The sequence below is a fragment of the Trachemys scripta genome, chromosome 2, assembly GCF_013100865.1.
Source record: "Trachemys scripta elegans isolate TJP31775 chromosome 2, CAS_Tse_1.0, whole genome shotgun sequence".
In the NCBI taxonomy this organism is placed as follows: Eukaryota; Metazoa; Chordata; order Testudines; family Emydidae; genus Trachemys; species Trachemys scripta.
In genome coordinates, this window is record NC_048299.1 from 58,429,255 (window position 1) to 58,717,612 (window position 288,358).

At 43.2% G+C, this 288,358-nt stretch overlaps 4 protein-coding genes across 18 annotated transcripts; 3 read left to right on the plus strand and 1 right to left on the minus strand.

Moving 5' to 3' along the window:
• Positions 1–1,665: 1,665 nt before the first annotated feature.
• TRA2A (transformer 2 alpha homolog) lies at positions 1,666–52,786 on the minus strand. Of its 9 annotated transcripts, none has more exons than XM_034760627.1 (10): positions 52,606–52,786; positions 38,913–39,046; positions 31,425–31,524; positions 26,695–26,757; positions 25,233–25,295; positions 19,695–19,883; positions 4,351–4,466; positions 3,693–3,809; positions 2,827–2,894; positions 1,666–2,624 (listed from the first exon to the last, which is right to left on the minus strand). In XM_034760627.1, exons 1-10 carry the CDS (start codon positions 52,639–52,641, stop codon positions 2,614–2,616), a joined length of 897 nt encoding a protein of 298 aa, XP_034616518.1. In that variant the 5' UTR covers positions 52,642–52,786; the 3' UTR covers positions 1,666–2,613. The 9 variants fall into 9 exon arrangements, with proteins under 9 accessions (XP_034616518.1, XP_034616517.1, XP_034616522.1 ...); XM_034760626.1 differs by having other exon boundaries at positions 31,425–31,596; positions 52,606–52,785; XM_034760631.1 differs by having other exon boundaries at positions 38,913–39,637; positions 52,606–52,759.
• Positions 52,787–81,686: 28,900 nt separating this feature from the next.
• Positions 81,687–89,516, plus strand: CCDC126 (coiled-coil domain containing 126). 3 transcript variants are annotated; one of them, XM_034760636.1, is made up of 4 exons: positions 81,687–81,760; positions 85,492–85,632; positions 86,232–86,627; positions 88,823–89,516. In XM_034760636.1, exons 3-4 carry the CDS (start codon positions 86,390–86,392, stop codon positions 89,005–89,007), a joined length of 423 nt encoding a protein of 140 aa, XP_034616527.1. In that variant the 5' UTR covers positions 81,687–81,760; positions 85,492–85,632; positions 86,232–86,389; the 3' UTR covers positions 89,008–89,516. The 3 variants fall into 3 exon arrangements, with proteins under 3 accessions (XP_034616527.1, XP_034616528.1, XP_034616529.1); XM_034760637.1 differs by having other exon boundaries at positions 81,725–81,813; XM_034760638.1 differs by lacking the exon at positions 81,687–81,760 and adding an exon at positions 81,894–81,993.
• Positions 89,517–102,664: 13,148 nt separating this feature from the next.
• FAM221A (family with sequence similarity 221 member A) lies at positions 102,665–137,170 on the plus strand. Of its 3 annotated transcripts, none has more exons than XM_034760642.1 (8): positions 102,665–102,897; positions 106,058–106,231; positions 106,877–107,067; positions 109,981–110,187; positions 115,321–115,431; positions 116,188–116,276; positions 120,301–120,437; positions 124,365–125,507. In XM_034760642.1, exons 1-7 carry the CDS (start codon positions 102,833–102,835, stop codon positions 120,412–120,414), a joined length of 951 nt encoding a protein of 316 aa, XP_034616533.1. In that variant the 5' UTR covers positions 102,665–102,832; the 3' UTR covers positions 120,415–120,437; positions 124,365–125,507. The 3 variants fall into 3 exon arrangements, with proteins under 3 accessions (XP_034616533.1, XP_034616535.1, XP_034616534.1); XM_034760644.1 differs by lacking the exons at positions 120,301–120,437; positions 124,365–125,507 and adding exons at positions 137,018–137,056; positions 137,135–137,170 and having other exon boundaries at positions 102,667–102,897; XM_034760643.1 differs by lacking the exon at positions 120,301–120,437 and having other exon boundaries at positions 102,670–102,897; positions 124,365–125,503.
• On the plus strand, positions 134,635–238,580 carry STK31 (serine/threonine kinase 31). 3 transcript variants are annotated; one of them, XM_034760640.1, is made up of 24 exons: positions 134,635–134,660; positions 137,018–137,056; positions 137,135–137,187; positions 139,194–139,292; positions 140,047–140,121; positions 143,815–143,973; positions 145,530–145,888; positions 148,366–148,561; positions 151,129–151,244; positions 152,412–152,571; positions 170,579–170,701; positions 178,321–178,500; positions 183,443–183,559; positions 184,683–184,802; positions 185,265–185,396; positions 204,823–204,924; positions 206,050–206,130; positions 206,940–207,065; positions 208,113–208,238; positions 208,515–208,601; positions 209,310–209,459; positions 214,828–214,953; positions 225,789–225,857; positions 238,267–238,580. In XM_034760640.1, the coding sequence occupies exons 2-24, from the start codon at positions 137,029–137,031 to the stop codon at positions 238,495–238,497; spliced, it is 3,015 nt and encodes a 1,004-aa protein (XP_034616531.1). In that variant the 5' UTR covers positions 134,635–134,660; positions 137,018–137,028; the 3' UTR covers positions 238,498–238,580. The 3 variants fall into 3 exon arrangements, with proteins under 3 accessions (XP_034616531.1, XP_034616532.1, XP_034616530.1); XM_034760641.1 differs by lacking the exon at positions 134,635–134,660 and adding an exon at positions 134,703–134,748; XM_034760639.1 differs by lacking the exon at positions 134,635–134,660 and adding an exon at positions 134,870–134,938.
• The last annotated feature ends 49,778 nt before the right edge of the window (positions 238,581–288,358 follow it).

A 288,358-nucleotide genomic window follows, 5' to 3' on the forward strand; every position in this document is an offset into this window, starting at 1 on the left:
TTTGTTATTCATATAACATTTTACTAAGAACCAGAAGAGGGGAGGATGGACATACCCAGCCATTCTCTTTGGTGAAACCCAGAAACAGAAGGTCCAAGCCAAAGTATTTTTGAAAGTGTTAAACAGGTGAGTGCATCAAGACTGCTTCATAACTCACGTTGCTTCTGTTAAAATTAACCAGTTTAAGCAACTTACATCACTTGCATGCTTCACATCTAGTGAGACAGGAGATTGAAAAGTCAAGTTTTCAAGCACAAAGTATGGGTATACGGTATAAATGGCATTTTTTAAATGGTAGCTTCAGTAAAGCTATTTCCTCTCATAGCAAACACTTTTTAGGCCCAACTACCACCAATTTACTGAGAATTTCTGTATAACTTATTACAAATAAACTGCCACTTGCTTTTCCCAGGAAGTACTGAAAGAATCTATGTTGGTTTAACACATATTTATGCTATCCTGGGTAATTACAGGTTATTTTGAACTCTGCCATTTGCAAAACATTTTTCACAACCAGTACAAAATACACTAATGAAACCTTTTCAGACTACGTTAAGTGTCTACATAAAAATGGCACCTTTTATGTCTATTGTGGTCCTGCCCCAAAGCCACAGATCAAGGCCTCCTCATGCTAGGACTGGTAATGCATAAACATTATGCTCAGAAAAAACTTGCAACTAAAACTCATTGAAAACATCCAATCCCTGATTAATGTTAGGTCTGCTTACTTTAGTAACAATACTTTTTACAGCTTTCCTCCTGTTAGCCCTGTAGAATTAACATAGCTATTGGATACGGATTTGATTCCTTGTGCATAAGAATTATTCCATTGTTACACCAATGCAAGTACAATGAGAGTTTCACAGGTGTCACTAAACACTAATCTCTACTTCATTTTCTTGTGGGCACCCTCCCTCCTGCCCCCTCCCCTCCCATTACATCAATAAAATGGTCATTTGCCTAGCAAAGAATTACTTAATGTAATTTACTTAATTTCTTCACAGCAGTGTTAGGCTTAATTCCATTTTTAAAAAATTCCTTTGAGAGTCTCAGTTAAGGCACTATACACATACAAATAACTATTATGGTGGGAAGATTTGATGGCTTGGGAATTAAAAGGAGAACTAATTTCAGCTCAAAATTTAGAAGAGTCAAAACCCTAAGTAGTTAAAAATGCAATAAAAATATTGTAAACATTCCTCCTCCATACTGTTATGTCCAAAAATTTTGCTAGTGCACAAGCTCATGTAAATGAGGGAAACTATTTTAATTTTCTAAATTTTGTCAATGATTTTCTGATGGTTTCTTTGGAGACACTTACTTCAAATTGGAAAACCTTTCTGCATGTGACCAGAGCACCATCTGTGCATATGTTTTACAAATCTAAAACTGAATGACATGCAAAAAGAAATGAAGTAAATTAACTTCCACAGTTAAGTAGTAATAGTTAAGTTTAATTAGTTGATTGCGAAAAAATTAGCAAGAAATACTAAGTCAATATAAAGTATAATCTAAATCTAGTCATGAGAGCTGGATGATTCAGGAGATTCTTGGAATATGGATCTTCTCCATCTCTAACTCGCTGGTTAGAATTTAGCCCATAGTAGTAGTAGTACCTTTTTATTATCCATATGACATGTAAATGCAGAATAAAAGACATGAAAATCCATTTCAGTGTAATTAACTTTATTTTGAGGAAGAAGAGGTTTATATGTAACTGTAATTTTTCTATCCATACCAGCAACTTCAAAAGGACTGGAAACTAGAACTCCCTTAACCATCATTGCAATATCAACATGAGTTTGTATGAACAGCAAATTATATAACTAATTGCTATGTTCAATAAATATTTTTTCTCCTGCACTGATTAAGGGGAAACACTACTTTGAGTTCAATTAAAAAAAATCAGTTAGATTTGTTTGGTTTTAACTTCAAATGTTATCCATTGTGTAGCAGTCTAGAAACTTTTCATCTATAAAACACAATCTTGATCTTCAGTGTATAAGAATCTGTTTTTCCAAAGAAGTTAAACCAAATATGAAAATTTGCTATAGCTCTAATATTTCTACACTCAAAGCAATTTAACCAAAAAACCCATCAGGTTCATGACTATCTAGTGAAATTTGCCATTACAGAAAAGGTTCAGAGATGTTGCTTATGTTTCAAAATTAACAACCAAGCATTAACAGAAAGATTAACAAGTTTTTTTTGGAAACACAGGTTTATATTAAAGTAGCTGAGTGTGTATATTACACACAACATGCAAGCTTTAAAAAACATCAATGCTCTCTTCTCCTCATTAGATTAGCCAGGAGTACAATTGTTTTAAAAACAAAAACAGAATGACTTACAAAATGTAACAACACTTTGGGATTTCTATTTAGTTTTGCTTAAGATGTTTAACTACACAAAACTACAACAATTACGATTTTAAGAGTATTACAATAAAAGGGGGTGGAAAACAGCAATATTTCAACTGAAAATATGTATCTTCTAAATGAACCAAAGGTCTTATAAGAGAGATTTGAGGGGAAAGGTGGGGGGAGACCAAAGGGAAACTAAGGGCAAAATTTTATTTAAAAATCAGGTCCACAACTGTAATTCTTCCGTTCTTCAGTAGCGTCCTGGAAAAAGATATCAATATTACTATAAAAATCATGAATATTTAAACATTCAAACTTGCAATAGCAGAACTTACACCAAGGCGAATTTTCTGTTGCCACATTCAAGATTTCTCATTCATCACGAGTCTATTTTCCATTAAAACTAACAATCACATCTAGATGCACTAGCATGGTTTAATATGAACTATTTACATATACTTACTTGGGCTATAGGAGCGGGATCTTGACCGTGATCGATATCGGCTATAATAAGGTGAAGGTGATCGTCTCCTTTAAAGAGAATATAAAGTTTTTGCTTTGTTATGAAAGTGTCTTTATACAATCATTTCTATGTGATGCAGTTGTTCCCTTGATGGTGGAAGATTGGACTTTATGGTTGATTTAAATCTGATTTGGCAGAGACTCACAATAAAATATTTAAGGAGCTTCTAGCTTCTCTATTTCAAGTATTGTATTTAAAAACTTATGAGTTTTATTTAGAATATATTTATTATCCTATATGGTGCTCCAAAGTGTGCACAGCACTTCTGCAGACATGTAGAAACAAGTCCTTTCCCACAAAGAATTTAGTTTAACTAGACAACTTTGACAAAGGAGAAAGATTTTTAAATGGATCTGACCTCATGCTTAACCACCCCTTTAGTGGCTTTTATTTTCAATATGACACATTTTCCATTTTGTTTTAATATTTCCCTATTTTAATTTTATTTGCATCCCTGCCTATTTATATCCATTCTTATTAGCTTGGGTTCAGAGATCTTTTTTCTCCTCCTCCCGATTCTGAAACCTCACCTTTCTATTACATTAGCCTTTCCTCCAGTTCCCTACTGACATTATTTCCCTTTCTCGCCCCTTATTCCTCTAGAAAGGAGTATGTGGACTGCTGAATATGTTATTTAGTTGACAACTGTATTAGCAAGACTACAAAGCTTGCTTTTGCTGATGTCTCTCCTGCGGTCACTTGAAATGTAAGGACACCAAATATGTATGAGAGTTGCAAGTCTCTGCACAGCAACTACCTTTATTTAAAAAATTAAAATGAAAGAATCAAATAATTAAACTGGTTACCTGTACCGGTAGTCATATTCTTCATATCTGTCATATCCTCTGTCATATCCCCTATCATAGTAGGAATCACGACGACGACCTGCTCCTCCTCCTCCTCCACCACCACCACCGCCACTGCTATTAAATAATAATAATAATAAAAAAAAGAATAAAATGGAAGCATAAAAGTCTGCATTCTTTCTTGTGAATTTGAAGTTCTCTAAAATTATCTTCAGCGTCCTCAAGTGACAACTACTCACTGTACACTGTGTCTCAGACTCAGTAGATTCCACATTTAAAGAAAACCACTAAGTGCATTAATTAAGCAGAGTGGGGTGGGGTTTAGACATTAAGAACCCTGGAACATTCCCCCCCCCTTGTTTATTTTTAATATATTCTTCACTCAGTAAGCTCTTGGGCTTTAAAAGCCGTTCACCTGACATAAAAATACCACACTAAAACAGGGTTTAATAGTGCACCTCAAGATCAACAGCAACAAACCCACCCTCACGGCATGCAAATACATTAGAGATAAGGAACAGCTTTAAAAAGACAGACGACTGAAACCCTCACAAAAAAATATGCTGCTGGTAGTGATCTACAGTTCAATCAGAGTTATAGCATTTAGTTTAACTTGATCTGAGGTCCGTTTACACATAATGAAGAGTAAATTCCTTACTGGGTTGGCCTGCCCATGTAGATTCCCGGGGTGGGGGTGTGCGCTCTCTTGGTGATGGAGTAATCCACGCGGATCCTCCTGCCGTCCAGTTCCATGCCATTTGCATGTTCCATCGCCTGCAGGGGAGAGAGGGGCCCGGCCATTAGCTCGCGAGCTGCTACACCAGTTAATGAATAGGCGATAAAATGAGCGCTTCGCTTTTCAGTACGCGGCACAAGCCCTGAACAAACGGGCTCTATTCAGGCTGGTTACTAGCGCCCCGCTGTGGCGAGCGGCGCGTCTCGCCTCGCCCGCCGACATGCCCGTCGCAGGCGGAGTGTTGCAGCGCTGCCTGCACTGGGGCGCTGGAGTTACGTGACGCGCGATCCCTGTGCTAGCCATGAACAGACTGACGCTTTCCCCGCACCACTTCGATATTTAGCCAACCAAAAAGTTAACAGGCAGCAAAGCAGCTTTCCCTGTAAACGGCATCCTTCCGAGCTCCGCGGAGGGGACGGGCTCATTCAGAAGCCGCGCACACAGTTGCTTCCTACGGGGTGCATATGGCCGCATTACTGCTAGTCGGCTGCCATTTCATGCTCTGCCTCCTGCCATATCCCTTACAAGGACCTACTCCAGCAGAGCTTAATAAAATGGCGGGTTCAGCCTACATGGATACTTAATTACAATCTTCCTCCCTACTCGCACTCCGTGCAGCTCGCTAAACCGATACACATCAGGGACTGTGCTGAAAGGCTGCACCCCCAGACAGGGCTGGGACCCGCGCACGCACTCAGTGGCCCCCTGATACTCTCGGTTTTGAATCAATACAATGGCCCCTTAGCCCTATTCCAAACCATGCGAACTGGAATTCAAACGGACATAACACACTTTAAAGAGTTACGTGAATATAATCTAAGACTTCAGTCAAAGAGATCTGAGTTAACCACTATTATTTAAATATATTTATTAGGTTACAATTAAGTGTTACTTGCAATAAGCAGCAATTTCTGGCCCCTTCCATCTAAGGGCATTCTCAGCTGCTAACAGGTCTTTGAGCCGTCAGTTCATACTAACAATTAGTTTACCTGATTTAGACTGTATTTTCCTTATGTGAGCTAAATACAGTTTTATTAAAATTAGCATACCAAATTGTGTTCCCATTTTATGGATTTTAAGTTAAATATCACACACACCACATTTGAGGCTGTCTTGTAAAGGATGCACAAAGCATTCTCTTTTACAGACAAAGTAACTAAAATTGTAACCATTAAAACAAAATTAGATTCAGATATGATTCCTTTTCAAATCCCTTTTTTGGCCAACAATAATTTTATAATTTAATGTTAAATCAATGCAATAGGAAACTACAAGACAACACCACATGGTCACTGTTTATATCCCTACCAAACTGGAAATAACAATTCTCCACTAACCTATTTAATCCCACTTAGTTTGCTCTTTTATAATGCTGTTTAAATCTAGACAATATCGCCACCTAGTGATATCTATTCAAGCTCAAAAATAGCTCGATTTAGTACAGGGAATAGCAGAGCAAAACCATGAGAGGATAATGAGCAAGATCTCAATCTTTCAACATTACACTTAAACATATAAATACAAGGTTTGAAGTGGTTGCATACCCATAATCTTTTAAACTACTCCTATAATGCCATAAAATAAAAATGCTGTTCAGCAAACATGCAGATATAAAAAAGCAACTGGCTACAGAACACCCTAGAACTCAACAGGATTCTCAACTGATGTCATTTTGACCACAGGCATCTCAGAAACGTAATAAAGTGAAATAAGGTATAAAAGATGGGGATATTTTATATTCAGGTGGAAGATATTTTAAAATCTCAGGAAATATGAGCCAGCAGTTTTGGCCAAGTCTAAACAAAGCAAATATGGCTGATGTGACAGCCAGGTCAACAAATACATTCTTTTGATTGAGGTTTTTGTTTAACTGAAGAACTAACTCTACAGGAAAAGGAACTTCTATTTCAAATGACCCCTTCCCTTTCAGGGAGAAGTCAGCCTTGAAGATGATCCATTTGAGAACTGCTATATAACAACAACATACCAAACTGGCAAATAAGGTTTGAGAGTGTTAACTGGAACAACGTCTTAGAACTACCATTAAGATATGTACCTATGGATCTCAAGACAGTGTAATTCTAGTGTCTTATTGTGACCCAAAATATTCATAAACTGTTTCCCCAAAGAACATTAAGTACATTACACTTTAATATAAAGATTCAACAGTTTAATTTGTAATTCCACAGCTCTTCAGAAAACCTGACTGGCCTGCTTAATGTCCCAAATAAATGTTTATCAAAAACAAAACACAGACACCCTCTCCCCCACCAAAAAACCCACAAAACACAAAAATAAAAAAGCTGAACTGTCAGCATCATGGTCAGGATTTTTAAAGTAACTTTAAAGTGATTTCCTTTTTACCTATGTGTATTACAGTTCTTATAGACATCTATTTACCCGATAAGCAAGAACAATGGGGCCTAGATTTTTTTAAAAATGTAATTAAAGTCAAATAATTTTCATAACCTGATCCCACCTTCAGCCACTAGCAACTCTTCTTAATGATGCTCTGTACCATTTTTAACAGCACAAAGCAACTAACAAAGAAATCCATGCAATGATAGTTCATGGGCTGCTTTTGGCATCTAAGGACTAAGAACACCGGTCTACAATTTTTGAGAAGTCGTCTGCTTCAGAGATAAAGTGTGCTATTTATTATGTATTTTGATGTGCTGAATTCAAATATGACAATTAAAACAACTGATTGGCTACTATTTCTAAGATATTTAAGTTTTTACATTTTATGTCTATGTATATTGTGTAGATAGAGTTTTAATCATAAATTGTAAACCTAGGTCTTTTCATGTGTTTATGGTTGCTTTACATGATATTTCACCTGTCCTGTTTATGTAACACTTTAAAAACCAGCAAAAGGGTTATATAAATAAAATTTATTATGAAACAAGAAGGCAAAAAACTATTCTGTACATAGTTTAGTCCTATTCAGTGTCTACTCGGCGCTTCTTGGCTTGTCTCTTGTATTCATTAAATGGAGCATCTGTCACTGTCCAGCAATAGTCTGCAAGCATTGATGGGCTCCATTTGCCCTGATAGCGTTTCTCCATTGTTGCGATGTCCTGGTGAAATCGCTCGCCGTGCTCGTCGCTCACTGCTCCGCAGTTCGATGGAAAAAAATCTAGATGAGAGTGCAAAAAAATTATCTTTAGTGACATGTTGTAACCAAGCCTTTTGTATGCCTTGAGGAGGTTTTCCACCAACAACCTGTAGTTGTCTGCCTTGTTGTTTCCGAGAAAATTGATTGCCACTAACTGGAGGGCTTTCCATGCCGTCTTTTCTTTGCCACGCAGTGCATGGTCAAATGCATCATCTCGAAGAAGTTCACGAAGCTGAGGACCAACAAAGACACCTTCCTTTATCTTAGCTTCACTTAACCTTGGAAATTTTCCTCGGAGGTACTTGAAAGCTGCTTGTGTTTTGTCAATGGCCTTGACAAAGTTCTTCATCAAACCCAGCTTGATGTGTAAGGGTGGTAACAAAATCTTCCTTGATTCAACAAGTGGTGGATGCTGAACACTTTTCCTCCCAGGCTCCAATGACTGTCGCAGTGGCCAATCTTTCTTGATGTAGTGGGAATCTCTTGCATGACTATCCCATTCGCAGAGAAAACAGAAGTACTTTGTGTATCCAGTCTGCAAACCAAGAGAGCAACAACCTTCAAATCGCCACAAAGCTGCCACTGATGTTGGTCATAGTTTATGCACCTCAAAAGTTGTTTCATGTTGTCATAGGTTTCCTTCATATGGACTGCATGACCAACTGGAATTGATGGCAAAACATTGCCATTATGCAGTAAAACAGCTTTAAGACTCCTCTTCGATGAATCAATGAACAGTCTCCACTCATCTGGATCGTGAACGATGTTGAGGGCTGCCATCACACCATCGATGTTGTTGCAGGCTACAAGATCACCTTCCATGAAGAAGAATGGGACAAGATCCTTTTGACGGTCACAGAACATGGAAACCCTAACATCACCTGCCAGGAGATTCCACTGCTGTAGTCTGGAGCCCAACAGCTCTGCCTTACTCTTGGGTAGTTCCAAATCCCTGACAAGGTCATTCAGTTCACCTTGTGTTATGAGGTGTGGTTCAGAGCAGGAGGAGGGGAGAAAATGGGGGTCCTGTGACATTGATGGTTCAGGACCAGAAGTTTCATCCTCTTCCCTTCCTCGTCTGACTCAAGTGAGAATGATTATGGTGCATCAGGAACCGGCAGTCCTTCTCGGTGGGGTACTAGGCGTATTGCTGATAGAATGTTTGGATAATGCACAGTCCACTTTTTCTTCTTTGACACACCTTTCCCAACTGGAGGCACCATGCAGAAGTAACACTTCCTGGTATGATCTGTTGGCTCTCTCCAAATCATTGGCACTGCAAAAGGCATAGATTTCCTTTTCCTGTTCAATCACTGGCGAAGATTTGTTGCACAAGTGTTGCAGCATATGTGTGGGGCCCACCTCTTGTCCTGATCTCCAATTTTTCAGCCAAAATAAACGTGATAGGCTTTCTTAACCATAATGGTTATACTGCGCTTTTGTGATGCAAAAGTTACTTCACCACAAACATAGCAGAAGTTATCTGCACTGTTCACACAAGTACAAGGCATCTCTGCTCACTTTGGCTAAACAGAAATGTGTCCCTTTGCAAAATCAAACACTGACAAATAAGTATACACGACACTATTTTTTCTAGAGCTGATATAGGGCAATTTGTTCAGCAGAGTGATGTAAGCTTCGTTATGATTACATCATCCATGACTTCTAGGAATAACATGACGCAATTCATATCATGTATGATGCAATACCAGCTTCAGATTGCATCATTCATTGTTTTGTCTAAAAAGCAAGTACTGTCCAAACCCAGTCATAGATTTATTCATAAATCCAGTCAAAGATGTATTTTAGTCATTTCTGGTTTAAATTAAGATCCTTTCCCTTTATAACTCACTTATCCTCCGCCATTCCCAAGTCAAGGGTCATATATACTGACCCAATAGCATATCTTGAAAACTAGAGCCAATCAACAATTTTAAGCATCATTTTCGTTCTCAGTGACCCAGAATTAGTAAAGTTTGACTACATTTATTTCAGAAGCATTTTGGCTGTAGAGCAGTGGAATCATTGCAAAATGACTAAACAAAGGCCACTTTGAAAATCTGCTTCCATTTCCTGCTTCTAAATTGTCCACAGGTGAAAGTGTCTTAAATTTGAACAGACATTATTGCCAGGGACACACATTAGGAATGCTAATAACTTTTGATATTGTTTGCATTTCTGTATCTCAAAGACATCAGTTTGTACAGATATTTTGTATTTGTATGCAAAGCATATTTTTATTGATTACTTACTGTAAAGCATATAATAAATGTTTAAAATGTTTACTTGCCTAGGGAAAGTTTCCCACAGTTAATCAAATTCTTTAAAACATTTGTAGCAAATATTTTCAAATAGGATTGCACAGCTATACGGCACAGTCTCAGAATTTCACTTTTTCGTCAAAAGGGTGAAAAACAGCATTGATTTGAATGTCTGGAAAATCTATAATAGATGCCAAAATTTAAGAGGAAAATTATTAAAGTTTAATTTTGGTTTTAAACATCACTTTTTACTACCCTTTCAGAGCCATAATATTTTTCCCCTATTGATTTTGTCCTTTTCTATTTGAACACTGATTTTCTCCCCGATACCTGAACCTTTCTAGAGGACCTGAAATCACCATGGCTTTTATAAGTTGATGCAACAAACAGACAGCTCTTCTACAGAAACAAGTTTTAGTAGTTTACTTGTGTAGATTCCATGGGAAAAACTAAGTCACTGTCTTCACAGAGGGAGAAAGAGTAGAAGTATATGAACATTGGTAACTGCATGTGAATCCTTCAATTCTAAATTACTATCTTAAAACCTTGATCGGCTTAGTACTGTTTATATCCTTACAGCTGTTCAGTGGCCTATTAACTCTAAGTTGGTAGTCTGTGTAGTTCCTAGTGGACTGGTATACCACCTTTACCCTAGGTGACAATGGCCAAGGATTCAACAGGCAGAGACTCAACTACTCTTTCATCCCCCCTAGAACAGAGGTTTCCAAACAGTGGTATGCACACCTCTGAGGATACGTGGGAGAAATTGTGCAATGGTGGATTTTATTTATTATTTTATTTATTGCATTTTCATAATAAATGAGTCAAAGCTTTAACACTGTGGGAATTTGTTATATAAAATACAGTAGTTGATTTATTCCAAGATGTACCAAAGAGAACAGTGAAATATGGACAGATGGCTAAAAACAGGTAGTGTTTAGAACACAAATTACCAGTGATGAAAAGGCTAGAGGTATGCAGACAGCTGGTAGATCCAGAAGGGGTACGTAATAACAAAAGTTTGGGAACTTCTGCCTTAGAAAAAACAACCATGGGGAGGATTGAGGCACATAGGAGGGCTTACGCCATCTATGTGTGTTGCACTTATTCAGCAGATAGCTCTACAAAGTGAAATCCTCTGTCAATATATTTCATGAGGTCTAAAGTCACTAAAAATAATTGTGCCAATTCCATGATGGGTTTTAAGTAAGAGATGCAACCCAAACTGCAAACAGATCAAACATTAGAGGCCTTTACTTGACAGTGTCTCATTAACTGCTATGTACAGCTTCAAGAATTTGTGAAACCAATGAAGCAGGCCAAGCATACTTAGGGCTGGTCCACACTAACCCCCCACTTCGAACTAAGATATGCAACTTCAGCTACGTAAATAACGTAGCTGAAGTCGAAGTACCTTAGTTCGAACTACAAAGTACTTACCGCGGGTCCACACACGGCAGGCAGGCTCCCCCGTCGACTCCGCGTACTCCTCTCGCGGAGCAGGAGTACCGGCGTCAACGGCGAGCACTTCCGGGACCGATTTATCACATCTAGACAAGATGCAATAAATCGATCCCAGAAGATCGATTGCTTTCCACCGAACCCGGAGGTAAGTATAGACGTACCCTCAGTAATTTACTAATTCAATTGTAAAAGCAATACCCTTACACACTGTAAAAATGTTTTAAATAAAAAACTTCCAGCTATAACTTCTAAATAGTAGTTAATGACTTTTGGGACACATTCAAATATTTCTACATATATTTAATTTTCAGTATTTCTTAAAAAAGAATTGAGATTACTTACATGGAAAGGATTTCTACTAAATCATTGGCTTCTGTTGCCTATTTCTTACCTGAAGTCCTTCCTGTGTCAATCACTTCCACAAAAAACAATTGTGACGCAATGAACAATATTAAAACGTGATAGGACCAAACAGTCACAATGAATGAATTAAACTAAAGCTTTTGTGAAACCAATATATTGTTTAATATCTCATTCAGATCAGAATAAAAAATGCAAGCAAATTAAGCATATAAAAATAGCTTTTTTATTTACTGTAATCTGTCAAGTCTGACATTCAGGACTCTATTTCCTTATAAGAGTCTGAGTCTGTTTCCTGCTCTGGTGTAAATATTTCTAATGTTAAAAGTTAGAAATTACAAGCAAGCTTGTTTACATATTTAAACATCCTGCTAAGAATCTGGGATCCTGTTTTTTAAAAAGCTTGAAAGAATGTAAGGGTAGATAAATACAGGATATAAAACAAAACTATTTCTAATTAGAATGCTATTCTAATGTTTCTGTGAGTGTGTCAGCAATGTCAGGACATTTTACAATCAGCAAGCGTTTTTAAATCGTAATCCCATAGGTCGAAAGCTCTCAATCTCTGCTAGTGCATTTTGTTCTTAAGAGTGCACTCTGTATGATTTTTTTTTTTTTTTTTTAATGTGAACGATTTTTTTAAGCATTCACTGGATAATTTGAGAATTTTTGAAGTCTGTGATAATAAACTATGTAAATTTATTTCTGAACACACCGATAGGCCAGCACTGTAGATAGTAATTAGCATTGATAATAACAGTTAAAAGTGGTCTTAAGTAATGTAAATATTTGGTCAGAATATTTTTGTGGTCTTTTTGGATTTAAGTTCATGTTTCAGTGCTTGGGAAAGGTGATGAATTGACCACCCTTAACACAAAGTACATCTAACAACAATGTCAAGTTCATGCTTTATTAATGTGTTATGCTGACCCAGGGAAATTAATTTATAAAGGTCTAAAAAGCAGTGCAGTCTCTATGCCTACACAATCCTTGGTGCCTTTACCTAGACTGCCAACAGTGTAAATTACCACCACTTCTAAAAACAGTTTTATAAGATTAACTAGACATTCCATAGAACTGGCATTGATAAAACTGAAAATTCCATATAATTACCAATACCCTGAATTATCCAGTCTCTCACAGTTAGAAGTTTCCTGACACATTACTAAACAAATACACAATGTTCCAGATATTCTACTTGGGGTCTTATTGAGAAGGCATTTCACTTCCCCACATGTGCAGCATTGTTACTGAAAGGTGTTTTAGCTATGAGTGTAGTAGTAGTTTTTCCCGACTGCTATATATATTATTAGTCAACACAAACAACATTCTTGAGGATGCTTTTTCTTTAAAAAACAAAACAAAAAGTGAACCCCAAAACGCAAATAGGAAATAGGTGAATAGGTGAGAATGGGCTAGCATTCCATCAAGGTGTTTCAGTGACAATGCTGTAAACAAGTGGAGGTAGAATGATTTTTCGTTAGAATTTTATGATTAATGCCAATCCTGTGAATTATCTCCAAAGAGAGAGGATTACAAATGTGATAATCCCTTGTAATAAAATGCCATTCCTTAAACATCTCATTCTTTGAGACTGAGTAACTCAAGGAAGAACACAAGTGACCACATGCTGCAACAGGCAAGGTACAAATACCCAACTTTAAGTTTCTTAAGAAAATATAACGTGAGTGATAAAACATCTCCTTTCCTCTAATAAAAAAAGAATAAAAAAAATCAGACAGAACCTCAAAGATTGTGCCCTCAGAAACAATCCTTGTTTTACAATTGGCCTACTCAAATAAACATCCTGAAAAGGACAAAAAATACTCTAGCAGGTAGAATAGTTTGGGTACCTCTGCTTTGAAAATAGCAACTAAAAACCAAACTGGACCCTTAAAGATTCTAAGCAACATTGTTTTGAAAAAGCACACAGGAAGGACCACATGTGAACTTTGCATATATTTTGAAGAAAAACAGGTCTCAGGTTGGCAAGTGAAACAACCCTGCCTTATATAATAGCATGATAGTGCAGGACTGCTACAAGCTTATAGCAGCAAGAAATGCCCTCAACACAGCCTTTGTAGTAATAGCAACACCTATTCAGTTGGTGTTAGATACAAGAAGCTGGGTGAACTAAGGCTGTTCAACAGCTGATCTTTTGGAAACACTGGAATATAACTGTGAAGTCATTTATTGCATCTGTTGAAAACAAAGATGGGTTTGTCAGTTGACCCCCATGGTGTCTTGTAAGCTCAGCAAGTAGATCTTTACAGTACTCTACATGAGAGCTCTTTGGGAAGAAATTACTCGCTTTGTGAAGTAACTGTAGTTCTTTGAGATGTCTCCCCCTTCAGGTGCACATTCACCCCTGAAAGCCCTTGATCAGAGGCAGTTAGTAGTGTCCATTCAGCCCATGCATGTGCCCCATGTCTTCTCACCCAGTACCAAGGCTATTGAGGGGCACGCAGGTGAATTGCCCTTTCTTCTCCACCCAAAACAGGAATAGTCTGAAGCAGAGGGGAAAAAGGGTGGGTAGTGGAGCACCCTTAGAGACACATTTCTCAAAGAACTCCAGAATGCTGGAACAGGAGAGGCAAGGGGGCCATGGCCCCACTACTTTTAAAAGTGCGAGGGTATACCAGCCATGGGGGCAAGTGACCAAGAGGGGGGGAAGGGACCACAGTTTGGGCGCTAGTGGTCTCCGCACTTTTAGAGTGCTTCTGCCACCCCTGAAATAACCAGTTACTGCACAAAGTAACCAACCTCCTCTTCTTTGAGAAGTGTCCCTATGAGGGCTCCACTTTAGGTAACTTCTGAGCAGTACCTTCAGTGGAGGAGGGAGCTTCAGAAGAGAGTTCGGAACTGAAAACAGTACCGCAGAACCAAGCATGGACAGCATGGAGCTAGGTGTAATATTTTGAAAACGTATGTATTGAAGCCCATGTAATAGCCCTACAGTATTTCAGATACTAGTACGCTCAATCAGTAATGCCACAGATGTTGTCTGCGATCTGGTTGAATGTGCTATTACCCTGGGGGTGGGGGTGGATGAACACCCACAGCATCATAACAAGTGATAAATACATCTAGATATCCATCTTAATAGCCTGTGAGTAGAGATTGAGAACTGTGTGGATCTATCTGCAAAGGAAATGAAGAGCCTAGGTGTCTTCCTAAATTGCTTGATCCCATCTAAGTAGAAGGCCATTGCCCTTCTGACATCCAGGGTATATAAACAAAAATCCTGTAGAGAACTATGTAGCTTTGGAAAAAACACCAATAGATGAATGCTTGAATAAGGTGGAACTCTGATAGAACCTTAGATAAGAATTTAAGGTGTGGATGTAAAGAGAACTTACCCTTAAAGACACTGTAAATGGGGGACAGGGAAAGGGAATCTTCCATCCAGGATCCAATCTCCCTGACCTTATGGCTGATGTGATGGCTACTAAAAAGGCTGTCTTCATAGACCAAAGCAACAGAGCAGGTTGCCACTGGGTCGAATGGAGGTCTCATAAGGTACCAGACTGAGGTCTGAGGTTGGGGCAGGGTTTCTAATCTGGAGATAGACATTCCTCAAACCTTTAATAAGCCTAGACCATACTGCATGAGCAAATATGGAAAATCGTTCTAGTGGAGGATGAAAGGCTGATATTCCCTTAGTATATCTGAACTCCTGTGGTACCGAAAAGGGGATCAGTATCGACACGGTAGCGGAGGCCATGGCTGCCAAAGTTGATGGTACCGCCAATGGTAGGCATACCGAAATAAAAGCCAATGGTGTGTGGTGCTGTTGCTTGCTGGTGCCGAATGCATGAGTACTGACAGCTAGGCTGAACTTGATGGTGCCAGTCCTGAGTGTCTGCGCTTGCCCTCCTTGCTGACAGAAGGTACCAAGTCCCGATTGGACCTCTCTTTCTCCTTGGTGCTCTAGGACTTTACAACCCCTCTGGTAATGGATGAGGAGTCCTTCGACTCAGTGGTATCGAGTCAAGAGGTAGAGCCTTCAGAGACCATAGATCTCATCAGGGTCCTGGACTTGTTTTGGAGCTGGGTCCTTAGGGCGAGAGCCAATATTCTTCTTTTTAGAAGCATTTCCTGAAGCCTCCAAAGTTCTTCCTTCCTTAGGAGGAGCCTGTGCTGAGGTAGAAGGGGTGCTGTCTGGAGACAGTTGTACTGTGTGTGTGTCTCTCTCTCTGTGTCTGTCTCCTGACCAGACTCAGCAACTATCTGAAAGGAGTGTTCCATCATTAGCAGACTGAGTTTAACCTCCTTTTTCATTGCCCTGGATTTGAGGGCCAGGCAGAAATTGCACTTCTGGCAGACGTGAGACTTCCCAAGCAACTGACACACTTAGAGTGGCCATCTCGCACAAGTACAGCCTCTCAGCAGGAGACGCAATGTTTGAAGCCTGGTATGCCAGATGTGCCCTGCCAGGAAAAGTAAAAGTCTCCCAGAGGGTAAAGACAGTATAACTATTATCTCACTACTTATCGAACTAAATCTATACTAACAACTATACCACTATAGAAATATTAGAAAAGCCAAGGCACACTCAAGGAGGACACACTAAGGCTAAGTCTCAGGCTGAGGCAATTGAGAAGGAACTCAGGGCGGTTGCCCACACACCCCAATATAGCCTTGGTATCTGGCACAAGGAGGCATAGGGATGGATGAGCAGACAGAATGGACATTGCTAAGTAAAAATCTCCAATCATGGGATCAACAGGTGCATGCGTGCCTGAAGCGGAGCACCCATAGGGACATCAATTGAAGAAAAAAGAGGAGCAGCTTTCCAACACCTCTATCTGGGTCCTGTTCAGTTGGAATGAGTGTAGTGTTATGCCATCTACTTTAGCTATGCCATGCAACAATAGAATCAAAAGCCAAAGTAAGGTTGAGGTTTTGCTTTTATCCATAGCTGGAGAGTGGCTATTAATTACTGCTACAAGGACTGCCTCTTTCTCAAGACCTATCTAAAGTCTGACAGAAAAATTCAAGATGTCCACAGATATTAATTATATGTAATTTCGTACTGCCTATGAGATGTACTCATGTACCAGGACCCCACTATGACAGGCGCTTCATAAACAGAGAACAAGAAAGAAGGTACCTGCCCAAGGAGCTTACAATCTAATTATACAACAAGAAACAGAGGGTTACAACAAAGAGCACAGGGAAGCAATTAGACAATATTGGCCAGCCTCATTGGCTACTGGTGTGCTGAGACCATAACCCAACTGTTAATTTTTTTGGGTGCATCGTGGCATAGGAGGGTTTTAAGGAGGGATCTGAAGGAGAACACTGAAGTGGTTTTGCGGATGTTTACAGGAAGCTCCTCCCAAGCGTGAGGGGCTGCATGGGAGAAAGCATGATGGTCCTTGTTTGAAAAATCTAACAAATGGGTAATCGAGGCTAGTATCATGAGACAATCAGAGGTGGGAGTCGACATCTTGATACTTAATGAGAAATGATAGGGTGGGGCTATTAAGTGATGTGGAGTTTGGTTGTTACCATCTATGATATTTTTACTTAAGTAGAGGGGACTGGATAGCATATGGAGAGATGGCAGTTGTGTGTACTCTGAGACATGCTGAATGGACCCAAATTCTACCGTGACAGAAATTTAGCACTCTGGTGAAAGACTGGAAATTCTGTAGCAGTTTTACACTAAAGGAGAATTTTACAGAATTAAATAAAAGCATGTTAAATTCAACTAAACGTTGCACCATAATTATCAGTTTTTTAATCGGCTGCAGAATTGTGTGCTGAAAATACAGAACTGCATTGTGGAAGCTGGAGACTATCAGCTGATTAAGAGATAGCTGGGAAAACAGTTTATGATTGTGAAATAAGCATAATAGCCAGATGTTTCTGCTAATGTGGTCAGCATTGTTATAGTTAACAAGGCTGACACAAACTGTCATAATTAGGTTCCAGAATTAACGCTCTATTGAGCATGAGGATAATTCACACCTCTTAGACCTATTGTTTCAGACTGTCTACACACTTAGGAAGACAACACGGAGACAGTTTACACTCATTTCATGTTCTCTTCATAACCATGAGGGCTAGAAACTTTAAAATGAAATCTTAAGTTTTGCTTAAGGTGGGGTCTCTGTAGCCAATTACTCAGTAGCAGAAAACACAGGTACTAAATAATTTTAAAGCTCATCAGCTTTGCCAGAGTCACATTAAAATCTCAAAGGAATCTTAGTCAATTTTCAGACATGTCAGAATGCACATGAACCTGCTAATGGTCCAAAGAAACACTTGTTTACTTTGGACTACTTCATGAAAGACTAAAGCATTGAACAGAAAAGAAAGTTCAGCTGTTTACATGGATCACTTTAAAGGACACGTTGGAATGCATGACTTCTACATATGGCAAGTAATTCCCAAAGGTATGTAAAATAGTGCTCTTCTTCCAGTTACTTCATCTGAACAAGAGGGAGCATGGTCTAGTACTGTGGATATGAACTGTTCCCACCGAGGAGCCAATCCAAAATCCCATAAAAATGTGTGGCCACAAAGAAGTGCAAATATGGACTCCTCAACGAGAAACTGGACCTAAGTTTGGAGACTGGGGGCAATGTGTTGAGTAAGGTGCTGATGATAACTATGATTTCCCCCATTCCCCAACTTCCTTCCATCCAACTGTTTCAAGTTATTGTGGAATAACAGAGTGAAGTAACTGCAAGAAAAAGAAAGTTTCTCTTTTCCCCACTCCTAAAAGCTGAAGCCTTTGGTAGCTTTCTTCCTGTCTCACATTCTTGTCACATGAGTGCTTAACAAAAAACATTAATAAACTGATGTTCTACACTTATGAGGTGTTCTCCATTTTACTGCAATTCCTGAATCTATTATCTCCATTTTACAATCAGGAAACTTAACCTGCAAATTACTCATCTGTAGTTACACTAGAAATCTATGGCAGAACCAGGAACGGAATCCATATCTCTCAAGTCCCAGTCCAGTGTTAACCACTAACCCACCCTTCCTCTTAATCAAAATGCCTTCTACCTAAACATAGGAAGTTTTTTGTTTCTTAGCCCCTGGAGTGCAACCAATCGGGTAGCTACCCCCTCATGACCCACTTGGGGGGAGAGTAGGGGAGGTGTCACATCCCAGCATTTGAGAAACTAGTTTAATGGAAGCAGCATTGACTGTAAACTTGAAACTGTTGATTTGGTGTCTATTTTTCTTCATTTTGACAGAGCACTGTTTAGAAAAACTGGAGATACAGTATCTTTAATTGAGGTGGCCTCACAGCCACAGAAGTTTCAATATAATTTCATATCAGGGAAGAAGTAACAATACACCTCTTTTTAAAAAAGACACTAATTTAATATAGTGTTCTGTACCCCTTGTGCAAAAATCAATTTAGATTCTTGGTTTCCATTCTTTCCTCCTCAACTGACCATATCATGGCTGGAGAATGATCAACCCCAGCAGCAAGGTGTGTCGTAACTGTTTAGCATTGATTAGTAACCCACTGACCAATAAAAAGGCACACACTGACGAGTCAAATTAAGCTGTCCAAATCTTGTTCCTTAAACCAATGGTGACAGACAAAAGCTCAAGACTATGTGAGGGAAAACAATGGTATTTCTCACGATTCTGATAGATAAGAGACTGCTCAGGGAAGAGAGAAGTAATTTTTTAAAGGCAGATGTTTAAAAAGTTTTGTAACGTTAAAAAAAGTCCATGCCCCTTTAAAGATTTTATTTCCATTTTGTAATAGATGTAGTGAGGCAAATAGGGCTTGCATTAGTGGGTAGTTATGGTTGTGTTAATGGATGTATACTGATTGCACTTTACAGCTGTCAAGCCTAATAATGTTTGCTTAAACAATATATTTGTGTATAAAATTGCAGTGTTTTATAAACACCAAATCATTACTTAATGAATTTGACCAATGTACTATTTTGACAGCTATTTTCAGCATTTATGAGATTCACAAAATACATTTAAATTCTTTAGTTTATAAAAATATTTGTGAAGCTTTTTACAAATATGTAATAAGAATGAACTACAGTCAAGAGCAATAAACATGAATTTACCTCTTTAGAATCGTCTATTCTCTCAAAATAAACAAAAGCGAATCCTCTTGATCGTCCAGTCCGCTGATCATAAACCACATTGACGCCACTCAAAGGTCCGTAACGGGAAAAGACTTCACGCAAGTCTCGCTCAGTGGTATACAAACTGAGGCCAAACACTCCAAGGCATGTGTTAGGATCTGGATTAGCCTGTTAAAACGAAAGTTCAAAATATATTCCATTAAAATGTTATTACTATCATATCAGCCAACTACTATTTGTTTTCCTGGTTATTCAAAGCTTAGCACTTCAGCCTTAATGAACTAAAAGATATATTCAAAAATCAAACTTTTTTTTTAATAAAATCTATTACAGCAAATTAAATATTAGCAAACGATGCTGAATTCATGGTACTGGAATCTGAAGCCCTTTGTTCACCTACAGAGCAAGTACAACATAGAGAGCTGCTCCAGAAGCTTTCTGATACTGCCCCTCCCTAATATGCTACTGGCCTGATTTGGAAGGACAGACACTCGTGGTCAGAGTAGCACTACTCTCCATTGAGATTCCATCCTTGACTTCTCTGCAGAGACTGGAATGTCATTTAATACTCTATTCATGAATATTTAGCATAGGGGTGCCTGAATTCCTAATTTATCTTTTGCTAGCTATGGACATCTCAACTATTACTATACCTGTAATCTTCCCCAAAGACTGTGAATATTTCTGTCATTCCCCCCCACAATAGTTTTGTCTGTAAATAAAAGGCTCAATTTAGGTTTGTAAGGTGCATATCTGTCCTATCCCTCTAAACAGACCAAGATCACAAGCTCATCTTATCTAAATAGTATAGATGTGTACTATTTCAAAGCGACCTTGGCACTCCAAAACCAGTAGGACCAGAGTTCTGCAGCAAGATCCAGGATTCTTACATGGTAGACTCGAAATTATTTGGCACCTTCATTTCAGTTGAATTTTACTAAACCTACTTTTTAAAAATATAACATTGACCCATACAATCACTACAGTACTTATTACATTTATTTTATGTTGTCTCCACATTTTCATTTTTTGATATGCTGGATATTTTAGTTTTAATACAATGCATTGTAAAAACTGTTTTGAAACTTTTGGCACATTTGGAACTTTCGGAAGCGCTTTAGGACTGTAGGATTAATTGCAGTAGCTGAATGTTTCGGCTACAATTAGCAGTGAAAGTTAATAAGGTTGAAATTTATTTAATCATTTTTAGATAGAACAATGAAGTTAATGGGGCAGTTCACACCTTTCAGAACTATGGTTTCAGATTTTCTAGCCACAAAAAGTGCACTGGTTTACATGCTCCTGATCCCCGGAACTGTGAAGAAAATTACAATTTATTTTTTATTTTGGAGCTTAATTCCACAGCCATGGAATAATTCACTGACATTTTCAGTGACCACTAACTTGATGAAAATCATTGACTTACATAAAAAAAGTGTAATTTCATTCCTTAATTCCCTAAGGGATCTCATATCTCTACAATTGGCATGAACTTCTTATTCATGTCAGTTATTCTAAAAGAAACACTCCTTGTGACAATGTGTGGGCCCTGTGCCTTTTGAAATGAGGTTTCCATCCTGTTTAAGGCATAAAGACACTTCAAATTTAAAAATCAAACATCTGTATAATTTTGTTCTTGTCATTGTTAGAATTTAAAATTACTAACTGAAATTTTAGTGAGAAAATTCTTTTGTACCTTCAATCGGTTTACTTTATTCAATAATGTCAAATGCACAATCAGTTTTAATTATTTCTTTGTGTTTTTCTGTGTATTTCTTATACAATAAAAGTGAAGTTTAAAAGAAAAATGTGATTGTACATGCTATAAAAAAATTGATAGGGCATTCTTGGACAAACATGGGTTCCAAAACTACTACTTTAATTGACCAGATCACAAACTGATGGTGTTTTTTTAAGCTTTTCTCATGACTAAACCATTTTCTACCTGGTTTTCACCATTGTTTATAATTTACAAAGCTTAAAGTTTTCTGTGTCTGCGGGTAAGCTCATTTACAATATTATACAGAAATTTTTATAATTAATGTGAGAACTGATACAGATACGGACTTAAAAGCCAGAACGGACCATCGTAATCATCTAATCTGACCTCCTGAACAAAGTAGACCACAGAATCTCACTCACGCACTCCTGTAATAGGCTCATAACCTCTGAGTTACTGAAGTCCTCAGACCTTCATTTAAAGACTTCAAGTTACAGGGAATCAAACATTTACTCTAGTTCAAATCAGCAAGTGACCCATGCCTCACACTGCAGATGAAGGCTAAAAAACCTGTCTCTCTCACCTGGGGGAAAATTCCTTCCCGACCCCAAATATAGCAACTGGTTAGGCCCCGAGGATGTCAGCAAGACCCAACAGCAAGACACCTGGGAAATTCTCTGTAGTAACACAGAACCCTCGCCAGCTAGCGTCCCATCTCAGACTGCTGGGGATAATTGGAACTTGCAATAGTGGATGGGCCACTGCAGGCTATCATTATACCATCCCCTCCGTCAACTTATTAATCCGAGTCTTGAAATAAGTTAGGTTTTTTGCCCCCCACTACTCCCCTTGGAAGGCTGTTCCAGAACTTCACTCCTCTGATGGTTAGAAACCTTTGTCTAATTTCAAACCTAAGCCTATTTATGGCCAGTTTATATCCATTTGTTCCTGTGACAACAATGGCCCTTAAAAACCTCCTCTCCTTCCCTGGTATTTATCCCTCTGATGTATTTACAGAGAGCAATCATAGCTCCCCTCAACCTTCATTTTGTTAGGTTAAACAAGCCAAGCTCCATAGGTCTCATCTAGCAAGGCAGATTCTCCACTTCTCTCCTCATACTAGTTGCCCTTCTTTGCACCTGGTTCCAGTTTGAATTCATCTTAAACATGGGAGTCCAAAACTGTACACTGTAACCAGATGAGATCTCACCAGTACCTTGCACAATGGTAATTCCATAGCTCTACTGGAAATGTTTCATCTGATGCAGCCTAGGATTGCATTAGCCACTTTCATGGCCACATCACACTGATCACAGGATGATTGAGCTGCCAATCAATATACCCAAGTCTGTCTTCTCCTCAGTCGCTTCCAATGGTAAATCCTCAGCTTACAGCAAAAATTCTTGTAATTAGTCCCTGAAGTGCATGATCTTGCACTTTGCAATATTAAATTTCATTCCTTTTCTATTACTTCAGTTTTCAAGGTCATCCAAATCTTTTTGTATGTCCTCCTCAGTATTGACAATGTCCCCACTGAGTCATTCAGTTTTTATTAGTGCTCACTTTTTGTATCAAGGTCATTAACAAAAATGTTAAATAAACTTGGTCCCAAAACCAATCCCTGAGGAACTCCACTATAACTTCCCTCCAGCCTGCCAGTTCACCTTTCAACATGTCCTGTTGTAGTTTCCCCTTTATTTAACCAGTTCCTTACCCATCTTTTGATTCTCATATTAATACCCATTTTCTTCAATTTAACTAATAATTTCCCACATAGAACTGTATCAAATGCTTTACTGAAATCCAGGTAGATTAGATCACTACATGCCGTCATATAATGGCAGACAGCTTAAAAGTGACAAGTTTTTAAAGTGCTTTAATAAGATGGGTGAACTGAAGTGCCTTACATTAAATGAGGATATTGATATAATAGGCATCACAGAAACTTGGCGGCGGGAAGGAGATCACGGCTGGGACAGGGGTGCGGGGGGAGGAACGGGGGTTGGGGCGCACGAGGGGTCGGGGTGCAGGCTGTGGGCGGCACTTACCTCAAGCAGCTCCTGGAAGCAGCAGCATGAACCCCTCTGCCTCCTAAGCAGAGGCGTGACCAGACGGCTCTGCGAGCTGCCCCGTCCACAGCTGCCAATGGCTGCGGTTGCTGGCCAATGGGACTTGTGGGGGCAGCACTTAGGGCGGGGGCAGCATGCAGAGCACCCTGGCTGCCCCTTCAAGTAGGAGCTGGAGATGGGACATACTGCTGCTTCCGGGAGCCGCACAGAGCCATGACAAGCGTGGAGTGGGGCAAGCCACGGATCCCACTTCCCGGCAGGCGCTTGAGGGCCTGATTAAAACATCTGAAGGGCCATAGTTTGCCAATCCCTGCCTTAAATGACTGCTTCTCGGAGCAGCTAGTCCTGGAACCCACAAGAGGAGAGAGAATTCTTGATTTAGTCCGTAGTGGAGCACAGGATCAGGTCCAAGAGATGAATATAGCTGGACCAGCTTGGTAATAGTGACCATTAACATAATTAAATTTAACATCCCTGGGGCAGAGAAAACACCATAGTAGCCCAACACTGTAGCATTTTATTTCAAAAAGGGGGACTACACAAAAATGAGGAGGTTAAACAGAAATTATAAGGTACAGTGCCAAAAGTAAAATCCCTGCAAGCTGCATGCAAACTTTTTAAAGACAACATAATAGAGGCTCAACTTAAATATATACCCCAAACTAAAAAACCTTGTAAGAGAACCAAAAAAGAGCCATTGTAGCTAAACAATAAAGTAAAAGAAGCAGTGAGAGGCAAAAAGTGGAAGTTAAATCCTAGTGAGGAAAATAGAAAGGAGCATAAACTCTAGCAAATGAAATGTCAAAATATAATTAGGAAGGCCAAAAAAGAATTTGAAGAACAGCTAGCCAAAGACTCAAAAAGTAATAGCAAAATAATTTTTTTAAGTACATCAGAAGCAGGAAGCCTGCTAAACCACCAGTGGGGCCACTGAACGATCGAGATGATAAAGGAGCACTCAAGGAGGATAAGGCCATTGTGGAGAAACTAAATGAATTCTTTGCATCGGTCTTCACACGGCTGAGGATGTGAGGGAGATTCCCAAACCTGAACCATTCTTTTTAGGTGTCAAATCTGAGGAACTGTCCCAGACTGAGCTGTCATTAGAGGAGGTTTTGGAACAAACTGATAAACTAAACAGTAATAAATTACCAGGACCAGATGGTATTCACCCAAAAATTCTGAAATAAGTCAGATGTGAAATTGCAGGACTACTAAGCATTGTCTGTAACTGGTTAAAAGATAGGGAACAAAGGGTAGGAATAAATGGTCAGTTTTCAGAATGAAGAGCAGTAAATAGTCGTGTCCCCCAGGGGTCAATATGGGCCCAGTCCTATTTGACATATTATTAAATAATCTGGAAAAAGGGTAAACAGTGAAGTGGCAAAATTTGCAGATTATACAAAACTACTCAAGATAGTCTGGCTGAGACTTAACTGTGAAGAGCTACAAAAGGATCTCTCAAAACTGAGTGACTGGGCAACAAAATGGCAGATGAAATTCAATGTTGATAAATGCAAAGGAATGCACATTGGAAAACATAATCCCAACTATCCATATAAAATAATGGGGTCTAAATTAGCTGTTACCACTCAAGAAAGAGATCTTGGGAGTCATTGTGGACAGTTCTCTGAAAACATCCACTCAATCTGCAGCGGCAGTCAAAAAAGCAAACAGAATTTTGGGAATCATTAAGAAAGGGATAGATAAAGATAGAAAATATATTGCCTCTATATAAATCCTTTGTATGCCCACATCTTGAATATTGCGTGCAGGGTGTGGTCGCCCAATCTAAAAAAAAAAGAAGATATATTGGAATTTGAAAAGATTCAGAAAAGCGCAACAAAAATGATTAGAGGTATGGAACCACTGCCGTATGAGGAGAGATTAATAAGACTGGGACTTTTCAGCTTGGAAAAGAGACCACTAAGGGGGAATATGACAGAGGTCTATAAAATCATGACTGGTGTGGGGAAAGTAAATAAGGAAGTGTTATTTACTCCTCATAACACACGAACTAGGCCTCACCAAATGAAAATAATAGACAGCAGGTTTAAAACAAACAAAAGGAAGTATTTCTTCACACAATGCACAGTCAAGCTGTGGAACTCTCTGCCAGAGGATGTTGTGAAGGCCAAGACTAACAGGGTTCAAAAAAGAACTAGATAAGTTCATGGAGGACAGGTCCATCAATGGCTGTTAGCTGGGATGGGGTCCCTAGCCTCTGTTTGCCAGAAGCTGGGAATGGGCGACAAGTGATGGATCACTTGATGATTACCTGTTCTGTTCATTCCCTCTGGGCACCTGGCAGTGGCCACTGTCAGAAGACAGGATACTGGGATAGATGGACCTTTGGTCTGACCCAGTATGGCCGTTCTTATGTTCTTTCTGTTTAGAAAAACTGTTTGTCTGGCCTCACCTACCATTTGTAAAACTACACCTCTACCCCAATATAACACTGTCCTCGGGAGCCAAAAAATCTTACCGCGTTATAGGTGAAACCGCGTTATATCAAACTTGCTTTGATCCAGCAGAGCACGCAGCCCCGCCCCCCTGGAGCGCTGCTTCACCGTGTTATATCTGAATTTGTGTTATATTGGATCGCGTTATATCGAGGTAGAGGGGTATGTTGTTTTTTTATCCCAATTACCATTTACCTCTATGTCTTTAATTACTCTCTTTCAAAATTTGTTTGAAGACCTTGCATATATTTGAGGTTAAACTAACAGGCCTGTAGTTGCCCAAGTTACTCTGCCCCTCCCCCTTTCTTAAATATAGGCACTCTGTCTGTAATTGTCCAGTCACATGGTATGACAGCCGAGCTTATGGATTCATTAAAAATCCTTGCTATTGGATAGCAATTTCATGAGCCAGTTCCTGTAATATTCTTGGATGGAGATTAGCCAGGCCCCTCGATTTGATCTCATTAAGCTGTTTTGAGTTTGGCCTCCCTCTACAATGTGGTAGTTTCTACTTCCATATCCTCATTCCCATCAGCAACCATACCCCTGCCCCCAAGCACCTCATTATCCTTATTAAAAACTGAGGCAAAGTATTTGTTTAGGTGTTAGGCCATACTTAATATTATTTTAATCTCCACCCTGTCCTCAGTGTTTAGCAGTCCCACCTCCTTCCTTGTTTTCTTTTTGTTTATAGGACTAAAGAACCTTTTACTATTGATTTTAATTACCTTCGTAAGGCCCAGCTCTGCTTGACTTTTGGCACTTCTCACTTTATCACTATGCTTTCTGACCTACATTGTTGGATCAAGGAAAATTGTTCATTCTCTCAAATATACAAATAAATGCAAAACAAATCTATTCAAAGTATTTAAAACAGGAGATTATATGATGAAATATTTAGACCTATTTGTTAAAGATAAACGGAAGAAAAAAAACATAAAAAATGCACAATGCCATGCACTATTACAGGAGTAACTGGTGGTAAAGAAACCTAAGTATAGAGATTACACTTTCCATCATATCAGATTCTTGTAACTCTTTTTCCAGAAGTTCTAACACCTACACTGTTCGCAGCAGGCTTTTGCAATTTGGCAACTAGAAAGCCCTTGGGTAGAGAAGTGCCTTTAATCCCATGAAATTCCTTTCAGATTTAGCAGAGTTATAAACAGTTAAAATAATTTCCCTTCTTTCATTAGCATTCCTTAGGAAAATTCTGTCTGCATGCCAAAATATTAAACAGAACACAGACATTCTAATGAACCAGGCTGCCACAGCACACGATGTATTAGGAACATCTGGGCCCTACCAGAGCAACTCCAGTAGTGCTGTTTAGAGAAGGAGCTAGACCGGGCCCCCTAATTCTCCAACCACATCACATGGGTAGAGCCCTGCAAATCTGCGGATATCCACAGACCATGTTTGCGGATTGGACATGGATACAAACATACAACTCTGAAGCCATGATCTAGGTCAATCTCCATCTGCCTGCCTTTGCGGGCATCATATGGGGCAGAAGCTCCCTCAGCTCAGGGGGTAGTGGGAAGGGAGTGGAGACTATCAAGCCAGGATCCCCCACGTACCCCACTGATTCTGCACATGGCACCTGCAGCCCATTCCTGCTCTGGGATAACTGTCTGCTGCTGCTGCCGGTTAATATGGTCAGTTCTCAAGTGGCAGAAATTTTGCTGCACTGCTGAGGGTTGAGGTCTCAAACTTTCTTGATTATCCATGACGGTGATTGTTACAGCCATACAACCTGCTTTATATTTTTCCCTTTAACAGACCTAGGGAAGTGCAATACAAAAAACTGCTTCAAAAGAAAATTGTTTAGGATTACAAAATCAAGAATGCAGAAGTTAAGAATGTCCAGATTTACAGTTGCCTGTGCAATCTTAATTCCGCCACTTTGTCCACATGCATTTTGACAATCTTTGATCAAATCCTCCACCCCTCCCAAAACACCTACCTCATTTAGTCCACAGACTGTATGCACAAGGGGGGGGGGGGGGGGGGGATTTAGGTTGCATGGGCAACTGTGAATCAGACATTCCCCAACTTTCTTTGCTTTGTAACCTAAATAACTAAGTGTAGATTTTTTAAAATGTAATTTCCTTGGGTGTTTGTTAACATACTTTTAAACCTTAAATAACCTTTTTAATGCATTTTTGTATGCATTCTATACATATATACACTACTCGTAAGTGAGAGTGCCTAAAAAATTACCACTACAGTAAAACACATACTCATGCTGTACACATGTTCTAGGCTGGATTTTATACCTAAAATATTGTATTGTGCAAACTAATAAATGAAATGGGCATATTGCCATATGCGAAATGCTTTCCTCACTTGCACCTTTTAAAATATTTTAAGGTAGCGAGGGGTCAATAGGCACTTTTGATATGGAGAAATGTACTGATTTATGTCTGAAGTTAGCTACCATGGTTATATAAACTAATGTATTTCCCAAGTCGAGCAATTTAGACTGCTTATTGCTAACTCCAACGCCAATGTAAAGAACATGTAATCAGGCAAACTGAAGGCAAATGAAATCAGGATCATCAATTTGGATCATCCTGATCATCTCTACCAAATTGGTGGTGATCAGAATCAGAGCCACTGAATTCAGTTTCTTCAGGACGCAACGGATCAGAGAAAAAAGGCATAACTTAGATGAACTTCCTAAAAGATCAGGAGTATGTGAGTTGTCCAACCCCCCCCTTTTTTTTTTATAGTAAGTGGATAGCTGGGCAGCGTTGGTATTCTTAGTAGTCTAAATAGATTTGGAGGAAAAGCTCGTTTCAGCTTTCATTCCCCCAGCAGTAAAGACTTAAATCATCCATTTTAATTGGACTGAGCCTCCTGGGTTGGTAAGTCATCTCGTGCAATACCAAACAGCATATTGCCCAGCCCATCAGGATCATAGGTTCTTGTTCTTGGTGTCATCAATCTTGTGGGACTCTCTGTCTTGAAGGAAGGTCAAAATCCTATGGGCAAGCTTGCCACAGAATAGATCAGGCATACTCCAGCCCCATGTTTCATTTGGATCTTGCTTCTGCTGCCATAGCTACAGAAGTGTTGAAGTAAGAGTACCTGAGTCACTAAAGTAACTGTCAACTGGAGCGGAGAGACAGAGGACTACTGATAGCAAGGGCTCTGCTGTGGGCTAAAAGCCTATACAGGAGATAGAGCTACTTGCAACAATATAAGGAGCAGCACTTCAGATTTCAACTGGCAGGTTCCTTCCAGAAACTAAAGTCAGTCAGATAGGTACTGATGACTCCTGATTATGGATCGAAGTGATACACCAAAATGTATGATAAAAAAAATAAGCCTTATCCAATTCAAATTTACGCCAATGCTTGATATTCCCTAGACATTTTTGAGTATTTTGCCTTTTTGTTATTTCCTTTGATCCAGAATGGCTTCACTTTATTCAATGTTTCAGTCTAGTTTTGCCATGCTCAATCTGGGTAATTTGAACAAGGATGCCAACTCCTCCTTTGGAAGATTATTGCATCAATTACACAATTTAAGCATTCCCCCCCCCTGAAGTTCAGCCTAAGTTTTACCTGGCTCCATTTCATTCCATAATTTCCAGTTATTCCTCCCCATATCATTAAGCAATTTCCTCTTTATTCTTGACACCCTTAATTATTTGTGTTTGTTACAGCATGCCTTTAGTAGTTTTTTTTTTACGCTTAATACATTTCTTCTAGCTTTTCTTCATGGGCAAGTCCTTCTATACCTACTGCTATCTGTACTGCCCTTCTGTAAATCTCCTATTTGCACATAGTATCCCAAAGACAGCTCAACCATTGCTATTACCTTTCTAATGTGTGACAGAGAGAGCTAGGTATAACAATAACTATTCTATGTATCACATTGCGAACATACGTAATAGGTTACAATCCCCGATACAGGAGGGATTAATTTAATATTGCCTATTACCATAGTATGTGAGAAACCTTTCACGTAAAACCAAGGGGAATGGTGAAATCCCTACTGGTTTTTATGGCATCTCTGGCACTTGTCCATGTATAGAAAAAATTCTACTTGGGCATTTTGTTTTCAATTTTTTAGATTTTATAAGTTACCTTTTTGGAAACTCTAGGGATTTTATCTGGATTGAAGGGGGGAGGGGGAATCAGTGTTGTGAGTGTCTTTCTTATGGTGAAAAGACTTTTTTGAAGAGGAATGATTTGCAGCGTCTTTCCTAAATTGGCAGCAGAATTTACTCTTGCCTCTCCCTTCAACCCTCATTTAAGAAGATAACATATTTCCTAAATTTCATTATTAATTCCAGCCAATTTTTCTAAGTTATATAAACACATATTCTCAATATTTTATGTGTATACAACTCCATTTGGCATGGTCATCTGCAAATTTAATTAATTCTTCCATAGATCATTGATAAAATATGCTAAAATCAATTCCTACACTGACATTTCAAGAAGTCCTGCTAACCAGTTAATTCAGACAAGATGTTAAAGTCAAACAAGATGCAGAATTACTCCTTAGTTACATCCTGTCATCTTTTAATCCTTTTAATTTTGTATTTGCCCAATACAGTGAAATTTCATTAGATAAAAATTAATCTGAGGCATATTCAAGTATGTTAGAGAAGCCTAGATATCTTTCCTAGGAAATAATGTCTAAGGGTTTAAGCAGAGAACCAGGAGTCCATAATCCTATCCTACCAATGTAATGTCTAATCTTAGGTAAATAATTTTAATCTATTATTCCCCCTTGCGCGTCTTTAAAATAGGGGTTTGGTTTGTTTGTAAAGCGCTTTGAGATACTTAGATATTGCCTTTCATAAGTATACATAATAAACTAATGTTTACACTGTAGCTAAATTAAAGTATAGTTTATTTTAAAAAACTTATGTTTATTCTTCAAAAATCCATGCCACTTTTATTCATTAGATGCCAACAGATTTGTTCCCCCTTACATGCTATCATGTTGCAGATGAGACTTTGGGGCAAGGCTAGATTCTTTACTTCTCTGGCTGGAACCATTATATAGGCAGATTCCTGCATTATGTTCCCACGTCCCATCCAGCCAAAGCACTTAGCAGAACTGATTAACTCCATATGCACCAAGACGTGAGCCCACAAAGCACCTCCTTCACCAAGAAGGCACAAGAAATGCATCCTAATCATAGCCCTTCTTTAGTTATTAGATATGAATAGTCATAAGTGCCCTGAACACAGTACACTGCAAGCTATGCATGGATTACCAATCCAGGAATCTCTTACTCATTCAGTCAGTCTTAGAGGCAGACATCTCCTGGAGTTTCTCTTGCCTTATTCATCCACATACATAAAGAAAACACAGTAAACTCATAAGCACTTTAAAAACAACTAGCCTCCCTTATGATAGAAATGTCCACAGGGAGCTATACCTTACATCATTTATTTATTTAAAATACTCAGCCTTGATTAATACCACATACTCTGCTGCCAGTGTGCCTTCTTCGGTTAGACATTGGAGAATGACTGCGGCTCCTTCGGCGACGATATTCGGGTGTGTACGATCTGCTTCGAGATCGTCTCCTATGGGAATGAGAATGAGAATGGGACCTGGAGCGAGTGTAACGTCTGTGAGAATGTCTTCTTGATCTGGACCTTCAATGAAGAAAAAAGTTTTCAGATGTATATACATATATGAAATACACGCAATAAATTAAATTTAAAAAATTACTTGTCCCTAAAGGAGATTTCACAAATTCACTATCACCACACACACAAATAACATTTAAAATATTGTTTTAATTCTACTTCTTAATGTACCTATAGATTGACAATCGCAGATTTGTAGTAGTTTAAAATTGCACTGAGACTGATCAGTAATGTGATACAAACTCACACGGCAAGTACACTTTTGACATGTGAACTAGAATATATTTTAAATTAGAGATTTCTAAGCTTACATACACAGCATGTTAATATAAAATGACATCTATAACATGCAGTGATACGGAAGCCCAATATACTATGTTTTAAGAAACAGTCTTGCATCAGATGGGAGATGGACTGATCTAGCAGGGCTTTTCTGTCCAACTTCTATGATTGAGGTAAGCCTAGGCTCAACAGTAATCCAAAATTAAGGCCAGAAGGACCATGATAGTTTCAGGTAGGTAGGTTGTTCTTCACATCATTCACATATGTCCAGCTGTTCTCAGTAAGATGGTACAAAACTGTTACAAGTCGTGTGGTTTCACACACAAGTATCAGTCACAGGTAGGGTACAACCCTCATAGCCTAACAGTGCAAGAAAAACATACTGCAACAGCCAAAGAATGCCTGACAGTTTGCATGGTTCAATTTATGGTCTTTTGGCATTCATATCATTCATGCTCCTTATGAAACCTATGCTCTAACACCTCACAACTACCTGCAAGTCAGAGGACCTGAAAAGTTTTGGTAAACCACAGAAATTATTGTCTGACAGTAATTATGAAGAAACAAGTTTGGTATGATTTGAAGTCATTGATCTCAATTACGTAAGTTTAGAGATCATCCTCAGAAATGGCCTTTGCAAATACGTCACTGTCATTTAAAGTTTGGTCGTATTCAGGCTTCTACAGATTTGACCGTTAGTGACTGCAATCGATAGCAACCTTTTCATATTCATTCTCGTAACATAGCCACAAAGCTCTTAAGAGCTTCCAGCTCAAGTTTCCTACCTTTGTCATCACTCTGAATGGCCTCCATGGCTGCTTTTCCTAGATTCTAGCTGTGGACACTTCCCTGATGGTTAAATATCATTTTGCATTCCAATTGTGAGTACCACCAGTCAGCCCCAGGATATGTCTATACTACATGTGTAAGTGCAATTGCAGTGCAGGCAGTTATACCCACACTAGCTTTAATAGTGAGGATGTGGCAGGAGGGGAAGCTACCACAGTACAAGCCCACCTGGGACTACGGCTACTGCAAGCTATGCATGAGTAAAACAGTCAAGCAATGTATACACTACTCTTCCAGTCATTCCAACCCTTCTAGACTGAAGTTAGCATAAGTATGGCTACCCAAATTACGATGTCACATTTATTTGTGGTTCAGACATATTCCTATACTCTTTACACTCCAGATTTCCTTCCAAATAGCTTTCTCCAAAGACCATAAGTCCCAGTTTGCCTTCATGCAGAGCAATAAAAACTGCCTGCCAGCCTAGCAACAAGTGCTAGGTAAAGCATGAATTACAGCTCCACCAAAAAAGGATGAGAACCTTGAATAAATGGTATAACATCCTATGTAATTTAATTTTATCCATTCTGTTTGAAACAGTCAGCAACTACACTCATGAACCATTATCCCTTGCTCATTTGGCCCTAAGATACTTTTGGTATGTTTTTTCTCTGGTTCATCAGGGTATTTTTTTGATGCATGTAGCTCCTGTAAGCTACACGCATCCCTGCATTCAGTAGAAAAAAAAATAAGGGCAAAATAAGCAAATATTTTTAAAAACCCCACTAATGTTTACGTAATATCTTGTAGGGCAAATACATTACTTAACAAACCTTACTGACTGCAGGAAAGAGTGTCAAAGGATAGAAGGGTCACATTCAGTAAACTAGAGTTTCGAACATACCCAAGTTGTCAAAGTTGTCATCTAAACAGTCTTCATCCCTTCCAACAAGTAAACCAATCTGTTTTGTGAAGCTCATACTTTTGTAGATCTATTTTGCTAATATGAGGAGAACCTTCTATTCAGCAATTGGAACCAATTTTCTTTGGAACCCAGCATTTTCGGGGAAGTGGCATGAACATTAACTCTGAGCAACTGTTCTACTTTATCTATGTAATATGGGAACAAACACTGAAAGTTCAAGTTAACATTATTTGTACTACAATCGCACTTTGAGGCTTCAAAGGAGATTAGAGCCCCCCCCCCCCCCCCACATACACACTTTTAGATGGCATTCATATACAAGACCTTCCCTCCCCGAAATGTAAACAGATAAGACAGACCAAAAGAAGCAGTCCAATTTTATAAATTAGGAACAGAGGCATACAGACATTATTGACCTGCCCAAGGTCATACCAGAAACCTGCAGCAGCGCTAGGAATAAAACTCAAATCTCCTGAAACTTAACCATTACACTATTTTTCTGTTCAAACTATAGTAATGAATCATAACCCTTCTTAAACTGCCAAATCGTGTACAGACCAGGACATCTCCCCCCCCACTCAAAAAAAAGTAAGTGCAAAAGTACAAAATAATCAATGAAATTAACAAAATACCTCTTATTTGTATAGAGGTAGTGCTTAGAGCCACGAATCAGGAATGATGCCCCCTTGTTCTAAGTGCTTTACAAAAGTATATCAAGACTACGCCTTTGCTCTGAAGAGTTTACAATAAATAAAGATAAAAAATTGATGAATAGGAAAACACCATATATATACATATACATATACATACACACACACACACACACCCCAAGCTGGGCCCTCAGATGAACTAGTACATCTCAGAGCGCTCCACAACTTTTCAGTCAGTTTTATGTAGTAGTCCAAAAACTGGAGTTTCACCAGGACACTCTCTTTGTATCTATTGTAATGAGTAATCTTTGTAATGTTCTCTAGTGTGCTTTAAGAGACAGTTACTCACCCTGTACAATAACTGAGGTTCTTCAAGATGTTTGTCCCTGTGAATGCTCCACTTCAGGTGAATCTGTGCCCCTGCACTTGTAATAGGAGATTTTTAGTAGCAGTGCCTGGTTGGGTCGCACACGCGCTGTCCCAGTCTCTTGCTGCCTCTGGTGGTTACACAGCGCTGTGTGACCAACCGCCCCCCCCCCTCGGTTCCTTCTCTACTCCAGTCTCTGATGTGAAAACTCTGAAGTAGGGGGAGAAGGAAAGGTAGTGGAGCACCCACAGGGACAAGCATCTTGAAGCACCTCAGTTACTGCACAGGGCGAGTAACCTCCTCCTCCTCCTCCTCTTCTTCTTCTTCAAAGAATGTCCCTGTGGATGCTCCACTTTAGGTGACTGTAGAGCAGCGCCCCTTGGTGGAAGGGAAGGGCTTTGGAGTTGCAGTCGTAGAGCATCTGATGAGTGCAGCTCTGTGACATAGTGCTGGGTGAACATATGGACTGATGCCCAGGTTGCTAGCTTTGCAGATGTGCATAACAGGCACATTGTTGAGGAAGGCTACTGATGTGAAGAATGCTCCGTTGGAGTGTGTATGGGTCCCAGTGGGGGTTTGTAGCTATTGATGGCAATAAAAGTCAATGCAGTTGGAGATCCATTTCCACAGTCTTTGTTTGGATATGGCGTCTCCTGCAGATCGTTCCGTGATGGAAAGAAATAACTTTAGTAACTTCCTGAAAAACTGTGTCCTTTCAATGTAAAAAGCTAGCGCCCTTCGGACGCCCAGGATATACAGTGTTTGTTCCCATGAGGTTTTGGGAAGAATAATGGGAGATGGATGGGTTCATTCAAATGTAATAATGAAACTATTTAGGTAGGAATTTGGGAGGTGGTCATAGGGTAACTTTCAAAAATTTTGCGTATGGGGAATGTGCCATGAGGGCCCTCAGTTCTTCTACTTGTCAGGCAGATCTGATAGCAACAAGTATGGCCACCTTCATTGAAAGGTGGAGAAGTGAACATGTCACTAATGGTTCAAAAGGGGCCCCCATAAGGCATCGCAGCACCAGATTGAGGTCTCATGATGGAATAGTGGCTCGTATTACAGGTTAAAGATTAGAAACACCTTTGAGGAAGCATTTAGTGGTTTGGTGGGCGAAGATCAAGAACGTGTCCACTTTGTGAAGGAACGCCGTGTTTGCTGAGAGATGTACTCTGATCGAGCTCACTGAGAGACCAAATTCCCTTGAGATCTAGTACGTAATCCAATGCCACTGGTAAAGGAGAGGTAGTTGCCATTGTTTGCCTATTTTGGCATCACATATAGACTCTTTTCCATTTGAGAAGGTAGGTATATCGTGTAGTCAGGGCTGGCCTTTAGGAAAATGGCGCCCTGTGGCAATTTGTATTTTGCCCCCTCCCCCGACCCCTTGGGCGTGACGCTTCCCCCATTGCCCAGGTATGAGATGGTTTACCTCCTGTCATAGTAGGTGTTCATGAGAAGGATCCCTAACGAGGGACAGGAGAGTGGGTAGGGGGGATGGAAGCAAATTGGATAGAATAGCCAGTCTCAATGATTTCCCGTACCCATTTGTCTGACATGATGTTTCTCCACGTTGGGTGGAATTGAGTCAGATGATCTATGAATGGATGGATGGTGTTGGATGGTTCCAGCAATAAAAGATGTGGGAGATCTCTGGTCCTTAACCAAATCCTTGAAACCGTTGTTTAGAAGGAGGTTGTTGGGATGTAAGGGGCTGAGAAGACAGTGGTCTCTGTCTAGCCGATCTTTGTCTCTGCGAATCATATTGCCTCTGAGGTTGGGTGTAGGGTGCAGATCTTGTTCTTTACACCAAATATTTCTAGTTTTTTCTTTCGAGAAGGTACATAAATGCTCAATGACTTGAGAGTCACCCTGGAGTCTTTTAACTTATGAAGAGACTCATCAATCTTGGCTGCAAACAGCTTTGGGTCCTCGAATTGGAGATCCTCGAAGGTAGATTGTACCTCTTTGGGAAAAACAGAGAAGTGGAGGCAGGAAACTTATCACATGACTACGGCTGTGGTAATGGAATGTGTTGCCATGTCCAGAGAGGCTTGTCAGACTGGTCAAGCGAGAAGGTGGCCCTCTGACATGGCTGCTTTGAATTGCTGGTTTTTTGTCCTCGGGGAGATTATCAATACATTCAGATATTTTTCAATAATTTGTGTAATTGTATTTGGCCATCAGTGCCTTGTAATTGGCAATCCTGAATTGTAGTGTCACTGACAAATAGGCCTTATGCCCAAAGAGGTCTAAACCACTTCCAATCCCTATCATACGGGGTGGTTCTAGAGTAGGGTGACCAGATAGCAAGTGTGAAAAATCGGGAAAGGAGGTGGGTGGGTGGGAATAGGAGCCTATATAAGAAAAAGCCCCAAATATCAGGATTGTCCCTATAAAATTAGGACATCTGGTCACCCTATTTTAGAGTGATGTTGCCTGCCCTGCTCATTCACAGCCTCTACCACCGGAGAGTTTGGTGTGGGATGGGAAAACAAAAATTCCATTCCCTGGGAGGGGATGTAGTATTTTTTGTCCACTCTCTTACAAGTGGGTAGAATTGTTGCCAGGGTCTGCAGGATGGTCTTGGCCGTGTCCATGAGAGCCTCGTTTATTGGTAGGACAATCTCAGAAGAGTCTGAAGGATGTCCAACAACTTATGTTGGGACTCCGCAACTTGTTCCAATGGAATCTCTAATAAATCTGTGATTCTCTTAAATAGTTCTCAGAACTGTTTAAAGTCATCCCCCCCTTGTGGGTGGTGCAAGCATGATAGCTTCATCCAGAGAGGAGGATGAAAAACTGGTACCTGGGGTGACTCTTGATCTGAAGTCTCCTCCAGTTCCTCAACTGCCTCCTCCAGAGGTTCAAAGGGTACAAGTGCAAAGGGTGATGAGGAATGCCTCGCCCTCTCTCTGTGTGAACTGGGAGGCTGACAGTGTTGGCAGTACACCGCCCAGGAGTCCCAATAAGACCACTGTGGTGGGAATGGCATCAGTGGCAGCATCCATGGGTTTCTATACCATCCTTGAGTTTCAAGTATGAGTTGGTATTCCTGTTGTAGTGGACCTGGTCTGGTGGGGGTAGGCAAGGAGTGGTGGGAGGAGATTTCCCCTTCATCATCATTAGCCTCATCGCTGGATAAAGGAGCAGCTGATCTGGCTAGTGTGGTAAGTTGGTACAGTACTGAGCATGCTGGAGTAAGGTCAGTACTCAGGAGTGGAGATTCTGGTGCTGACGAGACTAAAAGGTCCTTATGCCGGAGGAATTGCTGCAGTTCAGAGAGCATTGATACCAAGGAGAGTATTGTCGGCGGTACCAGCGCCTTTACCGCAGTTACCGGTGCCGAGGGCTTTGCGCTATGCACTGTGTAGGCAGGAGGTAGTGCCATAGATTGTAGTGGTGCCAAGCTGCTTAGTGCCACATTTGATCAGCTTTGGCGGTACCGAGGCAGGGATTTCCCCATTTTTGCTTTTTTCTGAGCCAGCCCTCTTAGGGTCGTTTGCTCGCACAGTATCGAATGATCCCACTACCTTAGAGGTGGATGGTCTCGGTGCGGTCAATACTGACGTGTCTGAGAGGCCGGAGAAAGTCTCTTTGGCAGCTTCCCAAGACAGGGAAGTTGGAGCCCATTTCTATGTCCTTTTTGGGGAAGGGCTCTTTCCTCTGAGAGGGTGGTGGGAAGAGCTGGTCATGCCTCTTAGAATAAGGTTGTCCCGTAAGGGAGGGTAACTATATTACACCAAGGGGTATACTAATAACTGAAACTTAAACTCCTAAGATAAGGAAGAATTTTTTTTTTTTTTAATAAAAGAAAAACAGGGAATAGATAGGGCAGTTAACTATGAACTAACTGGGTTATAAACTGGTACTCTGTGAGACAGGGACAACGCATGTGTGACCCAACCAGGCACCGATACTAAAAATCTCCGATTCCAAGCACAGGCATGCAGATTCACCCAAAGTGGAGCACCCACATAGACACTCCTCAAAGAAGAACATGGTGCTGTTTGAAACAGCACTATATTAAAGTGCACTAAAGATTTTAGTGCAGACTAGCAGGGCCCAATTAATGCCCAACATGTTAAGCAACTGTCTACATTACTGCTTCATTTAGACAAGACTTCAGATACAAGTAACCATTTCTGGTGTTTTTCACTGTTTACTGGGTATAAAAGATTTCTGTATTGGAGAGTTTTAATGTGTCTCTTGGTCAAAACTGAAAATCAGAAGCTCTAGGTATCTTACATCATACCCATGGATATATGATGCAGAATTAATTTTTATCAAAATCAGTACATACCTGGATTTTGACCTTGACCGGGAGTGCGATTCAGAATGTTTGGAAGCCCTCGATGGACTACGAGATCCTGACCTGCTCTCCGATTTTACACGAGCAGGACTCCCAGCTGGAGATTTTGACTGGGAGCGAGACTCCTAACAAAAAAGATAGTATTACAAATGGTACTGGTCATATAAATGCCTAACTCCTAACATTTAAAGTACCGTAATTATATTATTTTGATTGCTCCTGAAAGACAAACGGTTAGGCAATACCCTCCAGAACAAATTTCAGTCTGTTAACCCACTGTTAATATTGTATGCTTTCCTCAAATAATTCCCTACTTGAACCAGATCACCAATTCTCTATTAACTAAGTAATCATGCAAATTCATCTACAACTTGATCATACAGACACTGGAACATAAACCATACATTTACTTAACCTAGGACCCATTCATTCTTCCAGATTCTTTTAATTCTACTTCACTCTTGCTTTCTACTTTTCTTCATTCTTCATTGAGTTTTTCATTTTTCATACTTCGTGTATTCTTCCCCAATTCAAACAATTCATTATAGCCTTAAAAAAACATTCAAGTGCTTCTATCTGACCAATCTTCTGTTCAATTTTTTCCCCCATTCAATTTTAATTTTCTGATCTTTAATATTTTTCATTAGCCTTCTTTTATCTTGATTTATCTTCCACAATCTTGGAAAAAACTCTTCAATTTCTTCACGAACATTAACCTTAATGGAAAAAGAACATTTAGTATATTTAAGCACTAGGGATTATAAAACTCTGCTGGAGTTCAGAATGTTATCTACCAAAATTGAAAAGCCAGCAGGTAAAGTGCAAGTAACTATTTTATAAAAACATTTTTTTTTTAAATCTTTAAAATTTTATTATTTCTAGGTTCTGACAATGAGTTTACTGATTTTCTCTAAATGTTTCAAAGCTGCCCTCCTCCCCTTTCAAATTATAGAATTATCCTTATTTTTTAGAATTTCTACAAGATACAAACATGTACTAAAAACTTAATTTGCACAAATATATTAAGATGTCCTGATATAAAATATAGATTTTTCCTAATATTAAATGTGCACTTTGATATTAAATACCTAAAATGCTAGTCTTGTAATAAGCTTTTATTAATCCATTTTTAGTTCAACAGAAGGTTAAAGCAGAGCTTTCCCAGTCCAAAAAAAAAAATTCTATGCACAGAGATATACAGGGCCCAAACTAAATCTAAAGTTAATGATTCTCTAAATTTTCTTTTCTTCCTTATTGCTATTCTATTTCCCTGGAGTATTAAAGCCATATTTAAAATAAAATGTGTATTATAGTACAAAGCAACCCAAGAAGGGCCATTTTTACTTGTATGAACACACACACGAGAAATAACCAGGAAAAGAAGCAAACAGAGCAGGATAGGACCTCCCCCCCAAAAATATTTTTTTCCAGGGAGCTTAGCCATATGTGGCTTAAATTTGCTTTAAGTAATTGTAAATGTTTAGATATGGAGAAGTATTAAATATACACAAATAAATTTTAGCAAGCTTTCCCCCACCTTTCAAGTTCTTTTATTTCCTTTTGTTACATTCTGTTCTGGTTTTTACTATATCTTTTACTACCTGTTGTAAACAGTCTCTCTCATTCTGTTTTACTAATTGTATTTCTTCCTTTTCTAATCTCATGGCCTGTTTCCAAATCCATCTCTCACGCTGCAATTAACATGGTCAGTTTCTTTAGTGCCTTTCCTTCTTTAAGAGGAGAGTTTCCCTTTTCTTACTTTTTCACAAGTACTAAAATGACACGATTAATAGAAGTTAAAATCCTCTACTGAGCCTCATAACATGTAACCTGAGCAAGCTTCCCCAATGTACCTCAACAAGAATTCAAGAGAAAGAAGGGAGAGCTATATTCAGACTGCTAACTATTCAGAATGCCCTCTGATGTCGATGGGAGATTTCCATAGAGATCACAAGAAGGTGGTGGCTTTATGTATCTTTATTCTATTCCATGCCTTATTCTCACATCCAGAGCTCACTCAGAAAACATGCTCACTTTCAGGTCCACAACTATTCCTGCCTTTTTTTTTTTTTTTTTTTTTCTATTCTTTCCTCTACACTTTATTCCCTGCAGCAATTCCCAATACCTACAGCAATCATTCCCACTGCCTTCCTCAATAAAAGTGATCAGCGATTAAAGTTAATTGCAGAAGTATCATTGACATATCAAATTAAAAAGGGAAGAGTGTGGCCCACAGACTATATGTTTGACACCTCTAGTATAAGAGGTTACAGTTCAGTATCCCTGTCCATTCAAACTTAAAACTCTGCTGACATTGCCAACATGGATTCCAATTAATGCCATATTGACCTGAATGTATCTGCCAAATATTTGAAAGGAAACACCACCTCATTTCATACAGGTCAAACTATAATCCACTTGTTTTATTTTAAAATTATTTCATAGACCCACAGAATATCAGGGTTGGAAGAGACCTCAGGAGGTCATCTAGTCCAACCCCTTGCTCTAGAACAGTTTAAACTCACAGGATAGTTCAACTGTTCCAATTTTCAAGTTGCAGTGAGAGCACAGGTCCTTACAAGTTTCAAACCTCTTCAAATTTGTAACAATTGGTGATATGAACTGCAGCTGAGGAGACAACTATTATCTATCAGCAGTTGCATACTGTACATCAATGCCAGGCATTCACAGTTTTCTGATATAACAGAGAACATTACTCCCACAGAACTTCAAAGAAAGTATTAAAGGAATCTGTATAATGGCCTTATGAGATAGTTTAAGGAAAGCAAAGCAGTTAAGAAAATATTTCCCCCTACTTGTGGTCTTTTGCTGAACTAGAACAGGTTTCCAACCCCTGGTGAGTTACATAATATGGGATGAAGTCTTCTGCTGGGAAGGATTTTTTTCCAGAGACCTCACCATTCCTACCTTCTTTCCCCAAACTCTCTTCCCCCCCGCCCCCAAAACCAATATGGCATCTTTAAAGTTTTATCATCTACAATGAAAACAGAGCAGACCTGATGGTTTCGTACACAAGCATTTTATAGGACAGATATAATCCACAAGCCTCATATATTATGTGTTGTCCTACAATATAACCCCGGTCCCGGGAAGTAAGATTTTTTTTCCTTAGCACATAATCTTTAATGAATGGGGGGAAAAAATCTCCTAGGATTATTTCAATTTTCTATGCAGCCACCAGGTCATACAAATGTTAAAAAGCACACGAAAAATAAGGGCTTGTCTACACTAGAGCAATCAGTTATTGCTCTTCAACTGGTTATACAGCACAGATGGAAATACCAACACTTGAGTCCACACTCGCCTCCCTAATTGGTTTAAGTTTTGCCCTTGCATCCACATTCATCATGCCAAATCCTAAATGAATGTGGCCTTGCAGATCAAAAACCACCTGTGTTGATTTGAATTCACATAAAGGCTGCCCTAAAATAAAGATGTGGACAGTTACCTTTGACTGCCGCCTAAGCCAGCACATATCCTTACTTGCCAACTAAGAGTCCCCTCTCCGCTGTCTTCATCCTTTCAGTATATCCTGCTCCATAGAAATGCCACTGAGCCATGCCCTCCCTCCTGTTCTGAAGGTCCTCAAACTGTGACAAACCACCAGTTAAGGCTGTATTTCTTAAACACCATTAACCTCCCATCCCACTGCCACCATTGGACAGAACACCTACACTAATGCCTTCCCCTCTATCTGCTACTCAGTGAGTCACTAATGGTTCACCAGTCAATCCTCTTGCTCTAACAAACTACAGGTAGTTTGTCAGAGTGAATGCTTCAGACAGCAATCCACAGATGATTCTCCAGCTCAAGAGACAGCAAGAAGAGCACAACTAGTAGCTGCGCTCCTTACAATACCTTAGGTACCAAATTCTCCCTAACACTCCAAAGCTAACAGAGCACCTTGACCAACTCCACTTTCCCTTTGGCAGGCCCACATTATGGCTGACATTCTCACTCTGATGAACCACAAGCAAGCAGTGCCACAGTCAGAGCAGGGGACATGATTGGAGGTGAGTGGACAAGCTAGAGAGTACAGTTTCAGCTACTGATCTACAGGTGCTTCACCAGATGAGGACATGCAGAGCCAGAAGTATTTCTAAAGGATACAGAGGGGCTCTTCTGGGAAGAGAGGAAACCAGAGGCGGGGAGGGGGCCCCACCAAGGGCAGAGAGAGAAAACTCACAATCAACAAACTGAAGACCATTCACGAGCTGAGGGTATTGTAATCTCCGATAGGTATCAGTTAACAGGGCACCAACTGTACCAATGTGTTGAGTCTACATTGATACACAACTAACTAGCTGAACCATGGGGTTTATCCTTACAAATTTCAGATAAGCTACACTGACTGTTGCCTTCCCAATAATCCATGTTATTTTCTCCAGTACAGATAAGGCTTTAAAACAAGCTTTCAGAGTACTTAAACTATCCTATTGAATCTTTTGCAGGATATTTAAAAAATGCTCTTTCAAATTTCCTGGGGTGGGGAAGAGACTGAGGTAAGGGCAAAAAATAAGTCTTGGGGGAAGGGGTATTTATGCCCTCTCACTGACCACTTAAACACATCTCCAAAGTGTGTCAGAACGAGCTTGTCAAATGAATATCAATGGACCCCATTTCTGAGATGAGATATTAAAAAGGATAAAATAGGGCACAGCAGTGTGTGCATGAAGAGTAGAACAGGGAAGGAAAAACAATTCTATGAAATTTCACTATGGCTATTTCTCATAATAACCCCCCCTTTCCTCCTCCCCCGTGCCAAAATGCAGTATGCTTGACTTGGTTAAAAAGAAAACATACATATTACATGTAGAACAAATAAAATCAGTCTCAGACTTCTATGTAGCTAACATTTCACTTGTAATTGCTGCACATACATCAAGGTTTTAATCTGGTGAAAAGTCATGTGACTTCTTTTCACCATCCCAAACACACTTAAAAAATCCACTGAGCCAGTCTCACCGATGCTACTGTTCTCAAAGTCCTTCCCTAGTACAAGAAATAGCATAAGTAGCAAAATAAGATTGACAGTTCTGATCATATACAATGCTATTCTATTCTTACTTAGCCAGGGAAAAGGAGTACCACAGGCTCGGGCAGTATTGTATGAGCCTTTATTGTTGATGGGGAGTAGCAGCATGGTCAGCCCTAGACAAGAGACAGGGATAAGCACAAGGATGTGGCTTCCATCACTTGCTGGATAGCACCCCAAGTCAACTGAAGGAGAAACATCAATGGTCCGGAGCCAGTGGAAGGACAATGCTATATACTTCCTTGGGAATTTCACCAGACCCTTCCCCAAGACAGACAGACAGACAGACAAAAAGGAAACACTAGCAAAATAAAGAGGGAGTGAAAAGAAACACAACCCTTTAAAAGAAAAGGAAAAATAAAAAGGGAGATGGATGATCAGAAAAGGAGATTTTAAGGAATATATTGATAGCAGCCTGAGTCTGTAGGATAAGACATCAACAGGGTAACAGCTAACAGATGAGTCCCTTCAGTCACAGTTATTTACTCAGGGATCAATTGGAATTTCTTGCCACAGAATATGGCCAACTTTGCTTTAAATGGAGAAACAGATCTCTCAATGGCTATTTTTTTTCTTATACCCTGTCAAGAGCTTGACCAATCAAAACATAAGACAAATCAAAACATCCTATAATGTGATATGGGTATATTAAGGTGGCTATGTATGAGTAATTCAACATATATGGGAGGAAGATGAATTGCTGCTAAAAAAGGGTAATTTGACAACTATATCATCCAACAGAAAATATAGATAAACATATTCAACTCACAACGTTAATGAGTTACATGATTATCAATAGAAAACCCTTACCCTTCAGTATTCAAAAAATTTACTGGAGCTAAAAGGTCTTTGGAAGTAGTCATATTTACTGTTATATCCAAAAAGAAAAGTTCTGTGCTCTACTTAGGATTTATTTAGGTGAGTATTTTTGCAGAAGGATTGTTTTCAAGTACTCCTTTATAAGGTAGTGCAGACAGGAACAAATCTCCTTTTTTGAAACATAACAGTCCTGCTGTCTACCACGGCATGAATAGTAGTCTAGCAGTAACTACCAGCATTACTCAATAACAAGATGAAATGCCAAAGGGAATGAACAGGACAAGAATATTCAGACACTTAATCAACAACAACAAAAAGTTATCCTCCTTTTTCATACTCTGATAGACTCAGACTATGGGATTATCAGAGCATTTCCCAAAGAACTGCTGGACTACCCATGTGTGAAAACTGCCGCTGCCATCTCCAAAAGCTGCAACAGAATACGTCCACACTGTTGTCCTCTAAAATTCTTGTTGGGAGTGTCTGGTCTCTACTGAGGAAGTAGACTGCCCTTGGAGAATATATTCTGACCCCAACCAAAGGTTACAGATACAGCCTTCCCTAAAATTATCTTTGAGCCAATAAGAGGACCGCAAAGAACAGGATGACCAGATTTCCTTAACCTGTATATTTTTAAGATACACCTGCAAAGTATTCTTTTCAAGCCAATACTCCTTTCACAATTTCTCTGATCCAGCAAAGCACTTAAGCACATAAGTAACCACACTGACTTCAATGAGGCTGGTCATGTGCTTAAAGCTACATACATGCTTAAGCACTTTTTTGGACTATGGCCAATGTTAGGATTTATAAAGAATAGGAAGAGATCTCAATTAAAATCAAAGGTACTGACAAACTTAGCAGTCAAATCTTTTTTCTCATCTTCCTACTTTGACCTGGTGAAAAACCGAACAGGCATATCTTGTAGGAATTTCTATCACTCCTTGACTAGCAAGGTAAACAGCCACTGAAGACACCATTTTTTAGGGAAAGAATCCCAGTTGTCTATGTCTAAAAGAATGGTTTTATATATTACGTATGAGATGACAGGGGTTGAGTAAATTGTAGTACTGCATTTTTAACATACTCCCCCTGCTGTGTATAGGATGTTTGCAGGATGAAATAAAGAATATGGGCTTATTCACCTCTTTGAAACCAAACCAACCAACCTTTCCGGTTAGAAAGGGACATTAATCAAGGGATTAGGAATTAAACAGAGATCCTGAAACGGAAAGGAAGAGTGTAGTTTAGAACAGTGATTCTCAGCCAGGGATACTCAGAGGTCTTCCATGGGCTACTCAATTAATCTAGATTAGTGTTTCCCAACTTCAGGGTTTCAGCCCCGGGGCGAGAGGGGCTGGGGAGGGTAAGGGGGAAGAGTCATCTAGAGATGGGTGGGAGGGTGGGGGTGTCACAAGTGTAGGGCCAACATTAGGGGGTGGCAAGCAGAGCAACTGCCCAGGGCCCCATGCCACAGGGGGCCCTGCAAAGCCAAGTTACATGCTTCAGCCCCAGGCGGCAGGATTCAGTCTTCAGATAAGGCTCACAAGTGAAAAATAGTCTCAAGTATCACACTGAAAGTACAGTAAGTATAATATTTATATTCTAATCAATTTATTTTATAATTATATTTTAAAAATGAGAAAGTAAGCAATTTTTCAGTATTAGTGTAGTTTGACACTTTTGTATTTTTACGTCTGATTTTGTAAGCAAGTAGTTTTTAAGTGAGGTGAAACTTGGGGTCTGCAAGACAAATCAGATTCCTGAAACAGATACAGTAGTCTGGAAAGGTTAAAAACCACTGGTTTAGAGTGTAGTTTGTACACTGCTTTGAAAAACCTCACTATGAAACTACATCACTGACTGGATGCAGAATACGTTGCTAATGACAACCAGTTGAACATGAAGGGAACAAAGACTCAAACCTTAAATTCTCTGTAATTTACTAAGAATTTGCACAAATTTTGCATAAGAGGTGAATAAACTCATGTTCTTTATTTCACTCCGAAAACATCCTATATGCAGAGTATGTTAAAAATGCAATACTACAATTTACTCAATCCATGTCGTCTCATACATAATATATAAAACCATTCTTTTAGACATAGATAACTGGGATTCTAGTGAAGTATTGTCCCTGAAACAAGAAACAATACTCCCCTGACCTGAGGGAGGACAAAATCTTACTTACAGTTTTGGTTCCCAAAACGTAACAAAGGCCAAACTGGAGCTACCAGAATGAAAAAAGTTCTTTCGTGAGTACATGAGCCTAGGCCAGTGGTTCTCAAACTGTGGGTTGGGACCCAGTTTTAACGGGGTTGCCAGGACTGGCATTAAACTTGCTGGGGCCTGTGGCCGAAACTAAAGTCTCACTGCCCGGGACCCAAACCCAAAGGCTTCAGCCCTGGGCGGCGGGACTCAGGCTATAGGCCCCCCGCCTGGGGCTGAAGTCCTAGGGCCTCGGCTTTGGACCCCTCGCCCAGGGGGCTCAGGCGTTGGTCTCCCCTCCTGGGGTCGTGTAGTGGTTTTTGTTGTCAGAAGGGGGGTCACAGTGCAATGAAGTTTGAGAACCCCTGGCCTAGGGTCTGAGCAGAAAATGGAACTATAAACCAGACTTAAATCCAGGGATATGACAAAAAGTCCACTCTTGACGATCCCCTGGAAGCTGGAAAAGGAAGACTTCCTTAGTATTGCAATTAGCAACCACCATATTCACTTGGGAAGGTCCTAGTGTTTGCCACATCAATTAGCACCTTAACTGAAAAGGTGAGGCTACTTAATCATTAATAAAACCTTCCTTTATATATTTATCCAAAATATCAAGTGTTAAATAGATTTAGTCACTATGAATAAAAATCCTCTTCCCAAAGAATAAGGATTTTTTTTTCTTTTAAAACACTTTCCTAGTCCTCCATATACGTCAGGGGTTCTCAAACTGGGGGTCAGGACCCCTCAGGGGGTCATGAGGTTATTACACGGGGGTCGTGAGGTGTCAGCCTCCCCGCTTTGCCTCCAGCATTTATAACGGTGTTAAATATATAAACAAGTGTTTTTAATTTATAAGGGGGAATCGCACTCAGAGGCTTGCTATGTGAAAGGGGTCACCAGTACAATAGTTTGAGAACCACTGATACACATCATATATAAAAAATGCACGTGCCCTTTTTTCCTCTTAGATCACCTTTAAGAGAGAAATCAACTGGGAATCTACTCAACTTCAACAAAATAATTTTAAATAGCTTCAACTGCTATAATAGCCAAGTTATGGAAATTTCCCTAATTGTATTAAGGTTTGCCATGACTCAGTTTCCATACAAGCATTCCTTTATTGGTTCAAAGGCCACTTGGTGCAAGTTACATCCAAAAGAGCAATATAAGAATATGTCCTTATAACCTATATCCTAACAATAATACAGTTATAAGCATTGGCCAACATGCTTACAATAAGTTCAGGGTCGGGAGACACCTTCCCCTATCATGCCATGTCTCTAGAAGACTAAAGAAAACTCTGACAACGAACCTGCATAAAAAGTTAAGTGATATCACTGCTGGTTACTGGACCTTAGCTAAAATCAGCTGAAGCAGTTTAGGGCTGCACCATACTTCCTTATCTCACTTTGCCATATTTTTCCCTAGCTGCAAGGCTTGACTAAGCATTTCTAACTTATTATTTACTGCACCTGGTGCTCAATTAACCACATTTCCTTTATTTCCATTGCTTAGCTCAAACCCTCAATAAGGTAACAGTGATATTTCCAGGACCATTTTAAGTTTTAACACAAACAATCCCTCTCATTTTTATTGGCTGCATGCTTCAGACTTACCACTTTGTTTTGATTTTAACCTATGTAAAATCATAGTTTACTTAGGTCTCATGTAGGCCTATATTCCTACACCAAGACTTCACAATTTTGTGGCTTTGCAAATCACATTTATCTTTAGTGTGTGTGTTCTAGCCTACAATGTGGATGGGTAAGACACCCCTATAAGTCTTATTTATTATACAGGGAAAGTAGTAAAACTGACTATATATACATACAAATGCAAAGTAAAAACTGAAAGCTAGAGAATTATTTTTCTAATATTTTCAAGTACAGTAAACTTAAGTGCTTGTAGCAATAGTACATAAAATAAGTTCAGAGAGAAGTGTGATTTTTTTAAAATTGAAAGTCATTTTAAATTGTATGGTTTATCACACATTGTGCAATTCTTAAGGCAGTCTGCAACACTTTTAAAGCTACTTTAGCATAGCTAGGCTTTTATGACATCCACAACAGTGGTAATTCAGTTCAATTAATATTATTTTAAAACATAATAAAACATTCAGAAATGCATGTACCAAGGACACATGATGATTAAGGTATGGTATCAAAATGATCTGGACAAATTGGAGAAATGGTCTGAGTTAAACAGGATGAAGTTTAACAAAGACAAATGCAAAGTGCTCCACTTAGGAAGGAAAAATCAATTTCACACATACAGAATGGGAAAAGACTGTCTAGGAAGGAGTACGGCAGAAAGGGATCTAGGGGTTATAGTGGACCACAAGCTAAATATGAGTCAACAGTGTGATGCTGTTGCAAAAAAAGCAAACATGATTCTGGGATGCATTAACAGGTGTGTTGTGAGCAAGACACGAGAAGTCATTCTTCCGCTCTACTCTGCTCTGGTTAGGCCTCAGCTGGAGTATTGTGTCCAGTTCTGGGCACCGCATTTTAAAAAAGATGTGGAGAAATTGGAAAGGGTCCAAAGAAGAGCAACAAGAATGATTAAAGGTCTTGAGAACATGACCTATGAAGGAAGGCTGAAAGAACTGGGTTTGTTTAGTTTGGAAAAGAGAAGACTGAGAGGGGACATGATAGCAGTTTTCAGGTATCTAAAAGGGTGTCATAAGGAGGAGGGAGAAAACTTGTTCACCTTAGCCTCTAAGGATAGAACCAGAAACAATGGGTTTAAACTGCAGCAAGGGAGGTCTAGCTTGGACATCAGGAAAAAGTTCCTAACTGTCAGGGTGGTTAAACACTGGAACAAATTGCCTAGGGAGGTTGTGGAATCTCCGTCTCTGGAGATATTTAAAAGTAGGTTAGATAAATGTCTATTAGGGATGGTCTAGGCAGTATTTGGTCCTGCCATGCGGGCAGGGGACTGGACTCGATGACCTCTCGAGGTCCCTTCCAGTCCTATAATCTATGAATCTATGGTTGGTTGGGCTGAAGTAGCGAAGAACACGTACTTAACTAAGCAGCACCATACAGTACTTCAATTTTATTTTTAATTAACTTTAGTGTAATTGACTTTTGTTGGAGTTTTGGATTTGGGAGAAGTGGTCAACAGATGGATCTTCAAAATCGTTCACAAGCGAAAACGCAAGGCACAGATTTATTGCCTCTTTAAAATAATGTTTTACACAAAGCAAAAGGAAAAAATGAAAAATAAATTTAGAATACTCCTAGAGTAACGGGAATTAGTGTTTGTGATTGTTTTCTGTTCTGATATATATGAACAAAAGTAAACATATCACTAATTTTCTCTACTATTGCGTTCAGCTGCATGGAAGACCATAAAATGGAAAATACATTGCCATTTGCTATGCTGGTTAAGAAATTTCATCATCACTGGAAATAAAGATAAGTGTACTCCCAAAAGAACTGAAGTAAGACTAATGGCACACACTGACAAGTAAACTTTCCCCTCTGAACAGAGAGGGGACCAACTGCAACAGCAGTCACAGAAACCTAGCTTCAGAAATGCTTAGAGTAGACCCCCCTATTTCAACATCAGGCAGTGGAAAACATACAGTAACTCTGAAGCTCATCAGTTTCATCACCTTCCTAACAACAACTGTTCTCTTAAACTAGATAAACTGATGACAAAATATCTTTGACAAAAAAACAAGATACCGAAATGCATAGTAAAAATGCATGGTAAACTAGTGCTCAAAGAACATAATAAACTGTAAAGAATTACTGACAAGCAAGCATGTTTGTTACCCAAGCTTTTCAAACTATCTAAATAGACAAGTTCATTTTCTATTTACTCTTTACTTTAATTAAATCAGAAATACACAGCTAACAAAGCCACTTTTGCCAGAATAATCCACATTAGAACTGTTTTTATCTCACCTGAGGAAGCGGCAGCCAATACTACAGCAGTGTATGGTGCTTCTAGCCTAGGGACTATTTTTATTTAGTTTTACAAAAGTAGCACTATTTCAGTAGAGATACTTGTTGGAATACAACACTGCACTGTCAGAATTTCATTGGTCATTTCCCTAGGCAGCATCAGGTTGCTGCAAAAGCTGCTGCCACAGGTTCATCAGAGGTGGTCACAAAAAAGCTCCTCAAGTTCTCTTCAAGAGCAACTCTTGAGAGGACACTAAAGATTTCCTACAATAAAAATGAGGTAAACAGGGATAGGATGAGGGCAGTGACCACATGGACCTGAACATCTGTCCCATGTTTCAAATAGTACCAAGCAGTTTCTAATTCCTGCCTTTGTCAATCACTAAAAAGTGTACAGAGACCATTCACACGTGTACAGAAAGACTGCAGCAATCATTAGAAGGTGAGTGAGGCGCACAGCCTAACAAGGCCCGGGGCCACCACACCCCGGTAGGTGGCACAGGGGGAGTGGTGGGGTACAATCGGATCATCAGTGAACTACACGGGGCAGCAGCCGAGACCCCAGGTGGCACCAGGAATCTGGCTCAGAGGAAATCCCGATCACGGGCCATCGGAAGGGAAGAGGAGGCTGGTCCCTGTGCTCCTCAGGCAGTGACATGGCCCGTCTCTCACACAGGCGCAGCCATTAACTGCCCGACAAAGAAAGCGCAACCAAACCAGCGCTGACACGTCGTGATCCCCCCCGCCCCAAGGGCTGGCACAGCGCCGCCTCCGACGCCCAGGCTCCGGGTAGAGGAGTTCCAGAAGTGGGAGCCCGTAGACCTGGGGGCTCGAGGCGGGCGAGCTGGACTCGGAGCCCGAAAAGGGGAGAAGAGAGAAGGGCTCCGGCAAAACCCAGAGCGCACTCCCCGGGGCTGCGGGTGACAAGGGACCCCCGGCGGGCTCAATGGGAGGTGGGCACAGGGCCGGCTTTAGGCCAATTCCACCAATTCCCCCGAATTGGGCCCCGTGCCTAAGAGGGCCCCGTGCCCAGTGGCAGGGCCGCCGGGGTGGGGGCAAGTGGCCGAGAATCCCTTCCCTGGCTAGAGGCTCCTTTTAAATTTTTACTCACCCGGCAGCGCTCCAGGTCTTCGGCGGCACTTCAGCGGCGGGTCCTTCACTCGCCCTGGGTCTTCGGCAGCAGGTCCTTCAGTGCCACCAAAGACCCGGAGCGAGTGAAGGACAAACCGCCAAAGACTACGAGTGCCGCCCGGTGAGAACAAGCCCCACGTGTTTTTTTACGTGTTGGTTTTTTTTTTTTTTTCAGTCATCCCTGCCGGGGGCCCGTCAAAACTGTTCAAATCGGGCCCCGCACGGCTCTAGGTGGGCAGGTAGCCCGGCGCATCGCCCGCATCAAGAAATGCGAGTGCTGGGGCCAGCAGAGTAGGCGCCCCGTGGCTAAATGGTGGGGAGCAAGGGGAAGGGGCAGGGCGAGGAAGGGCAGCGGGGCGCGGACAGCGGCCCAGCGCAGAGCCCAGGGGGGTAGCGGCGGGAGGCATCGATGGCTCAGCGCCGCCGAGGGGCGCCATCTTAGGGAGAAGCTAACGTGCCTCCCGGCCCGCCGGAAAAGAGCGCCTCTCCCCTCCCCCACTCCCTGGAGGACTGGGCCGGCCTCCCCCAGCACGGCCCGGGTGGGCTCGCCACTCACCCTCCCCTCGAAGTTATTCTCCTCCACGTCGCTCATGGCGGCGGGGTGCTGGTTGCTGCGCTCAGCGAACGGGGACGCGAGTCACGGGCAGCGGCCTCCTTCCAGCCTCCCTCCCCGCAGAGCCTCCGGACCCGTCCTGCAGGCAGCGGCGGCAGCGCAAAATGGCGCCTCTGCCTCGTCTGCGCCCGACACCGCGCAGGGGGGCGGGGCCGCCCCGCCAATCACAAAGGAGGCGCCCGGCGCCGCCGCCAGCACTAGGGGGCGCTGCGGGCGGGGAGGGGGAGGTGACTGAGGTGAGGGGCCGGCCTTCAGCCGCCTCGCCTCGCCCCGCCCCGCCCCGCCCGCACTGGAGGCGAGATACTGTCCCCATTTACCCCCTTCCGCCCCCTGCGGCGCGATTCCCTAGTGCGCGCACCCACGGTGTGCACCGGCCTCCAACACACGGGACTTGTACGATCCCCCCCAACACACTGCTGCGTATAAGCTTCCCCCTCCACAACACGCGCCGCTGTGAACGTGCCCCCCCCACCGCACTTTGTACGAGCTACCCCCAAAAACACAACATATATCATCACGTATAAGCCCCCCAACACACAACAGTTTGTATGAGCTTCTCTCCGCCCCCTCCCCCCCGCTGTGTTGGGACTCCTGCATCTCACAGTGTGTGTATGAGCAGAAAGTGAGATGAGAGCTTGAGCAGGCCAGTGTGTGCGGTTGTGGGGGGGCTCTGTGCATGTGTATGTCTGCGCGGTTTTTTTTTTTGAGGGTGGGATGTTGTGCATGCTAGTATGTGTGTGCGGTTGTGGGGCTTTGCATATGGCAGCATGTGGGCGCATTGAGGAGAGCATTGTGTGCAGGCAGATGTGTGTGTGTGAAGAGGACACGTAGTGCACACCAGGGTTAGGGTGACCAGACAGCAAGTGTGAAAAATCGGAACAGGGGATGGAGGGGGTAATAGGCTCCTATATAAGACAAAGCCCCAAATATAGGGACTGTTCCTATAAAATCCGGACATCTGGTCACCCTAGCTGGTGTAGAGTGTTGTGTATGCCAGTTTTCAGAGTAACAGCCGTGTTAGTCTGTATCCGCAAAAAGAAGAACAGGTGCCACAAGTACTCCTGTTCTTCTTTTTGTGTATGCCAGTGTGTGTGTGCCTTATGTATGCCAGTGTACGTTGGGGGAGAGTATTGTACATACCAGTATACGCCCCTTTGCCACATACATCAGTGTGTACAATCCCCCTACACACACACTAGTGTGTACAAATCCTGTCACCCTACACACACACCAATGTGTATGAGCCCTCTGCCATCTACACCCACACCACACACATTGGTGTGTGTACAAGCCCCTTCGCCCCTACACACACACATCAGTGTATACAAGCCTCCTACCATCTACACATACAACACACGCTGGTGAGTCCCCCTACACATACGCACATCACATGCTGCGGTGTGTACAACCCACCAGTACACACACATCAATGTGTAGAGGCCCACTACTGCCACAGAGACACGTGCTGATGTGCACAGTCCTCCTCTCCCTCACAGAAATGTCCACAGTGTTTCCCTCAACATATACATCAGTGACAGGTTTCAGAGTAGCAGCCGTGTTAGTCTGTATCCACAAAAAGAACAGGAGTACTTGTGGCACCTTAGAGACTAACAAATTTATTAGAGCATATGCATCCGAAGAAGTGGGCAGTAGCCCACGAAAGCTTATGCTCTAATAAATTTGTTAGTCTCTAAGGTGCCACAAGTACTCCTGTTCTTTTTGCATATACATCAGTATTAGGGTGACCACCTTTGTTGGATAGAAATAAGGGAAAACCACATGAAAAATAAGGGTCAACACTTTATTTTAAGAGACATTTTAAGGAAACACTTTTTTCCTTAGCATATCATGTATTTTTCTCTCAAGTGTATATTTCTACTGCCCTCAAGTAGACAATGCAATTATCTTAAGCTTCAATTTAATATTTAAAATGGTACTTATCAGTTTTAATACATTTCAATTCATCTTAAAATAAAGGATGGATGGTAACCCTAAGGAACAAATCAATGAAGCAAGGGATGGTCCTTTAAAATAAAAGATGGGCGATCATCCTAATCAGTATGCATGAAGCCCCCCACAACATTGTGTGTGCCCATCCTCTCCACACACACACAGATGCTGGCATGCATGAGGTCCCACCTTTCTCTCCTCACCACACACTAATGTTTATGAAAAAACAACTAGGAGTCTTGTGGCACCTTAAAGACTAACAAATTTATTAGGGCATAAGCTTTCTCTCTTTTTTTTTCCATAGCCCACAAAAGCTTATGCTCTAGTAAATCTGGTAGTCTTTAAGATGCCACAAGACTCCTCATCGTTTTTGCTGAAACAGAATAACACGGCTACCCCTCTGAAACTAATGTTTATGAGGCTCCCTTAGACTAACACTAATATGTACAACACTCTCCTCCAACGTACACTGGCGTACATAAGGCACACACACACTGGCATACACAACACTCTACACCAGCATGCACAGCGTGTCCTCTTCACACACACACACACATCTCTCTGCACAGAGTACTCTCTTCAATGCGCCCACATGCTGCCATATGCAAAGCCCCCACAACCGCACACACACGCTAGCATGCACAACCCCCCACAAAACCGAACGGACAAACACATGCACAGAGCCCCCCACAATTGCACACACATACTGGCTTGCTCAAGCTCTCACTCTCTTCTCATACACACATAGAGATGACAACTCTCTAGGATTGGCCTGGAGTCTCCCAGAATCAGCATCAATCTCCCGGTGACTACTGAAAGCAATCTGGGAGATTTTAATGGGCTATTTTAAGAAAATGACATCATGTCATGTTGGGGGGAAAAATCTCCCAGAATAGCTTCAGTCAGAGTTGGCAACCCTATACACACACTGTGAGATGCAGGAGGCCCAACATGGCATGCAGGTGGTCCCCTTATGCCTTCTCACTGCAACCCCCAACATACCAACACCTTCCCTGCACAGGTGCGTACATATTAATCTTACCTCATACACATGCTCCAATACCCACATCACCTATACTTTCTCCTCATCTCCTTATCAATTTATTTAAATCTCACCTCAGTGACAGGTTCAGTCACAGGGGCCCCCTTGGGACTGTCACCTGATGTGCTGAAATTACCTCTGAGCCTGATTTCCCTGCCAGCTTGGGACTTCCAGAATCCTGTCTTGTTGAGCCAAACATGCTAGCCTGCTACAACACAGACCCAGGGTCTGGTACTCACCCCCAAAGTCGCAGACTAACTGAAAACAGCTCAGCAGGTTACCTGTCTCCAGCACCCAGTTTCCAATGGGATCCAAACCCCCAAATAAATCCAATTTACTCTGTATAAAGTTTATACAGGGTAAATTCATAAATTGCCCACCCTCTATAACACTGAGAGATATGCACAGCTGTTTGCTCTCCCAGGTATTAATCACTTACTCTGGGTTTAATAAAATCACTTTTGTTTATTAGATATAAAAAGTAGGATTTAAGTGGTTTCAAGTAATAACAGCCAGAACAAAGTAAGTCACAAAGCAAAATAAAACAAAACACGCAAGTCTAAGTCTAATACGTTAAGAAACTGATTACAGGTAATATCTCACCCTCAAAGATGTTCCAATAAGCTTCTTTCACAGATTAGACTCCATCCTAGTCTGGGCCCAATCCTTTCCTCGGTACAGTCTTTACTAGATCCAGCAGACATCTCAGGTGGTAAGGAGGGGTTTTCTCATGACTGGCAGCGTATTTTGTCCTGCTCCACCCCCTTTTATAGCTTTGGGACAAGGCGGGAATCTTTTGTCTCTCTGGGTCCCCACCCCTCCTTCTAAATGGAAAAGTACCAGATTTAAGATGGATTTCATTATCAGGTGACATGGTGACATGTCACTGTAAGACCCCTAGTCTCCATTCCCCATGGGCTGGCCCACAGGTACACAGGAAGGCTTTCAAGTAACTAAGGCCATTTACAACTGATTGTTCCTGGAGCACCCTTAATGGCCTCCACTTAATATGTTTTTACATCAGTGATACAAATTTATATCTTATTCTCCTAACTCCAGATATTGAAATAATACATGCAAACAAATAGGATGAACACACTTAGTAGGATACAAGCTTTCTAATGACACCATACAAGGGGTATTTAGTGTAAAGCATATTCCAGTTATGTCATATTCATAAGCATATTTCCATAAATCATGTGAAGTGCAATGTCACAACCTCCTTCCCATATGTTTATATAAGTCTATTTAAAACTTCCTCATCTCAGGTTCTGATTGCTATCTCCTCCCTCCTATGTTCTTATACAAATCCCCACATCTCCCTCTAGCACCTCCTCCATGAACTTTCAAACTGTCTTTATTCCCATTCAGACACACAAAATCCTTCAGCTTACACTGTCGCCCCCTTCCACTGTACCATATACACAGGGCCGGCTCCAGGTTTTCCACCGCCCCAAGCAGAAAAAAAAAAAAAAAAAAAAAGCCACGGCAGCGCGATCACGCCTCTCCCCTCTTCGGCAGCAATTCGGCAGCAGGTCCTTCGTTCCGAGAGGGACTGAGGGACCCGCCGCAGAATTGCCACCAAAGACCCGTATGTGCCGCCCCAATAGCAGCCAGAGTGCTGCCCCTTGGTTTTGGCCATCCCAAGCACTTTCTTCTTTAGCTGGTACCTGGAGCCGGCCCTGCATATACAAACACAGTCCCTTTTGCCTCATGCCCTTTTCACTCTCTCACATGCAAATCTCACTTTTGCCTTCCATCCTCCTCTAATTCCACATCATCTACACTTGTCTAATCACTTGTGCTTCCCTTCCACACGTACACATATCTTCTCAATCTCACCTTTCCCTCTCCACATAGTGCTCAAATGCACTTAAAGATAGGGTGACTGTCGAGACGTTGCACTCTATATGATTTTATGAAAGTATGCTGATGAGTATGAATATAATATAACTGGAATATGCCTCATGCAAAAGGTTTCTTGTAAGGTATCATTACAAAGCTTATAATCTAATGAGTGTGGTCATCCCATTTGTATAAATGTATCACTCTTGTATCTGAAACTAGAAATATAAAATATAACTCTGAGGGCCTATTGTAATTATGCAAAGTGTGGGCCATTTGTGTGGTTTGGAATCTTGATGGCTCCCATTAACCAGGACAATTGTCTGTAGATGGCTTTGTTTCACTTGTAAGTCTTCCTGTATATGTGTGTGCTGGCAAGTGGGTAATGAAGTCTTACAGTGACATGTGATCATGTCACCTGAACTGGAATCCATCTTTAACCTGGTGCTTTTCCATTGAGAAGGAGGGGGTGGGAACCCAGAAAGGGACAAAGGATTCCCGCCTTATGCAAAAGATATATAAGTGGGTGGAACAGAACAAAGGGAGGAGCCATCATGAGAAATCCCCTAGCTACCACCTGAGCTGGAACAAGAGCTGTACCAGGGGAAAGGATTGTGCTCAGACTAGGAAGGCATCCAGTCTGTGAAAGAAACTTATTGAAACATCTCTGAGGGTGAGATTTTATCTGTATTCAGTTTTATTACTGTATTAGACATAGACTTGCGTGTTTTATTTTATTTTGCTTGGTAATTCACTTTGTTCTGTCTGTCACTACTTGGAACCACTTAAATCCTACTTTCTGTATTTAATAAAACCACTTTTTACTTATTAATTAACCCAGTGTATGTATTAATACCTGGGGGGGGGGGCAAACAGCTGTGCATATCTCTCTATCAGTGTTATAGAGAGCGAACAATTTATGTGTTTTACCCTGTATAAGCTTTATACAGGGTAATATGGATTTATTTGGGGTTTAGACCCCATTGGGAGTTGAACATCTGAGTGTTAAAGACAGGAACACTTTTGTAAGTTGCTTTCAGTTAAGTCTTCAGCTTTGGGGCACGTGGTTCAGACCCCGAGTCTGTAGTGGAGCAGATTGGCGTGTCTGGCTCAGCAAGACGGGGTGCTGGAGTCTCAAGCTAGCAGGGAAAGCAGGGGCAGAAGTAGTCTTGGCACATCAGTTGGCAGTTCCCAAGGGGGTTTCTGGGATCCAACCTCTCACAACCGTATTTCCCTATGATGAATACGGGACCCCTGGTAAAATTACTCGTATTCAAGTGAGTTCAACGGCAATCAAACAGAACTATGCAGTACAAACATTCAAATTAACATCAAGTTGATTGAGCCCTTGTTAAAAAGAAATACTGTGTAGTTGGATTCTTTTTATTTACCTTCTTATCTTTAAAGTTTTAGAGTTCACACAGGGAGAGGTGACACACATACTCCCATACACCTCTCTCACACAGGGAGGGTGACTGACCGACTCGACCCTCCCTGCCCAGATTTCTGCCAGGGTTAACAGCAGAACATGGCCAACAGCAGTCTTTTGGCTTTTGCCCCGCGCACTGCATCTTTGCCCTGCCATCAGCCTTGCACACCCACTCCCATAATCGGCCACTGGACCCCCTCACTCATCTCTGGTGGGCGGGTGGCTGGCGAGCAGGGATCTGACCAGCAGCAGGACCCGCCAGTACCAATGGGGGGGGGAGACAAAAAATATGGGACAATTTGCCTGTTTTTAAGAAACAGTCAGGAAACCTGCAGGAGGGCTTAAATACGGGACTATCCCTTTAAAAACGGGACCTCTGGTCACCCAACTTAAAGAGTTAATATAATAGGTCTCACTATAACTGGAATTAGTGCTAAGTAACTGTCATTTTGTTATTACTGTACCCAGGGCTGTCCCTAGGTTGGCGTGGGGCCTGGGACAACCCCTTCCCTCTGGCCCAGGCTCCGCCCCCACTCCACCCCTTCCTCCAACACCCTGCCCCGCTTCTTTCCAGCTTCCACCCCTTCCCCCGAGTGACGCCGGGAGCCAGTGGGGTGGAGCGGAGCAGGCTGGGGCCGGGTCGCTCGTTGCTGCCAGTGCCAGGCCCCCCACTAGTCCCCCAGGCCGCCCTTGACCCTGCGTCCCAAAGCGCGAGGCCCCCAAAGCGTGGGACCTGGGGCAGTTGCCCCAGTCCATCCTATGGACTGGACGGCTCTGACTGTACCAATAAAGCACTTACCTCATTGTAAGAACAGTTTGCTCTGATCCTTTCTGACATGGTGTCAAAACAGAGCCCCAGGCTGGGTAGCGGAGTCCCAGGCAGAGGGCCAGGAGCAGGGCTTCGGACGCGGAGACTGCAACTGGGGCATGGGGCCAGCCCCCGAGCTGGGGAGTGGAGTCCCAGGCATGGGGCCCCACATAAAAGCTGGGAGTGCTGCAGCACCCCCTGCATCCCTACTTCCCATGCCTATGGCTGAGCTAATAGTAAAAGTAGAAAAGCATAAGGTGGCAATGGCTGAAGTACCAGGTTGGAAATAGATGGATCTACCCCTAGTCAATGAATGTAGAAGTCATAAAAATAGTACAGTCCACAAAACACAGAAAAATGCCCAATCCTTAGAGGGATGGGCCACTTGCAGTACATGGTTTGTGCCCAGTTTTAGCAACAGTGTTACATCTATTACAGGTGTGTATAAGAAGGTAGTTTAAAGAGACCACTGTCAAGAGGCCTTCCATTTTTTGGAACAGGAGCTGACTAAAGACCTAGTGCTAATTAACCTAGATTTTGACAAATCCTTCCTGGTGCTCACAGATGCTTGACAATGGTTTAAGGGCTCTCCTGATGTAAGTAAGTATAGAGGGATAAGGAAAGAAATCCTATACAGTGCATGGATCATCATTTTGTTCTGTGTTTGTGCAGTGCCTAGCACAATGGGGTCCTAGTCCATGACTGGGGTCCTGGTCTATGACTGGGATTTCTAGGTGCTATCACAACATTAATAATAATAACGATAATAACAAATAATCTAGCTATGCCAAAAATACTATTAAGGGAGAAAAGCTATGCTACTATTGAAAAAAAGTGTCTTGTCATAATGCAGGGTCTAAACATACTACAGCTATCTCATTATGGGAGGAGGTTTACTGAATATACAGACCAGCAATCAATCATATGAAAGGAGGTAATGCTAACTTGTTGTGAAGCCTCAACTCCACAGATCAGCAGCCATGCTGTGAAACCTAGCTCTCCCCCCCAACCCCCCCCCCACCCGATTAGTGGTTGGGAGTGTGTATGTAAGCAAACAGGAAGAAGCTGGACTCTCCACCCTCAAAGCGTTCTGGTTGCCTAGAGAGCTGGGAGGTAATTTTGCTCCTGCTTCCTACTGCCAGCTCTCCTAGGACTGGAGAAGGAATTCAGTGGGCTGTTGGAAAGGACATGTGCAGTTGGCTGCTGGTGAGACATATCAGACCAAGAGTCTGAGCTCTAGATTGGGGGGGAACAGGGCGAGGGAGCAGCCTAAACGTGTGGCTTCATTCAGTGAAACAGCACCATATGCGAGATTCATCTAGAACCCACAAACAGGAAGAAGGTATCCTGAGTGTCTTTAGAGTAGCAGCCATGTTAGTCTGTATCTGCAAAAAGAACAGGAGTACTTGTGGCACCTTAGAGACTAACCAATTTATTTGAGCATAAGCTTTCGTGGGCTAAAACCCACTTCATCGGATGCATACAGTGGAACACTTTGCTGATAAAGCTGACTGTTGCTGATAACGTGATTGTTTGTTACTGATAAAGGAGTTGTAGTGACTTCTGAGTGATTATCTGCCTCTCCAAAGGCCATAGGAGGGCCTTAAGCCCAAGGCAAGGGCTGGGAGTTTGGAACTGGATACCATAGAGGGGAGCCCCCACCACACGGTTGTGCTGGTGTCTAGGCTACAACATGGACAAAGTCCTGTCTCAAAGAACCAAAAAATAAAAATGTGTTGTTTTCAGTTGTTAGCTTAACTAGGGTTACCATATTTCCACAATCAAAAAAGAGGACGGGGGGGTGGGAGGAGCCCCGCTCTAGGCCCTGCCCCGCACCACCCCATCCACTCCCTCCCACTTTCCACCCCCTGACTGCTCCCCTCAGAATCCCCAACCCCCCCCCGCTCCTTGTCCCCTGACTGCCCCCTCCTGGGACTCCTGCCACTAACTGCCCCCTAGGACTCCACCCCCTATCTAAGCCTCCCTGCTTCTTGTCCCCTGACTGCCCCCTCCTGAGAACCCCCCACCCTAACTGCCCCCCTAGGACTCTACCTGTCCCGACTGCCCCGACCCTTATCCACACCCCCACCCCATATTCACATCCCCGCCCCCAGACAGACCCCTGGGACTCCCATGCCCTATCCAATTGCTCCCCGCCCCCTGACAGGACTCCCAACCCATCCAACCCCGCCCCCTGACCAGGGCCGGCTTTAACAAGAGCCCAGGAATTGGGCTGCGCTCTGGCCGGAGCTCCGGCCAGGGTCGCGGGTTTTGGGGCCGGGCCGGAGGTGCTCGGCCGGGGCCGGGCCGGAGCCACTGGGGCCAGGGCTGGTGTGCTCGGCCGGAACCAGGGACACCACCCTGGGGCCGGAGCCAGGCTGGAGCTGCTGGGGCCAGGCTGGGGGTATGCGGCCGGGCCAGCGCGGCCAGGCTGGTGCGCTCGGCCGGTGCCCCGGGGCCCGAGCCGAGCCGGGCCAGAGCCGCTGGGGCTGGAGGGAGCCGCTCGGCCGGGGCTGGACTAGGCCGTGCCGCACCTCCCTGGAGCCCTCCTCCTCGCGTCCCCTATTCACATCCCCACATACCTGCTGCTGCCCGCCTGCCCCTGCTTCTTTTCAGGCTTCCCACGAACATCTGATTCGCGGGAAGCAGGGGAGGGGGAGGAGCAGGGGGGCGGAGTGTTTAGGGGAGGGAAGGAGGGGGAAAGAAAGCTGCCGGGCCAGACGGCGTGCTAAGGCTGCAGGGGATGGGGGGAGCCGGGAAGGGGCTTTGGCTGCCGAGCAGCGCTTGGCCGCCGCTTTTCGATTTATAAATAGCCAACCGGGGGAAATCCCGGACATTTTTAGATTTTTAGAAATCCCCCCGGACGGCTATTTATAGATCGAAAAGCCGGACATGACCAGGGAAATCCGGACGTATGGTAGCTCTAGCTTAACGCAAGTGAAAGTCCCTCTAACACTTGTTAAGGTGCAGTCTAGCATGTTTTAAGGCATATTATCTGGCTGGGTTGCTGCCTAGGCTACAACATAGCCAGCCAACATGCTTTCATATGTATTATCCTGTTTTAATGAGTGCTGAAATGGTTTTTCAATTGTGTTAAGCTAACTTGATGGAGGACCATACCTTTTTGGTCCATCAAGACAGGACCTTGTAAAGGGGGAGGAGTATGACAAATCCATTATCTTGTCCATTGTTCATATTAGATATAGAGTACCATTAAAGTTAAGGACAAATTATACATTCATATAAGCCCTGCATCTTTAAAAGCAGACTGACCTGGCTTCAGGATGACACCTTCAGGCAAGACAATTCACTTGCCAAGCCCAGGACAAAAGGTCATTCTTGGTGAGGAGAAGCTAAATTGGGTTGATAAGATGCAAAAGTGGAGCAGAAAAAGAGGAACTGAAATTGTTTGTTCTCAGCAGCACTGAATACTATTCTGAATGAATTTGGGAATGGACCCTCAGATACACTTCTTCTGCATACCATTTAATTTGTTTTAATCTGATCTCTTTACATGATTTTTAATTAAACCACTTGAAACTCAGATCATTCTGGACAGGTGACAAATTTCAGCATCTAAAAACGGGTTAATGAAGAACATCTGTATGATGCCCCACTCAGGATTCTCATCACAAGGGCATAAATGAAGGAGTCCTCTCTAATTAGGTGTGTCACTTAATATGAAATAAAAATAAATTACACAGGATTTATGTAGTTTGTTATAGTACTTTTTTTCCTGGTCCTAAAAAATATTGTAATTACATCACTACAAACAAAAGAACTGACTTTGGGCTGTTGGATTAAAGTTCACTTACTCAGCAGATGAGTCTAACAAATATTTATTAAGGCAAAACACTCAGAGTAGTGATCAATTACCCACAAGTGCGAAGCTCACCGGAACAACAAAGAGTCTGGTGGCACCTTATCACAGTCGCCTGCAGCACTGGACAATACAGCTTCAATCTCCCTTTGTTACACAAACTTATTTATAACTTTTTATTATCTTTTCTTATACATACGTATTAGTCTCTCATTTCCATGTTAACTCTCCTCCCCTGTCAATAGAAATTTAGTATTACACTTCTACCCCGATATAACGCTGTCCTCGGGAGCCAAAAAATCTTACCGTGTTATAGGTGAAACCGCGTTATATCGAACTTGCTTTGATCCGCCGGCGTGCGCAGCCCCGGCCCCACGGAGCACTGCTTTACCGCGTTATATCCGAATTCATGTTATATTGGGTCGTGTTGTATCGGGGTAGAGGTGTAGTTCAAACTATTCTTTTCTAGCTTTTTATTTACTATATATTTTCTTGTTTTCCCAAATATGATTACTCTGCAATTTCTTACATATGTGCAATGCTAAACATAATTATTCTGCAATTTCTTACATGTACACAGTTCTACTTATGCTTATACTATTAAACATTATCAGAACAGATTCTTAAAATCCACAGCAGGCTTCTGCCAGGCCTAAATATGCCTTCACTCCCAATACAGGCATCAGTGTGAAGATTTTAAGTGCACATATTCCTAAAATGTCTAATCACATTTAAAATCACATGCCTGGGATAACAATACAGCATATCATTTAATACTGTGATAGCTATACCTTCATAATTGAAAAAAAGTAACAAGAGCATGACTATCAGCCCAAAGGAACAAATATGAACACCAGGGATTTCCCTACACCCCCCCCCAAATCCCCCCCCCCCATTTTGTGAACTAATTACATGCAGTGTTGCCAATTTAGTGATTGTTTGGAAATTTGAATTGAAATTGAAACATTAATACACACTTTAAAAGCATACACAGTGTATGATAAAATACGTGTATCTGAAAAAGTATAATAGATTTGAAAAGTTTGAACATAGACTAGCTTCCTTATACAGCTGTTGTTTTCTATGACAATGTCAGTGCATTCGTTTTGGTGACGGCCAGCCTAATAATTTCAAATTATGATTTGTAAGCAAAGTCTAAATGAGCTCTCCCTGACAGCTAGTGATGAGCTGGGAGCTGGGGGGAAAGGCTTCAGGACCAGATAGTATTTACATGCACACCTAATCTACCTAGGTATCCAGCAAACAGAGCTGCACTGCCCAAGTGATAGATTTTGGCTGGGGTTGGGTTACAAATCACTTGAATGCAGCGGTGCGGGAGGAATGAAATGTTGTTATTCTTATTGTAAGAGTAAAGGGCACTAGAACTGTACTTAGCCTGTGCTGATTGAGGGCATCAAGAGAGAGGGTGGGGACAGGTGTTTTGCTTGATCGTCTGCCTGAGTCACAAGTACTATTTGACTTGCCCCTCTCCACTGTTTAAAGACAGAGCTGATTAGGCTCCATAGATAGTCTTTTGTTTTGTTAAGTGACCACTACAGCTGAAATCACTGATAATCAGGTCTAAGTGCTTAGACTTGCTGTGGGACAGTGTTTCTGTGGAAGTGACAGCCCAGTCTGCACTAGCAGTGAGGTTCCCCCACTGAGAGTTCAGCTAAAATCACCGAGAGCTGGGTGGAACCTCAAGAGACCAACTAGCAGAGGTCACAGTGGCAGGTGGCAGCAGAAGGTGATTGCACAGGGACATTGGCAACAGAGCGATGGAGTGAACGGTGGCACAACGAACAACAGTGGCCAGAGTGAAGTGAGCAGCTGGAGGAACAAGCAAGGTGCCTTCTTGCCCTGCATGTGGGAGGTGAACTCATGTGCGGGGGAGGGCTATCTCAGTGGTTTGAGCATTGGCCTGCTTAAACCCGGGGTTGTGAGTTCAATCCTTGAGGGAGCCACTTAGGGATTTGTGGCAAAATCAGTACTTGGTCCTGCTAGTGAAGACAGGGGGCTGGACTCGATGACCTTTCGGGGTCCCTTCCAGCTCTATGAGATCGGTATATCTCCATAGATCATATCATAGGAAAGCAACTGAGTCTCCACTGACCAAGAGCAACACCAGTGAGTGTTAATGAGGTTGTTAAGAATGCTGGAGGCACAACACAGTTCATGCAAACAAACATGGCTGTGGCATCATTCTTGCTTCAATAGAAAGTGATACCACACTTTACAAACTGGAGGCCAATGTTAAGTGCATTGTCACTTGTTCATCCTGAAGTTGAACACTGGTTCTGAACAAAACCAGCAAATGCTCACTATCTTTCTGCAAGAAACTCAACTGACTGGTGTGATAAAGTGGGGGATTTTCATGCAGAGGGAGTGGGACTCAATGTCCCTGGGTGTTACTGGTTTAACGAGGTGAGGGAATTTGTTGTTACAGAGGACCGGAGAGGGAACTTGGGACCCCAGCCAATGCCCTGGAGAATGGAGACCCCAGCGACTGGTGACCTGACGACCCAGAGACGCAGCGCAGGAGTCGCAGCTGGTTCTGGCCAGTGGGAGGACCATGGGCTGCGGAGAGAGGACCCCGGTGACCTGACCAGCCGGTTCCAGACAGAAGGGGCCAGAGGACAGAAGAGGGGAGAGGAGGCTCAGTGACCCTGTTTACGACCTGTTTACCTGGAGAGAAGACAATGGACAGAGGCGGGGCTTGGGGCCGGTGATATCAGATGCCCAGCTGGGAAGCACAGGGGCTCTGGGCTAGAGAGGGGGAGCAGGCAGAGCCCACCTGGATGCAGGGGAGACTTGGATGTGCTGGGTTAAGGGAGGCCAGGCCTGAGAGTCAGAGAGTTTCCTGTGCTGTGTTCACCTCTCAATAAACCCTCCTGTTTTACGCTGGCTAAGAGTCACTCCGGTCTAGAGAACAGGGTTGCATCAACCCCTTCGGGGGGGGGGGTGGAGGCCCTGGGGGTCCAGAGCGAGTGGACTCCCTGAGGGGGCCCACGGCGAGAGACAGACGTGCTAAGGTTCAGAGAGGTGCAGCTCCAGGAGGTGGTGGGGCCTGACCCCAAGAGAGAATGGACCCCCAAGAAGGGCTGTTGCACTGAAACGACCGCACGGGGCCGCGAGTGGGCACGATCTGTTAGTCCGTGACAACTGGCTAGAAGCATGTGGTGCAACAGTGAAAGACTCAACAGTTGAAAAAGTGAAGAACTCTCTCACCACATTAAAAAAAATTTCATACATGGCTGATGAATGCACCAATGCAAATAGGCATCAAGTATTAAGTTATTGTGTATGTTATCTTGATGTCAGTGATAAGCCAGTAGATGCATTTCTAGATGTTCAAGTTATAGAAGACACATCGGCTGCATCTGTGACAACCCACATCTTAGAAGAGTTAAATGCTTGTCAATTGGACCCCAAACCGATGGCTGCTTGTGCATTTGATGGAGCTGCAAACTTCTCTGGAAGCAGGGCCGGCTCCAGGCACCAGCCGAGCAAGCAGGTGCTTGGGGCGGCAGTTTGTAGGAGGCGGCATTCCGCACAATCCTAGGGCGGCACGGCCGCTTTTTTTTTTTTTTTTTTTGGTTCCACTCTGGCCGCCCTGTAGCGGCGTGGAGGATGGGAGCACCCTGCAGCAAGCCTGGCAGGGCAGCCAGCATCCTTCCCTCCCAGCTGACCGGAGTGGTGTGGAGCCCTCCCAGCAGGGAGCACGGCGGGAGGGGCCGCGTGGCAGCGCCCCGCTGAAGCCCTGACCACCCCCCTTCTCTCTCTCCCCCTCACATGAGCCATCTGGCATAAAGTATATCTCAGTTATGTCATATTCCTATCATAAGCATATTTTCATAAGAAATATGGAATGCACTGTCACAGTGAGTAACCCCTCCTTCCAGAATAACGCCTTGTTTTGACAAGCCCTACAGGAAAGTTAAGACAAATTTGCTAAAGGCGTGAAGTTCAAGCTTATTAAACCCTTGTGTGGATGCTCTCATTCAGAAGTAAAATGGCCTTCATTTGAGATTATGTCTGTCACGGACTCAAAGATCGTGCCCACTCTGGGCCCCGTGAGGGGTGCCCATTTCAGTGAGACAGCCCTTCTTGGGGGTCCACTCCACCTCCTGGAACTGCACCTCTCCGAGCCTTAGCACACCTGTTTCTTGCCGTGGGCCCCCTCTGGCAGTCCACTCACTCTAGACCCCCGGGGCCTCCACCCCCCGAAGGGGTTGATGCAACCCTGTTCTCTAGACAAGAGTGACTCTCAGCCAGCGTAAAACAGGAGGGTTTATTGAGAGGTGAGCACAGCACAGAAAACGCTTAGGGCCTCAGGCCTGGCCTCCCTCAGCACACCACATCCAAGTCTCCCCTGCATCTAGGTTGGCTCTGCTTGCTCCCCCCCCCTCCAGCCCAGAGCCCCCCTGCTTCCCAGCTGGGCATCTGATATCACCGGCCCCAAGTCCTGCCTCTGTCCATTGTCTTCTCTCCAGGTAAACAGCGTCATCAAAAAGGGTCGCCTGGGCCTCTTCTCCTCTCTTCTGTCCTCTGACCCCCTCTAGCTGGTTAGGTCATCGGGGTCCTCTCTTTACAGCCCATTGTCCTCCCACTGGCCAGAACCGGCTGCGACTCCTGAGCTGGGCCTCCGGGTCACCAAGACACCAGTCGCTGAGGTATCCGTCTTACAGGCCATTGGCTGGGGTCCCAAGTTCCCTCTCCGGTCCTCTGTAACAACAAACTCCCTCTCCCCTCACCTCGTTAAACCAGTAACACCCAGGGACACTGAGTCCCACTCCCTCTGCATGCAAACCATTGGAAAAACAAGGAAAAAACAAGAAAATCCCCCACTGTGTCACAATGTCTTACACTTAAAATTTAGGTTGACATAGATATGGTGCTAAGGGGCATGAAAAGTCCACACTCCAGGGCACCACAGCGATACAAATCTAAATCCTGGTATACATGCAGCTAGGCCGATGGAATAATTCTTCTGATAACCTAACTACCATTGCTCATGAAGGTGATGTTCCTACAGAGATGGAAAAACCTTTCAGTCGTCGTAAGCTGTGTCTACACTATGGGTTTATGCCAGCATACCTACAGCACCATAGTTATGCCACTATAGTCCCCATAGTGTAGATATGTCCTTAGTTCACTTTAGTTTTATCCCCTTTGAAGGAAGCATGATGACATATCTTCCCTGGTCTACTTCTCTTTGTGCCTGATCAAGGTCCAGTGTTCAGCAGGCATGGAGGGACCGTCACAGTCACCATGCCAGAGGCTGCTGATTAAAACAGACAAACACACCATTAGATTTACAGTTATGGTGGAAAGGGAAAGATAAGTCTTAAAACTCCCTTGCATTTCTTATTAAAGATATTTATGGCAATAATGTTAATTGTCACTTCAGCTTTGGAGTGCTCATTACAGCACCATTTTGCAGCTCAAGCCATGGTGAGTACAGCCTAGCAGGGAGAAGGCCAGGGAGGACGGCCTATTGCATGGAAGGTTTAGACACTGGGTGTGACATTACCCAGGGTACAATATGGACTGATGGACAGCTGTGCATGTCCTCTCAATTCTCCAACCTGGGGTGCTTCGCTGTGAGAGCAACTACTCCTGGTCAGTTCAGACTCAGCCTTCAGCATGTAAATCACTCCCAGCTATATTGTATGAGTGCTATAGCCATGAATTACGCTACAGTGCAACACTAGCAAACTCCCAGTCCCAGACTTTCTCCCAGTTATGTGCGTCTTGTACTGCTCAGCTCCTTCTGGACAAAACAAGCTCATATAAAGTCTATCATTTAATTAATAGAAAATTATATGCACAAATCTTGTTATCCCAAATGAAATTTCCCAAACACATACTGGTTTAGTTAAAACAATAACATAATTATATTGACTACAGAAAGATAGATTTTAAGTAACTACAAGTAATGAGGCATAAAAATCAGCATTGATTACAAAGAAATAAAAGATGAAATGCAACTAACACCTAACTTAACAAGTTAACTGAATTCAAAGCAAGAGGTTTCTCTCACCACCTGCTTTAGCAGTCTTACGGCTGGAATCCTTTCAGCAGGACCCCTGCCCCAGTTCAGTGTTAATTTCCTTCTTCTCAGTAGTTGTTGATGCCATGGGCAGAGAAAAAAGGAGGAGTCATTTGAAGCATCTGTTCCCCATTTTTATATCTTTTCCTCCTCTTTGAGAAATCATCTCCAGCTGGGGTTCAGGAGACAGCAAGTCTGTGGGACGGGAACTTCCAGCTGTTTCTTTGCCAAGATGTAAATTTCTCACGTACACCCTTTTCCTGCCAAAGCATGGCTTCTTAACCAGGTAATAGTCCGTTAGATTTTGTTGACAGCTGGCTGAGGCGTCAGTTTGCCTTTTGTCTTTGAGGGACCGGTTTGTGCCTGCTTTTCTAAACTTGGAATATGTCTCAGTAATGTTTACAGTGGAATCTTATAACTTTACATATAATGTTGCCACACATTTTACCAGGACAATAATGATGAGCAATTATGAGTTTTCAAATGATGTCACAAGGCATACTTTGTACAAAATCCATTATAGTTTTGTAAAAAGGGTGAATATAGGGATACAGACTGTCATACTGGGCACCCTGCGTATGAGTGTAGGGAATGAATGGCAGCTGTTCATCTCAAAAGACAATGGTGTAAGTGTTGAAGCAATTCAGTTACTCTGTGTTATGCTTCAATATCGCAAGTGACTAGTAAGTCCAATTCTCAAGCAACAGTCCTTGCCACAGATAATGCAGGTGTAAAGTGCTGAGCCAGAAGATTAACTAATACATTACTAGCACTTGAGGCCTGCTGTACTTCCCTCTTTCTCAACCACCTCTATTCAGCCTCTTTGACTCCTTGGTGCAGACCAGCCCTCCAGCATGTCCTCTTGCTAGCTGCATCTTCCCAGCTTGTAGTGTCAATGCTGCAAGTTTTCAATTCCCCTTTGCAAACGTCTTTGAACCTGAGCCTAGGTTGGCCCAGGGGCCCTGGAGCATCTGGAATTTCTCCAAACAGGAGATCCTTTGTAATCTGGCCATCTGGTGCAGGTGACCAAGCCAATGGTGTTTGAGAATAATGATTAGACTTGGCAATTTTGCTTTCTCACATTATAGGGAAAGTATGGTGAATACTCTGGTGTACTCCAGGCGGGACCGTGTTTGCAGAGGAAAGCCAGCATCATCAGCTGGGAAGATGCAACGTGAGCTGTCCATGCTGAGCAAACAGGAAGTGGAATTTCAAAAATTCTTGAGGATTTAAAGGGGCAGGGGTGCCTGTCTGTGTACCTGGCTGCAGGACAGCAGAATAGAAACTGCTTACCAAAGCGGTCATGATAGGCATTGTGGGACACCTCCTGGAGGCCACTTAGGGTGACATAAGCAAGCACAGTGTCTTTACTGACACTGCGTCGCTCTCACCTTGTCGTAAAAAGCTCTATGCCACTCGTCAAGGCGGGAGGAGCATTGTTTTGTGTACACCTCCACTGTTTTGTTGATGAAACCTGACTTGTGTTGACAAAACTATGTAGTGTAGACAAGGCCTAAATATGGGAAACTGTGCTAATATGGGTCAGGAAATCTGTGTTACAGTTTACTCTTGTAGGGTGAACAGACTATTGTATCAGGATACCACTGTGTTGTATCCAGGTTCCTTCTACTGCAGATAGGGTCTTATACATTATTAACTGTGCTCATCAGTGTTTTCCCCAGGAATTTAAATTAGGTGGGGGGGTGTTCAAATTTATGGGGCGGGGTGTGTGTTTCAGGGCCGATGAGGGGTGAGACTGTGACGGGGGAAGATGGGTTGTATGGCACCATAGCAAAAACTGAAAAATATTTCATGACCATTTTATTAGATTTAACTCATGTTTTAAAACCATCACACAAATTAAACTTGGCTACTCAAGCCTTCTATGAAGCACTACCATCTACATCCTTCTTGGTTTCTTCTTATAATTTTGCACAACTCTGTTAATGAACTTATTAAATGCAGTGCGTTCATCTTTGGTGGCTTCTCGTGTGTCCGGTACTTTCATTCCTTCAATTGATATGCTCATTAGTTCATTCACATGATCAGACAGAAGGCGACTTTTTTCAGAACACAAAATTCTATTCCATGAGGCAAAAGAACTCTCAATTGTAGCTGTTGTGGCTGGGAGTAGCAAGAGATGAATTCCTACTTCTTTCATCCCAGGAAACATAGCACAAAGATCGGGTCAAGCCACTAGTGATGATAAAAAAAGAAGTTGAAGTCAAATCTTCATTCATTCGTCGTATGATATTCCACTCTGTATTCAAATTCTCTGTTCTATCCTGAGCACATGGCAGCCCCATTGCTGGTAGTGCCTCACTCAACTGTCAGTGTTTTATAGGACAGGGATTTATAAAATCTACGTAGAGGTTGAGTAAAATCTAGAAGTCGCTGTTGTAGATTTTTAAGAATCAAGTCTGTGTACTTTTTCAGTTGTCTTAACAAAAACACTTCTTGTCCCCTTCACTTAAGGATTCAATATAAATGCTTTCATTAGTCAACTTCTGGACTGAAGTCTTCGCTTCTTCCAGTACTTTTTCAATGGATAGCTCTCTGATTGATCCAAATGTAGCTTCTATTGCTGGACAAAGATCTACTACTGTTGTAGCAGATGCCTGGATGGCATTGTTTAATGACCCAAGTGGTTTCAACAGTAGACTTACAAGAAAGAGAACGGCAATCGTCTTCTCTGAACGTAGTAGCAAAAGTAATCCACCAGCCTCACTACTTAGATCCATCCAATGTTGGTAGATACTTTCCAAAGCCAGTAATAACGGACAGCAGCCAAGGATCGCTCATGAAAAAAACAGAGCGTTTTCCCAGGCTGGACTAATTTGAACTTCAGTCCCAGTGTATCTTCTATATTTTCCAAGATATTTAGTCTTTTTGGACTCTTGCTGAAAAAAGAATATAATTAATACATTAAATGTATAGCTTTTTTAATGTATTTTGAAGAGTCTACAGCTTGTACTAGCGCTAGTTGGAGTAGATGGCCTCTGCAGTGTGTATAGGAGAGATTAGGGTTTTCTCTGAGCAAAGCTTGTACTCCACCATGTCTTCCAGACAGGGCCGGCTCTGGCTTTCTGGCCGCCCCAAGCAAAAAAAAAAAACCACACAGCCTGTGGCGCAGCCGGAGCCAGGGTGCAGGGGGACTCCCTGCCCTGCAGATGTGCCCCAACTTGAACTTCACGCCTTTAGCAAATTTGTCTTAACTTTCCTGTAGTGCTTGTCAAAACAAGGCGTTATACTGGAAGGAGGGGTTATTCATTGTGACAGTGCATTCCATATTTCTTATGAAAATATGCTTATGATATGAATATGACATAACTGAGATATACTTTATGCCAGACAGCTCATGTGAGATATCATTGAAAAGGTTATGATTTACTGAATGTGATTATCCAATTTGTATGCCTGTATCATTTCGGTATCTGAAGTTAGGAATATTGACTATGTATCTGTATTTCAACTAAGTTACTTTGGGTGATGCCCACTGCTAACAATTCAGGTACAACAATGGAAAAGCCAGACAGGGTGGATGGCCCATCAGCGAGGACAATGGACTGTGAAAAGCTTAGCCTTCCTGTGGACACTCCATACCACCACTGACTCATGCATCCTTCAGAGTCAGGTGGTCTTGTCACTTGACACTAAAACATTACCTGGGGCTTTTTGTAACTTTCCACTGTAAGGGAAGGGGAGGGTGTCAAGTTTGGGAAACAAAGGATTCCCTCCTTATGTAAATCCTATTGAAGGGTGGGGAGGAAGGCAAACAAGACTCCTCCTCTCGATGGCCTGTCTGCCCAAGAAGAAAGACTGCAAAAGGGAAGGCAAGTGGGGAGTCCAGTCTGAGACAGGGGTCCAGTCTGAAAAGGAATATAACTGGAACTCTGAACCACAGAAACTTTGCAAACTGCCTGCACCAATATCTAGGGTGAGAAATACTATTTGTAACCAATTTCTTTAATGAAACTATCTTAGGTTGTGTGTTTGATTTCATTTGCTTAGTAATCTGCTTTGTTGTTTGTTACCCCTTTTACCACTTAAAATATGCCTTTTATAGTTAATAAAATTTGTTTTGTTTATTAGTAAACTCAGTTTCTGTAATTTCCAATGGGGGGGAGGGAGCAAATTTCATAATATATCTCCACATTGAGGGAGGGGGCGAATTTCATAATATATCTTTGGGTCTGCACTCCAAGGGAGGTGGACATCTGAGTGCTGGAGCAAGTCCCTTAAGCTGAGTCTTCCCAGAGCTGAGCTGCAATTGGGTGTGGCCCTGCCTGTGTGTGTGTTAGAGGAGGTTTTAAGAGCCTGGCTCAGCAAGACAGGTTAAAGGGGGCCCATGCTGGCAGAACAGGTAGACTCAGTGGTATCTCAGCACATCAGGTGGCTTCCCAAGGGGTGAAACTCGTCATACTCACCTTATGTAGTAACTGGAATTCTTTGAGATGTGTGTCCCTATGGGTGCTCCACTTGAGGTGAACCTGTGCCTTGTGCACCTTCGATTGGAAATTTTCAACAGCAGTGCATGTGCCCTAGCTACCCGTGTACCCCAAACCAAGGGTATATAGGGCAGTCTCAGACGAATTCCCACACAGTCCCATGGAGACAAGACTACAAAGCAGAGGGGAAGGAAGAAAGGTAGGTAGTGGAGCACCCAAAGAGACACATCTCAACGAACTCGTTACTGCACAAGGCGAGTAATCTTTCCTTCTTCTTCAAGTAGTGTCCCCCTGGATGCTCCTAAGCAGTACTCTTCAAAGGAGGTGGCAACTTCACAACCTGGTCTAGAACTGTTTGCAGAACAGCAGAACCGAAGGTAGCATCCGCTGTAGAGGCATAGTGCACTGAGGAATAGTGTCTTGAAAAGATGTGAACCGAGGCCCATATAGCAGCTTTCCAGATTTCTGTGATAGGAATATCTTTCAGTAGAGCAACAGATGGGGACTGAGATCTGGTAGAATGGCTTATGATCTAGGAGAGCATGGCACATTAGCAACTGCATAGCAACAGAGGATGCAGCCAGAAACCCACTTAGAAAGTTTCTGGTTGGACACTGGCATTCCTTTAACTCTGTCTGTGATAGAGACAAATAGCCTTGGAGAAACTTGAAAAGGTTCAGACCTGTCCAAATAATATGCTAGCACTCTCCTAACACATAAGGTGTGAAGGGCAGCGTTCTCCTTAGTTTGATGAGGTTTAGGGTGGAAAACCGGTAGATGAACTGTGTGACTGATATGAAAGTTCAAAATGACTTTGGATAAGAACCATAGGTGTGGCTGGAAGGATACCACATCCTGGAAGAAGACAGTGTAAGGGATGGGGTCAGTTATCAAAGCCCCTAATTTACCCATTATTGGAACAGAGGTAATTATCACTAAAAAGCAGTTTTCATGAAAAGGTTTAAAAGGCTACAGAAAACTAGTGGCTCAAAGGGAGGTTTAATTAAGTTGAAGTCCCAAATTGGGTGGGCTCTCTGACATTTGGGAAGATGTTTAATAATCCTTTGTTGACTCTAAAAGTTGCAGGGAGAGCTAGTACCGAGAAACCTTCCATGGGAGAATAAAATGCTGTGCGGGCTGGGGCCATGTCACGCTGTGCTGCCAATGGGCGCCAGGTTTGTAAAATTTTTGCCCAGAATGGGTCCACAGAGCTGTCCCGTCCATAGGACAGACCAGGGCAACCGCCCCAGCCCCCACGCTTTGGAGGGCCCCACGCTTCAGGGGGACGCAGGGTCCAGGGCAGCGTGGGAGGTTAGCGGGGGGCCTGGAACCAGCAGCAGCGAGCGACCCGGCCCCAGCCCACCCCACTCTGCCCCGCCGACTCCTGGCATCACTCAGGGGAGGGGGCGGAAGCTGGAAAGAGGTGGGGTGGGGGCTTGGGAAAAGGGGTGAGATGAGGTGGGGAGGGGGCAGAACAGGGGTGGGGAGAGGCAGAGGCTTGGGGGAAGGGATGGAGTGGGGGCAGAGCAGGGGCAGGAAGAGTCAGGGCTGGATGGAGTGGTGTGGACTGGGGCTGGGTCCCTCGCTGCTGCCAGCACCAGGCTCCCCAATAACCCCCCAGGCTGCCCTAGACCCCTCCTCCCCGAAGCATGGGGCCCCCCAAAGCGCAGGGCCCAGGGTGGTTGCCCCGTCTGTCCTATGGACGGGACGGCTCTGAAAATATAAGCCCAAACATTGGTGGAGCCGGGCCCATGTTCCTGACTATTGGTGGAGCACAGGCACCATGGGCCCATATAACTCGCCGCCTATGGTGCCGCCTGTCCTCCCGGTGCCGGGACCACACTGGGGTTGGGGGCACTCTGCCTGCCCGATGTGCTGGGGGGCGCACAGGGGGGCAGGGATGTGTGGGGAGAGGAGGAGAAGAAGGCAGGGCCTCAGACAGAGGCCAGGGCTAGCCTCCTCTAAGGGCGCGTTCACCCACTGCCCATGTTCATGTTTAATTGCTATCAAAAGCTGTCAGAAATATGATTTGTGGCTGTTGGACACTTCCATAATATAAATATTTACTAATAACCCATGGACTGGGGTATGCAGGACTGCATACTACCTTCACTTCAGCATAGAACTCCCATTTGGAAAGTGGAACTGTCAGCTGGAAAAGTAACTAGAATTGCAGTTATAATTTATTAATTTTCCGTTGACTAATGCTTTTGTATTCAGCATCACTCCCTGGGAAAATATGCTTACCTTTAGGACACCTACTTTTTCTATACCTTGGGTTTGTCTGCACATGGAACAGCTGTTCCTGAATAACTCCATTTGTGGACACACTTATTGCGGAATGAGTCCACATCGACACCAGGGGCTTTTGCCAGCATAGTTATTTTGGTTAGGGGTGTGAAGTGGTGTGACTTGTGGCCAACATAGCAATGCCAGCAAAACCTTCTAGAGTAGATGCAGTTATTGTAGCAAAACTATGCTGTCACCAGTTTAACTTGTTTTGCTCAGGGTGATGGTGAAATAAGCTGTATTGGTTAGCTTTGCTGGTATAACTATTTCCACACTAGAAGCACTTTGCCTGTATACCTATAACAAAAAGTGATCCTAGTCTTGACATAGCCTAATAAGGCCTGATCTACATTTAAAAGTTGTTGGCATACCTATGTCAGTTAGGAGTGTGATTCTTGTATGGTGTAGCGGAGCAGGCTCACCCCTGCAGTGCCTCCTGCTAGTGACTTCCGCAAATTAGCTCTTCCAGCATCCTGGAGCGCCCCCTGCAGGTTGGTGATCCACCTGTCCTCTGGCCCCATGTCCCTCCCAGGACCTTGGTACCCCTTTCTCTGGGTGCTGCCCCCTGGCAGTACACCCCCCAGTCTCAGGGTCTCCCCTCCCAGGGAAACCCCCACCCACTATCCCTACCTTGCCTCAGTACTAGGCCACTGCCAGTCACCAACTAGCCCCTGCTACCTAGGCAGACTGCAGAATAGGCCACTCATCACTGGCAAGGGGGGTTTGGACCTGCTACCTTGGCCTAGCCCTGGGCTGCCCTCTGCAACCCCCAGTACCTCTTGGCCTCCTACTAGGCCACAGCCTGGGGCTATCCAGGCTGTAATTCCCCAGCTCCTCAGCCTTTCCCCAGCGCTGCTCCACTATAGGTACCCTATGTCTAGCTCCCTGCAGCCAGGCCCTTCTCTCCCTGAATACAGAGAGAAACTCCTGAGCTTTTGGCTCCCAGCCTTCTTATACAGGCCAGCTGGGGCCTGAATGGGGCGTGGCCCAACTGCAGCCACTTCCCTAATCAGCCCAGTAGCTTTTCCCTTTGCCCCAGCCCTCTGCCAGGGTTGTTTTAAACCCCTCAGGCAGAAGCGGGGTAACCACCCCGCTACATATGGTTAAGCCGAGAGGTCTTCCGCGAGACCTCTCCGGGCTGCCAGTCTTCTACCAGGACCTCCTCCGGACCTGGAAACTGTTCTCAGCGACCAGGTCCGAGGCGGCCACCGGGGGAGCAGATCTCCTCGCGGAGCCCCTGCTACACAACCCCCAGCTCCGTGTGCAGGTAGCGGAGTCCCCTGCGGTGCGCCAGAGGTTGGTCCTGGCAGAAGTCACTAGAGTCGGAGACCTCCTGGACTACGGCCGGGGAGACTGGCTGGATCCCCTGACGCTTGCTCAGCGCATGGGGCTCTCCAGGCCTTGTACTCCCCGGCGCGTACTTCAGGAGGTGAAGGCTGCTTTGCCGCCCGCTGCTCAGGTTTGCCTCGACCGGGTCCTGCACGAGGGCATGCCCCGCCCACCCTCCACCCCTGGCCCTCCGGACCTTTTCATCGGGCCCCTGCCCCGTGGACCCAACCAGCCCCCCCGCCCCTTCTCCGTGAGCTGGCTGCACAACTTGCAGCTGGTCCGTTTCCTGACCGCGCCAAGGAAACATCTATACACGCTCGTGCTCCACACTCTTCACTTCCTCACCCTCGTATCCCGCCCCGATACGAAGTGGCGGGACCTTCTACCACCTGTCGAGGGTGAGAAGCCCCGGTGGGCCAGCCTCTATTCCACCCTGGTCCCGAGGTTCACCGGAGATATCAGCTGGCGGCTCCTTCATGAGGCCGTGAGCCCCGGTGTGTACTTGGCGCGGTTTACCCCTGTCCCGGACACCTGTCCTTTCTGCGGCGTGAGGGAGACCCTGGCTCACGTTTACTTAGAGTGTGCCAGGTTGCAGCCCCTACACCGGCTTCTCACGACATTATGTTACGTTTTTGGTTACACTTTTCCCCTCACCTTCTCATTTATGCACTCCCTATCCGTGGCCCCACAAAGTCACGGGACTTCCTGGTCAACTTCCTCTTGGCCCTGGCTAAACAGGCCATCTATAAAACCAGGGAGAGGAGGTTGGCCGATGGAGGTTCCTGTGACTGTGGGGCCTGTTTCCGATCCTCTGTCCGTTCATGTATCCGGGCAGAGTTCCTCTGGGCGGCGTCCACTGGCTCCCTTGATGCCTTTGAGGAGCAGTGGGCGCTGTCCAGGGTTCTCTGCTCGGTGTCCCCGTCAGGTTCCCTTCTTCTGACCCTGTGACCGCACTCCTGTCCCTGTTTTTACATTAGTTGTCCCCCGTAATTATTTGAGTTTCAGGCCCTGTGGATCCTCCCCTTAGGCTGGGGGGGACCCTTTAGCAGTGGGCAGGCTTATGCCCGCCCACTTCCTGAAGCCCAATAGGTACATATGGTTAGGCCTGGTCTACAGAACAAAGTTAGGCTAATGTAAGTTGCCTTGCGTCAACTTATTTCCATATGTGTCTACAATGAAATTTGTCTCTAGCTGACATAGTGGCCCCTTACAGCAATGCAGTAAAACCACCTCCTTGAAATGGTGTGGAGCCATGGTCGACTTACTGAAGTTGATGCAGTGCAACTGTTGACAGTGTGTGACCTCTATCAATCCTAACAGTCCTATAGCAGTTGTCACACAATGCCCCTTTCCCTGCAACAGTAACTACTATGTCACAATTTTACACTTCACTGCCCAGGGGTCACAGAGACCAGAACTCTGCCCCCCACACACACACTCCAAGCCTCCCCATGTATTTTTGAAATGCCTTTTCCTATTTGCCCACCTTGCTCATATCTAGCAGTTCACCCTTGTTGTGTGCAACTGCCCAACTGACCATGGTGGCGCCCCGCACTAGTCATGCTCCTGCCAGGAGTAGACAGGAAGTATTGTCTCTCCTGGGCTTGTGGGGAGAAGAGGCTCTGCCAGCACAGCTATCAGCTATGGACCAGCTGTAGTAACAGGGCCATATACCACCAGATTGCACAAGGGATGCAGGCAAAGGAGTACAACAGGGATCGGCAGCAGTGCCACGTGAAAGCAAAAGAACTGCAGCAGGAGTACAAGACTAGGGAGGCCAACACTAGACCTGGTGCTACCCTACAGATGTGCTGCTTTCACAATGAACTGCATGCTGCATTTGGCTGGACCCCTGCCAGCAGGGCCGGATTAACCTTTTGTGGGCCTGGCGCCAAACATATTTGTGGGCCCCCATGGAGGCAATGGAGCATGGCACGGGGATATGAGATCCCAGAGCGAGGTGCCAGTCAGAGGCAATGGGCATGGCCTGGCATGGCAAGGGCACTATTTACAAACCGGCAGTTGCCAGACACACAGTGGCACACTTGGCTCTGTGCTGCCAGCATGCCCCATCCCCTCAGGGGCAGGCCCATGCCATGCCACACAGCACCCCCGGCCAACACTGGAACAACCCCCCGGAGTTTTCTATAAGCTGCATTTCTTATGGCCAGAGCCCCCTCCCGGACCCGCTATGCCCAGCACCTTCCCCAACCCTCCCACAAACGCACAGCATCCTGCACAACACCATCCTTGCCCAGCACCCCACTGCCCACAGCCCCACCACCAGGGCCATCCTTAGGATTTACGGGGCTCTATGCAGTATTATTAAACTGATGCCCCTATGCCTGACTTGGGGCACAGCCACCCCCCCTGCCCGCAGACCCCCAGAAGAACCCCCACCCAATGCTGACACACTGAACTTCATATACAGCAGACACTGCGGCAGCCTGGGCTCGCAGCCCAGAGTGGGAGGGACAAGGCACCAAAGGATACCGAGCCGCCCGGCCCCCCTTACGGCGGCGGAGAGTCACAGTACCCTGCAGAGACCTCCATACCCTCTCCCTCATGCAGAATGTGCTGTGTCAGAGCATTCAGCTCTGTGAATATAGCCCTTGCCTAAGAAGACTGCAGTGTACACTGGGTGTGAGGGAGCCGAACTGCTCTTATTTGCTGTCCCGGTGGTGCCTCAAACTTTCGGGTGCCCTACGCAGCAGTCTATGCTGCATATGCCTAAGGACGGCCCTGCCCACCACAACTGCCCAGCACCCCCCATAGATCTCTATTCCCTAGTGCCCCAACACACACAGATCTTCCCCGCCACCTCACAGCCCAGCACCCCTCAGAGACCCACTCCCCACACCTTGCCTCCCAGACACACTCACTGGCCCTGCTGGTAGGTAACTGTCTGCTGGGTTGGGCCAGCAGCACAGCCAGAGCTGGTCCCAGGGCCGGGAATCACTCTGGGCCCTCGGGAGTGGCATGATCAGCCAGGTCAGGGCCTGCCCCGTCCGGGCTCCCTCAGGACTCACTTGCCTGGAGGGACCCAGCCAAGCCCCCCACATTGTCATCCCCCTCCACCTGGCTGAGACTGGCCAGGCTTCTGCACCAGTCCGAGGCAGCTCAGCTCCAGGGAGACAGGCAGGGCTCCACAGATGGTGGGAAGCAGAGACTGCCCGCAGCTGGAGGTGCACTGGGGTCCAGCCAGGGGGCAGAGAGGAGCAGGAGGGTGGAGTCAGGGGGCAGAGAGGAGCCCTCAGCCTGAAGAGCAAGTGATGGGCGGTGGGGAGCCAGCAGGCTGGCAGGGTCTAGTGATGCAGTGCAAGTGGAGCAGGCCGGGACCCCTTCTGAGCATGGGCCTGGCTCCATGGAGCCACTGGTGCCATTGTAAACCTGCCAGCACCCCACAGACAGCTAAGTTCGCCCAGCACCAACATCAGAGCCACGGAAGCACACACCCAAGGACTATACAACTTAGGTGGTAACGTACGTGGACCAGTTTGTTGGGTACACATTGCCTGAGACTAACAGGGCATGGGGGAGTTTAACTCTGCTGAGCTAATGTTTCAGGTTAGCCCCCGCTCAGGAATCAGTGGAAAGTGCTTGTCACGCCCCTGAAGGTAAGACACGTTGTTTTCAATATGAAAGCTAAAACGCCACGCTGCGCGAGGCTGCGACCTAGACACCCGGCCGAGCCGGGCTGGCTGCTTGGCACCTCCTGAGCGGCACAGAACAAACGCACCCTGGCCTGTGCGCACACACAACCACAGATGGCAGAAGCGCACGGAGACCCAGCAAACGCTGCGGCGGCGGCTCCTGTGCTGCGGCAGGACTTATTACTAGGCGATGATAGTAGCGATCCGGGCACCAACCCACGCGCGCGCCCTGCAGCAAGACATGGGGGCTTCTTTAGCCCGCGGCCCTTCTCTGGCTCGCGCGCGGAAGAGAACGGGAATCGCGCATGCGCTTGGCTTGGCGAAGGCTGCGGGATCCGTTTCCCGGCATTCGTTGGGGCGGAAGGGCTCGGGGGGCGGGGCTGTGGGATGAGCGGAAGCGGATTGGGGAGCCGGTGTTGTGCCTGTCAGCCAGGTAGGGAAGAGGCGAGAGCGCCGCCGCCGCCGGGGGAGCCCGAGCCTTTGTTGGTAGGGGCGGCCCCGGGGGGCGTGAGGGGGGGAAGGGCGGCTTCGTGGCCCGGGGCGTGGGGGACAGGGCCGGCCCCGTTCCCCGGGGGGGTGTTTGAGAGGGGGCTGGGATGGGGCGTAGCAGGGCCGGCCCCGTTCCCCGGGGTGTCTGCGAGTGCTAGAGCGGGACAGGATCGAGAGGTGAGAGCAGGACCGCCCTGTGCTGGGAGTCGGGGCTATGATGCGATACGGGGGCTTAGGGAATTGGTCACTGTGTGAGTTCTGTGAACTGGGACAGGTATAAGTGTGAGTTTGAGATGCGTATGGGGTGGGGTTTGTTATACTAGGTGTTGGGGTGGTCGTAGTTGTTGAGTAAAGTGAGATTATTACTTCATTATCAGCATCTTATTTTGATTCTTCTCTATAGATGTCTCCCTGGTCCAGGTCATGCTTTTTTCTCTCCTCCTTCCTCCCCTCCCTGTTCCTGCCCAGCCTATCTGTACATGCAGTGATCTGCTTTTGTTCTGCTGCAGCAGTTCCTGGTACTGGTCTGTATGAGCACTTGGATTCTGATGGCAGGAGCAATCCCTTTCCCCCCTCTTAAATCCCTGTTGTTAATACCAATGTAATGTTCCCTGTGTAAGGGGTTGTTGTAAATCTCTCTTACCAATGCCTCTGTGCAGTGTTCCATGGGAGCTAGCTGCCGTGACTCAGCCTTATTCTAGCATGGATCACCTCTTTGCACATCTGTGCTGCATTGACCCTGAGTTGTCCTGGTGTGAGTCGGGGTTTTACTATGCGCATTAATAATGTATACTTTCCTAAATTGTCCTCTTAGGGGCCACAAGATCTGATGATTATCAATTTTAGATATACATAGAGCCCTTGTTATCATAGTATCTGAGAATATCACAATCTTTAAATGTATTTATCGTCACAAACCTCAGTGAGGTAAGGAAGTGCTATCACTCTTCTGTGGCTAAGTCCAAATATAACAATAAGTTATATAAACTATTATTTATATTGAATTGTTTTGGGGAGAACAAGGGATGTATTGAGGGAATGATGCATCAAATAGTTAAGTCTTCTCTTACTACCCAAATCTAGAATTTACTCAGGGCGCATAGATTGGTGCTTCCTTAAAAGTATTTTTGTGTTGTTTCCTTCTGCATTTGCTATAGAATCACAATTTTTACCCCATATAATTCCTAAATGTTGAGAACTGTACTATGGCTGCTATGACTCTGAAAAACTAATGTGTTTGCTGTACTGTAAGGACCCAATCTAACTTTCATAGGGTCCAAGAATATCACTTACCAGAAAATCAAAGCAATGAGTCTTCTGTTACTGCTTAGTATGCTATTCCACAGCCTACTATACCACACTGTCGTCTGTCTGTCTTTATGGTATGTAAACTGGTATCTCATCTTGGTGCCATGAGCGTGTGGGTTTTGGTTTGTAGGTAGGACATGGAAAATTACCACTACTCTTGTCCCATTTTGACCCTCAGGATGTGATTCCCCTGTGTACACAGCCCATTGGCCTCGTGCCTTCTTATTTCTTGCATTGTGTATTCATGTCTAATTTGTTAATTTATTTTAGTTATTTTACAGCTCCTGAGAATTATGCAATGTTTTTGAGTTCTCTGGTCTAGTAAACAGGGATATTCCCCAAAACCTTAATAGATAAGTGCATTTAAACTGCATTCTTATTGTTGGGCCCTTGTGTTCCCTTTCCTCAAAGAAAACTCATCCTATCTTCTAACTGGTTGGTGATTCAATGGGAGACTGTGGTCTTCCTTCTGAGTCAATTCTGATCAAATGGTTCAGTAAGGTATTGAAGGTCACTCTGCTACTAGAAGTGACATATTTCACTGAAGAGAGATACTGAGGTCATGATCACTTATATTAAAAATCTCATAACACTTTTCACAAGATTTAGGGGTGTTAATCCTTGTATCCCGTCTAAGTTTTAACTTGAGTCGTTGTATATTGTCTACTGTAATTGCTATCGGTCTGGTCTACAATATCTGAAGACTAATGGGTGCTGGAGATAGTCAGCAAAGGGTTTACAATAGAATTTATCAGGGCTTCTTGGGGTTTAATAGTTAGCTGGTGATGCTGAACAAAATTAACCTTGGTCTAAACTGACTGCTAAAATATGTTCAGCATTGTGTAAGTTAGCATGGACAACCCTGTTCAGATATGGGTGAAATCTAACAGTGTGGTGTAGGCCGTATCTTTTCATTTGGATGTGAAGAGGAGTCTTCACTTCCTCTTCTAAACTTTCTCCTTAGAACTATTCACTGTTAAACAGCTGCTATATTCCATCCAAATGTAGAGGAAGTGATTCTTCATAAATATTATGTATGAGGACTTTGGGATCTTTTGAGATTAATACTGCTTTGTAAATGTAAGATGTGGTTATTAATTTAAGTCTAAAATAGTGCCAAATCATCTATTTAAGTTTTCAAATGTTTTGCCATTGAAACAATCTGTTTTGCCCTTATGGTCGGGGGGAAGAGGGCGGGCTTTATCTTGATTATATTCCTGAGCCTTGCATGTGTTACGAACAACAAAATACTTTGTCACTCAAACCACTGTGGTCCCCATATTTAGCTACTTTACATTTGGTGATCCTGGCTTTACTAAGATAAATTGACTAGTTCACCTAGTCAAGCTAGCAAGGCTAATCCCAGAGGAATCGAAAGCACTGTCTTTAATGCCTACTGTGTGATTTAAAAAAATAAAATAAAATAAAATAAATCTTCTATTGGGTCAGTATGCTGTGTCAGAAGTAAAACACATTAGAAAGAGAAATTTTAACTACTTGTACACTTTAAAGGATTCTAAATTAACTTTGTTAACTCAAGAAAGGTACCTGGACATTGCTCTGGGCAGCCCAATGAAGACCTTGACTCAAGGTGCAGCTATGGTCCAGAAAGCTAAGATGTTAGGATGCCTAAGGAACAGGATGGAGAATAATATGGAAAATATGATGCCATTATACGAAATATTATATGATGCTATTATACGAAAATACAATGCTGAAGCCTCACCTAGAATATTATGTGCAGTACTGGTTACCTAATCTCAAATGGGATATTGCAGAATTGGAACAGGTCCAGAGAAGGATAACACATGATTAGAGGCATGAGGAAAAACTCATTTAAAGAGAGACTAAAAAGATTGGGTTTGTTTACGTTAGAAAGGAGACAAGTAAGAGGGGATATGATAAAAATATGTCAAAGGTAGATCCAGAGTTTCTGTTCTCCCTGTCATGACACAAAACAAGGGGATGTTTTAATGAAATGAAAAGATGGAAGATGCAAAACTTATAGAAGGAAATATTTTTTTCACACATTATTGAGCTGTGGAAGTCATTGCCAGAGGATACTGTAGAGGCCAAATACTTAGTAAGATTGTAAACAAGGATTTTAAGAGGCAAAGTAGCTGCTTAAAAGAGGAAATCTTTGCCTGCCTTTCAAACAGAAGAAGTGACTTCATGTATGTGAAATTTGTGTTTGTATGTATGCTAAGCCACGGTATCCCCGGTTCCAATCATTATTTTAGTAATTTTGGGTTTTCAGACATAGTTGCTTACAATTAGGCACTGCTCAGCTTGAGGCTCCTCCTTGAAAATGTTGTTCTTAACATAATATGCAGAACTTTATTTGAATAAACTTTGCTTGACATGCAGAGCTCTCTTTGAAGATACATGGCTGGTACTACTCCATACCCTCAGAAGCTGGATATTTGGTTTATAAGTACTGATATGTTCCTGCTGATCACTTCCCACCTGAAGTCCTAATCTGTAGTGGCATCAAAATTGGTTGCTACGGTAAGGATTATATAACTAATGGATAATTATTAGCCAAAGTGCTATAAGGAGGTATAACTTCATTATTTTTTATTAAGACACTGACAATGTGTTTGATGCTGTACAAAAGCAAATGAGGCCCTTGCCCAAGAAACTTAGTCTAAATAAATTTCATGTTTGAGTTTCACCATAGCCTTGTGACTTTCAGTGAGGAATAAGCAACAGCTGCAGATGAATTTGCAAGGACTTTTTTTGTGAAAATATGGCATTATAAACAACAGCCCAAAAATATTGCTTACAAACTGAATAGTTTCTAAAGGGAAGAGTTTTTTACAGGTTTCTATTAGATGACACTTGCTTCTTGAGATTGAACCTAAATGCACTTAAAAAAGTTAATTACAATTACGGTAATTTAAAACTGAAGCAATGATGGTTGTATTGAAGCTTTGACTTTTAGCAAAAAAGCTAAAAGACAAAGCTGTAGAAGTAGGTGAGGTGAACGGGTATGTTTCCGCAAAGAATTTCTAGAATATCTAATATTACTGACCTTGAAAACTGTTTTTTGTTCCTTTTCCTGGTGAATGAGCATTTTGACTAATCTTGTAATACTTCAAATTTAGGAATCAAGTGACATGGAGAAAATGTGTTTAAGATGGTCCATCCAGAAGATTTGTTACTTTGTGAAGATCTTGCTTTTGACTAATATGTAAATACCATGACAACTTCAAATTGAATTATTTTTCTTGAAATCGAGACTCATCTGTTGCCTTCATCAGAAATGTTTTTAACATTTTCAAGAAAAAACATGTCCCAGAAACTGAGTTTGTTGTTGCTGGTGTTTGGATTTATTTGGGGCTTGATGTTGCTGCGCTATACTTTTCAGCATCCAAGGCACCAAAGCAGTGCTGAATTGCGGGAACAGATACTAGACTTAAGTAAAAGATATGTGAAAGCCCTGGCAGAAGAAAATAAGAACATAATGAACGGTGGTAATGGAGCCTCAATGGCAGGATATGGTAAGATTAAATAAACCTGGCTACACAAACCTTTTTGTTCTAAACTGCCTTTGGTACAACTTTTAAATCTTATTTTAAATGGTACACGGAACTCTTCAAAATATTTTTTTAATGTGCTGACTATGTGTTTGCTCATTGATGGGGCTTAATTTTAAGGCATAACTTTTAACACTTGTTCTTTAAACATAGTTGTATGTATTATAGTAATTTGACTGTCAGCATAAATGTTAGGTTGCCTTGTTTCTCCACCAATTGCGAATAGAGCTCTGGGGGGTTTTCTCCACAGTAACATGAAGGAGTACATTCATAATGTAGGAATTAAATGTAAAATTAAAACACTTCACTACCCAAACACTGTCACTTTGTGTGTTATTTCTACCTTTTTTATTGCTTTTATATCTTTTTTTTCCTTTAATTTTCTTCTCTTCCACTATTAACAAACAATGAGAAGCAATCGTGATGGTAAAATTGGAGAGGTGGGGGCATGATTATGTATTTAGCAGAAGGCAGTAGAGTGCTCCAAATCTCGAGCCTCCATTGTGTTTGCATCACCATATTCCCCTCTGACTTGACACCACTGTGCCCTGTTACTTGTGCACCTGCTATATGTCTATAGCCCATGCTCATCTAGAATGCAAGAGAGATCTGTGTGTGGTTTAGTTATTATCTATTTAATCTAAACATTGAAAATTTCTCACTTCAAAAACATAATACTTTAAACTCTGCAACCCCAGTCTTATGATTTGTCTAGGTGTCCTAAGCTGCCATTTGACAAATACAATCTACTTAAATGTCCTACACTATTCTCCAGGGTTTCATTCAGACTTAAATTTCTGAGAACTAGATAAAATAAACTCATTGCTTGCTTGTATTATGTCATGCAAAACAAAAAACTTCTGTGATAACATAGGTAATATAGACTTAAACAGGAATTAGTTTTCAGAGAAAGAGCTAAATTAAGATTTTACATAGAGAGAGACTCATTACTATACTTACTGCCCCTTCTTAGAAGGAATTCTAGTTGAGGGTAAATCTCTCTTTCAGTGTGTAGGTCAGGTCCAGTATTTTAGGGTGTCAAAATCTTTAACTCAACAAGACCTTTAAAGGGGGGGGGAAGTACATCTATAACTGGATCTATATACCTTGGTTCTGTGCAAAGGAACTTATTTGAAACATATTTAGAACAATAAAATTCATTAGTTTGTTCACTGATGCAGACTCACCATCAAAGGTTTGGTTTGAGAGAATAAGATAAATCCAAATAATGAAGAATTTTGAAAAACTAAGTGTCAAATAATTTGGTCAGGCCAGATGGCTCTCAAATTGTGAGGAAATGAACTAATTAATTCTGAAAGAATACATACAGCAAAGTGTTGAGGTTTTTGTTGAATTAATGTTGATTACTGCATTGTTTGTTTAGTAGTCTTGCCTATTGGTGTTCTTCCTTCCCACACCTTGATTAACTGTTTTATAATATCAGTAGGGTCTTCTTCCACCCTGCTTCTTTTTCTCGATATATAGATAAGTTAATGTAAAAAAAATCATAAAGTTGCCTAAGTAAATCTTTACATCCAAGAATTTTAACATAGGAAAGAAACTGTATCCCTTTTTTCTGCTTTAAGAATTACATTGTGTATTACAATAATGCTTTACCTTGTCCTTGTGGCAGACAGCAAGTTCTGAACTTGTAGAATAATTGGAAAGGAACTGTAAAAGGAAACAATTAAGATCTATCTTATCTAGGGTGGAAAAACATAAGTGCTTTCTAATGCTGCCCAGTGCCAGAAGCTGTTATACAGGTTAAATTTATTTCCTCTCTACTGCTGCTGTGGATTAAAGTCCAAACTATTACCCTTAAATAGTCACTTATCTTTTAAAAAATAAAATGGGGGAAGAAGAGGAGACTAATGTTATTTTATATTCTGTGATTCAGTGGGCCAATTCTCAGTTTGCTATTGTGGTAGTATCTTCTAGTATGCAAAAAATAAGAAATAGTACTTTAAATATATGGACATCTAGCATCCATATGTAGAAGACTCTACCTTTTCTCTGTCCTCTCCAAACAAATCCAGGAAAAAAGAAAAGCAACCTTTGAAGACATAAATTAGATGTCCAAATCCACAAATTTCTCTCACACTGCTGATAATATAAATGAACAGTATTCAATACTACTTTCTTTGTTTTGTCTTCTTCAGCTGATCTCAAAAGAACAATTGCTGTTCTTCTGGATGACATCTTACAACGTCTGGTGAAATTGGAAAACAAAGTTGACTACATTGTTGTGAATGGCTCAGCAACAAATACCACCAATGGAACCAGTGGTAATCTGGTGCCAGTAACTACAAGTAAACGTGTAAATGCAGCAAGCAATATTAGATAACATACAAGATCACCTTATGTTACTTTATCTATCATAGATTCGATTTGATTCAAGAAAAGCTTTTTACCTCTGGCTAGGCAAAGCAATAGTTGACACTAACATATCGTACGCTGTTCTGCTATAGAATGTGCTGGGTACATGCAGTCCCAACTTCTGTACATAAGGTTCTCAAAGGATTAATTCGTTGCTTTCAGACAGTTCTGTTAAAGCAGTGCTGTACAATATTGTATTTAAAGATATTCTGGTAACATGGTTGGTGTAGTATGCCAAATGGGTGATACTTTGTAATGTTTAAAGTTAAACTAAAATGAAAAAATATATATTCACTTCTAAAATATATTTATTTAAATAAAAATTTAACATATCTTTTTGGATAGATTGATTATATAGCTTAATCATTTTTTGTGTGATCTGTTTTAAACAGGTAACTAAGGATAATGTAATGTTAGAAGATGTATATTATTTACAGTACAGTATTTTGTTACTTATTAATTTGCTAGTGATATGTTGAAGATGTTTTAAAAATTGCAACCCAAAGAATGTCTTTATTTGCACTACCTGCTAGAATAGCTAGAGAGAATTGATTGTATATTAAAAAAAATCAATTATAATGAAAATCTTGGGTAGCAACACTGTCCAGATATCTTTGCTCCAGAAATAGATCAGTTAGATTATCAAAGGCAAAACAATCTCTGATATCATGCATAGCTATTTCATAGAAAGATATTTGTGTGTGTATTTTGTAACTTCAGATAAGTTATTTAAGAGATGGAAGTCAGTTTTCAGATATGTGAATATTTTTATTCATTGCTGTTTCTTTTTAATATTTTAGTATCTTGTAGTGTGTGACAAATATAGCACATTATCTCCTTAAGTTACTTTTTTAAATAGGAGGGAGTAGGTAAATTAAGTTGAAGGGAAGCAGTGCATCTTGGAATATATACTAAAGAGATGCATGTGCTAATGGTGTTTTATGAGGGACGTAGGTGGAAGCTAAGGTTACATTGCCTTATATCCACATTAGCCTTACAGCAATGAAAATTGCAGTGAGGGTGCACTATATTCCAAAATGTGCTTTCTGCATCATAAATGCTAAAATGAAAGTGCCATTCAGCCCTATGTTTTTTAAAAGCTATATTGAGTGGTGGTTGTGGGGTTTTTTTTGTTTGTTTTTGGTTTTTTTTTTTTTTTTTTTAGAATTATGTTCAGTAATTTTTGCTTGAAATATGCTGTGTAATAGCTTTTTAATATTTTATTTAAAAAAATGGAATAAGACCAGAAGTGCTGGATGACATATGGTCTCAAGGTTTTCTGCTTTTCTCCCTGATGATAGTCTGGACTGGTCTAGAGGAAAGTAGAATATATAAATAAAACTTGAGTTAGTGTCCAACTTTTTTTATTTTGTGTTTGACATACTGAGTGTAAACTTTTTTTTTCTTCCAGGAAGAAAGAAAATAAAATTTTATTTGTATTTGTGAAAGGTGTTTTTTTTTTTTTTTTTTTTTTTTTTTATTAAATGATTCGCCTTTTCCTATTTTCTACACATACTCTCCGTGTACCTTGATACTTTAAACTATTGATCTTTGTAACTTATCACTAATCATAAAGTCTGCTATTTATCTCAGAGGCTGTATAAGTAGAAGCCATTAGCACTTGGTTTTGGAACCCCAATATTTCTCAAAAACTTTGCCTAGATTGGAGGGGAGAGAAGAAACTATGACTGCAATAGTTTTGGAGGGGGGAAGCTTTCAAAGGCATAGAAGACAGATAGACACGTAACTCCTGTTGATGCATTTGAAAAATCTCTGACTAATCTGAAGGCACCCTATTTTTCTGGATACTGGTTGATTTCACCAGGCAAGTTTTAATAATATTTAGTAATGCATATATAAACTGGTGATTGATTGCTCCTCTTGAAGAGCATGAAGTCCAAAAGAAAATTGTCAAAGACTACTAGACATGAGTGGTGAAAGTTTCAAAAGCAGGCAGATGGATCTCTTAGAACATAAAAACGGGTCAGAGCAAAGGTCCATTTAGCCCAGTATCCTGTCTTCCACTAGTGGCCAATGCCAGGTGCTCCAGAGGGAATGAAAAGAACAGGTAACCATCAAGTGATCCATCCTCTGTTGCCCATTGCCAGCTTCTGGCAAACAGAGGCTAGGGACACCATCCTTGCCCATCCCGGCTAATAGCCATTGATGGATCTATCCTCCATGAATTTATCTAGACCTTTTTGAACTCTGTTATAGTCTTGGCCTTCACAATATCCTCTGGCAAGGAGTTCCACAGGCTGACTGTGTGTTGTGTGAAAAAATACTTCCTTTTGTTAGTTTTTAACCTGCTGCCTATTAATTTCATTTGGTGGTGCCTAGTTCTTGTGTTATGAAAAGGAGTAAAGAACACTTCCTTATTTACTTTCTCCACACCAGTCATGATTTTATAGACCTCTATCATATCTTAGTCGTCTCTTTTCCAACCTGAAAAGTCCCAATCTTATTAATCTCTCCTCATACGGAGGCCGTTCCATACCCCTAATAATTTTTGTTGCCCTTTTCTGAACCTTTTCCAATTCCAATACATCTTTTTTGAGGTGGGGTAACTACATCTGCATGCAGTATTCAAGATGTGGGCGTATTTATACTGAGGCACTATGATAATTTCTGTCTTTTATTATCTATCCCTTTCTTAATGATTCCCAACATTCTGTTAGCTTTTTTGACTGCCACTGCACATTGAGTGGATGTTTTCAGAGAACTATACACAATGATTCTAAGATTTCTTTCTTGAGTGGTAACAGCTAATTTAGATCACATCATTCTATATGTATAGTTGGGATTATGTTTTCCAATGTGCATTATTCTCATTTATTAACATTGAATTTCATCTGCCATTTTGTTGCCCAGTCACCCAGCTTTGAGAGATCCTTTTGTAGCTCTCCACAGTCTGCCTGGGACTTAACTATCTTGAGTAGTTTTGTATAATCTGCAAATTTTGCCACCTCACTGTTTACCCTTTTTCCAGATCATTTAATAATACGTTAAATAGGACTGGGCCTGTATTGCCCCTGGGTACACCACTATTCACTGCTCTTCATTCTGAAAACTGACCATTTATTCCTACTCTTTGTTTCCTATTTTTTAACCTTATCAATCCATTGCTTAAGAGCCTTTGGTGAGGGACTTTGTCAAAGGTTTTCTGAAAATCTAAATACACTATATCCACTGGATCCCCCTTGTCAACATGCTTGTTGACCCCCTCAAATAATTCTATTAGATTGGTGAGACATGATTTCCCTTTACAAAAAACATGTTGGCTATTCCTCAACAAATTATGTTCATATATGTCTGACAATTTTGTTCTTTACTATAGTTTCAACCAGTTTGCCCAGTAGTGAAGTCAGGCTTACTGGCCTGTAATTGCTGGGATCACCTCTGGAGCCCTTTTTAAAAATTGGCGTCACGTTAGCTATCCTCCAGTCCTTTGGTACAGACGATAGTTAGTAGTCCTGCAATTTCACATTTGATTTCTTTCAGAATCCTTGGGTGAATACCATCTGGTCCTGGTAACTTGTTACTGTTTAGTTTATCAATTTGTTCCAAAACCTCCTCTAATGACAGCTGAGTCTGGGACAGTTCCTCAGATTTATATATCTCCTCAATATATGTTCCATTCTATATGCATCCGAAGAAGTGGACTGTAGTCCACGAAAGCTTATGCTCTAATAAATTTGTTAGTCTCTAAGGTGCCACAAGTACTCCTGTTCTTCTTTTTCCTCAGATTTGGCACCTAAAAAGAATGGTTCAGGTTTGAGAATCTCCCTCACATCCTGAGCCGTGAAGACCGATGCACAGAATTTGTTTAGTTTCTCCACAATGGCCTTATCCTCCTTGAGTGCTCCTTTATCATCTCGATGGTTCAGTGGCCCACTGGTTGTTTAGCAGGCTTCCTGCTTCTGATGTACTTAAAAAAAAAAAAATATTTTGCTATTACTTTTGAGTCTTTGGCTAGCTGTTCTTCAAATTCTTTTCTGGCCTTCCTAATTATATTTTGACATTTCATTTGCTAGAGTTTATGCTCATTTCTGTTTTCCTCACTAGGATTTAACTTCCACTTTTTGCCTCTCACTGCTTCTTTTACTTTATTGTTTAGCTACGGTGGCTCTATTTTGGTTCTCTTACAAGGTTTTCTAGTTTGGGGTATACATTTAAGTTGAGCTTCTATTAAGGTGTCTTTAAAAAGTTTGCATGCAGCTTGCAGGGATTTTACTTTTGGCGCTGTACCTTTTAATTTCTGTTTAACTAACCTCCTCATCAGGGCCGGCTCTAGGCACCAACGCTCCAAGCATGTGCTTGGGGCGGCACTTTCCAAGGGGCGGCACTCCCCCCCCACCCCACCCCTTTTTTTTCTTTTTTGCTTGGGATGGCAAAAAGCCGGGAGCCCTGCCGCTGAGGAGCCAGAGCATCATCCCCTGGAGCCGGGCCCAGACTGCGGCGGCAAGAGGGGCTCCCGGAGTGTGTGAGGAGCCGGGGAGGGAGGGAAGTGGGGCCCGGGATGCAGGGAGGGAGGAGGGGTCCTGCTGCTGCCACCACTGCTGCTTTGAGTCTCCCCAGGACGGCATGGCATTTCCCCGCCCGAGTGGGGTGGGCTGGGCAGGGCACCGCCGGGCTGGGCACGGGGTGCAGATCCCGGCTTGTGTGCTGATGGGGCAAGTGGCTGGGCAGCCCGAGCTGCCCCCGACCCAGCCCGCTGTGCACCTCCCCCACCTCAGCCTTGCACTGCTTGACCCAGGCCCCCACAGCGCCAGGGGCGGGGAGAGGCAGAGCCCGGCTCCGCGTGGGGCAGCGGGGGATACTGCCCCGCCAGGGGACCCCTGCGGCTCGAGCACCTGGGGGTCAGTGTCCGTCCTCTCGGCTCTGCCTGCACGGGGCTGGGGAAGCAGCTGTCAGCGCCTGCCGTTCGCAGCCTCTTTACTTGTACTTCCCCCCCCATTGCTCCTTCACCGCACCCCTTCCCCTCGTACTCTCCCTTCACCTGCACCTCTCCCCTTGTACCCTCCCCCAGCCCTCTCCTCCCGCACCTCTCCCTTCCCCTACACCTCTTCTCCCGCAACCCTCCTGATACCCCCTCTCCTCCTCCGCGAGTACATCACACCCCACTTCTCTGCTAGTGTAGAGCCCCCAAGGACCCCCACACCCGCTCCTCTGCTTGGCCTCCAAAGCCTGTACATGGTCTCTAAGGGTTAGGAGTTCCTTTCACACAATGCATACATATGCCACCTACCCATAGGGCAGGTAATCATACATGCTGCATTGGGTGCAATAAACTGGGTAGCCCCCACTCTGTTGATGGACTTCTGCCTGCATTCTCTTTTTACTCCTGTAGCTGGTTCCTTTGTTATTGTTTTGTTTTTATCAGGTGATGTTTTTAGCTTAAGTTTAAAGAAGTTTACGGAATGTTAAGTGTATGTAGCCCCCTCACGATCCCCCTGTAAACTCCCTCGCAAAACTCCCCTGTTAACTGCTCCTGTTCACTAGATCCTCTGGTCACTTAGGAGCAGGCTTTTTAAAGCCCTGGTCTTCCTGAGTAGCCCTGCCCTCTGGTTAAGGGTTGATGGGTGCTAAAGGGCTTAGGGATCAAAGCCTTGTTAAGAAGCTCTCAACCTTGCCTAGCAGACCGCTAGGCTCAGCACCCATACAGTCAGCACACGGTCCCCTGAACAAACAGACCACACGGTATGTTTCAGTCCAGCAGCAAGCACACCACAACAACCACAAACACAGACAAAACAGATAACAAACTTACCCCAAGGGTCATGTAAGCATGTCTCCTTCACCTGGAGCAGTCCCTCGCAAAACTCTCCTGTTCGCTAGCTCTTTGCCCAGGCACTGTGGATAAGCGATTTTGATGACTGATGAGCTTGTGTAGATGTGTGCAATCATACAACTATTACAAAGCAGTTCTGTAGTTTTGTAGTAAACAGTTGCACTATCTTTCAGCTTTGTGTAATACACATACTTACTGGATATAGCTTATAAAAATACTAAATATTTAAGGAGAACTTGTAGATAATTATATAACAAATATTAAATTACTTCTGTGGATGGAACAGATGTCTCACTACTGTTTTAACAATACAGTGTTATACTTCTAATTTCAGGTTATGTCAGAAACCACAAAAGAATTGGCTGTTTCAAACTGGTACAACACAGAATTTATTTGTAAATAATTTTTTTAGCTGGTAACTACTCTGAAACCAACTGATTTTTTTTTTTTTTAATTTTACTGTGGTTTTTCTAATGGACCTGAATTTTCTCAATCACAATGTTTCATGCCCCTTTGGGGCATAAAGTAATTCACGTGTTCTTGCACTTCAATGATTGGCTAACTTGGGCAGGGAAAGCTAGGGAGGTCAACACCTAAAATAAAGGTCATAACTTGCTAGATAAGAATAGATGAGGGAGGGAAAAGTAGTCTTGGCAACTGCTACCTGAACGGCTACAAGCACCTGGGAATCCAACACAATCCCCAATATGTTCCAGACCTGATTACTATAGCAAGCACACATGTCCAATCAAGGCAACTGAAAGAATCTCTTATTTTTCTCAGTTGCCTTCTCCAATCTCTGAATTACTTCAGTTTTATCCTGTTTGAGTCCAAGCCTGCTAGCTCCTAAGCTCCAATCTCAGCAAGCCCATGAGTCAATTGCTCAATTGTATTGTCTCATCTGAAATGGAGACTTTAACAAACTGCAGCCCCAATGCAACCACTTCTAACAGCTTTATGTTGGTGTGCATACAGTACCTAGCACAATGGAGTCCTGACCAAAAGTTGGGGCCTCTAGCTGTTGTTGTAATCCAAATAATATATATTGAACAGGAGCAGTGGCAGAGCCTTGAACAGCTTCATATTAGAGAATCATTGGAGCATATAAAATGCCCTCCCCCACAAAAAAAACCCTCTGGGATCTGTCATGAAGAATCCCACCCATTGCTACTAGGTCACAGATGTGTGCAGATCTAGTTTTATTTTTTTTAATAAACACAGGGATGTAGACCTACAAGTAAAGCTGGCAGAACATCAGTCTCCTGGGCATCCACTCATGTGCTTTAGCACAACATTCTCCCTCTTTAACTGGCTCATTATTTCTTGGGTACAATCTTCTTCTTTCTAAAGCTGTTATTTGTTTGCCAGAATCTTTCTGTAAGGCTAGGTTAAAATATATTATACATATATAAAAATAGGGAAAAATATATTAGTTCACCCTGAGAGTACTTGCTAATGGAGAAAAGTATGATTTTTTTTTTAAATACACGAGAGGCTTAAATTCTATTGCATAACCAAAACCCCCCAAAACTATCAGAATACTCCATTCTACAATATGGAAATGAACTGAATAAATGAGGTCATTAATACATGAAGTCATTTCAACCGCTTTTTAAATAATCAGATATGACCTTAGTGCAGTTTTCAGTCTGTATCTTTAGGTGCCTAAATACCTTTGAAAAATCTGGCCCTGTGTTCTTCATCAGTCTCATCCTCTTCCTCCTGGTTTGTATTCATAGATCAGAAGAGGAAAATAAGCTTTTCTGCTTTATCATCTCCCAATCGGTTTCTCATCTTTGAACTAGTTCAAATTAAGAAAATATTCTTTCTGAACCTACTAGCTAAATTGAAACTAAAAGCTTTGGGCAAGAGCTTTTCTACACAACAGAACCGAGAAAGTACTTACATTTGCAAAAATGTAAATACCATAATTTGCTTCATTGTACAGACTGAAAATATAGGTACTTAATGTAGTACATGATACTGTGACATTTATAAAACTTGAGTTGATCTCAAAAGTTAAGCATGTTTTCTCCCTGACCTATGCAGAAAGGCTAAAAGAAATTGGGCTTGTTTAATCCTGAGAAAAGAGTGGGTGGGACCTGAAACTAGTCTTCAAATATGTTAAGGGCTGTTAGAAAGAGGATGTTCTCTATGTCCACTGAAGGGAGGACAAGAAATAATCTGCTTACTCTGCAACAAGGGAGATATAGGTTTAGATATTAGGAAAAACTTTCTAACTATCACAATAGCTAAGTACTGGAATAGGCTTCCAGAGTTCCAAGGGAGGTTGTAGAATTCCTGATGTGGGAAATTTTCAGAACATGTTGGGTTCTCAAAACATTTTTTTTTTTGGGTGGCTTCAGAATGTGGCCACCAACCCTTGCTGGTGGCAGCTCTAACAATTTTTCCAAGCCCAAGCCCTGCTGCCCCAGGCTGAAGCCCAGAGCCCACTGAGCGCACACATTGGCCCCACATGTCTGGAGAGGCATTGCCCAGAGCCCCCAGGAGGCTGCGTTGTGCAGGGTGCTGATCCCCTGCTGGTGGCAAACAACAAGGCAGCCAGGAGCAATAGCTGGGTGCTGCAGGGAGGGGCTGCTGCCTTGTGTGTCCCCCCCACATCTCTGCCCAGGAGGCTGTTGTGGCCACAGAAAAAATCTCTTGGTGCCCGCATTTGAGAAACGCCGGGATAGACAAACACCTGTCAGCAATGGTCTAGGTATACTTGGTTCTGCCTCAGCCCTGGGGCTGGACTTGATCTCTTGATGTCCTTTCCTGCCCTACATTTTTATGATTCTGTGAAGCAGGGGATGCTGACTATTGAAAAGACTACACACAAAGCAAGCACACCATAAAAAGTATTTTCCCCCTTGAAACTTGATTATAGTAATCTTAGGCTTATTTGTAAGTGCACTCAAAAATAAAATAACTTCACATAGAACTATGCAGTGTTGTAGCCATGGTGGTCCCAGGATATTAGAGAGACAACAGCCATAGGTATTAGGATGACTCCCCAGTATGCCAACCTCTTCATGGGCCACCTTAAAGAAGAATTTCTGGACAAATGCACCATGAAACCAATGAAATACCTGAGATACATCAATGATATTTTCAGCCTCTAGTCTGGACAGATGACCTAAACTCCCTCATAAATTTCCACCACAACTTCAGCCACCACCACCACCCATCTATTAAACTCTCTCTGGAACATTCCCACAACAGCATCAACTTCCTGGACACCATGATCAGCTTCAACAATGGAACCCTACAGACAATTATATACAAGAAATCCATGTATCACCACACCTACCTTCTTAGACCCGGTAACCACCCCAAACACACCAAGAAATCTGTTCTCTACAGACAGGGACAAACAAAACCACAAAATATGCTCCAAGGAGAAAGTCTGGGATATACACCTTAACACACTCAAAACCACCTTCACCAGACAAGGACACTCCAGCAGAGAAGTACATCGCATCATGGAATGGGCCACCCAAATACTCCAGAAGAACCTGCTTCGGCACAGAAATAAAACCACCTCCGACCATACACCCCTAGTTGTCACCTACCTCTCCACGCTGGAATCCATATGAGGCATATGAAGCCTGCCATCGCAAATCCACTGTGCCACTGACTGGGAGCCTCCCGAGGTAAGCCCTGTGCCCCAATCCCCGGACCCAGCCCTGAGCCCCCCCAAAATCCAAAGACCCTGTACCCCAAACCCCTCATCCCCAGACCCACCAGAGCCTGCACTCCCCAGCCCAGAGTCCTGACTCCCTCCCGCACCCTGAACCCCTCACTCCCAGCCCCACCCCACAGTCCTCACCCCAACCCTCTGCCCCATCCCTGAGCCCCTCCCACACACCAAACCCTTCATCCCCAGCTCTGTTGGGTTGCGGACATCAACAATTTTCTTCAACTGGGTTGCCAGAAAAAAAGTTTGAAAACCACTGTTTTACACAATAAATTTTCAAGAGGGTTGGTCCTTTTATTTGTGTGCAATATGTGGCTAAGCAGAACTCAACACAATCTTTTAACCCACCCCTAAGGCATATGTGGTCCTGGGTATGGATTTGGTTAACAGTGATGGATAGCATGATGTGCTGCTTCAGCATGGATGGGGGCCTAAAGGCTAACAAAATTGTAGTGTCGAGCTGGGACTAAGAGCTTGTCCTCTCTTCACATTGTGCCTCTTTATCTGTACCAGTATAAAGTGGTACAACACTCCCACCCCACAGTGTGAGGGTAGATATACTGGTATAAAGATGCTTATACTGATATAGCTACTTCTGTGCAGGAAGAGAATTGGAATGATTATTCCAGTAAAAGTCACCTTCATACCAATAACTGTGCCCACACTAAGGCCTGGTCTATACTACCCGCCTGAATCGGCGGGTAGAAATCGACCTCTCGGGGATCGATTTATCGCGTCCCGTTGGGACGCGACAATCGATCCCCGAATCGGCGCTCTAACTCCACCAGCGGAGGTGGTAGTAAGCGCCGCCGACAAAAAGCGGCAGAAGTCGATTTTGCCGCCGTCCTCACAACGGGGTAAGTCGGCTGTAATACGTCGAATTCAGCTACGCTATTCACGTAGCTGAATTTGCGTATCTTAAATCGACTCCCCGCTGTAGTGTAGATGTACCCTAAGGCTTTTCCGGCTATAATTATTTTGGTTAGGATGTGATTTCTTTTATCAGAATACTTATAACAGTAAAAGTCCTTGTGTGTGCACCATTAGGCCAAGCCTGCACTACAAACCTTTGTCAGCACAGTGATGTCAGTGTGATGAGGTAGGATCCCTGACCAGCATCGCTGCACTGGCAAAAGTCCCTAGTGTGGATTTAGGCCTTGTCTACACTACACAGTTTTGTCAACAAAAGTCAGCTTTCATTGACAAAATAGTGAAGGTGCACATACTGAAAGGCTCCTCCTACTGATGTAACTTCCCTGCTATGCCAGTATAATAAAATCACCTTGTTGCGCAGCATAGAGCTTTTTGCCAGGTGTTAGAGTGACGCAGCATCAGTGAAGACACTGCACTTGGGTATGTTGCCCTAATTCGTATATGCATTCCATCGATCACTCTGCCACAGTTAGAGGATCCCATAGCCTCAAAGCCATCAATTATTTCCTGCACATTACTGAGAGTCACAGTTCTTTGTAGCAGGATGCAATTAATGGCCTTGCATACTTGTATCAGATGCCACAGTGGACTTTCCAACCCCAAAATGATTCACAACTGACTGGTAGTAGTTTGGAGTTGCCAACTTTAACACAGCGATCACCACTTGCTTTTCCACAGTGAAGGCAGCTCTCATTCTGGTGTCTTTTGCCACAGTGCTTGGGCGAGCTCTGCACACTGTCCCAGGAAGATGGATTTGTGCATCCAAAAGTTCTGCCGCCACTGCTTGTCATCCCATACATGCATCATGATGCAATCCCTCCATTCAGTGCTTGTTTCCCTAGCCCAATACTTACAGTCCACTGTGGCAAGCTGCTCTGTGCATGTCAGGAGAAATCCTGAATTGTTTCTTTCCTTGGCACACAGCAGGGCAGGCACCGTAGATTCCTATTCAGATTCCCAGCTCATAAAATACTGTAGGATCGGCTGCACGGAGCAGCTGCATGGCGGACCATCGCTTTTGGGCTCGGCCCATTAAAATTCACTCCTGGCTCTCCTTCCTCTCCTGCCTATTTTATAATTTTCATTTATAGTCTCTTTCCACACCCTGTGTTCTTGTTTTTCAGCATCTGAGGATTGGAGCACCTCTCGGAAACATGTCCTCTTTGCTCCTTCTCGGTCACTTCCTTATCTGGCGGAGGCGCTCTGCCAGTGTATAGGAGGTTCCCCTGAAGGCCACATCTGCAGAAGCACAAGAAACAACAAGCAGAAGCATGACTGTTAGTGCACTAACTGCATCAAATCATTATAGTAAAATACATCTCTTTCTAACTGTTTCTTGGCAAGCACACAGCTTGGCGAATGCCCTAAACATGGTGAGTTTGGCCCGGGGACTGGGATGGGCTCAAGATGGGACAAAGGGTCTAGGTAATTTTTTTAAGGGGATCACTTCAAGCAACTAGGGTAGGGTGACCAGACAGCAAATGTGAAAAATCGAGACAGGGGGTGAAGGGGTAATAGGAGCCTATATAAGAAAAAGACCCCAAAATCAGGACTATCCCTATAAAATCGGGACATCTGGTCACCCTAAACTAGGGACAAAATTGTAAATTCTGCCACCATTTTCCATAGGCAGGGGTCATTGAAGCCAATATCTCACTCCTGAGGGTAAGCAAGGATGCAAGGGTGCATCTCCTGCATGCATGCGGCTTCAGACCCGGTCCCTATGCTGCTTGCTTATGTGCTGCTTTGGTCCTTGCACAAGTGATTGCTGATTGGCACGGGAAAGTTTCCTACAACGGGGAAGGAACAAAGTAGTTCTGCCAAGGAACCTTTGGCAGAGAACTGGCAAGTACCTTCAGGAAAGTTTTCTAGAGATCTCTCTGGAGGAGTCCCATGAAATTTCAGTGTGTATTAACACAATGTTCCACCCCACTGCATAGCTGCACAGGGGAATGTGAAGCACATGCAAACACAGCTAGTCTTGTTCATTTCTATCCCTTAACCTACTTCTAGCTTATAACAAAGCAAAGGACAGCTCTATCTCATATAACTGAGCAGGATCAATTAAAAAAGATTACTTACCCCCTCTCTGCATCATACACATCAGAGACAGAGTGCTGGGACTGGCTTGAATCCTCCTTGGTCAAGAAGAGGTCCTGGCTTGCCATGGTACTAGATGACCCTGTTGCCTGTCCCATTTTGTCCTCCAACATAACCTCCTTGTCCACCACTTCATCCTCGGGGTTGAGTCTGCTCTCTTCCCTCCCCTCCTGAAGTATCCGCGGGGCTCTTCGCAATAGAGGTGGGATAGCCGCTGAGGATGGCATCCAGCTCCTTATAGAAACAACAGGTCTTCAGCACAGCACCAGAGCAACAGTTTGACTCCCTCGCCTTCTGGTATGCCTACCTATGCTCCTTTATCTTCACACGGCACTGATGCATGTCCCATTTGTAGCCCTCATCCAACATCCCATGAGAACTCTGCCCATAAGTATCGAAGTTCCTACTGGGGTGGCATTGGGACTGCACAGCCTCCTCTCCCCATAGAGCCAGCAGATCCAACAATTCAGGTGTGCTCCAAGCGGGAGAGCATTTGCTGCCTGTTTGTCTGGGAAGATGTGATGTGAGCTGTCCCACTGAGCAAACAAAGTGGAATTTCAAAAATTCCTGGGCCTTTAAAGGAGGGAGCTTGTGTACCTGGGTGCAGGGCAGCAGAGTTCAGAGGGGTTAGGATGGGCATTGTGGGACACCTCCTAGAGACCATTTACAGTGACATAACCAAGTGCAGTGTTTACACTGACACGTGGTCAATATAATTGTGCTGCAAAAAGCTCTACCCCTCTCACTGAGGTGGTTTTATTATGTCGGCATGGGCGGGAGGAGCGTTTCAGTGTGTACACCTCCACTGTTTTGTCCATGAATGTCGATTTTTGTCGATAAAACTCTGTAATGTAGCTAAGCCCCTAGTGTGGACCAGGCCTTATACTGGCATAAAGCCTTGTCTACACTAGAAACCTTTCGCTGTCAAAGCTACACCCGTGTGGCTAGCTCACCAGCCCTCCTACCCCGGTGATCCCTCTCCCCCCGCCGAAAGATCAGCGGGGATAGAACCGGGGGCTGGGGGCGGGGACTGTACTGCGGTCCCCGCCGCGCTGGGCGGGCGGAGGGAAGCTCTGGGAGGGCGCAGTTGGCCAGTCCCCGCTGGAGACCCGTTGAACCGGCGCCAGCCTAGCAACGGCCCAGGAGCGCGAAGGGCGGGGGTAACCGCTCTTCTCCCGCCTGAACCGCCTTCCCCCTCGGCTGGGAGGGAGGCGCTTCCGTACGGGAAGCCGGCGCTGCGAGGCGCCCCCCGGGCCTGGGAGACCGGCGCGGATGGAGCGGCTGCGGGTGCAGGAGGGGGGCGCGGCGGCGGTGGACGAGTACGTGGAGTACCGGAGGTGAGGGGCCGCCTGCACTGGGGGGGACGGGACCGCACTGAGCTTAGGGGCTGCGGATAATGTTAAGGCCCTTCCTGGTGTGGCTGAGGCGTGGGTCACCGCCACTCCCCCGGTCCTAGGGATGGGGGCGCAGGTGGCTGCTGTGTAGGTCGCAGGGTCTTTCTCCTGCCCCCCTAGGGGATAGGCTGGGGGGGGGGGTCAGTCTCTCTCTCCCCTACCCCCTGTTCTGGAGATGGGGGGATGCTGGTTGAAGCAGCAGGAGTTACTCTCCTCGGGGAACACTTTAATAAAGCTGAAATACCATTTTACGGGAGAATAAACGTGAATCCCTGTCGGGGATGCTTTGGAGAATGCAGGTAGGGGAATCCTCTAAATTAAAATGTTGGACACTGGGTAATTGCTCAGCCAAGTCAGCCTCTGCTGTTAGACCCCTGGGAACCTGATGCCACAATGCAAAATTATACCAATATATTTGATCTGAAAAGATTATTTTCTCATGCAAATCCGTCCCCTCCCAACTACCTTTAGAAACCTGTAATCTTTTTTGTTTTGTTTTTTTGAGACACGGGGGAAGAACACTTTTTTCCTCCATGGAAACACCAAAGCAACAAAGCTTCTTGCTTAGCAGAGGGGAGGAGTGCTTTGTAAATAAAAATGTTATTTAATACTCCACTTGAGGTTATAATCCTGATATTATCTACCTTTTGCTATTAGACTTCTTTCTTTTTCTACTGTGCAATATGTTACTGCTGATTTTTAAGTTATTAGTCATTGAAATTCTGGATAGGAGAGCTCAGGAAAGTTTAGGAGTCACCAGGACTCTAGAATGTTTTCATGAGTTCTGCAGCTATGTCAGAACACTTTAAAAAATGTTTCTTTTTCAAAGGCAGGGGACGGGAAATCTTCTAACTACCCCCTGCAATGCCTTTGTCTCTGATGTTATGGCTCTATTAATATTTGTCTCTTCTAGCTTTGTCTCTGACTATTTTGACATGCAAGTACCTTTTCTATTGACATGTATAAACTAGTTTTTTAGATATTATATCTCAGTTGAAATATGAGAGTTGAAATTATGTTTCTGTTTCCCCTGCCCAGGCGTGCTTGTATGCCTGCCATCTGCCCAAGAGTAAACTTTTGTGAAATAGTTTGGGAGCACAGTAAGCCAGTTCTACTATTTTTTTCAGGAAATACAAGTTGACACATTTTATTTTGACAATTATAAAAATGTCCCCATTTATAAGAATTTGTAGGTGCATCTTGTTAAAATAACAACTTTAAAAAACCCCCACAAAAGTGATTTAGCTCCTGTTTTACTGAGCATACATGATGCAATAGCTTGCACACTATTTTTAGCTTAAGAAAACATTCAGTAAAATAGGAAAGATGCAGGTAATCATACTTTTTATCCAGATACGTTCAAAATGCTTTAAAAAAGAGGGTAACTTTCAATAAATTGTGATATCAGGTGTTGATGAAATATGTTAGCACATATTACTGTGATATTGTACATTACTGATATATTGTTAATTTGCATATGTATATCCACACTGTAGCTTACTGAAAAACAGGCCCATGTTATATCTATTGTAGAAAGTCTTAACACATGAAACTTATCATAATAATACTATAGATTTTTATAGCATTTTATAAACATGAATGAATTAAGTTTAAAAAATCCATGAGTCAGGTAAGTATTATTCCTGTTATCCAAATGAGGAAACCGAAGGCCTTTCAGGGCTTGTCCTCACTGCAGAGTTAACTAGAATTATAGCTTGAATGTTGCCCCTTGAGTCCTGTACACATACACAAATCTGTAACTCGAGCATAGTTAATTCAAGCTGGCTGGGATGTAGGTTACTGCTCTGGTTAGCACAGCTCATCAGCTGTTTATAGCAGTGTTTCTCAACCGGGTTATGTGTACCCCTGGGGGTACGCAGAGGTTTTCCAGGGGGGCACATCAACGCATCTTGATCTTTGCCTAGTTTTACAACAGGCTGCATAAAAAGCACCAAAGTCAATACAAACTAAAATTGAATATAAACAAAATGAGAAAGTAAGCAATTTTTCAGTCACTGTGCTGTGACACGTGTATTTTAATGTCTGATTTTGTAAGCAAGTAGTTTTTAAGTGAGGTGAAACTTGGGATAGGCAAGGCAAATCAAGACTTCTGAAAGGGGTACAGTAGTTTGGAAAGGTTGAAACCTACTGGCTTACACAATAACTTTGTGCTGCTAATACACCCTTCGATACAACTTGAGTGTTATTTCATGGTGTGGCAGCTCTCATTCAAGCTCCGTTAACGTCAGAAGAGTTAACTCAAGTATAGATAACTCTGGAGTGAAGACATAGCCATATAGCAGTGGCCCCTGAACTTTTTAGGGTCATGCCCTCCTTACCCCGTCTGCACCTTCCCCCTCCCCCCCGGGCCAGGGATGGGAGTGGGGTCACGGCTCCTGGGGCAGGTGGGGAGACCTGGATGGGATAAGGGAGCGAGACTTAGAGTGGGTCTGGGGTTGGGAGTGAGCTAGGGCCGGGGTCAGGAACAAAGTCGCGGCGAGGGGCTAAGGCTGGAGGTGGGGGTGGAGCCGCAGCTGAGCTGCGGTAGGTGCAGGGCTGCAGTGAGGCTGAGGCCAGGAGCTGGGGATGTGGCTGGGGCAGGGCCAGAACACAGTTGGGGGTGTGTGGTGCTTCCTCTCCACCCCTGTGGGGGCTGGCCTGGGCACCACCGCACCCCACTGAACGTTCCTCCATGCCCCCCTAGGGGGTTTTGCCCCACAGTTTGGGGACTTCTGCTATAGAGAGATGACGTGACTTGTAGAGGTCATGCAGGAAGTCTGAGTCAGAGCTAGGAAGACCCCAGCACTCCTGACTTGCAGTCCATTTTCTTCAATGTAAAAAGGAACTTGGTAGCTTGTCTCCATCCTTCGAGACACTTTTCATACCATTAAAGCCAGTTTATAAGCATTTGTTTAAAAACTTGAGTACAGTTCCTTACAAAGGCCATCTCTAGGGTACTATTATGGAAGATAAAATAATGTTCAGTTTTGTTTACTGGTGCATCATTATATATTTTCAAAATTGCAACCTACCTTTGCCTCCCTCGATTTTACTGAAAGTTAAATGTAATTAAAATATTATGAAACACAATTACACATTGCAGATTTGTAGGCGATGACGATAGAGGGAAACTCTTTACTCCAGAGCAATATGAAGAATACAAAAGAAAAATGTTACCAATACGATTACAGAACAGATTGTATGTGAGCTGGAGATCCCCAACTGGAATGGACTGTAAACTTGTGGGCCCGGAGACACACTGTTTTTGTACCCATAGGTGAGGGTTTTTTTTCTTGCTGCTGAACTTTCTTTTTACTTAGAAAATATAAAATGTTTATAAAAAGCACTGTCATACCAGTTATTAACTTGAGAATCTAGGGCTGTAAAGATTGATGTAATTTAAGGAAGCATTTTTGGGACGAAAGAAATCATTCCATAAATGCAGTTAATGCTTGAAACTGTGATTCTACCGGAGACTGAAGTGGTCAGAGATAAATTCAAGAGTTTAGAGCGTTGAAGCTACTGATATATTTACATTTATTGTGTGGATCACCACCTACTGCTTTGAAAATATATACTTGAAGTGGCGCCAAAAATCAAATTTAAAGGTCTGCCATATTTTTTCACTAGGGTATAACTTAAAGCACTTGAAACCCCACACAGGATTGAAAATTATCTTTTGTGAGAATGAGCACTTTTTTTGTTTGTAGAAGAACTAAATGTATCTCTGCATTAAACTTGAAATCTAAATTATAAATTCCTTAAAGAAATTTTTAATGGTAAATGCTGAATGACTTTGAGCTATAATTGTTTGCAGTATTGCTGCAGCCGTATTGGTACCTCACCGACCTTGTCTCTGAACTATAATGGTATTGTTATAGCCAATATGCATATGTACTAATTTATTTTTTTCTGTTTTTAGGTATAAACAACACAAAACAGATTATGAAGAGATTCCAAAAGATCGTCCTATTTGTGTACCCTGTCGAGTGAACCGTTGCCAGTGCAAATCCTATCACTATGTCCCACTAAATGGCACTCAGCCCATTCGTTGTAGATGCAAGCACTTTGCTGATCAGCACAGTGCAGCACCTGGATTTTCCTGTAACTCCTGTAAGTTAGTTTCCTATAAATACACATGCAGTATTCTTTACTGCTAACTTAAGAAGCATACGCTTTAAATACAGGTATATTTTCTAAACTTAGCAGGAAATAGCACTTCATGCCCATGCAAGATTATTGGTAACACTGATTTAACATACTAATGGTTAAATCCTAGTATCACTGAATTCAGTGGAAGTTTTGCTATTGATTTTAGTGGGACTAGGATTTGGGCCAAAACCAGGAATTATTAACATCAGTTAAACTACGGACTCAAGTATCAGGGGGTAGCCGTGTTGGTCTGTATCCACAAAAACAACGAGGAGTCCGGTGGCACCTTAAAGACTAACAGATTTATTTGGGCATAAGCTTTCGTGGGTAAAACCCCGCTGCTTCAGATGCAAACTATGTACTGATTTTTGTCTTTTAGATCTCTTCAAATGATATAGTGATGGATATTTTTAGCTAGACTTCTAGATTGTTAGTAAAATACTTGCATGAAGTATGTGAAATAATTTATACAGGAAGGATCTCAAAAAAAACCAGTTTTGCTTGCAGAATGGGGAATAATATCTAACAGAATAATATACAACACTGGTCTCCCATGTTCAAGAAAGATGAATTCAAACTGGAACAGGTGCAGAGGATTACTACGATGATCAGAGGAATGGAAAACCTACCTTAGGAGAGGAGACTCAAGGGGTTTGGCTTGTTTAGCCTAACCAAATGAAGCCTGAAGGGAGATATGATTGCTCTATCAGAGAGGGAATGGAGTTATTTAAGTTGAGCACCAATGTTGAAACAAGAACAAATGGATATAAACTGGCCATAAATAGGTCTAGATTTGAAATTAGATGAAGGTTTCTAACCATTAGAGGAGTCAAGGTCTGGGACAGCCTTCCAAGGGCAGCAGTGAGGAAAAAAACCTCACTGCTTAAGTTTATGGAGGGGACATTATAATGAGACTGCCTAAAATGGCATACGGCCCATCAGTGACTGCTAGTACAAATATTCCCAATGGTGGAGTTGGGACACTAGATGGGGGGCTCTGAGTTACTACAGAGAATTTTTTCCTCAGGTGGGTCTTGCTGACATGCTCAGAGTCCAACTGATAGCCAGTTTGGGGGTTGGGAAAAAAATTCAGTTTGGGAGAGACCCCAGGGGGTTTTCACTTTCTTCTGCAGCATGGGGTACAGGTCACTTGCAGGTTTAAACTAGAATAAATGGTGGATTCTCTGTAACTGGAAGTCTTTAAATCATGATTTGAAGACTTCAGTAACTCAGTCAGAGGTTATGGGTCTATTACAGGAGTGGCTGAGTGAGGTTCTGTGGCCTGCAGTGTGCAGGAGGTCAGCCTAGGTGATCACAATGGCCCCTTCTGGCTTTAAAATCTATTCCTGTAAATAACTTTCCCAAGGTCACACAGGGAGTTTATGGCAGAGCTGGGAAGTGAACCCAGGTTGCTAGAATCCCAGACCTGTGACCGATCAATTGGACCATTCTGTACCCTGATTTAGGTACATGAATCCTTCTTGGCTGGGCATATGTTGGGCTGTATGCTGCTCCTTCTGGGTGACTCAGTGCCCATTCCACAGAACAGCTAGAGCCAATTGGCAAGGGAGGTTAAGAAGTCAGAGAACTGTTGCTGCCATCTGGGGGAGCATTACAGTGGATCTCACTCACTAGTTATCTTAGCTCAGGGGTGGGCAAACTTTTTGGCCTGAGGGCCACATCTGGGTATGGAAATTGTGTGGTGGGCCATGAATGCTCATGAAATTGGGGGTTGGGTGTGGGAGGGGGTAAGGGCTCCAGCTGTGGGTGCAGGCTCTGGGGTTTGGCCAGAAATTAGTAGTTCAGGGTGCAGGAGGGGGCTCTGGGCTGGGGCAGGGGGTTGGGATGCGGGAGGGGGTACAGGTTCCGGGGTAGGGCCAGGGATGAGGGGGCTGTGGGTGGAGCAGAGGGGTTTGGAGTATGGGAGGGGGCTCTGGGCTGAGACAGGGGGTTGGAGTGTGGGAGGGGATACAGGCTCTGGGCTGGGGGTGAGGGGCTTAGGGTGCAGGAGGGAGCTCCAGGTTGGGGGTTGAGGTGTGGGGGGTGAGGGTTGGGGTAGGGGTGGGAGGCCAGAGGTGCAGGCTCTGGGCAGCACTTACTTCAAGCAGCTCTTGGAAGCAGCGGCATGTCCTCCCTCCGAGTCCGGCTCCTATGTGGAGGCGCAGCCAGGCGGCTCTGTGAGCTGCCCCATGTGCAGGCGCCGCCCCCACAGCTCCCAGAAACAGCAGCATGTCCTCCCTCTGGCTCCTACATGGAGGTGCGGTTCCGGCCATGCAGCTCTGTATGCTGCCCTGTCCGCAGGTGCTCGTTCCAGCCAATGGGAGCTGCAGAGCCAGTGCTTGGGGCAGGAGTAGCGTGCAGAGCTCCCTGGCTGCTCTGACATGTAGGAGCTGGGGGCAGGGGGAGAGGGAAATGCCGCTGCTTCTGGGAGCCGCGTGGAGCCACAGCACAAGCAGGGAAAGCCCCCTACCCTGCTCCCCGGTGGGAGATTGAGGGCCGGATTAAAAGGTCTGACGGTCTGGACACAGCCTGTGGGCTGTAGTTTGCCCACCCCTGCCTTAGCTGAAGCTGCCTCCAACTTGTTGAAATTGTTTGATAAATTGTGGGAGCACAGTGCACAATCAAGCCTTTGATTTGTCTGGGACTGATTCCAGGAATAGAACTCAGATCTCCTGAATCCCATGATTTAACCACATGTTCATCCTTTCTCTTGTAGAGCTTCCAAATGGAAAGTGTGGTTGGGTACTTACACATGGAAGGAAATCAGCAGTGCTTGGGAAAGCAACAATTTAGGGAAATTCTCTACTGTGTGTGATAATGAATGAACGGCCTCCATTATCATCTCACTCTGAATACTTTTTATTTTTAATTTAGGTTCCAAATGTTCAGGATTTCACAGCTGCTTTACCTGTGGGTGTGGTCAGCCAACATATGCGCATGAAACGGTTGTGGAAACTAAACAAGAGCGCTTAGCCCAGGGAAAACCTGTGGGGCAAGATGTTCCTTATGCTGCAATGGGAGGATTAACTGGCTTTAGTTCACTGGCTGAAGGCTATTTGAGACTTGATGACAGCGGAATAGGTAAGTGCAGGAGGACTTGAGATAACATTTTGATCCTTTGTCTATTTAATTTTCATATTTGAAAATCTGTTGAAATATTACATTTCAGGGCAAGTTAAACCTTCCCATAGGATGAGGACTCCAAATCACTGATTTTTTTTCCATAGATTTAAAGGCCAGAAGAGATCATTATGATAATCTCCTCTGACTTCTTGTAGAAAAGAAGCTATAGAAATTAGAAGATATGACATAGTTGGCATCACAGAGACTTGGTGGGATAATATGCAGGACTGGAATATTGGTATAGAAGGATACAGCTTGCTCAGGAAGGATGGCAGGAAAAAAGGGAGGAGGTGTTGCGTTATATATTAAAAATGTATACACTTGGACTGAGGTTGAGAGAGAAATAAGAAACAGACTTGTTGAATGTCTCTGGGTAAGCATAAAAGGGGTAAAAACAAGGGTGATGTCATGATAGGGGTCTACTACAGACCACCAAACCAGGAAGAAGAGGTGGATGAGACTTTTTTTAAACAACTAACAAAATCATCCAAAGCACAGGACTTGGTGGTGATGGGGGACTTCAACTACCCAGACATCTGTTGGGAAAACAACAGCAGGGCATAGATTATCCAACAAGTTCTTGGAATGTACTGGAGACATTTTTTTATTTCAGAAGGTGGAGAAAGCTACTACAGGAGAGGCTGTTCTATATTTGATTTTGACAAATAGGGAGGAACTGGTTGAGAATTTGAAAGTGGAAGGCAACTTGGGTGAAAGTGATCATGAAAAGGTACAGTCCATGATTCTAAGGAATGGTAGGAGGGAGAACGGCACAATAAAGACAGTGGATTTCAAGAAGGCAGACTTTAGCAAACTCAGGGAGTTGGTAAGTAAGATCCCATGGGAAGCAAGTCTAAGACTGTTGGCAGTTTTTCAAAGAGACATTATTAAGGGCACAAGAGCAAACTATCCAACTGCGTGGGAAAGAACGGAAGTATGGCAATAGACCACCCTGGCTTAACCAGGAGATCTTCAATGATCTAAAACTCAAAAAAGAGACTTACAAAAGGTGGAAACTTGGTCAAATTACAAAGGATGAATATAAACAACACAAGTACACCTCTACCCCGATATAACGCAGTCCTCGGGAGCCAAAAATCCCTACTGCGTTATAGGTGAAACCCCGTTATATCGGGGTAGTGGCGTCAGGGCTCCAGCGGTGATTTAAAGAGCTCCGGGCTCCGGCCGCTGTGGGGAACGCTGGGCCCTTTTAAATCACCGACTGAGCCCCGCTGCCACAGCTCCGGGGTAGCAGCGGCAGGGCTCTAGCGGTGATTTAAAGGGCCCGGGGCTCCCTGCAGCAGCCGGAGCCCCGGGCCCTTTAAATCATTGGCTGAGCCCTGCTGCCGCAATCCTGGGGTAGCAGCGGCAGGGCTCCAGCGGTGATTTAAAGGGCCTGGGGTTCCCCGCAGCAGCCAGAGCCCCGGGGCTCCCCGCAGCAGCCAGAGTCCCGGGCCCTTTAAAGCGCCGCCCAAGCCCCGCTGCCGGAGCCCCGGGGTTACCGCGCTATATGTGAACCTGTGTTATATCTGGTCACGTTATATCATGGTAGAGGTGTATGTAGGGATAAAATGAGAAAAGCCAAGGCACAAAACGAGATCAAACTAGCTAGGGACATAAAAGGAAACAAGAAAACATTCTACAAATACATTAGAAGCAAGAGGAAGACCAAGGAGAGAGTAGGCCTGTTACTCAATGAGGGGGGAAAGACAATAACAGAAAATGTGGAAATTGCAGAGATGCTTAATGACTTATTTGTTTCGGTTTTCACCAAGAAGATTGGTGGCGATTGGATAGCTAACAGTGAATGCCAGTGAAAATGAGGTAGGATCAGAGTCTAAAATAGGGAAAGAACAAATCAAAAAATTACTTAGACAAGTTAGATGTCTTCAAATCACCAGGACCCGATGAAATGCGTCCTAGAATACTCAAGGAGTAGATTGAGGAGATATCTGAGCCATTAGCAATTATCTTTGAGAAGTCATGGAAGACAGGAGACTGGAAAAGGCAAATATAGTACCCATCTATAAAAAGGGAAATAAGGACAACGTGGGGAATTACAGATCAGTCAGCTTAACTTCTATACCTGGAAATATAATGGAGCAAATCATTAAGCAATCAGTTTGCAAACACCTAGAAGATAATAAGGTGATAAATAACAGTCAGCATGGATTTGTCAAGAGCAAATCATGTCAAACCAACCTGATAGCCTTCTTTGACAGGGTAACAAGCCTCGTGGCTGGGGGGGGGTGAAGCGGTAGATGTGGTCTATCTTGACTTTAGTAAGGCTTTTGACTCTGTCTCGCATGACCTTCTCATAAACAAACTCGGGAAATACAACCTAGATGGAGCTACTATAAGGTGGGTGTGGAACTGGTTGGAAAATTGTTCCCAGAGAGGAATTATCAGTGGTTCACAGTCATGCTGTAAGGGGATAACGAGTGGGGTCCTGCAGGGATTGGTTCTGGGTCCGGTTCTGTTCAATATCTTCATCAATGATTTAGATAATGGCACAGAGAGTACACTTATAAAGTTTAGGAGTACTTGTGGCACCTTAGAGACTAACAAATTTATTAGAGCATAAGCTTTCGTGGACTACAGCCCACTTCTTATGCATCCGAAGAAGTGGGCTGTAGTCCACGAAAGCTTATGCTCTAATAAATTTGTTAGTCTCTAAGGTGCCACAAGTACTCCTGTTCTTCTTAATGTCAATCCGTTTTACCCTGCATAAAGCTTATGCAGAGTAAACTCATAAATTGTTCGCCCTCTATAACACTGATAGAGAGATATGCACAGCTGTTTGCTCCCCCAGGTATTAATACATACTCTGAGTGAATTACTAAATGAAAAGTTTCAGAGTAGCAGCTGTGTTAGTCTGTATCCGCAAAAAGAACAGGAGTACTTGTGGCACCTTAGAGACTAACAAATTTATTAGAGCATAAGCTTTCGTGGACTACAGCCCACTTCTTATGCATCCAAAGAAGTGGGCTGTAGTCCACGAAAGCTTATGCTCTAATAAATTTGTTAGTCTCTAAGGTGCCACAAGTACTCCTGTTCTTTTTGCGGATACAGACTAACACGGCTGCTACTCTGAAACTTATAAAGTTTGCGGACGATACCAAGCTGGGAGGAGTTGCAAGTGCTTTGGAGGATAGGATTAAAATTCAAAATGATCTGGACAAACTGGAGAAGTGGTCTGAAGTAAATAGGATGAAATTCAATAAGGACAAATGCAAAGTACTCCACTTAGGAAGGAACAGTCAGTTGCACACATACAAAATGGGACATGACTGTCTAGGAAGGAGTATTGCGGAAAGGGATCTGGGGGGTCATAGTGGATCACAAGCTAAATATGAGTCAACAATGTAATGCTGTTGCAAAAAAGGCAAACATTCTTGGATGTATTAGCAGGAGTATTGTAAGCAAGACATGAGAAGTAATTCTTCTGCTCTACTCTGCGCTGATTAGACCTCAACTGGAGTATTGTGTCCAGTGCTGGGTGCCACATTTCAGGAAAGATGTGGACAAATTGGAGAAAGTCCAGAGAATAGCAACAAACATGATTAAAGGTCTAGAAAACATGACATATGAGGGAAGATTGTAAAAATTGGGTTTGTTTAGTTTGGAGAAGAGAAGACTGAGAGGGGACATGATAACAGTTTTCAAGTACATAAAAGGTTCTTACAAGGAGGAGGGAGAAAAATTGTTCTTAACCTCTGAGGATAGAAGAAGCAATGGGCTTAAATTGCAGCAAGGGCGGTTTAGGTTGGACATTAGGAAAAACTTCCTAACTGTCAGAGTGGTTAAGCACTGGAACAAATTGCCTAGGGAGGTTGTGGAATCTCCATCATTGGGGATTTTGGAGGCAAATTGGACAAACACCTGTCAGGGATGGTCTAGATAATACTTAGTCCTGTCTTGAGTGCCAGGGACTGGACTAGATGACTTTGAGGTCCCTTCCAGTTCTATGATTCTAGGAAATTCATTCATTAATTTCTGTATCCAGAAGAGTACATTCTGATTGAATGACATTGACATTCAGTGAAGACATTGAAAACTTCTACTTGATATTCCGTTGTTTATATATTCAAGAACTGAGTTGATCCTCTTAGCCACAGAGTTATATTGGGATCTCATGTGCCACTTGGTTATCTAACACATAAATATGAGTCCTCATCAGAAGCACTTCTTTCCAAGATCCTGCATGTGTGATCTAATTCTTTGTTCTTTAAATGTCCGATTTTGCATTTGGCAATACTGAAATGCATGTTATTTGAATGAAACCAGTTTGCCAAATGATTCAGATCACTTGGCATAACTGACTTATCCTTATCACTGTTTACCATTCCACCAATTTTTGTCTCATCTACAAAGTTTACTAGCCATGATTTGATATATTTTTTCCAGGTCACTCATAAAGTTGTTGAATGACATTGGGCCAAGAACAGATCCCCATTAGAAACACTCCTATTCATTGATGATTCCCCATTAACAGTTACATGTTGGGGTATCTTCCTATTTTCTCTTAACATTATTCATTTTAAGTTTTCAGCCTGACAAGTACAGATCAATGATTTTTTTTCCAGTGTAAGGCACAATTCATAGTGGGATTTCAAGCTGATTTGTTACAAGTCTACAATTAATACTCAGTGTACAAAATTGGACATATGTAGAACTGGGTTGTTATCTTACACCACTGGTTCTTAGAGAACTTCTGATTCTTTCTATTCCCCTGTAATATAGTTTTGAATGTAGAGTCTTTATTTTGAAATACTGTTGGTATTTAATTATATTTTAAATTCTGGGTCTGGTCTCCACGATCTTTCTGCAATGTAGTTACTGTATAGTACAGTACAGCAACCGGAAGAAAAGAGCTCAGCCATTTCATTTCTTTTCAAGCCATACTTTGGTTCTTTTACCACACCTATTTTCTTCTGGTATTCTGGATGATACACAATGTGTAATTTTTTCATGTGGTTTACTACATATCAGGATAATTTATTTTAAGTGGTAGGTATGTTTGGTTTCCATCATGTATGACTCCTAACGCTTCTTGTGAAGCTAATTTTTTTCTAATATGTTTTCTATTAGGGGCACCCTCTGCTGAATTTCTAGAGTCACCTAGTAGTGGCATGGACCATCCATTTCTAAAAGCATTCCAAGACCCCTCCAGTTCTGCACAAGCCAGCTCACAATTAACAGGTGGTAATGAAATGAACTGACCATTTTTTTATTTTTTATTTTAAATTGTGGTGTATTATTATTCTCACTCAGTATAAAGGCACTATATAATGTTGACTTTCTGATGAGTTAAGGAAAGCTTAAAGGTGTACATTAGAGTTCAAAACTAAAGCGAATATTTAAGATTATTTCCTCTAAGAGGGATGTATGTAATTAATATACAAACTTTTCTGTAATCAGGATTTTCAAAACAGAAGGGTTTTTTCATTGTTGTTTCAGAGAATCTCTCTCCCATTAGTTTAATATGAAACTAGATTTTCTTGATTTTGATGCCCTCCCCCTGCACCTATTTCCTTTCTTAATAATGGAATCACCTATTCACTGGAGTACCATCTCTGCGTTTTTGTTTCCCAGTAAAAGATCATTGTCTGAACACACACTTCGTATGTATTTACTCAGTGTAATATTGTGCAACTGATTTCTCCCTATATGGACATAGCTGTGAGGTCACTTCTGCCCAATTATGTCCCGCAGCTAGTAAGATGGTAGTCACAATGTAGCTCCTTTGAGGCCTCTTATAGAAACTACCAGTCTTTCCATTCAAGACCTAGTTAACAGTGCTGCTTACTTGGCTGGAGGTACTGCTTTTAAGTAAAATAGGGTACTTCTCCCTTGTGCAGACTAAAATTTATTTGAAAATCTTTTTCCAAATATAAAGCATATTGAAATCAATAAAAAGTATTTTTAATAGACATTTGTTTTGTTTTGTTTTTTCAGGTGGTTCTAGTGCAGCAAAGCAAGTTTCTAATTTAAGGAGTTCTGAAGAAGATGACATGGCTTACTTTGAAAAACAGTACCAGGAACGGGTAAGTCATTGTATTTAGAGCTTAATACAGACATGTTCCTTAAAAATAAAGTGGCTCAATTTAAGGTGGATAAACTTAAAATTGAACTTGCCTACAATGGTTCACATTGCTTTAACTGCTATTCTGATCCTGAAAAAATGTATTAGCATTTCAAAATGACGGTTACAACATAGTGACCTAATAGTGTAGGTCCATAGGCCAATCATATCTGGAATAGTTCAGTGACCTTCCCACCTAGATCAGGCAGATGTAATTAAAAAACTTAACTTGCTTTGGCAGAGGAAAGCAAAAGCATAACTGCACCAAAATACCAAACAATCACAGAAAGAAAAAACTCAGCAATTGTTTTGGACAACTAGGAGAAACTGTGCAAAAACAAAACAAACCCCCTTTGGATACCCAGGAAAGCATGGACTGCTACTCTCAGGCACAAAACTTCTTAATACCCCTTTAATTTATATATAGTCATTCAGATTCTGGTTTAACTCAGTATTACTTAACTCCACCATCTTAGCCGAAAGTGAATTCTACCAATTCACCAATTCCTCTATAAAGTAATATTTCACTTACCTAGTTTTAATAAAGCCTAATGTTATGCTCGTTTCTTGCATCAGGTGGTGTCTGTTTCTGTCAGAACTGGTCTTTGAAACTCTGAATCTTTTCTTGAGAAACATTACAAAAATAAAGAAGAAATGTGCTACAAATTTTGCAAATGTAATAGTTTATAGATATAGCATTACTACTAAGTCTAAAGACTTTTTCCAGTATTTTCTTTTCCTTGGTGAAGAGGCTGTAAGAATTTCAGATATTTGATCCAATCCTGCAAAGACTGAGGCATGTGCTTTTTCTTGAGCACGAGTAGTCCCACAACAGGACTACTTACCCGTGTGCATAACTTTAAGCTTGTACGTCTTTGCAGGGTGCCTTACTCACTTTTTTGACAATCTTCATCTTCTCAATGGGGATCCAGCACCAGTGACAGCAGTGGGGTCCATCTCTAGCTGGCCCCACACACAACCAGCACCAGCAGAAACAGCAGGAGGGGAGTACCTTCGGTCACTTATTACTTTTCAGAAAATTTCCTTTAATTTTCAAAAGATTAAAGTGAGGCTGTGACTCCTCTCCCAATCCCGCCCTCAGCTCAGGAACCATCACCAGGAATGAGGCAGCCTAAAGGATTTGTTCTTTTAAAAGGAAGGAGCCCCAGCCCACCTCCTCTAGACACTTCTCCACATGCTGGCCAGGAGGCCACTTTTCAGCTGTTACTCAGACAAGACTAAAAGGTAAGTGCTATTTCTCATCCTCTACATCTCCCTCCCAAAGCAGGTAAGAGCAACAGGGGTGTCATTACAACAGACAGTTTATTTAAAGGAAATGGATGTCTGATGCCATTGACACGTCCTCTTGCTGCGCTCAGTCCTATCATCATTTATTACAATTTCCATTCCTGTTATGCCACCATGCTTCCAGCATACCCACCACTGCTTCAGGAACACATTGCTCCAGCTCTACCCCTTCCCAGGACTCAGACAAGTCACAGCTCCAAAATATATCCAACAGAGCTATCTTTCCTATGGCAACTGGTGAACCAGACAACCGTTCCTTCACTTGGAACATCCCATGACAACATTTACTTCATTACCTATCACAGTTCAAATTGGGAGGACCTGTCCAAGAAAACAGGAAAGCAAAAATAAGAAGCTAGATTCCAGACCTAACACGCCTGTATGCTGCACAGGTCCACTACACTACATAGTCCACTGGCCAGAAACAGACAGCACAAGGCATCACAAACTAAAGCTGATGTTGATCAATGCAAGACCTGCCACTAACAAACAATACATGACCTCATCAGTAATGAGGCACCTGATATAGCCTGCATCACCAAGACCTGGCTGGATGACAGAGCAAGTCCTATACTAGCCAACTGCATTCTCCCAGGATACTTGGTACACTCCTGACCTAGAAAGGGCAAAAGGCCAGTAAGTACTCCATTCATTTTCTTTGCAAATGTCAAATGCAAGAGAGGAGCCACAGATAAGACAACTTCATTTGAATTCATTCATCTGACAGTCAAAACCAGAGCAAAGCTTGTGTGTGAGTATGTGTATGTATAGATTTTATGCTTATTTACAACCTCTGCAGAAAAGAGTTCATGAAGGAGCTCACTGGCATGTGGTTGGCAGTGGTGGTGAAATACCCCAGACTCCTTGTCCTGGGAGATTTCTATATTGATACAAGGCCGCAGATACAACCCCCCCAAAACTCATCACCTCACTTGTCTCCCTAGCACTTTCATATGTCATCTTTGGCCCTTTTGTTTTCAGTTTTTACCAAAAAATTCCAGGTTTTACAATAGCAATTCCTGCCCCCAAATATCGGAAGCTCCAGAACTTCCCACCTCTCCTCTCTGGAAGGTGAGATGGTGGCTCGGTAACCATGGGTGTCCCTGGTTTCTGATCCACCATCTCTTTTTCCAGAGTGGCGGGGATGGATCAGAAGTACTGGAATAACTTGAGTGCTGATGTATGTACTGCTGTCAATCCCACGCCCATCACATACATATTACCTGTTTTACAGATAGCATGGATGTTTATAACATTCAAAGCAAATAAGTTAGTGAACTACTTTTCATGCCAAAATTAGTCAAAAATGAAAAATTGAATTCGACTGTGTTTCAAAACATAAGGGCTGTTTTGGAGGTTAAAAACACAAAAACAGTAGAAAAGAGGAGAGAGCTATTTACACAGAAAACTTCAAATTCATTTTTTGCACTGATTTTCACCCATTTTTTGTAATGAACATTGATGAATTTCCAGGAAATTTGAAACAAAAACAGAAAATGCAGGGCCTTACTCACATAGCTAACTCGTACGCCAACGAATTCCAAAGCATGCTAAAGGATAACAGTACCCCGCCCAAGGAGTGAGGAATCAAGGACCTGGTCAATCATTATCATTCTACACTGGCCTCCGCCATTGACATGTTTGCCCCCAAATAGTCCCTTCTCCACATTGCCCACACGGATTATCTTGATTTTCTGACACCCTGTGCCGGATGAAGAGAGAGGGTGGAAACTCAAGTGCTGATGGCAGAATACAAAGACTGATTCAGACAGGATGAAACAAATTCCTCAAAGTCTATACTGAGGCTGCATTACAAGCCGAGAGAGCCTTCCCATCAGCTTTCTTTGAGGCTGCCAAATCCCACCCCAAGGGGTAAATTCCTTCAATCCTGAATGCTTACAACCTGTATCAGAGCCAAGAACACCAAGCACCGCAAAAAAACTTATCATCCTACTTCACTGAAAAGATCATACACATTCAGGAAGTCTTCTCAAACAGCATGCATCTGCTCTGCCTGCACTCACTAACCAAGAACCAGCTGCATTCTCAGAATTCAGTACATTGACTCATCAAGAAGTTCTGGACAACCTAAAGGAGTCCTGATCCAAGACTTGTTCATGACTCTTTCACAAGCCAGAAAGGGCATAGGTTAGATTCACAACTAGTGCCACTCCTGAGTGAAATAGCCAATGCTTCGGTCATGATGTCTAGAGTGGTACACAACTGAGTGCCAGCCTCAGGGCAGACAAACTGACAAAAGCAGGGCAGATATCCCAAACTAGTGGTATGTATTATAATTAGATTTTACCAATCCAGTAACAAATGTGAACTCCTGGATCACTGTAACAGTCTTACCATGGTGTCACAGACCATCCCCTTGGGCTCTCCAATCTATCTTGCCACCCAGGCAACCTGAATTTAGTGATAAATGGTCACTTACACCAGAAATCATAAAACATTTAGGTTGTGAGCAGTCACTTACCCCAAATCAATTTGTACCTTAAGGATCTCACACCAAAGACAATGCTGGTAGCTAATCCCATAGTAAATTAACAGAGGATTTATTAACTAGGAAAAAGAAATGAGAGAATTATTTACAGGTTAAAGCAGGTAACATGTATACACAAATGAGTTCAGCCTATGGTTCCATGTCAACTATCTTTATTTCCCTCTTGCAGCATTCCAACTCATGGGATGATGCCTTCTGCATGTGCTTCTCCATGGGTGGATGGGGCAATCAACAAAGCTTTTGTCCTACAATGGCCTACAACTTTGATAGCCCACCTGGATGAACTGGGGGAGCCACTCTCCCCATGTGAGTTCACAAGTTTGGAGCAGTGATTTTTAAAGTTATAAAACAAACTTATATTTTACCTTGTAGCATGGTATACAGACATTGCAATTGTAATGTTTATGCATGCAGCACCTTAGTCATTTTATAGCATCTAAACACATCCTTACAAGTCTAACACCTATCTAGAACAATATTAGCATATAGGTGAGCTGGTCTGTTTCCAGCTATGAATTTCTCAGTACTCAGCTGACATCTACAGACTTTGCAAGAGCTGGCACTTGGTTTACCAGCATCACAGCCTCATTCAGAGAAGGAATCTTCCCTCCCACCTTCAAACACAGAATAGTCTGACCAACATTGAAGAAACCCATGCTGGCCAACCCAGTACTAGCCAGCTATCACACATAACCCTCCCGTTCCTGAGCAAACTCAGAGAAACTAGCAAAGGTCCCAACTGCAAATTCGTCTAACAGAAACTAACACTCTAGAGCTGGCACAATCTGAATTCAAGCCAGAACACAGAACTGAAACTGCATTGGTAGCACTGATGGATGATCTCCTGCTGTCAGTGATAGAAGACAGACATAATTCTCATCCATTGCAGCATTCAACACTGTTGACCATGAGGTACTGCTGTCTCACCTGAGAGAAACAGGAGCAATGCACTAAAATGGTTTGAGTTCCACAAGGATCAGTGCTCTCTCTGACCTTTTTCAACATCTCATGCAACCACCAGGTGAACTGGTCAGATGACATGGACTCAAGTGCCAGCAATATGCAGGTGACACACAGCTCTACCTATCCTTCATCACATACGACCACACCACTCCCACCAAGATGGCTCAGTGGTTAGACAAGATCAGTTAATAGATGAAGAAGGGAGAGGTATAGCTCAGCGATTTGAGCATTGGCCTGCTAAACCCAGGGTTGTGAGTTCAATCATTGAGGGGGCCATTTAGGGAACTGGGGTAAAAATCTGTCTGGGGATTGGTCCTGCTTTGAGCAGGGGGTTGGAACAGATGACCTCCTGAGGTCCCTTGTAACTCTGATATTCTATGAACAGCTGGCTGAAGCTGAGTCCAAGCAAAACAGAGATGATGCTGGTAGGCAGAGGGAAGTATTTTGAGGTGTTTGCAGCTACTATGTCATGTCTTTTGGCTGAAGGTTCATAGCCACAATTGGTCAATTCAGTCTGTAGTCTAGGAGTACTCTTGGATTCTTTGCTGACACTGAGCCCTCACATCACAGCAATCACCACAAGTAACACTTTCAGCTGTGTCTGGTTATGTCATGGGATCCACTCACCGCATGTGGCACCTCTTGCTGGCAGCTCTATGGATTGGTTCTTGCCAGGCGCTGCTCTCCTCTGGCAGTGTCTCTGCCTGTCGTTTCTTTCACTCTGCAGCCCATCTTGCTCTCAGAGCTGCAGCTTCCTGTTCGTGGCTGGGACATCAAGCCAGGTCACTAAGGTCCTCCCCTTCCGAGGAAATCAAAGTCCTTCCAGACCAGCTGTCTGACTGGTGTCTCCAATGCCCTGTGCCACTTCCTAGTGGCTGGAAGGGAAACCCAGGCCCACTCTCTACTCCGGATTCCAGCCCAGGGACCCTATAAGAGTGGCTCTCAACCTTTCCAGGCCACTGTACCCCCTTTCAGGTGTCTGATCTGTCTTGCATACCCCTGAGTTTCACCTCACTTAAAAACTACTTGCTTACAAAATCAGACATCAAAATACAAATGTGTCACAGCACACTATTACTGAAAAATTGCTTACTTTCTTATTTTTAACTTATAATTATAAAATAAATTAGTTGGAATATAAATATTGTACTTACATTTCAATGTATAGTATATAAAGCAGTATAAGGAAAACCAAGCAATGGTACATGAATAGCATAATGGCCATCAAGGGTCAGGCTAGAGATTCTTGCCTATATGCTCGGGGTATTACTGATCGCCATATTTGGGGTCGGGAAGGAATTTTCCTCCAGGGTAGATTGGCTGTGCCTCTGGAGGTTTTTCGCCTTCCTCCGCAGCATGGGGCAGGGATCACTAGCAGGAGGGTCTCAGCCGATTGAAGTCACTAAAACACAGGATTGGGGACTTCAACGGTAGAGTCCAGGGAAGGGTCTTGCGGCCTGCAGCATGCAGGGGGTCAGACCAGATGATCATAATGGTCCCTTCTGACCTTAAAGTCTATGAGTCTATGAGTCTATAAACAATATATTGTCTATGAAAATTTAGTCTGTACTGATTTTACTAGTGCTTTTTTTTTGTAGCCTGTTGTAAAAGTAGGCAAATATCTAGATGAGTCCCCCCCGGAAGACCTTTGCATACCTCCAGGGATGTACATACCCCTGGCTGAGAACCATTGCCCTATAACAAGCAGCCAAGGTCTGTATGATCCAACCCCTTACTGCTATTTCCTTTAGCTTCTTCCTACTTATTTGGCTTCCCCCTTTTTCTGGGTTTGCCAGCCCAAGCGCCCTCCTCCCAGGGAGTGACTATAGATTACCTCCTTGAAGCCTCTTATTGATCATAGCTTCTGGGCTTTATATAAGCTTCTCCTGTTCCAGCCCAGCTGAGCCCATTTCCAATTAGTGACCTGCTCCCTGTCTCCTTCTCCAGGTGCAGCCTGGGCAGTTAATTGGTCTGCTTAGCCACTTTAACACCTCCAGGTCTTGTGTGGGTTGGACACCCCATCACGGGTTGGCTAGGAGACTCTCCCATCCCGGTGGACTTGGCTGGACTACAGTAATGTAATATACCCGAACATGAAACTTTCACACTTAGAAAACTCCAGCTAGTACAAAACGCTGCAGCTAGTCTCCTCAGCAACACAGGCTACTGTGAGCATATCACACTTGTCCTCTGCTCTCTACACTGGCTTCCCATAGAATTTTGAGTTGAGTTCAAGGTCTCAGTTCTTATTTTCAAAGCGCTCCATGACCTCAGCCCAGGATACCTAAAAGACTGTCAAATGCTCTGGGATGAAGACAATGGTGGACATTTTCACTTATCTGGCACAATGGAACTCTCAACAATAAGAGTAAATCTGTGCGGGAGATATAACTTTCTTCAGGAGTGGTCTGAGTCTGGAATGAACTCCTCCAGGAGCTAAAGACCATCACAAATCTCACCACTTTCCATTCTAAGTGCAAGGTATATTTCTTTGACCTTGTCTTGTCTAATGTAAACACATAGTAACAGGTGTATTTATTTAACAAATATTAAAAGAACCCTACCAAAACAAGACACTCCACTTCAAGTATACAATAAAATTACAAAAGGGACACAGGTTAAATATGTTGCTTTAAATCTCCCCAGCCCCTCTTTGATTTCTTCCCCCCCACAGTCTCTCAAGGCAGTGCAGTGAACATTGATACACTAAAGATCCACACACCTTCTTAATACAATTATTAGAAATAATGTTTAATGTACTCATGAATCACACTCCCGTGAGTGCTGTAGACCAATTACTGACTTCCAAAGCTATGGTATATACATGTAAAATAATTGAAGGAGTTGCCACACTGAAATTGCAGTGGGATGAATATAAATCCACAATAAAAAATGGTAGTCAGGTACATATTTTGGCAAATCAAAGCATGCAGTAAGAAACTAGTGAAGGGAAAATCAATTGGGAGGAAGAATTATCTTGTGGTTAAAGCACCAACCAAGAACTCAGGAGAGTTGCCTAGACTTCCTTTGTGACCTTGAGCATGCTAGTTAGTCTGTTGGTCTGTGTTCCACATCTGTAAAATGGTGTTAATAGAATTCCTCTTCATCTAATGTGTATGAGGATAAACTCATATTTGTGAGGTACTGTGGTGTTGAGGGCCAGGTAAGTACCCAGATTTCTATTCTAAAGTAGTAGTTTAATTTGTACTGCATTGTATTCATTTGTTGACACACTAGTGGTTGGACCATTGCTGTTTTTCTTTAATACAGCTGAAAAAGGAGAAGGCTGCTAAACAGAAAGTTAAAGGTCCGCTGCTATCAAAGAATCCATGAAGATTAATGAAACAAAGGAGTTTTTGTAATACAGAATTGTTTATCATTATATTTAAGGGTATTTTCATGGTGTTTATTGCACACACATATTTTCTAGTTTCTCAATATTAACACTGCTGTATTAAAGTATTGATGAAATTAATTTAAAAATACTTGGTGATTCTGGTTCTTTCAAATAAAATTGTTACTTTCTATTAAAGTAGCTTGACATACTATCTAAGCTCTCAAATATTGCTGCATGGATCTCGCCTTTGTAGTAGAAGATGTGTCATGTGTAGTAGAAAATGATGGTTTTTAGAGACTTCTAAAATTTTTCATTTAGGCTTTGATCCAGCAAACACATGCTTAAGTGCTTTGCTGAATCAGAGCCTTAGGACAGCAGGTAAAATATACATTATACACCACATCATATCTTCAGACTTCCATTACATACTTGCTTCTTTACATGTGGACTTAGAATTCTTCTTGTTCCTAACTTTCTACTCATTGGGGTTGTAGTATTAACATTGGAGTTTTAATATTTTCCTAAAAGACACAGACAGACTGCTCCCTTCACTGGCTTCACATCTTCCACATCAAATGCAAATTGATTTTCCTCACTCTCAAGCTTCTGCAAGCTCTGTCCCTGCCAACATATATTCTTCTCTCACCTCAGGTTCTGCATTCAGCTAATTCTGCTTCCCTTCATGCCTGTTTTGTATCCTTCTAATACACTCACCTCTGTGTTTTTTCCCGACCTTTCTCTACACCACTATTATCCTCCTTGAGCCTTTATGTCCTACAGCCTCCCCAAAATGACCACTATGCTCCTGCCAAACTAATCAAATATAAATTAAGAAAGAAGGGACAAAATATGTACTGCATGAAAACCAGCTACTATTTAATCTTGTTTTGTGGAAAACCTCCCCCCTGGCTAAATGGGTTTTCCTGTATCAGACCTTACCCAGTTTAGATTGTGAGCTCCTTGAGGCAGGAGATGTGTATTTATTTTCTCTGTACAATGCCATGCAGAGCTATGACATATATATATGTGTATTAAGTATGTCAATCTGTTTAGCTAAAACACTTATTAAATTCATTAAAATGCATAATAGGATAGCCCATATCCATTTAATTTTAAATATAAATATATATTAAAAATCTGCTGCTGAGAATTTTTAAAATAAAAATAGCTAGCTTTTATATGGGACTTCTAAAGATGAATTTGAGCTCCCCCTGTTGATTCTAGCACAGTGTTATCTAATGAACAAGCACTACAACATATGCTATGCTAATGCAGAAACTTTGAAGTTACATGTTCATTTTAAAAACAACGATGAGTCCTTGTGGCACCTTAGAGACTAACAAATTTCTTTGGCATAAGCTTTCGTGGGCTAAAACCCACTTCATCAGATGCATGGAGTGAAAAATACAGTAAGCAGTATATATATACAGCACATGTCATGTGCCACAAGGACTCCTCATTGTTTTTGCTGATACAGACTAACACGGCTACCACTCTGAAACCTATGTTCATTTTAGGCTCACTAGAAATAGGGGGAAGGAAACAATTTGTAATTTAAAAAGGAAAAATAGGGAAAGACACTAAATTTAATCTTCAAAGTGAGTATTGCAAACTAAGGGTATGTCTTCACTACCAACATTAAAGCGCTGCCCTGGCAGCGCTTTAATGTGGTTGTGTAGTCACGGCAACAGCGCTGGGAGAGAGCTCTCCCAGCACTGTAAAAAACCCATCCCCATGAGGAGAGTAACTACTAGTGCTGGGAGCATGGCTCCCAGCGCTGGTGTACTGTCTACACTGCCATTTTACAGCGCTGAAACTTTCTTGCTCAGGGGTGCGAAAAAACAAGTGTAGACAAGGCCTAAGTGGGTTTTTTGTTGCCATTTTTAAATGTCTTTCTTATCCTTTGCAATGTTGTAGCTGTGTGGGTCCCAGGATATTAGAGACACAAGGGGGTGAGGTAATATCTTTTATTGAACCAACTTCTGGTGGTGAAAGAGACAAGTTTTCGACCTTACAGAGAGCTCTTCAGGTCTGGAAAAGGTACTCAGTGTCAGAGTTAAATACAAAGTGGAATAGACTGTTTTGCAAGTTAATTAATGGATACTGTAAGAGACCATACAAAGTGTCTTGTTAACACCCCTGCAGTCATAGAATAAAAAAAGGGTGAATGTACCTTCAAACGACGAGTCTGGAAGCTTAAATTAATAATTCTACTAGACACTAAAAATCATAGATTTAATAAAAACACTGGATTTATGACTTATTACAACACTGTAAGCCACCAACTCCCCCAACACACCCTTTTTTTGTCCTATGGCTGCAGAGGCGTTAACTGGCCATTTCACCTTGAGTGGTTTCTTATAATATGTGTTACCTATTTAGGCTAAACAATCTGTTCCACTGTGTATCCAGCTTTGACATTCTGAGTACCTTTCACAGACCTGAAGAAGAGCTCTTTGTAAGGCCCTGTCTATACTACAAACTTTGATTGACACAAGTTACATTGGGTGTGGGCTCTGGGCTGAGGCAGAGAGTTGGGATGCAGGAGCGGGTGCAGGGGATAGGCTCTTGGAGAGAGTTGGGGTGTGGGATCTGGACTGGGCTGGGGATGGATTCAGGAGAGGGTGCGGGCTCTGGGAGGGAGTTAGGGTGCAGGGTGTGGGCTCTGGGCTGGGGCAGGCAGTTGGGGTGTGGGAGGGAGTGCGGGGGATGGGCTCTGGGAAGGAGTTTGGGTGTGGGGTCTGGGCTGGGGCAAGGGGTTGGAGTGCAGGAGAGGGTGAAGGGTGCAGTGCTTACCTCAGGCAGCTCCCGAAAGTGACCCGCACCCCACTCTGGTAGCAGCTCCTAGGCGGGGGGATGGAGGGGAGTCTGCACGCTGCTGCCTGCAGGCACCGCCCCGGCAGCTCCCATTGGGCACAGTTGGCAGAGTCAGCACTGGGGGCAGGGACAGTATGCAGAGAAACTGCCCCCCGCCCCGCAGGGGCTGCAGGGACGTGCCAGCCGTTTCCAGAAGCGGAGTGGGCGGGCAGGAAGCTGCTTTAGCCCCGCAGCGCTGCTGGTGGTGGTAGCTGGAGCCCCGAGCTATTTTAAATCTCCTGGGGATGGCAGGCGGGGTTGGGGGGATGCTCCGGGAGAGGTATGCAGGGGCAGCTGGCTGGGCCAGGTGAGAGACCTGGCCCCAAACTTTGGTGGTGTCGGGCCCCCGTGCTCTCATATTGGTGGAGCATGGGCACTACAGGACCATACAACTCGCGGCACCTGATGCACACACAGTAATCGTTACAAGGTTCATACCAAGGTTAAAAAAAAGAAGGGTAAACACATTACCGCAGTACATGTTACTGTCGCTCTCTGTTAAAATGTTCCTTCAAAGCCTCCCTGATCTGAATAGCTCTCCACAGAGCCCCTCTTACAGCCCTCGTATCTGGCTTCTCAAAAGCAGCAGACAGCCACTCCACTCCCAAGCTCCACCCCTAAGGAAACTTCTCCCCCTTTGATTCATATATATTTTGAAGGGCACAGCAGGCAGCTATAACCATGGGGATATTTTCCTCACTGAGGTCTAACTTGCTGAGGAGACAGCACCAGCACCCCTTTAAGCGGCAAAAGGCACTTTCAACAGCAATTCTGCACCTGCTGAGCCTAGTGTTGAACCGCTCCTTGCTGCTGTGAAGGTGGATGGTGTAAGGCTTTAGGAGCCATGGGAGCAAGGGATAGGCTGTGTCTCCCAGGATCACAATTGGAATTTCCACATCCCCAGTGGTAATCCTCTGGTCTGGAAAGAAAGTCCCTGCTTGCAGCTTTCTGTACAGACCTGTGTTCCTAAAGATGCATGTGTCATGCACCTTCCCTATGTTGATGTCGGTGAAATGACCCCGATGATCCATTAGTGCTTGGAAAACCATAGAAAAGTAGCCCTTTTTGTTGATGCATTCTGTTGCAACATATCCCCCTTCATTGATGGGGATATGTATGCCATCTATCGCCCCACTGCAGTTAGGGAATCCCATCGCTGCAAAACCATCCAGTATTTCACGCACGTTGCCCAGAGTCACAGTCCTTCATAGCAAGAGAAGATTAATGGCCCTGCACACTTGCATCATTGCAACATCAATGGTGGATTTCCTTACTCCAAACTGATTCACAACTGATCAGTAGCAGTCTGATGCTGCAAGCTTCCACACAGCGATCGCCACTCACTTCTCCACTGTTAGTGCTGCTCTCATTTTGGTGTCCCAGTGCCGGAGGGCTGGGGTGAGTGCCACACACGGTTCCAGGAAGGTGGCTTTCCGCATACAAAAGTTCTGTAGCCACTGCTAGTCATCCCATACTTGCATAACCGTGCGATCCCACCACTCAGTGCTTGTTTCTCAAGCCCAGTACTGAGGTCCACTGTGTGCAGCTGCTCCGTGAATGCCAACAGCAATCTTGAATTGTTTCTGTTCATGGCACACAGCAGGACATCATGGTGTTATCATTATTACAGTTTCAGATCATGAAATACTGTAGGATCAGGTGTGTTGTGTTTGTAATGCTCAACACAGTACTAGAGAGCAGTGCAGGATCCAGGCATTCTGACAGAGATGGTGGGTGGGCAGTTTACTGGGGCTGTCGAAAAGCGATGTGAAATGTACTAGGAAGCCCATGGAATGATGGGATGGCGAAAGCTGCATCAGGGGACACTGAGCCTGCTCCCATGAGGCATTGCAAACCCTGCCCAGAACACCCTGCAACAGATGATGGGCAGTTGCACAGTGGGATAGCTACCCATGGTGCACTGTTCTCTGTGTCGAATCAAGTTACGTTATAAAGCATAGCTAATGTGACACCAATTTTTAAAAAGGGCCCCAGAGGTGATCCCAGAAATTACAGGCTGGTAAGCCTGACTTCAGTATTGGGTAAACTGGTTGAAACTATAGTAAAGAACAAAATTGTCAGACACATATATGAACATTACTTGTTGGGTAAGAGTCAACATGATTTTTGTAAAGGGAAATAATGCCTCACCAATCTAATAGAATTATTTGAGGGGCAACAAGCATGTTGACAAGCAGGATCCTGTGGATATAGTATACTTAGATTTTCAGAAAGCCTTTAATAAGGTCCCTCACCAAAGGCTCTTAAGCAAAGTAAGCTGTCATGGGATAAGAGGGGAGGTTCTCTCATGGATTGGTAACTGGTTAAAAGATAGGGAACAAAGAGTAGGAATAAATGGTCAGTTTTCAGAAAGGAGAGAGGTAAATAGTGGTGACTGTTAGGGGTCAATACTGGGCCCAGTCCTATTTAACATATTCATAAATGATCTGAAAAAAAGGGGTAAACAGTGAGGTGGCAAAATTTGCAGATAATACAAAACTACTCAAGATAGTTAAGTCCCAAGCAGACTGTGAAGAGCTATAAAAGGATCTCTCAAAACTGGGGACTGGGCAACAAAATGGCAGATGAAATTCAGTGTTGATAAATGCAGAGGAATGCACATTGGAAAACATAATCTCAACTATACATATAAAATTATGGAGTCTAAATTAGCTGTTACCACTCAAGAAAGAGATCTTGGAGTCATTGTGGATAGTTCTCTGAAAACATCCACCCAATGTGCAGGGTCAGTCAAAAAAGTGAACAGAATGTTGGGAATCATTAAGAAAGAGAGAGAAAATAAAATAGAAAATATCATATTGCCTCTATATAAATCCATAGTATACCCACATCTTGATTACTGCGTGCAGATGTGGTTGCCCCATCTCAAAAAAGATATATTGGACTTGGAAAAGGTTCAGAAAAAGGCAACAAAAATGATTAGGGGTATGGAACGGCTTCCATATGAGGAAAGATTAATAAGACTTTTGAGCTTGCAAAAGAGATGACTAAGGGGGGATATGATCAGGGCTGGCTTCAGAATTTTTGCCGCCCCAAGCAGCAAAAAGAAAAAAAGTGGGAAAAAAAAAAAAAGCTGTGATCGCGATCTGCTCTATCGCCGCCGCTTCAGTCTTCAGCGGCGGGTCCTTCGCTCCCAGAGGGAGTGAGGGACCCGCCGCCGAATTGCCGCACAAGAGCCGGACATGCCGCCCCTCTCCGTTGGCTGCCCAAGCACCTGCTTGCTGGGCTGGTGCCTGGAGCCGGCCCTGGATATGATAGAGGTCTATAAAATCATAACTGGTGTGGAGAAAGTAAATAAGGAAGTGTTATTTACTCCTTCTCATAACACAAGAACTAGGGGTCACCAATGAAATTAATAGGCAGCATGTTTAAAACAAACAAAAGGAAATATTTTTTCACACAATGCAGAGTCAACCTGTAGAACTCCTTGCCAGAGGATGTTGCAAAGGACAAAACTATAACAGGGTTCAAAAAATAACTAGATAAGTTCATGGAAGATAGGTCTATCAATGGCTAATAGCCAGGATGGTCAGGGATGGTGTCCCTAGCCTCTGTTTGCCAGAAGCTGGCAATGGGCAACAGAGGATGGATCACTTGATGATTACCTATTCTGTTCATTCTCTCTGGGGCACCTGGCATTGGCCATTGTTGGAAGACAGGATACTGGGCAAGATGGACCTTTGGTCTGACCCAATATGGCTGTTCTTATGTTCTTAAGTGCAGCTAATGTGGATGTGGTTCACCGACACAAGGAGCATAGTGTGCACATGCACCAGTGGTTTAATTATATTGGTGGCTTCACGTCAACATAACTTAAGTTGACTTAAATTTGTTGTGTAGACATGCCCTTAGTCTCATTGGAACTCACCCAGCACACTGCGAAGTTGCCAGACCAGCTACATGAGTTCTTTATAGGCATTTTAATGTACTAATTCGTGTACTATTGTGAATTCCTCTGTTATTCAGCTGGACTTCTTAAAAGTTTGTGACTAATTCAAAGGAATCTGGAGTGGGAGAGGTGACTTGCTATCCTGGAGTGGTGCTATTCAATACATTTCACAGCCCTTAATCAGCCCTGAAGAATACTTTTCAAATAGTTTTCTTGTTAATAAAAACTTTTGCCTTTATTATGCTATAAATTGGGTAAAACCACCACTGCTTTGATGACTTTTAACCAATATATGTAACTATTCACACTCCAAAAGCTCTTATCTCAGGGATTTTTAAAAAATGTAGGATGAATAAGTATGCAATCTCACCTCAAGTAGAGATATCTAGTCATAATTTTTTTTTTAAATTTACACTGTCCATTTGTAAAGGCAAGTTGTGCATGTGTAATTGTCTGGGGAATGGGGATCTATGTGTGTTTAGAGTTCCTGGAATGTCTCATCTGAAAAATAACTCTGGTTGCTTGGAAGAGATTGTTTGGTAGGATAGAAATAGAGTTCTAAATTTTACATCGTTGCTAGAACATTGTTCAATACAAGACTGAATTCCAGTAGTTTAATTTCAAAGACCTTATCATGTATCTATATATATAAAGCAGGGGTAGGCAACCTATGGCATGCACGCCAAAGGCAGCACGCAAGCTGATTTTCAGTGGCACTCACACTGCCCGGGTTCTGGCCACTGGTCTGGGGGGCACTGCATTTTAATTTAATTTTAAATGAAGTTTCTTAAACATTTTAAAAACCTTATTTACTTTACATACAATAATAGTTTAATTATATATTATAGACGTATAGAAAGAGACCTTCTAAAAAAGTTAAAATGTATTACTGGCACGCGAAACCTTAAATTAGAGTGAATAAATGAAGACTCAGCACACCACTTCTGAAAGGTTGCCAACCCCTGATCTAAAGTGTGACTAAGGGACCCGTTTTTAAACAAATCAGTACAGCCATGCTAACAATGGGGTCTTTTCCACTAAAAAATATCCATAGCCTGCCAAAGCACATGTGCTGGATAGCTGTATGCAGACACTGGCTGTGGAACAGGACAACTTATTTTAGGTAGGTCATCTTCTAGCATATAGTCACAACTTAAAAAGCCATTGTCAGAATTCAGGAACCACAGAGCCTCCCATATTCTGCACTAACTGATTTCAGACTTACTAGTGCCTGTCCATCCTTTTTTTAATGTTAATTATTTTAAAAAATGGTAGACGATAAAGCAGCACAATTGTAAATCAACTAAGTGTATAAAATAATTATTTCACAGCTAGTACAAGAGAAATCAGAGATAGGAGCAACACACATTAATATGTTATCTGGACAAGAATGTACAAGAAACTTTTATTTATCTAGGAGTCTGACTGCTTCTGTTATTTTATTCATATTCCAAAAATGGGAACCAAATCATCAGCCTGTATTAGGTCCTGTTGTCTGGTCATCTGAGTTTTTACATGATTAGAGATTTCCATGCTCTTCTGTTACAGTACTGTCCAGGGGTTCTTTTCCTGTATGCAATCAGGATGAGACATGTTAAGATAGTGATGAGTTTCTGAGGTGTGAGTCTTAATATTTATCTTTTAAAATAAAAGTTAATTGTATGAGAACATAGGCGGTGGTGGGAACTTTTAATAGGGTAGTTACAGTTAATATTTATGTTATGGTTGTGCTCTCTTGTGCTGAGTGCTGTACAAACATAGAAAAGAAACAATCCCTTTCCTGAAGGGCTTGCAATCAAAGGGAAGTGGAGCTGGATACAATGTACCAGCAAATTAATACCGTGAATAATTGGCACAGCTGTGGTAGTTACATGAAGCACAGTTTTGGTTTATAGTGGTAGAAGCTGGGAGTGGGGGAAGGACCAAAAGAGAAAAGAAAAAGCCTGTTGTCTCCCTGAAGAGGAGATAACGTTTCTCTCTACTAGCAGCAGTTGTTCTTCTGGTCCAGTAAAAAACTGCTGTATTTTTCACAAAAACATGCACAACGTAAACATGGTACTTACATTTGATCTCTCATGATCATGAGCGCAAGGCAGTATAAATCTTGTCCCCCCCCCCGTCACCCCATCTTTAGTGCTCCAAATGCACATGGAAGGCATAGGGACTAACCCTCAAACCCTGTACCCAGAAAGGGATGGGGATCTAGTAAAAAGGGTTCAGGCAGAGGAGTGGGTGTGGGGGTGCTTGGGGGCTCTACACTGGCAGAGAAGCGGGGTGTGATGTACTCACAGAGGAGGGTGGAGGAGGAGAGGGGGTATCAGGAGGGTTGCGGGAGAAGAGGTGTAGGGGAAGGGGGAGGTGCAGGAGGAGAGGGCTGGGGGAGGGTACAAGGGGAGAGGAGCAGGTGAAGGGAGAGTACAAGGGGAAGGGGTGTGATGAAGGAGCGATGGGGGGAGGTACAAGTGAAGAGGCTGTGAGAGGGATGGGGGGTGCAAGGGCTGAGAGGGGCAGGCGCTGACAGCTGCTTCCCCAGCCCCGTGCAGGCAGGGCCGAGAGGACTGACACTGACCTCCAGGTGCCCGAGCTGCAGGGGTCCCCACTGCCCCACTTGGAGCCGGGCTCTGCCTCTCCCCACCCCTGGCGCTGTGGGGACCCGGGGCAAGCAGCGCAGGGCTGAGGTGGGGGAGGTGCACGGTGGGCTGGGTCCGGGGGCAGCTCCCCGACAGCTTGGGCTGCCCAGCCGCTTGCCCCATCAGCGTGCAAGCCGAGATCTGCGCCTCCTGCCCAGCCCACTTGGGCGGGGAAAGGCCACACTGCCCTAGGGAGACTCAGAGCAGCAGCGGTGGCGGTAGCAGGATCCCTCCTCCGCGGCTCCTCACACACTCCAGGAGCCCCTCTCGCCGCCGCAGCCTGGGCTCAGCTCCAGGGGACGATGCTCTGGCTCTCCAGCGGCAAGGCTCTGGCCAGGGCTGGCTCCTGGCTTTTGGCTGCTCCAAGCACAAAAAAAAAAAAAAGGGGGGGGGGGGGTGGAGTGCCGCCCCTTGGAAAGTGCTGCCCCAAGCACATGCTTGGAGCTCTGGTGCCTAGAGCCGGCCCTGGCCAAGGTGATGTGGGGCAGCAGTGTTGGGAGGGGGGGAATAATCACCAGGCACGGCCTCGTACTAGATATTTGTTCTGTTTCTGAATCAAATTCATGTGTTGACAGGGATGTGAAGCCGCCCCCTCCTCTCTGCCCCTCGCCCCTGCTAGCGCAGCCCTCGCTGAGGCCGGAGGCAGAGGCGCCTCGCAGCTGACGGCAGCAAGCCGAACTCGCCGCCTGCCTCGCAGCTGCGCCAGGCCTGTCAGCATCTCAGGCCCAGCACGCGCCGCTTCACGCGCCTCGTGCGAGCGGGCACCGGCGCGGTCGGGTTTCCGTGCGCATGCGCAGAGCGGGGAGTGGCGCGGTCTCGCCCTAACTTGACGGGTAGGCGGGCTCGCGTGCTTCTCTCAGCCCTGCTGCCTTTGGAGGCTGCAGCACGTGCGCGGGGGAGGGGGACTTGCACTCGCTGCGGGTAACAGTCGCCCCTTCCCGGATTCGAGACCTGCAGACTCGGGCTGGCGCCTCGTTCCCGCGACCGGTGCTGCGCTGCCGGGGTTAATCCTGGCCGCTGTCGCCGGGGATCGGGTGCAATATGTGGCGGGGCAGGAGTGGTCTAAGGCCAGCTTATGCTTCCTCCCGTTGGCCTGCGCCCGCTTGGTTTGGTGCGCCCCAGGGATTGGTGTGAAGGGCAGCTGCGGGGACGGCGTTTTGCAATTCCTCTTGCATGAGTACTGGGAGTCAGGCCCCCTGCAAGTAGGGTGACCAGATGTCCCGATTTTGGGTCTTTTTCTTATATAGGCTCCTATTACCCCCCCCTCCCCATCCCCATCCCCATCCTGATTTTTCACGTTTGCTGTCTGGTCACCCTACCTGCAAGAGGCCATGGATCGCCAGGATCCCCTCCCACTAAATGCTCACAGCAGCTTGAGTTCACAGCTTAAAAACCAGGTTGCAGGGGCCCTTTCCAGTAAGGGCAGCTAGAGGAACTCCATGTAAAAACCAGTTGGTTTCAAATCATGGTAAACTGCATTGCTGTAAACCATGCGAAGTAAGTTAGGAGCTTGTATTGGTGGAGCTGCCATAGTCAGATGAAGGCCCAACAGGAAAAAGTTGAAATGCGGATTAATGATCAGACACTTTAACATATTTTCTGGAAGTTGGCAGTTGAGGCAGTGGTTCAGGACTATTAAAATGAACAGACAATTCTTTACTGATGGGATCTCTTGAAGATTGTATTATACTTTTTCTATGCTACAGTTGTACCTATACTAGCAACAATTTAGGTAAAGCAGGATTGTCTCTGGGGAAGCTGCTATTTTGCCATCTAGATTAGAAGTACAGTACAAAGCTGTTGTTTCTGTACGGCTATGCTTAAAATATGTATGCCCTCTTTACACACAGTTGTAGATTTGATGGTAACATTTAGATGCTATTAGGCTATCCTAAACTGTATTCATACAATTCTATTCAGGGAAAAATCCTCCAGGTTATTAAATACAGTTCTTCTAAAGAAGCCCTCTGCTTTCCCATATATATTGGGGGGGATGGGAGGAGAATGGCACCACTATTAATTTTGATGTCTTTAGGAAAAATGTCCTCTCCTTCCTTTGTTGGTTTTGATCGCACTATTTAGTGGACAGATTCTATTTCCAGATCTACAGTGTAATTAAATTACATTTATAATTTGAAAAGAGACTGGAAAATGGCATTGTGTGGCTCCATGCATGTCTCTGAATTCCAGATTGATTTTACTAGTAAAGTGGTTATTTGTCTAAACTAGAAACTCTGCAAACTTAAACTAGAATCTGAAAACTAAGTCTGGCTCTTTCTGGTTCCTGCATCACCAGTAATATAGATCCAATACATAGGACTTAATTTTTGGCTGGGTAAGCAGATATGATTGTGAATGTACACAGGTAGTAGATCTGTTGAGCAAGAATACTACTGTTACATTGTCATTTTTCTTGGCATAATGACACTTTTAATTGCTGGTGCAGGTGAAAAAGATTTAATAAGATTGCCGTCTCAGTTAAGGCTTTAACAAAAAAAAAATTGTATTAATTTCAGCTCCATTCAAAAAAATAAGAGAAACCATGCTTCTCCAGTGGAAAGTATGAGACTGTTAGGAAAGAAGTCCTCACCAATTCCTGAATATACAGAGGAATCACATTCAATATAAGGAGGATAAAAGTATTTAAATCCGTGTTTTAAAAGAGCGTTAAAGTCACATTTTTCACATCTTTTGAAATTTGTGCAAAATCTTACCATATTTGTATTGTGATAGTGCCTGGAGGCCTCCACCAAGTCAGAGCTCCATTGTGCTAGATGCTGTACAGACATATTAAATGACTGCCCCTTCCCCAAATTCCATACAGTCTCAAAAACAAGATCTACTCAATGGATGAGACCAAAAAAAAAAAAAAAAAAAGGGGGGGGGGGGGGGAGGGTTGGTGAAGGTGAGAGAAGTGGGGTAGCAAAAATAACAGTTAATGAAACATTTGATAATAGTGCATAGTTTCAGAATTCAGTGTCATTCAAGGTAACAAGGCTTTGCTTTTAATCTACACATATACTGAAGCAGTTTTCATAGAAGTTCTGAAATATTTTATGGGTGTCTGCAGATTCAAATCAAGGCCACAATATGCAGAGCTCAGTACAGGACCAGGACCCCACTCGGTGAATTATTACGTTCCTTAATTTCTACTATTAGGTTTAACTCCAGATGTTTTGTAATGTTTCAGGATTTGTCGTAATGGATGAAAACACAGGATACAATAAAGGTACTGAAGGAAAATAATTGTTTCCTTTGTTAACACTGAAATTCAGAATTGATATAAAATATTTTTTTTTCCTCCCAGTTGAAGATGTGGTTGGTTGTCATGTTGAAGATGCTGTGACATTTTGGGCACAGGTGATGTAAAAAAACCTTCTTGAATAAGATACTCTAATAAGGTGTTTGTTTAATCTAGTTTCACACAAAAATGGCAGGGATGTACTTACCCATTAGGCATTTTAAATTTTGTGTATATGAATTGGACTTGGGGTAAAAAAGAAACTACCTTAGGTTCCAAAGTTGAACATCCAACAATGTGGTTAAAATATTCCATCCACCTGTTCAGTTGCTTAATACTGACATAAACAGGAGTCACATATTGCCTTCTGAATTGGATTAGAAAACTATTGACCATCAGCCAACTTAAATTTTGCATGGACTTACTCTATTCAGTGTACAGTAGGTCCTACGTAAAAGCTTGAATGTTAGAACTATCGATGTTGGATCCGGAATAGTATTGACCTTAGGGCCTTTAAATTTTTAACATGACTAACTTTAACATTCTAACAAAACAAAAATAATTGAAAAATCTATTGTGATTCTCAAGTTAGAATGGGAAACAGCACACCAGGTTGGAGGTTTCTGTAACTTTTTGTGGCTTTTAATGAGAATTTGGTCTGTGTTGCTCATCCCCAGGTACGTATATTGTATAACTTTAAACAATGGACATGCTATCTTTTGGGGGTGTAGGTGATGCCTGTGTTTTGTCAGGTATGTGGTGTTACAAGTAACACTTAAGATAACTGAAAAATTAGGGGAAAAATTCAGATTGTCTTGTTTTTACTTTGTGCATTTGACAGGACTTTGTTTATGGTTAGTTTCACTTTCCTTTATATAGTAAATATCCCTAATTTCTCATGTGGGCACACAGTGGCAGGAAAAGCAACACTTAGAATAGAGTAAATTATTGTAAAATCCAAAATTGGTAGGGGGACTCAGTGGCAGGTACAGTACCTGAAACTGCTTTTAACTTTTTTTTTTAATTCACTAGATATCATGTTGATGGTGTCCTTTTTAATTACTTGAAATTAAGTAATTAAGAATACTGTATTGGCTTAATTGTATATGTAGTCACAGACCCATGATACATGAGTTTATTTAAACTACTTATAAGAAAACAGTCAATGCATAAATTTCTAAGGAGATCATTAGAGCTATCACTAGTAATAATTTCTTTCTTTAGAATTTGAATTTATGCTTTCTGCAACTTAATCCTAGAATTTTTCTAGTATTCTGTACCCTACTATTCTTTTAGTGTATAAGCGAGTCATTTTTATTACACTAATTTTTTTCTCTCCCTCTCCACACTCTGGATTTTCTACACTTTGAACTTAAAATAAAATATAATAGTTGTCTCATCTTCTGTAGTTGATATAGGTTTTTACAACTTGGTAAACCGAAATACAATTAAAAGGTCTTGTTAACATCAGTCAAACCAAACAATTATTCTTACAAGTAAGAAAACGAGATTAAAAAAGTTGTTGCCTTTTCCCATAATGTTGGAAGAGGAGTGTTACATACATATTCCCAAAAATATATGAATGCTCACATTATATGAGTTTTTAAATCACATTTTTTGCAAGATCTCTTATGACTGTAGTTTTCACAAAATCTCTAAAAAACTTAAGCTGTTAAAGTAAATATTTTTTTCAGACCAATTTTCTGCTAGAATGACATCTCACCATAGTACCTCGATATAATGCGACCCAATATAACACGAATTCGGATATAATGCGGTAAAGCAGTGCTCCAGGTGGGGCGGGGCTGCACACTCCGGTGGATCAAAGCAAGTTCAATATCATGCGGTTTCACCTATAACGTGGTAAGATTTTTTGGCTCCCGAGGACAGCGTTATATCGAGGTAGAGGTGTATGTTCCCTAACCCCTGAAAGTCGCTTTCCAGTGTTGGAAAGAAATCGCAAACAAGCTTGTATATACAGTTCAAAATTTGGAAGGTGAAAGTTGTCAGGGCAGTGGTGTCAGGATTAGTAGATGTTTTGACTTATTTATTGGCTTTTGCAACAGACGTTTAAAGGCTTTCAAATGATAGCTAACACTTTTCACTCTCCCCTCCTACTTCTTAGAACATGAGTAGAAATAATGACATCTTGAAATTAAGTCATGCACTGGCTGAAGTTTGTCCTCAGGCCAATTCAGTTTTTGGCAATCCTGATTTTACTAAGGTAAAGGGGTGTGTGTGTGTGTGATTTTTTTTTTTTTACACATATGTAAAAATCTTTATTCTAACCAACTGATTTCTTAGATGTTTTCTTGATTCTATTATTGTAATATGACTTTTATTCTCTCAACTAAAAAATAAACCCCAGATATTCAGGGGAAAAAATGTAAAATAGAGTACTAGTGAAAATTTTCTAGGGCGTGTGTTTATGTATATGTTTATATTCATGCACAAACTTATATGCTACGTAGGTTTACCTGTAACTTGCTTCATAGTAGACTACCTCATCTCCTGAACTGCATATGTGTGCAGGTAAATTAGATTATTCTTATGATCACCTTTCTGATTTCATTAAAAAAATAAAATCCAGAAATCTCTACGATATTGTGGTTGGCATTTACCTTCTTCATAGCTATTATTATTGTTATTTATTATTTTCAGTAAAACTGTGTAGCATGGCACATATAGCAAAAGCTCCATGAATCCAATACATAACATGTTTTGCAGCATGGTAAAACATTTCTTCAAAGTATAGTATTGTATAACTAGATGTATTGAGGATTATATATTTTGAAGCCTCCAGCGTATGCTGGCGTAGGAGACAGGATACTGGGTTAGGTGGACTGCCACTCTGTTTCAATATTGTGCAAATATCCAGATTACAAACTGTTGAAAAATAAGTGTTCTAATGGACTGTGGTATATAATTTTGAGGTGCACTTATGCTTACAGAATGCCACTTTCTCTTCTGAACTACAGATCTACGGTGGATGTTTTTCTGAAGATAAATGCTGGTATAGATGCAAAGTACAGCAAGTGATCAGTGATGAAAAGGTAGGAAATATATTTTAGGATATTATTGTTCTTTACTGCTGAATCGCTTTTAAAAGCAAATATATGGAAACAAAAAATAATATACTTCTGAGGCTTATCGTTGCCTAAAAAAATCTAAATCTGTTGTTACTTGCCCGGGGCAGAGGTGGGCAAACTACGGCCCGTGGGCCGCATCCGGCCCATCAGACCTTTTAATCTGGCCCTCGAGCTCCTGCCGGGTAGCGGGGGCGGGGGCTTGCCTCACTCTGCGCAGCTCCCGGAAGCAGCAGCATGTCCTCCCTCCTGCTCCGATGTGTAGGGGCAGCGGGGGTTCCCTACACTTCGTCACCCCAAGCGCCGGCTCTGTAGCTCCCATTGGCAGCAGTTACTGGCTAATGGGAGCAGCAGGGTGGTGCCTGCAGACGGGGCAGCACGCTGATCTGTCTGGCTGTGTCTCCGCGTAGGAGCTGGAGAGGGGACATGCCGCTGCTTCCAGGAGCTGCTTGAGGTAAGCACTGCCTGGAGCCTGCACCCCTGACCTCCTCCTGTGCCCCAGTCCCCTGCCCCAGCACTGATCCCCCTCCTGCCCTCTGAACCCCTCGGTCCCAGCCCAGAGCACCCTCCTGCCCCGCAAACCTCTCAACCCCAGCCCCACCAGATGTCTCAATTTTTGGGTCTTTTTCTTATATAGGCTTCTGTTATCCCCCAGCTCTTGTGCTGATTTTTCACACTTGCTGTCTTGTCACCCTAGTCCCACCCCAGAGCCCTCACCCCCCTGCCCCAGACCTGATCCCCTTCCAGCCCTCTGAACCCCTCAATCCCAGCCTGGAGCACCCTCCTGCACCCCAAACCCCTCACTCCCAGCTCCACCCCAAAGCCCTCAAGCTCCCCCTCCCCCCAACACTGAAACCCCGTCCCCCAGCCCGGATCCCCCTCCCACACCCTGAATTCCTCATTTCTGGCCCTACTCCAGAGCCTGCACCCTCAGCCGGTGTCCTCACCCCCTCCCGCACTCCAACCCCCGATTTCATGAGCATTCATGGCCCACCATACAATTTCCATACCCAGATGTGATCCTCAGGCCAAAAAGTTTGCCCACCTATGCGTTAAAGTGATAAGTTCTTTTGGAAGCTTTAAGTTGATGGGAAGATTGGTACAGTGTGTGTATACCTTTGAAGTGACAGAGACAGACACACACACGTACCTAGAGTAACAGTTGCCAGTGTTATCAAGCAGCACCATTTCACTTCAGAACTTCTGAGAAGAGAAAATGTGAGTTGGGATCTGGCTGATAACATTCACCGAAATAATATTAGAGCTGATACTTACGGCTTTCACGTGACTTTTGTTTTGTTTTGTTTTTTTGAAGCTCCCAGGCTAGGGTTGTTTGGTAATGTTGATGTCCAAACACAAGAGGTTTATTACCCTCACTAGAAATGGTGATATCCACTGTGGCTCATGCCCTAATGATTTGGGAGCTTCCTTTAATTTCACCTCTGCCCTTGAAGACGGTCTGATTTCACAACTTTTCCTATGTCATTTCATAGCCAGATTTAAAACTGGAAAATTTATCAGTGAAAAGCTGTTTTGTTCTTGAAACGAAAGTTTAAATTTAGAGTGAGTGCTAAATTTGGGATTTTTCCCTAACTCAGTGTTTTTCAAAGTTTGGGTCGTGACCCAGTACCGGGTCACGGCATGTAAAGCAGTGGGTCGCTCTAGTCAGCAGTGCAGACCGTGACATTAAAAAGTCCCGTTGGCGGTGCTGCCCAGCTAAGGCAGGCTAGTGCCTACCTGTTCTGACACCGCGCTACGCCCCGGAAGTGGCCAGCAGCAGGTCTGGCTTCTAGGCAGGGGGGCCATGGGGCTCCGCATGCTGCCCCCGCCCTGAGCTGCTTGCGTGCCTCTGCCTAGGAGCAGGACCTGCTGCTTGCTGCTTCCGGGGCACAGTGCGGTCCACAGTGCCAGGACAGGTGGGAAGCCTGCCTCTGCACCCGGCTGCGCCGCTGACCGGGAGCCACCGGAGGTAACCCCATGCCCTAACCCCGCTCCTCCCTGAGCCCCCCCAAACTTGGAACCCTTTCCTGCACCCCAAACCCATCATCCTCTGCCCCACCCCAGAGCCTACACCTCCAGCCCACAGCCCCTCCCGCACCCCAACCCCCTGACCCAGCCCTGAGCCCGCCTCCCAAACCCGGAGTCCCTCCTGCACCCCAAAGCCCTCATCCCCGGCCCCACCCTAGAGCCTGAGGCCCCCCCCAAACTTGGAGCCCCTCCTGCATCCCAGACCCCTCATCCCCGGCCCCACCCCAGAGCCTGCACCCCCAGCCCAGAGCCATCCCTCCAAACCCGGAGCCCCTCCTGCATCCCACACCCCAACCCCCTGCTCCACCCCAGAGTGCCCTCCCACACCCTGAACCCCTCATTTCTGGCTGCAGCCCACACCCCAACCCCCTGCCCCAGCCCTGAGCCTCTCCCAAACCCCTCATCCCCAGCTCCATTGGGTCACGGGCATCAACAATTTTCTTCAACTGGGTCCCCAGAAAAAAGTTTTAAAACCATTGCCCTAACTTATCCCCTTCATTAAAAGAGATTTCCAAATGTAATATGAATATATATACAAATACATGTACATACTTCCCAAAAACTCAAGCTGCTAGCAAGCCAACACTTTAACTATTAGAGGAAAAGTAAGACTGAATGTGGTTTTTCATTTAAAAAACATTGGTACACAAACTGTTGAATTAACATAAGAAAATTGTAAAAACACCTTAGAACTTGCTTAACCTTTGAAATGTCCTGCTTTTCAGACCTACTTTTAATCATCAAATATATCTCCTTTCTGGAAATACCACAAAAACTGTAGCGTGCTCTGTGAGACTCGAATGGGCTGAAGTGGACTAATGAAACAATGAATGGATATTTCTAAAGATTGTTCTGAATTTTTTTAAAACTGTATACTTACTTAGTAAATATTTAGCTGTTTATGCAAGGTATTAGAACAAAACTGCTGAAGATTTCCTTTGAGAAGCCTCTTGTAATTTCAGGCACACTTATTGCCTTTTGTATCACCATCTTACTGTTTTTTTTATTTTTATTTTTATGTATCTGATACCATTTTTTCTTCAGATATCGAAACTGTAAGATACTTATTAGTTGTTTGTCAAGGTCTTTTGGCACCCGTCAATTGGGAGCTTGTTGCACTGAAATTGATAGTTTTGTACTTGAAGAGAAGTGGCAATTGCTTCCACTAAATGACATCATTGTTCCCAGCTTATGGTAAGGGGTGCTATGAACAATGATTATTCTATACAGAATAGATTTACACTGGAAGAGATGAGGATAATAAATGTTCAGGATTTTTAAACAGAAAATGGAAAAGCTTTGACCTTGAAAACGCATTATGCTGACCATAAAAATGGCACAGTAACTTAGGACAACAAATTTTATATTTGTAAATTAAGATTTTATTTTTAATTTTCAGTTTTGATGGTGTAGTTTGAGCTGTGACTTCTCCTACCTAGTAGGTTTGCTTCTATAAGGGCTTAGCTATCTTTTCTGTATATTGTTCTTGATCAGATGTAGAACTCCCTTTAGGACTTGCACACTAGGATCCCAAGTGATATATAGTCCTCTAAGTACTGTATATTTTAATACATACTACTGTTGTAGACTTGTAGCAGCTATGCTTATTTATATTTGATATTATTGCCACAGTGTCAGGTATTATACATTGATTATGGAAATTCTGAGATTCTAAATCGATCAGAAATAGTTGAGATTCCAGAGAACTTGCAATTTCCCAACATTGCTAAAAAGTATAGACTCTGGGGACTACAGATTCCTCCTGATCAAGATTTAAATCAGTTTGACCAGGTAAGTTATAGACTTCTAAATTCGTGGATGATGAACTGTGTAACAAATAAAGCCAAACTATCTACATCCTTTTTCATCCAAACGATTTTTCATCCTTAGGAATCCATAAAAGATGAATGGTGAGGATGTCTTTACCCATCAAGCTGAGACTCATGGGGGATATCTGTAAGATAGTCAAATCTCTCACCCTTAATGAATTTTAAAAGCCAAAATGGCTATCTTAAAAAATGAGTGGAGATGCTATCTAGATAGCCAGTAGTAGGTGGAGGATGGTCTTGGGAGCTCTAGGTTCTGTTCCTGGCTCTATCACAAACTCTCTCACTTAACCAAGTGATATGGCACTCTCTCTATTTCAGTGTCCGTCTTTAACGGAAATAATACTTCCCTAAATCAACAGGGAAGTATTCCCTGTTGGAATGGAACATGAATCCATTGATGGTTGTGAGTTGCTCAGGGATGATGATGATGATGAGTGCCACAGAAAATAAATAAATTAAATTCATTGGAAAGAATGCTGGGTTGATGGATGGAGCTAGAAAAATACCTGCCCTCTTGTCATCAGTGAGTGTGAATTTGCTTCCTCTTTGGCACTTTTGCATTCAACTGGTGGTTTAGAGGAGAATCGGGAGATCGTTGTTAATCTTACAGTTGGAGGTAGTAAAGCCTCTAGTAAAGGCTGCCTAACAAATTCCATTGTAACCCACTGTTTCCAGTTACTTTCAACTGTGCCAAGCTTTAACTGTTAGGGCTAAATTTTTCCATATTTGCTCTCTGCCTCAGGCTGAACTTCTTCTTTTTTTTGGGGGGGGGGGGGGGGGAGGGGGAGAACATCAGCAAAAACAGCTTATTCAAAGAAATGGCTCAGTTAAGGGTGGTTTTTTTTTCTGTTAAGTTGTTTTCAGCCACTTCTTTGAAGGGCTATATTACATCCCATTCCTCTCAGCCTTCAAACCTGCCAGTGTCTGACACTAGCAATCAAACTAATAACTGCAGTTCTAGTATTCCTAACTTTTGAATGCTTGATTTTTCAGTCTTGACATTTCAGTGTTGATATTCACAATGTAGATGTTAATATGTAATAATGTAATGACATTTGCATTCCATTTCAAGTGGTAGAGATGTAGCTGATCACACATTTTTATATAATTTGCTCTGTAGTAGTGAGGACTTATTTAAATGGGAGATATTTAGTGCTGCGGTTAAGCTTTAGCCATTTCATTTAAGTGACTATGACCAATGTGGATAAAATGTTGACAGCTAAAATGACGGCGGTAAGGGGTTAGAGGAATGGCACAAATCACATTATTATTTATAATACAATCTTTTCCTGTATTACTGAAAGGTTAACCTTTGTATAATGCTGTTAAATATATGGCCTGGGATTTTCAAAGTGTCCTAATGTAGTTTGGTGCCCAACTTCCATTGAAAGTCTAACTCCTCTAGGCTCCACTGAAGTCTTTAACAGGTCTGTTTGCTGATGGAAAGTTAGTTGAGTTAAGCAAAGAGAAACTATTCACTGTGAGCAGTTTTATAACTTTTGTACATTTATTTTACAGGGGAGAAAGTTTTTATGCAGTTTAATTTTTGAAAAAGAAATAAAAATGAGACACAAAGCTATATACCAGGATGGTACCATTGTTGCCCAGGCCGAGTATGGAAAAGTGGATATTGGGGAAGAAGTGGCTAAGAAGGAGTTTGCTGAAAAATGCAAATCCCCTATAAATGCTAACAACTGCGAAGAGAAAAAAACAGATGTCGCTCAGTACCAACCCTGGAATGCAAAAGTTTCAGCTCCAGCATGGGAGAACAGACCCAACCCTTCAGAATCCAACCGACTGAAAGGGCATTTTGGTGACCAGATAGGTACCAACATGAGGAATGAAAATCATACTGGGAACCGTATACCTTTTGCGAAGTAAGACGGGGTGGGGTCTGATAGTGAGTGTCACTGTTTTGATATAGACTCATTACTGAGTGTGTATGTAGGAGAGGAAGGTGGGAAAAGCAAAAAGTGAGCAATTAAAGACAGTAAATTTCAGCGCTTGCTAAGTGGATGTTTTGTCTCCTAAAAGCTTCCTTTACTGAAGAAAATATTTTGGATTTTTTGTGTGGATTATATGTCCAATGGTTAGTTAAGGGATAACTTTTATTATATTATATTGCACAAAACAATAAATAGCTGCAAAGATTAAGCCATTTACGTGCCTTGTCTTTGCTTAGTCCCAAAAGCCATTTGTTCTGCATATACTACAAAGCAAGAGATGTTACTGGCATCATACAACAAACTATAATTGGTACAAAACTATTATTAGTTTTAAAAATGCTGCACTTGTCTCTTGGACTTTCTAGCAACATAATAAGTTATAAAGATAGCCTGTTCTAAATGATTAATGAATTGGAGTTTGCACTCAAAGGACTGGCTTTTTGAAACTGGGCTGTGTTTATGTACACATGGTGTGTCTTTCTCCCACTGTATATTACTATTGCTGTGAATTGCAAGGGAAATTTATGAATGACCTGTGGGCATGGGTACAAAACTGGCCCTCCAAAAAGGAAGGCTGGTATGAAAATCAGGCCAAAAGACTTTACACAATCAGAATCAGGTTGGGAGACAGAATTTTTTTGGCATCTAATAGAACTGAATATAGAAGGCATGGTAAATTGTTCTCCTCCATCTCCTAATTCACTCCTCTTTCGTGTCTTCATTTTCTTTCCTCCTTTACTTTTATGTATTAAAAAAGAGAGACTCCATCCTTCTTGAGAAAGTGCTTAGCGCACAGTGTAGGAAACTCCAGCCCCGTTCAAGTTGGTCATCCAAAATCACTGAACACTTTTGAAATCTTTGCCCAACGCTCTTAATTATTGTTTTTTTCCTAGCTGAAACTTGTCTTTCTTATTAAAGACAGTTTCTGCTCTCTGACTCATTTCATTTGAGCTTTTATTCTCTTTAGTGTTATTACTCTTGTCTTTACTATTTTATTCATCTTCACGCTTGTGTAGCAGAGAGAGAGGGTCATGCAGTGAGAGCACAGCTAATTCTCTAGATATTAACTTTCTGAAGAATGTTTCCCCCTCCCCCCTGCTCTTGGAAGAGCTTGGGGCCTGGCTGTTAAGAGGTGTGGGAGAGTCTAGAAAAATTGATGGAAGTTGGGACATTGGTTCCAAGGTAAGGGAGAAGATGATGTGGAAGGTTTAGTCGAGGATTGAAGTTGCAAGGCATTGGTCCCTGCAATAATTTTGCAAAAGAGACAACACAGATATGCATTATATAAGTATGCACTCAGACATGTTGTTTTCACCTTATGATAGAGCATATTGGTTACTTGTGCTGGAGCTTACCTGATTCAGTCAGTCCATGTTAATTTACCTCAATATTTAAAAAAAAAAAATTAACTGTCCAAAAATGCAGAGTATAAAAGTGTATCTTTTGTCTGTTGGGGAAGGGAGTACAAGAGCTATGCTCAGATGAAATAAAGCCAAGTCTTACAACTGGAAGTAAGTATGTGTCTGTACCACTTGTGCTTACAGTGACAAGAGGTGGTGATGGTGGTCATAAATCTTTAAAAAGACATTCATGGTATCTAGAGTTTCCAGGGCTACAAGTTGCTGAAGAAGGGGAATGTGGGTGATAAAGATGCTGCTCAGCAACTGGAAATGTTAGGCAGCAGAATAAGTAAACGTCTTCTAAAAATATATAAATTTGAACTTCACTGACTGTTCATATTTTCCTGATCTCTTCTGTCTATTTAGGAATTTTATAGCGAGCTCATCACTGAAGCATCTGAGGGCATGACTTCCCCCATGTTATGTTTTGCAAGATCACATTCTGGATCACCAGGATGTTTGTTGGGACCATAATTTGGAATGCAGCTCAATTAGCTTGATAGTAAACTGCTTCATCCCTGAATTGCTTTGAAGTAGCCAGGACTGTTTCCTGAATTTTAGAGAAGTTCAGGGTCTGGTAAACAATTCATTCTTTCTTCCATCCTGCTGCAACAGCATTGTCCTCCATAATGTTCAGACTGGCCTAGGGAAATATGCACCTCCTGGCAGCAAGGAGATCCTAGCTTTCTACTTCCACCCATTCCCATGGCTGTTTTTAATAATTCTCTGCATATCACAACCTTTATTGAGTGAAGTTTTGTGTACATATGCCGATGAAGGAAACTGAGGCACAAAGAGGTTGTATACAAATCTATTTGAAGACCAGCATGGGAAGGTCACACTTGTAAAGAAATGTGGCATAATTTCATCATGTATAATTGCTAATACAATAGATTTCTATTCTTGATCTGTATGACTAAGATGTTCTTGACAGTCATGATTAAAGAATTGTTGTACCATTATAAAATAAGCATCTTGATTCTGTTAATATTCATTTATTTTTAATAGGGAAAAATTGATGGCTTGTGACTTTAATATGGGGTCAAACATCAGTTTGGCAAAAATAAAACAGGATCAGAAACTGATTGTAGAGAATGAAAAGCTCAGAAACGAGAAAGAGGTTCTCCAAGAGGAAAATCAAATTCTCCTCCAAAATTCTAAAGAACTAGAATCGACAATTGCACAGCTGAACCATCAAGTGCAGGTACGTGAAAAAGCGAGGGAGATTCTCCTGGTGCCCTTTCGGTCCTCAATATCAAGATTGCTTATGATTGGTAACTTCATAATTTTGCAGTAGTAGTTTACTTACCTGTCTAATAGACTCATCTGATTAATTTCTGTGGAAATCTGTCTTCCACAATAGACTGAATCTTGCTTCTGGCATATAGACTGAAACTTCTTTTGTACAGAGGAGAGGTCACATTGGCTTTGAAAATGTCAGACTATGTTGAACCATCCACAACTTGTTGAGTCACGGAACTGAATGAAATAGATTGCTTCCCTAACTGTGGTGCCAAATAAAACACAAGCATGTGTGTGTGATACTCCACGGTGAAAGATGTTTATTCTAATTGAGAAACATAGTACTTAGTAACAGATTTATTGTTTGATTTTGAAAATGGATATGTGGAATACAGTGTGAAAGAAAATGCTTGACCCAAATTATCAAAATGAGAACGTGTCTCATGAGTTAAAAGTATCTTGTGTTAGCTCAGGTTTGAAGAGCATGAGATATGTACATTTCAGAGCTGTTGAAAGAGCAGGTTACCTTTGATCTGATTGCTTGAGGTTGGGCAGTTGAGGTGGGTGGGTGTCTCCGTCCCATTCTTCCTGAGATGTGCACTTATGGAGGCCAATCTTCCACTGTGAATACAGGTTTTGGGGTGTTGGTAGAGTAACCTGCACACAGGTGCCTGTCTCCTCTCCCGTTCCTGCTGGACAGCAGATCAAACTGAAACACAGGGAGGAGAACTCAGGACTGGGAGTGCAAGTGAGGGGAGCAGGAATGTTCAGAAGCAGCGTTGCTACCCAGTAGCACTGCCATGTCCTGTGGTGAATTGCCCCTCTTTAGGAGGGCAGCTGTTTTTGCCTTGTCTCTCCATGACTGATCAGTATGCAAAAGTCGTCACCAGCGCTTCTGTCCTCTGAAGATACTATCAAATCGTTGTAATTCCAGGTAAGTCGGAGTAACCTTGGGTATGTCTACACTGCAGTTAAGAACCCACGGTGCCAGCTGACTCTGGCTTGGGATAAGGGGTTTAATTGTGGTGTAGATGTTTGGCCCAAGCCCAATGTCTACACCAAAATTAAACAGCCTCTGAACCTGAGCCCTGGAAGCCTGAGTCAGCTAGCGTGGGCCAACCGGGAGTGTCTAATTGCAGTGTACACATACCCCTTAACAAACAAGGTGGCAGCAAATGGCACGTAAGTGAAGTTGTTTGAACGCCTGAAGTACAGACAAGCCCTTTTAAAGGAGATAGAATCTCTGCCTTCTGAGAGTTCTACTGGTTTTCTTCTCACTTCCTAAGCTGAAAGGTTGAGTGTCTTTTTATATTAATCATGCATAACCATGTTTAAATGAAAAGGTTGTGACATAGTACTTAAAAGACAGGTCTTCCCCCTGCTTCCATTCCCATGGCTGCATGCTGCGTGGAGCAATTTAGATAATTGATTTTAAAAAATCCTCTTGATTTATATCAGTTTGAAGCTTTCTAAAACTAATTGGAAAATGATTATTATTGTAACTTTAGATTAAAATTCAATATGAACTCAACTATAGATGCTGTTATTCTAAATGGCACTCCTAGTAGGGTATCTTATTTAAGTTTTACAGAACTGGTATAAGCAAAATAAATAAATAAATACTGACTCTAAAAGACCTGATCCTGCTAATAGTTAAGCAGGTATGTAATTTACTCACAAATGTTCCTGTTGACTTTAAGGTTTAACGAGCATAAGTATTTGCAGTGTCCAAGGCTAAATTACTTTTATTAAAAACTGTACTCTTACAGACAGCCTTTGACCCTTCAAAACAAAATTTCTGTGTTAACTTGAAAAGTTATTTTGAACTCTTGAAATACACATGCACCAATGTTTTCAAAAATAGGCTAAAATTAGGTGCCAAAAGATGGATTTAGGAGCCTGAGTGGGATTTTTAAAAGCACCTAAGTGATTTATGAGCACAAGTCCAGTTGACTGCAAACCCTGATCGAGGAGTGTAGCCTGGTATGAGTTTTTCATTTTGATTGATTTGTGGAAGTTCAGTATATTGGAAGAGTGGTGTTGATTGCAAATACAGCACAGGGTATTTGCTTATCAATTGGTGTGTGCATTTGTGGTGTTCTGACAGTAAAGATGCTAATCGGGCCCTGGACTTATTTTTTTTCAGCATTGATGAGCATTTTAAGTGTAAAATTTCTTAGTGGAAGGAAAATCTCAATAAAATCTGAAACTCTGCTAACAATTAGGAAACGGAAGAAGTACAAAGCATCCCCTTCAACAATTTAAGACTAAAAGGGGAAGAAAGTAAAGAACTAGCAATATTTAAATACAAAAATATAATTTTTGAAAATCATGATTTTCATCCACCATTGTTGCATGACCATATATAGCCATTTTGTCTGTGCTGGGCACAGGCTTGTCTGTATTTCATTTCTAGTTAAAAATCCCAATAATACTGTGTTTTAGTAATCTAGGTTAACAGTTTAACCATTGTTTGTGTCCTTTGTCACCACCCCTTTTCCCGCCCCTGCCAAAAAATCAATAATGCAGGAAGAAAAGGAAACATCTAAGGAAACTCTTAAACATTTGGAGAAAACGCTGCATACGTATGTAGGAACTAAAATGAGAAGTTTGGCTGCCCAGGTTGAGGTACTGAAAGGTGTTAGGTATGTACAAGTTTTTTAACTGTACCAAATTACCACTGCTGTATTTTTTACTTTTAAAATGAGTGCATGCTATTTGTTCTCTCGTTCAATTTTAATTTTTGTAGTCATTATTTTATTCTATTTTCCTTTTAACAAAACTAACATGAAAAGACATATATTTTTCTTTCTTACTTGCTACTACAATCCTTGACTGAAATCTGCAGCTTTTATGTCCAGCTGTCAAGGTGGTAGGCTAGTTCCTGCCTTCCAATGTTGGTTGGATAGATCTGAAGAATTTAGTTTAGATCTTTGTATTTCTTTCTAACCATCATAGCAAACAGCTTGAAATTCCTATTTAGTGTCCTGAGGCAGGTAGTTCCTGATAAAAGTTGTTAAAAAGTATGGGCACAGTGAAATACTTTCACTGCTGATCATTGGCTAGCCATTCAAATTACACCTCCCCTATCCGGGGTGGGCTTGTAGAGCGCATGCTGCTATTGTTGTTCAAGCTAGCTAGATCAGAGCTAGCTCAGGTATGGCTGTGCATGCTGCGGTCACACCTTTGATTGCTGTGTAGACACAAGTCTTTCCTGTGGTTCCCTCTCTGTGTTGCCTTTTTGTTGTGTTGTGGGTTGCAAAGTGAAACAAAATGAAGCAGTACAGGGAAGCTGTGGAAAGGGGCTGTGTTGGGAGAAGTCTAAGATAGAAGTGACCATCAATTCTAGTGAGAAGGAAGTTGCTCTAGTGTGTTTGAGAGAAAATGGATGAGCTTTTCAAAGAGAGAGGTGCCCTGGGGTAAAGAATAAACAAATCTAAGAAAAATGAATAGACAAAATATAAAGGGTGGGAATGAGAAAGTTCAAAGTAAGAGAGACAACACAATTGTAGCCTTTTATGCTATTGAATATTCATGTATACCTGTTATTTCCTGTAGTATTGTGTTACTTGCTGGCAGATGTCATACCGTTTAATTATCTTCTTTTTTGAGATGGGAGTGGGTAAGAATACCTGCAGGGACAGCAGAAATTTCACTTGACTCATTGTTATTGGATATGAAATTAGGTTAATGTGGCAGATTTTTAAAAACAATTATGTGCACCACTATTGAGTAATATTGTTTCAAGCTATGAAGAAAAGTGTTTTCCAGCTAAATATTCTTGTTTAATTCTTTCTCTCCTCATCACTCAGGCATTCAAATATGAATGTTCATTTTGGAGATAACCTCTTCAGAGCTGTAAAGGAGGTTACTGAAAGATGTCTCATTGCTCCGTCTTCCTTGGGAAAGTTGGAGAAGATTTGGGCAGAATATAACTTGGCTCAAGAGATGATTCGGTTGTGCAAAAATGTGGTGGGTTGGATGTTTTTTCTCAGAGCTGTATTTTATAGGCTGTTGATAGAGTACATTAGTCTTATAAAGTGAACTCTGTTATCATGAATAGAGAATGGAAAAATCTACCTTGCCTTAGGTAACTGCAGTATTTTCCAGAAACGATAAATTTGGATTGTTCGCTTCATTTTAAAGAAGATTAAACTTTTGACACTCCTGATTTAAATGAGGCGATTGGGGCATTCAGAGCCATCAGAAAATGGCAAGTGAGGGTTATTGGTATGCTCCCTGCTCAGAAAGCGAGGACACGTGGTATGGGTTTTAATGATACTGCAACTTTATTAGGCACATTACATCCAAGGTTCTCATCACGGGACAGTCCAGTGCAGTCACTTGCACCCCATTGGTCTTTTGCCTGTTTTGGGGGGTCCCACTACAGAAGGAGCCAGTCATCAAACTAAGAGGTTCTCTGTGTGCCTCCACTTGCCCTCTAGCATGCCCCCTTTGGCAGTTGAGGCGAGAAGGGACTTGGGCACCCCTCCACCCCTCAGCCAACATTGTTCTCAAGCACATTGATGGGGCGGTCCCCCTGGGGTAGTATCCCAGCTTATGGTTTGCACTTCCCCCATGGGGTTTAGACACATGCCCCATCTCATAAGGAGATGCCCTTGGGAAGCCCCTATGTTACCTTTTTGGATCTGGAGCCTAAATCAGCAAGTTCCTGCACTGGTTATCTGCCAAAAGTTGTGGCAAGTAAATGTCTCTTCGATAGTTCCAAATTGCCCTCCGGGACAGGGAGAATCCCAGCCCTATGGTTGCCCGAAACTCAACCCCTGGATTTCATTGTGAGGAAGGTGAGAAAACCTCACCAGCCTTGGCCAGTTTGTGGTATGTAGAAACATTCCTTCCCAGCCCCAAAGTGGTGACGAGCACAGCCCGCAGCAACCTAGATAAGGAAGGGAATGTGGGTTGACTGCTGGAAACCAGCAAACAGAAGTGGCCCTGAGCATGGGGATCCTATCATGGCTGCAAATCTTGTGCCAAATTCCATGAGACCTTATGGCTCCAAATCCCATGAAACCTTAAGCCCACCCTGGAAGTTCTGAGGGGGCTGGCAGTCTTATGGGATCCACTCTGTGCTGTTTGCCCTCTTTGGTTGCACCATCAAAACTCACCCCTTCCTAGGCTCAGGGCTCTTTTAAGTTGTTATAATAGGAAACTAGTTTCAACTTTAATGTTGGAGATTGTCTTTCTCTGTCACACACCACAAGTGGTCTTTGAGACAGTATGCTAAATACAGAAGAACTCTATGCTCCCTCTCTGTGGTAGGGAGAAAACAAAAGTGTTAACGATACAGAAATGGGTGTGATGGTCTAGTGTAGGAGAGAGCATGCCACCCAGCATAGCCATTGGCAGCCTCTTTACGTCAGTTAACTTGATTGGAGCTGGCCTGAGTCAGGGAGGGTTCAAGTTTATGTGCTTTTTCGGGTGATTGATGGACAGGGTACGGTCTCAGCCTCTGGGAAAGGGGGATCCCCCTCTCCATGTCTCCCATGTATGGCTCCAGTATTGGGAGCAATCAAAAAGGGGAGTGGTTGAAACCAGTGTCCTGTGGAGTCCTTGGGACCAGCAAGAGAAATCAATGGTGTGTATGTGTTTTGGGGATAAAGATGAGGGGATTATACTTCCGCTAGCAGGAAGCTGCTTCTACCTCAGATACTTCTCCAAAGCTACCCCAGGGAACCGGGGAAGGAACCGTTATCCCCACAACACCCCTCTCCCGTCCAATGTGCACGCACATGTGCTATTTTTCCCTGCTTGCGCTCCCGAGTGGTGGCTTCTGTAGGCTTCTCTTACAGGCTTCCTGTGCACCACGTCCCTCTTTGGTGCTGGCTTGTGCTGCTGCATGTTCTGTAATGTTTACCTACTCATAATTCTACTGTAGAGGCTAAAATAATGTTTGCTAGGAGTCTTAAGTTTTTAAGACAATGGAGAATGCTGTAATATAGCTTTATCCATTGATCTCAAAGGACTTTACAGAGCAAGTTAAGAGTATCATAAGTGCAAATTAGCTTTTGTTATTAATATATTTATCCCTTTCTGTATAACCTTCCTACCTTGGACTGTCACAGGCCGAGTTCAGCACTTCTGCAGATAAAGTGAACCCTGAGGCTTTATCATTGCTAGAAAATATAATTTTATCTTATGAAATGTGAGACCAATAGACAATATGTCATGAATTTTCTCCTAAATTTAAGAATAAACACTTGAAGTAGGACTGTTTACTTCCCAAGCACTGCGAAATTATACTGATGCATTAGCTCATGAAATGGACTAGAAAAATTACTGTTAATAGAAGTGAAACAAGTCTATTTTCCTCACCATGCATGAGAAATATTAACACTAAACAACAGTAAAAAAGAAACTGATATTTTAAAATTTTCAGTTTTTAATGATCCAGTAGGTTAATTGTAAACAACATAAAGAGATTTATTTTTAAAAATATTTAACTTTGCTCTGCATGAGTAACACCCACTATGAACACATAGTTTAACAGTAAAACAAATGAGCTTGCTATAATTTGTTTATGGAGAGGTGGTCAGTAAGGAAGAGAAAAAGGCAGGTTGCCAGGGCTTTGATATCCAAAATTGTTTAAGTACTGTAGCAGCAAAGAATAAAGAGAAAGAAGGAGCTTACAGGCCTAGAACAGTCTTAAGGATTCATTTTAATGACTTTTCCTTTGGAACATCCTTCATCCCAGATGAAGTAGCAGCAGTTGGAAACTTTTTGAGACACATGGGTTAATCAAATTTGAGCAGCAGAGGACATATAAAACAAAGATGCAGGCTAAGAGTGAAACCAGCACTTGAGTGATCTGCAGAATTCGTTTTAAGGTCTCCCTCTCTTATCACTCCTGATTTGCTACAATTCATTTATGGAAAAATCACTTAGAAAAATAAGCTGAGCAAATGCTAGAAGTGATGAAGTGACCTGATGCGTGAAGAGAATCTTTCTAGTCTCAACATGTTTGTTCTCTGTGAGATAATTGGATAAGATTGGAACCATCTGCAACCAGCGTGTAGTTTTCTGTGAAGAGATTTTGTAGTAGTCTATTACAGCACATAGAATTGTTACATGATAAACATCATGAAGAGAAGATCTCTTCACATGGCAAATTTTTGTTAATCCTGATTTGCTCTAATTGGTGTGGCATAGCATTGGGGTTCCGCTCCCTGCTTGTTGTGGATGGCTAACAGTATGACAAATGCTACACGCCAGTCAAAAGTTTTCTTTTTACAAAACTGTACTTTGGGTCATGTTTGACCTGATGTGTCTCCAGTTACATAGAATCTAGCTATCATCTTCTTTGCAATCTTGTTTGAGCGCTCTGACTGTGCATTAAGGAGAACAAGAGTTGCCGAGGCAGTGTTACAAGTAGCATGAAGAGGAAAAGTTGAATAGACAGGTAATACTGTCAGGGGACAGGCAGGCCTGAGATGAGCAGAGGACATACAAATGGGGAAGTGTGTTCAGGCTTGGAGCAGCCTGAAAAATTAATTTAGACACCAACTCCCCAGGTGAAGTGGTAGCAGCTAGGGGCAGAATATTTTGCCGCTCCAGTGGAATTTGTGGCAAGTACCCCTGAAGTCTTTGGGAAGTGTAGAAGAAAGAATTTGAGTTGTAGTGACTCAATACCAAAACCACCTTTCTTAAATAAAAAATATTTTTTTTGTTTTTAACAAAAGCTGTACTGTTTTTAAAGGACATAATGGTATTAAGACTTTTTCTAATGAATTACATAAATTTAAAATCCATGTATAAGTGGAATAACACACTCCATAGAGTGTTAGTTAATAAGCACATGTATCGGGTTGATGAAAATACAAGGGATGCACCTCACAGGTTGATTAATATGTACCTAATCATCATTACATACATCTAAATAATGTTGATCTAAATGTTGAATTTTAATCTATCTACAGTTGAACAGATCTCAAAGTTTGAGAAATATTTGTTGTCTGCAAAATTCTCTGATGGTTTTAGTTACATATGCAGTTTGAAATGAAGTGTGTAAAAACCCAGTGAGCCCAAATAGGCAATGGACAGAAAATTTGTTGATTATGTCTGCTTGCTCATTCTGCCCATTTAACTCATTAAAACAGTTTTTATTAGCTCCTTCATGCTATGCACTAGCCTTAGGAACATTATTGATATTTCCTCAATTCTTCCTTCTCTACCCTCTCTGCTATGTTGGTATTTTATCTTGTCACATCTCTAATTCGTTTGTAAGATCTTTGAGGCAAGGATCTTTTCTTTTTTTTTTGGCAGGCACGTAACAGTGTAAATAACACATGAGCAAGTAAACCCAATATCGCACTGGTTTGCATGAGGAATATAGTACTAGATGCAGGGCAAATGACATAATATGATCTTAATTTTCAGCATCTTTACTTTCCCCAGTTTTCTTAGACTGGTTTAACTAGATTCTTCCGATTTTTATGTGTACAGCTTGCAGTGGGTGGCTTTTGAGCCTGTATAGTAAGTGTAAGGTAAAGCAGACCTGATATGGAATAATGAGACATGCATCTAGATGCAGTTTGGCAAGTTGTTGACCCTGTTTTTTATCCAGACTGGGTTTATGTAAACTATGAAGGTCTGCCCTTTCCTAATGGGACTTGAGAGTTGCATCTCTGCGCTTAGTGCTCCATGTGGAAAGTCTCTAATTTGGTGGTTTTTGCCTCTGGCACAAGTGAACAGGCGCAAGCGACCAATTAAATGGTAGACATTTTGGGGATACTAACACCGTTGATCTTGAGCCGTTTGTTGGTTTCCCAGGGCGACCCTAAACCTCTGACTATCAGAAGCCAAGAGAAGAAGACAAGAGTGGATCACTCTGATTGTCTGTTTCTGTACACTTCCCCCTGAAGCTCTCGTTTTGGCCACTGTTGGAGACAGGATACTGGGCAAGATGGACCATGGTCTAACCCAATGTGGAAGCTCTTGTGTTCTTCGATTGGTCGGCACTAGTCCAGAGTACCATCTGATGCTTTTTTTAACCTGGTTTTATCCTCAATTTAGTTGCACCTTTTGCTCTGCAGTCTTGATGTTTTGAGGAATTATTTTGTGTTTTGTTAGAATTGTCTGTTTTACATTGCAAGTTCTTCAGGGCAAGGAGTGTTTATCTGTTTGTAAATTTACCTGACATTTTGCATTATTATGTAAGTGTTCTTAAGAATGAGCTCATTTGTTTTGAGGGGCAAAACGATATAAAGCCTATACAATATTTCATATCCAGTTGGATATCAGTGATGCTTGTAATGATTAGGGACAGCAGTGCTCCTTGGGGTTAAAGCTTGAAAATAGAAGGCCAGAAGAGACCATTATGATCACCTAGTCTGACCTGTATAACACGAGCCATAGAAAGACATGCTATCATGATTTAAAGACTTCAGGTGATGGAGAATGTACCCCATTCCTATGTAAGTTGTTCCCCAGTGGTAACCATCGTTAATTTTTTTGTCTGTTTTTTGTCTACCTTCAGCTTCCAGCCATTGAGCTCTTTAGTTTCTTACCGTAATATAGGTTTTCCAGATTTTGTTCTTCATGGAGCTATTTTCTGAACTCTTTCTATTTTGTTAATAGCTTTTTTAAAATATGGGCTCCAGAACTTGCACATTGTATTGCAGTAATGGCCTCATTAATGCTGTATGAAGTGGCAATACCACCTCTCTACTTTGAGTCCGTATTCCTCAACTTAAACATCGTCAAATACCTTATAGAAGTTTTCAGTATATTATGTAACAATTATTTTTATCAACCAAACTTTCAGTCTTTTCAAAAAGTGATATCAAGTTTGTTTGACGAGGCCTATTTTCCATGAAACCATGTTGATTGACATTAATTATGTTACCGTCCTTTAATTCTTAATTGATTGTGTCCCATATCCACTTTTCAATGATTTTGCCCAGGATTGATGTCACACTATCCAACCTATAACTACGCATAGCATACCAGTTATCTTTTTAAAAATATTGGCTTCAGCACCTTTTGTACAGATTGGTAATGTGTTTTTACAGCAGATTTGGAAAGCTGTAATTTGGTTTTGCATTCATATGTCTACTAGCCCAATGGAAAAGTCTTTTACACTTCTGCTGATGTGGCACTTGATGGAATTATTTTAATCCTAATTCTTAATTTTTTGACAAGTATGCAAGTTTATTACTTTGAGGGAATGCTACAAATGTACTCTTGAGTTACACACTGAATTTCCCCATTTAATACTCGTATTCTTTCTTATCTGTGTTTCTTTCGGTCATCTACCGTATCTGTTTCTACAGCGAGGTTTCCCTTTTGCCTACAGTTTTTGTTAGCAGAACCAGTCTTGTTAGTTACCACGTGGGGCAGTGGTCCCCAATGCAGTGCTCATGGGTGCCATGGCGCCCGCCAGGGCATTTATGTGCACCCGCCTAGTGCCCAGCAGGGGAGAGAAACCACGGCCCCGCACCTGCCGGGGACAGAGAACTCCGGGGCTGCAGGCTGCGGGCGCCAGTGTTCTTGATCCCTGGCAGGCACAGGGCCACGGCTTAAGCTGGAGAGAAGCCGTGGCCCCCCGCCTGCCGGGAACAGAGAACTCCGGGACTCCAATCGTCGGTGTTCTCTGTCCCCGGCAGGCGTGGGGCCTGCCTAATGCCCAGCAGGGGAGAGAAGCCAGAGCCCCACGCCTGCTGGGGACAGAGTACTTAGGGGCTGCAGGCGTCGGTGTTCTCTGTCCTCGCGGCTTCTCTCTGCGCTGCCCAGAACTGCCGCCACAAACAAACAAACAAAAAAAAAATCGCTCTGACTCTGCCATCCCAAGAATGGACAGAATGCCGCCCCGTAGCATGTGCTGCTCCAGGCACGTGCTTGCTCCACTAGTGCCTGGTGCCTAGCCTGTATGTGAGTATTCTTCTGCTGCACTGATACTGCTGTTTTCTTGTGCTTTGTGATTTATTATTTTTTTAACATTTTGCCCCAAAATGAGTGGTTCAAATAAAAGACAACGTACGTATTATTTCAACGCAGAGTGGGAAGAATCCTGTTGTTTTATTGAAAATAAAGGAAAATGTGTTTGCTTATTGTGCGGGGGTGCTGTTGCAGTGCCGAAAAAACATAATGTCGAACGCCATTTCCAAACTAATCATGTCTCTTTTTACATTAGCCATCCACTTAAATCTGAGTTGAGAGAGAAGAAAATTAATCAACTCAAATCAAACCTATCTGCCCAACAATCTGTTTTCACTAGACAAGTGGTAAAGTCTAAAGGTGCTACTATTGCTTCCTTTAAAATTGCTCATCTGCTCGCAAAGAAGAAAAAACCCTTTCAAGATGGTGAATTGTTGAAGGAAGCATTTTTGACTGGTGCTGGTTGCCTGTTTCAAGGATTTCCTAACAAGGGTGAGATTTTGTCGGCAATACAAGACTTGCAATTATCAGACAACACAGTTATGAGGAGGATGCATGCAATTTCAAGCGACATGCAAACTCAGCTAAAGGATGAGTTGGAAATATGTGACTGGTTTTCACTGCAATTCGATGAGTTGACAGATAAATCTGATACAGCGCAGTTGGCAGTTATGATGAGGATGGTATTTAGTAACTGCACCGTAAAAGAAGAGTTACTAAAAGTATTGCCTATGAAAGGGCGAACAAAGGGTAAGGACATCTATAATTTATTCAAATCATATGCAAAATCAATTAGTATGCCACTACACAAGCTGTCTGCGATCACCACTGATGGGGCACCAGCAATGATGGGCAGCGCCAATGGATTCATTGCACTCTGTAAGAAGAATGAATCCTTTCCGAACTTTGACTTATCATTGCATTAGCCACCAAGAAGCTTTGTGTGTCGAAGTTCTTTCTTTTCAACACGTCATGAATGTCGTTATTAAAATAATTAACTCTATTCGAGCGAAACCTTTGCAACACCGACTTTTTAAGGCCCTGTTGAAAGATGTTGATGATAAACAATCTGATCTTCTCTTGCACACAGAAGTATGATGGCTGAGCAAAGGTAAAGTTCTTGCACGCTTTTTAAGCCTAATTGAAGAGATCAAAGAATTTCTGAAGTCCACAAATCAGAACTTCGAGCATCTAGAAGACTCCAGCTGGACTTGGCTTTTCTTGCTGACATCACTGACAAATTGAACATTTTAAATCTTGAGTTCCAGGGCAAAGACAAACATGTGGCTCAAATGATAGGTTCTGTAAAATCATTCAAAGCAAAACTGATCTTGTGGATGTTACATATGAGGACGAAGTCTCTCGTACATTTCCCAAGTATGAAGAAAATGGTATGTGGCAGTGATTTTAACCCATCGCCATTTGTTATCGACATTCAAACACTTCTGGAACAATTTGAAAAGAGATTTCAACAGTTCACCATCATTGAGCCTGTAGTTGCCATTCTTGTGAATCCTTTTACTTGCCAAATAGCGGTAACAGAAATGGCTATATCAGTTGCGAGTCTCATTCAAGTAAGAACAGACGACGTGGAACTGGAGATTTTGGACCTTCAAAATGATTTTTCTAAAATCCTGCCCATCAGACGAAAACTTTTGGAATCTGATTGACTGAAAAAAGTTTCCTGCCTTAAAAAACGTAGCATACAAAATAAAATCTTATTTCGGTTCCACTTATCTATGCGAAGTTCTGTTTTCAACAATGAACATCATAAAATCAAAATACAGATCTCGGTTTACAGATGCCCATCTTGACAATTGCTTACGAACGGGAATATCATCCTACTCTCCCAACTATGAAAAATTGGCTGAAGAAATGCAGTGCCAAAAATCACACTGACTTTATTAGAAAAACCACGTGAATTAATGATACCTATTTTCCATTAAGTGCTGATGAGCGCATATGATTAACTTGTGCTTAACTTTTTTCATGTTTGTTTGTTTATTGAAATCCAGATACAAGTAACAATACAAAGAATATTTTTAATTAACCATAACTGGCTATCTATGTTAAAGTAAGAATAATAAATATATTTGGACCAGCAGTTCAACAATGTTTTACTTTTTTAAAATAAATAAGATGAAACCTGTTTGATATTTATTTTGTAAAAACTCCTTAATTTTTCTTAGAGGTAGATAAAAAAGAGCAAATTCACTTGGTAAGGTGAAAGAGTAATGGCTGAATAATTTAATTAATACCTTTTACATGTAAAATTATGTAATTTTTTCATCTTATGGATTAATATATTATGTAATATTAAATATGATATTTTTCGCATTATTTAATGTACAAATACAAAATAAGCCTTGAAAAATCGTTGGCGCCCACCACACTCTTCTGAAAACATGAATGTGCTACTGGCCACAAAAAGGTTGGGGACCACTGTATTACATAATAACACTCTATCCATTCCGCTAGTATCTCAGGAGGATATTAAACAGCAATTACTAAATTTAGACATTTTTAAATGAGGCAGTCTGAATAACTTGCATCCAAGAGTTTTTAAAGAGCTGGCTGAGGAGTTCATTGGATTGTTAATGTTGATTTTTCAATAAGTCTTGGACACCGGGGAAGTTTCAGGAGACTGGAAGAAAGGTCTTCTTGTGCCAATATTTAAAAAGGGCAAAGGAGGTGACCCAGGTAGTTATACTCCTGTCAGTCAGGCATTGATCCTGGGCAAGATAATGGAGCAGCTGATAACTGTTTCATAGCATGCAGGAGGCTCTGGGAGGGAGGGGTGAGGAGCAAGGGCATTGCAGGGTAGGAGGCGTGAAGGAGTGGAGTGGAGGCAGGGCTTGTGGCAGAACCAGAGGTTGAGCAGTGAGCACACCCTGGTACATTGGAAAGTTTACTCCTGTAGCTCCAGCCCTTGAGTCAGTGCCTATGCAAGGAGCCGCATATTAACTTCTGAAGGGCCGCATGTGGCTCTGGAGCCACAGGTTGGCCACCCCTGGACTAGATGAGCACAGTTGTCCCTTCTGGCCTTGGAATCTATGAATCTTCCTGTTTGTGAAGATCTAACTGAAAGGTCCTCTAAGATATCAATGTCCAAGGAGACTATGGTTCAAAAGTATAAATATTGAACAGAAGCAATTTAAAAAGAGGGAGATTGATACCTTGATTGCTTCAAGGGGAATTTTTTTTTACAAATTCTGAATATAGCAAGATCTGGTCAAAGCTCAATCCATGGTGCTGGGGAAAAATGCATCTAGCAGAGATCAACTAAATTCTTTCTGGTCTGAGAATATTTACAGGAGGGCTGGTTCTATGCCTTATAGCAAATGTGCTCTTGAAACATTTCAACAATCTTGATTTTCTAAGAAATAAGAAGTCATGATTAGATTAATCTCATGCACATGTCAAATGCTACTCGAGACCAGCATCTCTAATCAGGAAATTCAGAGTAACTCCTTGTGATCTAAACCATATCATGGATGCTATTACTTAGATTACCTTTTCCGCCCCTGCCTTCTGTTTCATTCTTCTTGGAGTGCTTGCTCATGTCCATTCCATGTTAGGTGTGTGCATGCTGTGTGCCCTCTGGAGCCACACACTCATACGCCGGTGTAAGGGATGTTGCTGGCCACGCACCCTCTCAATTTCTTTTTACCGCCCATGACAGTTGATGGAACAGCCAACCTTCTTGCTTCGGTAAGGTTTTCTTCTCAGTGGTTTTCGGACTCTAATTCATTGTTCTTAGTTATCTTAGTTTAGTGTATATAGTTTTTATAATTAGTATTAGTGTACATAGTTAATGAAAATAGATAGTTCTTGTTATTTGAGGGACTCCTTCGCACCAGGGCCCAGGCATATCCCAGTCTCAGGACTTCAAACCTTGTGCCTCCTGTGGCGAAGCTGTGCTAATGAGTGACCCACACTCCAACTGCTTTAAGTGCTTTGGGGAAACTCACATGAAGGACAAGTGCCAGAACTGCCGTGACTTCAGACCTCGCGCTAAAAAAGACAGACACATTAGGCTGAAGACTATCCTCAAGGAAGCCACTCTCAGAGTTGAGCTGCTCCGATTCAGTGCTGAGCACTTTGGTGTTGGTGCGAAGTGCTCCTTGGCACTGAGCTCTTCCTGGCACTGTTCACTTGGGTACCAAGGAAGAAGCACAAAAAGCAGCACACTGATAGGGCACTTGTCAGTGCAGAAGAAAGAGAAGCAGGAGAAAGGCAGCACAGTGAGACCCGTGCTGGGCCACTCTTCCACTCCTGGGCCCATGATGGCACTGTCAACTCTGCCTAGAGCGTTGAGTCCGATGTGGGACCCTCTGAAGATACCTGAAAGCCACCGTGGCATCAGTGGTGTGATTGTTCCATTGATGCTGGAGGCTTTCCAAGTGGCGAGGGACCTACTTCCTCTTCCAGTCCCCCAACTCCATTGGGACAGCCTCCAGCTCCAATGTCCGGAAGCAGGAAGGAACAAGGGGTGTTGGGTTCTTTCCTGGCACCCTCTAGAAGAAAGCGGACCTGATCCCAGTGTCCCGACCATCTCCAGTCTGCTGTCAGTGCACGGACCCCGGCACTGCATGGTGGCAGAATTGGTACCGCTCCGCCGTGGTCTAAGAGAGAGGACTCTTCTGAATCCGAAGGGGAACCTTATGTGCAATCTAAGACTCGGCACCAGTACCCAGCCTATGCAGCACCAGACTTTGATACCGGTGTATCTCCCCCAACCCCCACTGGTAGTGGCCTTACTGGAACGCCTGGGGGTTTCCAGTGGCACCAGGTGCTCCCTCCCATTGTTCCTACTCGGTGGCTTCTTAGAAGCGGACTACTGCTCCTTCTTGCTCAGCACCAGACCCCGACTCCAGTACTGATGTTCAGGAGATGGCTCAGGTGGACATTGTTGAGGCTGAGGAAGAAAGCTTGTCCTCCAGTGCAAGCCTTCTCATTTTCTCCAGATGAGGCTGTCAATGGGACCCAGTAGTCTGCTTCTGCAGGACGATTTCAGGGCCCATCAGGACCTTTTGAAGTGGGTAGCTGTGAACCTGGGTCTGGAAATTGAGGAGCGTAAAGAGACATCACACAGCCTTATTGATATCCTGGCTGCAGCAGTTCCCTCCAGGGTGGCCTTACCCATCAATGAGGCTGTGATGGGACTGGTCAAGGCTGTGTGGCAAATTCCTTCTTCTCTGCCCCCCCCAACCTCAAAGAGGGCAGAGAAGAAGGAATTTGCCACACAAAGAGGGCAGAGAAGAAATATTATGTCCCAGCGAATGGATTTGAATATTTGTACTCACATTCCCTTCCAGCATGCCTGGTTGTGTTTGCAGCAAAAGGATAGGTAGGGCCAGTCAAGCACTACCACTAAACAAAAAGACACCAAGAAACTGGACTTTTTTGGAAGAAAGGTTTATTCGACAGGTAGCCTTCAACTATGTATCTCTAACCAGCAAGCTTTTCTAGGGAGATATAATTATAATCTGTGAGACTCCCTGGCTATATTTAAAGACTCCCTGCCTCAAGATTCAAGGCAGGAGTTCGCTGCCCTCTTGGAAGTTGGAAAGAATGTGGCCAAGACCTCTCTCCAGGCGGCTCTGGATGCAGCAGACTTGGCAGCCAGGACAATGGCTTCTGCTGTCACCATAAGGCCTTGTTCGTGACTCAAGTCCTCGGGGCTTCCTCACGAGATCCAACAGCCCATCCAGGACCTCCCCTTCAAAGGCTCCTCTGTATTCTTGGAGCAGACAGACACGACTTCAGGGCCTTAAGGGCCACCCTACGATCCTTAGGCTGTATGCTCCGTCAGGTTCCAGGAAGCACTTCAGGCCTCAACAGCCTCTTCGTTTCTTGGCGCCTACAAAAGAAAAGGGAGAGGTTAAAAGTGGTGCCAAACACTCCCGTCCACCTCAGCCTCCTAGCTAGTGTCTCAGAGGTACTTTGGTGGGCCCAAGCAGGCCTTTCGAAGATGCGCTTGTGGGCAATATACCAGTCAGCACTTCAGATCCCTTCTCCATCCCTCTTCAGGGACCCTTCTTATGAGCAACTCCCTTGTCCAGGAGTTGCAATCCCTCCTAAAAATGGGAGCTGTGGAGGAGGTTCTGCAAGAGGAAAGAAGTTTTACTCCCAATATTTACTAATCCCAAAGGCCAAAGGGGGCCTCTGGCCTATTCTGGACCTGTGTTGCCTCAAGAAATATCTCAAGAAACTGAGGTTCCACATGGTCTCCCTGACTTCCATCATTCCCTCCCTGGATTTAGGAGAGTGGTATGCTGCCCTCGACTTACAGGATGCATGCTTTCACATTTCTCTCTCCTGTGGCCACAGAAAATTTCACGGGTTTGTTGTGGGTTAGCGCCACTATCAATTCACTGCTCTTCCCTTTGTCCTATCGGTGGCCTCCCAGGTCCTCACAAAGTGTATGGCAGTGGTAGTAGCAGTTTTCCTCAGACGGCGGGGTGTCCAGGTCTGCTCGTACCTCGAGGCTCGATGACTGGCTGATCAAGGGCCGGTCACAGGCTCATGTTGAGAACAGCATCAGCACGGTCCAAGCCACCTTCTGAGCTCTGGGCCTGTTGATAAATTAACAAAAGTCAACTCCTGTTCCGGCTCAAAGAATAGAATTTATTGGGTGGTGCTCGACTTGACCCAAGCCAGGATTTTCCTGCCAGAGGCCTGATTCCGGACTATGATATCCAGTGTAATAATCCACCTAATTAAGACAGCTCAGTTAAGACAGGTTTGCCTCAAGCTACTGGGGCACATGGCGGCATGTACTTACGTGGTTCAATATGGAAGACTGTGCCTCAGGCCCCTATAGATGTTGTTAGCATTAGTATATTCCCCAAGCAGACACCACTTGGACTCTGTGCTCACAGTTCCTCCCCTAGTCCTCGGCTCTCTGGAATGGTGGAAAGACCCATGATTGGTAATGATGGGGGGGTGCCCTTTGTTACCCCTTGACTGTTGGTAGCTTTGATCTTGGACGCGTCAGACCTAGGTCGGGGAGTCTACCTCTACAACCTCAGGACTCAGGGCCTCTGGTCGCAAGAAGAACTCTGCCTGCACATAAACATCAGGGAGCTTGGGGCGGCACGCTTAGCTTGCCAAGTGTTCTTTCCCCAGGTTTCAGGTGAGGTGGTACAAGTCCTCACAGACAGTACCATGGTCATGTTCTGTATCAACAAGCAGGGAGGGGCTTGGTCTTCAGCCCTGTCAAGAGGCCATCCGTCTATGGGACTTCTGCATGAAGCACTCCATTCATCTCAAGGTGTCACATCTCCTGGGAGCCCGGAATGTACTGGCGGATCACCTCAGCAGATCCTTTTCCTCTCGCCATGAGTGGTCCCTTCATCTGGAGGTTACCAGGTTCATCTTCCAAAGGTGGGGGCCTCCCCAGATGGACCTGTTTTCTACCAGAGAGAACAGGAAATGCCATCAGTTTTGCTTAGTACATGGGGACAGCCCAGGTTTCCTCTCTGACGCTTTCCTGCTCCCATGGACAGGTCTTCTATTCTACGTCTTTCCTCCGATCTCTCTGGTCCACAAGGTCCTCCTAAAAGTCAAATGAGACAAGGCAAGAGTTACTCTGATCGCCCCGGTGTGGCCACGCCAGCACTGGTTCGACACACTCTTAGAGTGGAGCTGCTATTGGCAGGTCCATCTCCCACGCTGTCTGGACCTAATCTCATAAGACCAGGGCTGGTTGCTTCACCTGAACCTTGCCTTCCTGCACCTAATTGCATCGATGCTGCATGGCTGAACACAGAAGAATAGGCTTACTCGGAACAGGTTCGGCAGATATTTGTAGATAGTAGAAAGCTGTACACCAGGGCTTCCTACCTGACCAATTAGAAACGCTTCCTGACATGGGCTTCTCAAAAGCTCTCTCTCCGTCTCGATCTTGCGTTCAGTCTGTCTTGGACTCCTTGCTCCACTTAAGATGCGAGGTCCAAGTCCTGCTGCTTATCAAAATGCACTTAGCAGCCATCTCAGCCTTCCAGTCACTGTTCTTCCATGAGGTGACAGTACGGTTTCTCAAGGGACAGGAGAGGCTCTAATCTCAGATCTATGAGCTGATACTCCCCCATGGGACTTAAACCTGGTTCTGTTGAGACTCATGGGTCCTTCCTTCGAGCTGCTAGCATTGTGTCCCCTGCTGTTTCTCCCTTTGGAAAGTCGCCTTCTTGGTGGCGATCACCTCGGCCAGAAGGGTCTCTGAAATCAAGGCCCTGACATCAGAACCGCCTTACACGATATTCTTCAAGGACATGGTCCAACTGCGCCCCCACTTGGCCTGCCTGAGAAAGGTGGTGTCACAATTCCATAGCAACCAGACCATTTTCCTACCAGTCTTATTCCTGAAGTCTCACAAGAACTCTGAGGAATGGCGACTTGACTCACTGTACGTTAGGCGTGCCCTCACCTTTTATATTGAGAGGACTAAACCCTTCCGCAAATCAACACAACTCTTTGTCGCAATAGCGAAAAGGATGAGAGGGCTCCCTGTGATCTTGTCCTGAATAACTACATGTATTCGGGCCTGCTACAAGCAGATGAATGTCCCACCTCCATCCATCTTAAACACTCACAAGAGCCCAGGCTTCGTCACTAGCATTCCTCGCACAGGTCCCAATCCAGGACATCTTCAGGGCCACAACCTGGTCATCTGTGCATACCTTCGCATCTTACTACGCTATCACCCAACAGGCCCAGGATGATGCCAGTTTCGGGAGAGTGGTGTTGCTGTCAGCATGTCCAAGAACTCTGAGCCCGCCTTTTGGGGTACTGTCCTAACATGGAATGAATATGAGCAAGCACTTAAAGAAGAAAAAATAGTTACTAACCTTTTTGTAACTGATGTTCTTCAAAATGTGTTGCTCTTGTCCATACCACAACCAATCCTCCTACTCCTCTGTCGGAGTTAACTGCAAGAAGGAACGGAGAGGGTGGTGAGTGGCCGGCAGCACCTTTTATACTGGCGCATAAGCATGCGGCTCCAGAGGGCACTAGAGCTGGCATGACGGATATCACTGAGGGAAAACTCTCTGGCAATGGTGCATGCGTCGCGCACACACCTAACATGGAACGGACATGAGCAACACATCTTGAAGAACAACAGTTATGGAAAGGTTAGTAACTGTTTTTTCTTCTCATTCTATGAGAAAGGTGGGTCAGAGAAAACTGAGATAACTTTGTGGAAATGCAGTACTCTACGTTACACAGTCACAAGATAGTTTCTAAATATTCCTATGTTGTAAATTTTTTGGAGCAAGGACTGACATAGAAAATGTATGTACTACATCTAGTCAAATGGAACCCCTAATCCTTGAAAGGGATCTCTCAGTAATCCAAAAGAAAACTTGTAAATGTTAGATGTTCGCAATAGCAGTCAAATCCACCAGGCATGAACTCAGTCATACGGAAATCAACCATTATGTTTGTACTCTACTAGCTTGTATTGTAGGTATGCTTAGATATGATGGATACGGCATTTCTAACAATGAATATAAGAGGAATATCGATCACCTGGAATAGTGTCAAAAGCCTGTAATTTAATTTGTCACTCATTCCTATTCAAGTATGATGCATTGTAACCTAACTAGTTAAACTCACCTTTTATAAATCAAAAGCAATTTTACTACATAAGGAATCTGAAGGAAAATATCTTGATATCTGTGATGGGTTTGGTCACAGAGACCCTCTTGGGACTGTCACCTGATGTGCTGAAATTACCTTTGAGCCCATTTTACCTGTCAGCTTGGGACTCCAGAACCCTGCCTTCTTGAGCCAGACACACTAGTCTGCTGCAGCACCGACCCAGGGTCTGGTCCACGCCTCCAAAGCTGCAGACTTAACTGAAGATAGGTATATCTCCATATATTAACCTGCTGAGCTATCTCATAGAACTAGAAGGGATCCTGAAAGGTCATCAAGTCCAGACCCTTGCCTTCATTAGCAGGACCAAGAACTGATTTTGCCCCAGCTCCCTGAGTGGCCCCCTCAAGGATTGAGCTCACAACCCTGGGTTTAGCAGGCCAGTGTTCAAACCACTGAACTATCCCTCCTCCACGTCTCCAGCACTCAGAAACCCAGTTCCCACTGGGATCCAAACTCCAAATATATCCATTTTACTCTGTATAAAGCATATACAGGGTAAATTCATAAATTGTCTGACCTCTATAACAATGAGAGAGAGATGCACAGCTGTTTGCTCCCCCAGTCATTAATCACTTACTCTGGGTTTATTAATAAAAAAAAGTGGTGTTAAGTATAAAAAGTAAGATTTAAGTGGTTTCAAGTAATACCAGACAGAACAAAGTAAGTCACCAAGCAAAATAAAGCAAAAACACACAAGTCTAAGTCTAATACATTAAGAAACTGGTTACAGGTAATATCTCACCCTCAGAGATGTTCCAATAAGCTTCTTTCACAGACTAGACTCCTTCCTAGTCTGGGCCCAATCCTTTCTCCTGGTACAGTCCTTGTTAGTTCCAGCAGACATCTCAGGTGGTAAGCAGGGGTTTTCTCATGACTGGCAGCGTATTTTGTCCTGCTCCACCCCCTTTTATAGCTTTGGCACAAGGCGGGAATCTTTTGTCTCTCTGGGTCCCCACCCCTCCTTCTAAATGGAAAAGTACCAGATTTAAGATGGATTTCATTATCCGGTGACATGTCACTGTAAGATTCCCTAGTCTCCATTCCCCATGGGCTGGCCCAGAGGTACACAGGAAGGCTTTCAAGTAACTAAGGCCATATACAACTGATTGTTTTTGGAGCACCCTTAATGGCCTCCACTTAATATGTTTACATCAGTGATACAATTTTATATCTTATTCTCCTAACTCCAGATATAGAAATAACACATGCAAACAAATAGGATGAACACACCTAGTAGATTACAAGCTTGCTAACGACACCATGCAAGGGGTATTTAGCGTAAAGCATATTCCAGTTATGTCATATTCATAAGCATATTTCCATAAATCATATGGACTGCAATGTCACAATATCATTTTTTGTTATGTAGTGCTTGCAAGGAGTTTAGATATGATCTTTGTCTGCTGTTCCTTCTATATAGAATGAAAGTGATATCTTGATTCTCAAGAGAAATGAAGTGCAACAGAATTTGTACTCTGCAATGGAAGAATTCATTCTGGAAGTGGATGAGCTACCTCTCTCTGAACATTCAACTATTTTGCAGGTTGGAAAGAAACTTCTTATTACTATTATTATTAAACACTTCTAATCTGCTCTTCAGCTTTTTTGAAGGTCAGTGTGTTAGAATTGAAGGTTTCAACAGCAATAAATTGAGCTTAGTGTATTACATGACTAGGCAGTATAACTTTTTCCACACCTTTCTGCTAAGTTATCTCTGTAGTTTGATTTACTCAGTAAGCACAGCAACTTGCAATACGCTTTTTAAACATCCTAGTCATTTTTGTTCGGAATATGTAATTAGTCATATACTTTTACAGTGTAGACGCTGAGGTTCCCTGTAGTATGTTTTTCCCCCCACATGGAAAATGAGAAAGTAGTGGGAAATTACTTAAAACCATATACAGACACGTTTTAAAACAGGGGTCAGCAACCTGCGGCACGCGTGCCAAAGGCAGCACAGGGGCTGATTTTTAGTGGCACGCTGCTGCCTGCCGGGGTCCCGGCCGTTGGCCCTGCTCAGCCTGCTACCAGCCTGGATTACAGAACCCCAGACCAGCAGTGGGATGAGCTGCTCAGCCTGCTGCTGGTCTGGGGTTCCGGCCGCCGGCCCCTTGCCAGCCAGGGTCCCGGCTGTTGGCCCTGCTCAGCCTGCTGCCGGTCTGGATGGACGGAACCTGGGCTGGCAGGGGCCGGCGGACGGAACCCCAGACTGGCAGCGGGCTGAGCGGCTCAGCCCGCTGCCAGTCTGGGGTTCCGTCTGCTGCCCATGCTGCCGGTCTGGCACACAAAACCTTAAATTAATGAAGACTTGGCACACCACTTCCCAAAGGATGCCGACCCTTGTTTTAAAATATTCAAAAACAGTTCAGCACTGAAAAATGGTGTCAAGCCTATGTTCCTGTTTGTGGAGTCCTTTCATTTGAAGACGAAAGAATGTGAAAACTAAGAATTGCCATAATCCAAAATTATTAAACACTTTTCATCTCTGTATTAAGCCCCAGCCTGTAACAGTTTACTGTTCTGGTCCTTAAACCATTAGGAAAATGTCCAGTTCCTGATTGATTGTAAGCAATGTGTCCCTGTAACCGCCGGAACTCTTCATTTGGTGTTGAAAAGGGGTTAAATGCTAGTTTAGGCAGAGCAAGCCAGTATTCAGCACATTCACAGAAAGCATGACTGAAACCAAGTTTTGCTGGGTCTAAGTCATGCTTTCTGTATCAATTTTGTCTGATCTCTGTTAGCAGCTCAAATGTTCTCAACGTGATTTGAAGTGGGGAAGAGTGGTTAGCAATGGGTTGTCTTTTCTGGGGCAGACAAACCCTAATGTGCGTGCTGCTTTTCACATCATGTGTGAATGAATATCAGTCAATAAGGAATAAGTTGTGATAATCAAGCTCAGTTCTGCTGTAACACAAGATGGCTTTGAAATCTGGCCTGTGAAAGTGAGTGCTAGTATTGTACCATTAGCTTATAGCCACCTAGTGCACATCTGCAATATTTTTTTTTCTATTTTTTCCTTTTTTACTCTATTGTGATACTCACTTGAAGATGTAAAAAATTTTACATTTGCAAATAAATACTTTTATAACCAAAATTTCAGTGTGTTTGAGGGATTTTTAATGGAGAAGCTTTATTGTAGTGAATAACAACAAGCAAATATACATTCTTCATTAAGCTGTACCACTCAGGATCCTAGTAACGAGTCATCTGAGTACATGCAAAAAATGAGAACCCGAACTTCGGCCAACCTGTTCAAGTGTGGCATGGATCTGATCAACAGTGTGTCAGTAAAAATTAGCATTATTGAAAACACTTGAATTGGGAGTATTTTTAAATAGTGCATTCAGAAGTACAGTTAATTATATCTAAAAATAGTTGTTTTTCTGATTCTGCTGCTATGCTGCAGAACTTGGATGTTTTTGATTCACTAGAAAAAGAATTAATATAAATAGATTATATGGGTCTGGCATCATTGGAAAGAATGAAATGTCTGGACCTAATAGTTTCAAATAGAATAAAACTGATTTTTTTCCTAGCTGCATTACAAGATTGTGCTGCTTTAGCTCCACTAGGTGGTAGTCTCTAAACATTTTTTAGATGCTGTATCAGAATAGAATTGCAGCAAGATTTTTCAGATAGTTAATAGTGTCTTGAATGTTGAATGCATTCAGACATTCTCCTATTAGTTGTGTTCAACAAAATAATTTTTTTTCTTGTTCTTTAATATAATTCTGCTAACAGACTCAACTAGTATTTGAAAATGAAGGGTAAAAGACTAAAATAATACTTCCAAATGCTAACGCTGCCTTGGTTATGGACTAGTCTATAATATAGTTGCTTGAGTTTTCAGTTACTGTGTTTACTCAGTAAGAACAATTATGAAGAAACAGGATTCAATTTACAGGATTTTAACAGGAAAGTTTTCCTTGATAGCCTGATTCCTCATACAGATTATTTCTTCTAACTAGTTTTTCAATGTGACTAGTTCTAGCTGCATTTATTACAGATTTGGGAATAATATTGGAATAAAACTATTACAGTTCAGAAGGTATGTTGTTACACAGACCTGTTTTCAGGTGCTAAGTAGCACTCTGAATTTTTTTTTCCCGTCAGATGAAATGTCTGTTCTGTTTCTGTTTGTTCCCAGAGGTTACTTCTCCAATCTCTTAACCAATCCCCATGCATAAAATAAATTGTGGTAAATTCTTGTCCAACTGTTCTTGAGAAAGTGTAAAAGAGTTTTCATCAGGCAGAAATTTTTCAGATGACTTTTTAGTGTATTCCAGTAATTCAAATGGCTGCTGTAAACTTGTCATAGACCTACCCCCTAATCAAGAAAAGCATATTTTGCATATTTGAAGATGTCTGGTTTAGAATGAAGTAGTAGAAAAACATCTACTATGCTTGCGTGAATCTTATTCACTACTATTACAGTGTTCTGGCACACACTTAAATAACTGAATAAATTCAGTGTCCCAAACTGTTGCAGTGTTGCGTGTTTTAATGTTGGGAAGTTCATTTCCTGTCCCTCCCACAACTCGAAATCTGCTATGCTGCACATTTACAGTATAAGGGTCTAATTGTAACAATATATAATCCTATACAATGCTACCCTGTTTCCCCGAAAATAAGACAGTGTCTTATATTAATTTTTGCTCCCAAAGATGCGCTAGGTCTTATTTTCAGGGGATGTCTTATTTTTCAGAAATAAAAAATGCCTTATTATCGGTGGATGCCTTATTATTGGGGAGGTCTTATTATCGGGGGGATGCCTTATATTACAACGAGAGGCAAAACTGTAAGTAGGCCTTATTTTCGGAGGATGTCTTATTTTCGGGGAAACAGGGTAGGTACATGTAATGAGGCTATTTTAGTTGTTGGAATAAGTATTTTCTGTCTCTTGTATATCTAAATTCTCAGCCATTCCGTTGCATTATTTTTTTTATATTACAGTATTATATGGTATCCTATCTTGTACATTCAACAAAGATTTACATCTAGTACATTAACCTTGTAAGTTATGTTGTAGCAATGTTAGTGTATATTATTGCTTCCAAAATCATTGGGGAAATGTACATGATCAACCAATCAGAATTGTGTGATAGATCTATACCTAAAAGAAGGTAAGGATCAAAAAAGGCTGTCAGTCAGGGAAGGGTACCCAGCTAGTCTCCTTCCTCTTCAGTCTTTTTTTTTTTTTTTTTTTTCACCTCCTGAATGTATAGGTGATGCTTCAGCCTTCTGAGCTATGAAGGAAAGTTAAGAGACAGCTATTTTATGAAAGATAGTTGGAGGGGAGAGTTTGTCTGCCTATAGCTAAATACAGGTCGGCGGCACTGGCTGAGACTCCCCCTAGGAATAATCTTCTTCCCATGCTGCTGCCTCTTTCCATTCACCAGTGGCATGGAACACTTCCGCTACATTTGGGTAAGGCCTCTAATGTTGCCATCCTGTGTGTGTGAGAAAGCTCAGACTTCTCCTCTGCCTGTCTTCAGTTATCACTGGTGCGACGGGAGAACTTTAGCTATAGGCTCTGTTCTATATAGCTTCCGGTGATCTAGGGCTCCTTTCCACCCCCATCTCATGTAGCAGCTCGTCCTAAGAGGGAGGCCTTGATCAGGTATGTACATGCCTCTATCCTGGTTTCTCTCCAGCCTGCTCTGTCAGCAGTGAGGGCAGTGGTACCAAACTTTTCTTGTCATACCCCCTTCTTAGCAGTAATGGAATCTGTCCGCATCCCTCCTCCATTACTGCACAGTTGGCTCAGTTGAACTGGGGCTGGGGGAGAAGCTGGGGCTAGAGGCGGAGCTGGCCTGGGTGTGGAGAGGGAATGAGGGCAGACCTGGGCTGGTAGTGGAGCAGGGGTGGTGTGGAGCTGAGTCTGGGGTCGGAGCTGGGGGGAGGCAGAGCAGGGGGCGGAGTGGAGCTGTGGCTGGGTACAGAGCTGAGGTGGAGGCAGAGCAGAGGGTGGAGTTGCAGCTGGGAGGGGAGCAGAGTGGTGGCTGAGGGCAGAGCTGGGCTGTGGGAGGTGCAGGGGCGGAGTGGAGCTGTGACTGGGGGCGGACCTGCGCTGGAGCGGGGTAGGGGGTGGAATGGAGCTGGGGGCAGAGTGGAGCTGTGGCTGGGGACAGCTGGGGTGGAGGCAGAGCAGGGGGTGGAATGGGGCTGCAGCTGGGGGCGGAGTGGAGCTGTGGCTGGGGACAGCTGGGATGGAGGCAGAGCAGGGGTGGAATGGAGCTGCAAGTGGGGGCGGAGCAGGGGCAGAGTGGAGCTGTGGCTGGGGGCGGAGCTGGGCTGGGGGAGGAACGGGGTGAAGTGTAGCTGGACTGGAGCTGTGGCTGGGGGCAGAGTGGAGCTGTGGTTGGGGGTGGAGCTGGGCTAAAGCAGAGGGTGGAATGGAGCTGCAGCTGGGGGCGGAGTGGAACTGTGGCTGGGGACAGCTGGGGTGGAGGCAGAGCAGGGGGTGGAATGGAACCGCAACTGGGGGGGAGTGGAGCTGTGGCTGGGGGCAGAGCTGGGTTGGGCGCATTGACCTTGAAAGTTCCTCCATTTCCCCCTAAGGGGACATGCCACACAGTTTGGCAACCACTGAGCTAGGGGAACCTCTTAGTGACTTCTGCCACTTGGAAATGTATAATGGCAAGCAGCTGCCTAAGTTCTCTGCTACAGCAGGAAACCTTATACAGGTTGCCCTTCCCTGTGGTTCCTGTTGTGCCATTGGGCCCTTTGTTGTGACAGCCTTGGGTTCTGCCAAGGGTACCCCACCCCTTTATTGAGCAGATGCAGAGCCAGCCTCTTCTGGCTCTGTATAGATCCATTCACTTCTTCAATCACAATAGGTTCTTTGCCTGCTTTCTCCATTGTTTGCATCCACGGTAATGTGAGGGGAGGTTGTTCTGACTGTAGTCGGTTTACATTGTATGGGACAGATCATCAGTCAGCTAAGGGAACCTTCTTCAGCAACCTTCTTCAGCATCCAACAACTTTCTGAGCTCAGTGCTTCAGCCCTCTTTCCTCAGTACCAGTTTTAAGACTCCTATCTTTGCTTCCTCATTTTTCCCTTTCCCACCCTCCAGATGCTCCAGTCCCTCTTGTTCCCTGATTCTTGTGGAGACCTGTTGGTCTGCCTCTTTGAATCCTGGAAGAGGATAGCTTGCTGGAGCTGTGTTAGTGGGAGAGTTGGGGTGGCAGTGTGAAGTACTATACCTCTAATCAAGCAGAAGCTCTTATTGCTAGAATATTAGCGTCTTTGGGGGAAAACAGCAATCGCTAAGAGAGGTGTTTTCAGGAGAAAAGCCTCCACGGTTCCCCTCAGCGTTCCCCTTTTGCAAGGTTGTCACTGTTGGTAAGTGTCTTACTTCTTCCCAGGTGGCTGATAAGTGATTTCTCTGAGGTTAAGGTCAAAGTAGTGGGTGTCACCTACTGCTCTGCCTACTTTCTCACCACACCAATGATGCTATTCATCCATAGAGAATCTGGGCCAGATTTGCAGTTACTCTCCTTGCTGTCCTAGTTGCCACCATTTAGCATTGATCGCTTGAGTGCTGCAGTCTGGTCTTGATCAGCTCTGTGACCCAGTCGCTGTCAGGGCCACAAAAGTGATCAAGTGACTCCAGACAAGTGACATAGTTCTTGTGTAATGTCATTTTTGGTAGTGCCCAGTTGGCTCTCAGCTCTCTTGGTGTCTCTAAGCTTGGCTGCAGGCAAGTTTAGCTCTGGGACTAGAAGGATGACCTACCTGCAAAGATGAAGCTTTCTGCCAAACTCTCTTTAAAGGAGCTGAACTCTTTTTGGAGAAGGTCTTGGTAATATAACCTGAGCATTCTGAGGCCAAAGAAAACTCAATGTCTCAGTTTCCAAAACACCCTGCATCAAGCAAGCCTTTCAGCCTCATTCTCTCAGGGTTACATTAAGTCCTTTTGATTCAGGGAACAATCTAGACAAGTAAAATCAGCAGTTCACCACCTTTAGAACTCATGGTAGGAGCTCGCAAGCTGATGGGAAGGTGTTTAGCACAAAAAATACTGTCAGCCATTTAAATCCCTTTTTTCGTGGAGATCTTTATCTTTTGGTCACAGAAAATCAAATGCCATCATCAAAAAGGAATGCACAAATATTCCTCAGCATGGAATTTCTTATCCAGGTGCACAACCCTGGGTTCAGAAAATAGCTTTTTGCCAGGATGTGTCAGCAGAGAATTGACCTAGCATTTTCTTCAATTCATTTGGCAGACCTTTTTTCTTTAAAAGTGTGGGTTTGCTCCCTAAGCTTTGGCTTGAAAACCATCTCTCTTTCATGCTGACTTAGTTTTCCCGACCTCAAGTTCCATATATGGAGGGAAACTCCACGCTTCAAGTATTTATGTTGTATTTAGATTGAACTAGAAGTTTCAGGATTGGAAAAGCCCTATTTATTAGGGTCTTGAAAATGCACAAGGGTAGGCGCTTCAGATACTGCAGTTTCTGTGTGGGATTGTTATCTCTTAGATTATGACCAAAAGAGCTCAGGAGAGATTTGACTAGAGACCTGTGTCTCCTGACATCAGTTTAGAATGTCAGAGCTGTTACGTTGTTGACACATCTCACGACCCACTTGTTTGCTGCATTTGGACTGCTGTGTAGGGAGCAATCTAAGGTGAGCTCCTTTTGTTCTTAGTACTATTGGTCACATCCACACCCAGTTCTTGGTCACAGAGAAGAAGAGATTTGAAAAGGGGAAAATTATTTTTTTATAGTCTCTTCTCTCTCCCTCAACCCTCCACCTTCTGAATCCTGCTTTCCTCCCACCTGTCTTTTGTATGCTATTAGATATGTCTGGAAGTGCTTGACTGGAAAGGCAGGAGCCTGGTTATATAGATGCCACCATGATTCACAGACTTTTTGCCATCTTACCTCTGGCAGGCGAGAAACATAGCATAGCCAGTTCTGAGAGGAAAGGAGGAGACTACGCATTTACCAGTAAATAATTATCTAATTTGTGACTTGAATAGGATGTGGGTCTAGATTTTCAGAAGTGAAAAGTGCTGTAGTGAGTCAGCACACACGCTTAATTCTTTCATTTGTGATCACACATTAAATGTCTTTTAACTGCCTATTTATAGGACATTTATCAAGTTTCTTTCTGTTTGCATACCTGCTATTTTTTTTTGCTTACCCTGTACAGGAACTGTCTGGTTCTCTGGAGGCAATATATGGTCAAGCTAGTGAAGCAGATGACTCTGAGGAGGCATTTCAGCAGTTTTTTGAGTGGAAGCAAACTAAACTGGAGGAATTCAGTCGTGTCAGAAGTGGTACAAATGCTTCCCTACAGATACTTGCAACATGGTTCAGTGGCATGATAAAGGTAGAACAGACTTTACTTCTATCCTGTAATGTATGTGAAAAAGACACAGTTCTGCATGCAGACAGTAATCTTGTGCAATAGATGTTAGTGCCTGATAGGCAGGCATTATGGGAGAGCTAAATACAAGTTTCCATAGTTGTACTTATGAAGAGTGCGACTTGGTGCCAGTGTTTCAGTGCAAAGAGGACAGCGTTCAGTGAAGACCCAGATTACTCTCTTACCTCAGTACCTAATACATATTGGAGTCAGCTGGTACAAAATATAAATGCATGCTCTTGGGTTAGAGGACATGTTTCGTGGTTCAGTTAAGTGTTTTCCTGGTCTGACCTAATATAAGCATATCATGGGGAGAGAAAACTGCTCAGTGCATTAAAATAATCTGTTCAGACTTTTCCAATGATTAAACAAAAACATCCTCATTGCTCCTTTCATACTACTTTTGAACTAAAGACTTGAGGGTAAATTAAAGGAATCTAATCAAACATTGATGCTGAAATAGTCTGAGGAGAGAGAAAGAAAAACAAGGATTGCCAAATGAATGAACAGGCTGTTTCTGATTTTAAAATGCTCTAGGTACAGATTTCCTTTTCCTTGCCTTGAAGTGTTATGTGGAGGAATTAATGCAAATTGCAAGGTTGTCTAGTATTATATTTTTACTTAGTATTGTTCCTAAGCTGATGTGCTGTTGTAATGCTGTCTTATAGCATACAACAGTGCTTAGTCTGTATCCAGCAGTTTCCCCACAGTATATTGGGCAGGGTTGAGTTACCTCGCCTTCCTTCTCCACCGCCCCCAAGAAATTGGAGAATCCTTTTCAGAACTTTGCCAGATCAGAATACTGACCCTTGCACCACTGATACAAGATGATGTGCTTTAAGTGCATACCAGAAATAGAGGGCTATTTTGTTTTACTGGCAGTCACTTTTATTTTCCTTGTTAAATTGTGGAAATGGGTGCCATAGAGGTTTAGAAAATGCTCCTGAATGGTGCTGTTGCAGCATTTTCTTTTAAGCTCTATGGGAACTTGTCAAAAATATTGTGGAGCAGCCTTTTGGATATGTCTACACAGCCATTAAACGCCCATGGCTGGCCCGGCTCGCAGGACTCAGTCTGCTGGGCTGTAAAATTGCTGTGTAGACGTTCAGGCTCAAACTGGAACCTGAGTTCTGGACCCCATGAGAGGGAAGGATCCCAGAGCCTGGGCTCCAGCTTGAGTTGGAACATGTACATCACAATTATACGGCCCCGCCACCTGAGCCCTGTGAGCCCGCTGACTCGGGTCAGCTGTGAGTGTGTAATTTCTGTGTAGACTGTGTCAAATTGCTGGCACTACTATGATGGGTCCCGCGCTTTCTCTTTTTGTGAGGGTGTTCATGGCGCCATTTCTTGCCCCTGGTCTGGGGTATTAACCGTCCCACTAGTATCCCAGAGAAGGGGAGTGGAGAGGGAGGGACCCGGGCCCGCCCTCTACTCCGGGTCCCAGCCCATGGGCTCTAGGGATAGCGGTAGATATACTCTGTTAGTCTGGAAGTGGCTACCTGAAGACAACTGCTTCTTAGGAACAGTTGGACAATGTTTTGGGGCCAGGGAGAGGTAAGACTAAGACAATAAAAATGACCTGAACTTCCAGGGATGATTTAAAAGTGAAAAACGCAGTCTACTTGGATGAGGAAGGATATTATTATCTGGGTTAGCCATTTATTAACAGTAAATAGTTTCAGCCACTTAGGCCTACTCCACACACCAATATTTTACTATGCCTAAGTACTGCTGTGAACAGTTGGGTTACCTGACATGATGAATGCTTTTTGGTAGTCAGTATAGACTGGAGTGGGCTGCGTTCAGCATGATGTCAGTTAACATAATTATTCACAACTGTGTTGAGTTGCAGTTCAAGTGTACCAGACCTTAGAAACACAGTTACAGTTAAAGCAGTTTTAGTTGCATGACTGATCTTATGGATAATCCAAAATAGCAGTGTTACCCAGGGGTACTTTGTGTGTGTGCTGGTATGATTGCACAAGCTGATGCATTCATTCAAATCTAAACTTTGAAAATAGTCCAGGGAGTTGGGGAAGTTCCAGATTTATGCAGCTGTGGTTTTGGATGGGTGGGGATGAGGGAGGGAGCTTTCGGCCCCTAGACCTTTCATCAGCTTCAGTTGTGATTCTAAGATTACTCCATTGCAATTGGCTGGACATTACAGTTCCTGGGTTTGTGAGAAAAGGGTGACCAGACTGGACAGAGAAACTATTTTAAACTCACTATTTTAGGTTTTTTCTTTATTCTTTTTTTTTTAAAGTTCCTTTAAATGTTTACTACTTTCACTGCAAATCCATTCTTAACATGAATCTGTGTCTGTTTCCATGACATTTACAATGGAAACGGCAGTCCACAGCAGAGACGTGGCTATCATTTTCAGTGGTTGCGTGGTCATTTTCAAATGTACTACTCCAGACTTTTTGAGCCAATGTGGTGTTCAGGCCTGCATTATTACATACCTACTATAATTTTAGCTTTTTATTTTGTGAACTTTTTAAAATTAAAGTAATAACACATTTTCAAGATCTGTAGTTCTACTGAGTATACACGCTTATTAAATGGTTGATTGAATGAATCTGAATAGGGCAAGTATGTAGTATAGCTCCATATCTCTTGTGCATATGCTGTGTATTTAATTACAGGGATCAGATTCCCATGTTAGTGTGGTTGCCGCGATTAATTTAATACTCCGACATGCACAATGAGAGAGAAAGCTATTTATCTAAAACATTTGGCATTGCAATTAACATTTGGTGTAGCCACAGGCTAATCTTGCTCCATTGATTTATTCTCTGCTCTGTGCCATCCTAAACTTCATGAACAGGGGAGAGTTAAATTGTTTTCTTTGCAGGAAAAGCTTGTGCTTCATGTTGGCCACATCTATGAGCTAATATAACACAACAAACCAATCACTTGTATGCTCCTTTACTGTGATCTACAGCCTTCAATGTAGGAAGGACAGAATTCCTCCTATTTCAGAATAACACCCTGAGAGCGTCTTTACCTCAGGGCTCACGGCAACGTTTAATTTTGGAAGTATGCAGCCCTTTTCGTTCCTCCACCCCCCCCATCCACCAGCTGTTAAAATGTAACATGGACCCCAAAATACATTTGTGCACAATCTACTTCTTACTTTTCTTTAAAATGGTTCAGCTGCTTAGTTCATCTTCCTTAAAAACTACTTGCTTACAAAAACAGACATTAAAAATATAAAAGTGTCACAGCACACTATTAGTGGAATTGCTTACTTTCTCATTTTGTCTGTATTAAATTTTAGTTTGTACTGTTTTCGCTCATGTTTTTTATGTTTCCTGTTGTTAAAACTAGGCAAATAGCTAAATGATTGATGTACCCCCTGAAAGATCTCTGTGTACCCCCACGGGTATGTTTACTCCTGATTGAGAACCACTGGGCTAATTTGTCAGCGAAAACATTTTAATCCTATGATGACAGTACATGGAAAAAGCTGAGCTAAACACAGTTTCACCACACTGAGCTCAGTAACCAAGCAAGCTCTGATTACAGCCTTTGTTTCTATAATGAAAGGTCCGGGTAATAGGATGCATCAGCTATCCATGTGTCCATTTCACTTACAATTAAGCACTATGCAAGAGCAAGGTGTGCATTCTGGGGCTATTGGTACAAATCTTGTGTTGAAGTATGAGGTAGAAACAAGCATCTTTGACCACTTTGCACTAAAGGTTCTGAAGTGGCTTTTTGCTGTTGGAATATTTAAAAAAAAATAATCTTACAGCAACTTAGAGCAATTAACAGCTTGAGAAATAACTTTTTTTATCGCTGTCCCCTGCAAATATATCTCCACTATACTTTTTTCACATGTAGCTAAAATTGCTTAATTTAGCTTTGATGTTGCTTTATCTCTTTTTTGGATTTTTACAGAGGGAGAAGCTGTTTTAGCATCAGTAGATGTTGTCAAAAGGTTTCTCAATAATGAAACCTAAAAGTGCCTGTGTAGAAACACGAAGATGGGGAAGGGAATGGGTTTAATCGAAGACATCTCCTTTATTTTTCTTTGGAAAGATGATTAAAAACACAAAATGAGAGGCTCTGTCAGAGAAACTAAAGGGTTATTTAACTCAGTGGTTTTCCAGACTACTGTACCCCTTTCAGGAGACTGATTTGCCTTTTGTACCCCCAAGTTTCACCGCACTTAAAAACCACTTGCTTACAAAATCAGATATAAAAATGCAAGTGTCACAGTACACTAGCACTGAAATATTGCTTGCTTTCTCATTTTTACATATAATTATAAAATAAATTGTCACCCCCCCCAGGTTGAGAAAATCTGATATAGTATATAGGGCAGTATAAATAACTAGTCGGTATGAAATTTTAGTTTGTACTGACTTCCTTTGTGCTTTTCATGTAGGCTGTTGTAAAACTAGGCAAATATCTAGATGAATTGATGTACCCCCTGGAAGATCTCTTCATACCCCTGGTTGAGAACCACTGGATTAACCTACCAGTTTTGTCTTGGTCATTTTCTGTTTCATTGTGTGAGTGAAAAATACGTTGTTTTTCAACATTAGAGACTCAACAGGTGATGGATTTGTGATTCCTCTGCCACTTACATTAGTTTTAGTTTTAATTTAGATAAAATCAAGGTGAGGTTTGGAAAAAAGAACCGGAGGAAGGCAGGATTCAGTTTACATTTCTTTTCTAGTGATGAGGCACAGTCTGTGCTGTATGTTCTCTAGGAGTTGTATCACCTGCAAGTCTCAATCAAACAATAAGAACTTGGCATTAGACTCTGATGGCCTGATTTCCAGAAGCGCTTGGCATTTGTGCCAAAGCCCTGTTTTAATAGGAAGTACTGATTTTTTTGCTGGTATTTTGCATTAACTTGTGATTATAGCATTCAGTTCTCTTTCCCCTCAAGTTTTTTGACCTGACATCAGAAGTATCTTTGAAGTCAGAAGAAGTGGTTGGCAACGTGGATGAAGTTCTTGAGAAGGTTGAGTCAGATATCTGCAAAGAGCTGGAGATTTCTCTAGTTGTAAGTTCCTATGATCTCTAACTTGTTCATACTTCTGAATGTTTTACACAACTCTGATTCCAGTTACAACTTTTAATTTATGGATGGATTGCTATTAATCATTGCAACTCAAGCAACGTCTTTGTCACAGAAATGAGACGGAGAAGGTGTATAAAGTTTTACATAGGTTGTCCCCTGGTAATGTAAGTGCCAGCATTGTACAGTGGCCTGAGCATAGGACTGGGAACTAGGAATTCCTAAATTGTAATCTCAGCTCTATCACTAGTTTGCTGCATTGCCTTGGGCAAATCAGTGCCCCATCTATATAATGGGAATAATACATTAAACTTCACAATAGCACTCTGAAGTAAGTGTGCTCTGAAAATGTTAAGTGCGTAAAGTATTATAGCAGTATTAGATAATTTAGCCTGTTTCCATGCCAGTTCTTACTACAGTATATTCTCCAGTGCTTTGTCCAATCTTAAATGGTTTCCAACGCCTCTCCTTTAAGACTTACTCCATTCTGCTCTGATTAGGAAATGTTTTCTGATGTTCAGTCTAGTTTTATTTCTTCAGTTATTTATCTTCCATGATAAAGAGGATTGCTCCATTCTCTTCATTTTGATAATTCTTCTCTGAATGCTTGCACTGTCTCAACAGTACAAGTCCCTGCTCTGCCAGAGAGAAACAGCCAGGAACAGAAATTGAATCAGTCTCTTGATAATATATTGCTACTAGAACATCAGTTCAGTCAACACTTATTTTGACTGCAGTCTGCAACAGAGCAGGTGACTTGCTTTTTAGAGGTGAAGATGATGCACATCTTGACATTTAGTATCCATTTAAAAAAGAAACCTAAGCTGTTAAGCTCTTTTATACAGTACAAAATATAACATGACAAAAATGAAGCTTTTGTATGGAAATGCCGATCAATCTTTATTTTACTGCGACTCTTTGGTGAACTCTTAAGACTTGTGAACTTTCCATTTCCAGTCTCCTCAAGAAAAGAGATAAAAATCTGACATTAGAGCCATTCCATTAACATTGATATTTTCTGTAGAATTTTATATCTTAGATGTTGACACTTACAAATTGAGAATAACTGCAAGCCTTTTATCTACTTCTTATGTGTAATTTAACCCAGGAGCATGATGAGGCAGATAAGAAAATAATCTTAAATGCTTACAATAAAGTTATACGGAAGATCCGTCAGGAGCAACATCTAATCACTGTAGTACAGAGCAAGTATTTGGCCAGTGTTGAGGTCAGTTTACCCCTTTACCTGCTTGTCTATCACACCGTTCAATATTGTCTGAACTCATTTCTTTTTTAGGGTGTTCTTTAGCTTTTCTTTTTATATTGAAGATTGTGTGTCTGGTTCTGGTGGTAATTTGCTTTTTATTTTGGAAATGTGAGAACTGCTGGTCTCCTCTTCTTAACTTCAAATTTAGAAATGCTTTTTATAAATAAGTAACTTAAGATTTGAGTCTACAAACTCTTTTTTTAAAAATTCATGAAGTGTAACTTTAAGGAGACTGTTAGTAGATGACTTTTTCCTGAAAGATGATTTTAAGTTTGTACTTGTAAAGAAGCCTGCTCCTATAGGCAAGTAGTAATCTGTCCTACAAAAACTAAATTAAATAGTAGGCTTCAGCCAGTCGTTTCTAAATGTATTAGGACATGTATGTAAATACATTCACTAACTGTTTCCTTTTTTTAAACTTAGTTTAAAAAGCAGATTGTGGAATGGTTGAATAGAAGTCCCAACATTGACAATTTGTTATCAATTAAGAAGACTTTGAAAAATGTAAAGGCACGACTCAGATGGAAGTTGGTTGAAAAGAGCAACTTGGAAGAAGTATGGAAATGTTCCTGTTTGTTTGTTTGTTTGTTTTTTTTCCAAACATACTACAGAGAAATTAAATTGCTTATCCCAGCTAAGTGGTAACCAGTGGTTATAGTTTGCTAGATTGAAGAAGTTTCCTTTAAGTTCTGACTAAACAGGCATTTATTTGAGGACCAATTTTAAGTTAAGCCGTTTTGACTAAAAAAGTCGTGCAGAAGCTTTTCAAATATATTCCATAGTCCGGCCCTGGGTAGCTCTGAAGTCAGCTCTTTTTGGGAAAGGGGACAATTTTGTGTAGTGACCTAGTCATATTTCAGGTCATACTAAGCAAGAATATCTCTTACTTTCCAGTGTTCATTGTGTGATCCCTTTCACCTTACTTGGTCTCTCAGGCTCCATTTTTGTTCACCTCCCTGTGGGTTATACTTTGGTGTTCATCGATCACTTCAGCTTTTTATGTGAATATTTTGTTTCTCCCCTATTTAAATGTGAGAAACCAAAAAAGCCAAAGAAGTTAAACGCACTTATATTGTCATATTTCTAGTTTTGAACTCCTAGCCACCTCACTGACAGTGTGTACACCTATTCACTGATGGTGCATAAGGGTCATTGTTTGCCACAGCTTTTAGTTCTTTTTCAACTGAATAAGTCCTAAAAAATGTAAGTATTCCCCCAGCTCTAGCAGGGAGTAAGAGCAGATAAGTTTACATCTTTGCTGTACAAACAGTGGAGTTTTGTGAGGGAATTTAGAGAGGGAGCATGAGAGCCAGATACACTTAATTAACATTCTCTAAACTTAGGCCAATAACCCACCCTCCAAAATCCCCCTCCCAAACAAAGAAAATAACCTTCAACAAAAAAATCTGCAGGAGTAAAAATAATGCAGGCAGAAGTCCATTCTGGGGACCATCCAGTTTATTGCACTGAATGTAGCTTGTATGATTACCTGCCTTGTGGGCAAGTGGCATATGTGTGCACTCGGTGTAAGGAGCTTATGGCCCTCATAGAATCATAGAATCATAGAATATCAGAGTTGGAAGGGACCTCAAGAGGTCATCTAGTCCAACCCCCTGCTCAAAGCAGGACCAATTCCCAGCTAAATCATCCCAGCCAGGGCTTTGTCAAGCCGGGCCTTAAAAACCTCCAAGGAAGGAGACTCCACCACCTCCCTAGGTAACGCATTCCAGTGTTTCACCACCCTCCTAGTGAAATAGTTTTTCCTGATATCCAACCTGGACCTCCCCCACCGCAACTTGAGACCATTGCTCCTTGTTCTGTCATCTGCCACCACTGAGAACAGCCGAGCTCCATCCTCTTTGGAACCCCCCTTCAGGTAGTTGAAGGCTGCTATCAAATCCCCCCTCATTCTTCTCTTCTGGAGACTAAACAATCCCAGTTCTCTCAGCCTCTCCTCATAAGTCATGTGCTCCAGACCCCTAATCATTTTTGTTGCCCTCCGCTGGACTCTTTCCAATTTTTCCACATCCTTCTTGTAGTGTGGGGCCCAAAACTGGACACAGTATTCCAGATGAGGCCTCACCAATGTCGAATAAAGGGGAACGATCACGTTCCTCGATCTGCTGGCAATGCCCCTACTTATACAGCCCAAAATGCCGTTAGCCTTCTTGGCAACAAGAGCACACTGTTGACTCATATCCAGCTTCTCGTCCACTGTGACCCCTAGGTCCTTTTCAGCAGAACTGCTACCTAGCCATTCGGTCCCTAGTCTGTAGCAGTGCATGGGATTCTTCCGTCCTAAGTGCAGGACTCTGCACTTGTCCTTGTTGAACCTCATCAGGTTTTTTTCTGCCCAATCCTCTAATTTGTCTAGGTCCCTCTGTATCCGATCCCTACCCTCTAGTGTATCTACCACGCCTCCTAGTTTAGTGTCATCTGCAAACTTGCTGAGAGTGCAGTCCACACCATCCTCCAGATCATTAATAAAGATATTAAACAAAACCGGCCCCAGGACCGACCCTTGGGGCACTCCACTTGAAACCGGCTGCCAACTAGACATGGAGCCATTGATCACTACCCGTTGAGCCCGACGATCTAGCCAGCTTTCTATCCACCTTACAGTCCATTCATCCAGCCCATACTTCTTTAACTTGGTGGCAAGAATACTGTGGGAGACAGTATCAAAAGCTTTGCTAAAGTCAAGAAATAACACATCCACTGCTTTCCCCTCATCCACAGAGCCAGTTATCTCATCATAGAAGGCAATTAGGTTAGTCAGGCACGACTTCCCCTTCGTGAATCCATGCTGACTGTTCCTGATCACTTTCCTTTCCTCTAAATGTTTCATAATTGATTCCTTGAGGACCTGCTCCATAATTTTTCCAGGGACTGAGGTGAGGCTGACTGGCCTGTAGTTCCCCGGATCCTCCTTCTTCCCTTTTTTAAAGATGGGCACTACATTAGCCTTTTTCCAGTCATCTGGGACCTCCCCCGATCGCCATGAGTTTTCAAAAATAATGGCTAATGGCTCTGCAATCTCACCCGCCAACTCCTTTAGCACCCTCGGATGCAGCGCATCCGGCCCCATGGACTTGTGCACGTCCAGTTTTTCTAAATAGTCCCGTTCCACTTCTTTCTCCACAGAGGGCTGGTCACCTTCTCCCCATGCTGTACTGCCCAGTGCAGCAATCTGGGAGCTGACCTTGTGCGTGAAGACAGAGGCAAAAAAATCATTGAGTACATTAGCTTTTTCCACATCCTCGGTCACTAGGTTGCCTCCCTCATTCAGTAAGGGGCCCACACTTTCCTTGATTTTCTTCTTGTTGCTAACATACCTGAAGAAACCCTTCTTGTTACTCTTAACATCTCTTGCTAACTGCAACTCCAAGTGTGATTTGGCCTTCCTGATTTCACTCCTGCACGCCTGAGCAATATTTTTATACTCCTCCCTGGTCATTTGTCCAATCTTCCACTTCTTATAAGCCTCTTTTTTGCGTTTAAGATCAGCAAGGATTTCACTGTTTAGCCAAGCTGGTCGCCTGCCATATTTACTATTCTTTCTACACATTGGGATGGTTTGTTCCTGCAACCTCAATAAGGATTCTTTAAAATACAGCCAGCTCTCCTGGACCCCTTTGCCCTTCATGTTATTCTCCCAGGGGATCCTGCCCATCTGTTCCCTGAGGGAGTCAAAGTCTGCTTTTCTGAAGTCCAGGGTCCATATTCTGCTGCTCTCCTTTCTTCCTTGTGTCAGGATCCTGAACTCGACCATCTCATGGTCACTGCCTCCCAGGTTCCCATCCACTTTTGCTTCCCCTACTAGTTCTTCCCTGTTTGTGAGCAGCAGGTCAAGAAAAGCTTTGCCCCTAGTTGGTTCCTCCAGCACTTGCACCAGGAAATTGTCCCCTACGCTTTCCAAAAATTTCCTGGATTGCCTGTGCACCGCTGTATTGCTCTCCCAGCAGATATCAGGGTGATTAAAGTCTCCCATGAGAACCAGGGCCTGCGATCTAGCAACTTCTGCTAGTTGCCAGAAGAAAGCCTCGTCCACCTCATCCCCCTGGTCTGGTGGTCTATAGCAGACTCCAACCACGACATCACCCTTGTTGCTCCCACTTCTCAACTTTATCCAGAGACTCTCAGGTTTTTCTGCAGTATCATACCGGAGCTCTGAGCAGTCATACTCCTCTCTTACATACAACGCAACTCCCCCACCTTTTCTGCCCTGCCTGTCCTTCCTGAACAGTTTATATCCATCCATGACAGTACTCCAGTCATGTGAGTTATCCCACCAAGTCTCTGTTATTCCAATCACATCATAGTTCCCTGACTGTGCCAGGACTTCCAGTTCTCCCTGCTTGTTTCCCAGGCTTCTTGCATTTGTGTATAGGCACTTAAGATAACTCAATGATAGTCCCTCTTTCTCAGCATGAGACAGGAGTCCTCCCCTCTTGCGCTCTCCTGCTTGTGCTTCCTCCCAGGATCCCATTTCCCCACTTACCTCAGGGCTTTGGTCTCCTTCCCCCGGTGAACCTAGTTTAAAGCCCTCCTCACTAGGTTAGCCAGCCTGCTGGCGAAGATGCTCTTCCCTCTCTTCGTTAGGTGGAGCCCGTCTCTGCCTAGCACTCCTTCTTCTTGGAACACCATCCCATGGTCGAAGAATCCAAAGCCTTCTCTCCGACACCACCTGCGTAGCCATTCGTTGACTTCCACGATTCGACGGTCTCTACCCCGGCCTTTTCCTTGCACAGGGAGGATGGACGAGAACACCACTTGCGCCTCAAACTCCTTTATCCTTCTTCCCAGAGCCACGTAGTCTGCAGTGATCCGCTCAAGGTCATTCTTGGCAGTATCATTGGTGCCCACGTGGAGAAGCAGGAAGGGGTAGCGATCCGAGGGCTTGATGAGTCTCGGCAGTCTCTCCGTCACATCGTGTATCCTAGCTCCTGGCAAGCAGCAGACCTCTCGGTTTTCCCGGTCAGGGCGGCAGATAGATGACTCAGTCCCCCTGAGGAGGGAGTCCCCGACCACCACCACCCTCCTCCTCCTCTTGGGAGTGGTGGTCGTGGAACCCCCATCCCTAGGACAGTGCATCTTTTGCCTTCCAATCGGTGGAGTCTCCTTCTGCTCCCTTCCCTCAGATGGGCCATCTAGTCCACTCTCCGCATTAGCACCTGTAGAGAGAACATGGAAACGATTGCTCACCTGTATTTCCATTGCTGGTGCATGGACGCTCCTCTTTCTTCTTCTGGAGGTCACATGCTGCCAAACCTCCTCACAATCCTTCTGTCCCTGCTGCGCCTGCTCTGAATCTTCACAACATTGTGGCCGTAGAAGCATCTCCTGACGTCTGTCCAGGAAATCTTCATTTTCCCTTATGCAACGCAGAGTCGATACTTGTTTCTCCAGCCCTCGAACCTTCTCCTCCAATATGGAGACCAGCTTGCACTTTGTACAGACAAAGTCACTTCTGTCCTGCGGAAGAAAGACAAACATGGCACAACCTGTGCAGGTTACAACAGCTGATCGCTCACCTTCCATATCACCGTCCTCTTAGGAGCTTGCAGGAACTACTCGGAGAAACCTGCAGATGACAGCCTCAGTGCGCTCTCCCCACGCGAACTCCCAGGCAAACTCCTGCTGTTAGCCTCTGCTGTTCGCCGCTCAGCTGGTTCGCTGCTGACTGCCCTTATATACCAGTCAGGCACACTCAAGGCCCACCAACACAGCCCCCCTAATGCAGCACTTAGCGTACCTCCTAAGGTACAGCAAACTCCTGCTGTTAGATTGACTGTGGGCTCTTGAGACCAGAATGGCTGAACTGGAGGAGTAAGGGAGACAGAGGACACTTTCCAGGACACAGTAGAGCAAACTCACCCCTGGTCTGACAACCTCTGTGCTGTTGAGGATGAAAGTCTTGGGAAGGAGAACATCAAACTGGAGCAGGCGGAAATGATCTCAATTAGCACCCTCCTTTCAGACGGTGTCATGGTATCCTCTTGCACTGAGGATCTCTCTTCAGGGGAGGGAATCCCAATTGTTAGGAAGAGACAGGTAATAGTAACGGGATTTGATCATTGATTCATTGGAAATATAGATAGCTGGGTTTGTGATGACAGGTAGAACCACATGGTGACTGTCTTGCTGGGTTTGAAGGTTGCAGATCTCTCAAGACATCTAGGATATTTGTGTCGTGCTGGGGAAGAGCTGGTGGTATATGTAGGTACTAGTGACATAGGGAAAGATAGGGAGGGCCTGGAGGCCAAATTTAGGCTGGTAGGTAAGAGATTGAAGTCCAGCACCAGCATGGTAGTATTCTCTGAAATGCTTCCAGTTCTTCTTTGAGTGCTTGCTCATGTCCATTCCATGTTAGATGTGCTTGCACTGCATGCACAGTCTCCGGAAGTTTTTTCTCACAGTGGTATCCATTGGGCTGGCTCTAGTGCCCTCTGGTGCTGCGTGCTCATGCGCCGGTATATGGGGACTGGCTGGTTCCGCACCCTCTCAGTTCCTCCTTACCATCCATGACGGTCACTGTAACAACTCCTCTTGCCTCAGCAAGGCTTTCTTCTAGAGGTTCCATTATTCTCTCCTTTCTTCGCAAGTTTAGTTACCTTCAGTTTATTTCTTTTAGTAATAGTATATAGTTCAACCTCACATTTGTTTAGAGGGGCATCCTCTGCCCCCAGGGCTGGGCATGCCCCGGACTCTGGGCTTCAAACTCTGTGCCTCCTGTGGTGACTGACCTACACTCCAGCTTTCTGAACTGTCTGGAGGAGGCTCACGCGAGAGTGTTGCCAGATATGCTGCAAGTTCAAGCCTCATATGAAAAAGGACAGGGAGGCTAGTCTAAGGTCCATTCTGATGGAAGCCACATTTAGACTGGCATCATAGCCAGGCCGGTGAGACTTGGCACTGAATATCTCGACATTGGTGTGGAGTGCTCGTCCGGCAGCATGGGTTTCTCGGCACTGTTCCCCTTCACTGGTGCTGAGGAAAGAAGCACAAAAAGCAGTGTTCTGAGAGGGGGCATTCCCTGAAGGTGAGTAAGGACAAACACAGGAAGGGCAGCGAAGTACAACCTGCATTGGGTCACTCCTCTACCCCCACTCTGCAAGCAGCACTCTGAACTCCGCACTGCTTGCAGGTGCAGCTGAGTCTGGTGTAGGACAATCCATTGACACCGGGGGGACATTATGGTGCCAGTGAGATCGCGGTGCTGCCCACCCTAGAGGTGTTTGCAGCAGCCAGGGACCTGATGGCTCTCCCGGTACTGCCGACCCCCGTGGGGCAACTTCCAAGATCACCGGCGAGATCACCAAGCAGAAGGGAGCATGTTCCCCTGAGCACCTATCTGGCACTGGGTCCTCTGGTACCGACCAGAGGGAAACCATCTCTGTTGATGTCAGTGAAGACTTTCCCACTCTGTCACCATTCCCCAAACCCTCGGCAGCAGGTGGCGGAAGCGAGGGGTACTGCCCCCTATTGTGTCTCCCTCCCCCCCCAAGCTGACGAGTCCGATGGCTGTGCACCCAACCAAGGAGCTATTACCAGTATCTGGCATAGGTCCCATTGGATCCCCGTGTGGGTGCCATCCCAAGTCCCTGGCCCAGTGGGCAGAAGCCTATGCAGGTCCAGTGGCCCTTTTGGAATTTGTGGGTTTTTTCCCCAGTACTGGGATTGTCTTCCAGCAGTTTGCATTCAGTGGTGTGAGAGAAAAGGGCATCTCTGTTGCACCCTCCGGCACCTGACCCGGATTCTGGTACCAAGCCTGGGCTTCATGATGTGGTCAGTGCAGAAGAAGAGGAGGAAGGCCTCCTCCCAATACAGGCCTCCTCCTTACCAGACAAAACTGTGGTGGGGCCAAGAGGCTCGGTCCCTCAAGACGACTTCAGAGCTCACCAGGAGCTATTGAAAAGGGTAGCTTTTAACCTAGGGATGGAAGTTGCAGTGCTTAAAGAGTCCTAACTTTGCCTGATTAATATCTTGGCTGCAGTGGCCCTGTCAAAGGTGACCCTACCCCTCAACGAGGCTGTTACGGGTCTGGTCAGGTCTCCTTTCTGCCTCCCACTTCAAAAAGAGCAGAGAAAAAGTACTATGTTCCCACCAAAGGGTATCAATACCTATATTCCCGTCCCCCTCCTGGGTCCCTTGTGGTTGCAGTGACCAACGAAAGAGACAGTCAAAAGCTGCAAGCAGTGACCCCCCAAGCCAAACGACTCAAAGAAGTCTACCTGTTTGATAGAAAGATTTATTCTACTGGTGGGTTACAGCTCTGCATCTCCAACCAGCAGGCCTTGCTAGGGAAGTATGACTATAACGTCTGGGACTCCATGTCAGAATTCAAGGACTTGCTGCTTAAGGAGTCCAGACAAGAATTCTTCGCTTTGCTGGAGGAAGGGAAGACCGTAGCCAGGGCCTATGTCCAGGCTGCCCTAGATGCATCTGACATGGCTGCCAGAACAATGGCATCCGTGATGGGGATGAGAAGATGCTCTTGGCTCCTATCCGTGGGACTGCCGGCAGAGGTTCTGCAGTCCGTTCAGGACCTTCCATTTGAGGGAACTTCCCTCTTCTTCGAACAGATGTATGCAAAACTCCATGGCCTGAAAGACTCCAGGGCCACCTTCAGCCTCATTACTGGGCTCTCACAGATATCCAGGAGGCTCCAAGCACAACTTCTGAAGGGGCACCTGAGGGTGTTATATCAGTTTCCATACCGGATCCTGCCCCCCCTTTGTTTTCTTACCAACTCTTCTACTTCAGCCGAGCATGGTCCCTCATCACGTCAGACTGTTGGGTGCTGTGTACGATGGAGGAAGGTTACACTCTTCAGTTTTCTTCCACCCCTCTCTTCCATCCCCATTCCTCTTCAGGGACCCTTCTTATGAGCAACTTCTAGTCCAGGAAGTGCAAGCCCTCCTTTGGGTAAAGGTGGTAAAGAAGATGCCTCAGAACTTGAGAGGGAAAGGGTTTTATTCCACTATTTCCTAATCCCGCAGGCCAAAGAGGTTCTTCTACCCATCCTAGACCTGTGTCGCATCAAGATTTGTCTCAAGAAACTGAGGTTCCGCATGGTCTCCCTGGCCTCCATTATTTTCTTCCTGGATCCAGGGGACTGGTATGCTACCTTTGACTTGAAAGAAGCTTATTTCCACATCTCCATTTTCTGGGACCACACAGGGTTCCTCAGATTCATCATACACCAGACCCACTACCAATTCATTGTCCTCCCCTTTGGCCTGTTGGCAGCCCCTTGGGTTTTCACAAAATGCATAGCAGTGGTGGCAGCCTTCCTCAGAAGGAGAGGTGTTAGTCTACCCTTACCTCAATAACTGGCTGATCAAGGGCTGGTTCGAGGCTCACGTGAGAGCCAGCATCACTCTGGTCCGAGCTATCTTCAGAGCCCTGGGCTTATTGGTAAACGAGCAAAAGTCAACTCTCATCCCCGCCCAGAGTATAGAGTTTATTGATGCATTGCTCAATTCTACCCAGTTCAGAGCCTTCCTCCCAGTGGCTCACTCCCAGACAATGTCACCTCTGATATCGGAGGTCAAGACCCAGCCCATCACAACAGCCCATTTCTGCCTCAAACGTTTAGGTCACATGGCTGTGTGCACTTATGTGGTACAGCATGCAAGACTAGGCCTTAGACACCTTCAGGCTTGGCTGGCCTTGGTGTACTCACCGAGCCATCAGCACTTGGTCTCAGTGCTTACAATTCCTGCCCCGGTCCTCACCTCCCTCCACTTGTGGAGGGATCCCCGATCAGTGGGCGCAGGCATTCCCTTTTCACTTCCCAGCCATCAGTATCCCTAATTGTGGATGTGTCCTATCTAGGTTGGGGGGGACTCATCTCAAGCACCTCAGGGCCTGCGCTCCCAGGAGGAGCGCTCCTTGCATATAAATGTCAGGGAGCTCAGAGTGGTCCGCCTAGCGTGCTAGGTGTTTTTACGCCAGACCTTGGGCAAAATTGTGAGAGTGCTTGTGGACAACACCGCAGCTATGTTTTACACCAACAAGCAGGGAGTAGTGTACTCATCCACCCTGTGTCAAGAGGCCATTTGCCTGTGGGACTTCTGCGCAAAGCACTCTATCCACGTCGAAGCTTCTCACTTTCAGGAAGTCCGGAACACTTTGGCAGATCACCTCAGCAGGTCTTTCTCTTCTGACCATGAGTGGTCCCTTCACCCCGATCTAGCTAGATCCATCTTCCAGAGGTGGGGGTTTCCTGTTTTAGATCTGTTTGCAACCAAGCAGAACAGGAAATGTCAGCAGTTTTACACGCTGTGTGGTTACAGCCCAGACTCGTTCACAGATGTCTTCCTACTCGTGTGGACAAAACTCCTGTTCTACACATTCCCCCTCATTCCTCTGGTACATAAGGTCCTTCTGAAAGTCAAGCAAGACAAAACAAAGATTGTTCTTATAGTCCCTGCATGGCTGTACCAACACTTGTGGCACGCTACTTGATCTGTCAGTATCAACCCTGTTGCCTCTCCCTCCTGCCTTGATCTCGCAAGATCATGGCCGTTTGCTCCAACTGAATCTTACCTCACCAAGTGGAAGCATTTCTCAGTGTGGGCATCCCAATGAGGCCTCTCACCAACTCGGTTACCTCTCCAGTCCGTGCTGGAATATCTGCTCCATCTGAAACAACAAGGCCTAGCCATTTCATTGATCAAGGTGCATCTAGGGGCAATTTCAGCCTTCTATCCTCTGCTGAATGGTAGATTGGTGTTCTCACAGAAAATGTCCATTCACTTCCTCAAGGGATTAGAGAGACTTTACCCTCAAATTTGCAAACCCATTCCCCCGTGGGACCTAAACCTGGTCCTGTCAAGACTCACTGGCCCTCCCTTGGAGCCACTGGCATCATGCCCTCTGTCATATCATTCCTGGAAGGTCACCTTCTTGGTAGCAATTATCTTGACCAGGAAGATTTTCAGAAATCAGGGTCCTTATGTCAGAACCCTCATATATACTTCGCTGTCTGCTTTGGACTTAAGTATCTTGAGTAATTATGTATTGTCTGCAAATTTTGCCACCTCACTGTTTCCAGATCATTTATGAATATGTTGAACAGCACCAGTACAGATCCCTGGGTGACACCACCGTTTACCTTTCTCCATTCTGAAAACTGACCATTTATTCCTACCCTTTGTCTCCTATCTTCCAATTTTTAAAGGATGTCTTTTGACTCTAACCACTTATTTTACTTTTACTGCAAACAATTACAAAGAGATGTCACAAAACTGGCTGACTTGGCAACAAAATGGCAAATGTAATTCAATGCTGATAAATGCAAAGTAATGCACATTGGAAAACATAATCCCAACTATACATGCAAAATGATGGGGTCTAAATTAGCTGTTACCACTCAAGAAAGAGATCTTAAAATCATTGTGTATAGTTCTCTGAAAACATCCGCTCAATGTGCAGCGGCAGTCAAAAAAGCTAACAATGTTAAGAACCATTAGGAAATGGATAGATAATAAGACCGAAAATATCACTATGCCACTATATAAATCCATGGTATGCCCACACATTGAATACTACATGTAGTTCTGGTCGTCCCATCTCAAAAAAAGATATATTAGAATTGGAAAAGGGACAGAGAATGGCAACAAAAAAGATGGGCTATGGAACAGCTTCCTAATGAGGAGAGATTAAAAAGACTATTCATGTTGGAATAGAGACAACTAAGGGGACATGTGATAGAGGTTTATAAAATCATGAACGGTGTGGAGAAAGTGAATAAGAAAGTGTTATTTACCCTTCCAAGTAACACAAGAACCAGGGATCACTCTATGAAATTAATAGGCAGCAAGTTTAAAACAAACAAAAGGAATTACTACTTCACACAACGCTCCGTCAACCCATGGAACTTGTTGCCAGGGGATAGTGTGAAGGGCAAAGTATAACTGGGTTCAAAAAAGAATTAGATAAGTTCATGGAGGATTGTTCCATCAATCAAGATGGCCAGTGATGCAACCCCATGCTCTAGGTGTCCCTAAGCTTCTGACTGCCAGAAGCTGGGAGTGGATGATGGGATGGATCACTCAATAATTGTCTTGTTGTGTTCGTTCCCTCTGAAGCACTTGGAATTGGCCACTGTTGGAAGACAGGATAGTGGGCAACATGGATCATTGGTCTGACCCAGTATGGCCCTTCTTATGTTCTTATCTAAAAGAACAAGAACTCTAGATATTTGTGTCTTACTACTCCCAGGAGTGTATTTACAGAAGACCCCATCCTTATCTCCAGGGGTTTACAATCTTGAGTTTTAGATGTAGCACAGGTAAGAGTGACGCATCAAAAAGTAATTGGGTAGGTCGGGTGAAGGTTACAGTAATGCCATCGTGCATATATTCAGTTTATGCATATGCACATTTTGATGTTTTTGTTTTTAAAACCACACACACTTCAGTGATCGTGAGCACTGTAAAGTGGATGAGCTTTGAAGAGAGATTTAAAATATGAGAGGCTAATGGACCAGAGAAGGAAGATGATTCCATACATAGGGAATGACATAAACACCACCCCCTAGCAATGCTTATGCTTATGGGAGAAACAGGTGAATGGGCTACTGTGAAGACTAGCGTCATTGGCGGAGAAAGGTGGAGCAGTTACACTATAAGAGACAGAAGGTTTGGCAATTGGAAGGGAAGAGTTATGTAGGACCTTGAAAAGGAGGACAAAAGTTTTTTAGAACTCCAGTCCTGCAGATACCTGGGGCAGATCAGACTTGTCCACAAGACTCTAAGGTTTTGTCTACATTCCTTCCACCGTCTCACCAGATTCTCTGCCTTTGGACTGTGCAGCCAGAGCAGCGATTCACACTCCCACCTGATCTATCACAGCCCAGGATTTAAAGATGATTTTGCAATCACTGTCTTCTCTTCTTTATTGAATCAAGATGTCAGGGCCTTATTTCTCTGAGTAGCATCACCTGCCATGCACCTTTCTTCTGTTAATTCTCCCTTCTTCCAGCATGGCAGAGCTGGCCAAAGGAATTGAGCTGAAGGGCAACCTGCTCCTGTGTCTGCAAGCAGATATTCTGTGGAGCCACAGAAGAGGAGTTCTGAGGTGATTGCTCCCAGCCCAGAGCCCTGTCTGAGTCAGGGGGGAAAGGCTCCTTATGTTCAACTTGTTGAGGCTTCTGCATCTCACAACACCAGCCAAAACTTCCCCAGAAATACCTCCATTGCTTGGTCCTACTCAGCTCTTGGGAGTCTGGGAGATATCAGTGTTGTCACTGATTAAGAGTTCTTCAAGGGTAAGGCACTAAGTTACCCCCAGTCCAGTCTCCCTCAAAAGGAGAAAAAAATCTGGTTGTGTATCTCAGGTTTTTAATGGGTTAATTGAGTCCATTAGTCAAGGGATCCATCATCCTTTCAGACAGTTGTTCTTCCCAAGAGGAGGATTTGGGATCTCTTAGGGGCAGTCCCCGCCACTTCCTCCCCAGTTCTGGATTACATGATGAGGCACAACAGGGCTCAAATCAAATTGTCTTTGCCCAGGCTAAGACTTCAACGAGAACTAGACTAGGAGAGACTGATCCTCTGGGGATTCTGCAAAATACATTAGAAATCCAAAAAAGGCTTAAAATAACACAGGGAAAAAAGCACAGCAGGTCTCCAGCTCCTTGGGGGACGCTGAAGTAGGGGAACTGTTAGTTTTGGATCATGACAACACTGAGGAACAGATGTGCTTGAAACTTGGCATGAAGGTTGGGCACCACTGACATCTAGCCAGAGAGAGAGGGCATGAAAAGAGAATATTTCTTCAATTCAAAACTAACAATTTGCTATCTCCTTATTTCTCCTTCAAGAAAATCACAAGGAAGGGCTGGAAAATGGCCAACAAAGAGAAGAGGCAGAGTCTGATAGCTTTTCAGGTTCTAGAATTCCAAGATTCTCTCTTCATCCTTCTTCAGCTGTGGTGTCCCTGTAAAGGACATGTTAATTTCTGCCAAGGGGAGACACCTTCAATACCTTCAGGCAGGAAGATGGAAGCCGCCCTTAGAAGAGAATTAGAAATGTTAGCATAGCTCTTTGAGTCTCACTGGTCATCACGTGCTTTGTGCAGCCTCAGTATCCTGATGGGATGCCTTTAAAGAGCTTTGACCCCCTCCCCCTCAGAACCATATCAGTAGTAGATAAAATATCCCTGATGATGTGTTCATGGGGGATGGAGCCATCAGTTCTGTGAGGCTGGCAGCAAGAGTTATGGGAACAAACTAAGTGGCCAGGTGCCAACTCCTACCAGTCCAAAAAGTCAGTATGTTTGCATCTGAGCGCCCACCCCCATCTAGTATGCAGGCCGTCAGGCAGGATCATCCTACTACTTAGACTCCTGGTTCAAGCAATAGCACAGAAAACTACAACCAAATTTGAGTGCTCTTGTGACCCTGTGTTCCAGGTTGCAATATCACTCACTCAGATATGGTCTGGCTGCCCCTCCGTTATGCCAGCAGGGAAGGGGCTCCTCTGTTACACCACCCAGTTCTCGCCAGAGGCCACTGGGGGTGGGGTGGGGGCCTCCTCTTGTTGTATGTCTCTGCCTAGTTCTGATTCTCAAAAGCTGGGAGCTTGGCCCCTTGTTTAAAAAGTGTGGGGGGCATTGCCCCTCTCTGGTCTCCAGCACCCAGGGGTTCAAGTTGTCCCATGCTGGACAGTATAAGAGAAAAAGTGTCTGCGTTGCATTCTGGAGCTTCAGGCTCCTGCACATCCTTTCTTTTCCCCTCTTTCCAGCCTCAATAGATAGTGACAAGCACCCGTAAGGAAATTTCACACCTTCTAGAATTATTTGCGACAGAGGCTGTTCCTCAGAGCAAAAAAGTCAAGGACTCTAATATCTTTTCTTCACAGAAAGAGAAAAGTGATGGAGTCCAGGCGGAGTTAGACTTTAAGAGGCTGAGGGGTTTGGAAGAGAAGACTGAATAGAGGATGCAGACTTTCACTTCCCTTTTGCTGCATTCTCCCTAGAAGAGCTGATAATAGACCTGGCAGGAGCTTATCTGCATAGTTGGGGACGGGCCTGATACCCGCAGTTCCTTCAGGATGCTTATAAAAATAGTCACTGTCAGTACAAAGTGTTACCATGCAGTCTATCCTCCACACACACACAATGTTCACAAAGCTACTGATAGAGATAGTGTCCTGTCCGAGGAGTCTAGGGACTCAGATGCATCTTTTCTTAAACTAAATACTCACCTTGTACAATCTTGCAAGAAGCAACTTAACCAGACCTGTATGCTGTAGGCACATTTGTCTGTGTCAAACTTGAAGAGCTCTCTGATTCCCTTTCAGAGAATCATCTGCCAAGCTTGATGCAGAGCCAGCATGCTCACAGCACAGGAAAGGGTTGACAAGATTCAGGCACTGATCTCCTGGGTGTCGAGGAATACCATGTGTATTCATCAGTACCAGTTCCTAGGATTTCCAGTCTCTTTGCGGTAGGGGTTATTCCATGGGTAAAGCTGCGCTAGAAAGGTTAAAGGATAGATCTTAAGGGCCTGTAACAGTTTCCAACAGGAGATGGAAAGGAATGTGAGGATACCATGTAGTGATCAGGTCCCTAAGTTGGTGGAAACAGCAAATCCATGTGATGGTAGCATCCTTCCTGCACAATCCAGAATCCAAAATTGTGACCATGGATATTGATGTTGCAGGGTACTTGACGCACCCCAGGGCACAGGGAAAGTCATCAAGGTCAGAAAGGCTCCTGAGAAACTAATTCCTAGAGATCAGTGAGGTACTGATTCTTTGAGACTTCCAGGACAGTCTGAAGGAGGACCATACGCTATCTCAGTTAGACAACTCCATGACTATGACATACATAAAATAGCAAGGGAGCACAAGGAGGTCAAGTCTAAATACTGAAGTAACACACAGACTTCTCTGAGCAGAATGTCTCCAGCATCACTTTTATGTGAATCTCTCTAATGAACACACTACCAGACAACCTCTGGAGTCAACAGATGAACCACTCAAATGGTCACTGAACCAAGAAGTTTTCCAGCTGATACTCGAGTAGTTGGGGTACCTTCCCACTGTTTACCTATTTATATCCAATCCAAGCACAAGAGTGAGAGTCGTCAGTGGGGAAGGAGGTACAAGAGCACCGGGGACAGATGCTTTGGCTAATCTCATTTCTCTTTCCTTCTAATTTTTCCTTACAACGTGCTACATCCCACGTGTCTTGGAGGGGAGGGTAAGATCCAGAATGGACAGTTGTTAACGTATTACCTTTCTCTTACTGCCCTCTCCTCCCAGATTTGTCCCACTCAAGATAAGGCCTTCAAATATCCTTTGTGATGGCCTCTTCTATGCATGTCAGTAATATAATGGACCAAGTCTTTACCATTAAGCTTATATTTAATCTGTTCATAAGAATTTAGTGTTTCCACTCAACGCTGGGAAATAGTCATCTGGGGAGAGTATGCAGTGTTGTTCATCCCAGGATATGAGAGAGACAAGGTGGGTGAGGTAATATCTTGTATTGGACCAATGTCTGTTGGTGAGAAAGACAGACTTTCGAGCTACAAAAAACTCTTCCTCCGGTCTCAGAGGAAGTGCTCTATGTAGCTCAAAAACTTGTCTCTTTCACCACAGACATTGGTCCAATAAAAGATGTTATCTCACACACATCATCTGGAGAGATGGCAGAAGTGGTTTAGCCAAGCACTGGCACCTCAAGGATAAGTCTTACTCTCTAGCCTTGGTTATTTGCAGGAAGAGAGGTGCGGCTCATATATTTTTGAATATGAGATCAGTACAAGAAAGGAAATAATCTGGTAACAAATTTTCCATTTGCCTTACTGTAGAGGCTAATGGAAAAATTCAAAGGGTGATGTAGTTTATTTGGGCTAGGAAGATACTTTTAGCTGTTGCGTTTTGGGTGGACTGGATGGTGATGTGTATGGGATGGAGATCAGAGAGGAAGAGGTAGAGGTAACAGTTGAGATGAGAGATGGTTAGGGTATGGACGAATGTTTTCACTGTCAGGATATCAAGGACAGGTCAGATCTTCTAAATGTGTAGAAGTACTAGCAAGTTTTGGGAGAATGAGAGAGGAAACCAAACTGATTTAAAATTAGTTGGTCAGAAAATGCAGTTTAGTCAAAACCAAAAGGTTTCTTGATTGTGTAGATTTCACTGAAATTTTGTTTGATGGAATTTTTCTCCTTTTTTCTACAGTGTCAAAACATTCTGTTTCTGCACTTTCCGAACTAAACATTTTGATTAGGGCTGTTGATTAATTGCAGTTAACTTAAAAAAATTAACTGTGATTAAAAAAATTAATCATGATTGATCACACTGTTAAACAATAGAATACCAATTGAAATTTATTAAATATTTTTGGATGTTTTTCTACATTTTCAAATATATTGATTTCTATTAAAACACAGAATACAAATGTACAGTGCTCACTTAATATAATTATTTTTTATTACAAATATTTGCACTGTAAAAATGATAAAATAAGTATTTTTCAATTCACGCTATACAAGTACTGTAGTGCAATCTCTTTATCATGAAAGTGTAACTTACAATTGTAGTTTTTAGTTGTTACAAAACTGCACTCAAAAACAAAACAATGTAAAACTTTAGAGCTTACAAGTCCACTCAGTCCTACGTCTTGTTCAGCCAATTGCTAAGACAAACAAGTTTGTTTACATTTACGGTAGATACTGATGACTTCTTCTTATTTACAGTGACACCTGAAAGTGAGAACAGGTGTTTGGCAGGGCACTTTTGTAGCTGGCATTGCAAGGTATTTACTTGCCAGATATGCTGAACATTCATATGTCCCTTTGTGCTTCGGCCACCATTCCAGAGGTCATGCTTCCATGCTGACGATGCTCTTTTAATAAAAAAAAAAAAAAAAAAAAAGCGTTCATTAAATTTGTGACTGAACTCCTTGGGGGAGAATTGTATGTGTCCTGTTCTGTTTTACCCACATTCGGCCATATATTTCACGTTATAGCAGTCTCGGATGATGACCCAGCACATGTTTGTTTTAAGAACACTTTCACAGCAGATTTGATAAAATGCAAAGAAGGTACTAATGTGAGGTTTCTAAGGATAGATACAGCACTCGACCCAAGGTTTAAGAATCTGAAGTGCCTTCCAAAATCTGAGAGGGACGAGGTGTGGAGAATGCTTTCAGATGTCTTAAAAGAGCAACACTCCGATGCAGAAACTACAGAACCCGAACCACTAAAAATGAAAATCAGCCTTCTGCTGGTGGCATCTGACTCAGATGATGAAAATGAACATGAGTTGGTCTGCTCTGCTTTGGATTGTTATCGAGCAGAACCCGTCATCAGCATGTCTTTTGGAATGGTGATTGAAGCATGAAGGGACATATGAATCTTTAGCACATCTGGCATGTAAATATCTTGCGATGCTGGCTACAACAGTGCCATGCGAACTCCTGTTCTCACTTTCAGGTGACATTGTAAACAAGACATGGGCAGCATTATCTCCTGCAAATTGTAACCAAACTTGTTTGTCTGAGCTATTGTCTGAAGTAGGACTGAGTGGACTTGTAGGTTCTAAAGTTTTATATTGTTTTATTTTTGAATGCAGTTATTTTTTGTACATAATTCTACATTTGTAAGTTCAGCTTTCATGATAAAGAGATTGCAGTACAGTACTGGTATCAGGTGAATTGAAAAATACTATTTTTAGTTTTTTATAATGCAAATATTTTTAATAAAAAATAAATATAAAGTGAGCACTGTATACTTTGTATTTTGTGTTGTAATTGAAATTAATATATTTGAAAATGTATAAAACACCCAAAATATTTAAATAAATGGTATTCTATTATTATTTAACAGTGCGATTAATCACAATTTTTATAATCGTGTAATTATTTTTTTTAATTGCTTGGCAGCCCTAATATTTATTTGTCCGTTTAGAAATGACTTTTTGTTTCTATTTTTTGTTTTATATTCTGCATTATAATATAACATTTTAAAATGTCAAAATGAATATGTAACGAATTTTCTTTCACAAAGTATTTTGAAATGTTCAGGTTCGTTCCAAATTGGAACGCAAAGAGATTTTGAAATCTCAAACTCCTCTGTGAAATGGAATTTGCATTTCTTTCCCCAGCTCTATTTAAAACATTTCCTATTCCAGTACATTTCACAGGGCCTAATCTCCAGTTGCCAGGTAGGCAAGTGTTTGCATTTCTACTGAGCAAGTACCACCTAGCTTGATAAGTGCACATTTAGCCGTGTAGATACTCAAATGTTGATTTGTGTATTTGCAGCCGTATGTGTGGTTTTCCATGTACAGAAAAGTTTCAATGTGTTTGTGTCCCTCACATGTCTTTCTAGGCCAGTGTGCCGGCTCTGGGTCTGAAAATTGGACCCAAAAGTTCCAGTAATGTATCTGATAGAGAATGGTTTTTAAAAAATTATAGGAATCATATGAAAAAAAAAAAGTTCCTCCTCAGAGAGAGAGAGAGAGAGAGAGAGAGAGACAGATCTCTGAAGTGAACATACCCTCCAATCTGATTTTTCATTTCTCTTCCTGTCCAGGTTCTGTAAAGTTTTATTTCTAAAATGAAGCCAATGGCCAGGAACCTTCAGATAAGATCTAAATCTGGTGTAGTATCTTGTCCAGTCATTCAAACCCCTAATTTTATTGTGACAATAATTTAGGCCACACACCTGGGTGAACTGAATGCCCTTTCTAACCATTAGATTTTATTTTATAGAGGATTTCCAAAAAGGAGAATGAAGAAAATTACAGCAAATAGATAATTTAGAAAAGCAAAAAAAAAGGTCTAATGATGTTAGTAACTTACCTTCATCCTAGAATATTTTCGAGAATAAACTGCATTCTCAAATTATAATGTAATATGGAAGCTGCTTTTTAGGTCTTATTTACTAGGTTACATCATATAGTATGATTTCTTGAGGCATATACGATGGCAATTTTATTGTTTCTGCATGCAGTCTGATGATTACAGTGAATATGAAATAACAAAAATAAAAGAAGAAATCACTGGACTGAGAAACAGTCTCATTCAGGAAATATACAATGAACAAGAAGAATATGTAAGTATCAATTTATGTAAGCAACTTAAACTATGGAGTTATATGAACCACTTCTACATTTCAGTTTCATTATTATATACATTCATTCTCAATAAAATCTAAAGGATGAATGTTACAGTACTGAAAGGAAGACTAAAGACACGCTCATATTCAGTAAAGCCTCTGAAATGAAATAATACTCTCCGAGGTGGAGGGAGATAATCATCAGTTTTCCTCTTTTCCACCTGATACACCTTTTTTCAAAATGAATGGTAGAGGAAAATCTGGAAGTGTGAGTCCCAGTCCCTTCACCAGAGCAGTAGGAAGATGATTAGGCAGCACAGTGGCTGAAGAAAGCCTTTATCTGTGTTATACGGGGGATAGGATCAGGGCAGTGAAGAGGGAGGTCCTTCCTCCAAGTTGAAGGCAAGACTGACACCAGTGATCTCCCACTTCCTAAATACTCTGCGTGGAGGGAGGAATCCAGAATCCATGGCCACTCCTCCTTAGAAGTAGGACGGAGGAGGGCAGGAACAGGATCTCTGGTAATGCAGTGCTGGGCATGAGTAACAGTAACGCCTAAATGTTACGGGTTTGTGGGGTGGCTGGAGATGGCAAGAGCTGTGGCCTGTTTCACCAACTCTAAGGTTTGGCCACCTTGCTTCTGATTTCCCCTGCTTGCTCCTGCTGAGATTGGACTACCTCTGGTGGTGGTACTGGGGTTCCCCTCTCTTTGTCCTTTGAACTACTTTCAGGTTGGGGAAGGAGAGGAGAGTAAGTAGGAACTTTTCTTCAGCAGCTGGTCTCTCTCTAGCTGCCTGCCCCTGGCTACTTTGATGAGGAAGGGAGTGGATCATTTTTTTCTAAGGGATGGGGATATCCAGAAGTCCCTAAAATTACCACACAAACCCTGTTTTTAAAAATACATCCAATTGGGCTGTTGTAGTACTGTTGCCGTGAAAAAGTGAAAGCCAGTTGCATTCAGAGTGATGTAACTGGAAGAGGGTAGGTTCCGCCCTTTATATTTTCAGAAATGGATGTTTTGTGGGCATACAGCCCAAACTTCAGTTAATGTATTTTCTGGTATATACTTGTACGTATTGCATGCGGAGGCGGTCGGCATTGATGAATGTAACCCTAATTCAGGAGAGGCTTAGTTGCCTGGTGCAGAAATGGTTCCCTGAGCTGCCACTCCTTCACCCGGAAGCAGGAATTCTGAAGTATATGGTAAGAAGCCCCTGCTGTGTTTCTAAGGGCAGGGAACTGGGAGTATGTATTTGAGAGTAGGGGAAGTAGCTTAATTAAATATGCCATAAAGCAGGTGATGCCAAAGATTCTAGTAAGTGATGAAGTCTTTAAGGGCAGTAGTCCGATTACAAGTTTAAAACTGAAAATATTGTCACGGGCCAAATGAAACTTTAAACAAGTGAGAGATTTCATTATTAACATCCCAAAGAGACTTCTCTCTCTCACACACACTTACAATGTCACCCACTCATGCCAATAACTAGAAAATAAATTCAAATATGGTATCCAGACTTCAGTAGAATTACTCATGCAGCTTGACTGGTCATGTTATGGTTTAATTCACCAACAGTAACACCTAAATGCTGGACCAGCATGAAATGCTAAGACTGGCTGTGTCTGGGGCAGGGTGAAGGGAAGAGAAAACAAAACCCATGTATTATGCATGTCAGGAGCTCAGGTTTTTAATGTCTATGAAGTAGATGGGCAGTCAGTGGCTCATGTATATGACACTGAGAGATTAAATCCAAATGATGTGTATTGAAGGAATGAAGGTCAAGTTAACGTGTTTAACACGGGGGGGAGAGAAGGGAATCACCAAATGGAAACTTTCTCTTTATTTTAAAAAAGACTACTTAATTTAAGCCTAAGTTTGACCTTCCTTACATTATGGTAAGTGCCCTGCATTATCAGTGGTGGTTGATAAATATTAAGCATTCAGCAATATGCAGTGTCTGGATTATTAAGCTAGTTAGTGGCATTTTGGTTGTGTTTGCATGTGTGCGCTCCAGAACTCTGGTGGACTTCTGACAGTCAGCTTAGAACGGGATCTTCTTGATGCTGAACCCCTTAAGGAATTGAGCATGAAGCACCCATTAGTGTGTTTGGAAGTTCAAGAACAGAAGGTTCTTTTAAAGGTAATTTTCTGTCACTGACTTTCAGTTTGTAGCTGTATGTGGAGCTCTCTTGGTAACTTACTGAGTATATTGATCTGCTTGAACTCAGTAACTGCTTCTTTACTACTTTCAATAGTACCCTAGTAAATGCTAATAATTCAGCTAGGCTCTTGGATCACTATCAAAGCAATGTTATTTTTTTGCTGTTTGTCTCCATCTCTCTTCTCCTCTTTCACTTCTCTGGGGGCAGCTGCAAGCATGTCCCTTCCTTTTGCTGACTGCCATTCCTGGGCGTCAGTGGGCCCTACTCTTACTGGCTATCACTCCCTGTTCCTGGTGCATTCAGTCTCCATTGTACTCATACTGACACCTTCCCTACTGATTTCCGGGTGTCTCCTTTGCTTTCCACTGCCACGCTTCCCCTTCTACACACCAGTGTTCGGGAGATCAAGAAGTATGAAGTTAATGGTGGAGCAGTGTAAACCAGTTGTGGGCAACGTGTGGCCTGTCAGGGTAATCTGCTGGCAGGCTGCGAGACCGTTTGTTTACATTGACCGTCCGCAGGCACAACTTCCCACAGCTCCCAGTTGCTGTGGTTTGCTGTTCCCGGCCAATGGGAGCTGAGGGAAGCAGTGCGGGCCTCAAGGACTTGCGGGCCACTGCTTCCCACAGCTCCCATTGTCTGGGAATGGCTAACAGCGGCCACTGGGAGCTGCGGGCGGCCGTGCCTGTGGACAGTCAATATAAACAAACTGTCTCATGGCCCGCCAGTGGCTTACCCTGGTGGGCCGCAGGTTGCCCACCACTGGTGTAAACACTGCTTGTTAACTTGTCTATGATACTGTTCGGTCAGTGGGAACACTGGACCTGCATTGCTAGTCCAACAATTTAAACGTTCACAAAGAAAATTTGGGACTGATCTCTCAGATCCCAGGTTGAGCATATAATTCAATATAATAGGAGGTCACTCAATAGAATTTGTCATGTAATTGTTCGTAAAAATAAAATATAATAATTCCACATTAACAACGTTAATTTAGGAATCAGCTGAAAATTCTTTGTTTTCAGGGCTATTCGGTAGATGTGAGCACAGAGGCAAAAGCGATAGAAAGAGCAGCCAGATATCACAGAGCTTGGAGTGAATTTAAGGAGAAATCTGGATTATTACAGTTGATGTTCCTTTTTTTGTGCAAGGTAAGTTCTAGATTGACATCCTTTTTTGATTATGAATCTTCTAGATGAAAAATAGCAATTTGTTGTTAAAGCTTTTTGTTTTTTTAACCAAAGCTTTGGATAGAAAAACTTCCATGCAGAGCTTACGTAAACAATCAAATGAAATTGATTTGGTTTAATGAGGACTTAATATGTGTTAAATGTGTAATAAAGTTAACTTCACAGTAAATAGATATTTTAACTTGAATCCCCTTCTTTATCAGTCTATTGTCCTTGTTTTTTGTTTTGTTTTTTAAGTCTGATCCTTTGGTATATCTGATGGTCCCATATTACCCAGGAGCAAGTGTAGGAGCACTGCAGGCTAGTTCACCTTTAACTTCAGAAGTAAGTAATAGGGTAATTTATTCAAAATTTCTGCAAGGTTTTTTAACAAATATTTAAACCAACTTGATCCTCTCTTCTCTTATTTCACCTTTTTCTTTGCTGGCCAGTGATGTGGCAATATAACTTGCATTCACGGTTGATGCATGATAAAACTCTGCAAAGGAATATGACAGTTTTTGTTTTTATGAATACCTCAATTTAGTGTCCAGTCACTGGGGCTGGGATTTTCAAACGACCCTGGAGGTGGGGACCTTACTCACGCTCCTTTGAACATTCCAGCTTTTGTTGTTGTTGCTGCTATCCTTTACAGAATATTGGCAAACAAATTTTAAAATACTATGATCATGATTACTCTTGTCTGAGTTTTCATCCTGTCATTTTCTTTCCTACCTGTCCTTCCCCCAAATGACTTTCAACTGTAAACAAGCCATTTGCTGCATAGCCTTCTTTTTAAATAAATGGTCATAAGTTTTGTGAATGGCTTTTTCTCTTGCATTGCGTGTCAGGATAGAGCCAGTTATGAATCCACATATCCGAACGGATATTTACATTTGGGTTTTCAAAATGATTAATCCAGGTGTGATTGGCTTTTTTGACTGGCTCTGCAATCCTTTAGAATCTTACTAAGTGTAGTGTAGTTTCCCATTCACAATACTTGCAATGGTTCTCTTGGCTCCTTCAGTTTTTAAAATTGTTTATTTTCATCAGGAAATACTGAAAGTGATGGAAGGAGTGGCACGTGGTCTGCATACGCTGCACAAAGCGAATATAGTTCATGGATCTCTGCATACAAATAATGTGTTTGCTGTGAATCGAAAACAAGGAATTGTTGGAGATTTTGACTTCACCAAATCAGTGGTAAATTTTTTTTAAAATATTAATCTCACTCAGAATTCTGCATTATGAGTTATATCATGAATGCCTTTCCTATTTTTTTGGTACCCCTTATTGTGAAAATATAAAGATAGGTTTTATTGACAAATTCTTCATTTGCTAGTGTATTTTGAATACTACTTCAAATGTGAAAGCGTGGGCAAACTACAGCCCGCAGGCCACATCTGGCCTGCAGGACCCTCCTGCCTGGCCCCTGAGCTCCTGGCCCGGAGCCCTCCCCTACTGTTCCCCCTCCCCTGCAGCCTCAGCTCTCGGCGGCGGGGCTGCAAGCTCTTGCCGGGCAGTGCAGCTGCAGAGCCACGGCCTGACCCAGTGCTCTGTGCTGGGCGGTGGTGTGGCTGGCTCCAGCTGGGCGGCGCAGCTGCCTGTCCTGGTGCTCTGGACGGTGCGGCTATAGCGCCACCAGCCACCAGTGCTCTAGGAAGCGCGGTAAGGGTGCAGGGAGCAGCAGGGGTTGGATAGAGGGCAGGGGAGTTCGGGGTGGTGATCGGGGGCGGGGGTGTGGATAGGGGTTGGGGCGGTCAGAGGGGAACAGGGGGGTTGAATGGGGGCAGGTATCCCGGGGGGGCAGTCAGGAAGGGGGGGGGGGGGGAGGGGGGGGGGGGGGGGAGGCGGGGGGAGGGGGTCGGGGGGCGGGAAGGGGGGGGGGGGGGGTTAGATAGGGGGCAGGGGCCAGGCCATGTCTGTCTGTTTGGGGAGGCACAGCCTCCCCTAACCGGCCCGCCATACAATTTCAGAAACCCAATGTAGCCCTCAGGCCAAAAAGTTTGCCCGCCCCTGGTGTATGCAATGATTCTGAATAATTCCAAGATAGTGTTGTAAATACTGGTGGAATAAGTTTCTGTAGGCACTATAACCTGAAAAAAAATATGATCTTTACTGAGTATGGCCCTGGTTCAGCAAAGCAGTTAACAAAAGAATATGGGTATTGTTGTATTGGGTCAGCCTTGTCCAAGTCTAGGTTTGTCTAGTCCAATATCCAGTCTCCAACAGTGGCAGCTAAATTCTCTGAAGATTGTGTCTGCACTGAGCATGTTCCATTCATGGGCTGCAGGGGCTGGTCAGGACTTTCTCTGCAGTTGCTCCTCCTGGCAGTCATGGAGTGCTGTCGCGCTGGGCGCAAGAACTGAGAGCAGGAAGTATCTCTGCTGTGCTCTAGGTAATCCTGGAGTCCAGGTAGCCAGAAGGAGGAGAGATGCAGCTGACTAGGGTGTGGACCAGAGACAGAAGAAGCAGGAAGCCTGACAGAATTGAGACTAGAACCTAGTTCTTCTGAGTCCCAGTCCAGTGCTTTACTGCAAGGCCCACCTTCCTTCTCTGGGCTGAGAAGGAATGCTGCCCCGCTAGAGTTATGTACAATAAGGAAACCACCTGGATATCTTTACACATCTCTTCAAATTTCTGCAGATTACATGTTTGATAAGTGGGTCCTGTGTGCTGTAGTATGTTAATCTGCTTTGTGGTTACCTACCCTTTGTTCTAGAGTTGTATGTTGCTATCAAAGTTCTGTCTGTGTCTAGAATGGCTTAGAGAAACATTGGAGAAAAGTATCTTCTCAAATTTCCTTTATTTCAACCATAACATCTCAGTCTGTGTTTCTCCTGGTACTGGAGTATCTTTTCATGGTGGGTACTCTCCAGTATGCAGTACCGGCAAGAGATTTTTAGGGGGTATGGGTTACCGGAAAGACTAGGGGCTAGCCCCCTCCACCTCCCTGATCTGCTCCTTAAAGGAGCAGAACACAGCTAGGGAGGGCATTCATTCATTATATGGCTTTAACAGCACAATGCATATGCTAACAAACTTAAACAAAGGCTGTTAAATTGGTCAGGAGCCCTGGGGTGGGGAGCGGGCCGAACCGGAAGGTGTTTAAACGGTGTTTTTGATTCTGTTTCTCCCCATTGGTCTGAATTATCCATGGCATTCATAGTGCATCACATCAAGTCCAAATCATTAGAGGAATGCCTCTGCTTGCACTGACCAGAGGATGTTTGGATTCTGATGTCAGCCCAGTTCTGCAGCCTGACAGGAATCAGGTGTTGTCCCCGGTATACATAGAATTCTTCTTTGTAGCCAAACTAGTCTAATATGCATTTTGCTAACTGGAGCTGGAGCAGCAAAACAAAGAAAACAAATGCCTCATTTTCCAGCTTTGTGGGTGAGAGAACTATACGTGAAGATTATAATGCCGGACACTGACAAACTTTAACCAGCTGCCTCAGGAATCTGCCAAGAACTTTGCTGAAAATATGTTCCTTATCTTAGCAACAGAGCTAAGGCTTATCAAGCATCTGCCCACCTTTATTCAAATGACACTCCTTCTGATCTGATAGCTCAGGCATTGTCGTTTCATCTAGAACAATTTACAAACTTGGAACCTAACCCTGTAAATCCTTAATCATTTGATCAATCCCATTGAAGACAATGGGACTATTTGCATGTCTATGGACCGCTTTTGTGGTAAGAGTTTCAGGAGTCTGTTCTGTTCCTATAAAGGAAGTTGAATCTCCCATTGAAATCCAGTGTTTGTGTACAATATCATAATGCAGTTTAGGATACAGGTCTATTTAAAATTTGTCTTTTAATAAGTCATACATATGCTGAAATGGCTCCTCACCCAACTCCCATAAAAACAGACTGAAATACTGCATATTTTGGGGAAAAGTGAGTAGTTAAGCATGTTGATGTTTGTATATACAAACACCCATTTCATCACTGTACTGGAAAATATAGCTGAACTTAATTTTCTATGGAATTTGAAGAAAGTTGAACAGATCCAATTGTTTTCTGTGTTAATCAGTGTGAACCTGAAAAAAAGACATGTTTTCTAAGAGAAAAGACTCAATCCATACTTATTGAAATTTTTTTCCCTTCCAACTGTTGTTCAGAAGGTGCTACAAGACACATACATATGTAACTTCATGAGCAGAGGGTGGAGAGGATACCCTCCCACATTGACCAGCAAAATAAATAAATAAATAAATAAAATCTCAGAGTTCACAGATTTGCAAACCTAAAAACCTGTTATGCTTTAAACCACCTCAGCACATACCAGGTTTATGAACATTAAAGAGTTAACTGCAAAGGAACTCTGAAGCCCGCTAACCTGAAAGTGTGCCAGCTAGTATGCCCTCACTGACTAAAGGTGCAGTCACACCTGAACAGCTAAAAATTAACCTGACCCTTTTAAGCTAAACAGAGTCATGTCACTGGCTCCATCTCTGTTGTTACATAACAGATAACAAAGCTCCAGTGGGGCATGGTGCTGGCACATAAGGTCTCAGGTACGTGGTGTGATTTTTCAGAATCTCTTTGGGGAATAGTCATGTAGGTGAAATAGCTGGTACTTATGATTATGCTATTTCTATGCATGTATATTCATCTTGGTATCTGAAGTTATGAATATTAGTTGTGTTTACTACATGCTTGCTCCTGTGGTAATGCCCAATAGGTATTTAGCCAACACATGAAGGGACAAGTCAAGTTGAATGGCCCATTAAGGAACATTTAGTTCACAGTGGACCCAGGAAAACGCCTGTCTACACTTAATGGACTTTTTGTGAATGTTCTAACTAGAATATGGGTGGGGGGGATAGATATGTAACTTGCCCATGTGACTCCAAACACCATCTTTCACAGTAAGAACAGATTTCCCTTTACTTGGCACTTGGCAGAAGCTCAAAAGGCCTTGTCTGGAAACATACATCAATTTTGCCTCTTTCCTGCTCCAGCCTCTGGACTCTGAACATATACTAATGGGAGCATTCTAACCAAGGGACTGAGGACTTTAAGGTAATCTGGAGCCTTCATATTTCCTTCATCCTTTGTAGATGGACTTATGAGTTGGATATGGTACAAAGACTGTTCTAGCCTCATTGATTGCTGATTTCTCCCTTGCAATGGACAAAGATCAGATGTCTGCTGGCTTTCTCACATGAGTCAGCAGTCTTTGATACCTGTGGTATAAGCAACATAGTCCTTGCTTGAGTGGTTTTGTTCTTTCCTCTCCAAATGTCAAAGCCTGTTCCCATTGAACTCAATAGCAAAACTCCTTTTAATCTCAAAGGGAACAGGATTTGGCCCCAAGAGATGAGTGATTTCAATCAATTACTTATCTGTCCAGAGACAGTTCTCATGCACGTTCTGCCAGGTTGATTTTGATTGCCGCTCCTGTATGTCATGCTGAGGAAAATAATAAAACAATTTGGGCTGCAGTTCTGTCAAGATGTACATGGCACACACAGGTCTATGCCTCTTTTCTATCAAACCCAGATGGCGCAGCATCTTCGCTTTCCTAGTGCCTGGCAGAGAACAATACTTAGATAAAGACAAGCTGGCAGAAGCTTAGTTTGGACATAACACACTATCAGTGCCTCCCTTAAGGGAAAGTGGAGTGATTGTCCTTCCTAGCCTTCTTTCATTTAAGAGGTTTTCAATTTGGGGTGCTGCTAGATCCTCGATGATACCTGGAAGTACAGGTGGCACCAGGGGCCTAAAGCATCATTTTACAACTGCATCTGTTTAGCAGATGCAGTTGTAAAATTTTAGACTGGTAAGGGTGATGTCGGAGGGGACGGGGAGAGTGTGGGGGCCCCAGGCTGGGCAGGGAGGAGTCATGTGCCCTCCCTTGTGTCCCTCCCATGAGTGCAGTACCGGCAAGAAAAGATTTCTACTTGCACCACTGGACTAGAGCCTAGTTCTTCTGAGTCCTAGTCCAGTGCTTTACTGCAAGGCCCACCTTCCTTCTCTGGACTGAGAAGGAATGCTTCCCCTCTAGAGTTATGTACAATAAGGCAGCCAGCTGGATATCTTTACATACCTCTTCAAATTTCTGCAGATTACATGTTTGATAAGTGGGTCCTGTGTGCTGTAGTCTGTTAATCTGCTTTGTGGTTACCTACCCTTTGTTCTAGAGTTGTATGTTGCTATCAAAGTTCTGTCTGTGTCTAGAATGGCTTAGAGAAACATTGGAGAACAGTAACTTCTCAAATTTGTTTCATTTTGACCATAACATCTCAGTCTGTGTTTCTCCTGGTACTGGAGTATCTTTTCATGTGTAATTTTTGGTATTAGAATTGTTATTTTTCATGATGTGTGAGCAAGAACCAGCTAGTCCTGTGTTTTAAGAGTGATACTTCATTGCCTTTATTCCCTCTGTGCTCCATTTTTCGGTGATAGGAGACCTTTTCAATCCTCTGTTTGGACTATCATTGAAGGAAAAAATGTAAGGCAAAGCTGTTCATGTGAGATCATGAGGAATGGGAAGGAATGTTCATTTTACTGTATTGTCAGTTTGGCTTAAAATTGCTGATTGTAATGTTGTCCCTTCTAGGATCAGCGTGCCTCTGCGAACTCTATGGTAGTGGGCAACTTGAACTTAATTTCCCCTGAATTAAGAATGGGACACCTGGCATCTCCATCCTCTGACATGTATGCCTATGGCTGCCTTCTATTCTGGGTATGTTATTGCTTATGAAAATAACGTTTGGTTAATATCATGAAAATATATATATAGTAGGTGTTATAAATAGCAATAAATGTTATGTCCCTCTTCTGTTTTAACCTGTCCTATTGTAATGAATGCTCATATTTTAAATTGAGTGCTGTGAGCAGAGGGAATGGGAATTAGGTCTGTGAGCAGAAGAATGCATTTTTCAATACAATTTACAGTGTGGCTTGTCTCCCTAAACAGCAGCACTTAATAAAATGAGGCTTTTGTTCTGTACACTGCAGCTTGTCAGTACTACTATATTTCTTATCCTTTCTGTGTAAGCTGCTTTCTCTAGCTTCATCTGCAGGTCAGTAGATAGTTGCCTTCATTTTCCATCCCTCCCGTGTTCTGAGTCAAGAATGGGATTGTCAGGTGCTCTTTTTCCTGCAGTATCACTTGGATTTTCATTCCACCTGTGGTATCAAGTCAAGGAAGAGAAAATGCCCCATTTTCAGTTAGTTACTGGATCATATTAGGTAATATGCTCTGCCATAACTCATGCTGCTCTCATCTATCCTGGTTTTCTGTTGCTTTACTTCTGTGCCCCTTTGCTTAGGGTTCTGAGGATTCTAAGAACATAAATATGGCTGTTGTAGAGTGTAGCAAGCCGCCAACTCACCGGTGCGGCACCTCCTGTTGGTCAGTCTGGGAATTAGCTCATCCACTCAGGAGCGCCCTCCTGGGGCCGGTTTCTCCCCTGCCCTTACCTGCTCCTCTGCAGTCCCTTTGTCTCCTCCAGTTCAGGCCCTGCGTCCCTCCCAGACCACGGTGCCCCTTACCTTGGGGTACTGCCCCCCGGCAGTGTCCCCACACTCTGGGTCTCCCCTCCTCAGGGGAATCCCAATCCCCCTATACCCACCTTGCCTCAGTGGCTACTTCTACTGCCCTTCTCTTAGGGGCAAACTGCAGTCTGTAATGGCCACTCATCACTGGCAAGGGGGTTGGACCTAGTGCCTTTGTAGTCCCAGCTGCCTCCTTGAAGCCCTAGTACCTCCCCTGGCGTTTAGCAAGGCTTCAGCCTGGGGACTCAGCAGACCAGAGCTCCTCAGCTCTGTCTGCCCCCTTCCCCAGCCCTCTCTGCCTCAGGTACCCTGCTTGCTCTCCCAGGCAGCCTGGTCCTCTCTGCTCCCCAGCTGGAGCAAGAGTCTCTACCAGGCAGCTAGGTCCTTCTTGCTCCACTGCTGGAGCAAGACTCTCACGGCTCCTTACTCACAGCCCTCTTATCAGGGCCACCTATGGCCAGCTCCCCAGCCAGCCTCCCTCAGCTGCTCTCACTCCTTTTATCCCTGTTACACAGACATATGTTTGTGCAAAATTCTAATTTAGAGAGGCTCCGTCGTAAGGGTCAGTATTATGAATATAGGAATTTGGAGAAATGCCCAGGAAGCAGGGGTGGAGAACAGTATGGCTGTGCCCAGCAGTCCACCACAGAAGCTCTCTAGTTTGTTTTTAATAAAAAAATTATTCCTGTCTCTTTCACTGATTTGCTGTTTAATAAGGACCCCAAGATCATTACATGGTGTCAGAAGTGCCGTATGAAAAGGAGACTGTAGTAATTATGAGGTTTACTCTTGTGTTTGAAACAGAAAGGGGAACACGTAGAGCAGCAAACAGAGAAGAACAAAGGCTATTTTATGTATTTTATGAGCCCAAAAGTAGCTCGACTAGCTTAAGAAGAGAAGAATGCTAAAAATGGATGTGTTGCAACCTCCATCCAGTCTGTAGTTGATGGGCAATGCTTCAGAGAACTGAAAAAAATTCCGACAGAGATTTGAATTGTGCTTAAGCAGCCATAGAGGCAGAGGAAAAAAATTATAAAGCAAAATCATCAGTCTTTTTAATGATGTTGGTGAGGATGCTTTGGATATTTGTAACAACTTTAAGTTTGAAGAAGATGAAAGCATGAGATTAAGTAAAATTTTGACTAAATTTGAGGAACATTGCATGCCAGAAGGAATGAGATCTTTGAGAGAGACTAATTCTTTACATGCATGCAAAAAACTGGTAATATCATAGAGCAATATGTGACAGAATTAAGGAGACTCAGTAAGACCTGTGACTTTGGTGAGCTGACGGAATTTCTGGTCAGAGATAAAATAATTTGTGGCATTCAAGACAATGTGTTGAGTGAGAGCTCGAGAGCTCCGTGAAGGAGATATAACTTTAGGAAAGCTCTCCAGATGTGCAGAGTAGCAGAAACTACGAAAATGCAAACCAAAGAACTGAATTCACAAGAAGGGATTATCCACAAACTAACTACAAAAGAATATAGCCAGAAAAGGTCAAATCAAAAAGTGGAACCACTCGCTATGAAAATCACTGCTGGGGAGAGACTTGGAACACACGGTTATGAGGAATGTGTGGATCACAGCATGGCCCCAAACAGTGTATTGCCTTTGGGGGAAACTTTCATAAATGTGGGGAAAATAATCATTTTGCAAAATGCTGCTCATCCCAAATGCAGAAAAGTCAAGTGCATTCAGTTGATGACAACCTGGTTGAGCAGTTTTACATAGAGGTGCTGGGATCAAACAGACCTAATGAGAGGGACTGGATACTGCCTATGAAAGTGAATGTAACAATTATTCCACTCAAACGTGACATAGGCCCTCAGGTTAATATACTATCTGAACAAGATTGAGACTGAAAATAAGACTAAAACTTGGATCAACAAAAATAAAAGTAACTGGTTATTCTGGAACAAATCTACCTGTATCAACTATAAAAACCCTATATACAGGTTCCTGTTCTTTGCAGTGCCAAAAGAGGTGATACCAATTTTAGGCCTTGTCACCTGTGGAAAAACTCAAACTGGTATAATGGGTGCTCTCACTACAAGATCATACTGAACCTGGCTATGAGGCACTCATTTGGAAATATCATGATCTGTTTCAAGGATTGGGTTGATTGCAGGATGAACACTCAATCCAGATAAACAAGCAGGTCCCTCCAGTTTTACATCCATGTGGAAAGGTGCCATTTGCACTCTGTGATAAACTCAGGGCTCAGCTCACAAGGATGGAAGCAATGCAAGTAATGCAAAAAATTGAGGAGCCAGGGGAATGGGTAAGCTCCCTAGTTATTGTGGAGAAAAATAATGGCAAGCTGCACACATGCTTAAGTTCAAGAGACCTCAATAAAGCTATAAAAAGAGAACATTTCAAACAGGGCCATCCCTAGAGACTGACTTTTGTTGTAGATATTTTTTCCAATGAAGGATGTAAAACCTGATAAGATTTCAGCCATTGAAAGGATGCCTCATCCCCCAGTCAAAGAAAGATGTCCAACAGTTCCTGGGAATGATTAATTATCTTGTAAAATTCATACCTAATCTGTCTACAAAAGCAGCAGCTTTGAGGAAACTCCTAGAAAAACAAGAATGGTACTGGGGTGCAGAACAGGAGGAATCTGAAACAACAGCTGATGCACGAGCCCGTGATGAAATTCTATGCACCAGGCAGGCCAATTAAAATTTCAGCAGATGCTTCACAGTCTGGGTTAGATGCAATGATTTTACAGAAACAAGAGGACTGTTTGCAATCAGTAGCATAGACATCCAAATCACTGACTGAGGCAAAACCAAGATACGTACAGATTGTGAAGGAGCTTTTAGGAATATCGTTTGCCTGTGAAAGAGCCAATCAATATATTTATGGCTAGACAGTGGTTGTTGAAATGGACTCACCCCTATTAGTATATTAGTATTATTTGGCAAACAACTAAGTGGCTGTACCTTAAGGTTTTAAAGAATGATGATAAAGCCGAAAAGTATGATTTGATTGTAGCCCACACACCTGGTAAATTCATGTTCACTGCAGATGCACTTTCCAGACAGTGACTCCCACTACTAAACCAGAGAGGACCTTGGAGATAGAGATGCAAGCCTATGTAGAATTGGTTTGTAAAGTCAATTCCCTTAGGTAACAAGAAACTGCAACAGATAAGAGGGGAAACGGAGAAAGATGAATCATTGGGGATCCTTTAAAAAGTCATAGTTATAGGGTGGCTTGAAGCAGGGTGGATTTGATTTAAATCATGATTTAAATCACTAGTCAGGAAGACTTGATTTAATAATGGATTTCTACATAAAAGTGCATTATTGTTGGTTGTTATAACCTTAATACATATTCTTCACAACCCAGAGATAGATGTAGGTTTCATTTTTAGAAGGTACACACTATACATTTTAAAGTGATTTATTTTGAAAACTTTTCAGCTTAGTTTTACAGCTATATCAGAAAATGAATGATTGGTTATTTCTTTTACCAAAGGTAATTGAAGCAGATATTTATGAAGTCATTGGGAGGTGAACTATTTCCAATTCAACAGATTAATCATTAATATTTGGAGGATTTTCTTGCCATGCTGTATTAGGAGGAGAACATCACCAGACAGACATTTAAATTGTTTTATGTAATTAAAACAATAATATTATGTATTCTGGATTTTTTTCTTCAACAGCAAACATATAATGTTTTAACAAAACAAGCATATGAATTTTTGAGTTTAGTTAAACATCCAAGTTTTTTAAAATCAGGTTTGTTTTTGTTAAAATTGTTTTTAACTAAAATAGTTAAATGAAATATTTAAAAAAAAAAGAAAAGAAAAATTAAATCATCTATGTCAGCCAGGTCAACATGAGAAACTTAAAATATTGGCTTCTGCAGCTAATTCAGTCATCTTCACCTTCATTTTTCTGTTTGTTCATAATCTGGAAAAGAAACACAAGCTTTCCTGCTTTTTCAGGTCCCAAACGATTTCTCAATTTGGAATGTATTAGTCCAAAGGAAGAAAATACTCTTTCTACATCGGCAGAAGAAGCTACTGCTGTTAAAAGTGAGATTATCACTTCAATAGTCTCTGAATCTGAGTGCTTAAATTACTTCCACCGTTCACTGGTGTGACTTTCCTTAAAACATCATCAGCAAACATATATTTCGTGAATGGTTCACCCTTAGCTCTAAAGTTTATTATAGTTGGCATTATGGAGGGATGATTGCTGGATGTCCATGTCATAGCCAACTCCTCTTCTTCAGGAATTAAGGTTTGACCTTGGTACCGAGTATTGAGAATATTTGCAAGAAAATGAGCTGGAGATAGTGCTTGTCCCTTTGGTTGTTTTAATGCTTGTAATTTAACTCTGTCATTGCACATTTCTCTTTTTAAGATCTCACTCAGTTCCTTCCAAATATCAACAGCGTCAGTAATAAAACAGCTATTTCCCTGCATTTTGTTCAAGGCTACAGAAGTAGGGTTCGGGGTACCCAGCATGTGTTCAACATTTCTCTTAAGCCCACTGTTGAGAACTTTGACTATGACTGTGCCATCTATTTTTTCACGATTTTGTTCGCAAACTGTCATCAGATTAGGCCAGTTCTTGATATAGTGCTCAAAACAGTCCACTACTGAGTTCCATCGCACATCTTGTGGGAATTAGCTTGGTTCCTCCCACTTTTTTCAGAGCAGCTGCTGCAAAGTGGTTGTTAGGGAAGTATTTTGCAGTTTCAACAACATTAGCCTTTATTTCTGGAACACTGAAGTCTTTGGCTAGGAGGTGCATCAAATGAGCATTGCAACCATATGTTATTAGCTTGGGACTCTTCTAAATAATTTCTTCTCATCTTGGATACATTTGCAGCATTGTCTATGACCAAGCTGCGTACTAGACATTTGAATTTTTTTCTCAGTTTGTTATAACTTTTACTGCCACTTCTTGTAAGTATTCTGCTGTGTGTGCATTTCTTGATGTATCAGTTGTTTCTGTAAGGAAGACATTCCCTTCTTCTGTTGTCACACAAGCACATACAACAGGATCATTGTGGACATTGCTCCACCCATCAAGACACAGGTTAACAATTTCAACCTCTAGACCTTTTGCACACTGCTCAATTTCTCTTTCATACACTTTATCCAGCAATTTTCCTTCAGCATCTGCTCTGTTGGGTGGACTGTAGCCTGGTCTTAATGACTGAACCATGTTAATGAAATGTGGATTCTCAATCATACGGAAAGGAGAGTTTGTTGCATAAACAAACTGGGCAATATTTTCATCAGTTACCTCTTTTTGTAATCTACTGGTTCTTATCACAAACTTATCTATGATTGTTTCTGGATGTTGGAGATGTTTTTTTCTTTTTGCTACAGGTGCTATACTGTGGCTATGTGACATACATGATGTGACTGAAACACTATCATTGGCAGATACCTCTGAAACTACAGAAAATGATTATCTCGAAGGTGGATAGTCTTCAGAATCCTGTATGTTGAGGATGGATTCTCCTAAACAAAATAAGTCAATGCAGTTATTTAATTAATATTACCATACTGCTCATTTAGTATTACTCATTGCATTCATTGACACTCAGTACTACTTTAAAGGTGAAATTGTAAAAGGAAGATCTGCCTATTTCAACTATTTACTTTTTTATCACAACTGCATCTAAAATGATAGTACCATAGAGTAACAACTATATATTTTTTCTCAAACATGAGAATTCAAGAATAGTCCAGAAGGAAGACAGGCAGCCCTTAAGAAAGAAGTATGAAATAAAAAAGTTTACCAACCTGGAGATCCTGAATGTTCAGACATGTTCCTTTCATCATCTTCAACACATCCTCCTCCTGAGAAGGAACACTTCTCATGATATTGTTTCATTCAGGCAACCAGGCCTTGCATTTCTTTGTTGCACTGTTTGCATTTTTCACGCATGCCTGTCTTACCCACAGGTAGAGGAACTTCATTAAAATATTCCAAAACTGGGTCTTTTTTATGGCCTGTTGCCATTATAGGTTTTCCCTTCTAGTGAGAGAATGGTATGGTAGATCTCAAATCAATGAAGGCTACACTCAGAAAGACCTCAGGACATCTGGAATATGCTGCATAAACAGTTTTACTTTTGTTTCTGCCTGTCCCTCCCTTCTCACATTTATCTCCAGACTTCTTCTCCTTGTCCAGATCTATTCTGCCCACAACAATCTTCTATTCATTGAACTTTTAGAAACTGCACTTTTGGAGAGAGGTAAGGGATTGACTTTGTGTATACAAATTTGCAGAGAGACAGTAGGGTTGAGGTCTGTTATTTCTCACTTCTATTTATTTATTTATTTATTTACAAACATTTTTGCTGTTAAGAAGCGTGTTATCTCTGGAGACACAAATCCACAGTTTGAGAACTGCAAAACTAAGCATCTCTGATGGTATCTTCTAGACTGAACACTGAGTCTCATTGCGTACATAGAAAGATTAAGCTAAATAATCTATACAGAAGTCCCTGGAACTCTATAAGATTGGGTCCCTAATCCAGGAACTATTGGAGCTCGTTTACAACATTTTTCTTAAACATTACATGAATATATTTTCATACTATAGAATTAGAATTTATAATCCCTATTCCATGATGCGATATCTTTGAGCTATAATGTATCTTAATTAAAACCTATCTTTAGATAGGTTTTTTCCCTCAAAAAGTATTTTATCAAAAAAATCTGATTTAAATAAAAAAAAAATCATTGATTTTTTTTATCCATCCTGGCCTGAAGAAATAAGAAGTTGCTGTCCAAGTATAAGAGACTATTGGAACTGCAAACATTAGATGGGGTGATTTTCAAGAGCAGCAAGGTTGCAATACCAATGATCCTCTGGGAAGAAATGCTATAGAAGATCATGAGGGTCATTTAGGAATTGAGAAGTGTAAATAATGAGCACGAGAGAGGTGATGTGTTGGCTGTGGATCAATCACAACATTACTTACTAATGTGGTAGGAAACAGCTTTTCATGCTTGAAAAACAAGTCATGCCAACAGGCAGAACCACTAAGACCTCAATCCATTTCACTAAGGGCTTATGAGAAGGTAGGCCCTGATTTATTTAGCTGGCATAATAAATAGGTTAAAGTATATGTATTCCTGCATGTAGGGAGTAATGTGAATTTTACATACAAAACACACAATTCTTAGAAGAAAGAATGCAACACAAGCTTTAGGCCATAACAAGTTCAATCCTAAATTCAGTGCTGACATAAGCAGGTGTTGCCCCTATTTCTCAGTATTGTGGAAAGAAGTTCATTGATGGAGTTAAGAATGGAGTGGTAACATCTACTGTGCCTTTATCCAGCATTGACTGCTAAGCAGTGCCAGTGGCCACTGGAATGCTGCTAAAGAACACTTTGGTACTGGAGATGTTTCTTCCTGGGAAACTGAAAATTCTATGTCCTTGCCCTGCATAACCACTGGGAGTGTGTATGGGGGAGGGAAATCGCCTGGTACTTTTCACAAGAAAAGAAACCCTTCTATTCCCTAACCACTTTAAAATGTTGTTCATAGCTGTGGGAAAAATGAGCTAGGGAGTTCCTAGTGGGTGTGGGAGTTAGTGGTGGCTGGCAGGGTGAAGCAAAAAGATGTGTGTGTGTGGGGGGGAAGCAGGGGGTTGAGGAGTGGCACACAGATTGGAACATGGTCAACAGCTGCAGCTGTACCAGTGGTCCTGGAAAGAGGCAGGAAAAAGTGGCCTATATGGGAGGAGGAGGAAAAGTGAATAAAGAGGTGCAGAATTGGCTGGTGAAGGCTGGTTCTACCTAAAGAAAGGTTTGTAATATGATGTGACAATCGCAGCTCTCTGAAATCTTATCAGTTCCATAGGTACATCTGTCTGTTTCCAGCCCAAATTCCAGATCGATCAATACACATGTAATTATATAATTGCCCCCTTGTAATTCAAATTGGTATAGTAGCGTCACCGTACCTCACTGGGTCACAGCTGAGAATGTCAAATTCAGGACAGACTGCTGAGAAATAGGGCAGATGCATTCCACACTGGTGGTTATTCTATCATTAGATTATACCCAGCCAGTAAAAAAAATGAACTTCTGTATCACCACACTGGTCACACCACAAGAGGTCAAAAATGCAATCTCCTTATGCATTCGAGCCCTTAGCTCACCACCCAGACGCTGGACTTTACAATGAGTGATTACTGAAAACCAATTTTATCAGATATAGAGTTCTTCCAATCCCAAGGGATCAGCCACATAGCCAGGTCAATATATAACTCCAATCTTACTCAATAATCACGTTGATACCAAACCTTTAGTAGCTAAAACTAAAGGTTTAATAATATAAAAAAGGAAAAAAAAGAGAGTTATTGAATGGTTAAAGGATTATAGACATAAAAGTGATTTTCAGTGTTCATAGATCAAGATCACAGCAGTAATGGAATAAACTGCTGGCTTGCAGAAGTCTCTCCGGAATCAGATTGGGGGTCATCAGTCCTTGTTTAAAGCTTCCTTGTTAGAAATCCAGTGCAGAGAAATAAAGCAGGAAATGAAGACAAAATTAAGATGTTTCAGGGGTCTTTTATATCCTCTGCCACGTGCATGGAATTTTTACTGTCCCAAACAAAGCCCATAGCCCCCTTTGTGGAAAGTTACTGGGCCAAGATGGATTCCAGGGCAACATGAGCATATCATATGTTTTGCTGAGTCACAGAGTTTGGTCATTGGCCCCTTGGTATCTGAGGAATCTTCAGGGAGAGCTGTCTGGCGGGATGAGTTTCTGCTACAGCCCGTTGTGAGAACTGAGTGTCCTTGATGGGCCATCAACACATAGGTATCTAACCTTGATGTAAATCTATTTGAGAGGAGTCACCCAGGAACAAACACATTTGAGATACAAATAATAGTCAATATTCAGAACTTTAGATCTAAAGATGATACATGGATTTAACCAGGATAATCATATTTGATAGCTTGTAACTTTTCCATTTACACCTTACATGACACACTTTGTACAAGTTTTGTTGCAGTTGTATAACCAGTGGTTATATCAATTATATAAATGGTCATATTCAATCATACAGCATCACAGGTTGTATTTATTGTTTGGCACAAACTCTTATGCAGTGATACTGTGCAGCATTAAACAGCTGCCACGGTTTTGTCCCAGACTCTGCAGAAAAGATGTAATATCCCTCATTGATTAGTACTGTAGATTGCTATTTGCCATCAGAGGTGAGGTAAGTCTCTGTTTAGTCAGTATTGTGCACTTTACTCCATACTTCAAAAGAAATTGTCAGATTGTCAATATTTTTAGGCCTCTTGCGACATGGACCAGTCAATGACTGAGAATTGAGACATGGCCATTCTCAGTTTGGTCCATGAGGTTTTAGAGTTGTGGGCTCAAGCACTGTTCCATACAATAAAGGCTCATAGGCCTGGTGTGTATATATATGTTTCCATCTTGGTCTGAAGATGTTTCTCCTACAAGCTTCCTTTGGTCATAGTTTAGAATTTTTTGCAAGGCAGTTACAACAAGAACCTTATTGCTCTTATGGGTAGGATACGGTGTGACTGAGGGGTGGCAGACAGGGCTAATCATCTTACAATATACTAGTAGGGCTTCTTCTAGTAGTACATCTACAGACAGATCCATGATTCTGGAGTTTGAATCTCATTTTTAAAAGGCTCTGCTCACTTCCCTTGGAGCCTCTGATAGCTTTGTCTACTTTTGATACTAAAAGTAAAATTTCTAGTGGTGGTTATATCTGTATGAATAATGTAGGTGGCCTGGAAGCCCCCTTTTGGGTTTTCCAGTACTGTGAGTCTGTACTAAAGATTTCTGGAGACTTATTCTAAAGCTAGTATTCCCATTTCATTTGGAAAAAGAGATCTCCTTGACCAGTTTTTACCCCTCTGTAAAACTAGAGGTGAGATAGTAGCATGCTTTAGAGATGAGACTCTAATTTTTTTTTTCTGAACCATACACAGTCATATTTGAAGTTATGCAGGGATTGTATTTTTAATTTGCAGCTGTTTGTTGGAGATCAAGAATTTAAAATTAAGGAAAATGGAACCCCTGAAGTGGATGAACTTAATATGGTATGTGAACTTCCTTATCTGGCAGCTAAGTGAGAGAGACAGAATATAGGCCATTGCTGTTTAGTTGGTTTTATTAAATGTTTGGTTAAAATGCCATGTTTATAAAATGTTTAATTGACAGTTGGGCTGTAAGAATTCTCAGTAGCATATACAAATGGAATCATTATTGAAAAGGTGGAAGAGGATGAAGTTCTCTTAATATTCACAAGAAATAAACCACTTGCCTCTAATGTGTTTATCTAATAAAGCTAGTTTACATGCATATAATTTTACAAGTTTAGGGCAAAACTTTCAAATGTGGATGCCTTAAATTATGCACCTAAATAAGGATCTGATTTTTTCAGAGGTGCTGAACACCTACATTTGAAAATTTTGAACTTAGTGCTTCCTGACTGCTTTAAGAAGTATGTTCTCATGTTAATGCTGAAAGATTGCACGTAATTCTAATGGAAACTGCCTAATCTTTTAAAAATGTTCATTGCTATTACAAAAAGTTATTCTGTGCCCTTCACCATGTAATTTAGGTGTCACTATCAAACACACACTAATTTATATTAATATTAAATTAATATTTCATTAATATTAGCCATAAACAGGAAATCAACAATTTTATTGGTAATGTCAATTTTAACAAACCGTTACTATTTGAAAAACTGCAAACCAGAATTGAAGAGGTGGTCTATGAAATAGACTGGCCCTGTTCCATTTAAGGCTTTATTGATCTCCTTCCTTCTGTCCCTCTGTTTCCGCTCTTTCCTATGCATTTGTTTCCCCATATACTTGTTTTTACCGAAATCTTCAACAACCTCCCAGCAAAGTCCTGTGCCTAATTCACAATAGCCTGTTTGCCATTGTCACATCTTTAGTAAAAGTAAAAAAAAAAAAAAAAAATTCACTCTGTATTTATACAATGATTACATGTACAAAAGTGTCAATCATCTAGCAATACAGCGTTTATTACAAATCTGAAACATTAACCGTATTATAATAATAATAATAATAACTTAACTTTGGCTGAGAAGCCATCCCTTAAACTAACAAGTTTAGCATATCATCAGAAAGCTGTGCAGATTTATTAAAAGTTAAAGATTAGGCTATTGTGAAAACAATATTTAAGACAAAAACAAAACTGAATATTTCACATGAAAATATCAGTTCTGACTGCCCTAGGAGTTAAAAAGCAAAACAAAACCCAGTTTACCCAGAACCATTTGTCCACTGTATATTTCAGCACATTATTATGTTAGAGGAGACAGTCTCTTTGAGGGCATGGCTACATTCAAAACTCCGAAGAGCTGCCGCGGTAGCGCTTTGAAGTGCGAGTGTGGTTGCGATGCCAGCGCTGGGAGAGGGGCTCCACCTCCCTGAGGGGATTAACTTACAGCGCTTTACAGTGCTGTAACTTGCTCTGCTCAGGGAGGTGTTTTTACACACCCCTGAGCGAGAAAGTGGCAGCGCTGTAAAGCGCCAGTGTAGCCATAGCCTCAGATGGGAGTTTGCTGAAACACCTAACACCCAATGTCAGGAAGGCTAACATAGCAGGATAAAGAAATCTGTCTGCAGTTCAACACATAGCAGGCATGATTATCCACTATCATGCATCTTGCATAATCACTTGCATCTGTGCAAAACTCTGTCACAGGTATGAGTGGAGAATTCTGATTCTGTATCATGCTGCAGTAACTTTGCACAGATCTAAATGACTATCCAGAGTGCAAGGCAGTGGAGAATCATCCCAGCCCCTCTCAAACTGGTAACATTGTTTAATTCTTAAATACTGAAAAAAATTAACTTCCCCCTTGCTACTTAAGGCATATAGGAAAAACCTTATTTTTTTAGGAAAACAGAAATAACAAAATCCTCAGGAGATCAACATCATCATCATCTGGGTCAACAGTAGCTGTCATATGACTTCCGCTGTACTGAAATACTAATTTTATCAAAAGTACTCTGAATTACTTGCATCCAAACTCAAATGGGTGAGTCCAGCTTGCCAAACTTTGTTTTCTCTGATCCAATAGTTTACATACATTTGGAGTTGTGAAGAAATGCTTTTTCTACCCAAAAACAATGAAGAATCCTTGTTGGGAATAGTAATGTATAATTTCCTTTTGTAGTTTTTTAGCTGTTAGCGAGCAAGATTTCCTTTCATCAGTGAATAAATTAGAATGCACCAGGCAATATGGTTCCAATCAGTATATTATCATTGGTAGTTTGAGATTCATCCTTTCCATGTTTTGTACATGAAGCATCTGAATCCAGGGGGAAAGCCATCCATACTGCTCTTGGATTCCAAGAATTTCAGTAAGAAAACTTGGAGTGCTTGCTCATGTCCATTCCAATGAAGGTGTGCACCTCTCTCACCGTGTGCACCGCTGCTGGAAAGTTTTCCCCTCAGTGGTATCCATTGGGTCGGTTCTGGTGCCCCTTGGAGTTGCACTCTCATAGTGCCGGTATATAGCGTCCTGTCAAGCCTCTGCCCCCCCAAGTTTCTTCTTACCGCCCATGGTGGTCTCTGGAACTTCTGCTTGTCCTTGCATTCACGCAAGTACTCTCTTCAGTGGATTTTGCCTTTTTCCCCTCCCTGTATATAGTTAATTATAGTAGCTAGAATTTACAATTTAGTGTTACTTAGGGTAGTTATTAGATTAGAATCCTGGTAAATATGGTTACCCCAGTTCCAGGACATGCCTCGGTTCCTGGGGTTTAAGCCATGTGCATCTTACCATAAGCCCATGCCCATTAGTGATCCCCATTCTAGCTGCCCTAAGTGCTTGGGAGAGGCCCACCGACGGGAGCGCTGTAGGATTTGTAGAGGGTTCAAATCCCATATCTTAAAGGACAAAGACCAGAGACTTAAATTCCTCATTATGGAGGCAGTTCTCCACCCCTTGGAGCTGAGCCAAGCCGTCTTGGCACTGAGCACCTCTACCTCGGTGACAAGTGCACTGGTTTCTCTGAGAGACAGGTAGCGCAGCTTGGTCTCATCGGCATTGAGGAAGAACTCTTCATCCATGTTCCGGGACTTGTGGCACCACCAGGGTTCTCCAGCACAGAAAAGGCTTACGCCTCAAGGGGACGCCCGGCACCACTTCCAATCACCGGTGCCGAAGAAAAAGCAAAGGAAAACGGACAAAGGGGTGCTCCCCAACTCTGAGGTCCGCCAGTCTCAGGGAAGTCAGCAGAGTGCAACTTGTGCCGGGCCACTTGCACTCAACAGCTGCCAGTTCGGTACCGTTGACTCCAGCCCAGGGAAGAGACCCATCAAGTCCGGTACTGTTGGACTCCCCACCGAGGGAAAACCATCAGAGTACAGCCCCGGCTCTTCCATCCATGCCAGAGGCGTTTGAGGCAGCAAGGGACCTATTATCTCTCCCAGTATCGCTTTCCCCCACCAAGTGTGATAGGGCACCGGAGGTGAGAACCTCCACCGTGCCGAGGCCCCAGGTGCTGTCGAAGGGGAAACTGGTAATAAAGAGCACTGATTGTCTCCCTCCCACCACCAGTTGATACCACTGCATTCTGGTTGCCAAGAAGCAACTCCTCACAGTCGGACTCTGAGGCAGAATCTTACACTTTCCATGTGAGCTGACACTGGTCCAACGTGAGCCAAAGGTTCCCGCTAGTGGCCTGGCCAGCACAGGGGCAGATGCCTGTGCAATGGCCTTTCTGGAATCCCAGGGTGTTCCACTCAGTCAAGGGGTCACATGAGGAAATCATATTCTGTTGTGTCAGTGTGTGCAGCCCCTCTGCCATTCCTCTTGGTACAGGAACCACGGCCCGGTACCGAGCCCGGCATCAATCTTCAAGACACGTCTCTCTTTTTTCAAAACAGGCTGACTCTAAACTTCATAACTTGGAAGGATTCAAGGGCCACACTGAAGTCCCTAGAACTACACACCCTGGCTCCATCGAGGAAACACTTTAAGCCCCAACCATTGCCCTATTTCTACCAGCCCCAATTGAGGCAGGATTTCCATAAGAGGCGGGGTAGGAGCTATAAGAGGAGGCCTCCTCGTCGGCCCATGGGCCTGACCCTGCCAGACTATTGTTGGGGTCTAAGCAGGCTTTGGGTGACCAGACATCCCATTTTTAAAGGGACAGTCCCATATTTAAGCCCTCCTGCGGGTGTCCCAATTTTTTTTCGTTACAATGGGCAAATTGTCCTGTATTTTTCTGTCTACCCTCCATCAGTTCTGGTGGGTCTTGCTGTTGGCTGGATTCCTGCTTGCCAGCCGCCCACCCATCAGTGGCAAGTGGAGGGTCCAGTGGCTGACGATTGGGGTGGTTGTGCAAGGCTGGTGGCGGGGCGAAGATGCAGTGTGCGGGGCTGGCCGTTCCTCCTGCCGGTCTGTCAGTGTAGCCCTCGCTGCATGCCAGCTCTCGGCGAACAGGGCCCTTACCCCTGTCCCGTTTCTGTCCAGCACTGGCTGCTGTGCACTGTGAGCTGCGGTGGCTGGTGAGTGCGGGCAGACACCAGCTGGCAGCCAGTTCTGTGTCACCTCTGCTGCCCACCGATTGGCCCTTTATATGCTCCCTCTTTCGCTGTCCTCTCCCTGCTTTGCCCCTTCACCCGTCTCGCTCCCAGCACTGTGTGGAGAACTAGCCTCTGGTCAGAGTGCTCAGCTCACCAGCAGCCTGGCCAGTAGGCTCCTTCCTTCCCCCACTGTCTCTGGCTGAGTTGGTGCCCCGGGAAAGCCCAAGACACTGGCCTGGGGCACTGGCCAGGAGGAGCCGAGCCCTGCACGTGCTAAAGCCCCGCCTAGTGCTGGCACCATGAATCCTCTCTGCCCCTCAGCTAAGGTAGGGAGGAGAAGAGCGATCTCCACGCTGTTCATGCTCCGAGCTTGCAGGTTCCACTGCAGCCCCCAGGGCAGCGGCTTAGCACTCTCTTCACCTGCTTCACAGCTTGGGCCCTCTCATGGATGCGTTTCTCCTCCCTTGGAGAGACCATCTTTACTATGTAATCCTCCCCTTTCCTCTCATATACAAGGTCCAACTGAAGGTCTGAGAGGAAGGCACGAATCTGATCCTGATTGCCCTGGCCTAGCCTCACCAGCACTGGTTTACCACCCTTCTGGACCTTTCGGTGGAAGCACCAGTCAGCCTACCTCTTTCCAGATCTCATCTCCCAGGATCACGGATGTTTACATCATCCGAACCTCGAGTTCCTCCATCTCATGGCCTGGAAGCTCCATGGCTGAACCCCTTGGAGGTAGCATGCTCAGGTCCAGTTCAAGAAGTTTTTCTAGGGAGCAGAAAACCATCCCCTTGGGTCACCTACCTGGTGAAGTGGAAAAGATTCTCAGTCTGGTCAGTGCAGAAAGAGGTCTCGCCCATGCGATCATCAGTACTGTGTATTCTGGACTACTTGCTACACCTGAAGCAGCAAGGTGTATCTTCAATTAGATACTCTAATTGAAGTACCTGGCAGCGATCTTGACTTTTCACCCCTGGGTGAACAGCAGGTCCATCTTTGCAAACTCGCTCTGGTAGTTCCTTTCTCAAGGGGCTGGATAGGTTATACCCACAGGTGAGCCAGCTGATCCTGCCCTGGGACCTTAACCTGATGATGTTAAGACTCAATGATCCCCATTGGAGCCCTTGGCAACGTGCTCTGGTAGCCATCACCTAGACCAGAAGGGTCTCGGAGATCAGGGCTCTTACTTCAGATCCTCCGTACATGGCCTTCTTCAAGGGTAAGGTTCAAATGCGCCCTCACCCAGCCCTTCTCCCAAAGGTGGTGTTGCAATTCCACAACAATCAGGACATTTTTTCCCCGGTCTTCTACCGAAAGCCGCATGCCAACAGCCAGGAACAGAGGCTCCATTCATTGGATGTCAGGTGGCACTTGCCTTTTACATAGAAAGGACTAAATCATTTAGGAAACTACTCAATTTTTCATGGCGGAGGCAGACGGGATGAAAGGTCTCCCAGTCTCAACCCAGAGAATTTAATTGTGAATCACTACTTGTATCTGCGTGTGCTACGACCTGCTGAAAGTCCCTACTCTGGTCCTGACGGCACATTCCACGAAGTCCCAAGTGTCTTCAGCTGCATTCATGGCACGGGTTCCCATCCAAGATACCTGTAGAGCAACAATATGGTCTTTGGTCTGCACCTTTGCAGCTTACTATGCCGTCACTCAGCAAGCCAGAGACGATGCTGGATTCGGCAGAGCAGTGCTACAGTCTGCTTGTTGTTGAACTCCGAATCTTCCTCTTCCATCTGCTTGGGAGTCACCTACATTGGAATTGTCATAAATATAAAGGGAAGGGTAACAACCTTCCTGTATATAGTACTATAAAATCCCTCCTGGCCAGAGGTACAAAATCCTTTTACTTGTAAAGGGTTAAGAAGTTCAGGTAACCTCGCTGGCACCTGACCAAAAGGACCAATAAGGGGACCAAAATACTTTCAAATCTGGCGGGGGGGGCTTTGTTTTGTCTTTTCTTTGTCTGTCCTGTGTGCTTGCCAGAGTCAGATCAAGAAAGCAAGCAATCCAACTCCATTAGTATTAGTAAGTACTAGCGAAGGAATGCGTTAGCTTACTTTTATTTTGGCTTGTGATTTCCTTTGTCTAAGAGGGAGGTTTATACCTGGTTTTGTAACTTTAAGGTTTTGCCTAGAGGGGAGATCCTCTGTGTTCTTGAGTCTTTTGTTAGTCTGTAAAGTACTTACCATCCCGATTTTACAGAGGTAATTCTTTTACTTTTTCTTTAATTACAGTTCTACTTTTAAGAACCTGATTGATTTTTCATTGTTTTAAGATCCAAGGGTTTGGGTCTGTGTTCACCTGTACCAATTGGTGAGGATATTATTCTCAAGTCTGCCCAGGAAAAGGGGTGTAGGGGCTTGGGGGGATATTTGGGGAAGGTAGGGCTCCACGTGGCCCTCCCTAAATGTTTGTTTAAATCACTGGTGGTGGCAGTGTTACCTAATTCAAGGTACAAGGAAGGATTTGTGCCTTGGGGAGTTTTTAACCTAAGCTGGTAGAAATAAGCTTAGGGGGTCTTCATACGGGTCCCCATGTCTGTACCCTAAAGTTCAGAGTGGGGAGGGAACCCTGACAGGAATGGACATGAGAAGCATTCGAAGAAGAAAAAACCCACCCTCCTACTCCTCTGTCAGAGTTGGCTGGCAGGAAAGAACTGAGGGGGCAGCAGGACTCTATATACTGGTGCTATGAGGGCGCGACTCCAGGCGGCACCATTGCCAACTCGACGGATACCACTGAGGGAAAAAATTTCTAGTAGCAGTGGAGATGATGCGCACATACCTACATTGGACTAGACGTGAGCAGCACATCTTGAAGAACAACAGTTATGGAAGGTTAGTATCCGTTTTTAAACAAATTTCTCGTATGTCGGTTGACTCTTTCTGGGAGACTCTCTCAGTCCTCTGGTTGTTAATCCTTGCCCCAGTTCTCTGGAAAATCCGTTTTGGTTTTAAGGGCTTATCTATAATCAGTTTATTCAGAATAGTCTCGTATGCCCTTCCACAGACTCATGAAGGAGTCATACTTTCCTTACCATCACAGTCTCACCCAAAGGAGTGAAATCACTTCTTATCTTACCATAAAAAAAATTGCAATTGATGAATGTTCTTAGCTGGCCATAAGAAGGAAGCAGAAGCTAGAGATGGGATACTATACAGGTACTTATTTGACTATACTTGACTTCAACTGATATTCTTCCACTGACAGAATATCCACGACTGGGTCCTCCATCTCTACCACCTCCTCCACTTGCAAGTTCATATTGAGGGCCACCCTGCGCAGGAGGTCCTGGTGGGCACAGAGGTCTATGGGAGGGGGACCCGAGACTGCAGTGCTTGCCACCACCTCGTCAGGTGAGGAGGAGGAGGCCACAGGAGGGAGAGGGTTATCTAGGGCCTCTTGCTAAACTGGGCCCAGCTGTCCTGTGCCAGTGACCTCAGGGCCCGGAGCAGGAACCGGTGTTGGAGGAGGTTGTGTATCGGAAAGAGGAGTCACCACGGTCTCCATGCCTCCCGGGGTGGGCCGAGTGGCGGTAGCCTCTGGCACTCGTGGCTTGGATGGGGCTGAGCGAGAAGCACAAGACGGAGCACCCTGGACTAGTTGGTACACCCAGGGTGTCCAGAACAGCCATTGGGTGGGCCCTTGAACGGGACTCTGCTCCTGCACGTGGCTATGGTCCACACAGCGGTGGTCTGAGAAGCACGACTCTGCCTCCGATCCCAAAGAATGGGAAACGGAATGGGAAGGCCACGGAGGTGCTGAGTGGATTTGTACTGGGTCACGGCGATGGTGAACGGTGCTGCGACACTGGGGAGTGGTTCCGGGACCTGGAACGGTGCCTGGATCTGGACCTGGGTCTAGACGATGAGTGGCGTCGGGTCCGGGATCTGCTTCTTGAGGGTGCCTGGTGGGCAGAGCAGCGCCGCAACCAGGACCGGTGCCGCGAGTACAACCGCCGCTGCAAAGGAGAGTGATGCCGGGACAGCGAGTGGCGTTGGGAGCAGGAGCAGTGCCAAGAACGAGATCGGTGCCGTGGCTCAACCGGTGCCGATGGGTAGATCAGGGCCGGCTTGCCTTGGGACGGAGCCGCACATGCAGGTGCCGCACGAGGTTGAGGGGATGCCGATGCCGTCATGGTATCTGGAGTGGATGGCAACTGGATCTCAACCATGCTGCGTACCGGGGAGTCCAGGGGCACTGGACTCAACGGCTCTCCTCCCAGGGCTGGAGACAATGGTGCTAAGGTCGTAGACTGTGCCCCTAGGCGCTCTCCTGTGGGACCTGCCTCCAGCGGCGGTTCCAAAGAGGCTTGCCTCTGTGGGCCAGCCTTTTCTGGCTTCCAGTGCCACTTCTGGCCAGGAGAGTGGGAGCGGTGCCGGCTCAATGATGCCGGCTGTGGTGCCAGGGAGCGTCAGTGCCGCGGGTCTCAGTCAGAGTCCAACCGCGGTGCTGGGGCACTGCGCACCAAGGCACTCGGTGACGGATCTTGGTGCGCCGCAGGAGGTTGAGGGCTAAGAGCCGCCTCCATAAGGAGCTGTTTGAGATGAAAGCCCCGCTCCTTCTTGGTCCGGGGACGAAAACCCTTGCAGATCCTGCACTCGTCTGCTTGATGAGACTCCCCCAGACACTTTAGGCAAAAGTCGTGGGGGTCGCCCGTTTGCATGGGCTTTGAGCAGGAACCTCAGGGCTTGAATCCCGGAGCTTTGGGCATGAGCCCAATAGAAAATCGGGAAGGAGGGGAAACCCCCCACCCCAACCCACTAATACTAACTAACTATGAACTACTATAAATTATCAACTATGAACTATTATAAACTCGAAACTGTAAGTGTTAGGGAGTGTGGAGACCAGCGAAGCAGAACTCCACTGTTCCAACGACTGTCATGGGCGGTAAGAAGGAACTGAGGAGGCGCTAGGTCGGCTGGGGTATATATTGAGTGCCATGAAGGCACCATTCCAGGGGGCTCCACGAACCCACCGGGTGTTGCTAGGGTAAAAATTCTCCGATGGCTGTGCACACGGCATGCACACACCTGAATTGGAGAAACTTTTAATAAAGTATAGGCAAGCAAGTTAGAAAAAATATTAAAACTGTAAACAAAATGCTTAGTGCATCTGAAGAGTGTCCTAAAGCAATATCTGTCTGGGATTAGTTCCTTGGTGCCAGGAGTGTCACTATATTCTTCTTCAGCTGGCCTTACATATTCTCACTTATGGGTAGTGTGCCACCTTGTTGTAGAACCCTCTTCTAGCAGTGTCAGCGTCCCGATGCACTGAGGGCAAGACTGTAAAGGGGGACGAGGTTTAGGGTTAGCTGATGAGGAAGATATGTCGGGAGAAAGCAAAGATAATACTCCTAGCCCTGGCTTGGGCATGTCAGTGGTGGTTGACTGATCATCTTCAACTGGCCATTGGAGGCTTTATATGCCTCCCTCTGTCTCCAGACTTCCTGTCCCAGGAGTGGGCAGGGTTTTTCCACTGAGACCTACAGTCCTTTCGCTTGATCGTGTGGGCAATTGGACTTTGACTCTGTCTGCTCTTGAGCAGTCGTGTTCCCCATGTGTACAGAACATACTAGTTAATGCTGGAAAATGATCCACTGGAAACTGTTACTGCCTAAAGTGGTCCAGGTTTCAGACATGGATGTAGAAGAAGGCTGATTATTCTATATTGGCTTCCATTCCTTGTGTCCTGAAATACTTACTGTACAGAGAAAATCAAGGGTTGTCTAACTCATCCTTAAAGGTCCATTGGCAGCCATGTCCCCATATCATGGGGGGGGGGAGATAGCTCAGTGGTTTGAGCATTGGCCTGCTAAACCCAGGGTTGTGAGTTCAATCCTTGAGGGGGCCACTTGGGGATCTGTGGCAAAATCAGTACTTGGTCCTGCTAGTGAAGGCAGGGGGCTGAACTCGATGACCTTTCAGGGTCCCTTCCAGTTCTAGGAGATGGGATATCTCCATTCATTTCATCTCATCATGCTTTAGTTGATGATAGATCATTGTTTGTTCATGCTTCAGTTAAAAAGTTTATGAAAGGATTATCAAATGTGTATCCTCTTGTTAGAGAGAGACCCTGTCCTTTCTTGGAACCTCAGTTTGGTTTTGATCACATTGGTAAAATCTCCGTTTGAACCATTGCCTAAGTGTTCATTTTATCATTTATATATCAAAATGGCCTTTGTTACAGCCATTATGTCAGGTGATCCATGTTTTACTACTTTTCTTGAGGATAAAGTAATCCTTAGACTTGATCCTCAGTTCTTATGGAAGGTGGTGTCTGATTTTCATATTAATCCGCCTCCTTCAGAGCCTCACCCTCAGTGTGTTGGGAGGGGCGGGATTCGAGAGTGCTCTAGCTCAGTGTTTCTCAACAACTGGTCCATGGCAGCATCCTTGCTGGTCCCTGAGATTTTTCTGACACAGCTTAGGAAGGCAGCAAGCTGATCCCTAGTTCGAGAAACACTGCTGGCTGCTAGAAAAGGGTGAGTGTGAATATGCAGAGCCATCTCGAAGAACTCTGGTTACAGGTAAGTAACCTTCATTTCCAATTCAAAATGATCATGTGTTCCTTCATTGGCACTTAGTGTTGTGAATTTCAGATATCCAAACATAATTCGCCAAGCTATTAAATAGTTAATCGTCAAATCACCCTTTAATATTATTTTTTTTTTCATTTTTAATTTTACAAAAACAGTTTCATAGTCATGTAGTACATTGAAAAACAAATAAATGTATAAATGCACTTACACTTTTCTCTTCTGTAGAGACTTTCATGCAAGGATTTCAAGTACCTTGTAAACATTATTTAACCTCACTTTGTAAACATTATTTAGGTCAGCAACTGTTATGCCCATTTGACAAGTAAGACAGAGAGGTTAATTCTCCCATCTCACCCTGCTAGTTAGTGGAAGAGATGGGAATTGAATCCAGGATCCTTGGTTTAGTCCCCTTGTCTGACCACTGGCATGCGCTGTCACAGCAACTGTGAAGCAGATCCAACAGAAAAAGAAGTCCTCTGTACTAGGTGGGGGGAAATGAGAGACACAAGTGTTTCAGTATTCTCTCCTTTATTAAAGCTAGCTAAAGATGGTGCTAACTTGGGGAGAATGCCAAACACTAGCCTTTATAGAAGTGGTTCTCTTTTACAGTGTGTCTGAGCATTTTCAGAATCTAGTTCTCAAAATCAATTAACAAGGATCAGTGTTTTTTAGAGCTCTTGCTCAAACCGAGAACTCTCTTCTATTCCTCAGCAATGTATTGTTTTTTTTCCATTTTCCAGCACTTTTAATGTGTTAAGCTTTTGAACTGTAGAGTCCAAATATTCTAAGGTATAAATGAAGGGCTGATGATGAATTTAGCCGCTGTTGGTTTACTTTTCATTTTTTCTTTATCTGTCAGAGTTGGGACTAACAAGTTGAAAGTAAATCTTGAGACTTACAAAAATTACAGTAACTAAAATGAATGTAGTGGAGGGCACAAAGCAGTTTTAATTGATCTTTTAATTGTCCTACTGGTGTTAAGGATTTCCCTGATGATGGCAAATAAAAACAGTTAAAGTCATTCATTTATAATGGCTGTGGGAACTGGCACTGTGGACCATTACATGTTACTGAAGAAATTGCCTGAGTGTGAGATCCACAAGCGTTTAATGATTAACAGTGATTGTTTTTGTCAAGTTGTTAACAAGTACCGCCTCTGTTCAATGTGCTCAGTATTGAAATTATATTAGATCATCACTTCTTTTTTGCATGTGTAATATTTCTGGGCTCCAAGTACTTGGAAGAAGCATTGAGGAAAAATTTGACTTGTTAATGGACATTTATGGAGTTGGAGGCTTGCGTGTTTCTCCTGCTAAGTAAAACTCTTTTCACTCGCTTTCCCTTTCCTCTTCCCTTTTGTTTTCTCTTAGGATGATAAGGTTAAATCTCTACTCTTGAATCTGATCTGCAGTAACAGAATGACAGCTGAGCAAGTGCTGAATGATGACTGTTTCTTGTTGCCTGATGTGATCCCAGCTCCACCACAGAATGAACCTGGTGAAGAGCTTGAATGTGAAAAGACAGAGGAAAAAGGCGAGGACATCATCAGTTCTGACAACAAGACAGATGATGATGAGGAGGAGGAGATAGACCCTTCTTAGTAGGCCAGAGGACTCACCAGCCGTTTGCTTAAGTTATTTTTATTTTGTTTGAGTTCTAAAAAAAAAAAACAAAAAAAAAAAAACGTACAAGGGATCTGAAAGTAGTTGTCCTACGCTCAAATATTCAAAATATAAAAGGGTTTGGTAAGCATAACCATTTTTGTGTAATTACAGGTGTGGTCCCTTCATTGGGATTTCTTTTAAAAAAGTATGTTTCCGAATAACTATTTGAAGTTAAGAGCATGATGATGCTAATTGAGGCAGTAGCAAGGAGAAATGCTCTTAAGTTTGTCAATGCTTTGCTTTTTCATTTTGACCATTCTGAGGACCTTTCAAGGAGATGTTATTTACTGGTGGGAGAGCTGTTAGCCGGATACCAGGAGATCAGACGTGTGGAATCATGACTCCTTTTCATGCCCGCTGTCCTCTCCCTCTTTCCCCAGCTCTTGCTCTGTTCCCTTCCAAGATGTTCCTGTTAAAATAGATGACAGCTGCTCTTACTGAGTGGCCAGTGATGTGTTTTGTCAGATAGCCAGGCAGATATTCCAACAGCAGCTGCCTCCAAGACAAAAACCACCTGTGGTGCCTTGAGACCTGGTCAGCAGAATGTACTAAGTGGAGAGAGCTAACAAGCCTATTTTCCCTCCCCAGAATCCAAGCAAGGTATGATTGAGCCCTTCTGACTGAGTTGGTAAAAGGCCAAGGATACTGTGTCTGTTTCCTCTTTGCCATGTGCCATCATGCCCCCTATCTGGCCAAATAAAATACCATGCCTTATTATCACAAGAAAATCCTGCTTGTCTTTTTATAAAAGTGTGTGGGGTGGGGGTGGTAGGGTTATAGGAAATCATTTAGTATCTTTCAGGTTTTGATCCCTGACAAACATAAATAAGATTTCTGAATGTTTGTCTAAATATATTTTGAAGACTGCAGATTTTCACCATGGAGGGAGGGGAGGGTTGTTTGAATGAACAAAAGAATAAAAACTCCCAAGTATTATGCAAAATTTGGAACAAGTCTATTTATAACTACTGGGGTGCAAGAAGTCACTCCTGACCTGCATGTTTATTGAAGCCACTGCTGAGTCACTCTTTCATTCAGTAGCATATTTGGAGACCGAAATGGGAAGGAGGGAGCAGCAGTGGAAAAGAAAAAGGACCAGAGACATAATTTCTGTAAGAATATATCTGGCCACAGGGTGTTGCTCTTGACTGGTGATATTGCTCTTGGACAGAGTTTTAGCTGGGGACTAGTGTGTGTAGGGGAACTTTTAACAGAATTTCTGTAATAGGCCATTATCATTTGAAGAATGTACAGTGTTGTGTTTTTTGTTTTGGGAAAAGACTAGGAAGTTTCATACGGTGATACAGTCAATACTGGACTTAAGATGCAGTCTTGGAATTGCTTCTGTAATGTTAAATAATGTTTTGCCAGAGATGGTATTTCAGCTTTAATTGATATTTGATTTGTTTTTCAGACTTTGTTTTGTTATAGAATATTTTATTAAAATGTTGTCTTATTTTTCTGATTAGAGGACACTGATTTTCAGATATTTGTATCTATAATAAAAATCAGTGATAGCAAAATCTTTGTAAAGTGGTTTTGGTTTTTAAATTGTTGTTTAAGGTTGACTAATTTTGATTACAAAAAAGTCACAGATGCATAGTATATTAAAATGTGTATTATCATTAGAGTAAAAAACAACAAAATATACAACATTTTAAAAACCGTACTTTCATATTGTTCAATAAAGCTTTTATTCAGTTTTAAATAAATGCAATAGTAAGCATCATCTAGAGAGCTAACCTAATATTTGGGTTTTACTTTAGATACTGCATTGAAGGTTCAGGTTGGAGAGGTATAGTATACACAACTCCCCCCAACATGCTTTCTTGTGCCCTAGAGTCTAAACTGTAATCTTATTATTGCTTATACTGTGGTTCACCTAGGAGCCCCAATCATGAAGAAAGACCCCGTTGTGCGAGGTGCTGTACAAACATGAACCACAAGATGGTCTGTTCCTCAAAGAACTTACAATCTAAAGCTTGCATCTTGAATAAAAAAATTTCTAGCCCTTGTGGTTGTGAAGAAAACCTTTAAAATATGAACCAAGTGTAACCAATGTAGTGATGCTGGAGTTTGTAGAGAGCCTGAAACAATAGCTCTGGAAAAAAAGGGACTCTGTTCCTGTTTGTTTTAATGAAAGTTAGCACCAATGCCTAATGATAATTTAAATGTCATTAACTAGTTCACTGATGAATAAAGCACCTAAGAGAGTAGAGGAAGGATGGTGTTATCAATCTACTGTGCATAACTTATTGTGGAAGCTGTTGTTGGGTCTGCATCCCAGTGAAGGAGAAACCACTGATGTGGAGTCTGAGTATATTCTAAATGTGACTTGTTCTATTTAAACACATACACCAATCCTGGAACAGCGGTAGCTACAAACAACATGCTGGTAATCTTTTCTTTCAGAAATCTCGATCTGTCACCAGAGCCCTGTTCTCAGAAAGCAGTTCTGCCTCAAGAATTGACTTCCATCAGACCTAGGCAGAGAGCAAAGTCTTCTGCTGTTTACTCAGTTCCCTCTACAGAGAACCTTGCATAATAAAAAGTAATACATAGCATGTCTTCCCAAGACTGAACATTTGCTTGCACATTAAGAAGAACTTGGAACACTGTGTAACAGCACCACCTGATGACACCTGCCTTAACATTTTCACCCAATCAAGAAAGAGCTACACCTAATAAGATTACCAGTGTGCATAATCTTATTAGAACTTTTGCACAATCTAGTGAGAATGGCATCTCATTTTTGTCATCTTAGCTAAGTGGAACTTAGTTTATGGGAGAATATTATTGCTCTTGTTTTCTCTTTTTGTTTTCTTTTCTCTCTCTCCCTTTTTTTTTTTTTTTTTTTTTGCCCTGGTTTAATTCCTGACTTTATTTTCTATACAAAATCACAGATTCTGGAGATCAAGATAGCAACCTCCAGAATAAAGTACCTGTCTGTTAATCCCCAGTGAGCAGCCCAATCTGACCACTCAGCAGTAGAATCAGATCTGAAATAGAACCAAAACAGAATCTTGTTAGCAATTCGTTAAAAAAAGAAATTCAGATGCAATTTCAGATATCTGGAATATTGTATTCTCCTACCTGTTTGATTACGAAGTTACTGTAATGTTTTGGGTTTATTGTATGATTATTCAGGCGTCCTAATTCACCAGTAAGGACATAGACATTAACTATATTAAGGAATGAAATTTAATATTTATGGGGGGGGGGAATTATTCCAAGTGAGTTGCACTGTCAACTTCTAATTGAATTGCTATGCTATGTATAACACATTATAATTTAACATACTAAGAATCTGAGTAAGATGTATTTTAAATAATGAAGCCCATAAGTACTTACTTGTGCAGTATCATCTAGTATATAGAGCACTGGACTGGAACACAGGAGAATGGGTTCTGTTCCCACCTCAGCTGGTGGTCTGCTGGGTGATTTTGCGAAATCACTTAATCTCTTTGTGCCTTGGCTTCCCCATCTGGAGGTTTTTCGCCTTCCTCGCAGCATAGGGCAGGGATCTCTAGCAGGAGGGTTTCTGCCGATTGAAGTCACCTAAAACAGGATTGGGGACTTCAACAGCAGAGTCCAGGGAAGGGGTAGGGACGGTTTTATGGCCTGCAGCATGCAGGGGGTCAGACCAGATGATCATAATGGTCCCTTCTGACCTTAAAGTCTATGAGTCTATGAGTCTAAAATGGAGATAATGATACTGCTTTCCCTTGTTAAGTGCTTTGAGATCTATGGACAAAAAGGGCTATATGAGAGCTAAACAGTGGTGGTATTGTTGTTGTTTGTTATTACATATCTTGTTTTCATAGTCCATATCAGTTTAACTGATATGGAATTAAAAAGTTACTTTCACAAAATCTTTTTTTTACTAATTTTTACTGTTTTCTTAGGGAGCTGGAGATTCTCTTTCCCATTTTTTTCTTCCTTGTAATAAGTGTGTGTGTGTGTGTGTGTAACTCTAGTTAAAGAATTTGAGTACACCTCTACCTAAATATAACACTGTCCTCTGGAGCCAAAAAATCTTACCGCGTTACAGGTGAAACCGCATTATATTGAACTTGCTTTGATCCACTGGAGTGTGCAGCCCTGCCTCCCCGGAGCACTGCTTTACTGCGTTATATGCGAATTCGTGTTATATTGGGTCGCATTATATCGGGGTAGAGATGTATTGTCAAAGCTGCTTGAAGAGGTTTTCTTCTCCTAAAAATATTTAAGTTCAAACAATCAAAATGTTTGTGTTTGCTATGTCCCAGAACTGACACGCCAACAGATAAAGACAGAATAGGGGTTCTCTTACAGTATCTTGCCATGGTATGTCTGATACTATGAATTACTTGGAGAGTATATACCTATAGAGTGAGACTGATGCATTGCTAGAGACAGGAGAAGAGTACAGGGGAATTCTGGGGGATTACTACTTGAGTTATAGCTAGGGCCCTACCAAATTCACAGCCATGAAAAATGCATCAAGGACCATGAAATCTGGTCTCCCCTGTGAAATCTGTTTTTTTGTGGGCTTTTACCCCAGACTATACTGATTTCATGGGGAAGACCAGTGTTTCTCAAATTGGGGGTCCTGACCCAAAAGAGAGTTGCAGGGGTTCACAAGAGTATTTTAGGAGGGTTGCAGTATTGACATCCTTCTGTGCTGTCTTCTGAGCTGAATGGCTGGAGAGCGGTGGTGGTTGGCCGGGTGCCCAGCTCTGAAGGCAGCGCCCTGCCAGCAGCAGTGCAGAAGTAAGGCTGGCAATTCCATACCATGTCATCCTTAATTCTGCCGGTGGTGGCTCTGCCTTCAGAGCTGGGCTCCCAGCCAGCAGCTGCCGCTCTAAAGGCAGTGCCACCGCCAGCAGCAGCAGAAAAGTTACGGTAGCAGTACCGCAACTCCCCCTACAATACCCTTTCAACCCCCCCCCCAAACTCCTTTTTGGGACCCCTACAATTACAACACAGTGAAATTTCAGATTTAAGTAGCTGAAATAATGATATTTATTATATTTAAAATCCTATGATTGTGAAATTGACCAAAATGGATTGTGAATTTGGTAGGGCCCTAGTTATAGCTATGACATTAGCTCTCACACACAGTCAGGAAATGTAAGCCAGACATATAACTCCAGTTTGTCTCTATTTCTGAGTTTTGCACTGGTCTTTGGGAAAGTGGACAGAGGAATATTATGTGGAGGAGTTTAGAAACAGTTCTTGTGTCTGGAGGCAAATTGATGTTCACTTAACACTAGTCTGACCCAGACTCCTGGTTCAAGATATTTGTAAATTCTGGTTGCATTCATTTGCGATGTCAGTGATACAGGATGCTTCAGTACATACAAGTATTGTTTTGTTTTTCCTGTTTACAAAGTGATTCTGAAGCTTTTCTCTTTGGTTTGCTCATGATCAAATATCTGAAATGGGGAAACGGAAAGAAATTCTGTAGCTAAACCATTTTTCCTTTAAAAAGCAACAGAGGGTCCTGTGGCACCTTTACGACTAACAGAAGTATTGGGACCATAAGCTTTTGTGGGTAAGAACCTCACTTCTTCAGACTTGCATCTGAAGAAGTGAGGTTCTTACCCACGAAAACTTATGCTCCCAATACTTCTGTTAGGCTAGGTCTACACTACCCGCCTGAATCGGCGGGTAGAAATCGACCTCTCGGGGATCGATTTATCGCGTCCCGTTGGGACGCGACAATCAATCCCCAAATCGGCGCTCTTACTCCACCAGCGGAGGTGGGAGTAAGCGCCGCCGACAGAAAGCCGCAGAAGTCGATTTTGCCGCCGTCCTCACAGCGGGGTAAGTCGGCTGCGATACGTCGAATTCAGCTACGCTATTCACGTAGCTGAATTTGCGTATCTTAAATGGACTCCCCCCTGTAGTGTAGATGTACCCTTAGTCTTTAAAGGTACCACAGGACCCTCTGTTGCTTTTTACAGATTCAGACTAACACGGCTACCCCTCTGATACTTGACATTTTTCCTTTGTAGTTAAATACTTAAAACTACAGCATCATCTGAGAAGAATTAAAACCTGTGTTATTGCTGCTTCCAATTTGTAGAATAGGAGGAGAAACTATGGGATTGTTTGGTTAGAACAGATTGCTTTACAATGCTTTGATCCAAGTGTCATGAAGGAAACCTGATGAATTTCCCCAAATACATGCCTGCTAATTTATAGATATCCAGAATTACAGGAAATGGCTGCTATTTATGCAAGTCTCTCTGAAAGTGCTTATATTTGCAAACAGAGCTTTTCTTTTATAACTTATTTCAAATGAAAAGGCAACAGTTCTGTAGGACAGTGCTTCTCAAAGCAAGTCCGCAGCTTGTTCAGAGAAAGCCCCTGGTGGTCTGGGCCGGTTTGTTTACCTGCCGCATGCGCAGGTTCGGCTGATCACGGCTCCCACTGGCTGCGGTTCGCCCTTCCCAGGCCAATGGGGGCTGCGGGAAGTGGCGCGGGCTGAGGGATATGCTGGCTGCCCTTCCTGCAGCCACCATTGGCCTGGAGCGGCGAACCGCGGCCAGTGGGAGCCAGATTGGCTGAACCTCCGCATGCGGCAGGTAAACAAACCGGCCTGGACCGCCAGGGGTTTTCCCTGAACAAGCGGCGGCCCGACTTTGAGAAGCACTGCTGTAGGAGACTCAAGTCTGTGTTTCATAATGCATGTGGCTTCTCAGTGATTAAGATGAAGCTAGTGGCAAAGGTAGCCTTTTAGGCTGCAGTGGATGTATGGTAGACATGGCTTCCAGAAGTTTGGCCACTGGTCTAGTCATGAGGAGGGACTCCTAGCTGCAGTTGTCAGTTGAATCTCTTTAATGAGGTAACGGACAAGTCCCTGCACTCGCTAAAAGACTCAAGATTGAATCTGCATTCCCTAGGGATTTCTCTGATCTCAAGATAAAACACCAGAGGCAGCCCTATAAACCAAGGCCATCCCCTTCTTATGCATCTTAGTACCAGCGCACAGCTGAGCTGCCACACAAACGTCAGAAGATTCCGCCTTTGCGTCTCAGTCCTCTTTACTGTCAAGTCTCTACTCACACACAACCACTAGCCAAGAGCCACTTTGGACATGTTGGTCGAGACCCATGTACCACCGTTGATGCCAACCACCTTGTCCCCTGTTACCTTTGGGGGCAGTCTTGCACTCTTTGCCTACAGCTGGAACAAGATCACTATGGACAGTTGGGTTCTGGAGATAATCCACCAACGATACCCCATAGAGTTTCTCCTCTTCCCACGTGACAAACCCCCTTCGGGGACCACTCTCATGAGGTAATTCTTTAATGGGAAGCAGAATCCTTATTACAAGAGTGCGTCCCACCTCATTACCATGGGAGAGAATTCTACTCCCCATATTTCCTAGTTCCCAAAAAAGGCAGAGGGTGAGACCTATCCTGGACCATTGGCAACTCAACATCTCTAATTGAAAACTGAATTTCCAGCTGATGATGCTGGCATCTGTAATCCTCGCTCTTCAAGAAGGGATGTGGTTCACTGCTCTCGATGTGAAGGATGCATATTTCTGTAACCCTTCTGCCCATCTAAGTTGGCAGCAACAAGGGCCGGGTTCTGTATCTAGGGGTTCCGTTTCAATAACGCAATGCAAAACCGGCTCGAGCCCCCACCCAGTGACCTGGGACAATTACATACCACTCCCTGGGCTCCTCTAAGAGGCAGTACTTCCCCTCTTGCAAGCACGGAGTCTGAGTGTAACAGAAAATGTTTAATAACATGAGGTAAACGACATCAGCATTAAATTGGAAAAACAGGATTCATAACACAAACCATGAGCAAAAAATCCACCCCAGCAAATTGGGCTGTGTCCTTTCCCTTTGGTTCTTGAATCCAGCAACCCAAAAATCACCCAGAGTCCCCAAAGTCCAACACCCCCAAAGTCTCTTGGGTCCAGCAACCACCCAAAAGTCCAACAGACCCCAAAGTCTCTGTCCCTGGTCAGTGCAGCCCCAGAGTAAAAGGGGGGGCACGCAGGGTGTTAAGGGGCACCTTACATGATCTGAGGCCGGCTGGCCGTCTCTCCGTGGGGTTCCGTCATAGCCTTCACCACGAGCCAGTCCACTTTTTGTCGTCCCACAAACTGCTCCGCTCTACAAGCCGCTCCGCTCCCCAACCTGTGAGCCGCTCCAGCTGTCCCCACAAACAGCTCCACTTGCTGTTCCTTGGGCCGCTCCAACCGGCCCTGCAAGGCTCCGCGCCGCTCGCTGCTCTTCCAGTCGTCCCCACAAATTGCTTTGCCAGCTGCTTAGCAATATAGCTTCAGGCTCCCCCACTAGTTAACACAGCACTCAGTGATCTCAGCTCTTAATAACTTTAGCTCTTTTGTGATTTCAGCTCTTAGCAATTTCAACTCATAGTAGGGGAGCCCCACTGCTAGTGCACCATTGGCCCAAAGTGAATTCAGCTCAGCAGCCTGTAACTAGACTCCTAATGGAATCAAAATTAGCTCTGACATTCAACAGTGGAGAGAGGCGGTAGTGCAATTGGTGTTTCAAACCCTCAGAGGGGGCCCATCCCATCAGGTATAAATACCTGTCCCCATCCTCTCTCAATTCACTGGGTTTTGTAACCCAGGCCCCTTGTCAAGCAAGTGCTACTTAGGTAATGGTGAAGGACTCACTCAGTCCTTCTGTCATACAACAGTTCCACTGGCCTTGATTCACAGAATCAGAGTAACAAAACTTTATTCTTCCTGCCCCAATAACAGAGAAAACTGGGGATCCCACACCAGCCAAAGTAACCACTTTGAGTTGCTGTTGTCTCATGCCAGGCGAGTGGATGTGCCTATGCAAACAAGATCAGCCCCTAGAGTTCTTTTCCACACTCGCCATAATTCACTACCAGCTGTCAGGGTAGAGCTCAGCCTGACTCTGCTTACATTTCCGTGTGGACATTTACCCATCACACAGGAAGTTCCTGTGTTTTATGATAGGCCAGGAACACTTCCAGTTTCAAGTCCTTTCCTTTGGTGTGGCTACAGCATCCAGACTATTTACAAAGGTTTTCTCCGTGGTAGCAGCTTAGATGAGACACCATGGCTATATGGTATTGCCATACCTGCATGATTGGCTCCTGGGAGACTGATCTTGTCAGGAGGTTAGGTCAGTAACAAGGTTTCTCGTACAACTTTAACTGCCCTAGGTATTTGCATAAATGAAGAAAAGTTCATTTTGTTACCCACACAGTCAATAAACTGTGTAGGGTAAAGGTTGGACTTGACTTCTGTGAGAGCATCCTGTCCTCAGAAAGGTTTCATACACTGAGCACCCTGATGTCACACATCACTCGCAGACCACGAACCACAGTGCATACGTGCCTCTCACTGTTAGGCCACGTGGTCATGTGCACGTGCATGACTCTTTTGGCCAGAATCTACTTACAGTGACTGCAGGCTTGGCTCCCTTTGACCTATCAATCAAACAAGGACCATATCAGCTCCAGGGTGGTCATTCCTACTAAAGTTGTCACCCTTATAACTTAGTGGCCGAACCAGAAAAGGTCATAGCGGGAGTTCCCTTCACTCCTCGTACCCTCAGGGCCATAATTGTGATGGATGCCTCCCTTCTGGGGTGGGGTGCTCACCTGGACAATCACACTGCTCAGGATACCTGGACCCCTGCAAGATGCCTGACTACATATAAACTTTCTGGAACTGAGGGTGGTCCGCCTTGTGTGCAAGGCCTTCCTTTGTCTTATACGCTTGTTACATATTCACATCAAGTCAGACAATATCACCACCATGGTCTATGTAAGCATACAGGGAGGAGCAAGATCTCATCCTCTCTGCCAGGAAGCTGTTAGACTTTGGAACTGGTGCATCAGAAACCACATTGCTACACAAGCTGGATATCTTCCTGGTATGTACAACTCCTTGGCAGACTAGTTAAGCAGAAGCGTCTTGATAGACCACAAGTGGGAGATTCACAACACGTTTGGGAGCGAGATATTTACACAGTGAGGTACTCTACTGTGGGATCTCTTTGCATCCCAAATGAAAAGAAAGCTTCTTCTATCTTGCTCCAGGGGGACCATGGGTTACGACTCCCAAGATGATGCTCCGCTGATGTCTTGGACGAACAGCTCAAGATGTGCCTTTCTTCCTATTCCTGTTTCCAAAGGTCGCAGGGAAGATATGTCATGACAGAGTCAACACCATTTTCCTAGCTCCCCCCTCTCCTCCCCCAGCCCAGACAGTTTTGGTTCATGGAGCTTCTAGCAATGTCTCCCCGTCCACCAATCAGCATCTGCCTGTTCTCAGATCTCCTAGCCCAGGATTGCGGGGACCAAGCATCCCAATCTGGGTTTACACCATCTCATGGCCTGTGTTTTGGATGGGCATCAGAAATACAACATGTTCGGCCCCTGTTCAGGTAGTCCTTAACCAGAATAGAAAAAGAGACTACTAGAACCTTCTATCCAGCCAAACATTTAGCAGCAATTAGTGACTTCCTCCTTTCAGTGAAAGGAAGCTCTGTGTTTACTCACCCAGCTGCAGTACAATTCATGAAAGGCCTGATTGGGACCTTCCCACCAGTGCTTAAACCTACCCCTCAATGGGACCTTAACCGTCTCCTATTCAAGCTCATTAGTCTGCCTTTTGAACCCATGGCAATTTGTACCATGGCCCATCTGGCCATGAAGGTGGTTGTGTTAGTAGCTATCACCTCAGCTTGGAGGTCAGCAAGCTCGGAGTCATCATGGCGGACTCGCCTTATACAGTGTTTCACAAAGAGAAGGTTTCTCCCCAAGATTATTTCTGAGTTCTACATCAATCAAGTGATACATTTTAAACTGTATTTTTCCCCAAACTCCACACTTCTTCTGAAGACAAGAGACATCCTCGACATCCAGCATGCCCTGGCATTCTACCTGCAAAGAACCAAACCCATTAGGAAATCACAGAAACTCTTGCCATAAGAGAGCAGTCGTGTGGGCAAGCCATAGTCTCCCAGAGAATTTCTAATGGGGTTTTGGAATGCATATTAGGCCTGGTCTACACTACGGGTTTAGGTCGACTTTAGCAGCGTTAAATCGAATTAAGCCTGGACATGTCCACACAACGAAGCCCTTTCTTTCGACTTAAAGGGTCCTTTAAACCGGTTTCTTTACACCACCTCCGACGAGGGGATTAGCGATAAAATCGGCCTTTGCGGGTCGGAATTGGGGTAGTGTGGACGGAATTCGATGTTATTGGCTTCCGGGAGCTATCCCACAGTGCTTCATTGTGACCGCTCTGGACAGCACTCTCAACTCAGATGCACTGACCAGGTAGACAGGAAAAGACCCGCGAACGTTTGAGTTTCATTTCCTGTTTGCTCAGCGTGGAAAGCACAGGTGACCACGCAGAGCTCATCAGCACAGGTAACCGTGATGGAGTCCCAGGATCACAAAAGAGCTCCAGCATGGACCGAACGGGAGGTACGGGATCTGCTCGCCATATGGGGAGATGAATCAGTGCTAGCTGAACTCCGTAGCAGTAAAAGAAATGGCAAAGTATTAGAAAAGGTCTCCAAGGCCATGAAGGACCGAGGCCATAACAGGGACACACAGCAGTGCAGCGTGAAAATTAAGGAGCTACGGCAAGCTTACCACAAAGCCAGAGAAGCAAATGGAAGGTCCGGGGCAGAGCCGCAAACTTGCCGCTTCTACGCGGAGCTGCATGCCATTCTAGGGGGTGCAGCCACCACTACCCCAACCGTGTGCTATGACTCCGTCAATGGAGAAACACACAGGGAAGATGGTTCGGGGAACAAGGAAGATGAGGATGGAGGTACTGTAGGTAGCTCACAGCAGCAAGGAAGCGGAGAAACCGGTTTCCCCAACAGCCAGGATATGTTTGTGACCCTGGACCTGGAACCAGTAACCCCCGAACTCACCCAAGACCCTCAGGGCACACAGGAGACCTCTGGTGAGTGTACCTTTGTAAATATTTGTAAACATTACACATGGTTTAAAAGCAAGCGTGTTTAATGATTAATTTGCCCTGGCAATCGCGGCCAGTCCATCTACTGCAAAAGTCTGTTAACGTGTATGGGGATGGAGTGGAAATCCTCCAGGGACATCTCCAGAAAGCTCTCCTTTATGTACTCCCAAAGCCTTTGCAAAAGGTTTCTGGGGAGGGCTGCCTTATCCCGTCCGCCATGGTAGGACACTTTACCACGCCAGGCCAGTAGCACATAGTCTGGAATCATTGCATAACAAAGCATGGCAGCGTATGGTCCCGGTGTTTGCTGGCATGCAGACAATATCCATTCCTTATCTCTCTTTGTTATCCTCAGGAGAGTGATATCATTCACGGTCACCTGGTTGAAATGGGGTGATTTTATTAAGGGGACATTCAGAGGTGCCCGTTCCTGCTCTTCTGAACAGAAATGTTCCCCACTGTTAACCACGCGGTGGGGGGAGGGGTGAAGTGATCATCCCAGAGAATCGTGTGTGTGTGTGTGGGGGGGTGGTTTACTTGGGTTTGTGCCGCATGTTAACCGGGAAACCGCAGCCTCTCCTTTTACATTGAAAACCCATTTTAAATGGCCAACCCAATTCATCCTTGATATGGGAAATGCGCTGCTGTTTGCAACCTTTCCCGCATGTTAAGAAGGTTAAAAAAGCCAAAACACTGTGGCCTACCATGGCTGCCTGCAAGCCGAAATATGTTGCCTGGGGTACTGCGTGAGTGATCTCTCATACCAAACCGGCAGGCAGAGGAAAAATGCGACCTTGTAATGAAAGAGTGTACCCATTGTTCTCTAAAATGTGTCTTTTTTAACCACCTCTCCCTTCTCCTCCACCAGCTGCAAATGTTTCTCCTTCGCAGAGGCTAGTGAACATTAGAAAGAGAAAACGTAGGACGCGGGACGATATGTTCACGGAGCTGCAGATGTCCTCCCACGCTGATAGAGCACAGCAGAATGCGTGGAGGCAGTCAATGTCGGACATGAGAAAAGCACAATATGAACGAGAGGAGAGGTGGCAGGCTGAATGGCGGGATGAAAAGAGCAAGTAGCGGGCTGAAGACGATAGGTGGCGTCAGCTTGCAGACAGACGGCAAGAGTCAATGCTCCGTCTGCTGGAGCATCAAACTGATATGCTCGAGCGTATGGTTGAGCTGCAGGAAAGGCAGCAGGAGCAGAGACCGCCGCTACAGCCCCTGTTTAACCAACAGCCCTCCTCCCCAAGTTCCATAGCCTCCTCACCCAGACGCCCAAGAACACGGTGGGGGGGCCTCCGTCCACCCAGTCACTCCACCCCAGATGATCGCCCAAGCATCAGAAGGCTGGCCTTCAATAAGACTTAAAGTTTTAAAATGCAGTGTGTCCTTTTCCATCCCTCCTCCCCCACCCATCCCAGGCTACCTTGGCAATTATCCCCCTGCTTCTGTGAGGAACTAATAAAGAATGCATGAATGTGAAAAAACAATGACTTTATTGCCTCTGCAAGCGGTGCTCGAATTGGGGAGGGGAGGGTGGGTGGGGTGGTTGGTTTACAGGGAAGTAGAGTGAACCGGGTCGGGGGGGGTCGGGGTTGGAGGGTTCATCAAGGAGAAACAAACAGAAGTTTCACACAGTAGCCTGGCCAGTCACAAAACTCGTTTTCAAAGCTTCTCTGATGCGCACCGCGCCCTGCTGTGCTCCTCTAACCGCCCTGGTGTCTGGCTGCGCGTAATCAGCGGCCAGGCGAGTTGCCTCAACCTCCCACCCCGCCATAAATGTCTCCCCCTTACTCTCACAGATATTGTGGAGTGCACAGCAAGCAGCAATAACAATGGGGATATTCTTTTCGCTGAGGTCTGAGCGAGTCAGTAAGCTGCACCAGCGCGCTTTTAAACGTCCGAATGCACATTCCACCACCATTCGGCACTTGCTCAGCCTGTAGTTGAACAGGTCCTGACTACTGTCCAGGCTGCCTGTGTACGGCTTCATGAGCCATGGCATTAAGGGGTAGGCTGGGTCCCCAAGGATCACGATAGGCATTTCAGCATCCCCAATGGTTACTTTCTGGTCCGGGAAAAAAGTCCCTTCCTCCAGCTTTCGAAACAGACCAGAGTTCCTGAAGACGCGAGCATCATGTACCTTTTCCGGCCATCCCACGTTGATGTTGGTGAAACGTCCCTTGTGATCCACCAGGGCTTGCAGCAGCATTGAAAAGTACCCCTTGCGGTTTACGTAGTCGGTGGCTTGGTGCTCCGGTGACAAGATAGGGATATGGGTTCCGTCTATGGCCCCGCCACAGTTTGGGAATCCCATTTCAGCAAAACCATCCACTATTGCCTGCACGTTGCCCAGAGTCACTACCCTTGATATCACCAGGTCTTTCATTGCCCTGGCAAATTGGATCACAGCAGCCCCCACCGTAGATTTGCCCACTCCAAATTGATTCCCAACTGACCGGTAGCTGTCTGGCGTTGCAAGCTTCCACAGGGCTATCGCCACTCGCTTCTCAACTGTGAGGGCTGCTCTCATCTTGGTATCCTGGCGTTTCAGGGCAGGGGAAAGCAAGTCACAAAGTTCCATGAAAGTGGCCTTACGCATGCGAAAGTTTCGCAGCCACTGGGAATCGTCCCACACCTGCAGCACAATGCGGTCCCACCAGTCTGTGCTTGTTTCCCATGCCCAGAATCGGCATTCCACGGCATGAACCTGCCCCAGTGACACCATGATTTCCACATTGCTGGGGCCTGTGCCTTGTGAGAGGTCTATGTCCATGTCAATTTCCTCATCACTCTCTTCGCCGCGCTGCAATCGCCTCCTCGGCTGGTCCGGGTTTCGCCTTGGCATGTCCTGGCTCCGCATATACTCCAGGACAATTCGCGTGGTGTTCATAGTGCTCATAATTGCCGCGGTGATCTGAGCTGGCTCCATGATCCCAGTGCTAGCTATGGCGCCTGGTCAGAAAAAAGGCGCGAAAGTAGTATCTGATGGACCAGGAGAAGGAGGGAGGGCGGGAGGGAGGGAGGGCCGAGTGACGACATGGCGTACAGGTACAGGAACAGGGAATTAAAATCAAGAAAGGTGGCTGTGCATCAGGGAGAAACACAAACAACTGTCACACAGAATGGTCCCCCCAAAGATTAAACTGAAAACCCTGGGCTTAGCAGTCCATTGATTTCACGGAGGAAGGGGAAGCAAATGAATACAGAACAAATCTATTTTTTACATCTTAAGCTGTCAGCCGACGGTGCAGCATGACTGATAGCCTCTGCAGTACGATGACGACGGATACCAATCGTAATATACCATCTTCTACCAAAAGGCAAGGGGCTGCTGCTGTGTAGCAATGCAGCCCCACGTCCGCCAGCACCCAGATCGCCCTCGGCCTCTTCTGGGTGCTTAGCAGACAATACTGGGCAATTGGCAGAAAATAGTATACTACGACTGATAGCCATCATCATCGAGACAGTAGCATGTCTGCGCAGGTGCCCATGATTGACAGCCACTGCAGTATGACGACGACGGATACCAGTTGTAATATACCATCTTCTACCAAAGGGCAAGGGGCTGGTGCAATGCAGCCCTACGGCTGCCAGCCCCACGGCTATTAGTCATACTACACCGTCTACCACCAAAAGGCAGTTAGCAGCTGCTGCTGTGTAGCAATGCAGTCCCACGTCTGCCGGCAACCAGAGGACATATGGTGACGGTGAGCTCAGCTGAGCTGAGCGGGCTCCATGCTTTCTGTGGTATGTTGTCTGCACAGGTAACCCAGGTAAAAAGACGCGAATCTATTGTCTGCCGTTGCTGTGACGGAGTGGGAGGGGCCTGATGACATGTACCCAGAACCTCCCGCGACACTATTTTGCATCATCCGGGCATCTCAACCCAGAATTAAAAAAAAAGGCGCGAAAGTAGTATCTGATGGACTAGGGGAAGGAGGGAGGGCGGGCCGAGTGACGACATGGCGTACAGGTACAGGGAATTAAAATCAAGAACAGTGGCTGTGCATCAGGGAGAAACACAAACAACTGTCACACAGAATGGTCCCCCCAAAGATTAAACTGAAAACCCTGGGTTTAGCAGGCCGTTGATTTGACGGAGGGAGGGGGAAGCAAATGAATACAGAGCAAATCTATTTTTTACATCTTAAGACGACGGTGCAGCGTGACTGATAGCCCTTGGCATCTTTCTGGGTGCTTGGCAGCAAATACTGGGTGCTTGGCAGTTAGTGTATTACGATGGCCTTCAGGCCTATTGCACAATCTGCTGCTCAGGAAAGACTCTGCTAATGTGCGATGAGCCAACTTGTAATAGGATGGTTACCAGTCGTAATACACCATCTACTGCCAAAAGGCAAGGGGCTGGTGCAATGCAGCCCCACGGCTGCCAGCACCCAGATCGCCGATGAAGGCTACCAGTCTACTGCACCGTCTACCGCCAAAAGGCAGTTAGCAGCTGCTGTTGTGTAGCAATGCAGTCCCACGTCTGCCGGCACCCAGAGGACATATGGTGACGGTGAGCTGAGCGGGCTCCATGCTTTCTGTGGTATGTTGTCTGCACAGGTAACCCAGGTAAAAAGGCGCGAATCTATTGTCTGCCGTTGCTGTGACGGAGGGGGGGGGGCCTGACGACATGTACCCAGAACCTCCCGCGACACTGTTTTGCATCATCCGGGCATTGGGATCTCAACCCAGAATTCCAAGGGGCGGCGGAGACTGCGGGAACTGTGGGATAGCTGTGGGATAGCTACCCATAGTGCAATGCTCCGGAAGTCGACGCTAGCCTCGTACTGTGGACGCGGTCCGCCGACTAGAGCACTTAGAGCATTTTATGTGGGGACACACACAATCGGCTGTATACAACCGATTTCTATAAAACCGGCTTCTATAAATTTGAACTAATTTCGTAGTGTAGACATAGAGTGCTACACGTTAGCAAATATGCCTCCCTCTGGGAGTGTCACATTTCACTCCACGCAAGTACAAGCTGCCTCCATGGCATCCTTATCAGACCTTCCACTGCAGGACATCTATACAGTAACCTCTGGAGTTAGAGCCACACATTCATGCTGTCCTATGCCCTTGTTCATGCCATGGCTGCAGATAAAGTGTTTGGGGTTGGCAGTAGTGCAGGCATCTTTGTTGCCAGCTTCCTTGCATCTGACTCTAGTCTGAACACTGCTTGCTAGTCACCCACTATGTCGACTACACATAGGGATCAGCACTTGAAGAAGTGGTGAAGGGTACTTACTGTAATTGGAGGTTTTTCGAGATATGTGATCCCTCTCTGTATTCCACTACCTCACCCTCCATCCTCTCTGCTTTGGATCCTGTTGGATTTGTGGTAAGAAGAAAAACTGGAGAGGTGTCGGCCTGTGCTGCCTCTTACATCTTCAGTTGGGAGCACGTGGAGAGCCACTGCACATGTGCAGTCCAACAGACACTGCTTGAAGAACTTCCGGACTTGGACCTATGGTAAACTTGCTTACCCATGTGTGGAATACAGATAGGGACCACACATCTCAAAGAACTTTCAGTTACAGTAAATAACCTCCACTTCTCTCTCATTTTAAAGCACTGTATGTTTACAGAATTCTGTTAACCAAACCACTATGGCATTGTTCACATTGAAATGTTAAGTGAAATATATCTATTTTTTTCACTTAAGATCCCAGTAAAATATGGGAAGGTTGGCATTACTTGTGTGTGAGAATATAGAAATTAGATGCAACTCTTGGGCTCCTGGCAAGTTGCTAATGCAGCCCTTGGTGCAGTAGTTGTGATACCACTGGTCTTTCCTTCATCCCATTATATTTCAATATTTCATTCTATGTCTTGTCGTGTCAGATGTCCCTGTTGCATAGACCAAAATGAGTGGCGCTGTCTATCATTTTAAGCTGCCTCTATTTGCTTAGCTTGTCACGTATCTCAGGAATGCAGCTACCGAATACAATGGTGAAGGAGTTAAATGTACAAATGATCAGTGGATTTCTGATTCATTGTTTAGATAGCTGTCTGGCCTAGTTGGTAAATAGTAGACTGATTTCAGGAGAGACGGGCCTTCAGCATGGGATGGATATGCACTGTATGTGGTGCTATGCCCGTGTTATGACACACCTCATAGAATAAAAACCTCTAATCTTAAAATAAAAATTGGTGTTGTAAAGTTCAAACCTCCTTTGTTCCTAGCCTCCTTACCCAGTGCTTGCCGTGTGGCACCAGAGGAGACCCTGGATACTGGTATACAGTAGTTGGGTTCGGAATACCTTTCGTTTCTTCCTAGTATTGCCATTTTTATAAAAGTTCCCCTAAAAAGGGAGGTATATCTTTTGATAGTGAGATTGGGAAATATGCACTGAAATGTATTTTTAAGCAACTCATAACAGAGGCTTTCAATGTGCAGCCAAATGTTGCTCTCTGAAGGTGTGATTATCTTACGATGGCCATTTATTCCCCAGGAGTTATCCTTTTTCCCTTCACAAGAACTCTGTGGCGAGAATCTGCATTTTATTGCTGCCAGAAGAGCCAAACTGCTGAACTCAACAAATTATTGGAAATGTAAAACATTTTCTAGTCAAAAAGCATCGGCAGACCTATCTGTTCTGTTAATACCTTGAAGTCTTTATAACTGCTCTGAGGTACAGTTCAAAGTTAATCTTTTGACAGTTTTATTTGCTATTTTGTTGAACATCACGATTCATTTTTATCTTTTAGGAGTTCCATTTATGGCTGTCATTTAATTGGTGGTAACTACAAATTATACTAGCAGCAAAGGAACACATAAAAGATGCAAGTAGTGTAATTTGGAACATGGTAATCTTAGTAGTGTGAGTCATGGATTGCATCATCCACTGCAGCTAGTATCATTTTATGATTCATAAGTTTGTTCATTTCTTTTTTGGTGTGTCATCAGATAAATAGCTCAACTACAGGACGGTAAAACTGTATTGTGTGCAGCTCTGTTGGCAAGAGAATTTGGTTCTCATCTGCTCCTTTGTGTACATAGTAAATCTGTCCAGCTTTCATAAAGTCACTCAGTAAACCTCTTCGAAAATAGCAGTTTCCAGGCAAAGCAAGGCATTTTCAGTTAAAACAACTTTATTTCCAGAGCACAAAGTGACTGATCTCCTTAATTTAATTTTAAAATGTCTTGTTAAAATTTTTAAACCTTTTTGTTTTTACACTTGCTCAGATGGGTTACTACTAGTGATTAGCATGGCAGCAGCGTGTAAAAGAAGCCAGTGGAGATCTAAGCTGGGAGCAGCCCACATTTGCTTTAATGCTAAGTCTGTACTGCGGAAAAAGTGAGATGGACCCTTGAATAGCTGCTGCTAATATCTTAAATTTTAAGTAAATAAAATATTCTGTCTCTGTTGGTTCACACTTGTCCTAAGATTTTCAAAAGTGACTATCGACTAGATTTTTAAGGCAACTTGAGATGCCTTAAAGATACCAAGTACCTGTTCTCTGACAATCAGGCTCCCTTTAAGGTGTCTAAAATTAGAAAGTTAGACACCCAAAAATCGAGCCAACCAAAATCACTTGTCACTTTGGAAAATTATGGCCTCTGTTTTTATTGTAAAAGTGAAAACTACATTCAGGAGAAGCATCTGCCATGGGCTGCACCCTGCTTTTTCTGGAGCCCAGGATGGAGTGAGGAGGGGAAGTAAGGTAAACTTTATGGAGGCAGACATGGTAAGTCTATAGTGTGTGTATATTTCTGGCAGGTTTATAAAGTCAGTATATTTCCTTTCTGTTAAGCTTCTAAGCTTATGCTAATATAAATCTGTTATATAAGCTTAATGCCTTGGAGGATTAGCTGTAGGCACTGGCAGACACCTTGCTAGCCAGAAGTAACAATGTAATCATGGAGTGCCAGCAAAAAGTAACTTTACACTGAAACCAACCTAGTTTTATAAAATACAGCCAGGACCATTTCCTATGTGTTTAGTGACATTTAGTGCAGCTCAGACTGTACCCTTTATATGTGTACATTGTGAATTCAAATTCTGTTGTAGGATTTATTTTTACAATTTTAATTTCATACCACTTTTTTCCTCCAATCACAAATTCATACAATATCGCTGGATTGAACAATGGAATTAGAATGACTTCGGTTTCAGAGTAGCAGCCGGGTTAGTCTGTATCCGCAAAAAGAACAGGAGTACTTCGATGTTAACTGTGAAATGATCCACGAAATGCCAGCTACTCTGGCCAAGACCTTTTTGTCCTTCACTCATTTCAATAAATAACGTAGCACAGCAGCTCACTCTCATTTGTGCAAGTTTTGTCTATGTCAGAGATGTATGCAAAACCATGTATTTGAATAATTGCCCCAGTAACCTTTTAGCTAGGTAGGCCATCATTCCTTAACTTAATCCAAAATTGTTTGTTTGTTTTTTAGAATGTGGATTTCACCCACAATCTTCTAGGTGCTTTTCAAACACATCAGGAGAGACAGTCACAGCCCTGAAAAGCCTAAGCTAAGTCTAGCTTCTTACTCTTATTAGCAACTGAATGTTTGTTTGACTTGTGTTGTCTCAAAGGCAGACTGACATTTGCACAGATCTGATCTCTCTGAATGTTATATCCTGCCTGACAGGAGGACTTTAGTAAAGACACTGAATAAGACTGAACAATTGATATATTTGTAAATCAATTTTACAGCATTTTAATTTACTTTACAGAGGTCTGTTTTCTTGAGTTATCAAATGACTGGCTACAAGTAATAACTGTCTTCTGTGGCCAGAATTTTATGGATATTTGATTAGTAATATATTGTGCCTTGTTTTGATGCAGTGCCTAAAACACCCACTGTTGCCTCATGGAAATCTTTTAGGGAAGCATTCTATATATAGGCCATTCTGCCTGAATATCAAATCTCCCATGGGCGAGAATTGTCAAAAATCCCACCATCTTGCAATGAGTAGTTACGGAGGAAGGGGGGCTGCATCTGAATCACTATTGCACCATCCAGCAATATGATCATAGGACAAAAAAGACTGGGAAGAGTCATCAAAGCAGAGACTAAGCTCTGTCCCAAGAAAGAAGCTATTAAAATATTTACTGTTTGTATTCCTTTTCTTTACTACAAAGTATATTTTATATGAAAAGATCTTTTTTCCCTTCCGTCATCAGCCTCTGCTGTTGATTTCCCCCCTTCTCCCCCCGCCACCCAACTTGATATAACTAGCTTGTTTGACACAGCATAACTATCTGCCAGAGAGATGGTTATGATGCTCTAGTCACAATTGATTTCAGGTGGGAAATGAACAGCAGGAGGTTGACTTCAGGTGGGGGAATGAACAGCAGGAGAGGAACTTTTGAGAAACCCGCATCCTATTTTTTATTAAACTGTCCCTAGTAGCCACATAAAAATAAAAAAACAACATGAACAGAATATGATATACAAACAAAATGATTTCTAAATGGAATGATTTTCCAAGAGTTCAGAAGAGGTCGATTATAACATATTTTGAACTATTATCTCTGGCCTGAATCAGTGCTAATAGTCTTTCATTTTCAGGAGGTCTAAAAATCAAAGCTTGAAGACTCAAGGGTGGGTGGGGGTGGGGAAGTGTTAAACGAAGGAAAGGCCCTGTTTGTTCTGTCATTTTCAAATACCTTAGCGTCCTAAACAGTAACTGAAAATGATTCCTTTTCACATGCAGGGGTTAATGGGAACCTTAAGCACTGCTGTATTCACTACTTTTTCCTAGTCTGCGCAGAATGTAGCTTCTGTGATTTTTGCAGTTCACTGATTTGGGTAGAAGTCTTCCAGAGTTTCCATAGGATATATGCCACGGGGGCCTTTTAGTGACTCAGATTTTAGGTTAATCCCCCATTTGGATGCTCTAATCCCCACGTCCTTTCAGAATGTGCAGTGTTTTTCCACCTTCCCATTAAGGCCTTGATTCAGCAAAGCACTTAAGTATGTACATAAAAGCCTTGTTGAACAGAGGTGGATGTAAACACGTGGTTTAGGTGTTTTGCTGAATCAGGGCCTATGCCGCACTTTCTCCTGCCATGTGCTCACAGCTTTGCAACACAAGCCCTGTGACTGGGAGGTCTGACACAACTTTTAATCTGAACTCCAGCCCTACGCTAGGTAATATTCACATTTTTTCAGAGACCAATAATGTCTCCTGTATTATGCACTCAGCCCCTTCTCCCATGCATTTCAACTATCTTTTTCTTTAGATGAAATTTACTGTAAATTGCCCCCAAAATGCTGAATCTTATGTGTATGTAACTCTACACACTGCATCCATTTTTTTATTTAGACTTTTAGCACCAATCTTGTACTTTTGTGCTTTACACAGTGGAATCATTTTCAGTACAGAAATTCAATCCTTAATGTGGTGCTCAAACTTCCATGCAAATCCCCCAACTCAACCCTTCCCTCACATCCTCCAGCTTATTCCCTCCCCCTCATACTCCTGTGAAAAGAGCAGTTTTGCGGTGCGCCTGGAGGGCTAACACATTCTGGCTCTGGAGAACCAAGATAGGAAAAGGAGTTCCGAAATCAAGGGGTCTTCATGGAGAACTCATTGTGGTAGTCACCACTCCAGTTGGGTTACAGTTGTGATTGTATCACACTTGTAGAGAGACTGCTTTTCAGGTCATCTGGTCTTTAGGCTTCATACTGGCAGGTTAAAAGGAGTCCCTTGCTTTGCCCTGGGACTCCTATCCTTAGCCAGGGAAGATAGATGGTGGAGCACCAGTGTAACATGCTTTCTGTGTGATGCGGTAATAAGCAGGGAATTCATTCCACATTAGATCAGTTTCCAAGTTCTCTCAGTGTGTAGCCTCACATGGAGCATGTACCTCTGCCTTATACCTTAACCTGTTGAACTAAAATGGGTAAGTTTTAATAGTGTGGGGGCTGGTATTTTTGGATGTCTGGTTGGTTTGTGAGGGCATTTTCAGTCCAAGAGGATTTTGGATTGGAGTGTAGCATGGATGTTGTATTGCTGACCCAAAGTGAAATGCAACATGGGCAGGGCATGTGCTCTTTCCCATCAAGCCTAGTGCTTTTTATGGCTTTTTTGATCACTTCGAAATTTTTTACACTTTGCTATCACATATAAGAAATGAATAAACCGAGAGTTGTCATCACTTGGAGAACGTTAAAATTCACTATCTCCAATAAGTAGGAAAAATGTAGTCCTGGGACAGCATCCAAACACACATGCCAAAGGCATCTCTTGTGGATTTGGTATCGTTCTGCTGCTAATCCAGTGTTGTTAGGTGTGGATTAAAAGTGAGACGGCATTCTTGTAATTTTTCTTGCCTTCTTTGCAAAAAGCTTGGTAACTAAGCGAAGCATTGAAAAGAAGATGAAAATTCACATGCTGTTAATAGAAAACAGCATGGGATAAGTTTGTGTGCTTGGAGAGAAAGGGGGTTTAAGGCTGGAAAGGCTCCTTCTTTAAACTTGTTACTGCTGATCTACCAGCAAATGCCTGTTAAAATACCATATTCAAATAGAATAAACTTGATGAAAGCACAGAGAGGAAATTTTGCATTATTGCAGTGAGCTGCTCATACGACATGTCTGTTTTGTGAATACACTCTTTTCTCTGTAACATTCTTCATAGAACAAACTATCATAACAAGGAAGATCTGTTATGTGCAAGGCATTTCATACAGCGTCATTCTTAATTATTATTATTCAGAAAAGGTACATTTGATCTTATTTGAGAACATTATTATGCTAAAAAATGCTAAAGTAAGATCTTTGAATTGGAGTGAGGACTGTGTGTATTCTCCTTGGCCAACTTAGGGCCATGGTGATAAAGATCTGGGGCGCTAACTACATATATTTTAAAAATCCTTTTTGGGGGAGCAGGAGCGGCGCCAGGGTTTTTGCCGCTCTAGGCAGCAGTGCTCCTCCTCTGAGCATTCAGGGGGCCTGGGGTCTTCAGTGGCGGGGGTCCTTCTGCTCCGCGTCTTCAGGGCACTTCGGCAGCGGTTCCCGGAGCCAGTGAAGAACCCGCCGCTGAATTTCTGCCGAAGACCCGGAGCGTAAGGACCCCTCCGCCGCCGAATTTCCGCTGAGGGCGGCAAAATGCCGCCTCCCCAAATCCTGCTGCCCTAGGGTCGCCTAGTGGAAGCGCTGGCCCAGTGGGGAAGTATTGTATGTTATCAGCCAGGATGTTGTAGTGGTACAAAAGTACTGTTAATCTACATAATCTTTCTTTATGTTGATATAAATGTCTGCATTCCTAGGTACATACAAGTATTTTATTGATACTGGAATTATTTATAGGGGCGGGATATGTTCCTTAGCTGTGCATCTTCCTTTACAGATCTTTGAAAAGCCTGACGTTTCAGTTAGTATTCCGTTCCAAACTAGTCATTTGAATTGATTGTATGGGGTTTCTCTCACCTACAGTATTTGGACAACTGTTCTGATATTGCTCTAATTTTATCTGAGCTTGGGAAGCGGGTTTAAAAATTCTGGATTCTAATGAAACATATACTTAATATGTAGATGGAAAGTAACAAACCCAGCTTTTAAAACTACGTTATTTTTGCTGCACTTCTCAAATGAACTTGTAATAATCTTATCTACATACAGCCACAGGCATTTGCTGCTTCTTGGTAATGAACTTTCTGCTCAAATTAAACAAAATATTATTTGTGTGGTTTCCAATGATTTGGAGACTGTAACTATTACCTGTATATGAATCCCTTTGATGTGGCTTCAACAACGTAATAAGTGAAACAGATTGAATCTGGATTAAATTTTTCTGCAGTAACCCATTTAATGTGTGAATAGGTTTAATTATACCAAACCTAGGAGCTTGCAGAAGTGCATCAGGAATCAAAGGAAAACTGGAAATGTTAAATTGCCACTCTATTCCAGGCAGGTTTCCACAGTTTACTCCTCTTCATGGAAACATAGTTCAATGGAGCAGTTTGACAATAGGATTGCATTAATGTGCCCTTTGACTTGAAGCACTTGGCATGGGGAGAGATTTTGCTGTGGACCAATAGCAATCACTCCATAGCTATCGTTGCAATGAGTTTCCATTTAGAAGCCCAATTTTTTGCTCCACCACTTAAAGTTCACAAAATAGTTATTAGCCTCACGATGGTAGCTTACATCTGTGGCTGAGGTAGATCTGCAGAAAAAAAAATCTGTCAAATTTGAAATGAATTAATCACAAAATTCCTGAGCATTCATGCTCTAATACCAGCTGTCAGGTAGCTATGAAGGTCTTAACTATTTTTTGCTCCTTACTGGACACCTGTAGCTGATATCCAGAGGCCAGGACTGAAGCTTAGTTGATGAATGTCAAATTATGATAATTATTCACACTTAGGGTTGTTTTTGTTTGTTTTTAGTATTGTTAGGGAACATTGATGCTGGCAAACTAAGTCTAACACATCAAAAAAACTTCTGGAGGCTTATTACACTCTTTTAAGTGAGGTGGTCTCCTTTACTTGCAGAGAATGTCCTCAAAGTATAACGGACCTCTTGGGAAGCTGGTCAATGGCAATAGGGGGAACTCTTCCATCAGCATGTTCGTGCAGGGCTGCCGTGTCTTCCACTACTCGGGAATGGGAGAGATCCTACGATCCTTCTGAGGTTCATGTAAAAGGTTTATCTAGCCCTTGCTGGGAATCCTCCCCTCCTGCAGACCTGAAGAGAAGAGGACCACTTGATCTTTCCTCCCACCTCAGTTCCCTGTCCTCCTTGTTGACATCCCAAGAACCTGTGTAATAGCAGAAGCAGGACTCCTCTCTGACAGACTGTAGGAGCCTTGTTGTATGGAGAAAGTAGGGAAGAACGAATGCCCAGGGGCAAGAGCACCCCTGGAAATTTTTTAGTGGTATGCCCAACTGAACACGACAGAGGGGCTGCCAGGCCAAATTTCAGTGAGTGGCATTGCCAGAAACTTGTTGACTTTTTTTTTTTTTTTTTTTTTACCAGTGATCAAGCTTTCAATTTTGGAAAAAGTTTGTCAGAATTAAAAAAGGTGCATTTAAATTATTTTTAATTAAAATATACTAAAGGAATAATTTTGGTGATTTCCAGATGTCTCTTATGATGCCATCCAAAGCTGGAATAAAGAGTGAAAATTGATTTATGCCTCTCAAGTAATTTAAACAAACTACATAATTTCTCATCCTACTCCAGGTACGTCAGATAATGTTAAAATTTTTTGAAGAAATATGAACAAGTAAACAATTAGCTGATGTAAATAACTGTCACCTTTGATAACAAAACTGGTTCAAAAGCATGTTTCTTGCTGATATTTTTGTCAATCCTTTTCTAAACTATTTTCCTGTCTCTTGCTTTGTTTGGTCTGCTTTTAAAGATTATCAGGAAAAAAAATAATTAGAAAGTCCAGGGAGGCATGCAGAGTAGAGTCTACATTTATTGCAGACTAACCAGTGAGAACATAGGTTGTGGCTAAAACATGGTCAAGAAATTGCAAGTTACAGCTAAGGGACCATTTCCCTCAGATCCGTAGGCTTCCCCTTTGCTCTGCTACCTATCACTTGTGTGCCTATAGTGCAGCCCATTTCTATATTATCTGAGAATCTCACAGTCTTTAATTTAGTTATCCTCACAACACCCAAATGAGAGAGGGAAGTGCAATTATCCCCTCTGAGGCCCAGAGAGACTAGATGATTTGCCCAAAGTAACACAGGAATTGAACCTGCATCTCTTCCAAGTCCAAGACTAATGCCCTAACCACTCAATATTGGTCCTATTACTGGATCTGGCCTCCCCTGACCTCAGACACTGAGTTATCCTTAGTCAAGCTGTCACTGAGTGAACCCCAAAGCAGAAGTTATAGAAGTCACTTCTAGGCATTAACAACTACTTTTAATACTTTTTTTTTAGTGGGGGTCATTGGCCTGGAAACCTTCTGTACAGAGATCACAGCTGTCAGTCTCATTTTTAGACTAGGATTAGTGTGTCTCTCACAGCACCTCAACTGGACACATGTCCCTACTAACTCCTTTAAGTCCTTGTACACTTTATATAGCTGCTCTGAAGCCTCCTTTAGTTTAATGCTAAAGATGTTCATTCCATGATTTTATTTGTCATATCATAAACATATGCTTGCCAGCTGGTATGGTGTGTGTTTAAAATCTGTCAATCATCTCCTGGTATTCAAATGAATACATCTCTCCTCCCCCGGACACCCCTATACTTAGCCCATAGGGCAGAGGTGGGCAAACTTTTTGGCCTGAGGGTCACATCTGGGTATGGAAATTGTATAGCGGGCTATCAATGCTCATGAAATTGGGGGTTGGGGTGTGGGAGGGGGTGAGGGCACCAACTGAGGGTGCGGGCTCTGGGGTAGGGCTAGAAATTAGGAGTTCAGGGCACGGGAAGGGGCTCTAGGCTGGGACAGGGGGTTTGGAGGGTGGGAAGGGGCTCAGAGCTGGGGCAGGAGAGTGAGAGTGAGGGCTCTGGGGTGGGACGGAGGTTGGGGGGATTGGGGTGCAGGAGGGTGCTCTGGGCTGGGACCGAGAGGTTCAGAGGGCAGGAGGGGGATCAGGGCTGGAGCAGGGGGTTGGGGTGCGGGAGGATGTCGGGATGCAGGCTCCGGGCAGCGCTTACTTGAAGCAGCTCCCAGAAGCAGCGGCATGTCCCCCCCCTCCAGCTCCTACGCAGAGGCATGCTGCCCTATCCGCAGGCGCTGCCACTGCAGCTCCTGTTGGCAGTGGTTCCTGGCCAATGGGAGATGCAGAGCCGGCACTTGGGGCGGGGGCAGTGTGTGAAGCCCTCTGGCTGCCCCTAAATGTAGGAGCTGGAGGGGGGACATGCTGCTGCTTTTGAGAGCCACGCGGAGTGGGGCAAGCCCCCCAGCCCTGCTCCCTGGCAGGAACTCGAGGGCCAGATTAAAAGGTCTGATGGGCTGGATGCAGCCCGCGGACCGTAGTTTGCCAAGCCCTGCCATAGGAGCCAACAGCTGCAGTTTTGTGTGTGTTCGGTGCAGGGTAGGAAGTAGGCCAGGCACAAATTGTCAGCACACTGCTGTATAGTGGGAGGCCAGTACCTGTCCTGTAGTTAATGTTGCCTTTATAAATCCAATTTTCAACCTATTCTTCTAGCTGCCACTAAAGCAGTTCTCCCTGAAATGTCATGTCACATGCCACATGCTATCTCATGCTAGGGTTTTCTAGGAAGTTTGGGGGGAAAAAATCAGAGAGTCGTTCTAAATTTCTGGTGTGTTTAAAATGGTAGGCACGTGGCTTATTGACCCAATCCTGGGCAGCGTGGGGTGTCTCCACTGAAGTGAGCTTCGATGTGAACAAAGTCTGTGTGTGACAGACCATAGACAGTCACTAAATGTGTGTCTCACGTGTGGCTGGGACTAGGATTCTGCTTCTTGGACTCTAAAAACACAGGCTTATACTACTTCACCTCTGGGAGATTCCCCGGAGCTGGCAACTCCTGCCATCGTTTACTACATTCTTCTTACCTTTCGTTTGATTGTAAGCTCTTAGGGGCAGGAGCTGTCGTCTTCTATTTCTAACCGCACAAAGAAGAGTTTTGATTGTGTGGAGATGACCACCAAAGCTCCATTAACTTAAATGGGCCTATGCATAGGTGCAGATTTCATTGCAGGATCAGGACTTTAGTTACTAATGTTATTCATGGATTCACTGATAAATTAGTTCTCTGAAAAATTGTATTTCCTCAGTAGCTGGCATCTTTTCAGCTATGCTTTAACATGTATAAAATGCCCAATGGCAATTAAATTTTGTTGTAATCAGTGTTGATTTTCTCTGGGGGGCAAGGGGGGAAAGGAAATTAGTTTTTCCTTTTGCATTTGTCAAGTGAGGATGCCAGAAATAAACATGGTCACACAGTGAGTGACAACTTAATTTAAGAACCCACGAATATGTGTCTCTCTCCTGTTTTTGTGCTGTGACTCAACATAGCTATTCTCCTCCAGGAGTCCCTAAATGTTAGGGAAAAGCCTATTTGCACCTCAGATCATCAACTCCAAGCTCAGTTGCTGACAAAGACACCGTGAGACACTCAAAAATATCCAATCTGAAAGCTGACATTTCAGCTTAATCTTCCCCAGTGATGTGAACAACTGAGGGCATGTAAAAGCAGGCATCACAACAGTAACAAACATATGTGTACGTATGTTCTGTGTGTCTCTCTGTCTATTTATCTATCTAAAAATATGGAGGTGATAGGCAGGTGACAAATTTAGAACCTTCTAATAAATTAATTTACCATGCCTCTTTGACTACCTTTGTGGCTATGTGTGAGCTAATCCCCTGTTCTGGGATTTAGTCTAATATTTCAAAACCCTGAGCAGCTTCCAAAAGCTGACATTTAAAACAAATATATCATCCTGCCACAGGAATGTTTTATTCCCCACTCAAATAAAGGGAAAAACCCTGATTTTGGATGTCTGGAAATGGAATTTGTGCACGCAATTGGCTAGTTAGATGACCATTTGCATGTGTAAATACCTGATTTGTGCGTGCAATCTTTAACTCTGCATGCTATATTGGTAACTGCACATGCACAGGTTTACAAACTGAGTCCTAAATATTTGAGACATAATTGGATTAAAATGTATTCTCTTTTGTCACTTGCCTGAAATGAGAAACTGCTTTGGTGGTGACGTAGGCAACTGGATGAGGAGTTCTGAAGGTTGTAATGAATAAGAGTACAGAGATTTACTGCAAGTTCTTCCACGATATCTACGAGAAAACAGACAAGTAATGATGGCTCAGCTGAGCAGCAGTTGAAACTACATTTGTATTTATTTATATACTCTAAAATTGATGTAGGTCTGCAGGCTGTGCACACATCTAGACTAACCATGTGATCCTTTTATGGTTACTCTTCTCCCCCACATTCCTATATTTTCTTTCTTTTTGCATCAGTTTTAAATTAGAGCATAAGATCTCTGGGGCAGGGACTTGTGTATTGTTCAGCACCCAAAACAAGGGGGCCCAGAATCTGACTGGGGCTATTGCAATACAAATAATAATGGCTTTCAAGCTGTACAGATACTGAAAACTACCTAGTATCCCTGTGCTCTGGCTGGTTGAGACTAATCATTTTCTGTGTAATTCAATATGTCACCTGTTCACTTCAATAACAGTGCGTGATTTCATTCTAAAGCATGTCACCTGTGAGAGAAACTGAGACAAATCTGTCAGGTTATATCAATGATGGTGAACCAAGGAGGCTTCTGTGTCTAATAGAGCAAGCCGCTCTAGAACAATATAAAATTTGTATTCCTTTCATTTATTTTTATGCATCCAGCATGTCACAATTTTAGTTTTGTTGTTTTTTTTTCTTTCATTTTTGACTATTTTAGCTTTAAGGTTTGGAGAATATTTGAAAGACCTTCCTTTGGGCCTTCTATTCAGTTTCCTATACTGTACCCTCAGCATAGTATCTGAGTGCCTCTTCATGTGGATCAGCCCCTTTTCTTGTTGTTAAGAAACATTTTAGGTGCTATTTACTGGAAAAACAAATTTATGACACACACATCTATATCTGCAGGCTAGTGTACTGCAGCCTGCTGTAAACTCATTAATTGTCCTCAGTCATGACAACATCAGGCCTCCTTGGCTAATCTATGCAGAAAGGCACCAGCAATGCTGACACTCAGGATGACTTGCTTTGTCAGTTTATTGCCACAGAACCCAATGATTTGGAGACCTGGTGCTTTGCACCAAATGTAGCTAATGATCGGTTTTGAAAGATCTTGAGAAAGAGACTGCTTTTGCCAAAGGAACTTATTTGAAACAATGTCAGATTTAGCTCTAATTTCACACAAAGCCAAAGGAAGTACACTGGTTCTGCTGAAAGAAATTCAAATTTAGAAAAAGGATCTACAGCCTGGGGTTTTTAAAAGAATTATAACTTCTATATATGGCACCCAGACACTGTGACATCCTAGGAATTCCTTGAGAAACATACTTGTCGCGGTAGTTGTGATAAGTAACGGCAAAGGATGAACTCCTGTCCTCTTTTGCAGCATAATAGAGTGGTACCTAGCTTGTACTTGGCATTAGTTGTCTGAAGTGAATTTGAGGTGGTTTGACCAAATATTTATTTTATGAATTTTGAATTTCCCACCTTTGTTTTATTGAATGCCTCTTTGTTCTGTTCTCCCTAACGCCTATCACAAGTTCCTGGTCTACCTTCTTGAGGCCAGACATTATTTTACATACTTTCATCATGTCCCCTTTCTAAGATAAACAATCCCCATTTTTTCAGTCTCTTCATCTAAGGGTTTATCGGGGCCCTTGATCATTCTCATTGCTCTTTGAATCTTTTTAGAGGAATGGCGAGAAAAATGAGCCAGCCTAGGGTTTTCATCTATTGCCTCCTGTTGCCTAAGAGGAGAGGGAGAGGAAACAGGAGCCACTCTCAGGGACAGGAGCCAGCAACAAAAGAGGGAAGAGCAGGAGAGAAAATTGTAAGGCTATTGGGCAGTATAGTGTGTCCAGGGGAGCAGGGTGAGAAGAGGATGAGGTGTCTGGACATCATGTCTAGGGAGCAAGTACATGTAAAATGTCATGTACTTGAGGCTGGTAATAGTACCTCTCTCTCTGGCTCTGGTGTAACCCCAGTTGGATTATTGTGTTCAGTTATGCGTACCAGGAAGGATATTGAGAAATAGGAGATTTTGGAGAAGATCAGCTAAAGTGAGGCAGGGCTGGAAGACTGATTTATGAGGCGAGACCAAAAAAGCTAAATATGTGTAACGTGGCTAAGAAAAACAAAATGGGGGGGTGGGGAAGAAGACATGACAGTTGACAAATATTTGAAGGGTGTAACATCGAAAGTGAAATCCTGGCCCCTTTTAGAATTCTGTGGCAAAGCTCTCACTTCAGTAGGGCCAGGATTTCACCACAAGATTGGTGAGGAATTACTCCAGTTGGTGCAAGATATAAGTAGGAGTGAAGGTGTGAAACTTGCATTGGACTTCAGGAAGACTTTCCTGTCAGTGAAATGTATTAGACTGTAGACTAGTCCTCCAAGGGATGTGACAGCAGCCCACTGACTGCATCTTTTAGAACCTACCTGGACAAATCACTAGAGAATAGTGTGTGATTAGGGAACAAATTTGGGATTGGGAGAGCAAGGATTTTGCTACATATACTTTATAGAATGGGGATAAAGAACACGGGTAACAGTTTATTTACCTTATTGAAGCTGGCTACCGTCTGTTATGAGCAGCAGCAAATCAGCTGAGAATTCTCCTCAGATCAAGAGACTCTGAAAACTTTTTCAATAGCTATGACAGCCAAGTCTCTTAACCAGTCACTGGCCTTGCAGTTCCTCAGGTAATCTTTAATCTGTTGAATGCACGAGTACTTTCTTTCACCTGCAGGTCTTGACAGAGGAGTACTCACTTCCAACACACATAATTTATGCAGTTCGTGGAAGGCAAGTTTGTATTTATCCAAAAAAAATTAGCAGCTGTAGCAAACTGTCAGTCTTGGACTTCTGCTCTTCTTCATAGCATTCAATTACTTTTGGGAAGAGTTTTACTTGGTCTTCACATTGTCTATGTCACATCTATAGTGTTCTGTGATCAGTTTTAATTTTAGAAAGTCAAGAAAGTTCTCATAATTTGGGTTAAAGCAATTGACGCCAACAAGAACTGATTTATTTTCAGAAAATCTTAAGGCTTGTCTACACTACAAAATTTAATCGACTTATGTTCAGTTGACTTACAACCATCAGTTATTAAACCGGCTGTTCATGTCCACACTACCCTCCTTTTACTGGTGGTGTGTATCCTCTTCAGCACCAACATAGGTGAGGCATTGTAGAGGGCTGTCAGCCTGGTGTGGCAGAGCTCTGGCTGTCAGCCTTGTGCGGGGTTGACAGCTCAAAGGCAGCAATATGTGATGTAAGCAACACAGTGTCTACATGGTCACTGTGCTGATCTAACTACATTGACCTAAGCACTATGCCTCTTGCGGAGGTGGAGTTACTAGTCGGCGTAGTGGGTGACTTACATCGGTGGGAGCAACACTGAAGTTTAGACTCTTACAGTTAGGTTGATGTAAGCTGCCTTATGTCAACCTAACTGTGTAGTGTAGACCAGGCCTTATTTGAAGTGTTCCAGTTTGATCAAGCACTAGCAAAAAGGCATGTTTCCTGAAGCCTGTTTCATCTAAAAGGGGCTGTTCTTCACTTGACGCTTCTTCAGTCAAAATGTATTCCTGAAGTATTTTTTCGGCAATTTTCATACATGACTGTGTATTCCCCAAACTTCAGACAACTTCAAATCATTTCCCAAAGCTATAGTAATGGCTTCACTCCATATTTTATCAAATGTCTCTTCCAAATCTCTCAAGTTCAGTAATTGACTGGTTAGGGCGTCCACAGATAAGCATGCCTGAGACAAGTCAACACTCAACTGCTTGCAAGGAGTCAGATGTAACTTTAAGTCAGGGGTGGGCAAACTATGGCCCGTGGGCCGCATTCGGCCCGTCAGACCTTTTAATCCAACCCTCAAGCTCCCGCTGGGGAGTGGGGTCAGGGGCTTGTCCTGCTCCGTGCGGCTCCTGGAAGCAGCAGCATATTCCCCCTCTGGCTCCTATGCGTAGGGGCAGCCAGGGGGCACCACATGCTGCCTTGCCCCAAGCGCTGGCTCTGCAGCTCTCACTGGCCAGGAACTGCCGCTAATGGGAGGTGCAGTGGTGGTGCCTGTGGACGAGGCAGCGCACAGAGCCACCTGGCCGCGCCTCTGCGTAGGTGCTGGAGGGGGGACATCCTGCTGCTTCCGGAAGCTGCTTGAGGTAAGTGCCACCCGGAGCCTGCACCTGATCTCCTCCTGCGCCCCAACCCCCTGCCCCAGCCCTGATCCAACCTCCTGCCCTCTGAACCCCTCGGTCCCAGCCTGGATCACCCTCCTGCACCCCAAGCCCCTCATCCGCAGCCCCACCCGAGAGCCCACACCCCCAGCTAGAGCCCTCACCCTCCTGCCCCAGCCCTGATCCCCTTCCCGCCCTCCGAACCCCTCAATCCCAGCCTGGAGCACCCTCTTGCATGCCAAACCCCTGATCCCCAGACCCACCGCAGTGTCCTCACCTCCCCCTCCCCCCGCACCCAAATCCCCTGCTCCAGCCTGGAGCCCCCTCCCACACCTTGAACTCCTAATTTCTTTCCCTACCCCAGAGCTCGCACCCTCAGCCTGTTCCCTCACCCCCTCCCACATCCCAACCCCCAATTTCATGAGTATTCATGGCCCACCATACAATTTCCATACCCAGATGTGACCTTCAGGCCAAAAAGTTTGCCCACCCCTGCTTTAAGTAGTTGAAGACTTTTTGTGAATATGCTAAGGAGGACAATGAAGTCAGTCCAATACTGAACTAAGTACTCATGTCAAGAGGTGACAGAGCAGTAAGTGCATATCTCAAGATAGTATAGTGGATGTGACAAGGATGGATGAAATTGTGTTTTTCGCAGCATTACAAGCAGAAAGTTGGCATGCCCATCGAGTATCTCAGAGCTTCTTCAATTCTAAAACTTTAGTTTTGGGTTGTACTTTCTTTTGAATGGCTATGCATTTAGTGTGTATAGCCTAGCCAATGAGAAAAGTGTACAGTTTCTCCAGGATAGTGAAAAAATTCAGTGCATGTTTGTTTCCTTTGCTAATAACTAAATTGAGCCTGTGATTGAAACAGTTAACATACAATGTTTGAGGTACTTCTTCCCGTAAGGGAACTTGCACACCATTAAGATTTCCACTCCTAACATTGGCACTGTCATAAGTCTGGGCTATAAAGTTCTGTATATCAGTATCACACTGTGACAATGAGTTCTTACCATACTGAAGGAGAGACTTTACATCAAGTGACAGCAGGATGGAAGCAAGAAATCTTTCATATACAATGCCATGCAAATAATGTCTCAACACAACTGACACTTGTTCTGTTTTGCAAATGTCTTTATTTTCATCAATCACTATAGAGAAATTATTAGCCTCTTTCACTTCTTGGCTTATGTATTCAAGTACCATTTCTGACATAATGTGGATGATTTCATTTTGTATTGACAAATGGGTTTATTTTGCATTGTGCGGACAACTTGCAATATTCTTTCTTACCATGTTGTTGTATTTGGCTGTTAAGACTCAGGAGCTCCAGGAATTTGGCCTTGTTGCTGTTTTCACTCTCTTCTTTTCCTCTTTTGAGCAGTCCCCTCAACTGTGGTGAGTCACAGGACATCTGCCACAACTTCAGTATACATGTGGTTCTTATGCACTACAGCAAAATATGCATCAGTAATTTGTGACTGAACGGAAGATCATCATCTTTTGACTGAATATCTTTGAATATTCCATACCACTTGACAGCTCATGTGATTCTGCCTGCTTTCATGCTGTCAGAATCCTGACTTCTTGGCCAGAGCTTTCTTTCAGTTACTGAAGCCATTACCAATAAACACAGATTTTTCTACAGCAATGGATGTTGAAAAAAATCTTCATGGGAGGCTGTAAGCCACATTCATTATTTCGCCTTATTCAACCTAGAGATATAAACGGAACCACTCTCTCTTTTTAAACTTCTCTACTTGTTCTGCATTTCATTTGAGGATAAGGTCTTAACTGTGGTTGTTTGGGCCATCATATACAATTTGCACAATTTCGCTTTGTCCTGGTGGAATCTTACTCCCTGGCCTTAACTTGTTACCAGGCAGGTACTCTTCCACTTTCCATTCACGATCGCCCAGTTGTTTCCTTCCGCCTCTTCAGCTGATGAAGAATCTGATGCTGAATGTTCCACTTCTGATTCTTCTACGATACAATCTTCTTTGTCATTATCTAAGGTACAGAATTGGGAGGTAGTACTGGTAGAGCACTTTCCTACTGATTTTTCCAAAATTTGGCCCATTTCTGAAGTTGAGGGAAGTCTTATTGAAGTCTTGGAGTATTTACTTTGATGCATTTTGTTTGCTGAAAAGTTCTGAAATTGTCAATGATTGTTTGCGTGACACCTTTGAAAAATATTTTTTGAACTACTTGTATTCACAGTGGGGGCTTCTTAGGCAGGGACCTGGGCTAGGCCTCTCTTGCAGGCTACTATTTTGATCTAGTCTAGGCCAGACTTTCCAGCCTAGCTTCCTCCAGGAAAGAGTGTCTGTGTTTGGTGCCAGCCCATAGTCTAAGGCTGCAGGGGGAAAACACCTGGAAAAGGAAGGATACATGCACTGCACCCCCCTGTACATGGTCTCGCCCGGTTCTGTCCCTGGCTAGAGAACCTGTCCTGGCTGAGAGCAACCTCTCTCTCACCTACCTTCACTGGCTCCCGCTTGCTGGGGCGGGGAGAGGGAAGGAGTGAGTGAGGGAGACAGAGTGACAGTGTATGTGTGGGTGTGACTGTTCATTGCAACTGCATAACCTTTGGAGATATTCCCCAAGCAAGCAGAGACAAAGGATGGTCATTGGTTTGAATCTCACTTCCACTGGAGTGTGTCCTGTAGGTTGCATTTCAGCAGGAATCTCCTTGATCTCGGAAGTAAGGAACCACCTGCTTGTATTTCACTAGTCATTGCCACAGCTACAGCTCACACACTATAGTAAGGGAACAGATCGCCTCTGCTGCTATTCCACTTCTCTAGTCATGTGGGATAGCAGAGGGGGGGAGTGGGAAATATTTTTTAGGGGTACCAGCTACCCTTTGACATCCCTTGTCTTATTCCTTCACTCGCAGGACAGAAAGGATCTCCAAGAAAATCACTTGGACAAATCCTCTCCTTCTTCACCCTTCTGGGTTCCCTGAAGTCATGTCTATTCTGTGGCATCTCTTGCAATGCAGCATCGATAGTGCTGATATGCAGCAGTACCAGTGGATCTGCTCCTGTTGACTTCAGACGACTTTCCAATCTTACATTACTGTAGCAGGAGTGAGTGAGTGAGAAGAGAAAGGTGAACATGTGTAAAAGAAGATTTTATGAACTGAGAAGAAATACAGGACTCTGTACATTTTCATTTAAATGTTTTTTCCACATTGGCTTCCCCACTCCAAACTGAGTGTTAGTAAAGCAAGTTTAAGTAAGAAAACTTCACAATACAAATGATTTTAAACAGAATTAGAAAAGTATTTGCCATCCATCCATATTTATATGGATATAACCCATCTGCAGCAGCTCATAACCCCTCACGCACAAGCTGCAGATACTGTGTAAAAAAAAAAAAAAAAAAAAACCCAACAACTCTACTTTCCTGTAGTTGAAATTAGTCACTGGCTCTTCCCTTGCAGAAATGGCACTTACAGATGACAGCAATTCCCCTGGACCTCACACATCCTAGCACTTCTTCAGACTTACAGTCCAGCTCATCCAACAGGATCACTTGTGGCATCTGCTTTTCAGATGTTGAACCTCTTCTTTTCTGATCTCAGGGCACCTTGTGAGACTCCTGATATCTTGCTCTCTGGTGGTCTGCCCTTGACCTTCTCAGGATGGCCTCTCCTAGGGCATGGGAATCATGAGTGAGTCTATTCCTGACCACTTTGGAGAGGACCTCCCTCCCTCCCCAACTAATTCCTTTCTCAGAAACTGTAGCTCTCTCCCTGGGGAGTTACTGCCTCCCAAAATGTTTGTTTTTTCCATAACCAGCAGGAAGTACTCTCACAGACAACAGCTTTTTTTAGGCCACTTCATTCACTGAAGCACCAACTGTCTTTTCCTCTCACACTCCAGTTTTCCTAGCAGCCATCTCAGGTACCAATGTTTCATTCTGCTGCTGTCCTCTTCAGCTTCAGTCAAGAGCCCTCTATCTGGTGTACCCCGTCAAAGAGCCACCTCAGTCATCTCCCGTTGCCAAGTCCTCTGCAGCAGCTCTTGCAGTGAAGTGCTCTCACCAGTGCATAGTCCTCAGGAGGAGGGGAAACTAGTAGCATATAGGACCCTTGAGCAGACTCCTTGCCACAAGATACGTATCCCTTACATGCCTCTCAGTTCGGTTCCATTACCAAGAAATTCTGAGTTTGTCTACCATTGTGGAGACTCCCAAAGTATCTCTGGAGGGATTTTGGTAGGAAGCTTATGCAGACTCAGTGTGCAACCCTCTGTTCACCAATAAATGGGATCAGATAGCTCTTTCCTTTCTGGAGCATCTGGAGTTCTGGGTAAACAGCTTATGCAAATGAAGCAGCTCTGTGGCTGTTCTTCCCCTCCCACCCCCCAATTCACCAGCAGGTGAAAGCAGAGAGCTCCTTGCTCTTTAGAGCTCCTGGCCTCAAGGCTTATGTGTGACATTGATAGCCCAGGAGTCTTAAGGCCTCTTTCTTCACCAAACAGGGCAGCGGCAATGCAAGCTCTGCAATGCTACCTCATCAATATGCCTCAGCTCTGACCTGGAAGGACAACTTTAAATGGGCTGTGAGGTCCTTGATTCATCTCCGTATCTGTTCAGTCCTTGGCATCTCTGCTGAAATGGCTTCAAAAACAGGTTGGAGGGGACAGCTGGAGTCATGGCCAAACTTTTAGCTGCTACAGAATAGAGACTGTAGCACATCCTGGGTAAATTGTGTTTGAAATACACTAACCTACCATGAAGGCTTTAAAAGATATTTTGAATTTCCCGAGCCAAAGCCTGTTTTCTTTTTTTTAGGAATACATGGGTCAATCAAATTAGTTGACAAACCAGTCATCTCATGACATTTTAATTGTTGCTGTTTCATTCTGAAAATAAAGAGTTCTCTTCAACCCTTTTTGGTAAGCAAGGATGTATACACATAATTATAGGATGCTTTTGTTATAAAAAAGTTAAATGAAATGACTAATCTATTCTGATGCGAGAAGTGACAGCTGTAACAAACCCGCTCTCTATCAGCCATAATCTTTTATCCCTGCCTTGTACTAATGAATAAATCATTTTATTATTACATAAAATTACATTCTAATCATTCTCACGTCAGTCTATTTCATGTTAGACCTGAGCAATCTAAGGCTCTGTTGGTGCTTGGGTTTCCCCCTTCTGCTTTGTTGCTGAGAAGTCACATTTACAAGCACTAAGGAAGGGACGGGGTGTGGGAACTGGCAGAAAGGGAAGGAGAGAGAGAAATAGAGAGGGAACTAGGAGGAGGAAGGAGACAGCGGAAGAGAAATATGGGAAGAGAGGGCTTGAAGGGAAGTAGGGTGTGGGTGGAGAAAATGTGAAGTGGGAGGTGAGAAAAATGGGCATGAAGGAGGGAAAAGTAAGAAAAAGAAAAAACCTGAAACAATATACAGACGAGGAAAAAAACATAGAAAACCAATAAGTGGTGAGTGAGAGGAGAGAGAAGATGAATCATAACCATGTAGGTCATGGGGGTGGGGCCTTTTACGTGGAGCTGCTGGAAACTGGGGGCTTCAACAGCAAATGATTGGGATTGGCCACTGATTCGCCCAGATAGTGGAGTCAGCAGGCAAGTGTTGTGCTTGAGAAAGTGTCAGAACACAAATATTGGGAGGGCCATAAGATGCCGTTCCAGCTCTCCCCAAAAGTGCCAGAATGGCATCCCGGTGTGTTCTGGAGGGATTGGAGCACTGTCTGGGGTCCTCCTTTAGCTCATATGGGATGCTTTGGAGCTAAAGAGCAAGGAATCTAGCCCTAGCTCCGACTGTGTGGTGCGTGTGTGACAGATATGGCAGTGCCCTTGGAAGATCTTATTAAATTAAATTTAAGTATCTGTGGAGTCCATTGTGTTGAATGAATGGTTTATATATTATTGTTGGCTGGGATTGTATGTAACCTCTCAAAGGGGGAAATTACAGATGTGAAACCTGGGTTTCAAAGCACTATATTGAACAATGTGCCAGACAAGTATGGCCTTTTGGAACAAAAGCTGTTAAATGGTTTTCCTGGGGAATAGCTAGGGGGAGGTTGTGTTGCTTCTCAGGGCACCCATAACAGTGAATCACCTTGTTACCACCTGTCTCCAGTGTGAGAGAGTCTTGCCTGTGCCAGCTGGGTGTTAACTGCCTAACACAACCAGCCTGTCAGCAGATCAAGCCCTGTCCTCGGGGCTATACCAGCCCTCCTGGTTGATAAGATGCACCCCAGCCTCTGAGTATCTTCAAAGTGTCCCCTTGTGGTATGCAGTCCTTGATCACTGGATACCCACAGAAATTCCAGATCCTCCATTCCCAAAGGAGTGTACCCTGGTTTACCAGTTTTACCTTCACTTACTGTTCCTGTTTCCCACACAGCACTTGTTTGATTATAGTAAAACAAAAGGAAATTTATTTTAAGAAAGAAGAGATTCAAATAGAAACCAGTGTGAGTGATGGAAACAAATGGCTTCATAAAAAAATAAAAATAAAACATGAACTAGGGAAGGGGCGGCCAACCTAAGCCTGAGAAGGAGCCAGAATTTACCGATTTACATTGCCAAAGAGCCACAGTAATACATCAGCAGCCCCGCATCAGCTCCTCTCCCAGCGTCTCCCGCCCACCAGCAGCCCTGTCGATCAGCACCTCCCCCTCCCTCCCTGCACCTCCTGATCAGCTGTTTTGTGGAGTGCAGGAGACTCGGGGGAGGTAGGAGGGGAGGGAGGAGGAGTGAGGGCAGGGCCTGTGGTTGAGCAGTGAACACCCCCCGGCACATTGGAAAGTTGGCACCTGTAGTTCCAGCCCCGGAGTCAGTGCCTATACAAGGAGCCGCATGTGGCTCCAGAGCCACAGGTTGGCCACCCCAGAACTAGGGCTTACACTTATTAATAACTACCTTTCCTATCTAATAAATTAGATTCTCACCACAAAAGTTCAGTCTTTTTTGCAGTGTTTGCTAGCCCCAAAGAGCCAGGATCCAGTAGTTCATGAAGCACTTCTGCTCATCAAGGTACCTTCTCAGTGAATGAATGCAGTCTCTCTCTCTCTGCATCCTCTGATATCCTGTGTGATCCATGAACCTCTCAGTGCCAACTGGCAAGGGGGTTACCAGAATATCCTGATTCTGGTATGTACATGCTGGGTCACCAAAGAATGTCATGTGAGATCTTAAATGAAATCCAAGATCACACTGATCATTAATATCATTGTGAAAAGTACGTACAGATGCTATGTAAGGAGCTATGTACATATAGTGAAAATATGTTCTTAGATTCTGTATCACAGCAGAGGTTTAAAAACAGGTTTTCTGTCAGACAAAAGATGTTTATTTGCTTGTCTCTCTGTCGGCAGGTAAATTAAGCATTGTAAGATAACACAATGGTGGCACATTTACATACAAAGTCAACAGTGATATGAAGTCAACAAGGAGCGCACAAGGCGGGGAGAACCTTGTTTGGATATACACTTCAAAGGTTTGCTGGACTATATTTGGGGAACAGAGAAGATAACCCATCATCCTGCACCTGCGAAGTAAATGGCAGTGAATTTACATTAATGAAAATGGGATCTCAACCAGCCTGGATTGCAGATGCTGCAAAAGGTATTGGGTGAGATGAGACTTCTTTAGACGGGTGGCTAGCCTGTTAAGTTTAGGCTCTAGAAAGCATGTTATAATTTTGTTTTATATTCAATCTTTGTGTTTCCATTATCCTTACTCACTCTGTCTTTGATGATAAACGTATTGTTGTTTTCACTATAAATCTATCTCAGTGCTGTGGTATTAAGTTAAGGGCTGATCCTGAGTTGAATCATACAAGCTTGTGTGTACACTGTAGCCTTGGAATAGCAGACCTGGTGTTTGTGTGAGTGTTCAGTGGCAAAGGGGCTGGACACTACAGAGGAACGCTTCAAAGGGGCTCGGGGATGGGTGTACCTATTGTTAACTTGCATGGCAAGGTAAGGGCTGGCTGAGCCTACAAGAGAGTGCTTGGTGGCTTACAGGCTGGTAGTGTCAAGGAGTGGACGCCCAGTTAAGCACAAGCAAGTCTTCCTCTTGCTGGAAGCTGCGGGTTAACAAGGTGACTCTCAGTCCTGGGTGCCCCAAGCTCCATTACGTATTGAATCAGTCTTTTAACTTTATTTACAGACAGGGTGATCCCTTTGCTGTCATATCCTTCCTTTTCACTTCTAAGTAGTTTCAGTGTTTATAGTCTTTGATAGTTTTCCATTGACTTCTCTGGCTTTATGCTACAGTGGACAGTTGAGTAATACATTATGTAATCAGCTAGCCAGGGAGGGGAGACCACTCCTTCCTGCTTAAATAGGCCAGCACCCAGGCATGTGATTCTCCAGTGACTCACTTTCACCCCAAGACCCTAAGGCATAATTTTAATATAGTTACATTATTCCTTAAATGCAATCCGTACACACATTTTACAATGATTATGAATATTGATAATTTACAAGCCTTCAGTAGATATGTCAAATGCTACAGTTTATGGATAAATATCATAAAAGCAGTATATTAGGTATAGTGAGTTTGTCAGGTCTGAGACGGGAGTGAACCCTTTGCCAGTTGGCACGCATGGAGATGAATGCAAATTCCCCACCTCCCAGTATGCAAAAAAACAAGCCTTTTGAAGCTACACCCGGAGGAGTGGGTCATTGTCTGCTAATCACCTATTACATGAGATCAAGATCAAAGGCCCAAGATATGAAGGCCTGGTTGTTTCTCTTCTAAACTTGTAACCCCGGGGAAAGCCCAGTAGTGGGTTTTGAAAGAGTGACACCTACCAGAGCCCAAGGCTGGGGTTGGGGTGACCTCTGGTAAGCTTTTTAACATGCATGTAGGTTCTTTTATCATTCATCTTATGATCTTTTATTATGTTTTCTCTATAGTGCTTTTGCCTTAAGAATAAATATTCTTGCTTAAAAACAGCTATAGGGTGACATAACTGCAGGCCATTTGTATCCTGTCTAACCTGTTTTTTCTGGAACACTGTATGGATGACTGGAGAACTAGTAGGATTATGATGTTGCAGGCAAATGCATCTGATTAACTGAGAGAGGAAATGATATTTTAGTTCAGACTGTTCATTGTGATAATACCTATTAACTTAAATGCCTGGCAAACAGTTGGAAGAAAGAATCATGTTGTTAAAGATTGAGAACCTCTATCCCTTCCACTAACTGCTGTGAAAGCTCCCGATGTATTTCTTTGGGTCTTTCACAAGAAACAGAGAGAAAAGACTCGACATTTCCAAGGTAAATGACAAGCAAGAAAAAAGTCTTTTATAAAATAAAGCATAAAACCTCCAGGCCTTCTTTATAAGACATGAAGAAATAAAAACAGTGTGCAATCCCTATTTTTCCTTTGCAGGTCAGCTTTAAGGAATATCCATTATATTGTAACTAGTTACCAGAGTGATGGGTTCTGTCATATAATTGCACAAATACTATGTGGTGTTCACTAGTTTATTCATGTGTGTTATTAAACCTTTATTTCAAGGACAAATTGTTTTATTTTGTTGGGTATAGGGGAGTGAGAGGCAGGATGGAAAAGTGAGTGTGTGTGTGGGGGGGTGGCTTAGTTCAGTTCCCCATCATTGTGCTCTTAGCCCCAGCTATTATGTTAAAAAAGAAAAATACAAGTAGGAGCTGAATAGAAACTGGTCCTCTGAGTATAGTATTTACAATGACAGTACAAACAATCTGGATTTTAATGTAATTGGGGATAGTGATCTGCTTCTGATCATGCAAGTTGATTATAATTCCAAAATATAATTTTATGTGCCAAGAATTTTCTTTAGCTGTTTCTAATTTTCACATCTATCTATCATAATTCTAATGAAAGTGTAAAGATGTATGGGTTCCTGTTAGCTGTTTTCTCTCTCTTGTGTCTTTGTGTACTGAAGATGGGGGTCTCTAATAAGCATGTAAATCTGAATTCTGTGGGTATTCACTAGTGACTGCTCCCTTTTCAGAAGTCTTTAGTAATACCAAGCATTCATCTCGCTGCTGGAATATTGTAGTCCAGTTGCTGCAAACACACTCCCGCAGGCAGACTTTTGCCTGAGTCTCTTCGCATTTAAACCAATAGGAATTTTTGCAATTGGCTTTGGTGGGCACCAGCTAAGGCCCATGATGCTGATGAAAGGAGAATAGCTTGTAAGTACCATGTATAAACTAGGGTGATAAGGATAGACCTGTGATTTTATAACATGATGAATCAGACTTTGTATCTCAGCCTCTGTCCTCCTTGGTCAGCAGACGCTGGGAGCAACTAGTATTTTTTGTGGACAGAAAATCCCCCAGACCTACGAGAAAGAACTTGAATTTGGGCTGGTGGTGGCCAGATATAGAGAAAACAAAAAATGGGAATGAAACAGCATACAAATATAGGTAAATGAGGCATGAAAGAGCAACATGCCACAGCAGCGATACTGAGTTAAACAATGAGAAGGATTGTATGCTTCAAACAGAATTAATCTGGTGTCTGTCTACAAAAGATGAGGAAAAACAGATAAAACTGGAGAAACATATAGTGTGGTCGATAGTCTCATCTTTCATACTTGTCTGGAAGGTGTATGTAACACCTGGGGGATTAATAGGAAAGGAGGTCAGTTGTTTAGAAGAGATGGGAAATGGTGTTAAGGAGATGAAATGACCTTTTTTGAGACAGACGTCTTGTCAGTCCCTGAAAGAGAGGAGAATCTGAGAGAAAATGGGTTTGCAGGAGCCAATATGCATTCAAGCTGGTGATGTTTCAAGGGTGGCTGACAAATGAAATTCCCTCCAGAGCCTGAGCCAGTCCAGGAAAATCTGCTTGACAAGATTGTGTCCTGTGGTGGGAGATCTGCAGAACCTGGCAGAAAGCATTGCACTTCTCAGCTGCCGTCACTATAAATTTAGGAATAAGAACTCGCATGAAGGGTCAGCTAATCTAAGAGTAATGGAACGCTCTAGTTTTTAACAATTAAAATAGTCTCTAAAAATGGCAGAGTGGCATTTAAGGAAGATTTAAACTGCTCAGATACAGGTTGAAATATGGCAAAACCAACAGACTTAGATCTAGTAGAAGGGAAGATTTCTAAAGCCAATGTCTGACTTACGTAACAAGAAATGGAACAATATTGGACTTAGTACTGAATAATACAGAGGATATAATTGAAGGCATGTGCTGTAGGCAGGCGTGAATTCAGGAAGCAGTGATCAGTGTCTTAATAATAAAAAAGACACAGAGAGGATGAAAAGCTTAGTCTTTGGAATAGGAAAGAGTCATAAATTATGGGGTATACGAAGTAAAACTAAACAGAATGCAGAACCTTGGAAAGCCTAGGGAAGGAAAGAAAAGAGTCTCAAAATGGAGACTGCACAAAGAAAGCCCTATGGATGAAATCCTGGCCCCACTGAAGTAAATAAGTCTTTTCATTGACTTCAGCAGGGCCAGAATTCCACCGTATGTGTGCTCCAAAGACACTGGGTGAGAATGGGTAGCCAGTTTTGGATAAAATAAGAATCAAGCTCAGTTTTCATCCTAAACTAAAGCTGAAACCATTTTCTGTTTTTGCCCACCCTTACTTCTCCTAGTTCTTGATGGGTGTGGAAGGACCTAAATACCGCAAGAAATTCTTTCTTGTGATATCTGTGGCCAAAATAGTACCAGGAAGTCTGTTAAGATATCTAGCCCAATGTGGTTCTAACAATTCAGTTATAGTTCTGAGATCCATGCTTTTGAGTGCTTTTCCAACCAGAACCATGTAGCCTCTTGAGATTTGCCCAACATTACTTGTAAATCATTTTAATGTTTTTTAATTCCATGTGGATAAATTAAGGAAATTAATTAAAGGTCAATTCCTAGAGGGAAAACTCTCCTTGACTTCAAAAGCACTGAATAAGAGCATAGGTTTTGACCCTCAGAGGGTCAGTTGGCCCCCCATTTTAAATCAATGGGAAAACACCTATTGGCATTAATAAGAGCAGATCCATAGACCACAATCCTGCAGCTGACTCATCAGGACTGAACCTGCGTGTAGCCAGTTGCAGAATTGAGGCTTTAGTGATTAACGAAAAGGAGGCAGCTTGAGATGTATGAAAATTACCAGGCACATACAGGGAGAAGGCAGGTTGAAAAACCAAATGGAAAAGAGCTAAGCAGTAAATGAAATGGAAAAAATAACAGTGGGAACAGCGATGAATTGGTAAGACTTTGTTTAAACATGTAAGAAACAAGCTGCCAGGTACAGTGTCAGTGGGGCATGCATTAAGTGACTGAGTGGGAAGTTAATAACAGAGGAGGTTAATATTGTTGAAGAACCCAGTACATTTTTTGTGTTAGGATTCATGAAAAGAACAGAGGGTCATTTTGGAGAGAGGTTTTTCTTGGGGAGGAAATTGCATGTTAACAGGCTATATGACTATGTCAAATCAGATATATAAACAGTTGAAACCATTAAATATAGGGTAATGCACGGCTGGTAACCATTACAAACCTCTTACTCATTAGGGGAGTTCTGATAACATAGAGTAATCACCCAAAAGAGCAACGTCAATTCACGTACAGCTGAAGTAATGGCCTGTGCATTAGAATTTGTAATAGTGCTGTATTAAATATTTAAAAAAAAGATTTATTTCTATTAAAAACCACACACACGCATTAAGCATCTGACTCATTAGAAATGTACCTGAAACATTAAAGGCCAATGTATAGTGCAACAGAACGCAGCTGACCATGGATGGGTCAGAGTAATCAGAATCTTGAGACTGATTCTGAAGCAGTGTTCTGTTTTGTGTGTTCTACCCCAAATCCAGAACCACTTCTCCTTCCATCTCTCATTGATCAGTGAAGAGGAAAAAACACAAGAGTGGGAGCATAGATTAGTAATGAGATTCTTGTACATAATCTCCAAACCCCAAACAGCTTAATTTTCCATGTCGATCCTTACCTGGGAACTTCTGCTCGTCTGGTATTGTTAGACTTGTGGCTCATTGGGGTCAGACCTGGACAAGCCCATCTCCGTGCATAAGCAGAAGAAGCGAAGTGATGGAGAGTGAACATGGTTAATATATCCCTTCAGAACAATGTACTGTAGGAATGGTCCAAAACACAGGTGGTTTCATGAGTTACACCAAAGTGCTTAGGTACTACAGGGATGAGTGCTACAGAATACCCTAAAATAGATAAGATTATAGATCTTTCACCATTTGGATACAATCTACACTCAGTTATCCTTCGATCTCCAATCCACCTGTCGATGAACAAAGGCCAGGTGTTGTGCCTACTACTGTGAACAGTCCCATTAATTCAGTGGGGACTTCTCTTGGGGCTTGCCAGGCTAGGCACTAGAGTTGTATCTTTATTCACAGAAAAAAGTGACATCCTCTCATTTAGTCATAAAGATAGTATAGGTGGTCATAGCCTCCTGAAGCCTGTTTCAGGCCACCCCCAAAGGGATGTCCCTTAGTGAATCTGCTTGTCTCCAATACTCCACATTGGCAGGGATTGCAGTGTGAGCTTTCTTATCCATCCTCTCTTGTTTGATGATTGCTTCTAATCAGCTCACTATCTGGTGCCCTTTTATATTCCAGCTGGAGGTGCTTGGCTGTATTTTCTTGCCACCACAATGAGACTGGACCTACTTTGCTTGACAGCCTGCTGAAAAAGCTGGCATGTGAAGGAGGTGGAGGAAAAGTTGGATGGCTGCACAATGGGGTGGGGGGTGGGGGGGGCAGGTTGGGAGGACTAGACAGTGGAGTGACGGGGAGGCAAAGGAAAAGAATATGAGGGGACAATGGAATGACTGACAGGGAATGGGAAGGCAAGCTGGGAGATATAACAGCAGGAAAAGGTGGTCTTTCATTGTGTACCTCATTTCAGGGGGTCTTAGTCCCCTATTGCTAGTCTGACAGGTATCCTCGTTTCCTCAACATCGTGCCGTGCACCAGCACTGTACGATGCTCTTCCAGGACTATAACTGTGGCTCTGGATGTTTTATTAGCTAATGATCCTTCATTATTGCGTTCATTTAATTGACTCTCAGAACACCAAACTTTCAGTGAATATAGCTGAGGAGAAATAAACGCCAGACAAACCCTGTATTTGGACCTGGTACATCTTGAGTAATCCTTCTGGTACTGGACCAGAAAACTCAGTCCAGCTGCAGAGTTTGCTATAGCAGGACTTATTAATCACTCCTTTAAAAATATCACAAGCTTTTAATTTAACTTAAAAAACTCCAAACTGTTAAAAGCAGAGCATTGAAGCCCTGCTGATAATACACCTGGAAATCACCTATTCCTTAGAAATATGACATCACTTTTAATGCCAGGTTTTAATAACCAAAGCATCATGGAGTTTTGTTTCTTTTCATCCCATGGCTCTTTTTGTAAGACAAAAGAATGAGAGCATTTATTGTACATGGCTTGCTGTGTGGCCTCTTTCTGGTCTTTGTTTTACTTTGATAATTTTGTCACACCATTTAAAAACCTACTCATATGTCAACGCAGCATCCAAGAAAACATGCCCTACCATTCCCTGATTGAGGCAAAACTATTAAATCCAAAGACCGTCTGCTGAAAGAAATAATTTTCTTCTGTTGAATGGCTAGAGTGCTTCAATTATAAGGGAAAGCTGCATGTGAGCCATTCCAAGACAGACACACACTCTGACAGACAGACCTACCTGTCCTCCCTACACTTTTTGAGAGAATGGTATATTGTAATTGGAAAAAATCATTTATTTCCAGATAATTGGCTCTTTAAAGGACATCTGTAGGACCCAAATATCTCCTGGCATACTGTTTGAACCATTGACTTGAGAGTGTAACAAAGGTTAGACTTAATTGACTCATTTATGGTTAATCATTTCAGCTTTGCTGTTGCCATTTTGTCTGAAGATAATTGCTCAGACCTGATTTTCTCCTTCTGACGTCTTGATTCATAAGAACAAATGAAGTTCCATTTTGCAGGTGAGTGTGCTCCTTCATTGAGGGCAAACAGATCACACCTTTTCTGTATGTAATTCAAATCTCTGAAAAGTTGTTAAATCCGTGGAAGATGCAGGCTGTTAAGACAGAAAGGACATGAGTCAAATTCTGGTCTGCTACAGTGGTGTAAATCGGGAGTAATTCCATTGACTTCAGTGGAATTAATCTTGATTGTTCACCAATGAAGCTTGCTCAGGCATGTTTACTATGTAATTTGCATATTTTTAAATAAATTTAGGTTGAGACGATTACTGCAAATTTATGGCAGCATTTACATTAATTTTCCAGAAATATTGACTTTGCCATGGACCCTGTTCTGCCCTTTCTAATAGCAGGCTGATCTCTTGTTGTTCCATCAATAAAATGAAAGCTACATCACATGACTCTTCCATTTCAGTTATGTAAAATCAGTGTTTTGTACCCTTTGTTAACAGTTTGGGTTTTAAAATGAATTTAGTGCATATGAAAGTTTTGAATTAAAACTCTTTAGACAATGAAATCCTCACATCATCAAGAAGAGAGGTACAAGGTCAACCACAGCAGCTCAATCTTCTTTCACTGCCCCAACTAGGATTCTCAATACTGGGATGGGAAGGATCATCTCTACAGGTGAAAAGTGCTTCCTTCTCCATGGCCAACAGAGGGCCTGTCTCACACTGTCACCAATGGCACCAGTTGTAATACTGTGGTGATTAGAGTGTGTGTGAGAGAGTGAGAGATTCCTGCCCACCACAATTTATGGTGGACACATAGGCCTCTGAAGTATTCATAGATTTTGAAGCCAAAAGAGATCATTGTGATCATCTAGTGAGTCTGTTCTCCTGTGTAATACAGGCCATAGAACTTCCCTGAATTAATTCCTGTTTGAACCAAAGCACATCTTCCAGAGCAAAGGAAACCTGCACAACACTTTCAAAAGACAAGCCTGGGAGCTTAAATTCGTAACTCTGCTAGACACTAAGGCTATGTCGACACTGGCAATTGAACGACAAAACTTTTGTCTTTCAGAGGTGTTAAACCCTCCCCCCACCCCAAAAGGCAAAAGTTTTGCTGTG

What these genes read in the sequence shown, in the direction of transcription:
- TRA2A (XM_034760626.1), bottom strand. Translation starts at nt 52,641, where the DNA reads ATGAGCGACGTGGAGGAGAATAACTTCGAGGGGAGG. An exon ending in GAATAGACGATTCTAAAGAG is followed by an intron (nt 4,467 to 19,694) that starts GTAAATTCATGT and finishes TCTCCCCTGCAG; the next exon opens with GCGATGGAACATGCAAATGG. An exon ending in TACATGGGCAGGCCAACCCA is followed by an intron (nt 3,810 to 4,350) that starts GTAAGGAATTTA and finishes ATTATTTAATAG; the next exon opens with CAGTGGCGGTGGTGGTGGTG.
- FAM221A (XM_034760642.1), top strand. Translation starts at nt 102,833, where the DNA reads ATGGAGCGGCTGCGGGTGCAGGAGGGGGGCGCGGCGGCGGTGGACGAG. An exon ending in TGGATTTTCCTGTAACTCCT is followed by an intron (nt 107,068 to 109,980) that starts GTAAGTTAGTTT and finishes TTTTTAATTTAG; the next exon opens with GTTCCAAATGTTCAGGATTT. An exon ending in AGCCAGCTCACAATTAACAG is followed by an intron (nt 115,432 to 116,187) that starts GTGGTAATGAAA and finishes TTGTTTTTTCAG; the next exon opens with GTGGTTCTAGTGCAGCAAAG.
- CCDC126 (XM_034760636.1), top strand. Translation starts at nt 86,390, where the DNA reads ATGTTTTTAACATTTTCAAGAAAAAACATGTCCCAGAAACTGAGTTTG. An exon ending in AGCCTCAATGGCAGGATATG is followed by an intron (nt 86,628 to 88,822) that starts GTAAGATTAAAT and finishes TGTCTTCTTCAG; the next exon opens with CTGATCTCAAAAGAACAATT.
- STK31 (XM_034760640.1), top strand. Translation starts at nt 137,029, where the DNA reads ATGGATGAAAACACAGGATACAATAAAG. An exon ending in ATTTAAATCAGTTTGACCAG is followed by an intron (nt 143,974 to 145,529) that starts GTAAGTTATAGA and finishes TTTATTTTACAG; the next exon opens with GGGAGAAAGTTTTTATGCAG. An exon ending in AGTATTTGGCCAGTGTTGAG is followed by an intron (nt 184,803 to 185,264) that starts GTCAGTTTACCC and finishes TTTTAAACTTAG; the next exon opens with TTTAAAAAGCAGATTGTGGA.